Source organism: Euleptes europaea, chromosome 7 (assembly GCF_029931775.1).
Source record: "Euleptes europaea isolate rEulEur1 chromosome 7, rEulEur1.hap1, whole genome shotgun sequence".
Classification (NCBI taxonomy): Eukaryota; Metazoa; Chordata; class Lepidosauria; order Squamata; family Sphaerodactylidae; genus Euleptes; species Euleptes europaea.
In genome coordinates this window covers 54,349,619-54,637,976 of record NC_079318.1, presented here as the reverse complement: position 1 = coordinate 54,637,976, position 288,358 = coordinate 54,349,619, and the positions used below count along the sequence as shown (strand labels likewise).

The 288,358-nt window shown below is 42.7% G+C and overlaps 4 protein-coding genes across 6 annotated transcripts; 2 read left to right on the top strand and 2 right to left on the bottom strand.

Annotated features, from left to right (window-relative positions):
- Positions 1-126,561: 126,561 nt before the first annotated feature.
- BICRAL (BICRA like chromatin remodeling complex associated protein) lies at positions 126,562-167,078 on the bottom strand. 2 transcript variants are annotated; one of them, XM_056853141.1, is made up of 13 exons: positions 166,986-167,055; positions 165,736-165,812; positions 153,607-153,655; positions 148,115-148,163; positions 147,439-147,507; positions 142,621-144,297; positions 138,289-138,379; positions 136,304-136,404; positions 133,952-134,013; positions 133,668-133,813; positions 133,291-133,385; positions 130,787-130,889; positions 126,562-127,717 (listed from the first exon to the last, which is right to left on the bottom strand). In XM_056853141.1, the coding sequence occupies exons 2-13, from the start codon at positions 165,770-165,772 to the stop codon at positions 126,909-126,911; spliced, it is 3,288 nt and encodes a 1,095-aa protein (XP_056709119.1). In that variant the 5' UTR covers positions 165,773-165,812; positions 166,986-167,055; the 3' UTR covers positions 126,562-126,908. The 2 variants fall into 2 exon arrangements, with proteins under 2 accessions (XP_056709119.1, XP_056709120.1); XM_056853142.1 differs by lacking the exon at positions 165,736-165,812 and having other exon boundaries at positions 166,986-167,078.
- An 11,132-nt stretch (positions 167,079-178,210) lies between these two features.
- TBCC (tubulin folding cofactor C) lies at positions 178,211-179,275 on the top strand. Its single transcript, XM_056853144.1, has one exon. It carries the CDS (start codon positions 178,211-178,213, stop codon positions 179,258-179,260), a length of 1,050 nt encoding a protein of 349 aa, XP_056709122.1. The 3' UTR covers positions 179,261-179,275.
- Positions 179,276-184,999: 5,724 nt separating this feature from the next.
- Positions 185,000-201,013, top strand: PRPH2 (peripherin 2). The gene is made up of 3 exons (XM_056853143.1): positions 185,000-185,631; positions 190,628-190,874; positions 200,597-201,013. The coding sequence occupies exons 1-3, from the start codon at positions 185,051-185,053 to the stop codon at positions 200,816-200,818; spliced, it is 1,050 nt and encodes a 349-aa protein (XP_056709121.1). The 5' UTR covers positions 185,000-185,050; the 3' UTR covers positions 200,819-201,013.
- A 9,408-nt stretch (positions 201,014-210,421) lies between these two features.
- On the bottom strand, positions 210,422-270,727 carry UBR2 (ubiquitin protein ligase E3 component n-recognin 2). Of its 2 annotated transcripts, none has more exons than XM_056853140.1 (47): positions 270,631-270,727; positions 265,077-265,336; positions 261,149-261,227; positions 259,372-259,485; positions 258,678-258,808; positions 255,135-255,273; positions 253,793-253,855; positions 253,316-253,436; positions 251,481-251,588; positions 250,493-250,581; positions 249,216-249,314; positions 246,895-247,058; positions 246,708-246,807; positions 246,074-246,202; positions 244,701-244,884; positions 243,081-243,142; positions 241,801-241,911; positions 241,288-241,353; positions 240,431-240,553; positions 239,201-239,264; positions 238,915-239,039; positions 237,988-238,040; positions 237,140-237,242; positions 235,497-235,545; positions 234,247-234,401; positions 234,031-234,133; positions 233,095-233,204; positions 232,908-232,988; positions 231,520-231,701; positions 229,468-229,667; positions 228,410-228,503; positions 226,770-226,931; positions 224,612-224,709; positions 224,365-224,443; positions 222,851-222,999; positions 222,694-222,749; positions 221,916-222,012; positions 220,562-220,629; positions 219,840-219,975; positions 217,741-217,828; positions 216,831-216,961; positions 216,238-216,346; positions 215,620-215,676; positions 214,030-214,107; positions 213,292-213,462; positions 212,703-212,804; positions 210,422-211,407 (listed from the first exon to the last, which is right to left on the bottom strand). In XM_056853140.1, exons 1-47 carry the CDS (start codon positions 270,706-270,708, stop codon positions 211,266-211,268), a joined length of 5,262 nt encoding a protein of 1,753 aa, XP_056709118.1. In that variant the 5' UTR covers positions 270,709-270,727; the 3' UTR covers positions 210,422-211,265. The 2 variants fall into 2 exon arrangements, with proteins under 2 accessions (XP_056709118.1, XP_056709117.1); XM_056853139.1 differs by lacking the exon at positions 249,216-249,314 and adding an exon at positions 249,049-249,147.
- Between the last annotated feature and the right edge of the window lie 17,631 nt (positions 270,728-288,358).

The following is a 288,358-nucleotide window of genomic DNA, read 5'->3' as shown; positions in this document are numbered from 1 at the left end:
TTTCAGCTAAAATCATTGACAGTTTCCCTGCAATAAAAATCACTCACTGTGCAACAGGAAAATGACTAGTGTAAATAATATGCAGCTTTTGCCAGTCACCAAGAATGAAATTCGCCATTTTGCATTTCTACAAGCAGCTATCAAGACTTTGGTACTTTTGAGTAAAAAATTTACAGTGCTATATATAATACGAAGTTACTCCAGTCTAAGTCCATTGATTTCATTGGGCTTAGATTGGTATAACATTGCAAAGGATTGCATTGTTAGAGTATTATAGTGGCATCCTGGTCAGAGTTACACCTTTCTAAGCCTGCTGACTTCAATGGGCTTAGAAGAATGTAACTCTGCTTGAGATGGTACTGTGATATATTTCACTGATTCATATATTCATTCACGATGTGGGGACATGTGGGAAAGCTGTGAAGTGGATGATCTCCTTTCTCCAAGATCGAGGATAGGGGGTGGCGCTAGGGGAGAGGATGTCACCACAATGCCCACTGGCATGTGGAGTCCTCCAGTGCGCGATCCTTCAACATCTCTGTACACCCCCTCGCACAGCTGGTCTGGAGTTTTGGGCTGCTACATCTGTAGATGGGGGATGCTGGATGTTGCCCCAGAAAATCTGGCCAAGTGTCTAGAAGCCGTGGTGGGGTGGTTGAATCAGAATCGGCTTAAGCTAAATCCATCGAAGACAGAGGTCCTGTGGCTGGGCTGGGGAGATGGGGTTGTGGGTTGCTAGCTTCCAGCCCTTGACAGGGTGCAGTTAATGGCAGGCACATCCATCAGGAGCCTGGGTGTGACTCTGGATGCCTCCCTCAGAGAGCCAGTGTGGTGTAGTGGTTAAGAGCAGTGGTTAGGAGCGGTGGACTTTAATCTGGAGAACCGGGTTTGATTCCCCACTCCTCCACATGAGCAGCAGATGCTAGTCTGGTGAACCAGGTTGGTTTCCCCACTCCTACACCTGAAGCCAGCTGAGTGACCTTGGGCTAGTCACAGTTCTCTTAGAGCTCTCTCAGCGACACCTACCTCACAGAGTGTCTGTTGTGGGGAGGGGAAGGGAAGGTGATTGTAAGACAATTTGATCCTCCCTTAAGTGGTACAGAAAGTCGGCGTATAAAAACCAACTCTTCTTCTTCTAAAGCATATTGCAGTGATCTAATATAGATGTTACAAGGTCATGCGTTGCAGTGGCAAGATCTTTCCTGCCCAGGGATGGCTGCCAAATTGCCAAAGCAGCCATTTTTTCCAGGTGAGCTGATCTCTATCGGCTGGAGATCAGTTGTAATAGCAGGAGATCTCCAGCTAGTACCTGGAGGTTGGCGACCCTAAGGAAAGCAGAGGCGTTCCTATCCCTGCTGGCTGTGGGCTCTGACTCCACAGAACCTGCAGGCCTTCCTGTACACACTGCTTTGTTTCAGATCTGTTCCACCCCTCTTCTCTGGAGTCCGAAGAAGTCGGGCCTGGATAGCCCAGGCTTCCCTGATCTCTAGGGTTGCCAGGTCCCGCTACCAGCAAGAGGTTTTGGGGGCAGAGCCTGAGGAGGGCGGGGTTTGGGGAGGGGAAGTTGGCAGCCCTACTGCTCTGGTCAGATTTAGGAACCTGAGCAGGATGGGAGATCACTATTTGGATGGGAGATCACCAAGGAAGTGGTTTGCCATTGCCTTCCTCTGCATAACAACCCTGGTAATCCTTGGCAGTCTCCCATTCAAGTACTAACCAGGGCTGACAATGTGTTTTCGCCAAATGTGTGTTTGATCCTGGCTGAATCCTGGCAGAAACAGGGAATAAAGGAGCGACCATGCTTTTTCGCCCATTTGGATGTACATCTAATTCATACCTATAGTTCCTGATACAGCAAGTGGTATCTACATGGAAGCAGGCTTGTGTCTGCAGATCTCCTCAACTAGATAAGGACACAAGTATTTTGTGACACTCATATCCTAAGAGGTGTGTTTAATTCATGTCTTCGGGGGGGGGGATTGCAGCAGCATTCTTATCCATTTATGTTATTACAACACTTTAGAAAATCCAAGACTTGGAAGGGAAGTTTAATGTTTGCTGTTCTGGGATCATTTGAAGCCATGCAGGCAAAAAGGACAAAATCACTTTTAACTGTGCCTGTAGGAAATCTATCTTGGCAACCAGACAACTAGAATTAGTTATTAAAGGCATGTCAAATGAATAAAGACACCTCTGTAGGGAAAACCGCAAAAACATTTACTTTTTTTCTAATGTGAATAGTGGCCTAATACCAAATCAGCCTTCATTTTCTCCTCTTGCCTTTTGCTCCTGGATTGGAAGTCGGATCTAATCAAGGCAGACACAACTGAAAAATCACCCCCTCTTTTTTCTTAACCTATTACAGACTCCTGCTCACTCATTTGGAGGCAGATAAATGCTACTGGCAAAAATTTAAGGCAAGCTAGTGTAATCTGATGGGGCCATCGTTCTTTGAGTTGGTTAACTGCAAAGGAAGCATACTTTTCAATTCAAGGCGCCTCCTGAATTTTAATAATTGAAGAGGCCCTTTTCATTATGAAGTAGGTGTTGGAAAATCTGCCCTTCCTAACGGTGTCACTTGCCTACACATTAAGAGGGGGGACCAACCACAGAGAGTCAGATAGATAGACAGGACTCGGGAGGTATCTGTAGTTACACCTCACCCCCATTTCCTGTCCCCTTTGGTGTTTAGAGATGTATTGTCAGGGAAACTCCCCCTCTTTCTCTCTTCCCCTTTGCCCACCATCGAAGCAAGACGTAGGAGCTGGGCGCTCCGCACACGTCCAGGCCTTCCCACCCCAAGATGGAGTGGAAGGCAAATACCCTTTTATACCTAGAGAGTTAGCAAGGTAGATCAGGATAGTGAACCCTTGTTTTTCCTTTCCTATCCAATGTGTATTTCAACAATAAATGTACTTTAGTTTGATTAGAGCAAACGACTGCTCCTTTTTATTTTCACACACGCACACACGTGTGACTTCTGCTGCTGCTAAGCTTAAGGCACTCTGCTAAATACCGGAATATCCCCACAATAGAGATTCCAACAGTAAGTACATATTGAGGCATAGCTGTTGAGGGGCTCTGGACTTCATATATTATGGCCACCACATTGACACCATTGGTTTTCATTTGAATCAGCCAGCTACGCTACACAAAGCATCTCCTAGTTGACACATTCAACAGCAACCAGTGGGCTCAAAAAGAAAAACTTCCTGGAGCTAGATCATAGCATCTTTGGTATTCTGTATTGGTTTATATCCTAATATTATACAAGCAGGGGACCCACAAGGACTTGCAGGGGGCATCTCATTTTCCCTTCCCCCACCATTTCCTCTTCCCCTTCCCTGAAAGCCCCCATAGCCTGTCACCTTTTCCTGCCTCCTTCTCTCCTTCCCACCCATCAGCCAAGCAGAGCTGGATCTAGAGGGGGGCTGTGGGGAGCAGTTGCCCCTGGCAGGGTGGTGGCTACGGAGAGGTGGTGGCAGAGAGGCAGTACCAGTTAAAGGGATCAGGTAGTAGGCTATGTGAATGACCATTGTAAAATACACTGGAGATAGGGTTGCCAACCTCCAGGTACTAGCTGGAGTTCTCCTGCTATTACAACTGATCTCCAGCTGATAGAGATCAGTTCACTTGGAGAAAATGGCTGCTTTGGCAATTGGACTCTGTGGCATTGAAGTCCCTCCCCTCCCCAAACTCAGCCCTCCTCAGGCTCCGCCCCAAAAATCTCCAGGTATTTCCCAACCTGGAGCTGGAAACCCTATTGGAGAACTTCTGTCTGAGAAGACCATACTGATCTTGATGGACCAGAAAGGTCTGATTGAGTATAAAGTGGTTTTCATGTATCAGCACGGACCATCATTGTAAACTCATTCAGGACTGTATGAGGTTCAATTTTTGATATTTGTGACAGTGCAAAATGTATTATTGACTTTGTGCTTGCTTATTTTACTGTTTGTGCTTATGCTTATGCATAGAATACAGTTTGGATATATGCACTATTGTGTTTGCTTTTTGCCATAAGTGCCTGAGATTTTCCAGTAGCTACATTTTGGGCACTCGTTGTTATTTTGATTGCCAAAACCCTCAGGTACTAGCTGGAGATCGCCCGCTATTACAACTGAACTCCAACCGATAGAGATCAGTCCACCTGGAGAAAATGGCCGCCTTGTCAATTGGAATCTATGACATTGAAGTCCCTCCCCTCCCCAAACCCCACCCTCCTCAGGCTCCGCCCCAAAAAGCTCTTGCCGGTTGTGAAGAGGGACCTGGCAACCCTACTCCACACTGTCTACTTGCATTGAGTGAAAACAATTGTATCCTCACTATCTTTTCTGTGTACACAGGGGATATAGAGGGAATTTCATAACATGAAATCACATGCACCCTCTGTTGTGTAGTCCATTACTCCATAAGCACATTGCTATCTTGCTAAAGATTATATTGAAGTGTGTTGCTGCAACTGTTGTGCTACTGCTTGCGCAAGCAGAACTGCACTAAGTACATTTTCCTTTTCACTTTGACACCGCCGGATCCAACTCATTTGCGCTATGACGATGATTGTGGAGTACAGAACACTGTTAAAAAAATGGAACTCTATTTGTCTTAAACAGTAAAGTCTGTGTTGTGAATGCTTATAAGAAAAGGCCTATATGCTAAACTGCTATAAAAGCCATCCTTTGTCAGCTTCCAACCTAATTGTACTTCCCCCACACACACACAAAGGGCTTTCCCCCGTTAAATTTAATTAAGCTCACTGCTCTCAGAATGCGGCCCAGCTTCTTCCCACCTACAGTGCGAAACTTTCAAAGTCTTCATTTCACTGTAAATAAACATGTGGGAATCGCCCAGCAATAAGAACAGGAGCTGGTGCTGTCACTCAACAAGATGTTCCCCGCACTCACAGGCAGATGCCAAGCTCCCTGCTGGCTGCCTGGCTTTACAAAACTGAGACAAATTAACCTTCTTGCATTTCAAAAGAGACAATAGTAGGCAAGGCAATGTGGTAACCATTGTCTGCGTTCCCTCCTGTAGTTGCTTGAAGCGCTTAGTGCCAGATTCGCTAAAGCTTACGCAAGGAGATGAAATTCTGCCCCTCTTTTCATGAGTTCCCTTACACTGCAGGGGATTTTCCCAGCAGAGAAAATCTTTACATTTTTTTGTGTGGGGAAGGAGATGCTTTTTCATTCCTAACTGGCTGTCCACAGATGTCCCAACGTCCTGACCCAGAACACTGGGGGAGAAAGGTTTCAAGTTTTCTGCAGCTGCTGCAGCAATTCCACTTGCTTTTCTAGGCTACAGTGTGCCTATTTGCCTGGGTTTTCCAGTGGTGCTCAAGTGTGTCAGTGGTACAGTGTGTCAAGAGCATTCAGCACGCACTCCTCTATCAATAATGTTACTCAAATGTCTTCATCTATGGGACATTATTGAAGTTACAGAATTACGTCAGTCTATAAATATAACGAAATGAGGTAAGACAGACACAAAGATCATTGAGAACTGTAAGAAATATGTGAAAGAAATCAAAAGGTGAACTCTGACTTCTCTACTCTGTTTGAACTGATAGAAGTGTTGCTTAAGTGATACTTAAATCTTTGAAAGTGATGAGGCTATGAAATGACATCTATAGAGTCTAAACTCGATTAGAACCATGGTGGTCACTACTTTTCTCAGATGGGTCATTTCAGACCTTTTTCCCCCCTCAAAAGAACAATTTTGGAGGCATAATTCTGATTTGGGGGTTCTTGGTGAGAGAGGAGGAAACAACCCTGGAAAATGGCCATCATGCTCCAGCCCACCCTCATCCCATCCTCCCAAAGGAGGAGGGGGAGCTTGTCTGGCTAGCCAGGAGGCTGTGCCTGGCCAAGCTACTGTGCCGAGTGCAGGTCCTTCACTATGACAAGGCCAAGCTGGATGTGGGTCCCAAGGTAAGGTGGGGCTGAGAGAGTTCTGAGAGAGCTGTGACTAGCCCAAGGTCACCCAGCAGGCTGCATGTCGAGGAGTGGGGATTCTGGGGAATCAAACCTAGTTCACCAGATTAGAGTCCGCCGCTCATTTGGAGGAGTGGGGGATCAAACCCAGTTCTCCAGATTAGAGTCCACTGCCCTTAACCATTATCACCATGCTGGGGAACGTGAGCAATTTTATCTGCAAAATGCATTGCAAAGGAATCACAGCCATGCCAACATCCTCTGTGGCTTGAGATTACAGCCCTTCACAACCCAGGAAAAGGTCCACCAGATGGCATTGTGCAGATACAATAGTATAGCCCTATCTAGGCAGATCTTGGAAGCTAAGCAGGGTCGGCCCTGGTTAATATTTGGATGGGAGACCACCAAGGAATACCAGAGTTGCTGTGCAGAGGAAGGCACTGGCAAACCATCTCTGTTAGTCTCTTGCCATGAAAACCCCAAAAGGGGTCGCCATAAATTGGCTGTGACGTGACGGCACTTTACACACACATGTACAAAAAGACAATGTATGTAAGAGGCTCTTTGGGGCCACTGCTGGTTCCTAGGTGGTGATTCATCAGCCTGCTCTGGTGGAAATCTTGAGACCAGCTTAGTTGCTGTACCAGAATGTAACAAAAATTGGTTTCTTCATCACAACCATTTTCACAGTTCCATGAATCCTGAAATTCCAAACCAGTATAGAACATGATAGTGAGTACAGAATTCGCCATCTTGAGAATCCCAGATTTCTTTTACTTTAAGTTTCTAGACCTCTTGATACAGGCAGCTTTTAAAATGTGAAATCCCAGATGGGTACAGGTGATCATCAAATAATTCTATATCTCCCTCAATCCCACGTTTAGGATGACATATTAGCAAAGCAAGCACATACGTACAAATAAGGACCTAGCACGCTCATTGCACTTGGAATAATGAGAGCAGTGGAGAATCAGCTGACGAGGGAAGTGCTCGAGCTGGTAAGAATTTATAGTGCCCAGGAGAGGGATATCAGATGGGGAAATTCCCAGTTATGGATTTTCCCTCCTTCTGCAATTCCTCAGGGCCAAACAAACAAACAAACAAATAAGCAAAACATCAGTAATGGCATCATTATTAGTATTTCTTTTTGTAAAGGGCAAACGGGGAGTGCTCAAGTTGGTAAGAATTTATAGTACCCAGGAGAGGGATATCAGATAAGGATATTCCCAGTTATGGATTTTCCCTCCTTCTGCAATTCCTCAGGGCCACCCAGCCTGTATTGAACAAATAAATATATAAATAAGCAAAACATCAGCAATGGCATCATTATTAGTATGTCTTTTTGAAAAGGGCAAAAGAAATCAGGAAAGTAAAAAACAATGGATAAGAAAATATCCAGGCTCTAGAGGTATCTTTTGAAAATACTTCTCTGTGTTTGTTTATTATTGAAACATTTATATCCCACCGTTCCTCTTGAGTCAAGGCAGCGTACAATAATAGTTAAAACATCCCCAGCTAAAATCAAAAATAAAATAATAAGCCCTAAATTCCCCCCCCCCCTTAAAAGATGCCTGCTGTTCAAACCCAGGCTGTTACCGCACTTGTATTCCCAGCGATGTATTAAGAGTTTGAAACTGTTAAAAAAAATACTGTTCGCACTTTGTTTGGCCCCTTTAGCTGTGAAGACATCTTCCAACCATTTATAAGCCATGGTATCCAAAAACCATTTTAAAGCGATGTTGTTTATAACATTTTCAAACTCTTAATAAGTCGCTGGGAATATAAAGTGCGGTAACCCTGCCAGTCAAAAGCCCTGGCAAGCAGGCAGGCTTTGCAGGGCCTCCTGAAGATCTCCAAGGAGGGGGCCCCTTTCACCTTGTACTTTATGGTCAATAATTGCTTATCAACAGTCATTTAGATGCGGGATTACTGTACTTGCAGCAGTAAAGCCATCTTTATAAATCATTATCATTCTATCAGAAAAACTGTGCTCTGCTTGGTTGTATAGACTGAAAGCTCCTGTTAAAGAACTTTCTTCTATGGAAACCATTCTTAGAGCACATAATGACAGGATATGTTTGGTAGAGAGCTGAACATATCCCCACTCACAAAAAAAAATTAAAACTGAGTCTGAAAGCAGATGCGTTACAATAAAAGCATCTCGAGAAAGATGTAAGGCAACAATTAGACCCAGAAAATTAGAAACTCTGAGGAACTTAATCAAAAAGGACAGTCTAATCAATGAAAAGTACACCACATGCTCTTACCATAATTGCATTCCAGCCCAGATTTTTCATGGTAACAGCCAGCACTTAAAGTAATTGCATTCCAATAAAGATCAGTGGTCTAGAGCTACTATGGCTTTAATATTTGACATATGGCTCTGATCCTGCTTCAACTAAAAAATTAAGGCAAAATGAAAACTTGAAATGGAATCAAAGTCAACAGCCAATAGCCTCTGCATGGTAACACAAACAAAACAACAAAAGACCAGATCTAATCTTAAATATATAAATGCTAGAAAATAAAGATTGCATTATGCAAGCAGAGATATGCATTCCTGGCTGCTACTGGAAATCCTCCATTCCCCAGGCTGACTCTAGTGTATGAAGCGGCAGCAGAATTCCCATAGCCTAGCATTCCTTCCCATCTGTGCTTTTGCTTTGTGCTAGAGAGCTGCCCTCTATCAGAGGTCAAATTCATATCCTGAATTTTGACTACAAGATGTAAAAATGTCCCTTTTCCAGACTTTTCTAGTAATCTGCATGTCATTGGTTATGGGACTACCTCTATGGTATGCCTATAGCCTAGGGGCCATTTTATCACTTGCATTTGCATAGTTTGTTTTAATATTGATAATGTGTATAGCTTGTCTCTTGCCTAGATTTCTGCAGGTACAAGGGGGGTGATTTTTGCCAGTCCCTCTTCCACAGGTGACCTCCGATTCCAACCCCCCAAGCTATTCCTAGGGTTCCCTGTCTGACAGAAGCAGTGTTTGGGGCTGCTGCAGGAGAAAGGAATAGGCAAATATTCCCCATCCATGACCACAGAAATCCAAACAGGGTCCAAGCTATTGTTTTCTGCTTTTATTACTTTGTTATATTGTTTTTACCTTGTGAGCTGTTTTGTGCAGGTCTCTGGAGAGATGGCATATATGTTTTCTAAACAAATACACCTAAATAAGTCAGAGGGGTGTAGATAAGTAGATTAATGGAGTTGTGCAATTGAGCTGTTTGTAATTTTATGAAGAAAATGAAGCAGTCAGCTGCATCAATAGCCATTGATGTTCAGTAGGATCAGAACCTGTAAACAGAGATTCAGTACAGCTGAAAGAGAGTGACGGGCCCAACCCAACAAGCTCTCACTACAGAGCAGGGATTCAAAGCTGGGCCTCCCAGATCCTAGTCCAACACTCTATGTACTACCACAATGACTTCAATTGGCCTATTCCATTACCAAGTGTTAACTAAAAAAAAAAAAAATGAATATGCCCTGAACAAGTAGATCCACTGATTTAAAATTACCCCCTAAAATTAATCAGCTGAAGCTTTTATTTGGTTACTCTTTGGCCATTTATGCTTGGCTGTTTCCCTCACGGTCACCCCTCTGATGACTTCAGATCTTTGTGTCGATTATGCATGCCGTTTCTGACCGTCAGAGGTTGCATAGGTCTCCCCCTGTGTTTCCCCGCACTTTACCCGTGTTTTCAAATTCGAGATTAAACAGATCCCTGAGAACACGGGCAAAACGTGGGGAAACGCGGGGGGGCGACCTCTGACGGTCAGAAATGGCACGCATAATCAAAACAAAGACCCAAAGTTGTCGGAGGGGTGACCACGAGGGAAACAGCCAAGCATAAAAGGCCTTTCAATTAAAACCCGTTAAAGCTTGCAGCTACCCCTATGATCACAAAGATGAAGCAACAAGGTCGTCCCCACTGGGTTAGGAGGACTGCATATTGCTAAAAAAATTTAAAGGCCACACACACACACACACATATATATATATATATACACCTTCACAACATGACAGCAACTTTAGCTGCTCTACAGTTCTTTTAGAGAGGAAATATGCAGAGGGATTTGTGCATCAGCAGAGGATCTACTGAGGATCTTTCTGCACCGCTTAACATCTTCTCTGCAGGAGGCACAGTACAAATGAGAGCACACAGGCATATTCAGTGCTAGAAAACATCCCGTGTAGTTATTTCTGCACAGATTAGGTGTCCATGCGAAAGTACCTTTAGGGACTTTGATTTACTCTTATTATACACCAAAATCTCCTTAAACAAAATTCCTTTGATCAGACATTCCATCCAACCTTGAAGAAGCCAAAAATACTGGTGGTGTTTGGAATTATCATAGCTGCATGACTGGCAAGTTAATGCTGTTTTCATCCCGGGAGATTACAAGTATTTAATTAAACTCCGGTGTTTTAAATAAGGAACTCGTTTTAATAGAAAAGCCATCTTACAAAAATGACAGTGGGTCTTTAATGGTGGGCTGTCTGCAGCCTCCATAAAGCCCTTTGGTATTTAATCACTTGTACCTAAAATAATGAGGCCTTTGTTAAGAAGAGCATATGGGATAAAAGAGCTGGCAGTAGGGTGATGGAAAGGAAATATTTCATTCTGTATCTGATTATCAATTAGTAGCACATGCAGAAATCCTTTGGTGACACACGACTTTCAGGTTTGATCCTTCACGGTTTGAGCAAAGAATTTAGTGATAGCCCTGGGAAATCTATGTGTTTTCGCAGTGTTAGATCTAAGCGAAAGGTTGAAAAATCTGAAAACAGATCTGTTGTGAGTGGAGTACCCATCAGGTAACTTTTGCTGCCATTCCTATCAGTGGTTAAGAATTGTTAAGGATATGTAGCGGACAGAATGCTGAACTCCCACTCTGTCATGGAAGCTTACTGGGTGAACTTGGGAAAGTCACCAGCTAGAACACTTTTCTGGGAGTAGATGTCATTGAATAAAGAAGAAGTGTTACCTTTTATATCCCCCTTTTCTCTACCTTTAAGGAGTCTCAAAGTGGCTTGCGATCATCTTCCCTTCCCCTCCCCACAGCAGACACACTGTGAGGTAGGTGGGGCTGAGAGAGTTTGGAGAGAACTGTGGCTAGCCCACAGCCACCCAGCTGGCTTCATGTGTAGGAGTGGGAAAACAAATCCAGTTCATCAGATTAGAGTTCGCCACTCATGTGGGACGAGTGGGGAATCAAACCTGGTTCTCTAGATTAGAGTCAGCCACACCTAACCGCTATACCAGGCTGGCTCTCAAAATGGGACTTACTTTATTCATTATTTCCATTTGTTACCCCGCTCTTTCTGGCCAAAGCCAGGCTCAGAGTGGCTTTGGGTAGACTCACTTAGGACTGCCTCCACACTCCCTCAGTCTAACCTTTCTCACAGCGTTGTTGTGAAGATAAAATGGAGGATAGATAGATAGATAGATAGATAGATAGATAGATAGATAGATAGATAGATAGATAGATAGATAGATAGAGATACAAATGTATGTGTGCGTGTGCAAGTCACATGAGAGTAAGTCTTCCTGTCATTGCTGCTGGCCTGGACCCAACGAGTCTCCCTCTACAGGCCAAATCAGCCCTGTCCCCACCCCCCTGCCTTTTACTGACAGAAACCAAGGCTTGAAGGCGGGCAACCCTAGGGGAAGACCAGAGAGAACTTGTTGGGGGAATCTCACTTCCCCATTCCCTCTCTCCCGCTTGCTTTTCCTCTTTGCCTCCCCTGGCAGTGCATGCAGCTCCTCCTCTTTCTTTCTCTCCCACCCAGCTAAGGTTGCCAACTCTGAGTTGGGACATTCCTGGAGATTTTGAGGTAAAGTCTTGGGAGGTGGACTTTGGGGAGGGGATTCAGTGGGGTATAATGCCATAGAGTCCACTCTCCAAAGCAATCTTTTTCTCCATGGGAACTGATCTATGTAGTCTGGAGATCAGTTATAATTCTGGGAGATCTGCAGGCCCCACCTGGAGGTTGGCAATCTACTTCCTGCCTGCTTATTTTGTTCTGTTTCTCCAGGCATGCCATTTGCCCACTTCAGGCAGGCTATCTCCTGATGGTCTGGCTCTCCCCGCTGACTTTAGATAGTTTCACACATGCTGAATAATGCACTTTCAATCCACTTTGAGTACACTTTGCCGCTGGATTTTACTGTGTGAAACAGCAAAATCCACTTGCAAACCATCGCTAAATGCATTGAAAGTGGATTGAAAGTGCATTATTCAGCATGTGTGAAAGTGTGTGTCTGGACTGCCAGAAGAAACAGTGGAAGGGGGTGAAATGATGGCACACAGCCCCCAAAATGGCCATCAAGCTCTCACATTGTAATCTCAGAGGCTCACTTTTCTTAAAGAAGCCAATGTTGCTTGTATGGTTTTTAGGTTTTTCCAACCCCCAATGTATATATAGAGCGGGGAGGGGCTGTGGCTTAGTGTTAAAGCATCATCTCAGCATGCAGAAGGCTTCAGGTTGAATCCCCAGCATCTCCCGTTAAAAGGATTAGATAGTGGGTGATATAAAAGACCTTTACCTGAGACCCTGGAGAGCTGCTGTCAGTCAGAATAGACAATACTGGCCGTGATGGACCAATGGTCTGATTCAGTATAAGACATTGGTTCTTGTAGGTTATCCGGGCTGTGTAACCGTGGTCTTGGAATTTTCTTTCCTGACGTTTCGCCAGCAGCTGTGGCAGGCATCTTCAGAGTAGTAACACTGAAGTGAGCCTCTGAGATTACAATGTGAGAGCTTGATGGCCATTTTGGGGGCTGTGTGCCATCATTTCACCCCCTTCCACTGTGAAAGACCTCTACCTTGGAGAGCTCCTGCCAAACTGAGTAGACAATATTGATCATGATGGACCAAAAGGTCTGATTTCAGTTTAAGGCAGTTTCTTATGGTGGTGTGACAGAGATAGAGACAGAGATGAAATGCCCTATTGAATCAGAGTACTTCTTAGCAAGTAGAGCCTCCCATTTCCAATAATGACCAGCCTGATGCTTCTGGGAGCCCCACACAGGCAGGACTTGAAGGCATGTGCTTTTCCTGTTGTCCATCTTATAGCACTGGTGTTTGGAATGTGTGGACCTGGAGTTTTTATTTAGCTATCATGGCCAATGGACATATTTTTCATGAAATGGGTCAAATCTTACAAAGCCATCTAATCAATGGCTGTCTTGTGGCAGCAAATGCCATAAACTGAATATACTTTACCTAAAGAAGAAGAAGAGAAGAGTTGTTTTTTATACCCCAATTTTCTCTATGTTTAAGGAGTCTCAAGCCGGTTTACGATTGCCTACTCTTCCTCTCCCCACAACAGACACTTTGTGAGGTAGGTGGGGCTGAGAGAGTTCTGAGAGAACTGTGACTAGCCCAAGGTCACCCAGCAAGCTTCATGTGGAGGAGTGGGGAATCAAACCTGGTTTTTCAGATTAGAGTACTTTCATCCATCTTGAATAAACTGCCGTTTAATTTCAGAGTGATTCCGGGTTCATGTATTATGAGAAGAAGGGGTTCCTATTTACCATTTCCATCTACTATTCCATCCATGGATTCCCTAAACCTTCCTCATGTTCCTCCCAGTAGTCATCTTTTTCTACTGAACTAAAACACCATAATTGCTAATGCTTAGCCTTTTAGGAAATGTGATCCAAAGCCTTGATATATGATCAGTGCCTTTGAAAACAAAAGCTCAGATATTTCATAACTGGAGCAGATATTATTGCCACTCTGTGTTTTCTTTTTGAAACAAAACACTTGGACTAATGTGCAGAATGCTTGAAATATATAACTTGACATTAAAAAGTCAAGCAACGCATCAAAAGAAATTTCATGCTGGGGTTGTATTCCTTACTGATCTATTGGGATTCCCTCCCAAATAATTTTAAAACCCTGAATGTACTGATCTTTGCTATGTAGACATCTTGGGATATAACTGGATTTGAAATAATAGAAATCCGCTTTAAACAATAGGGGAAAGTAGTTGGATTTATAGGTGACTATATTCCAAAGGACATTATGGTTGATGAACTTTTATAATGCTGCAAGATATCTTAGTGTGGACCTATATCATGGATTGGGGGAGAGGGGAGAACCAAGAAGGCAATTTGCAACCATGTTTGAAAAAAGAAAACTGTCAAGTTTGGTGCACCCATGAGAAGTGTATCCACCCGATACACAGATAGACTTTCCAGGATCTGTAATTCATTGCATATGCACACCCACCAAGTGCAATTGTGGAATTTCCTCTGCTAGCACTAACCCCAGGCAAGGGGGGTTGGAATGAACAACATAGAGCCGTAGGGAAAGAGTATATGTTCTGCCCGCAGAAGGCGCCAGGTAAATAAATAGCCACCCAGCTCTGCTTCTAGCTCAGTCCTCTGTCTGAGTTTGTCCCGCCCACCCTCTCTAATGTTATGTTGTTGTTTATTTCTTTTGTCACTACTTTATAGGTTGGCGGTTTGGGCATAGCGCTGGATCCAGTTTGGGGGGGAAAGGCGGCCTGCGTGCCCCCTTTTTCCTACTCTGGGGACCCTAATAAGGGGTTTTGGGGAGGCCTGGATTGGTACATGCCCAGCTCGGGGGCTGTGTGGTTGGCCTCCTCCCAAGTAGCAGCGGACCACACAGCTGGCTTCCGTTCAAGGGGGTCCTGTATACTGCCATCCCAGGCTACACCCAGCAGGTGGGCTGGGTTGTCGGAGGACTTCAGCTGGCAGATGGGTTAGCTGAAGCCTGGATCCCACCCCTATGCTACGCCAGTGCCTAGTGATGTGACCAATAAAGTGGTGACCAGTTTTCTCCAGAAAAAGACTTTGTGTGTTATTTGCTAAGCACAAATGGACTTTGGATTTGGGACATTGCATGCTGGGTACCAGGGGGTTGTTTGGTGTTGCTGGCTCCGGGCTCACTATCTTAGCTCTGGGCCCACAAATACCAATGAGCAGTGGTTCTTGAGATCCTCATCAAAGATGTCAGATGAGTACCTTGAGATTATGTCCTTTGTGTGATATGGTATCTTTATGAAGCCAAACAAAACTGTTGTTGTGCCGAAACCTTTGCTTCAGGGAAATTGCTTAGGAAACAAGTAATCCAGATTTTTGTACTTTGGGATTTTTCGCTTTACCCTCTTCATTTTGTAGAGTTTGTAGAATGCTTTAACAAGACAGAGGTAATAAAGCAAAGGTTGGGAGTGGTTGCAGATATCTATTTTTTAGAAGCCTATGGTAAATTCAGACCTCTAAACTGATATCCAATTTCTATATGAATCTCATTTTCCATGGCAGATTTCTGCATGTTGCCATATAATTGCTTTAAAAGGAAATACTGCAGTAGCAATTGATAGCTGCTCTGGCAGCTAGACAGAAAATGGTTTTGTAATTAAGCAGCAGAGATCCAAGAGTGTCTAATCTGTTACCTGCATTGCTTTGTTAAATCCATTAGCAAGCTGTGAAATCTGTTGAATTAAACATTCGTAGTATTCTACAGTCCATACTTTAGTGGTTGTCATATTTAATTTGCACAATCTATTATTATATAAGGTTCATTCAAAAGAAGAAGAAGAGGAGGAGGAGGAGGAGGAGGAGGAGTTGGTTTTTATATGCCGACTTTCTCTACCACTTAAGGGAGAAGCAAACTGGCTTACAATCACCTTCCCTTCCCCTCCCCACAACAGACACCATGTGAGGTAGGTGAGGCTGAGAGAGAATGGCTTGCCCAAGGCCACCCAGCTGGCTTCGTGTGTAGGAGTGGGGAAACAAATCTAGTTCACCAGATTAGCCTCCGCCGCTCATGTGGAGGAGTGGGGAATCAAACCCGGTTCTCCAGATCAGACTCCACCGCTCCAAACCACCGCTCTTAACCACTACACCATGCTGGCTCTCACCTCTTTACACCTCTGGAACACACCAGACATGTTGCATTGTTCACTAACCCCAGCATAATTTTTGCTTAAATCCTTGAGGTCCAGCATGGTGTAGTGGTTAAGAGTGGCAGATGCTGATCTGGTGAACCAGGTTGGTTTCCCCACTCCTACACATGAAGCCAGCTTGGTGACCTTGGGCTAGTCACAGTTCCCTTAGAGCTCTCTCAGCCCCACCTATCTCACAGGGTGTCTGTTGTGGGGAGGGAAGGGAAGGTGATTGTAAGATTGTATTCTTCCTTAAGTGGTAGAGAAAGTCGGCATACAAAAAACAATTCTTCTTTATTTCAATGGGGCCTGAGTCAATATTGTAATTATGGGGGAGAAAGATGAATCATGGGGTAAAGGTCCTTAATGAAATCCACAAGGCTCCCCCATTACCTTCCTTGAACGGAGCTAAGGAAGTTATACCTTGGATCCCCCATCGCTTTCTAAAAACAGTAGCTAAAAGGGTTGTTAGATAGGGATCCATGTCCCCTGTGCCCTCTGTAATTCAAGCATTGTCTTAAGTATCCTAGTATCTGGAAACAGTTATCAACATTTCAAGTGCAGGCACCAGAACTTTAATAGACAGCCACATACCTAAAGCTTTCAGCAACACAGTCTTGTCAGCATAAATGGGAAATACTTTCCCTTTCAAAAATACACTTTGGGTTATATCTTATGAATCCTTTCCACTAAGAAGAGAAGGCTTCCTCCAGTGGAGCAAACTGCCTTCCTCTTCCAGAGTATTCCTTCCTCTGGAGCAAGGGAGTCATAGAACCCAGCCATGTATGTATGCATGTGATTTCTAAGATCGTTTTATTGGCTGAGCCTTTCTAAAGCTAAGGGCATATGAGTTATATTTTTCCTCACTCACCAAACAATGTAATTAAGTGGGATTTAGTCATCTAGGATCCCATTTTCTGAACTCCCTGTCCTTAAGTTAAATATTAACTGTTGATGGCGCTCAACCTCAAGTAGCTACAATTGTAAAATGTTCTGATTTTCTTGTCTTTTGAGTTCTGCTTATCTGGCATTTTAGAACTGAAGCACAACAGGAGACTTTGTAATCCTCCCTTTGGGGAAATCATCTGATTAAGTGAAGAAACTTCCTAGTATGCCTCTTTAACCAAAGAAAAACCACACAAAAAAACCCACAACTAGAACACAACTATCTTTTAAACAGCTCTACCTAGCTCTTTCTGACTAATGATTCAACAGAGCAATATACTCTCCACTGTGAACTTGCTACTGCCACCCAGAACTACAGGTGAGGACAGATGTAGAAAGCACATAGAGTGGGTTCTTCCTGGCTTCACAACCACACTGACAGATGAGCATTCAAGGATGTAGACTCAAGCCATCAGTGATGCTCCATGCCAACTGCTCACTCACTGCCACCTCAAGCTAAAGAAAGTTAACAAAGCACCTGAAAACAAAGCACCTGAAGGTGGATTCTTGAGAAGTAGAGGGTCTCTTCCCTTTACACATATACAGCTGTGGAGTGCTTTATTAACCTTCCCCAGCTGAAGAGTGAGGAGACAGCAAATAATTATAAGGGGATTGGGTCTAAGACTTGAACCTGTGTGAACCAACATTAAATACACTTTCAACCTTGTTTGTTCATTGTGAAGCCAAGTTCACTTTAATGAAGAACACACTCTTTTTACATTAAGAAAAATAGGTCCATGTAGTTCAATATCATCTACTCATCATCATCAAATAGCAATTGCCCTTCAAGATTCTTTCTCAGATCTTCTCCCTAAGATCCTTCAGCTGAAGATTCTAGGGGCTGAACCTGGGACTTTGTACATGTAAAGCAGATGTTCTGCCACAACAGATAACCCCAAGGAGGATGTCTTATGGCAGCTATTCTGAAACTACCACAATCCTAGTTCTTAGGCACATTTTAGCATACCTTGGCCTTATCCCTCACCGAAATTCAGAGGCATGGTTGTCTCTTGATAACTGTTGCACTCATGAAGGCTGAATGAGTGTCTCTCTCAGTGTGCCTCTCTAATTAGACTTAAGGATTCTTCCAGATGGTAGCAAAACAAGGATGGGGGGGGGGATGGGGTGGAAACGTTTGGCCAACTACTGTCTGAGAATCCAGTCTTTAAGGTTCTGTGATACACCTATCTTCATTCTTGTCACTATTTTGTTTTTTAATTGAGTGGAAACACTGAGCGGCAAATGCTAACACTACTGGAGTCCTGCCATGTCAAAATGGGTTGGAACTAGATATGTTTTGACCCCATCTCATTTTCATAATTCATGCCTATGCATGCTGACTCCACAGTGGGGTTTATCCCAGTAAGTGTACATAACTGTACATAACTATCACAACCTATAGCCTTAGAGCAGCATTTACATAGCTACGCTTCCAAACTATGCCCATGGAACTTCTTGCAGGTCATTTCTCAAAAAAAAAAAAAAAAAAACCTGGCTCAACATATCTGCCTATGTGGCGGGGCTGTAGAAGATCTCCCCCATTATGTTTTGGCTTGCCCTTTATACAATGAACCCCAAAATAAGTTTTTGGCAAACATTCTATCTGCATTACAATCATTATCTGATGCTGATAAATTATTTTATTTGTTATCAAATATGGATCCCTATATTTCCCCAAAATTGGCACTTTATGGCCTGGTGGCCAAGAAAATCAGAGAGAAGCAAACATAAATTGTGGAAAACAGGATAGAATTGAACTGGCGCATTTTAACATTTTTTTAATGATATTGGTTTGTACATTTTAAAATTGTTGTTATATTGTTTTTAGATTGTAATGGCCTATGGTCTTATACAATAAACTACTACTACTACATAACTATTGCATCAATCATTAACTCTTTTAACAACATAGCAAGTGAGGAGTGGACTCACCCATATCCACTATGGAAACAAATACATGGATAAATCTTTCAGTCATCTATGAAATGCTGGAAATATGAACTCTACCCAGATGGGGTATGAAGTGGTAAGCCCCCGGACACTGACATCATATGCTGGTGACATTCCTGCCATTCCTTCTCTACCTCACCTTCACTTTGGTTGGCTTGATAAAGTTTGGGTAGGGGCTGCTTTCACACACCCTGCAGGTTGAAACAGATCTATGTCATATTAGGCCAGGTTCCAAAGATGGGCTGATGCAAAATGGATGAGATGCCAACCCTCACATTCTGACATCCAAACTCCATTTCCCTCATTTTCAAGATTCACCACATCACAGTGATTTGCCTCAGAAACAGAAACACTGCACTTACTAAGAAGGGAAATGCACTTAAATTACTTCTGAATAACCCTCAGAGAGACATAAAGGCTAGAACATGAGGAAACACCTTCATTCACAGTGATAAGACTTGTACAGTACAGATGACATGCTGAGTTTTGTTTCCTGTTTGGCTTGTTAACACAGTGCCCTTGCCTTCTGTTCCCAGAGGGCTTCATACAGAGGCAGGCATGAAAAGGAGGGGAGGGATTCTTCCAGTGAATCTTGCCAGTTTAGCCCTGAACTATGAAAGACATCAGCCTATCAGTGCCAAGATAATACACAGATAATTCTTTCTTTTAAATATTTGAGTATGTATACCAATGGAATCCCAGAGATAAAATGCTTGCATTCATAAAGCTGTTCTAAGTGGGCAATTATATGCAAGAAAACACAATCTCTTGGGTAATTAATGCCCTTGAAAGTGTGCTAGATGATGATCCACAGCAATCTGAGTTGCACAACTAGGGTTGCCAGGTCCCTCTTCCCTACTGGCGGGAGGTTTTTGGGGAGGGGAGGGACTTCAATGCCTTAGAGTCCAATTGTCAAAGCAGAAATTGCCAAAGAGAAATAATCTCTATCAGCTGGAGATCAGTTGTAACAGCAGGTGATCTCCAGCTAGTACTTGGAATTTGGCAACCCTAGTTGTGTATCATTGATATCCTGGTGTATAATCAGTGACCTGAACAAAAGTCCCTACTGATAGCATAACCCTCTTCACAACACTGGTGATATTGCAATTTTCAGATTATTCCCGACATGGTTACAGTCACACATGCTTTAGTAACTTCCAGAGTGGATTATTGTGACACCTTCCACATGTGGCCAACTTTGAAAAATATAGGAAAGTTGGTTTCAAGATTCAAAGGCCCAGTTATTATCTCAATTACACCCATTTTGCTACAGTTTAATTGGTTTCCAGTTCATTTTAGCAACCAGTTCAAAATATTGGTTTTGACTTTTAAAGCTGAAAACCATATAAGACTGGGATAGCTGCAGGGCCACCTAATCAACACAATAATCTAATCAATAACCAGCAAAACCCTAAAAGAGTTTTAAAAACATATAAATAATCTCACAGCACCTAAAACAGCAGTGAAAAACAAAACATCACCACTATAAAAAAATTTAAAAGGAGAAGTCCAAGGGAACAATCAATTAAAAGCTTACTGCATTTTTTTTTTTAGTATTGGCCTGGTGTCACCACCACACTCCCAATGTAAGGAGATGGGGAAAGTGTTCCACAGCAAGGGAGTCACCACTGAAAAAGCCCTATTATTTCTGCTACTTCACCTTGAACAGTGTAAGAACAGGAGGCAGGGCCTGAGATTGTTCAATGTAATTCCCCCAGGCTTGTCAAGCGCCCAGTTAGAGTAGGGGATTCCCTGCCCCAAGCTTTAATTTTTTAAAAAATTAATTCTATTTAAATTTTTGCAGTATCACAAAAGTTACTTCTGGGGAAACCCAGGAAGCAATAGCAGTAGCTCTGGGAATCACTGGAAACTCTATGGTTTTACCATAGAGTTTCTGGCAATTCCTATACCTACTGCCATCACTTCTGGGTTTTCCCCAGAAGTGACATCATCATGCTCGCGACACCGTTCCCTCACTATCTCCCCAACTTCAACCCTCCCACTGATTGCCAGGCTCATCTTGGCAACCCTGTGCCCAAGAAAGAATGTATAGGGGTAGGCAGTCCTTTAAATACCCCGGTCCTAGGCTGTAAATGTCAAAACCAGCACCTTGAATTGGAAATGAAAACAAACAGGTAGTCAATGCAGCTCTTTAAGCAGTCTACATCGTATAATATGTTCTCTTTAATCCACCCCAGGCTACAGTCTAGCTGCTACATTTCAAAATCATTGAAGTTTCTGAACCATCTTTGTGGAAAGCCCATGTAGAGCAATGTCAGTCAACAAACTTGGAGGTGACAAGAACATGGGTTACTGTGGCTACATAATGCCTCTTCAGGAAAGGCTGCAGCTAGCAAGCTGCTGGTAAAGGTGCTTTGCACTACTGAAGAACTGTGAGCATCAAACTGTAGATCATTATCTCACAGCAAGAAAGTAATATGCTCTTTCAAGACCCCATGTGCCATAGTAACAACTCAATTCCATCAAAATAAAAACAGGATATTTCCACAATATTTCACAGAAGAAATCAGGAGGAATACAACAAGGGTTGCCAGGTCCCTCTTTGCCACCAGCAGGAGGTTTTGGGGGCGGAGCCTGAGGAGGGCGGGGTTTGAGGAGGGGACGGACTTCAATGCTTTAGAGTCCGATTGCCAAAGCGGTCATTTTCTCCAGGTGAACTGATCTCTATCGGCTGGAGAGCAATGGTAATAGCAGGAGATCTCCAGCTACTACCCCTGAATACAACCCTACCCTGCTTTTCAGTTAGCTCCAGCACCAACCAACAGTACCTCAACAGCAGGTCTCTGGCAGGTTGCATTTGTTATCAGAACTGTCAATTCTGCTGACTATTTCAAAGTTACTTTGCTTTGTTTTCTTCCTAATTGCTGGGTATTGAATTGATGTATTTGTTAGGGTGCATATTTTTATAATATTTTAAATGGAATATATAATTGAAATTTACTATGATGTATGCTGCTTTGGGACTATTTGATACCAAAAATGATGTATGAATTTTTGAATACATAAATACAATATAAATATTCCCATAGGAATGAAATATCAAGTCCTGGGGTTAGAGTGAATAGACATCAGTGACTCTTTTCTAGCTGGGGTTCTCTGCATGCACACTCAACCCCTTTGCCTCTGAAAACATTTTCATCATATCAGACTTTGCCATCAGCTTGAATAAATTAGTCTTAAAAATAATTTGTCAATCCATCCACTTCAGCAGCCTTTCTTTCATTAATTGGAAGAATTAGCTCTTTGTAACAAGTCAAAGAACGCAGAGCCAAAATGTATGGTCCTTGCTCCCAAGTGAGTGAGAGACCCTTGGATGAACTCTTGGGGTGCCATTAAAATGAATAGTTATTCAGAAAAAACCTTTTTAATGTTTATTTACTTTCCCTCCTCCCAACAAGGAGGACTTTTAGAATTCTTTAACATCTGGATGTCTTAATTATACACGCGCACACATACAGTTTATTTCTGCAGCGCTATGAACAATATCATCAGCTTACAAAGTATGAATCTATAAGTATATCTAAAAGGATGCTATCGAGGAGTAAGTAAGTCCAAGCAGAAAGTCTATGAATGCATCCTTTATTATTATTTTTTTTAATAACAGCTCAGTTACATTTCACTGGCCAAGTCTCTTTTCTCAGTTACACCAGTGAGACCAATGGAATGGCTTATATTACTGCTACAACGCAGGATCTGTCCTATGCCAGACGTTACTGCACGTTAAGCAAGAATGTCACATAACTGAGCCAAAAGAGCTGAACCTGACAATATGAATTACAACTGATTAACAGCAGAAGTTAGTAATGTGGTTTACTGGAACCAGCGGTTCCCTGTTCCCACAAGCAGAGATTTCTAGCTAGCAGGTCAGGAATTTCAAGCAGGTTGGGAGTGCCTCGAGGGTAGGTTGCTGCCCTGAATTCCTGGGGTATGATGGCTGCTATGTCTTATGAATGATTGCAGCACTACAATGAAAATTTGAGGCTCTGGCTTGCATCCTTTGACAGAGAGAACTGCAGCAGGTGGCCAGCACAACACAGAGGGTAGTCAGCGTAGCATTCTGGAGAGCATGTTGTGTCAACATATCCTGCTGACCATATCCTTATGGAGGAAATCTGGCTCTATGCCTTAGGATCATTGAACTGGAAGGAAATAGTTGTATTCCAGTGTGCATGGAAGTTCTGGAAATAAGTCTTTCAAATGGCTAACACAGACCACAGAGGGTTGATGTCTCATGTTCCAAACATTCCTTGGATCTTCCTTCCAGGATGCCCTCTCTTCTGAAAGTCCAGTATAAAACCTTGGGTGGAGGAAAGCCCTACAATTACTCAGGAACCTTTGGCATTTTGGCTAGGATAATGGCACAGATCCATCGTAAACACCACTGTGCTGTAAAGAACAGCACAAAAGTAAGCCTTTTCTGTGCTTAACTGGGAACTTTTTATTTACAAAACCATATGGAAGATTCAAGAGAAGCCTTAGAAGATGAAAATTAGCCTACAAATCCCTATTTCCAGCTTGGGGCCTAAGCCTCCTTTCTATGAAAATAGGAAGGTAAATACAGCTGAAAGCAACATTTCGTAACTAGTAAAACTGCCACAAAGCACATTGTTGGGAAATTCAGTTAGGTATAACAAATATTACAGGAAGTGATGACTCATCTGCTAGTCAGTAGTCTTCAACTTTTCTGCCTGAGACCCACTGACCATGAACCCACTGAGCTGCCTGCAAGAACATGGCAGGAAGCCATGTGACATCAGAGTTGTGTAGGAAAGCAGAAATCAGTGATGACTATTCTGTATGCGCAGGTTACACACGAGGCCAGAGACAGAGTTCCAACAGCAACCGCTTTATTCAGTTAACAGGGAAGAGAGAACTAACTTAACTGCAAAAACACCCCAACTTATACACAGTTCCCAACCACCCAGAGCCACCCCACCCCCCCAGTCCGTTGGATGGCCAAAGTCCACTGTCCAATAGGCAGGCTTACCAGGTGGCATGGCTCCATCGGCGGGAGCCTTTCTGTATCGCACGCTGTCACTTCCGGGTTTATGTCCGATGCAGACTTCCATGACCGTCACTTCCATCACTTCCAATGCGGACGCTCTATCAATCTCTGCCAAAACCCGGAAGTGATGGGGCACGGCACAAGGGCGCATGTGCACGAGTTACCTGCCAGCCCTCAGTGGATTGGTGGGATTTACCCGCCATTACCGGGCACTTGGCAACCCTACCAGTAGGAGAAACACGACGGAGCCTGGAGCAGAGCCTCAAGCTCAACACAGTTCAGCACAGCTGAGTTCAACAGTTCAGCCGTTCAATAGTTCATCATAGTCCTTGCACCAACTAAATACATTACAATGACCTTACCAGTTTCAAGGTTTGGAGTACCAGGCCAAGATAGCCAGAGAGGAGAACAATCTAAGCTCCAGGAGATGTTCTGTAGGGAGGATCAACCCAAAGGTTAGAGACAAGGAAGAATCTGCTTCCACCACCATGTGACCTTGTGTCACCATTCTGCTGCTCATCTCAGTGTGTATGAGAGGCAAGAGGCATGGCACCTTTGTTCTCTACACATGTGACATGTGAAGAAGCAGCAGGTACTTCTGAAAGACAAGAGGGAAAAGGTAGGTGAACTGCTCACAACCCAGCACTTAGGCCTCCATGGACTGAGGTCCTGCTGCTGCTACCTGAGGGCACTGACACATGGACTGAAGACCACCGAACTTATGCGCCTTTCACCCCTCACTCTCACACAAACTCTCATCTCCATCAACACAGTATTTGTACAGTTTAACTGTGCTTAAGAACTAGGCTTAACAACCACCAGGTGGTGGCTGGAGATCTCCCACTATTACAGTGGATCTCCAGGCAACAGAGATTAGTCCCCCTGGAGAAAAGGGTCTCTTTAGAAGGTGGACTCTATGGCATTAGGTCCCATTGAAGTCCCTCCCCTCCCCAAACCCCACCCTCCTCAGGCTCCACTGCTGCAATCTCCAGGTATTTCCCAACTTGAGCTGGCAACCCTATTAAGAACCCAAAATGGCAGAACATTGTAATTCTTAAGGATTAGTGCAACCGGGCTGCTCTAAACAAGCAGTTTAGAGAGTTGTTGTTGTTAAAAACATATTTAAAACATTCTTATGCCACTTTCCACCCAGTTAGTATAAGTGTATGTATATAGCAGGAGTTCCTCCCTCAGATGCTGTCTCACAGACATATCTTTGGAAGGAATATATTTTCCATAATTACCAAGAAAAGGGGGGAAAGGTTTCATATATTACATTTATCACTCACGCATGCAAAAATGAAGGGTACGATCTTCTCTTTCCCCAGCTTAAATTAAATCTGTCTATGGTGCAGTTACTCAGAGCACAGTGATAAGTAAGGGATATTGTTCGTGGCAGGGCCGTGTACAAAGCAATAAACGGCTTTTACGGCCAGTTAAATTCCAAAGCAATAACCACAAAAAGCTGTTTATTGCAAGTATGGCCCCATGTCACAAGTGTATTATTGCTTTTTTCAAAAAGTTGTTTTGAAATCATTTTAAGAATACAACATTATCCTTTGGGGGGGAATTCTTTGTAAGAATGACAGAACATCCTCCACCACTGAATAGCCCAGTTGGGAGAGCTGACTTGGAATGGAGAGTGACTCTGGAGCTACCTGGGCCACTGCCAGCTGCGGCCACTGCTGCTGGAGGGAAGCAGCCATGGAACAAAAGAAGTTTTCCTAGGGTGCCCAAAAAGTGTTGTGCCAGCCCTGTCCAGATGCACAGAGAATGAATGACTTCACAGCAGCTTTGTACTGCAATCCAGTGCAATGTTACACCAGTCAATGCGCTTGGGCTGGAGTTAATCTGCATAGTTCTGCACTATTATTTACTTGATGTTACTTACACTATTTATATCCCAGCAATCTACCTAACATTGAGGCGGCTAACATGTTTGAAAGAAAGACATTAAAGCAATTAAAAACAATAGCCAATATTTTTTTAAAAACCTACCAAAAAAGCCTTGTTGTCTCCAACACATCTCCCTCCCCCATTACCTCCAAACATAGGAGCACACAGAAGAGGACCTCAGCAGAAGACCTTCAGATATATGCCAATTTGTGTGGGAATACGGAAGCCTTAAGGTACTCTTGCCCAAGCCATTTAAGGCTTCACAGGTCAAACGCAGCTTATCTACAGGCACTTATACATGTAGATTCCTATTTCACAGACTTCAGTGAGAAGACACCGAATTATGTGGATAATTGACGGGAACTTGAACAAAGGAGAAATTGTCTTGAATGCAGGTTTCAAGGCCTTTCAAACTTTTACCTCAGTTTTATATTTCAGAGCTATTATTGTCAATCTCTGTGTGGTCCCTGAAACCAATGCCCTTGAATGGCAGCAAGGGAAGTTGCAGGGGAGAGGATCTTATTTTATTTATACAAAATTGACTATGTTTTTTTTTTCTTATTTATTTGGAATGGAGTTTAAACTGTGCATAACGTGAAATACATAAATAAAACACATACTTTCCCTCCTTCTCAAACCATTTCCCCCAAGTCCTGTGATTATTAAGGACCACACAGGAAGCCACCTAGTCCTTAGAATTAAGGCAGGGTTCAGCCAGACTTACAGGTAACGGACCTCCTCTTAAGGTCAGGTCAGCGCTGAGAAGAATCCCTGAATATAAATAAATGTCAAGTTGCCTGAAAAACTGTCCTCCTTACAATAATCAATTCCAAGAGGATGAGAATTGGCTGCTCTTACTCATACTGAATAGAAGAACCTTACTCCTAACATGAAATCAAAGAGTCAGATTAACTAACTTTTTAAAAAAGCAACCCATAGGGAGGGAAAGCAGCGGCCACGCACACAAAACCAACAAGCAAACACCCGCAGAGCGGTCCAAGAGTCTTTCATTCCAAGTTTAAATGAGCTGCAAAGAGTGAGGGTGAACTGCAGATTTATTTCATTCTAGTTAACGGGGTGGATTAAGCAGATTCAGGTCTGTGGCAAAATAAACACTCAACACAGCAAAATCCACAAGGTGAATGTTTCCTAAGGGGACTTCAGTGCTCCTGAGTCCACAAAAGCTTCAAGTTTCTCTCAAATGAAAAAGGAAAATAAATCTTTTCCTCAGGCCTTCCCAGCCACGAACACAATGGGCCAATTTCAATTCAACTCATCCCTGGAGTGAGCTCAGCCTAAGGTTTTTATAACAAAGATCAGTAGGAAAATAATTGCACACAAACTCACTCATTTCCTGGTTCGAGGATAAGCCTGACTTCACTGCTCTATCAGCCAAGTTGCCAACTCTGAGCTACCTCCCACATGTTATGATTCCACATATAAATCTACATTTTGGCAGGATTATGGTTGCCAACCTCCAGGTAGGGACTGGAGCTCTTCCAGAATTAAAATTGATCTCCAGATAATACCTGTCAGTTCCCCTAGAGAAACTGGATTCTTTGGAGGATGGACTCTATGGCATTATAAACCACTGAGGTCCCTCCCGAAACCCTGTCCTCCCCAGGTTCTGTTCCAAAATCCCCAGGAATTTCCCAGTCCAGAGCTGGCAACCCTACTTTGGGGCCTATTTCAGTTCATTTACCATTTTATCGTATACAATCTTTGTTTCAAATCAGCATTATATGACAAGGTTAGATGGGAACAAGGATATGAGTAGCTCCTGAAAAATTACTCCCTCCTTACCTAATAACTAATTCATGCCAAATCAAACCTTCCTCTTCTTCCATTTCTTGCAGTGCTGAAAGCTCTCAGGGAAGTAGGAAACCAGCTAGGGAAGTGGTTGGACCATTGAATGACAATGGGAGTAAAGGAACACTAAGGGAGGATAAAGCGATTACTGGGAAACTAAATTCTTCTCAAGTGTCTTCACTGTTGAAGATTTAGGGCAAATTCCTTCTCCTGAACAGAGGTTTTGGGGAGGGGGGAATGAGGAACTGGGGCAAATAGTGGTAACAAGGCAGGAAGTCCTAGAATATCTAGACAAACTGCAAACTAACAAGTCACAGAGACCAGACTGTATACATCCAAGAGTTCTTCAATAACTCAAATAAAAAATTGCTGAACTTCTAACAATGATTTGTAACATGTCCCTTCAATCAGCCTCTGTACCGGAGGACTGGAGAATGGCCAATGTAATACCCATTTATAAAAAACGTTCCGGGGGTACCCAGGAAAGGTGTTCATTTTACACCTCATGTTTCTACAGTAGGTAGTTTTCTAATTTACCTTGGTTTCTGTGAAACCATTTTGAAACACACCATTCTCCAGAATATTTTTTCCTAATATTGGGGTTTCTTAGATAGCTCTTACTGTAATAGATAGCTCTTCCACTATGGATTTTTTAATTGACTGGTATTGCAATTCTCTGCTAGAAAGATGCATTTTGTCTCCTCACAATCCAGTGTAATAATAAGCTAGGACAACAATGTTCACAGAAATCTCTGATAATCTGAGAACCCTGTCATTATCTTATTGGTTTTCTTTTAATTAATCTACTCAAATTTGGCCCCATAAACAATGGACCTGTCATTGCAGCCTGGGGACCTTGGATCTTTACATTGCTTTTTTCCATTCTACCACAAGTTGTCTTAGAAAGGCATCTGACTACAGTTGTGTAGTTGGAAAAGAGTCTGTGTGGGAAAGCCCCAGTTCTTTTAAACTGTAGAGAAAGTAATGAAACATTTTATTTACCACTATGAATGTCATAATTTTATGTTCTCACAAAAGGTTACTCTTATCTTAGACTAGCTTGGTAAAATTCCAGATCATGTGCATTACACATACCTCCCATTTGGAGATAGATAGATAGATAGATAGATAGATAGATAGATAGATAGATAGATAGATAGATAGATAGATAGATAGATAGATAGATAGATAGATAGATAGATAGATAGATAGATAGATAGATAGACAGACAGACAGACCGACCGATTGAGCACATCAGGGATCCACCTGATTCCTATTATATTCTGACAGTGTCTTTTGAAAATGTTTTTAGGGAGGAGAAAGTGTGTGCATGGAATGATTTTTTTAAAACAGATTTTTAAAAACATGATGTGCAAAGCACCATCTCCTTTATTTAGAACACTTTTAACTTGTTTTTCTCCATACAATGTGGACTCAAAGCTGCTTACAATGTACGCAACACACAAAAGACTCAATTTCACAAACATACAAAATAAGCAAATCTCACAGTACTTGCCATTAACAAACTAGTTCGCAAGGCAAAGCAGGTGGCAACAGCTCTGCCCTTGATAAAACAGTCTCTCCATGGGCGGGCAGTTTCATCCCACCTTCTAGAAGGCAGCTAGCTACCTTTATAGTCCCAGGAGCTGGAGGGGCCGGGGCAGAGCAGGTGGCTACACCTGTGCCCTTGATGATATAGTCTGTCTGTCTCCAGGCAGGCAGGTACTTCCTAGTGATAGAAGAAATAAAAAAGAGTGCACCAGTGTTTTCTTTATATCTGTTGCAGCAATCTCCCCACCAGGCAGTCTCTTTCATGTACAGGTTATGGAGGAAAAGGAGCTAGGTGAAATTTTTTGGTACATGATTTATGAGATTGAAGCATTCTTGAGAATTAAAAAAAAGCAGGTACTGACAAGTTTCAAGTTTACCAGGAAGATATGGTTTTATATGAAAATGATAAATGGTTAATTCTCTAGGAACGTAAATATTGATTGGTTTATTCTACTTCCGTTTTTCCTCAGTGGGGACCCAAGGCAGCTTATATTGTTCCCCTCTCTTTCATTTTATCCTCACAACAATCCTGTGAGGTAGTTTAGGCTCAATCTAAACAAAACACCTTGCTATGCTCTGTATTATAGCAAACCAACTCACATAGTATGGCCACTATATAAAACATTCAACTTTAATGTTAATAAAGGTAAAGGTCCCCTGTGCAAGCACCGAGTCATTCCTGACCCATGGGGTGATGTCACATCCCGACGTTTCCAAGGCAGACTATGGGCGAATACGCATGGTCACTTTATCCTCCTTTAATCCCTGTTTCAGCCAGGATTCAGCCAGGATCAAATGCGTGCATTTCGCCTAATGTGCGTTCGATCCTGGCTGAAACATGGATTAAAGGAGGATAAAGCGACCATGCGTTTTCGCCCTATGTTTACGGGGTGGTTTGCCAGTGCCTTCCCCAGTCATCTTCCCTTTACCCCCAGCAAGCTGGGTACTCATTTTACCGAGCTCGGAGGGATGGAAGGCTGAGTCAACCTTGAGCTGGCTAACTGAAGCCAACTTCCATCAGGATCGAACTCAGGTCGTGAGCAGAGCTTGGACTGCAGTACTGCAGCTTACCTCTCTGCACCACGAGGCTCTTTTAATGTTTATACAACATATATATTCCTAACATTCCATGTTAGAGGTCTTTTAGGCTGACACAGAGAGAAAGAGACAGCGACTGGCTAAAGCCATGAAGCAACAGGTGCTCCTGGAGCTGAGTATGCTGCTGAATAAGCAAGTGCCAGCTACAGGTAGGAGTGCCTTTTACTAGCTTTGACTGGTTAGCCAGCTGCAGCCTTTCCTGGACAGAAAAGATCTGGCCACTGTGATGCATGCCCTGGTTACATCTAGGTTACATTACTGCAATGCACTCTACTTGAGGCTGCCCTTGAAACATGCCTGAAAGTTTCAATTGGTGCAGAATGCTGCAGCCAGGATGTTGCCTGGAGTGAGTCATAGGGACCTAGGGTTGCCAACCGCCAGGTACTAGCTGGAGATCCCCTCTTATTACAACTGATCTCCACCTGATAGAGATCAGTTCACCTGGAGAAAATGGTCACTTGGCAACTGGACTCTATGGCATTGAAGTCCTTCCCCAAACCCCACCCTCCTCAGTCTTTGCCCTGAAAACCTCCCGCCAGTGGCAAAGAGGGAAATGTACTCAGCATAGTTCCACTTGCACAAGCAAAGGGTGCTTAAACATAATTTTTAACAAAATAGCCAAGTTGAATATGGAGGAATAGAATGTACACCAGATGGGCTGGATTTTTTTGTGTGTGTTTGTTTTTTTATTGTTTTCAAAGTACCTTGTACTATGTCTTATACATGTGGAAAAGAGAGTAGAGATACAGTTAAGGAATAATTTTAGTAATTCTGCTTGCATAAGGACTACTCTGCATGCAAAATTCTGCTATGGGATCCAAACTCATGGTAGCAGGATCCTGGTCCCTGGCCATATATAGCTTTAAGAATAATAAATGACACTTCAAATAATACCCAGGAGAAGGTTGCCATGACAGAGCATCTATCTGAGCAACAGAAGGATCACAAGAAAATGATGAATTATGTATATCAGAACATTAACAGTACTTTATCAGAAATACCATCCTTATAATGTATCAAATCATAATTGGGGGGGGGGGGTTGCAGTTAAGATGCATCATGTAAAATGTAGGAATGCTGCATTTTAATACTACATAAGAAACAGTGTGTTACAATAAGGAACAAGTGGTGAGCCCACGTGGAATTTATCAACCACCAGTATAGATAGCACTGGTAAGAGATGGTGCCTATATAATTTATTCTGGTCTGCAATCTCACTGCCAAATTTTCCAGCAATCGAAATTTCTAAATAGTCTTCAAAGTCATAGAATCATAGAATCATAGAAACAGAGTTGGAAGGGACCACCAGGGTCATCAAGTCCAACCCCGTGCCAATGCAGGAAATTCACAACTACCTCCCCCCTCCACACCCCTAGTGACCAGAAGATGGCCAAGATGCCCTCCCTCTCATCATCTGCCTAAGGTCACAGAATCAGCATTGCTGACAGATGGCCATCTAACCTCTTCTTAAAAACCTCCAGGGAAGGAGAGCTTACCACCTCCGAGGAAGCCTGTTCCACTGAGGAACCGCTCTAACTGTTAGAAAATTCTTCCTAATGTCTAGACGGAAACTCTTTTGATTTAATTTCAACCCGTTGGTTCTGGTCCGACCTTCTTGAGCAACAGAAAACAACTCGGCACCCTCCTCTATATGACAGCCCTTCAAGTACTTGAACATGGTTATTATATCCCCTCTCAGTCTTCTCCTCTTCAAGCTAAACATACCCAGCTCCTTCAACCTTTCCTCATAGGACTTGGTCTCCAGACCCCTCACCATCTTTGTTGCCCTTCTCTGGACACGTTCCAGCTTGTCTACATCTTTCTTAAATTGTGGTGCCCAAAACTGAACACAGTACTCTAGCTGAGGTCTAACCAGAGCAGAGTAAAGCGATACCATCACTTCGCGTGATCTGGACACTATACTTCTGTTGATGCAGCCCAAGAGTGCATTTGCCTTTTTAGTTACAGCATCACACTGCTGACTCATGTTCAGTGTTTGGTCTACTAAGACCCCAAGATCCTTTTCACACACACTACTGCTCAAACAAGTCTCCCCCATCCTATAATTATGCATTTGATTTTTCCTACCTAAATGCAGAACTTTACATTTGTCTTTGTTGAAGTGCATTTTATTAGTTCTAGCCCATTTCTCCAGCCTGTCAAGATCCTCCTGCATCTTGGCTCTGTCTTCTACCGTATTTGCTACCCCTCCCAATTTAGTATCATCTGCACATTTAATAAGCATCCCCTCTATTCCTTCATCCAAATCATTTATAAAGATGTTGAACAACAAAGGGCCCAGCACAGATCCCTGAGGAACTCCACTAGTCACTTCTCTCCAAGTGGACGAGGAACCATTAACTAGCACTCTTTGTTTTGGGGACGATCTGTCAACCAGTTGCAGATCCATCTAACAATAATAGGATCTAACCCACATTTTCCCAATTTGTCAACTAGAATACTATGTGGAACCTTATCAAAAGCCTTACTGAAATCTAGATAAACTATGTCTACAGCATTCCCCTGATCCAGCAAGGTAGTAACTTTCTCAAAAAAGGAGATAAGATTAGTCTGACATGACTTATTCTTGAGAAACCCATGCTGGCTCTTAGTGATCAGATCCATCCTTTCTAAATGCTCAAGGACGGACTGTTTGATGATTTGTTCGAACACTTTTCCTGGTATAGAAGTCAAGCTGATGGGTTGGTAGTTACCTGGATCCTCCTTTTTCCCCTTCTTGAAGATGGGGACAACATTTGCCCACCTCCAATCTTCTGGCACCTCACCTGTTTGCCAGAAGATTGGAGTCCCATGTAAACAGCACTGCATTAGTTTAAGCTGGCTTTTGAGCACAGCACAGATAATCAGTGGCCAAATCCCACTCGGGGATGGTGTGCTGTAGTATGTCTATCAGTGCCGCTTCAGTATGAGGGTCTGTACAATCAGCCAAGGAAACAGCTCCTCGGTACACTAAATTTTTCTTCCTCTAATATGGATATTCAAGAAACTAACAAAAACACCAGAACTTAAAAATAGACAATAAAACAGGAGTTCATTGGTATCTTAAAGACTAACAACATGAATTCCAGAATAAACTTTCATGAGTCAGGACTCACTTCATCTGTTGGAGGAAGGCCTAACACGTGAAAGTTTATGCTGGAATAAATTTTGTTAGTCTTTGAAGTGCAATTCGAATCGCGTTCTCTTTTGCTGCAACAGGCTACCACGGCTACCCACTTAGAATTGAAAACAGACAGAACTCCTTCAAAAGTGGCTGCGGGATACAGGTTTATACACTTGATTTTTACAGCAGGTTTGTATCTTGTCTCCTTTGCCTTAAGAAATCCTCCAGGCAATAGAGGGAAAGTGGGAAGAAGGTACAACTATGATGTACTTAGCAGTGCTATTCAGCTCTATTTGTGGGTCATATAAAATATCGATTCTAGAGCTTGAATGAGTTTTTATGCTTTTTTTCTTTTTCATATAAAGCCAGGTGGGGTTTTACTCTAGGTAGTAATGAAAATTAAACAAAATTGAGTTTGATCTGTAACCTTATTGATTCCAGACCCATTTCAGTAGACTGTAACACTTCAGTGACCTGCAAATTCTGGGCATTATAGTCTATATTTTACACAAAATGTTTTGTACCAAAGACATGAACTAATGCCTCCATTGGCAGCGGCCTGGAGTGAAAAAAGGAGCACATCTTGCCAGAAGACTAATGCAATGAGAAAAACAAGATATGTTATGTTTTCCAGATGATCTCAAAGAAAGATGTTCACAGGGAAAACAAATAATAGCTACATCACTGTGGTACAGCAGATCTCCAGACAGATCCACCACCAGTAAGCCGGGCTCTTACTTATAAGCTGATATTGTGACTTTCCAAACTGTGCTATGAGCAAAAGGTTACTGCACCCCAAGACTATTACATGATTAAATGAAGAAGAAGAGTTGGTTTTTATATGCCAACCTTCTCTACCTTGTAAGGAGAATCTCCCCACAAAAGACATCTTGTGAGGTAGGTGGGGCTGAGAGAGTTCTGGGAGAACTGTGACCAGCCCAAGGTCACCCAGCTGGCTTCATGTGTAGGAGTGGGGAAGCCAACCTGGTTCACCAGGTTAGAGTCCGCCACTCATGTGTAGGAATGGGGAATCAAACCCAGTTCTCCAGATTAGAGTCTGCAATTCTTAACCACTACACCACGCTGGCTCTCATGAGCCCAACATATTCCACCCACACATGAGGCTGCCCACAGTACTGCTGTGACCATCCTTCCTTTCTATAGTTTTCACTAGGTGTGGGTAACTCTGCAACGTCTCTGTGTAGGATATGATTGAATTATTTGTTTCCTCATTGCATCTCTGCATGAGTTCCTTCACTCAGGATGCATGCTCAGAATAGACTCACATGGATATACGAGGGGAAGGGTAATTCAAAACTTCTGGTTTTTACTTTTCTTTTACTGTAAAAAATATTTAGCATGCAAAACCTACAATGAAAGATGAAACAATACAGTAAAAATAGAAAAAAATATATAAATATATGCTAACAAGTGGAAACCCACAATAAATTACGGGAGGCATCTCATTTTCCCCTCCCCTACCATTTCCTCTTTCCCTTTCTTGAAAGCCCCCTTAGCCTCTCCCCTTTTCCTGCTTCCTTCTCTCATTCCTATCTAATAGCCTACCTATCTTCATGTTCCCTCTGTCTTTCAGCTTTCCCTCCTCCTCCAAGAAGCCTCTACCTAGGAAAACTGTGGCCCAGTTGTGTGGAGCTGGTCTCTTGGCCAGGCCCACTTGCATGGTAGGGAACCCTCAGGGACTTGTGGGGAGTACCTTACTTACCCCTGTATCCTCCTCCCTATGCTATTTCCTCCTCCTGATATCTCCCATATCCTCTCCCTTTTCCCTGCCTCATTGTCTCCTTCTCAGCCATTCACCAATCTACCTTTTATCTGCTTCCTATCTTCAGTTACATTTATTATTTATTGACTTCCTTTATATCCCACCTTTCTCCAAAGTGGGAACCAAAGCAGGTTACATAATTCTTGTCTCCTCGTTTTTATCCTCACAACAACTCTATGAGGTAGTTTAGGCTGAAAGTATGTGACAGGCTTAAAATCGCCCAGTGAGATTCCACAGCCAGAAGGGGATTCGAACTTGGACCTCCAAGACCCTACTCTGAAGCTGTAACAGTTACACCACACTGGCATTCATAGGGTGACTTCTGTTGAACAGTAGCAAGCAGCCAGGCCTAGTGTGCCCTCCCCAGACTCCACCATCATACCTCCAGGAATCTCCCAACCTGGAACTGGCAGCCCTAGGCCTGGCTCCAATAAGCCTTCCATCAAAGGCCAAAACAGCCCTGGAAAGAGCTTTGTCCCCTCCAACTGTCTTTTACCGTCAGAACCAAGCCAGGAATGCTGTGATTGCCTTTTATCATTGTGGGGTTTTATTATTTTAATAGTATTTTCACTGTACTTCATAATATATGAGCATAACTGAAGTGTCTGGTTGTCTTATAGAGTCCAATGATAGACGACAAGGAGGAGGTTAAGTTAAAGCAACAGTTCTTTATTTAGCTAAACACAGACCTGGGGTAAAATAACCAAAGATAAGATGCAAGATTACTCACCAGAGAATAAAGGAAAGTCAGTTTCATTTATGCATTCGGATGGGGCAGGCCCATAGCTGCTGACAAGCAGATTGAGACACAAAAGCACCAATACACATTAGGTGTCTACTCCACTCTAATTAGCATAGCCTATAAATATTGCCCAAAGGCGTTCACTGAGTGAATGCTGACGTGGAAGCAGGCGGATTAGCAGTTATCCAGGACACACCACCAGAACTCCTTGCTTTATAGAAAACAGTGTTGTTTAATTTACAGTGCACAGATATAAAAGACAAACCGTCACGTACACTCTCTCCACCAAACGTCCCAACACAGAGTTACAGTTACATAGGCTTATATACATAACACCACCTGAAACCAATAAGGCCACCTGTAGACCTGGCCACAGTATTTCATCATCCTTACTGCTTCAAACCGGTTAGTTGCAGTTCACCCTAGAACCTGCAAGGCTATTACTGCCTCTTGCATCATCCTAGATGCCTCTGATCTGACAGCTACCTGTCAGCTGTCTCTGTCAGATTATTATGGGCAACTTGTTACTCATGAGTTAGGAAGTAGAAAACACATTCCTAAGGATGAAGGTAATTCAGAGCTTTTTCTCTACTGGTGTGAGGCCGTACCAGGCCCAGAAAGCATGATTTGTTGGTTCATGGCTCCCGGATGCCAACTTCCCCAAAGCTTTCATGTGTGTGCATATGAGTACATAGTATTTTATACCAGCCCTTATATCTGGACATTATATCTCTACGTGTGCAGAAAACCTGCATCTAACAGATAATTATACTTACATCCTCTGTGAGGATGCCTCAAGGGGCAGCTATGTTGCCTCAAGGGACAGCCAAAAAGCCCGAGGCTGGTCTTCTTGTGCTATATTCTTATCACTACCAACACCCTTATGATATCCAACCCGCCTGCTTTGCAGAGCAGAGGTTCTTGCTCATCCTCGAAGGGGTGTGTGTGAAGTGAGACGATTTGCCAGAGGGGTAGAGGGGACATGGGGAGGACAAGTCAGTGACTGCATGACATCACTTCTGGGGAAAACACAGTAAAACCACAGGGTTTCCAGTGATTCCTAAAGCAGACTGGTGTCACTTCCAGATTTCTCCCGAAAGTAACATCCCACTGTCACTAACAGCAGTTTTTTAACATTATTTTTCTCCTGCTGGCCAAAGGAGTGGTGGCAGGAAACAGGAGCTGGGAGCTGGTGGGGCAATGATATCCCTAAGGGAGAGAAAGACCTCTGTGTGAGAGGATCAGTATCCTTATCTGTGGCCTCTTGCACACTGCAACCTTTGCATTGTTTTCTACTATGCTGCCTGATCTTTCTCTGAAGCAAGGTGCTGCTTTAGCATGGCTCAAAGACCAACGGCAGGCCTGGGCTGGAAGAAGAGGAGAAAGTGGAACCTAGGCATGAGGAAGGAGACAGAAGATAGAAGGAAAAGGGTGTGGCTGTGAGGCATTAAAAAGCACCACAGACCTTTTAAATAACAATCTGGAAAAGAGGTTTTTAAAAATGGGCATAAAGACTTCAGGACTTTGGGAGGGCAGTGATTTAGAAGAAAGGTGTGTGAAATGTACAAAATAATCCATACAGCTTAATGAGCCAAAAAGGGATAAATAGAGTATATGAAAGGGGACCTAATAGAGTCAAAACAGACAACATGCTGGGAGATCCATCTTCAAATCTTCCCAACTTCTTTGTAAGCTCAGATATTGTTATGGCTGGCCCCTGTCCAGATCAAGGCTGTGAAGAGAGATTTTTTCCCTTTAGAGGAATAATAGTAGAATAGGAGGGGGGAGTTCACTGAATCTAGACAGCTTTTATCCCATATGACTGAAATTTGGGAGGCACAGTCTTTGGGGGCAGTGATGAAATCTGGAAATTTTGTCCCAATTGATCGGGTAGCGATGCGTTTCTCATTGCAAGCAATATCAACATTATCCAAGTAAAACCCTGAAACATGGTATAATGATGCTAAAGCATCTAGACACAAGTTTTAATGAACAGGTGCTGAATCAAGAATGCAATTTCTGTGCACATCCCTAGTAAGAAATAGGACTGTATTTTGAAAGTTACAATGTTATGAATAAATGTCTGAACCAACTTGCTTTAAATTGTTCTATATTAGACCAATTATATCTTTGAGAGCAGGATGTATACAGACTAGTTTGCTGTCCCAGCAGAATGAGCTGTATTGAGAGGGAAGAATTCATGAATTATTCATGATTTTCAGTCCACCACAATCCTTTAATTCCATCATTCAATGGCATTTTCTGAACAGCAGTGCCAGAGAAAACCATTTTGAAATACATGTTTATAAAATGAGGTCTTTGTGACTTATTAGGGATTACTAGGCTTGAATTAGTGTTGGCTAACATTCACAGGTACTGAACTGACAGGGAAATGTTCTTATATTTTGGAATCATTTACATGGTGGTTTGTTGTACAGTCCTACAATATTAAAATTCACTGAAACTATGGCTTAGCTCAGACATCATGCAAACCGTGGTTTATTTTCACAGTGGTTAGTTCATGAAAACCAGGATGCAGCTCACGAATGTTCACACAGAACCTGGTTTGCCTCAACAAATGTTGCTTTCCTTGCCTTCTCATTCATGGGTGTTGTAAGACAACAAACAACGCTGAGGTCTGTGTGTTCGCATTCAGGCATCACATACAACCACAGTTAAGACTAACAGTGCATTCCTGAGAGGAATGCCTGCGCTGGGCTTAGGAGGCAAACTAGCGGCGTTGTGAGGGTTGCATGGAAGATACCCCTGTGAGGGTTGCATGGAAGATACGCCACCTAAAAGGTGGCATATCTCACGAAAAATAAAAGGGGGCATTCCCGAGCCGAAACGGCTCAAGAGGGAGGACGCCTAACTGCGGCCCCGGCCCCCAGCTAGCGCTGGAATGCCCCAGGAACGCCTCCCAGGGTGCTGGAACGCCTCCCGGGGTGCCGCTGTGGCCTGTGCCAGCGGCCGGATGCTGGCGGGAGGCTCCGGCGGCATCCAAGCCCAGCACTGCCGCAGCGGCAGCCAGGGACCAGTATCTGGGCCTGCACACCGGGGCTGGGGCCACTAATGCCAGCGTGCACCTTCTGGGCGCTGGCGCTGTGGGCCCTTGTGCTGGCGGAGGCCTTCATCGGCCTCCTAAGGGCTTTGGTAAGCATCCAAGACAAGTTTAAATTTCTGTTCCCACCGTGCCGCCTTTCTCTGCTGCATTTGATAAGCCCAGACCGGCACTCTCTCCACGCATGCCCAGTCGGCGCTCCAAGCAAGGACGGCGATTGGTCCTGCGTTAGTAAGGGAGGTGGGGGAGTGTGGGGGTCGGCTGGCAGCAGGAAGTGGGCTGGCTGCAGGAAGTGGATGGAACACACATTGCATGTTCCCACTTAAAGGCACCGGGTGTGGAGGACGCTTTATTTTTTTAATTCGCCGTATAAGCAGATGTGCTTAACACGGCGAAATTGTGCTCTGGAGACGTCCTTGGAATCCTTCGGGTGAGTTGAAGTGGGAACATGCAGGGAAAGCCAGCAGAATTTGGAGCTGCAAATGTGCAGTGCGGACATGGCCCTGGTTTGACGGACCTCACTGTCCAGAGTTAGTGGAGCAGCCTACATTCACACTATCATGCTAACCATAGTTAGTTTAATTAAACCGTGGTTTCACACAAACTCTGACCTATTTGTCGAAGGCTTTCACGGTCAGAGTTCATTGGTTCTTGTAGGTTATCTGGGCTGTGTGACCGTGGTCTTGGTATTTTCTTTCCTGAGGTTTCGCCAGCAGCTGTGGCAGGCATCTTCAGAGGAGTAACACTGAAGGACAGTGTTACTTCTCTCCTCCCGTTCTTCTCTCCTCCCGTTTTATTCTCATTGTACCCCTGTAAGATAGATCAGGCTAAGTGTGGGACTGGCCCAAGGACACCCAGCAAGCATCCATGGCGGAGAGGGGTTCCAATGGGGGTCTCCCAGACCCAAGTATGACATTTTAACCACTATACTATGCTGGCTGGCTGGCTGTGATCTTCTGAAGTAAAAAAAATTCTACGCAGCAGAAAAACCTGATGTCGTATCTTTGCATTGCACAAACGCTCACCAGTTCATCTCATATGGTAAGCACCAGTCACAGTCAGGCAGCCAATTTATCAACACACTGCGCGGCTGCTCAAGATATACTTGTTCCTGTTCCTGTTCCGCACCTTATTTTTTCAACATATCCCTACCACAGTACAGAGTAATCAGCTGCATTCTTATGCAGCCTGATTGAATTACTTCTCCTCTCTCCTCCCTCTCTGCCTCTTGTCGTTGTCTCGCGCTGCTGATCCACAGCAAATAACTAAAACAATGAATAAAGCACCTACACATATAAGACTCTCCAAAATCCTACTATTCAATGGTCATTCGAGTCCTTAGCAATACTGATGTTAATGGCTACTAATGTGTTGTGATCAGCAGCATTTCACACATGTGCAGTTTCACAAAGTCCCATAAGTTTATGCCTCCCATGCATCTTTTCTATTTTTTCTAGTGTCTTTAGATATTTTAAAAAAATTGAAATTAACAATTCAAGAAGTGCCCAAACATGGGTAAAAATCTGTCACATAATCCAACTGACTTGGAAAAGTGATTCTTTATGCTTTTTAGCCAAGTGACTGCATCATGAGCAAGGACCGCTATCATTGGCTGCTTTCATGTGCGGGTTTTTTTTGGGGAGGGGGGGAGAATAGACGAAAGCTAAGTGCAACTCCCATAGTAATGAACCCACCAATTTACAGCTTCCTCATAAGTCGAGCTCTCTGTGCCCTGCCTGCAGAAGTGAGGCAGATGGCAACCAGAGACATGGCATTTTAGTGGGAGCACTTTGCCTGTGGAATTCTCTACCCCTGAAGCTGACCTAGTATCTACCTTACCCTCTTTTAGCCACTAGGCAAAACAGTCCTTTGTATCCAGGCTTTTATCTAGGGAGCAGCCTAAATAGCTCAGCTTAATCTGGGCTTGTCAGAGCCATGGGTTGGCCATGGTTAGTACTTGGGTGGGAGACCACCAAGGAAGACAGGGTCTGCTAGGCAGAGGAGGAAAGCAATGGCAAACAACCTCTTCTCATCCCTTGCATGGAAAGGCCATCTGTAGGGTTGGCAGGTCCCTCTTCGCCACCAGCGGGAGGTTTTTGGGATGGAGCCTGAGAAAAGCAGGGTTTTGGGAGGGGAGGCACTTCAATGCCATAGAGTCCAATTGCCAAAGTAGCCATTTTCTCCAGGTGAACTGATCTCTATTGGCTGGAGATCAGTTGTAATTGCAGGAGATCTCCAGCTGCTACTTGGAGGTTGGCAACCCTACTCATGCATCAGTTGCAACTCAACAGCACATTCTTCTTTACCAAAGTGCTGATCTTTATAATTCTTTAACAATCTGCTGCTAGCCTGAAGACTGTTAGGAGAATGATTTCATGCTCTGGATTTTTATGCTGTTTTCATGCTTCCGGGTTTTATGCTGTTTTTATGCTTCTTTTTATATTTCTGGGCTTTTATTGTCTGGGCTTTGCTAATGTTACTTATTTCATGTTTTTGGTATTTTATCTTGTTTTATTTTGTGAGCCACTTCAAGCTGGTTTCTAAAGAGGCGGGATGCAAATTTTCTTTGAAAAATAAACTCTAAAGCCTCGGTTGCTAAGGAAGGCAATAGATCATAAAGATACAAGCGTTTTCCACAGCCACAGCATAGCCACAAAGCCGTTCACGAACTGATTAATGGTGCTGAGGCAAGGAGATCCGGGGCTGAGCACATGCCTGATCACAGCTGTTGAAAATTAAACGTCAAACATGTTCACCACAAAGTTCTCAGCATCCCTGTATCTAATGCCTTCTCTGTTATTTAATGCAGACGCTCTGGCCAGGCCCCAGAAGATACTTTTAGGTGTATCCAAGGGCTTGGGCACAGCTAGTAGGATTTTTGACACCCATGCCAGACTGCAAACTGCTTTTGAAAAGCTCCACAGTTTCAAAAGTGATTTTCCAGGTGGCATGAGCGACTGGTGTTTGAAAGCCTCCTTGAGTGCCTGGAGCTCTTTTGTGGTTTTCATTATTAAGATCATAAGAAAAGCCCTGCTGGATCAGACCAAGGCCCATCAAGTCCAGCGGTCTGTTCACACAGTGGCCAACCGGGTGCCTCCCGGAAGCCCACAAACAAGACGACTGCAGCAGCATCCTACCTGTGTTCCATAGCACTTAATATAATAGGCATGCTCCTCTGATCCTGGACAGAATAGGTATGCATCATGACTACTATTCATTTTGACTGGTAGCCGTGGATAGCCCTATCCTCCTTGAACATGTCCACTCCCCTCTTAAAGCCTTCCAAGTTGGCAGCCATCACCACATCCTGGGGCAGGGGTTTCCACAATTTAACTATGTGTTGTGTGAAGAAATACTTCCTTTTATCTGCAATACTTCCTTTTATCTGTTTGGAATCTCTCACCCTGCAGCTTCAGCAGATGACCCTGCATTCTAGTATTATGAGAGAGGGAGAAAAGCTTCTCCCTGTCCACTCTCTCCGTATTATACTTTATTATCACATATTATTATATTGTTTATATTATGAACAAATCTTGTGCAACTAACTGGCCAAAGGAGCTTTTTCTGTGCAGCAAATGTCATAACAGCTATGACAAGACGGAAGAAACTAGACACTTTCAAACATGGATCCAACGCACTAGCTACTCAAATAGAACTGTGGGGAGGGGGGGGACCACATTAAAAATGACCTATTTCTCTCTCTTTAGCTAAAAAGTACCTGTATCTCTGAAATAAGCAAGAAACATCCGAAAAGGAGAGAACAGAATGTTCTTGTGCTCAAAATGATCAGAAGATCTTGGAGAACAATTTTGAAAAAAAGATTTTAAAACAATATTTGGAGGAACTTTTTGTATGTAAGCCATGGTAGTTTACATTCTATACACAGCAAAATATCTGTGAACAAATTTGTTTCTGCTCTAGTCTTGAACTATGTCTGGGAACATGGCTTGCATGATATAACCATGCATGGATGTACAAGCAAATGAATTGTCACTGAAAGAAGGGAAAAGCTTACCTGAGTTTTGTCGTGTTTGACCCTGGATACTGTTCTTTATCACAGATGCCTGTATTTTCAGTATTATAAGCTGCTGTTCACATTCACCACATTGGAGGCTACTCTGTTTTATGCAGGGAAGCCCTCAGTTACCCATCTGGAACCAGAGCAGATTACATGGGTACATTTCACAATAAAGACACTGACATTTTGTGGTTTCAGGAAGGATGACCCAGATGCAAATCATTTTGCAATCCACAGTTGTTGTGGGAGGAAGCCTTACATTTTGACTCACACCTAAGAATCACTCCCGAGATTCCTCCAGCCTTCTGGTAGCCATTCCCCATGACAGCTTAAATGAAGGCCAGGCACGCTGTGTTCATATTTCAAATGGCTCAGCTGTAGAAATATAGCCTAGGCTACATGGATTGAGGTCTAAAAGATCATAGTTCCCTACTGTACTGACTTTAATATGTCTCTGTGGGATAGGTTCATTCAGACATCCTCACTGTCCTCATTCATTCCAGATTGCTTTTGACTAGGCAAAGAATTCAGAAAATATAACTGTTACAGAATGTTACTGTTAAAAACTTTTTTCCCTTTTAGCATCACAAAAGACATACCACTGATAACAGTGCAACTGTGATGTAGTTTGGTATGAGTCCCAGATCACCTTTTGTAATGAGAAAAATATTTATGTAAATGCTAATTTCACAGTAGAAACACAAGTTGCTGAGATACAAAATAGTCTTGTCCACTATTTATATATTGAAATTGTCAAGAATTCTATCTAAAGGTAGCAGTTTATTTAGACATAGAACCCAACAGTGCTGTAAAAGACATGTGCCTGTACAAAGTGAGCCCAAAAGATAGCAATATGTTTTCCACTAAACAAACAGAACACAACTAAATATGGAATACAATCGAATGACTACAGTAAACCAAGGTTCCCCAAATTTATTGAGCCTGTAGTCACTTTTGGAATTTTGAGAATATTTAGAGAGTGCCATCACAAAATGGCTGCCATGGAGGGAGTGGTCAACAACAAAATGGCTGTCACTGGTGCTGGGGCCACATATAAAAGTTCCAAGCCAAGTTCCTTCCTGTGATGGAGATACCTGTTTCTAACTGGGTGTTCCATGTGATGCTTTGTAAGTTCTTCCAAAGTACCACTTGCTCCAATGAGGTGGAAGAAAGTCAGGATCAGTTCGTTTTAAGAATTGTTTGATTTCAAGAGCCAGTGTTGTACAGTGGTTAGAGGGTGAGACTAGGATCTGGAGACCCGGGTTTGAATCTCTTTAGGATTACACTGTTTGGATTACCTCAGTTTTTTATGTGTTAAGAATATTTATGTGTTAAGAATTGCTAATTCTATGTGGAAAAGTTAACCAGAAAGTAGGATAGAAACTACAAAACCAATTCCAGTAACAACAGAGTCTGAAGTAACTGGCTTTCAGATAATTAATTAGCAAATCAATTAATTACTTACTCCTTCTGACCCCACAGTAAGTAAGTATTCACATAAGGTCAGTCTTGAAAAAGAATGTACCATACTTTAGCACAAGTCCAGGTTTGGTCTGTTTTCAAAGAAACAGGTCTTTCTAACTATGGTATTTGGAATAGTGTCCTGACCTGCATGGTCCAGGCTAGCTTGATCTCATCACATCTTGGAAGCTAAGCAGGGTCAGCCCTGGTTAGTACTTGGACAGAAGACCACCATAGAAGTCCAGGGACACGATGCAGAGGCAGCCAGTGGCAAACAACCTCTGTTTACCTCTTGCCTTGAAAACCCCACAGGGTCACCAGTTAGCTACAACTTGATGGCACTTTCCACCACCATTTGGAATAGTGCAGTCCTGAGCTCGGTGGGCAAAGAAATCTGTTAATTCATTTTGTGGCCACAGAGATTCTACGCTGGTTAATACCAAGAGCAAACTTTGCTCTCACCTCCTCCTTCCTGCTCCCTCTCAAGATGTTAACTCAGCTATATATGTGTTAGTGAGAGAGAGATCAACAAACCCACATTTATTTGAGCGTGGGATCTCTTTGTCTCTAGATAGACTTTGCTTTTAATCATCAGCTTCTCCCCATAATGATGGTCTTAGAGAAAAGGGAAAGGCAGGTGAAGAGCAGAGGGATAAAAATGTGTCCATATAAAAAGTTAGAGATCTGAATGTCCGTGAAGTATTCCTTTCTAAAATGCTAATATAAATACTAAAGTCCTAGCCTTTTTGTCTTCTGTTCAACAAATAATTATCCCTAGAAAAGATGCAGTAGAAGGGGGGGGGAAGGGATATTCTCAGCAAATTAACAATTGAATTCAGTTAACTTCTGGGCTATTGGCACATTCACCACACAGCTGTGCACATTTGGTTTATTTTCAGCATACAACATAATTGTTTAATACTCAGCACTATGTATAGCTTTTCTTGGTAATGAAATCATTCTTGACTACAGAGAAACAAAGAAAAAATACATGCTCCCTGAACCAGCTTGTCTTTTTTTATGGAGAATCAATGGAGAGTCTGTTGTTGGCGTTAAGTGATGCTGGACCGAACTCGAGTAAAGATGGGTGAACCTCTGACGATTTAGAGTTCAATCTCAGTTCATGTAAACATTCAAAGGTTTATTGGGGTATTTGAATGTATGTAAAGCATTTGCGTCCCACCCTTTTTGACTTGGAAAATGATGGGGTTTTTTTCGATTAGCTTGAGAGTCAGAGTGTCAGACTAGAGAGATGTGCCATGAAATTCACTGGGTGATCTTGCACCAGTCGCTCAGCCTAACCAATCATGGCATTGCTGTGAGGGTAAAATGAAGGACAGGAGAATCATGCATGCAACTCTGAGCTGCTTCAAAATAGGACATGCCAAGGGGAAATATATCAGATGTGCAGCCAGACAGGCATAAGAAGATTTCGTTTTTTAAAAAAATCAGTGATGATGGCAGCTGCCTCCTCAAAGTGGTAATGCTCCAAACTCCATACAGCTCTGCCCACTCAAGATGCCCTCTGGCTAGGGTTGCAAACTCTGGGTTCAGAATTGGAGATTTGGGGTGTAGCCTGGATATGGTAGGGCTTGGGAAGGGGAGGGACCTCAGCAGGGCACATTGCCATAAACTACACTCTCCAAAGCTGCCATTTTCTCTAGAGGAACTGATCTATACTGTCTGGAAATCAGTTATAATTCCGAGAAATCTCCAAGCCGCACCTGGAGGTCAGCAACCCTACTTCTGGCATAAGAGGGCTTTTACAAGATCACTATTACCCTTATCATTCCATTCATAACAATGTTCCTTTAACAGTATGACTACTATCATGTTAGGGTGCTTAAAGGGGGGGAGATGAAAAGTAAATTAAAATAAGTTAATATCAATTCAAGCAAAGTATTCACTATTAGTAGCTGTACACTTCTGATTTTAAAAATATCTGCTATTATTCAGTATATAGTTCATAGGCATTAAAATACACAGGTACTTATGTTTGGCTAACAAGTCATAGCATGGAGCACTCTAGGAGCATATTCAGTCCTCATCTATCCTTTTCAGAGGTTTTCTTTAGGGTTGCCAGGTCACCCCCTCCTCCGGTGGGAGGTTTTTGGGGCAGGGCTTGGGTGCTAGCGGGTTGAGGGGGTTGAGTGGTAAAGCAGCCTGTTGCGATGCAGAGCTTCCAGGTGTAAACCAGAAGTGACATAATAATGCTGTGTATGCATGTAATCCTTGCTCCTGAGCTGGCCGATGGATTGGTGGGCAATTGCCCGCCAATCTAAGCAACCTGGCAACCCTAGTTATCTTGTGGTTAATTTATGTGGTTTAAGTCATGTTTTCCTGCATATCTGGAGAGTCCCCTGAGTATGTAGAAGCCCTTACTTTGTCTGGGATGGCCTGATGATTTCAAAGGGCAAGACTACTATGAGTGGCTTCTGCCATGCTTCCCCCATATGCTACCCTTCTACTATAAACAGAGATTAGGGGTGGGAATCATATTAGATCAATTCTCAAACTTTGCCATCTCCAAGTGCTCTACAAGTAAAAGAGAAATTATTTAAAATGAAATTATTTAACTTAATCAGCAAATCAACTATTCTCTGAATAGACCACCATATCGTGAAAATCCACACCTTTTGATATGGCGATGGCGCAAATCACACTCTCAAAATGCACACCTGGCAGGCTCCTACTCCACAGAAGTCTAACAGAGGGCTACTTTCTGCCTTGAATCTTTCTGCCCCACCGGTCTTCACAAATAAAACACTCAACTCCTTCAATATAATTTTATTTAATGTGAGGCGCCCCCTGAGCTCCCCTTTCAACCATTGCAGCTTGTGTGCTCAAGGGACCGCATCACGATTCATGCATACCGAGCGAGATACTGCTTTCCAAAATGTTCAATTTGAGATTTAATTTTCTCCTTAGTCCCTTTAGTTATTTTACCTCAGTAGAAATGAGACACCAGAGGTTTTTTCAAGTTAACAACCAAGTAACAGAGATTTATTAAACACTGTATAAGGGATAGAATTGGAGGGAAAACTGAATGTAGGGAAGGCATAGAACCAGAGCTAGTTTATAAGTTTTACTACAGAGAAGGCATAGATCTTAGATGGCTTAGTTAGTACAGAATTACAATTCTTAAAATAAGTTCCCAAATTCAGTTCACAGAACTTCCTATAGATGTTCCTATTCAGACACTGCTGCCTAGCTAACCGGGAAGTATGGAGATTACACAATCTCTCTCACCCCAGAGAACAAAGAAGTATGGAGATTGTTCCTCAAATCTCTCTTCCAGTTCTCTCTATAGATCTACTCCACTTTTACGGCAGTAATCCCTTAACAAAACCCCGTATCTAGAATATCTCCTTCCCAGAGCCTATTCCCTTTCAGTGACCTGAGAAAGGGTCCCTTTCCTCCCAGTCTCTGCCTGTCACTCCACAAGAGTTGTTTCACAATCATTTCAGCAAATCTGAACCCTCAGACTCCCAGAGTCAAAAACAGCTACAGAACACGCAGGTTACCAAAAACAGACTCCCTCCCTTTTTTTCAGAAAAGAGAGAGTGAGCTCCTTAGCTCTGCCCACTCCCTGCCAGTTTTTTTCTCTGAGCTTCTCTCAAAGATTAACTCTTTGTTCATCACAGACCACGAGTCCTCAGAAGAAGGGTTGCCAGATCCAGATTGGGAAATACCTGGAGATTTGAGGGTGGAGACTGAGGAGGGCAGGGTTTGGAGAGGGGAGGGACTTCAATGCCATAGACTCCAATTGCCCGAGTGGCCATTTCCTCCAGGTGAACTGATCCCTATCGACTGGAGATCAGTTGTAATACTAGGAGATCTCCAGCTGGTACCTGGAGGATGGCAACCCTAGTCAGCACTCTGGCCTGGCCAAAGGAAACTGCATCAGACGAGCCTCAGCCAGTACCTATGCCACTAGCACCAGCACCATATTTGGCAGCATACCGTTCCCAAATCCTTGGGCTGGCTCCTGAAATGCTGCATAGGGCTGTTGATTCGGTTCGGCCCGAACTGAAAATCAGCTGAATTTCCCGTGATTCAGTGGTTTTTAGTTCGGGAGGAACCGAACTCAAAACTGGCGGGCAACCGGGGGGGCCAAATTCAGCGAGTTCGGGAGTTCGCGAATAAATTCGGCAAATTCGGGCCATCAGTAAGCAGCATAACCGTCAGTAAGCAGCATTCTCCTCCCCCGGCCAATCGGTGGCCAAGCTGGGTCTTCTTCTGGCCAATCAATCAGGATTGAGTAAAGGAGGAATCAGCTGATGTGCGGCCCGGCCAGGGAGAGAGAGAGAAAGAGCGAAATCCTCGTGTGTGGGGGGGGTGCTTGTGCACATTCGCTCCTTTCTGTGGCTGCAGGGGGCATATTTTTTGGGGTACAGACACAAAACTTTCAGTGGAGCTTCAGATGAAGCTTCTTAAGATACCCCCCAAGTTTTGTAAACATTGGGTCAGGGGGTCCCGGGATATGGGCTCCCCCCCTTTTTCTTTCCATGGCTGCAGGGAGCGCATTTTTGGGGGTACAGACCCCAAACTTTCAGTGGAGCTTCAGATGAAGCTTCTTAAGATACCCCCCAAGTTTTGTAAACATTGGGTCAGGGGGTCTCGAGATATGGGCTCTCCCCCTTTTCCCTCCCCCCCTTTTTCCATTTATGTGGCTGCAGGGGGTGCTTTTTTGGCGATATAGCCCCCAAACTTTTAGAATAGCTTCAGACAATTATTCTTAAGATACCACCCAAGTTTTGTAAAGATGGGCTCAGTGGGGGCAGAAATATCTCCTCCCCCCTTTTCTCTTTCCATGGCTGCAGGGGGCGCATTTTTGGGGGTGCAGATCCCAAACTTTGAGCGGAGTTTCAGACAAGTGTTCTTAAGATACCCCCCACGTTTTGTGAACATTGGGTCAGGGGGTCACGAGATATGGGCTTTCCCCTTTCCCCTTTCCCCTTTTCCCTATTGGGATGAATGGATCAGCCGATCCTGTGTGCATCTCCACTCCAGAGCAAAACGTCCCGTGCCTAATTGGAATCATCTTGGATTACAAGTCCTCCCCAGCCCCTTCTGATGGAACAGAAGACAGCCACAGTAAGACCCCTTTGGGGGCTTTAATCTATAATTTTTCTCCTGTGTATGTGTGTGTGTGGGGGGGGAGCAGAGTCTGTGTGTGTGTGGGGAGGGAGCAGTTTCTGTGGGTGGGGGGGAAGCCAAAGGGGGCTTTCGTCGGTTCTGCCCGGGGTGTGTGTTCCCCCTCTCGCTCCCTGGTTTGAGGGGGGAGGTTTCAGTTGTGTGTTGCAAAGGTGTTGTTTTACAAGGTTGTGTTGTTTTGCAGTTGTTTTGCAGTTGGTTTGCAAACGTCTCAGCTGTTGTCGGGGCTGGGAGCTTTGTGCGTGGGCGGCAAGCTCTGCTGAGAGATGCACATTAAGGGTGGGGGGACCCCTTTCAGGGCCCATATCTCAGCCCCCCCTGACCCAATCTTTACAAAACTTGGGGGAGTCTTTCAATAAACGTCCTTTGAAGCTCTGCCGAAAGTTTGGGACCTCTAACCCCAAAAATGCCCCCCAGAGCTGCGGAAAGGCGCAATTGTGTTTTTAATGGCTTTATTCGGCCGAATTTTTTTCCAAACTTTGAATTCCTGCCGAATTGAACGGATCCGAAGTGGGGGAGTTCGGCATATCCCGAATCTAAACGGGCTGAATTCGGCCGAATCCGAACTATACCGAATTTTTTTAAATTCAACAGCCCTAATGCTGCTCCTGGGGCTGCTGGGAGTGTGGCGATACCACACATTTAATTAGCATCACTTATTTGACATGAAGAATTTGATTTCTCTTGACAGAAAAACTGGAAGTGTGCATGTTTACAGATGCACATGTAACATACATGCACAGAGATCCTTTTTCTGAACTGGAATGATTAGCCCAGGTGTTTTAAGGCTCATCTGTTTTTAGACATGGCTACCGAATCACAAGCATGATATGAAGAAAAGCCAAGTAAAAGAAAACAGTGCCACTGTTGAGCATGAATCCAGACTCTTCACAGGCCCTTGCTGCCAAGAAAGAGACCCTACACATTTGAATGAGCTGGTAATCTCTTCCCCTCCCATCACCGGAGAGCTCGGTCGGTTTTGGAGGACAGGAGTATTCCTTTGCTGCTTTTCCTGTGAGGCCAACCCATGTGCTGTTTAAAACGACTCAGTATGGCTTTATATAGATGTGGTCTTTACTGTTCCAAAAGAGCAATAACCATGTAACATATGTGTGTAAAGCTTGCAGCCAATGAGGCCTCTTATTAAATGCTGTGCGTCAAAGCTCCCGTAAGAGATCAATACTGATTTTTATGTTCTGAGCTTGAACACTCTGTCAAATATTTAATGAAAGAACTATGCAAAGATTTTTTAAAGAGATACATCCAAATCGGGCAGTAACTAGAGACTAAGATCCAAACACTCTCTTCTTCCAATTCTCCCCACCCCCGTTATGCTCCCTCTGTCCCTCTCCTGCTTACTTGGAAGATATTATTGTTTTATATGGCACCTTCCCAAGACACTCAAGCAGGACAGTAAAATTATTCACCAATTTTACTGTGCTCTTCCCACCAGTCAGTTATTTTTCAAGCTCTCCATGCTCAGTCATGTCTCCCCTCCGCCACCATGCCACCATCTCCACTTCTCACAAATCTCACTAGGGTTTCTTCTCTCCAACCCCCACATCCCACCCCATTCATTGCTGGGCAGGATCTGGAGGGGGAGAGGAGAACAAACTGAGGCCAAGCTCAACAAAACTCCTGCTGAGTAATAACGGTCCTTTTCCACCCACAGATGGTCAGGCCAAAAGAATGAGAGCTTTATAAGACAGACGGCATGCTGGTGCTAGGAATCCTGTCTGCCCTGCCCTCTGCAGGAGTTTTTCATCACCACAGAGCAGGAGAGCTCTGCTGTGAGCCAGCTCATATAGATCAGAAAGTGCTGAATCAAATAAATAAAGAACACTTGAGGATGTGTCTACCCAAAAACAGAGAATGTTAATATGATAGATCACTAAAAAAAATGTAGCAGCCTTGCCAATGCTTATGTCAACACAGTTTTCTACCAGAGGCAGCTAGTGAGCCAAAATGGATGGAGAAAGACAGATCAAGAAATGTTGGGCTCTGAATAGTCTTGGGCTCCTAGGCCATTTATTCTTGGGTACTTGGCCTCGCATTCTCCGCCAGACTGCTTCGGGGATTCGTTGGAGTTATTTTTGATTTTTCCGACCTTCAAAAGTCACTTTGCGGCCACTGTGCACTTGTCTAGTGTTTTCAGGACCCTGTTTTGCCATGAATTTAAAGTCTACTCAGAGCCCAAATAGCTGCAAGTTGATGCCATTTCTGTGCATAGCTTTAGCTTCGGGTTTCTTTCCCCACGGCCATACTCGCTTGTCCCTCGCTTATCCAACCCCTCCCCTAGAAGCCATTTTGGTGAGTTCCAGCAGCAGTGTTTTAAGATCTTGGGGAATGAAGCCAGCTGTCCCCCTTCCCTTGACTCATACGCGTCCTCTCTGGTCAGTTTCAGCAGTGGGGAGGGGGTTGTTTGCCATGCTATAAAAAGCTTCATCTGCCCATTTCCATACATCAAGGGGCAGTTTTTGTTGGAAAATCTGCCCTTTCTAGGACTGTGTCACTTGCCTGCGCATTGAGAGGGGGAACTGACCACAGAGTCAGATAGATAGACAGGACAGGGGAAGGTCATCTCTAGTTACACCTTGCCCTCATTTCCTGCCCCTTTGATGTTTAGAGGATGTATTGTCAGGGAAACTTCCCTTCTCTCTCTCTTCCCTTTCACCCATCATCCAAGCAAGATCTAGGAGCCGGGCGCTCCGCACGTCCAGGCCTTCCCACCCCAAGATGGAGTGGAAGGCAGATGCCCTTTTATACCTAGAGAATTAGCAAGGTAGATCAGGATAGTGAACCCTCGTTTGTCCTTTCCTATCCAAGATGTATTTCCACAATAAATGTACTTTAGTTTGATTAGAGCAAATGACTGCTCCTTTTTTTATTTTTTCACACACACACGCACGTGTAGCTTCTGCTGCCGCTAAGCTTAAGGCACTCTGCTAAACACAGGAATATCTCCACGACAGATATTCCAACAGATTTCTCCTGGCCTGTTGGCAACCCAGTTTACAATCGCTACCAGTTTCTTGAGCACACTTTGCTGGGATTGGCTTGCCTTTCTTCTCCCTTGCTTAAAACAGAGATTGCAAGTTCTTCAGCGCAGGAGGCAACACTGCAATCACCTCTGTGGGTAGGGCTGTGCTTAAGAAACAAAACAAAAAATGGGACTGGCATTTTTGAAAGGCTTCAGTCTGCATCTCCTCCAGAAAAGTAGTGCAAGGATGTAATGGAGCATAATGGCTTAACAGCACCCCTTAATAAGAGCTGGACAAACTCCAGAAGCACTGTGCCTTGCTTGGGGAGAATGGGGGGTCCCTCCCAAAACTCAGGGCTCCCTGCTCCCCTTTTTTGGTTTCCAGGGCAATTTTAGCAGGAAAAAAATGCTAGAATTGTAAATATAAATGAAGAGCAGCCAAGGGAAAGACCCTGCATTACCTTGCCGCCGCCCCAAATTGAGGCAATTTACCACCAAGTTGCTGGCTGAGTGGGACAATACTTCCAGCCCTCCCCTTATAAGCGTCCTCTTGGTCAATTTCACATGAGTATTTGCAGACATCCCAGAGCAAACAGAGCTGAACTGACCGCCCCCCCCCCCCCCCGCCCTCTTGGTCAGTTTCACAGTGGGAGTTTTCTTATGATCTCTGCAGTGAAATAGTCAGGGGGGAAAATGGTGGAGGAGTCCTTCTCTTCTTTGGCTGTAAAATGGCCACTCAGTTCAGTTAAAATGAAATAGTCCCACTGCGGGGCTGGGGGGGGGGTGCTGGTGATGTATTTCAAAATAATACACTACTTAGCCAATTACAAAGCAGCGTTTTCAAGGGGAGGGATAGATAGATAGTATAATGGTCTCCTCCTCTCAGATGAACACACACATAAAAGCCTCAATTCCCACTAAACATTCTCTGCACAGTCAAGGTGGTGTAGGGTTGCCAACCTCCCGGTAATAGCTGGACAGCTCCTGCAATTACAACTGATCTCCAGCTGATAGAGATCAGTTCACCTGGAGAAAAGAGAGACCTGGCAACCCCAGGGAGGTGGACAAACACAAGCTCCTTCTCCCTCTACAGAAGACACACACAGGAGAGAAACATGGCCCTGTTTATGGAAAGCAATATGGCTTGCATTCCATTCTTATATACAGTATAATCTGAAAAAGAAGAACTGTCAATTTCCTTGTTAAATTGTAGCTTGCAGTTCCTTCCTAACTGGGTCAGCTGTGGCCACTGCTTGATCTCATCTCATCATAAAATGTGTGATATCTGGTCCCTGCATGAAATAACTGGATGAAATAACAGCATATCCTAAGATTGATATTGTCTGAAGAACCACTTTTTGCCTAGAGCAGCCTGTGTGTTTAGCTGGATTCCAAATCTGAGTACACTTTCAAAAATGTAATAGTTTTACCATGCTGGCATTCTCCTCCCCCTAAATAAGAGAGCTACTCAAAAATGTAAAATTTCTATCCCACAGGAAATACCAAATGAAATCATTTAATGGAACAAAATGTTTGTACTCTGACATTTTGTTCCAGCCTCTACAATCAAAGCTAAACATTGTGGTTCATTCTGTCATTTTCACTTTTCTTTCTGTTAGCACAGTGGCAAAACTAGCAGCTTTTACAGTAGGCCATAGGCACTGGCTCTGGATTGTTCTAGTATAATCTTGCCAGCAGGCCTTCAGCTTTGCAGACTACATCACCCATGATGCACTGTCAAGTCTTCTGGCAGTTGCTAGCATCTGTGACTAGCTTCTGTGGTGCCTCAGAAATCTCACTGAAATTAAAGTTCGAAGAGTAAATGGGAATGCAGTGTCTTAAGTACAACATGTCAATTGTAAGTAAATATCTGAGATACGCTCAACCTTTTGACTAGACATCCGCCTGAAACCATTTAACTGGAAATGTACAGGATTCAACCTGGGGACCGTATATATGCAAACCATCTGCTCTGTAAGTGAACTATGGCCCCTTGCCTAATTGGCCTCTATGTGACAGCTTAAAAAGGCAACCCAGACATTACTTTATTGTAACATATTTTAACTTCAGAACAATAATAATTATAAAGTGCGTGTAAGCTCCTGACCCTTCGAACCAGAAATCACCACAGAGTCGTATAGAATCCAAGCAGATGGCTTTTACTGGTCAAAAAGGCAATACAGTGCATACAGGGAACTATGGCAGCTATGAGAGTCTTACTAGCCGAACGATAATATAAGGCTGTAAATGGCGGGAGATTATACAACATCAGCATACACAGACAGAGTCAACTTTCCCAGGAGCAGTATTCCCAGGCCTTGGTATGTGTGGTCGGCCTTGAGGCTAGACAGTACAGTACCGACACAGAAACAATACTGAAACCGAGATAGCAGCCTGACATCCTGCTCCCCTTAAGGCCCCCTCCCAGTCGGCAAGGGGGATGGTCTATCCGGGTAGGCAGTGTGAAAGGCATCGATTAGTTTGGGGGCGGAGACATCTCGTGCGCGAACCCACTCGTCGTAGGCAGGGGGGAAGTGTTTCCAACGGACCAAGTACTGTAGGTTGCCATGGTGAACACGGGAGTCAAGGATTTTGGAGACTTCGAAGTGCTCTTTCCCCCCCCCACCATAATGGGCTGTTCGGGGGGCGGATCGGGATGCCATTGTGGAGAGGCCGTATGGGGCTTCAGGAGGCTAATGTGGAAAACGGGATGCACACGCCTCAGAGTTTTCGGGAGAGCTAATTCCACCGTGACAGGATTTATGACCCGTGTGATTGGGAAAGGGCCAATGAATTTAGCATTGAGTTTAAGGCACGGACGGGTGGAACGTAGGTTTTTGGTGGAAAGATAGACCAATTTACCCACTCGCAGTTCGCCCCCGGGGGAACGATGCTTATCAGCTTGTGCTTTGTATTTGCGCTTGGCTCGGTCGAGATTGCTAACGAGCCAAGGCCAAGTGGTACGGAGGGTGTGTGCCCAGGAAGCAACGTCAGGATCTCCCTCCCCCTCCACATTATTTTTGGGCGTAACAGGACCGAAATCCTGTCCATACACTGCATAGAATGGGCTAAAACCTGTAGATTGATGTACAGCATTATTGTAGGCATATTCTGCAAAAGGTAACAGTTCTACCCAGTTATCTTGGTGGTAGTTTACATAACAGCGTAAATAACATTCAAGGACAGCATTTACACGTTCAGTTTGACCATCGGTTTGAGGATGGTATGCAGTAGACAATCCTTGTTCAACCCCCACCAACTTGAGGAATGCTTTCCAAAACTTGGAAACAAAGCCACTGCCGCGGTCACAGATTATTTTGCACGGAAACGAATGTAATTTGAAGATATGTGTAACGAAGAGGCGGGCCATTTTTTGAGCAGAGGGGATCCCTGCGCATGGAACTAAATGAATTTGCTTGGAAAACAAATCAGTAACAACCCATAACACAGTTTTTCCCCCGCTGAGAGGGAGATCAGTCATAAAGTCCATAGCAATCACTTCCCATGGTCTGGTGGGTGTTTCTAGAGGTTGCAGTAGCCCCGGGGGTTTGCCTTGTGATCGCTTCACTGTGGCGCAAACAGGGCAGCTGCGAATAAAAGAGTCAACATCGGAACGCATTCCCCCCACCAAAATTGTCTGCGCAATAAGTGGAGAGTTTTTAGGAATCCAAAGTGTCCAGCTGTTTTTACTCCATGAGCTAAGTGTAAGACTTCTTTTCGAAGTGCCTTGGGTACATACAATTTAGAGTCTTTGTACCATGAGCCTCCTTGTTCTATTACCCCAGGGGGTAGGGTGTGAGTGGAGCGTTCAGAGAGGCAGTGGTTCCGAAGGGTATTTAAAAAGGATTCGGAGATGGGAACCTTGGCGGGAACCCCCCCCCCCCGGCTATAGTAGTCTGAGGACCCGCTATGGGGGTAGTGCTTACGTGCGGTGGTGCGCAGATTGTAGGCGGTAGGGCAGCCGGTGTGGTTGGAGGAGTGCAACCGTCGGTTCGTTGTCGTTGCGAGGGCGGTTGGGTAGCCGCTCGGGTTGGAGGTGCTGGAGAACTGGATCTGGGGTGCTGTTGCTGAGATCGGGTTTGCACGGCCAGTACAGGAAGGGTTCCCCTTTGCGTAGGGGTGAACAGAGAGTCAGTTGGTCTCTCGAGTTTTACCGGGTATTGTGGCAACCGGGAGAGGGCATCTGCGAGAACGTTTTGTTTCCCAGGAACATGTTTTAGGATGAAACGAAACTGAGCGAAGAATTCAGCCCAACGTTGTTGTTTTGCTGATAGTTTATGGGACCCCGTGAGGGCAGCTAGATTCTTGTGATCGGTCCAAACCTCGAAGGGGATATTGGACCCCTCTAAGAATTGTCTCCATAGAGTCAGGGCATGGTGAACGGCCGCTGCCTCTTTTTCCCAAATGGGCCAGTTCAATTGTGCGTGCGCAAATTTTCTCGAAAAGTAAGCGCACGGGTGAAGGAGGCCATCCGGACCTTTTTGGAGGAGGGCCCCTCCCATAGCTACATCGGAGGCATCGACTTGCACAATAAACATTTGGTTTGGGTCCGGGTGCTGTAGTACGGGTTCGGATGTGAAGAGGCGTTTGAGAGCCACAAACGCGGCTTGGCATTGATCAGTCCACAGGATTTTTGCGGAGGGTAAGGTAGCTGTGTTTGCTTTCCCTTTGGTTTTTAGTAGATCAGTAATGGGTAGGGCCACTTGTGCGAAGTTAGGAATGAATCCTCGATAAAAGTTTGCAAATCCCAAAAACTGTTGCACTTGCTTGCGGTTGGTGGGAGGAGTCCAATCGAGAACGGCTTGGACTTTGACAGGGTCCATGAGAAGACCTTGGTGGGAAATTATGTATCCTAAAAATGTGAGCTGGCTTTGATGAAACTCGCATTTAGCCAGTTTTGCAAAGAGTTGGTGGTCGCGCAGGCGCTGCAGAACTTCTCGGACTAGAGTTACATGCTCTTCCATGGTTTTTGAATAAATAATAATGTCGTCTAAGTAAACCACCACCCCGCGATACAGCAAGTCATGAAGGATTTCGTTGATGAGTTGCATAAAGACCCCCGGGGCCCCTTTCAATCCGAACGGCATCACGAGGAATTCATACATACCGAAACAGCTAGAGAAGGCAGTGAGGTGCTCATCTCCTTCGCGGATGCGGACTCGGTAGTAGGCTTCCACCAAGTCCAACTTGGAGAACACCCGGCCCTCCTGTAACTGTCCCAAAATATCAGATGTTAATGGGATAGGATAGGCGTTGGTTTGGGTAACCGCATTGAGTTTTCTGAAGTCAATGCATAAACGAAGGTCGCCCTCTTTTTTCCGGACAAAAAACGCGGGGGCCGAGTTTGGGGCATTCGATGGGCGAATGAACCCTCTGGCGAGGTTTTTGTCAAGGAAGTCCCGGAGAACAGTGCGCTCGGAAGCGCTCATAGGGTAAATCTTACTTTTGGTTAAGGTGCAGTCCTTGACCACCTCAATTGTACAGTCGGAGACCCGGTGGGGGGGTAAGGTATCACATTCTTTAAGGTCGAAGACATCCGCAAAGTCTCGATACACATTAGGTAGGACTGGAAGTGCTGGGACATCGGAGGCCAGTGCTGGTACGGGCGGATATAACAGTGCAAAGTTCTGCCGGTGCTGATTGCACATGGGGCTGGCGAAGGAGATAGTGTTTGTTTCCCAGTTAATACTGGGACTGTGTCCTTTAATCCAGTTAATACCCAAGACCACTTCAAAACGGATAGGGGCTATAGTGAAGTCTATTTGCTCCCAGTGGGAGCCAATTCCCATTGCTACCCCTACGGTGCGGTGATCAACTGGACCCCCCTGGAAATGGCTCCCGTCCATTTGGGCAAATTGGACGGGGGCGGGTAGAGCCTCAGATTCGGCTCTGAGTGCAGCAAAAGTGGCTTCGCTTATGAGAGTGCGACAGCAACCGGAGTCGATTAGTGCTTTGACGGGTAGTTGTGGGCCACCGTTAATGTGTTGTAAAACTGCATCTACGTAGACGGTGGAGTCCACTTCTTTGATTTTGGTAGGAGCATTCGGTTTAACAGGAGGATCCTGAGAGGTCTGTGGAGACGCTCCATTCACCACAGACCGGAGCCGTTTTTTGATAAGTCGAGGGGAGATTCCAGGTTTAAGGCTAGAGAATTCCAAGGATTTTCCTCATCCAAAGAGGGAAAGTTGTCCCCCAATGGGGCACTTGTAATCCGAGACCCGGCGGGGTCGTTGGTAGTAGGCAGGGAGGCTGGGTCTCTGGCATGGAGTGCAGAGGGTGTGGGTCTTCCCGGAGCTGCGCTGCGGGTGGCCGTGGTGCCTCTGCGTGGTGGACGACCTCTGGCGCGGGTCGTCGTGCTGGGACGAAATAATTCATGGCGGTGCGGGCAAACAGCTGCAAAGTGGCCCATTTCTCCGCAAGTAAGACAGGCACCCCTCTGAAATCGGACTTCACGTTCCTGGGGCGGACGTGGAGGATTTCGTGGGACGGGCGGTGGTGCCTTGGATTGCGGCTTTTGGGTGCCTTTTTCCTTGTGCTTTTGACGGACTAGGGAAATAAAGTGTCGGCGGCTTTCCACTTCCTCGGCCAATAGAATCCAGTCTTCAAGGGTATCGGGATCGCCCCGCATGTATGACCAGTTCAGAACGTCAGGGTGCAAGGCTTCCCTGAAATGATGAATTAGAGTGGTTTCGGGCCAGCCTACAATTTTGCTTGCCAGTCGTTGAAATTCATCGGCAAATTCTCGAACTGTAGCAGAGCCTTGTTTGAGTTGTAAGAGTTCCGTTTTGGCTCTTTCCCCCAGGAAGGGGTCTTCAAACCTCCTTCTTAGAGCAGTCATGAAGTTGTTGAGGGAACGAATAGCTCGAGAGCGGGTGTCAAACTGGAGGACCATCCAGTCAGCTGCTTTACCTGTCAGAAGGGAAGCTACATAACGCACCCGGCTATCTTCCGTGGGGAAAAGTTGTCCTTGTTCTCGCATATAACTGTCCACTTGATGCAAGAAACAAGGCAAAGTCTCGAGAGATCTGTCGTACGTAGTCCTCAATTTAAGTTGCTTCCAAGGACCGGGCGCAGGTTGGGCCGGTTGCACGGGTGGTCCGGGCGGAGGAACAACGGGAGCTCCGGGAGGCAAGGGTGGAGCAGGCACATTAGCAGGTGGTTGGGGTGGCTGGATGGGCACCCCCTGACCCGGTATCGGAACAGGCTGTGCTTGGGCTATCAGGGTTTGTTGTAATTGCCTGTTATCCTGAAGCATACGTTCCATTAGTTCTTGGAGTTGATCAACACGGTCGGAGAGCTCCCGATTCTGGGCTCGTAAGAGGTGAACCTCCTCACTTGGGCCACCAGTGAGATGAGGCTTACTGGTCCGGAAGCTCGTGGCCCATTGAGAGCTATCTCCATAAAGATCCTCGTCTTCAGAGTCTCCTGAGTCTAGACGTCGGTCAGCCAAACGGCGTGCGCGTTGGGTCGCGCGCGACGGGACAAACGCCGGGGAAAAAGACAGACCTGATAGCCCTTGTACAGTGCCCTTGGGGCGCGTATCCGTTCTCGCCTGATCCCTAACCCTTGCTGCTGCCGCCTTGGCTGCGTCAGCAGCCTCTCTCTCTCTGGCGACCTTAGCCGCTTCGGCGGCATCCTTATCCTCAAGAACTTTGGCGTTCTCAAGTCTTAGGGCAGCCTCCGCCGTAATGCGCGGTAAAAGTTCTGTTTCCAGGAGTGAGAGTATGGGGTCGGATTCCCCGCCCAGCAAGGGTTGTATTCGAACCGCCAGTGCAGGTGCATCGGCTCCAAAAGTCGAGGTCAAAGCCTGTGCCAAGGTGGCGACCGGGGTGTCCTTTGTACATTCCACAAGGAGAAGAGCGGTGTGAATAGCGATTCGCTTGGCTTCAGCCTGACAGCTGGCCGCATCCGGGATCAGGGAAAAACCCTCCGGCGGGGTTCCTGCCATGATAGAACTAGAGGAAAGAGTCTCTCGAGAAATAAGATTATCCAAAAGTCCAGTTAGTACTTGTAAATCTTCAGTTGCCAACCGGGCATCGTCCAGTAATTGATCCAAGACCTGAAGATCTAAACGAGTATCAGTATCCTCCGACGTCAACATCCAGAGAGTCCCTTTAAGAGATTGCCACTGCTCCTGTACCAGTTCCCTCAAGCGGCAAACCTCTAGGGTAGTTCTGAAGAGTTCAGCGACTATGTCCTGTAACAGGGTGGGATCCTTCCGAGAGGAATCCAGGATAGTAGGTCACTCGGAGAGCTTCTCAGCTCCCATCCAAGCGGCAGGCGAACCCCCCTGGGCTCCAGCCTGACTAGTAGTATAATAAAGAAGATGAGGGATAGCTGCCATAATGTAAGCTCCTGACCCTTCGAACCAGAAATCACCACAGAGTCGTATAGAATCCAAGCAGATGACTTTTACTGGTCAAAAAGGCAATACAGTGCATACAGGGAACTATGGCAGCTATGAGAGTCTTACTAGCCGAACGATAATATAAGGCTGTAAATGGCGGGAGATTATACAACATCAGCATACACAGACAGAGTCAACTTTCCCAGGAGCAGTATTCCCAGGCCTTGGTATGTGTGGTCGGCCTTGAGGCTAGACAGTACAGTACCGACACAGAAACAATACTGAAACCGAGATAGCAGCCTGACAGTGCGAGCAATACTCTGGAAGTTTGTTTTTATGCCTAGTTATTTGTCTCCTGTGACCCAACCAGGGGCTGCTCCATTCTAAGGAATTCCATTAGATCCTCAGACTCAAACCCCAGGTTATGTCCTATCTTTTCTTAAGGGTCAGGAGTAGACAAATCAAAATTAATTTAACCATTACCTGAAGTGTTTTTCACCAGCAAGTAATTACTCTGCACTGTGGGGTCTTTTCTTAGGTACTCTAAGCAGACATGATACAACTATTCACACATTTCTTTAACTATAATAAAACATACTTGTAGTACAACAACAAGAGCATTTAAGGATTAGAAAGTGCAGAGAGTAGCTAGATACTACATAGGACACGCCGCCCAATGGAGTCAGTTGGGTAGGCAAGACCCACATTATTGATCCTCTTCATGTGGTTGCTGTACTCACATACCACAGCCATGTGGGACAGTGGCTCTCACATGGCTGTGTGGGTGTGTGAAAAGGGAAAAAGACACATTGATGGAAAAGCATGGAACAAATAAATCTGTATAACAAAGACATTGCAAAGTAAATGGCCTTTGGTGTGTGAAAATCAACATTTGCTCTACATAAGGGATGTCAAACTCAATTGTTACGAGGGCCAGATATGACATATATGCCACTTGGCCGGGCCAGGCCATGCCTTGCCAGCCCAGATCGGCTGCCACGGCTGGCTCGCGGGCCGAATAAGAGCTCTCATGGGGCCAGATCCAGCCCCCAGGGCCTTATGTTTGACAGCCCTGCTCTACAGAGTACACTTAAGAAGAATCAACACAAGCAGAAGATACATTTGTGTCCCAGTCCACTTTATAGGCAGAATACCATCTCCATCAGGCAAAATACCATCTCCATCAGTTTCAACTGTTTGTTTGTTTTAATTTTTTTGTTTCAGTTTGTTTTTTATTTTATTTCTATCCCACCCTTTCCCAATGAGATCAGACTCAGGGTGGCTAACAACAATAGGTTCATATACTGTTATATAAACATAGTCATAAAACCTATATATATGGGTGATAATGGGTGATAATATATGGGTGGTAATAATATAAGGGAATTTTTTCTTTTAGGTAGTTTAAACTACCTAAAAATACCTAAAAGAAAAAATTCCCTTATATTATTATCACCCATCCCAGGGGAAATCCTCCTCCTATTGGTGAAAGAGTTTAAAAAAAAAACTCATACCAACAGCAGGGGACATAAAGCTCTAGCAGGGTCCAGCAGGGGAGGCAATTGATGTAAACCTGTGGCTGTCCTCAATCATAGGCCTGGCAGTAGGGCTGTTGAATTTTAAAAAATTCGGTATAGTTCGGATTCGGCTGAATTCGGCCCGTTTAGATTCGGGATATGCCGAAGTCCGAACTCCCCCACTTCGGATCCGTTCAATTTGGCGGGAATTCAAAGTTCGGGAAAAAAATTCGGCCAAATAAAGCCATTAAAAACACAATTGCGCCTTTCCACGGCTCTGGGGGGGCATTTTTGGGGTTAGAGGTCCCAAACTTTCAGCAGAGCTTCAAAGGACGTTTATTGAAAGACTCCCCAAGTTTTGTAAAGATTGGGTCGGGGGGGTGAGATATGGGCCCTGAAAGGAGTCCCCCCACCCTTAATGTGCATCTCTCAGCAGAGCTTGCCGCCCACGCACAAAGCTCCCAGCCCCGACAACAGCTGAAAAGTTTGCAAAGCAACTGCAAAGAAACACAACCTTGTAAAACAACACCTTTGCAACAGGGAAAACCAGAAGACACACAACTGAAACCTCCCCCCTCAAACCAGGGAGCGAGAGACTCGAGAGGGAACACACACCCCAGGCAGAACTGACGAAAGCCCCCTTTGGCTTCCCCCCCACCCACAGAAACTGCTCCCTCCCCACACACACACAGACTCTGCTTTCCCCCACACACACACACATACACAGGAGAAAAATTATAGATTAAAGCCCCCAAAGGGGTCTTACTGTGGCTGTCTTCTGTTCCATCAGGAGGGGCTGGGGAGGACTTGTAATCCAAGATGATTCCAATTAGGCACGGGACGTTTTGCTCTGGAGATGCACAGGATCGGCTGATCCATTCATCCCAATAGGGGAAAGGGGAAAGGGGAAAGCCCATATCTCGGGACCCCCTGAGCCAATGTTCACAAAACGTGGGTGGTCTCTTAAGAACACTTGTCTGAAACTCCGCTCAAAGTTTGGGATCTGCACCCCCAAAAATGCGCCCCCTGCAGCCACGGAAAGAGAAAAGGGGAGAGGCAATATTTCTGCCCCCACTGAACCCATCTTTACAAAACTTGGGTGGTATCTTAAGAATGATTGTCTGAAGCTATGCTGAAAGTTTGGGGGCTATATCCCCAAAAAAGCGCCCCCTGCAGCCACATAAATGGAAAAGGGGGGAGGGAAAAGGGGGAGAGCCCATATCTCGAGACCCCCTGACCCAATGTTTACAAAACCTGGGGGGTATCTTAAGAAGCTTCATCTGAAGCTCCTCTGAAAGTTTGGGGTCTGTACCCCCAAAAATGCGCCCCCTGCAGCCATGGAAAGAAAAAGGAGGGAGCCCATATCTCGGGACCCCCTGACCCAATGTTTACAAAACTTGGGGGGTATCTTAAGAAGCTTCATCTGAAGCTCCACTGAAAGTTTTGTGTCTGTACCCCAAAAAATACACCCCCTGCAGCCACAGAAAGGAGCAAATGTGCACAAGCACCCCCACACACACACGAGGATTTCGCTCGCTCGCTCTCTCTCCCCGCACATCAGCTGATTCCTCCTTTACTCAATCCTGACTGATTGGCCAGAAAAAGACCCAGCTTGGCCACTGATTGGCCGGGGGAGAAGAATGCTGCTTACTGACGGTTATGCTGCTTACTGATGGCCCCGAATTTGCCGGATTTATTCGCGAACTCCCGAACTCGCTGAATTCGGCTCCCCGGTTGCCCGCCAGTTTTGAGTTCGGTTCCTCCCGAACTAAAAACCACCGAATCAGGGGAAATTCGGCTGATTTTCAGTTCGGGCCGAACCAAATCAACAGCCCTACCTGGCAGTACATCTCCATCTGCTGAACTGATCTTAGTCCTGCAGGGCCTGGGGTCTCATCATTCAACAGAGAGTTCCACCAGGCCAGGGCCAGGGATGAAAAAGCCCTGGCTCTGGTCAAGGACAGCCAGATATTTCTTGGGCCAGCGACCCCCAGCAATTTTGTTTCCAGTTGAGCGCAGCGCTCTTTGGGGGGTGCACTGGGAGAGGCAGTCCCACAGGTATGATGGTCCCAGAACACGTAGGGCTTTAAAGGTCAGTACCAAAACCTTGAACTTGACCCAATACTCAATCTGGAGCCAATGTGACTGGCAGAGCACTGGTTGGATATGTCATGTCCATGGGGTTCTCATAAGGACCCGCGCTACTGCATTCTGGACCAGTTGTAGTTTCCAGAGTAGCTTCAAGGGTAGCCCTGCATAGAGCACATTATAGTACTTTAGTCTGGAGGTGATGGTTGCATGGATCACTGTGGCTTGATCAGGGTGGGACAGGTAGGGTATCAGTTGCCTGGCTTGGCGAAGTTGAAAAAATCCTGTCCTGGTAGTATTTGTGACCTGGGCCTCCAAAGAGAGGGAGGCATCCAGAACCACACCCAAATGCTTGATGGAGAAAGCTGGTGTAAGTTGAACCCCATCAAGGGTTGAGAACTGAAACCTCTGCCCTAGGGCTCCTCAACCCAGCCACAGGACCTCCATCTTTGATGGTTTTGGTTTCAGAAAACTCTGTTTTAACCATTTCACCATGGCCCCCAGGCACATGGCCAAGGTATCTGGGACACTGCCTGGCCAGCTGTCCATCAAAAATAAATCCAATAAATCAAATCAAACAGATACAGCAGGGTGTCATGCGCATATTGATGACATAAGAGCCCAAAACTCTGGACTAGTTGGGTGAAGGGACACATGTAGATATTGAAATGCATTGGGGAGAGGATCGCCCCCTGAGAGACTCCATATACCAAAGGGCATTGTGTCAAGACCCTCTGCCGTAGTGATACCCTCTGTCCCCAATCATGAAGAAATGAGACCAGCCATTGAAGGACTGTCCCATCACCAAGGCAGTAGGCCAATAGATCATAAATGACCATATGAAATGCTGCTGAAAGATCTAACAGCAGCAGGACCGACCTACTCCGATCCAGCTGTCTACAGGGATCATCTTAATGATCCTCTATCTGTCCCAGCAATTTGGTATGTCATAATGACATATGGGACCAAAGGTGAACCAAAGTTTCCAAGGCTCTGGAAGCCATCTTGGTGACCTGTGTAAAGCTTTGGACACTATAAGACAGAGATGGATTGTTTGCATTTCTCTGACCTCAAGGTGGGAAAGCTGGAACAATAGGGAGTAAATGAGCCTCCCTTGCATCCTTAATGAAGCACTCCAAGCAGACATCTGGAAATGATAGAAAAGAACCTTAACCCCATCAGCAATCAGAGTTCATTCACAGAACTCTGACCAGTCCTTTTGCATAGCTAATTTACCCTCCACCTCCATCTAACTTGCAGAGTAGAATAAACCAAGACAACTCCTGTCCACTCCTCCCTTCCAGGGACGATGTCTCAGACATCCTCACGCATCTGAAAATCTATACTAAAGTATTTACCAGTACTTAATCAGGCAAACCAAGGCATGATTTCTTGTTGCCATTACCTTATGTCCTTTCATAATTTAATATCTTAACCATCGGAGAAGTATTCAAACCTTTTGTCCCTGACACCCACCCCTTACATCCATAAAGTTATTTCCTTTCAAGAGACACTGGGTGTTTCTCTGCCGCTCAGCACTACTATCGTTGGGATGTGGCCATTCATCCAGATAGGTAAATATCGCCTTCAAGACCTCATATCTTTGTGTCCATCCCCTCCTCTCTTTTATTTCTTAGGCTCTTGAGTGTATTGGGTGTGTGATTTTATTACTGTATGTGTGTGTGCTTAAAACTATTTTCAATAAAATCCCTTAAAAATTATAACAATGCTTCCTTATTAAGGGTATTTCCACTGGTAAGCTTATCCTCATAAAAATTGGTAAAAAAGATCTCGTACCCCTCCCTCTCGCTAAGCTAGTCTCCAAAAGCTAATTCCCTCAACTCAAACGGAGATGGTTTGGAAGGGGTAACGGTCTGTGAGGGTGAGCAGCACAGTCTCCATCCCATGGCCAGTCCAGAAGCCAGACTGAAATGGATCCAGAGCCAATGTGTCCTCCAGGAAAGTCTGGAGCTGTTCTGCTGCTGCTCTCTCAACTACCTTACCTAGAAATGGAAGATTAAATACTGAGCAGTAGTTGGCTAGATCAGAAGGGTCTAGAGATGTTTCTTCAAGAGCAGTCTTACCACTGCCTTCTTCAGCCTTCCTGGGAAAACTGTCGAGCTCAGGGACAGATTGAGAATGTCCCCTAAAGGGACCCACACTCCCCCAGCGCTGACCTTAACCAGTCAGGATGGGCACAGGTCCACGATGGTAGGCTTCACAGCAGAGAGAATTTTGTCTACATCGATCTGAGAGAGTTGACTGAATTGGTCCAATATAGGACCAGAAGACAGCCAAGGAGCCTTCAGTTCACTTACTATATCGAAATTGGCGGGAAGGTCAAGGCGAAGCAAAATAGATCGCAAATGCCTCACAGCTAATGGTCAAATCACTAGTGTTTTGAACACCCTCCGAGGGGAACATAAGAAACCTAATTGCTCTAAACAATTGAGCCAGGTATGAGCTAGTGGATGCAATGCAGGATGCATAGTAAATTTTCTTTGTGGCCTTCACTGCCATCTCGTAGGTTCTCATAGCCATTCTACAAGCTGCTCTTGTAGTTTCCTTGCAAGTATGCCACCAAGCTTGCTCTAGTCGTCTAAGCTCCCACTCTAGTTGTCTAAGATGTCACTTGGATGGGAAACATGTGTGGGCCCCCAAAAAAAGTGGGGAAGAAGGATCATCTTGACCTATCTGCCACCTGATCACCATCTCAACACATTCGTCACTAACCAACTGAAATCATATGACATGCGTTTGGCCTTCTGTGAGTACTGTCGGTTTTACAAAAGTGCCCTTCAACATTCCAGTTCTGCCCCACTAATATTGATCTTTGATGAGAGCAGATATCAGCACAGGAGAACCAAATAAAGCATCTGTTATATACACATGCACCTAAATAGATCCATATGCACTCTTTTTTATACCCAGTAGGAAACCCATTTTCTCATAATGTCATCATAATACACCCGCACACACATGCACACACATTTGAACAAAAGGAAATCTCCAAAAATCACAGAGACTGCTCATGGAAGTTCAAAGAACATTAGGGTTGCCAACCTCCAGATAGTGGCTGGAGATCTCTTGCTATTACAACTGATCTCCAGCCCATAGAGATTAGTTCTCCTGGAAAAATGGCTGCTTTGGCAATTGGACTCTATGGCATTGAAGTCGCTCCCCTCTCCAAACCCCGCTCTCCTCAGACTGTGCCCCAAAAACCTCCCGCCGGTGATGAAGAGGGACCTGACAACCCTAAATATCATCTCTAATCAATGAGAGATTGTGGTTGGAGCCTGTACTCCCAGTTGGGGCCACCACAGCATTTCCAGGCAAACACAGAGTTTTTCCTCTGTGCTCCCTCCCCAACAACTCTCATAAGGACATAAGAAGAGCCATGTTGGATCAGACCAGTGGTCTATCCAGTCCAGCTTCTTGTCTCACACAGTTGCAAACCAGTTCCTCTGGTGGTGCAACAGTAGGACATAGAGCCCGAGGCCTTCCCATAACGTTGCCTCTTACCACTGGTATTCAGAGGTTTACGACCTCTGTGGAATGTGGAGGTTCCTGTTCATCTCCAAAAGCTGGGCAATCTTTACATAATGTAAAGGGACTTGCAGATCCAGACTTTCAATTAATTAGTTAGGCAAGCTGTCCTGAAGGAACAGCTTCAGGGAGCATAGAGGATTGTGGTGGCAGGTTTTTGTCCCAAATTTCTAAGGGCATATCTACAAAGTGCCGTTTGATTTAAGCCTTGAGCCAAGTCTGTGGAACCCCAGTTAGTGCCTTGACATCATGTCCACACACAATCTGGTAAGTTCGGAAATAGGATATAGGAGATAAGAGAAAACACATTTGGTTTGGGTTTAAAGTTTAAGTCCTTGTTCCAGTTGTGTTTGTTATGCTGGAGCCCATTATGTGACACTGTTTTGCGTTATCCAAAGCTGTGGCAAAGCACATCAAAAATGCACTTTGAAGAGCAATGTAACTTCATATCCAAAACAAATACTGGCCTAGGGTAGAGAGTACAGAAGAAGCAGGTATTTTGAATTAGAAGTTCTGCAGGGAGTTGGACTCTTCAAAGATCCAATTAGCTGTCAAATTATCTCTCACACAATGTATACAAATATTCCTAACCAAACTTCACTGGAAAATGGATTCTCAATGCTTCTATTTACCTAATAGTTGACACAAGGATAACAACACACATACAAATTTAAAATAAAAACATATGGGGATTTTCCCCCCCAAAATGAATTCAAAACAGATGTGTTCTTTAATAAAATTTCTTCACCTAGCTTTTTTCTTCTTCTAAAATATTTCTCTCTCTCTCTCTCTCTCTCTCTCTCTCTCTCTCTCTCTCTCTCTCTCTCTCTCTCTCTCTCTCTCTCTCTCTCTCTCTCTCTCTCTCTCTCTTCTCGACAAAAAATATAGAGATATGATGCTACAAAGTGATATTCCTTTGAATCTGCCAAAGGTAATTTTCAACAATGGCTGTTACGGCACTAGGTATTCCCAGCGATGTATCAAGAGTTTGGAAATGTTATAAAAAACATTGCTTTGAAAGGGTTTTTGGATACCATGGCTAAAAAATGGTTGGAAGACGTCTTCACAACTAAAGGGGCCAAACAAAGTGCGAACAGTATTTTTTATAACAGTTTCAAACTCTTAATACATTGGTGGGAATACATAGAAAGTGCGAACAGTATTTTTATAACGTTTTCAAACTCTTAATACATTGCTGGGAATACCAAGTGCGCTAACAGCCAATGTAATAACAGACTTAAATGTCATGAATTAATCTCAACAGGGCTGCAGACAGGGTGTGGGCGGAAGATGCACTGTCTCATGTGGAACACTCTTTTGTCTTACTACCACGAACTTCTTTCAGAAAACAGGCTGTGAATCTGTGATGAGGCAGTTCCTCATGATGAGGCAGCTTCCACACAAGCACTTGCCTCTTAATGACACTCTGGCTTTTGGGGCTCGCTAGCAAGAGATCCAGGTTCTCTAGCTTCAGTCTTTCAGTTGTCCTCACTGTTGTTGGTCTTCCATCAATTCCTGCATCTTGATAGTGCTGCCAAGAGTAGATAATGGTCTCTATAATTTCTGGAGAAGTTCTGAGGCATCAGTCCAAATTTAGTCACATGTGGAGCACAATTTCATTATCTCTGAAGACAGTCTTAAGGCAAGGAACTGGGTGTTTGGTTACAGGAATTAAACGTTATCATTCAAAAATCATTTGGTGGTATCCTGAAGAACTATGAACTGAGACTTGGAAGCTCCTGCTGCTATAGCACTAGGGTTGCCAGGTCCCTCTTTGTCACTGGCGGGAGGTTTTGTGGGCGGTGCCTGAGGAGGGCGGGGTTTGGGGAGGGGAGGGACTTCAATGCCTTAGAGTCCAATCGCCAAAGCTGCCATTTTCTCCCGGTGAACTGATCTCTATCAGCTGGAGATCAGTTGTAATAGCAGGATATCTCCAGGTAGGGAGAGTGCAGAGAGAGCTCAGCTCTGCCTTAGGGAGAGAGCAGCGATAACTTGAATCTGGCTCAGCAAAAGAGCAGATGGTTTGAATGGTAAATCTGTCTGGTAGTGTGGCAGAGTGGTATAGCTCTGTCTCTGGGAGAGAATAGAGTTGTACCCAATTGTTAGGCCTGTCTTTGGTAATGAGCCGATGTACCATTTAGTCTGACTCTTGGGAAAGAGCAGGCTGGTGTGGATGGAATCCTTTGTGTGTGAGAGAGGATCCAACCTAGCGGCTTGTCCATAAATCCTGTTTGTGCCTGAAAGTATTAAAGAAAATCCAAATCACACACTGGACCTATAACTAGCTTAAATTTATGTGCCTTAGCCAGGTTTCTCTTCTGACTGTAAATCTGTGCTGCTGATCTGTTCTTTGAAACCAACTTGTAAATAAATACATCTTTTGTGTTGTTTATACACAACTCCTGCCTCAGTGATCTCCATATTCTACTTGTGCACCACAAAACTTACCTCATGGCAGCAAACCCTAAACCTATACACTTGCTGCCTTTAGAGCTCCTGGTAACTGATGGGAAGGTTTATAGTTTAAAACAAACCTAGTTTTCCAAAAATCACAGGTCCCATCAGTTGATAGAAAAGGCCAGCAAACCTATGCCGAGTTGTGTGTGTGTGTGTGTGTGTGTGTAAAGTGCCGTCAAGTTGTAGCTGACTTATGGCGACCCCTTTTGGGGGGGGGGGTTTCATGGCAAGAGACTAACAGAGGGGGTTTGCCAGTGCCTTCCTCTGCACAGCAACCCTGGTATTCCTTGGTGGTCTCCCATCCAAATACTAACCAGGGCTGACCCTGCTTAGCTTCTGAGATCTGACGAGATCAGGCTAGCTGAGTTACTCCAGTCTGAACTCCTGGGTTGAGACTGGGGTAATTGTACAGTTAGGCTCTTTCCAGATTAATTTTTTATCATTTAATGTGCAATGTAACTCACTTGTCCATGATGGGTAGCCATGTTTGTCTGTCACTAGCAGTATAAAAGAGAAAGAGTCCAGTAGCACCCTAAAGACTAACAAAATTTCTGGTGGGGTATGAGCTTTCCAGATGGTACTCTTCCAGCTACTATACATGTTGTCAGCAAATCACATTTTCCAACACTGAACCCCCAAAGATTTGTTCCCAGAAGTATTTCTGCAAGATTGAGTAAACAACCATCAGTTTTGGACAGCATCATGATACCCTCCTTCCCTCTCTTAAATCATGGTATTGAGTATTCTTAGCATTGAAATATACTATTCAAAACAGTCTTTTGAGGTTGTCTTCTGCTGTAAGACTGAAAAGAACATTTTCCTGGACATAAGACCCATTGAATAAAACGTGGTTTACTTTTGAGTAGACCTCCTTAGGATTGCTCCCAGTATCTAGCCGTGTCAAACAGTGACCCCTCACACACACAAGATTACCTTCCACTGCAATGCCCTGCTATTTTGTAATGTTTTATCTGTTTTATTTCTTTAACTCTGTGCTAACTCCTCTTCCCACTTCTCCATCTACTTGGGGAACTGGGGGAAACTATGCAGCATGTTGTGTTGGAAGTGAAGGACTTTGCGCTGTCACTTAACCTCAGACTCCAGAGGGGGACAAGACTAGTGAGTCAGAGAGATAGAGGGGACAAGACACTGGGGCAACCTTTCTCTACTGCTCTGACCTATCCCTTTGATATATAGATTGCTACTCTTAGGGAAGCTTCCTCCCTTCCTGTTTCTTCCCCACCTCCTCACACACACTGACACCTCTTCTCCATCTTGCCACCATGAGGGAAGGACGCATGTCCTGGATCTCCCTCCATCCTAGTTAGTTAGAATAGATAGGCAACTATACTTTATCCTATCCAGAAATGGATTTCCTACAATAAATGAAGTATATTAGTTAAATAGATAAAAGGCTCCTAGCAATTTTGTTCCTGGCACACACAGAGGTTTGGATGGGCTTCTCTGCGCACAGCAGCCTTTGTGCACTCTGCTAATTTAACAGGGATTTGGGCATAACAAAGCCCTCACAATCCAACATGTTGACCATGTTCCCATTAAGTACGCAGTGTGTTATGCTGTTGGCACCAGATCAGTACTAGAATAAACACTCTGTGCACCAGCTCTTGAATTGTTTGGGGTCTTTACTGGTCTGGAAAGACCCAAAACTGTAAAAGCAGTTTTTGACATAGCTTTAGTGTTAATAGATCTTTGGCTGTGCTGGAGAAGAATGCTAAAAATCGAGAACTTACCTGGCTGAACTGGGGTGAATGCGTGACACTCCGTGCTCCTGACATTGTGTCAGCTGTATCCCTTAAAGCAAGCAATTATGTCTTTATTAGATTCCATTGAGGCCACATATGTGTGTGACCATTTTCTGACAGTTGTTTTAACACCACCAACATGTGGGCAGCTGCAGTTAAGGATATTTACATGGCCAAGCACCATAGCAGTTTTTAACAGAGGCAATAGCTATTGTGACACACTGGAAAGCAATTCCAGGAATAAGAGGTCATATATTGTACTCAAGGCCAAACGATAGCAAAGCATTCCACAGGATTCCTCTGGCCCAGCTTTATTTTTTTTTAAGTGGAAATGTGGGTGGCAGATCCGCAAACTGTATGGGGTGAGGTTGGCACATGAACAGGAGATGTTGCTCTGGCACACTCAGGCCTATTTTTCCATACCGTACTCCGACCTGCTCACCAGACTACAGGCGAAACCATAACGAAAGGATTGCCCATAAACTAGGTCAAGCATCATTTTGGAAGGAAAAGGAAAGCTGTAAACCCCCCCCCAAAAAATTATTGTGGCAGGTAGCCTGGGGGTAAATAAATGGTCAAGTGGGAGGGGAGGGACAGTCCAAGAACAGTGTTGTTCTGATATAGTAGTCAGGCCAAATCTGAAGCTTGAGAGGAAAAGTTGGGATGTTATTGGTCTCTTGTGTCACCTGGACCCTCCTGAGGTAGTAGCTGCAATACCACTATATGAGGTAACGGTGCTGCAACATAGGAAAGAGAAGGCCAACAAGTCCTTCCTTGGAGGAACAAGGATGTTTAGGGTTGCCACGTCCCTCTTTGCCACTGGCGGGAGGTTTTTGGGGCGGATCCTGAGGAGGACAGGGTTTGGGGAGGGGAAGGACTTTAATGCCTTAGACTCCAATTGCCAAAGCGGCCATTTTCTCCTGAACTCTATCAGCTGGCGATCAGTTGTAATAGCGGGAGATCTCCAGCTAGTACCTGGAGGTTGGCAACCCTAGGGATGTTGGAGCTGTTGAATGACTATTTTTTGTTAGGTCAATGGCTTAAAATGGTTGGTTGATGTTTCCTTAACGGGCACTAAGTGTCTGGTCCCTTGATATTTTTCCCCCACCAAGTCACTGCCGACTTACAGAGACCCCATAGGATTTTTAAGGCAAGAGACGTTCAGAGGTGGTTTGCCACTGCCTGCCTCTGCATAGCAACCCTGGTATTCCTTGGTAGTCTCCCATCCAAATATTGAATAGGATTCACCCTGCTGGGTCAACCCTACTTAGCTTCCAAGATCTGATGAGAACAGGCAAGCCTGGACTATCCAAATCAGGGTGGTTCCCTGATGGCTGTTCAAACATCCATTTTCTCTCCTCGTTGAAGAAAGGGGGCAGAGTGTGTATGTAAAGAAATGGTAGGTTGAGTTTGAAAGTGTTGGGAATACAATGCGAGTTCCATTTCTGTCATACAGTTAAAGAGTTAATTTGTTTGTGTCAACAGTTTAGTTAATCTCAAGAAGATGATGTAATGACATGTGGTTTTATTCTGTTGGTTGGGAAATTGCCATTGTAAACGAACCTTAAGTCACGTAGCAGCAATTGCGTTTTATTGCCCTGTTCCTTTGTTTAGACAGGAAAGGTTTTTGGAGCTCACTCACATTTTGAATCTCAAACCTACAAGATGCTTGTCACAGCTCTCCTGAGCTGGGACACAGACAATGGAATTTAAGCCATAGTTACCTGCTAGAATCTCTAGCAAGTTTTTATAGGGAACTAGTTAGTACGAATTGTTATTTGTTTTCTCTCCATGTACCCCACCCTATTTAGATAAGTAAAGGAATTTTGTTTGATTAAGACAAGAGTCTTTGTCTCTGTTTTGTTGTATGCTGTGATCTGACTCTTCTGTAACCACAATCACGATTCATCGACTCTGATTTACAACAGAAAGACTGAGAGGGAAGGACACGAACCTCAGTTGAGAGTTATGAGATATCTCTATCTCATGTGCGCGTGCACACACACACACACACACACACAAGAAGACACACACTCTTGCTTTCTCTTTGCCTCTGGGTGTTTGATGTGAAATAGCAGATCTGCTGCCCCTTAGGAGTGCTTATTATGTATTTGTAATATATTACAAGAATGCCATAAAATGCCAGTTCTCTTTCTTCCAAAGAAAACCAACCCAGGTAGCACTGGAAAACTGGAACTTTCCAGTACTTGGAGAATAGAGAGTGTGTAACAGACCAAAGCATCTGGATCTACAATTTGAGTCTCTGTTTTGAGACACTCGACACAGGATTAAGGACTGGTTAAATGAAATGGAGTTAGAGAAGACATGAGGAAGAGTATTTTGGGAGTAACATCAGTCCTGAGGTCATGTATTTTCCAATCTCCTCAAATATCTCTAAAACTTTAGACTTGACTTGGGGCATGTGTGCTGGGGGAAAATGGCTATCACCATTTTAACCATTATGAATATATCGCTATGTTTTACTGCTGAGGGTGGTCTCCATAAAGAATTGGAAATGGGACTCCTACTAAAACATCATATGCAAATTTAGCAGAGAGCACCTTTATACCATACCACTCTTGTTTAACCCTTATCTCCATAGTCCACATCATCTCCTTGCTGGCTAACTTCACCTTGCCGCGCATGATCTATACTAGCTATTTAATCATTGCCAAGTGTCATCATCATCATTAACCTTTATTGACATACCAGAAAGCAGAAATAAAACAACAATATACCTCCAAGGGGCAATACATATAAATCACAAATCGGGTTAATAAAACTTTTCTTGATCTTTAAGAACTCCTGTAAGAAATTCAGCATAGTAGCCATAATTTTAGGATCCTGATCACTCAAGAGAAATTTACATTTCACTTCGTTGCTCCAATATCTCTTGTATTGGAGTAAAGTAAATAGCAGTTTATCCCACAGGGTCGCATAGAGAGGGCAATCTAAAAGGATGTGATCAATTGTATCCAACAAATTTAGACCACATGGGCATAAGCGTTCATGCCTAGGGATCTGAAGATATCGGCCTGAGAACATCCTAGATGGGAATGCATTTACCCTAGCTAATAAGAAAGCACGACGTTGAGAAGGTATCTCTAGGTTATCCAGATACCTTGCCATTTTACCCGATCCATTATTAAGGCCTCATTGCCAAGTGTATAAGAGTGAAAGAAGAGAAATGTTTCCCAAGTGGGAAGTTGACTGCATGCCCCTGTGCAGTGTGCTCAAAAGCTGGACCTAGGCCATGAATTGCTCACTTGAGTATATACTTGCCTGGAAGGGACCCAATGAAATATGTGGAATCATATTGTCCTCCCAGTGAATGTTTGCAAGCTTGTGGAGGGCAAACTAACTGATTAGTATCACCAGTTTCCTTAGAAAACCACCACATTATTTTAGGCCCAGGTGGTTGGGGACGGAGGGTGATGAGAAAGGTTCAAGTTTTTAATAAATCAGAACCTGGTGAGACATAACATTGGCTTTTCTGTAACTATTTTTTCTCACTTCAAGTTGTGACCTCTATTATAACTCCTTTCAGTGGAAGAAGATAGCCGAAATCCGATCCAGTGATAACCCAGAAGACCTGTTTGTGCAAGCAAAAAGGAGCTGTTCAGAAAATAAGCACTGGTGCCGTACAACTGTCAATTAGCCACCAGGGTTAACATCTGCTAAATTGTTAGGTTAGCACATGACTGCATGAGAGGATTTCAGCCAAAACTGCACGGACCCTCAACATGGTTTTAGAAAGCCAGTTGTTGGAAATGAAGCAGAACGCCTCTCAGGGAATATATTTGCAAGCTCCAGATTTCTTGCACTGGCAAGACTGCATTTTTATCATGGAAGATGAACATTACAAGTGAGTAATAATGAAGACTATGACTCTGGCCTCAGGAAAAAGCCTCAAAAGCCATAGTCATAACTATGGCACCCAGTGAGAAGGGGGAGAAAGAATGACCAGCCACTGCTGCTAAATGTGCCTGAGGGGGAGTGAGATTCTAATGCCTTGACCAGATGTTGTAAGGCAAGGAATGGCAAGGGGGTCATGAATGTGTACAGCTGCTGACTAACCAGCAGTGTGAGCTGCGTATGTCTATCTATTACATTTTTGTCCCATCCTCCCTCCAGGACTCCTGATCGCAGTCTCATGGAAGTTGGGATTTATGCACACAGGCAGTCTAACATAAAAGTTTTGAGAATACAGCAAAAAAAGGAAAAGGCTGCAAGGCAAGAGAAGCTTAAAGACGACATTACCAAATTCTGCTTTTAGAAACTAAAATTATTCCATCATAGGATGGAATGGTACCAGCCTATACTGAGACCTCCCCCCACCCCACCCTGTTATGATTTAAAAAACTAAACAGGCTTTACATTTGTGGTATTTATTTATTTACATATTTCTATCCTGCCTTTCCTTCTGGCTCAAGGCAGCTTAGAAATCACAATAAAAAATGAGTTAAAATATCTCAAATAAAACTTCAAATACCCTCTCCTCCCCACAAAAGAGACCTGTGAGCTATAGCCCTGGCAAACAAAATTTCCTTGCCGAGTCTTCTGAAAATTTCTAAAGACAACGCATCTCCATTTGCAAGCTCATTTAGAGAATGGGGAAATGTGTAGTAAATCTAACATCTAGTAAATCTGAATGTCATGCAAGTTTGAAATTCGTTCTACATGTAAAAAATTTTTTTATATAGCTAAAATAAGTTTTCTTCTTTTATTTCTAGTAGAGGAAAATGTTGGGGGTGGGGAGACCAACTGAGGGCAGCCCAGTCATTCAGTGAAAACAAAGACATGGTTTACTTTTACTTTACTTTCTTCCTGAATAAATTAATGAAACTGGTGATCTTTGGCCCCTTCATTAAACTCCAAAGGCAGCAGAACGACCACAGCTAATATTCCCCACAGCTCATGGTGATGCTGACGGAACAGTTTAATGTGAGAACATCACATGCAAGTCAGACCTCTGATTCCCTCGAGAGAAGGCAGCAGACATTGCACAGATTAAATTTAACAAAACTCGGACATTAAGAAGCTCATTCCCCCTTGTCCTGATGGTAGAGGTCAAGGGAGGGCATTTCCAAACTCCTTTTCCTTTCTGACTTTATTATGCTTGCCTTCCCTCACCACCCAGTCCTCCCTTTTATTTTTGTTTAATTACTGGCTTCTTACATACAAGGCAACGTTTCTCTATTTTTATTAATTTCAGCAACACTTGATAGCCGGTTTCGCTAACAAAAATAATCAAGATTCCCAAGAAAAATCTCTGGAGACCGTTCTGAAGACTTCAGCCTGAGCTAGACAGGTCCTGTGTCAAGCACCGGAGGTTCAGCTCCAAGACTCAATCTGTAACCAGACTTCAGATACAAAAGAAAGGTCAGCAGTGAATTCAGAAAACTAAGAAGATTGGATCCTGTGAATGGATAGGGTTGCCAGGTCCCTCTTCGCCACCGGCAGGAGGTTTTGGGGGCAGAACCCAAGGAGTGCAGGGTTTGGGGAGGAGAGGTACTTCAATGCCAAAGAGTCCAATTGCCAACGCGGCCATTTTCTCCAGGTGAATTTATCTCTATCGGCTGGAGATCAGTTGTCATAGCAGGAGATCTACAGCTAGTACCTGGAGGCTGGCAACTCTAGGCATGGAACTTTCCTACCTTCTCCCGACATGCTGCAGCCACACTGTGCTCCCCCAAATCCTGCTCCTGTCAATTGGTGGACTGTTGGGAATATCCTAGGGGGGCTGCAAGAGGAGGATGGGATAGGTGGAAATTTCCTTCCAGCAGAAGTGCCACTTACAACCAGAGTGCCCACATGATGGGGGTGGAGTCCAACTGGGTTGATAAGAAGAGCCTGGGGCAGTAAAGAGGCGGAACTCACCCAAGCACTCTGTAAAATATGCCACTATTGCTAGGGTTGCCAACCTCCAGGTAGGGCCTGGAGATCTTCCTGAATTACACCTGATCTCTGGATGACAGAGATCAGTTCCTCTGGAGAAAATGGCTGCTTTGGAGGGCAGGCTCTGGCATTATATCTCACTGAGGCCCCTCCCCTCCCAAACCCCACCCTCCCCAGGCTCCATCTCCAAAATCTCCAGGAATTTCCCAACCAGGAGCTGGCAACCCTAGCCACTTGTGTGAGCCAAATGAGACAGAGGACAGAGCTAGAGGCTAGAAACATTTATACAGAAGTGAGGCATATTCACCACTCCAGGCTAGCAAAAATAAAAGGAGACAAATGGGGGGGTTAGGATTAAAAGGGTAGAGAGACACCAGTTTGGAAGGGTGGTGAAAGAAAATAAGGAAGCTGGAAGTAGAACAGATGATGTAAGTGGAACATGGCTTGTACAAGATTATGAAAGTCAGTGGTGATCTAGCAGAAAAATATGAAAATGGGTACAATTTAGTGGTGCAAACTGAAAAATTATTGTATGTGCCCCCCCCCACCGCTTTGTACTCCCATGCTGTCACATCTTCCCCAGGCACCATAAACCTTCTAGGCAGCCCTGGGAAAGTAGGGTTGCCATCTGCCCATCCCCAGTGGGTATTTGCCTGCTAATCCACTCACTTGTCCACCTCCACTGATTGCCTCAGCAGAAGAAAGTGGGTAACACTTTAGGAATCTTCCCAAATCTCTATGGTCTTTACCATAGAGATTTGGGGATTCCTAGAGTGTCACCCAGAAGAAATGATGTCACTTCCAGGGTTGGACACAATCCCCCCCTCCACTTTCCCCCACTGTGACGATCAGCAGGCCTGCTAACCCTATGGGAAAGCCTTTAATTTCTTTGCCTTGGCCCTACATCTCCAATAGCAGGGTAATAATACTGACCCGTCTCACAAGTCTGCTGTAAGTATTATTGACATAATGAATGTGATCCACTTTGAACACGTTGAAATGTTCTGTGCAGATACCAAGCGTTACTCGTAACTTTAAATTGCTCTGTGCCCTGACTAGGCCTGCATAACATTAGATGCAACATGGAAAGCAAAATCCACACACTTATGCTAAGTAAAGATTACTCATTTATCTCATTTTCCATCCCTGTGGTATTTTGAGGCACATTTTGGCAGCAGGTTTTCATAACTGATCTAGTTTCAAAGCACTTCAGCAGTTATAGATTGATGACATTTTAAACAAACAAACACAACAAAATCAAGTCCTATCCTATCTTGTTGGGACATGGTAATGGAAAGGCCTGAAACAGTTTAATGCATGCCAAGTGTGCAAGTCACCATATCCTGGTTCACATTTTCAAAGATTTATCGGCATTTTATGAGCTGTGATTTCAAAGAGTTGGACCCTGTGAAGCCGAAATAGGAGGCTCTCACTGCATCTTTCCCTCCTTCCCTCAGGAACTTCCTGAGAATCTGAAAAGCTGATGTTGCAGGTTGGAAGATCCACATTGACAACAAAACAGAGAAAGGCCTTTTATGCTCGGGTTGTTTCTGTGGCGATCACCACCACCCCCCAACACACACTACTTATGCACATATTATCTGAAGGTCACTTCGCTCTCTCGCAGTGTTTCCCCCTCGCGTTTTCTGGATGCCTCCAGAACAGCATCCATAAAATGTGGGGGAAGCACAGGGAGAAAAGGACATGCATAATGCAAATGATTCCCCGAAGTAGTCGGGGGAGGGATGATGGCTACGGAAACAACCCATGCATAAAAAGCTAGAGAACTAGAGAGGAAGAGAGAGACAGGGAGAGACTGTGACCTGAGAAGGAGTAAGTGGGTTCTTATGGCAACAGAAGAAACCTTGATGGAAGGGAAAGACTTAGACAGTTTCACCTAGTTCCCCCTCCTCACTGCAGCCCCCCCCACACACAAGATCCCATGGCTTCTTGTCCACATAGGTTCCATAATCTCAAAGTCAGATTTTCAGAGGTCTCTGGAGATTGCAGGAGAAAGGGGGAAGACAGGAAAGATCTGCATCTATCTGCATCTGTGAGCACCATTGTGCTGGCACTTCATAGGAACCAACCCAGTATGTTGGGGGGAATTCACAAGACTAGTTCACAATGTCAAACCTGTATGACTGCAGCAACAACAACAGTTTGCCTACACCCAGCAATAAAGTGATTCTGTGGTTTTTAAAGTTTGTATCTCCAGAGAAGAAGAGTTGGTTTTTCTATGCCAACTTTCTCTACCACTTAAGGAAGAATCAAACCGGCTTACAATCACCTTCCCCTCCACTCCCCACAACAGACACCCTGTGAGGTAGGTGGGGCTGAGAGAGTTCTAAGAGCTGTGACTAGCCCAAGGTCACCCAGCTGGCTTCATGTGGAGGTGTGGGGAAACAAATTCAGTTCACCAGATTAGCCTCTGCTGCTCATGTGGAGGAGTGAAGAATCAAACCCGGTTCTCCAGATCAGAGTCCTTTGCTCCAAACCACCGCTCTTAACCACTACACCACGCTGACAGACATGTTGAAGCCACAAAATGTCTGCCTCAAAACCCAAGCATACTTCATTGGAGTTTCTCCACACATGGTCTCTGGGGGACACTGCTTAAATGAACAGCTAAACCCTCGTTCTATTATATGTTTTGGATCCTAAAGCTGACAAACCATGGCTGGTGCTACCAGTCATTAAGATTTGACCAGGCACCAGGCACCAGTAAGCAAGGTTTGAATTGCTGTCTCCATGTGGTGCTAGAGAGTGCCATCAAGTCATAGCTGACTTTTGGTGACCCCATAGGGTTTTCAAGGCAAGAGACTAACAAAGGTGGTTTGCCATTGCCTGACTCTGCATAGAAACCCTGGACTCTCTTGGTGGGCTCCCATCCAAATACTAACCAGAGCCGACCATGCTTAGCTTCCGAGATCTGATGAGATCGGGCTAGCCTGGGCCATCCAGGTCAGGGTGGCTGTCTCTGTACATGACAACTAAAGGCTAGGAACCAACCTTTTTTATTTACTGATTTCGTTTCTATATTGCCTGGTGCCCTGTAGCCCAAGGGGGGGTGTTTACAGGAGGGATCTTCACTACCAGCTACTACAAGAAAGCTACAATGTCACTCCATTCCAATCAGTGAACACATGAAGCTGCTTTCTACTGAAATAGACCCTTGGTCCATCAAAGTCAGTATTGTCTACTCAGACTGGCAGCGGCTCTCCAGGGTCTCAGACAAAGGTCGTAGGTGTACTTGCCTGGTCCCATTAACTGGAGATGCCGGGGATTGAACCTGGGACCTTCTGCATGCCAAGCAGATGCTCTACCACTGAGCCACAGCCCCTCCCTAAAAGCTTTGTTAACCTGACCAGCATCAAGCCAAATGACTCTGCCAAAGGCTGGGTGCAAGCTTTGTTAACCGGGCTATTTGAACACATGAACACATGAAGCTGCCTTATACTGAATCAGACCCTTGGTCCATCAATGTCAGTATTGTCTACTCAGACTGGCAGCGGCTCCCCAGGGTCTCAGGCAGAGGTCTTTCACATCACCTACTTGCCTAGTCCCTTTAACTGGAGATGCTGGGGATTGAACCTGGGACCTTCTGCATGCCAAGCAGTGGCTCTACCACTGAGCCACGGCCCCTACTTTAGTGAAGCATTCGCTATTTCCAAGATCCAACCAGTTGCACACATACACACATTCCCGGCAAGATGAAATAAGCCAAGATGGGCAAGGGTTGAGGATACAAGTGGTAGGTTTCACTTCTTCTTGCAGCTTGTCCACATCATTGTCTGCAATCACTGAAATACATCCAAGCAAATGAGACCGGCCTATGCTCTGATGATGTTCCATGATTGAGCTGCCAAAACCACAGAATCCAAGTTGGAGCAGATACAAGGGATTTTATCCATTAAATGCTTCACAAATAAGTCACAGTATGCCTTAGGGTATTCTGTTATGTCTTCCTGAGGGTTAATATGCAACAGCCTTCTTATCACTGAGAAAAACTCTACTAGCTGGCTTTGTGCAGACAAGATGGTAGTGGAGAAACCCATGATTTACTTCCATTTTCACCACAGGCACATTGTACTTTAACTTGTGTGAAGCCATAGTCAGTTCAAGTTTTTTTTCCTTTCTATTTATGCTCCAACCTGTTTCATTGTCCCCAGTAGCTTCTCAGATTTGCTCATCTTGCATGAGTCCTAGAGCAGCCAGCTCCAGGTTGGGAAATTCCTGAAGATTTGGGGGGTGGAGCTTGGGGAGGGTGGAATTTGGGGAGGAAAGCACCTCAACAGAGTATAATGCCATACAGTCCACCTTCCAAAACAGCCATTTTCTATAGACAAGAGATCAGACAGCATTCTGGAAGATCTCCAGCCACCACCTGGAGGTTGGCAATACTATCTGAGCCTTGGGAAAATATATATGTTCAGCTGCTTTCTAGCTTATACATACAACACGCAAACTATGAAATGTAATACCAGAAGCAGTAGACCACATAACCAGCATATGTGGAAAACCCTGCTTCTATCTCTTTCAGGTCCACAGGTGAATGATCTCATGCAATAACATTAGGAAAGGCCCTAGGTAGGCTTCCAGGGAGCTGACACCAGTCAGAATGGAGAATAGTGAGCTACGTAGACAGTTGCCCTCTCAGGTAGATTGTACTAATATTAGAAAAATATTAACAACCAAGTTCACAAGGCTGGGGAAAATATGTGAGAAATGGTATAGGAAGAATTTGTTAATGCTTTGGGAACATCTGGATCCAAACCATCGTTTCAAGCTTGCTCCGCGAGTTAGTTGACCAAGATTTTGGGGGACAAGGAGAGTTCTTCAGCTCATTCAACTGCATCCCTACGGAGCAATTGCAGGGGAGGTGTTGACAGGCTCAGAAGGGAGTCCTGTCCAGTCCTTTCCTTGCAGAAATATGTTGACTTTGACATGAGGCCTCAAGAGTGGGTGGGCTTAAATGGGGGGAACCATGCTGCGTGAAGGAGCTAAAGGATCTGTCATAGATTTGGCAGACCTCCTCCCTGCTTCCCCTGGGAAAGAGAAGAATGCATTCACATTCCCTACAGCTGCCAGTTAACACACACGTGAACTTTTCACCAAGTCAATTTTCACGTTTCTCATGCCCAGATCTTTAAAGGGGGAGGTTTCATTAAATTTGCAGGTGTTCCGCTTAAAGCAGAAAGCCTGTTGCCTGCTTGTTGCTATATAGCGGAGATGTTCATCTTGCCATCTTTTCTTTAAATTTTCTTCATATTCTTCAAACAGAAAATGACTTTGACATACAACCATTGGAAAAGCAGAACTATAGAAATGTAAAGGGTGGTTTTTTTTCACGTTCCCTGCCAAGCCTTACTGTAGCAAGGACACTGCTGCCAGTTGTAACACCTCAGATGTGCTTCATTGCTCCTTTTCCTGTCTCCTGATATAAGTGGCCAGAGGGTTGTGCCCTTGGGCGTGACCTGAAGGGCAAGAGCCAAAGGGATCATATCTCTTGGCTCTTAGCCTGGGGCCCATGCTCTTGAAAGAGCTGAACCATTGGATCCAAGATTGGCCCAAGTTATACTTGGCTACTGTTCTCTTTGTTTTATTTGAATTGTATGGGGGCTGTCTATTGTTTTTCATTGTATTTATTAAGGTGGTAAGCTGCTTTGGGTCCCACTGGGGAGAAAAGCAGGGAATAAAAATACTAGCTAACTAAAGGGAAAGTGGGGGTCCAGACTTAGGGTTGCCAACCTCCAAGTGGTGGCTGGAGACCTCCTCCTCCAGGGGAACCTGACCTCTATCGGCTGAAGATCAGTTGTAATAGCAGGAGATCTCCAGCTACTACCTGGAGGTTGGCAACCCTACCTGGCAAGCATGGCCACTTTAATAATTGAACTCTACAGCACTGAAGTCCCTCTCCTTTCCAAACCCCGTCCTCCTCAGGCTTCACCCCCAAAATCTCCAGGTATCTCCCAACCTGGAGCTGGTAACCCTATCTAGACTGCAGGAGGACCAGTGTGATGGGTGTCACATCTGTACCTTTCTGCAGTTCAGTTGTTATAAGGGGGGAATCAGGATGGGGAGGGCAGCAGCAGCAGCGCGGCACATGGATAGGGCATGTGGACACCCATTCCCATGCCATTCCCAAGCTGCTTGTCTCTGCCACCATGGTGCAGGCATATTTTTGTACCCACTGGTAGGGCTGCCTGTAGTTAGAATTTCTCATGGCTTCTAAAAACCTAATTAGCAGCCCCTTGGCTGCTTGGAAGATTAAGAATGGGTCACTGGGGATGGGATACTTAACCCTTTCCTCCCCTGCCCCTTCCATTATTTAAATCATTCTTCTGAAACTGGGATCACGCTGGGTTACTCAAGATTCCCATCACTTGTCTTATGCTTAAATAATGTTGTGGGGAAATTTCACTTTAACTTTAATATGAGCATGGCAGAATGTTAGGGACAGACTTTATTATTTAAGGAGTAATATTAAAGATAGGTAAAAATAAATATTCTGAGCTTAAAAATGGCTACTGTGATTCATCTCATATGTTTTTATTCTAACAAATCATAGGCCCTAAGGGAAGAACTACACATGACATGATTATTTTTCCCAGTGGCTTTTTTCTTTTAACTGGAAGCAGAAATTGGGACTGTGACTTAAAGGGCAGGGGAGACTAGAATGGCAGGGAAGGGTTATTTAATCCGCTCTCTTCGAGCCAGATTTCCAAGCTAAAATCATTACACCAAGCTGCTTTTACTTGCACTGAGGGAATACTATGGGTATCCATATGTTTACCTCACCTGAGGTAAAAGTAGCCTGGAGGTTTTAGTCTCTTTTCCATCATGCTGGTTTCTCTGTTTAAATCACAGATTCAGTGAGACTGTTCTGCTAAAAAGGCTGAAATACATTTTATGTTTTGTTTCATCTCAAAAAGACATCGAGAGACTTGGGTTTGCTGTTAAGGTTGCAGATATTTGTGATGGTTTCTCCAGCCCAGTGGTGCTGAGCCTAGTGCCCATGGGTGGCATAACAACCACGACATGCTTATTCCCCAAAAGATCTAGTCCTCAAAGCAAAAAAGCCACTCCTGCCTTTCCTCCATCTCATTGCAACAGCAGGTGCATCAGAAGATCCAGGAGGCACTGGCTTTGTGTCTCCAAGAAGCACCCATTCAGAAACAGCCACTTCCATAGTAGGGCGATGCTTGGCTTGGAACCTCCTAACGTTATGTGGAACTTAGCAACATTTTGCGATTAGCCTACCCTCTGTAGCAGCCATTTTTATTGGTCGTGCAGCTGCTCTCCATAGCAGCCATGTTATGGTGCCCGTTATGAAAATTTTGAAAGGGTCCACATGCTAATGAGGTTGGGGTGCCTTGCTCTAGCATTTTTACTATACTTATTTGTTATAGTTTTTCAGCAAACAAGTTCTTGTAGAGAAAGATTCCCAAGCCAATAGAAATGTTAGGAATGGTGGTTCTACAAGTCAGCCATAGCTTTCACGGACCAATAAGTGACATTATTTCTGGGATTCATTCACTACATTGTCTGAACCCATATTTAATTGCTGCAGAATCTCTCTACATCAATTTTTCACTCCAGTATGAAATTTGAACCTATCTAAACTCAAGGACGGGCTTTGATGCACCAAGCTCTTCCTTGAAGAAATATTTGCAAGAGAGAATTGTTTTCATGAACAATTCCTTACTGAATCATCAGCTGAAATTTATCGTATTTCCCAGCCAAAGTTGCTGTCAGCTGTAATCCCAACAGTGTTTACAGACAGTCTAGTAGGACAGGCCAAATATGTATATTAAAATATTCCAGAAAACTGTGGTCTCAGAGTAGAGCTACATACACCCCTGCTTGGAAAGCAAACGGAAAAGCTGCTAGAACTGAAATTGGTAAATCAAAGTGAACACTGCATTCCCACATGAGAACAGCAATGCTATGCAATGTGCTAGACCATGGAATTCACATCCCTAACAATCCCATTATATCAGCTTCCTAGTCTTCATGGCTTAGATCCCAGAAGAATTTCCATGGGTGTTGAGGGGTGATTTTTAAAGATTCTCTCTCTAGCAGGAGACCTTCCCAGCTATTCCTGGGATTCCTCCATCACCAAAGAGCAGTATTTGGCTGGCATTTACAGTTGCCACAAGAGAGAGAAGCACCAAATATCTCTCCCCCACCCCCACAAGATCTTCAGAAATTCCTGGCAGGATCCAGGCCCATGATTGCAAAGGCGTCAAGGCATCAACCCACCACAGGAGCCATATATGACCACCTTCCCTGTGACATACAATTTGGGGGTGACAATATCACCTTACCTCAGATTTCCCGCTCTACTTCTCCCCTCCCCTTACAGAGAAAAGGGGATACAGAGCTTTCTACAGCCCCGTCAGAAGCAGAAGCAAAATAGTTTACGAAAAACAAATTGCTCAATAAATACTTCAAAGTAAGAACCCCTTATGCATATTATTATCGTTGTTGTTAGCTGTAGAAGAAGATGTAAAAGGTAAAGGTCCCCTGTGCAAGCACCGGGTCATTCCTGACCCATGGGGTGACGTCACATCCTGACGTTTACTAGGCAGACTTTGTTTACGGGGTGGTTTGCCAGGGCCTTCCCCAGTCATCTTCCCTTTACCCCCAGCAAGCTGGGTACTCATTTTACCGACCTTGGAAGGATAGAAGGCTGAGTCAACCTTGAGCCGGCTACCTGAAACCAACTTCCGTTGGGATCGAACTCAGATCATGAGCAGAGCTTGGACTGCAGTACTGCAGCTTAACACTCTGCGCCACGGGGCTCCTCAGAAGAAGATGGCACCTTCCTTAAGTCTAAATTGGAAGGAATATAAATCTATTTTTTTGTATTTTCTAATATTGGCATTTCTGAGAATGGATATAACAGGACTTGGCCAGACTCAGGAGTTTTCTCTCCAGCTTCTCTCCCTACCAAAAAGATGGGGCCAGATGACTTTACCAAAAGATTAATGTTTAAAAGTTTCCTATTTCTCCTTATGCAAAATGGTTTACATCTGGTAGTTTCCTTGCCTGGTTTAGGGTCTCAATAAAATATTTCTGATTAAAGTCTGAGTTTCCTTTTGCCTTTGAGGTAGTAATGGGAGCTCATGGATGAGAGAAGAAAAGCTTTCAAGTAGTATTAAGGCTTTTGATAGCAGAGCTGCAATTATGTTCTGTTTCAAGTACCAAACAAGCTCTTCGATTCTACACAGGGGCACCCTTTAAGGTTGCAACAGGGGTAGGAGGAGGGACCAAGATTCACACCAAGCATCAAAGGCTGTTTGGGGATATTTCCAAGATTATATTACCAAAAAGCGGCACATTGTAAGAGCATTTTTTCTAGTTAACATTTTGAAAGCATCTCTACAGGGCTGCGCTCCATGCTGTGGCTGTAGCATATAGAATAACATCATATTAATTAATGAATTAACTTCTTTTATACCCCTTCTTTCTCCCTGACGGGTAGGGCTGTCAAAAAAAAAAAATTTGGTACAGTTCGGATTCGGCCGAATTTGATCCTTGTGGGTTCGGTACGTGCCGAAGTCCGAACTCCCCCGCTTCGGATCTCCGGTAATTCGGGGGGATCCGGAGTTCGGGGGAAAATTCGGCCCCAGCGCGCCTTCAGAGGGATTCCCTGAAGGCGCGCGGGGGCCCTTTAAACTGATCTGAGCCTCCCAGCTGGGAGGTGCAGATCAGTTTAAAGGGCAGCCCGCCCCCCTTCAGCGAGCTCCGCTGGAGAGGCTCGGGCTGCCCTTTAAATTGATCTGAGCCTCCCAGCTGGGAGGCGCAGGTCAGTTTAAAGGGCAGCCCGCGCCTCTCCAGCGGAGCCCGCTGAAGGGGGGCGGGCTGCCCTTTAAACTCATCTGCGCCTCCCGGCCGGGAGGCGCACATGAGTTTAAATGACAGCCCGCGCCTCTCCAGCGGAGCCCGCTGAAGGGGGGCGGGCTGCCCTTTAAACTCATCTGCGCCTCCCGGCCGGGAGGCACAGATGAGTTTAAATGACAGCCCGCGCCTCTCCAGCGGAGCCCGCTGAAGGGGGGCGGGCTGTCATTTAAACTCATCTGCGCCTCCCAGCTGGGAGGCTCAGATGAGTTTAAAGGGCAGCCCGCCCCCCTTCAGCGGGCTCCACTGAAGGGGGGCGGGCTGCCCTTTAAACTCATCTGTGCCTCCCGGCCGGGCGGCACAGATGAGTTTAAATGACAGCCCGCCCCCCTTCAGCGGGCTCCGCTGGAGAGGCGCGGGCTGTCCTTTAAACTCATATGTGCCTCCCGGCCGGGAGGCACATATGAGTTTAAAGGGCAGCCCGCCCCCCTTCAGCGGGCTCCGCTGAAGGGGGGCGGGCTGCCCTTTAAACTCATATGTGCCTCCCGGCCGGGAGGCGCAGATGAGTTTAAATGACAGCCCGCGCCTCTCCAGCGGAGCCCGCTGAAGGGGGGCCGAATTTGCCGAATTTATTCGCAAACTCCCGAACTCGCTGAATTCGGGGCCCCCCAGTTGCCCGCCAGTTTTGAGTTCGGATCCATCCGAACAGAAAATCACCGAATCAGGGGAAATTCGGTTGATTTTCAGTTCGGACCGAACCGAATTGACAGCCCTACTGACGGGTACCCATTTTATCCTCACACCAGCACTCTGAGGTAGTTTAGGCTGAGAGTGTGTGAGTGGACCAAGGTCACCCAGCAAGCTTCCATAGCAGAGTGGGGATTCAAACCTGGGTCTCCCAGATCCTAGTCTGACACTTTAACCACTACCTCACACTGGCTCTTTATTGCCCACAACCATGCATAGAGTTTCCATACCTGCTGCTTCACAAATTTTTGGAAGGGCGTGGAGATCTTCCGTTCAAAGGACCCTCTCTCCTCCATGGCAGAGGGCTGTAGGGCACAAGGAGGTTTGCTGCACTGCAGGAGTGAGCCAAAGATTCATTGAGTTAGTGGATCTGGCAATGGTGCTGGGATTGGGAACTAACATTTGATCCAGGTCCAGCAAAAAGGGCCTACCTGCCTGGGATGTCATGAGAAAGACCTACAAATGACAGAGGGGGAGGGAGCCTTGTTCGATAAGAGGTATTTACTCATTTGTACAGCAGTCATAGGTCATATTATTTATCAAGGAGTTGAGGATATGCTCGTTTTTTCTACTGCACTTTCTATTAATAGCCCCTGCTATAATTAAGCCTGGTAATGTAATAGTAAGAGATACTTTATACAAAGATTAACGATAGCAGGGGCTATTAATAGAAAGTGCAATATAAAAAAAGAACAAACCTCAACTCATTGCGACTTTTCTCCACACTTTTACTTTATTTTTGTAAAACAAAATCTGCACCAGGCCAAAAGAAAAACAACATTGCTTGCCTATAACTGCTGTTCATTGAGTAGTCTTCTGTGCCAAAAGAAAAATAGAATACAGTCAATATTAGGAAAGTGTTAGTGTATCTTAAAACAATGGTATTATGTACAAATTTCATGTTTAAAGACTATACTAACACTTTCCTAATATTACAGTCTGATGGAGCCTTTTTGAAGCTGAAGTCTTGGAAGATTGTATGGGTTGCTTCCACATGGGAGTTTTGCTCTGTTTGGGGGTCTGAAACCGCACCATTGTTTTCTCTGAGCATTCACATCCCAACCCCCAATTCTCCTCTAATCGATCGCTTCCATGGTTTCCCCCGCTTTGTTCCATTATATCAGAAACCCGTTTTGATATGATCTTTCTAGAAACATGCTTCTCATAGTCAAAGCAGGTTTGCTCACCATATTTTTAACCTTCCCTTCCATGTTGACACCATATCTCCTACCCACTCACAGCAAAGGCAGGCTTTCTGCTGCCTTGTTTTTTGTTTTTGTTTTTAAATGACTGCAGCTATATTGCTATAGCATCGTTACACAAGATTTTTAAAAGCTAGCAAAAAGCCCTTGAGCATGAGTGAGGGAAATGGTGGGCATGAGAGGAAATGCAGGGAAAGCACAGAGACTATCCCTGTAGGGATTCTCTATTGCCATGGTAAATGTCACTCCATCATCAATAGCAATCACTGGGCAATAGTATGGAAGTGTCACCACATGGAAGCAACCTCAGTCCCTGTTCTCACAATTTCACATGATATCAGTAAGGATGCAAAGGCGAGAGTGGCATTAATTCGGCCTTTTTCAGGCCGAGAAGATGTGAAGAACAGAAGGGAGAAGAGAGGGGAGCCACATTATGGCCTTTCTATCCTGCAAATCCAAGTATAAATTCTCTTACCACGATCTCCCTTTATGAAGGACATGGATGTGATGTGGAGACAGCAAAACTGGCATCCAGAGCTTGACATTTCCCAAAGCTGTACTTATTTTGCCATTGGTATCAGTGTACTTATAAATAATGGACATCCCCCTGGTGAATATGGAGCTATTCAACTCAGCAAGCACTGGATTTAAGAAGAGCAGCTATTGATTTTTATCCCCATACAGAAAGAAAGGTGCATACACACCATACAAAGGAGTGATTCAACATAATCTCTGCAATTATTTTTAATGTGTCAGACTGCTGATTCACTTCCTAAGTTATTTCGGATTGCACGATCTGCAAGTAATTTAGCAGTGCTTTCTCAGAATGCAAAAGGAAAAAAAAAGACCTTCCATTTGTTTATACTGGAGACAAATTTCAGCCAATTGACACAATTTGATTGATTAAATAATGACTTTCTTCCTCATTTATGAGCAATTTCGGACTTCTGTCATGACATAAAAGAGGTAAGTATTTGTCATCTGTGTGCGTTTTGTGACAGGCAGGCTGTCATGCACAAATCTTAGTACCGAATGACAGGAGCTTTTCAGAAGAAAGGTTCTAACCTTCATTTCTGCAACCTGTTCTGGAGACAAGGCAAATGATTAAACAAGTCAGGGGGGAGGGAAGGTCAACTGTAGGGCAATTGCAGGTGTTTAAAACTGTCAGCATTAGATTTGGATCATATGCCAACATGCTGGTAGCCTCCATTTCTAACTTTTAAAGAAACAAGTCTTCTTTAACCAGTTTAATGGCATTAAAACCATATTTTTATAATCCCCCAAAATAAATGTATTAATTTTCCCCCTTCCACCATGAAGGTGAATGTCCCAACAAGAATATAGTAATGTTTTATAAGTGGGAGAATTAACATGTACGTCATCCTGATGCCAAACTCTATTGATGGCAGTGTAAAATGGCCTCCCTTTTTAAAAAAAGATTCCCATCAGGTTCAATGGACAATAACGTATCGATTCCTTTCATTCATCCAACGGAAAAGTTCATCTCACCATTACAATTTTTTTATAGTCCCCTTTTTATGCCCAGTACAGGTTTTATTTATTTGAACTGCTTTATTGTGAACCACCTCAAATATACCGAAAGAGCGGGGTATAAATATTTTAATGATGTAAATAAGGAAAAAAGGAAACAAAGGCTATTGAGCCAGGACAGCAGTTCAGAAAATTTTCATGTGAAAAGTAATGGGGAGGGGCTGCGGCTCAGTGGTAGAGCATCTGCTTGGCATGCACAAGGTCCCCGGTTCAATCCCCAGCATCTCCAGTTAAAGTGACTAGGCAAGTAGGTGATGTGAAAGACCTCTGCCTGAGACCCTGGAGAGCCGCTGCCGGTCTGAGTAGGCAATACTGACTTTGATGGACCAAAGGTCTGATTCAGTATAAGGCAGCTTCATGTGTTCATGTGATCATAAAAATACACAGATGTGCAGATTTAATGAGTGGAAATGGGCGGCTGAAGCTTTCCATGGCATGGAGATAAATAACATAATCTGATAATTATTTGAAGAGCAAACTAACACTAAAGGGAGAAGTAGAGGGACCAATTTAAAAGATAGCAACCCTAGTCCTTCTGTGTGGCATCCTATCGAGCACCTGACGTCTTCTTCTACTGAGTCTGACTACTATCCAGCTCCGTATTGTTTAATTGGCAGACTCCCAGGCAGAGAAGGTTCTGTCTTTCCCAGCCCCTGCTACTTGAGATCTCTGAAGTGGAGATGTTAAGGATCAACCCTGGGACCTTCAATATGCAAAGAACGTGCTCTACCAGGGAGCCTCAGTCCCAATCACTAAAATACAGAAGCATTCAAGGAACGTGTTTTTTGTTTTTTTGTTTTTTGTTAAGGCTGTGAATATCAGCAAGGTCCTCTCTCCCCTGCTGCCATCTGAACAACACTTTTTTACTCCCTCTCCAGCACAGAGGAGCGCAGCCTACTCTTGTGTGTATGTGGGGTGGGGGTCTTTTTTGGAAAATCAGCACTGAAAATCCTCCCTCCTGGTAAGTGAACCCTCTGCAGCAAGGCCACCCTTTCCTGCATCCATTACATACAGACTTTAAACTGTGCTATAACCCGATGTGGTTGTTGCCCGATTTGACTGATGTCTGGATAAGCCTCCTGCTGTCATCCTCGATGACATTCGGATTTACTACCAGAAAGGGTCTCAGGAAGTGGCATTTCAGTGAAGCGATACTGCCATCTAGTGGCCTCTGCTCCTGAAGTACGGCTGTAGCAGAGGCCTGGTTAGGAAGTATGTTTGACACTGAGCTGAGAAAGGCACTAGCGACATCTTAAATTACCCTGTTAATAAAAGGTAAAGGTCCCCCTGTGCAAGCACCGGGTCATTCCTGACCCATGGGGTGACGTCACATCCCGATGTTTCCTAGGCAGACTTTGTTTGCGGGGTGGTTTGCCAGTGCCTTCCCCAGTCATCTCCCCTTTACCCCCAGCAAGCTGGGTACTCATTTCACCAACCTCGGAAGGATGGAAGCCTGAGTCAACCTTGAGCCGGCTACCTGAAACCGACTCCCGTCGGGATCAAACTCAGATTGTGAGCAGAGCTTTTTGACTGCAATACTGCAGCTTAAAACTCTACACCACTGGGCTCCTGTTAATACATCACTGAAAAATACTTTGTAGCTTTACTATCCTAAATATAATAAAGTGGTCAGGTAACTTCAGGTACAGCATCAGAAGCTTGGCCAAGAATTAATTTCTATTATTTTGTAGCTTTACTAACTTTTATCCACTTTTCTAAATCAGCTACATGTTATTTTTCCCCCACCCCATTCTTACCCCCACAAGAACCCTATGGGGTAGTGACTGGTCATGTTTTGGCCCAAGGGCGCCTAGCAGATGTTGTGGTAGAGACAAGTAAGAATTTGAACATGGGCCTGCTCAAGTCTGGATTGGCATTCTAAATAGGACATCATGCTGGCTCTCGCTTTAGCAGGTTTGCCAGCTCCAGGTTGGGAAATACCTGGAGATTTTGGGGATGGAGTCTAAGGCTTTGGAGAGAGAAGGGACTTCAATGCCTTAGAGTCCACTTGCCAAAGCGGCCATTTTCTCCAGGGGAACTGATTTCTACCATCTGGAGACCAGTTGTAATAGCAGGGGATCTCCATCCACACCTGGAGGTTGGCAACCTTATGCTTTAGCTGCATATACTTTTAGATGCTCCTTTTCTCCTGTATAGTTAGGGTAACACACATATTGACTCAATGTAAGATTACCAACTTTTTTCCTGGCATGGCTCCTGAGACTGTTGTGAACAGGAAGTGAAGCTTTCCCAGGCCTGCACTGAAACATGAATGAGGTTGCCAACCTCCAGGTTGGCTGGAGATCTCCCGCTATTACAACTGGTCTCCAGCCAATAGAGATCACTTCACCTGGAGAAAATGGCCACCTTGGCAATTGGAGTCTATGGCATTGAAGTCCCTCCCCTCCCCAAACCCCACCCTCCTCAGACCCCAAACATGAAGTTTCACCACTGCAAGGCCAGCAGACCTAATTCTAGCCCCTTCCCACACACTGCCTACCCTGTTTTGGTTGACTGAACAAGAGAATGGGGTCTTAGTTTAGCACCTTAAACATCAATTACTAAAGCCCAGTTCATACAATCCACATTATACCACTGCAAGCAGAATGAGGTGCAGTTTTGAACCCTCACCCACAAAGGAAAAAAAACCTCTATCCATACTAAACTCTTTGTTAGGGAAAAGGTTCAGACTAAACTTTTGTCCATACCAAACTATTAGTTAAGGAAAAGGTTCAGACTAAACTTCTGTCCAGCATGATAGCTGTAGTTTGTTTCTTTCTTTTACGTGAGGAAAAAGCCTCATTCCTCAGCTTGAAGTCTTAATGCTTACAAATGGTTACAGGAAAAACGTCACCACACTTGATTCAGCTGACCGTGTAAATTAAGATGATATATGCGAAGACCCAAACATTATTCTAGAAAAGCTAGATATCTTACCGTTACAAAGTCAAATACATGAGAACATTGTAGTAAATTGTCACATACAAAAATTATGCGTTTAGAAGTGGTGTAGCTCCATATACCAGATGCTGGGTTGGAATAACAGGAGAGTGTAGCTACCTTCCTGTACTGCTTGTGGGCTTCCCAGAATCATCTAGCTAGCTGCTCTGGGAAACAGAATACTGGCCGAGAAGAGCCTTTGGTCCAATCTAGCACAGCTCTTCTCGTTTCCATTCAGATTCCAACCTAAATCCTTTCTAAGTGTTGTTCATTCAGCACTGTGGAATTTTCTCATTGTGATGTTATGCAGTTATGGGAAACATGAGCTGTTTGCCTCGCAGACTGGGCCAAGAGGATTATCACATTGATATTAACCAAGTTTAAAAAGCGTTTGTAAAAATGATTGCCATCTGCAGGTATCTGTGGACTCTGCTGGACATGAACCATGAGACCAATACTGAAGCTGACGGTGACTCCTGATAATCTGGAAATAGTCTTTGTATGTATTCTTGGAATAAAATTCTGGCACAGTTGGGGTCAGTGGCAAAATTCCCATTGGTTTTCATCAAAGCAAGCATTTCTTCTGCAGTTCTGCTTCTGCCAAATCCTCTTAAGGTGCAAGAATGTTACCTTTAGATTTTTACTGGTTCCTGGTTCCATTTTTTTATTTTTTTAAAAGCCAGAATGGTTCCATTTGGCTGCAATGGAAGAGTATTGACAGTGAAGTTATACAATATCTTAGATCACATGTTATAATACCGAACAGAGGCTGATGTGGTCAAGTAGCTTTAAAATCTGGCATTGAGACCAATGCTTATTGGGTGGCCTTATACAAAATACCTTCTTTCTCTCTCTGGTTCAGTTTTCCTTCTGTCAAAGAAATGCACAGCCTGGCTATTTAATATTCTGCAGAAGAAGATTCTTCCCAGGTGCTGATTTCTATAGGGCCAGAACTCTGTCCAGAGTTTCAATTCCTTAGCCAGCTCAGAAAACCCAAGAAGTAACAGCATTTCTTCACCTCTCTTGTAGATATCACACAGGCCCTGATTAGCTCTCAGCCTTTTTGTTAATTGGCTCTGTGTCCTATTTAAACCCTTCCTGGGTCAGGGCAATTCTATTCCTGAACATCTGTTGTGTGACAGCTGCAAACAAGCCAAGTCCCCACCACCACAAACCTGTCTAATGTCTGCTCATGGTGCATGTTATCTCAAAGTTAAAGTTATCCAGTCTTACCTCTTAATCTTGAAGAAAACTTGCTTTAACAGAACTAGACCTGAGGGATCAGGTGAGACAGAACCAATTTCAGTTATATTTCTGTGGGGTGGATACAGACATTTGCACAAGACCATCGAAGCAGTACCATCTTAGAAGACAACTGCATGTTTTAATTAGTTCTAGCTGGATAGCAAGACTGTCTAGTGACTTTACAGGATGCCTCCTAAATTATCAGTAAGCTGGCTGAGACCCAGGGTTGGCGTCAGAGGCCAATAACATTCGCGCACCTGCTGATGCCCAATATTCAGTTAGAAAGAAAGTACAGAAAATAGGCAATGTTATAACAATATAACAAAAGTGTAATGAGTTCAAAATACATATAATATACAAGTGCCTAAATACACATACAGTAACATTCAATCCAAGTAGAAGTCTTGAAAGAAGAAGGGGTGGAATAGGGATACGATCGTTTCAAGTCTCAAGTCTTCCTCAGTCCCGTTCAGTGAGGATATTAATATGCACACTTGTTTCAAATGCCTAATATTCAGCAGAGGGCTAAATATGTAACTAGAGATGCCACATTGATCTACTTCCCAGTGAGGGAAATGGCTGGCAGCAATGGAGGAAACCGAACACAAGAGGATCCAGCATTCCACCTCCTATTCCAGGTACCCCTCCCATCAGGCAATGGGAGATTACCCAAGAGCCCCTGCAACAATCTCCCAGTTCCACTCAGACTTTCTTTTGCAAATGTGACCCAGCTGCTGATTTAGTATGATTTAGCATATTCAGTGGCTCATTCCACAAGATGCTGAACCCATGGACAGCACACTCAGGTGACTCATTCCTCAACATCATCCCAGACTAGCAGAAAAGGTCACCATAAACAGAAACTGTGCTCCCCAAATGGTCTCCATCAGCCCTTAATTACTCCTCGGTGAGCTCCAATGCGTCTAGTTAGAGAAATATAAAAGGTTGATTTTGGCTGTATTTTCAAGAAACATTTACATGACGAGTAGTTCCTGCCCTGTTTTAGTGATGATAATACTGATTCTAAATATAACACTTTGATTAAATTAAGAGTGTTGGTGTATTGATACAGGCCAGCAATCGGCATTCTTTCAAGATGCAAAAAAAGTGATCAACCATTTTACCATAAAACCATCCTTTTCACCATGGGAACAAAATGGCAAATGGCTCTACGTGAAGTAATTTGAAGCATAAAGTCCACAGGCTGTTTCAGGATCACATATCTTGTCCTCCAGCTCACACAGAGCCACACTCCTGCACATGACAATTAACCCATTATTCTGGAACCAGAAATGGATTGTCAAGACAATTTATTGTAGTTTTAGCTATATACAGCCAATGTGGTGTAGTGATTAGAGTGTTGTAATAGGATGTGGGAAACTCAGGTTCGAATTCCCAATCTGCCATGGAATCGCACTGGCTAGTTACTCTGTCTCAGCCTAGCTTGCCCCACAATGTAATTGTGAGGATAAAATAAGAAGAGTTGGTTTTTATCTGCTGATTTTCTCTACCTTTTTAAGGAGAATAAAAACGGCTTACAATCTCCTTCCCTTCCTCTCACCACAACAGACACTTTGTGAGGTAGGTGGGGCTGAGAGAGTGCTAAGAGAACTGTGACTAGCCCAAGGTCACCCAGCTGGCTTCATGTGGAGGAGTGGGGAATCAAACCCAGTTCTCCAGATCAGAGGACAGGAGAACCACATAAACTGCTTTGGGTCCCCCTTGAGGAGAAAGGTAGGATATAAATGGAGTAAATAAACCAATAAATTATCCCATATAAAGTCTTCCTTGCCCTCTTACCTCCCTGCTACCTTCCATATGTTGATTCCATTAGCTAATTTGCTCTGGTGCCACAGTGATCCTGGCCATAGAGGATGTGACAGCCCTTTTGGCTGCCATTGGCTTAGCATCTCTGATGTGACCAAGAAGCTTCTGTGACATCACAGAGAGTCTGTCCAGCGCCAGGCACCTACATGTTCAAATTTCAATACCTTCACTGCGTACCATCAAGCAGTCGATCAAATAAAACCAACCCTCTAAACATCATTTAACCTCCGCCTCTTAACCATTTCATCAAAAAATTTAGCCACAGATTCAATAGTCTCAGAATCTCGGGAGGAAAGTGGTATTAGAAGAATTCCAAAGCCCATGAACAACTTTTAAATTAAGCTGCCTGCCATGGGCTTTTAAAATTATATTTGTTTACAAAAAAGGGGGGTTGACATCTGAGACAAAGCAAACTGTAAATTACTAGTAAATTACTGCTTGTAAGTAGGGTTGCCAATCTCCAGGTACTAGCTGGAGATCTCCTGCTATTACAACTGATCTCCAACTGATAGAGATCAGTTCCCCTGGAGAAAATGGCCGCTTTAGCAACAGGACTCTATGGCATTGAAGTCCCTCCCCTCCCCAAACCCCGCCCTCCTCAGGCCCCACCCCAAAAACCTCCTGCCGGTTGTGAAGAGGGACCTGACAACACTACTTGTAAGATTAAGTCATGCACAGCACAGTAGGATGAGCTTTGTGAATAGCCATAGGAGGGGAAAAAAACAATGGTTTTATATGCCCTTCCCTTGCTACTGGCTAACGCAGCCATCCTACTGTAGCTAAATAAATCTTGCTTTCGGTATTTTACTTTCATGGTCGTTGCTACTTGCCTACTGTTAAAGCTATATTTCTCTGACCATCCACAAAGGAAAAGCCAACCTTTTCCTGCTGACAAGCATGGGGGGAGAGAAAAGGCATTGTGGTTTGTTTTCCTTCAGTATTGCTGCCCATGAAAGCAAACAGGCAGTCGGGATGCTCTTAAAAGAAAGGTGATAGACGGGAAGAGGACAAGAGGGGGATAGGAGACCTCCTGGTCCAGGGCCTGCTGACTGCTGCAAACTTTTACAAGGACAGATTGGTGGTCTGCAATCCGCTGACTCTTTGAACCATTATAAAGACCATCCGGTTCGTGGGTAGCTGCCACCCACCTCTTCGTTCTGATGCACATTTATTTTTGCCCGAGTAATATTTTTCTAGTGTTTATTTTAAAATAAAGTCTCCTTTTTGCGGTGACATTCCCCCATGTTGCAAATTAACTGCTAGCAGATGTTGCTGCAAGGCACGGAGCACACACAGGAACATAAACCACCAAGATCTGGATCCCAATTTAAAAAAAAAAAAGTTTGTGCTTTCCATGCCAAAATTCTCCAGCTTCCATAAAATGCTTAAGCAAGAGCTAAGAGTGGAAATAGATTAGCATTGTTTATACAGCTTTTAGATCTACTTAGTATTTAAAGCTACCGTTGAAACGAAATGTCTATAAAGTTTCATTACTCAAAAAAAGCATTACCGGCTCGGCAATTGCGCAGTATATTATGTTGACTTTATAGCTTATTTCTGTTGCTTTTGAAATGCATTCATATTGGGATAGATTTCCAAGCACTGTTTAGCCCACAGAGAATCTCTCCTCCTTAGGGTTGCCAAAGAATGATTCCCGCCACCTTCCTTTCTGCTCCCACCCATCTGCCCCACACCTGTCTGTCCATCCTCCCCCTGCCTGCTTATAGCCCCTCCCACCTCCCAAGCTTTGATTGTTTGGCATACACTTTGGTTGTTTGGCATACAGCAGATCTTCATTGGGAGAGACTGGATTTGGGTCGCCAACGGTGTCATCTAGCGATGGATCAGATGGTAAGCCAGAGCTCTTTTCTGAGCAAGACTCCTTCTTCAGTGTCAGAGACAACAAGTAGCTGATCTTGATAAGAAGAAGAGTTGGTTTTTATATGCTTTCTCTACCATTTAAGGAAGAATCAAACCAGCTTACAATAACCTTTCCCCTCCCACCAATAGACAGCCTGTGAGGTAGGTTGGGCTGAGAGACCTCTAAGAGAGCTATGGCGAGCCCAAGGTCCCCCAGCTGGCTTTATGTGTAGGAGTAGGGAAACCAACCTGGTTCACCAGATTAGCATCCACCGCTCATGTGGAAGAGGTGAGAATCAAACCCGGTTCTCCAGATTGAAGTCCACTGTTCCAAACCACCACTCTTAGCCACTACACCACGGTGGCTTTCCTATAGAAGGCAGAGGAGGCAGAGGAGGAGCCCACCAAGCTGCAACTGAAGGTTCTGAGATGAAGACCATCTCTGTTCTGAACACATAGGCTGTCTAGTGCACTCACCCCACTCTTGAGAGTACGATGATGGGATTGAAATAGATACTGTTGCCGAGGGATGGTGGGGCCGAGTATGGCCACGGAACCAGCTGGGTTGGTTCCAAAACCAAGTGAGAGCTCTGATCCTTTGAAAGTCTTTGCTCAACTTCCACTTCGCTTTTGGACAATGATGGAACTGGTGAGTGCAAATGGGGTGAAGGAGTCTTTGGAGGGATAAGCTCCTCTTGCTCTACAGATGGAACCGACATGGCAGACTTATCAGAAGTCAGCCTCAGAAGAACTGAACAATGCTTGTCATTATGCTTCGATTTTAATTTTGCCTGCTTAGGTAGTGGTTCGGAAGAGGACCTGCAAGAAAAATTTTTACATAGGCATGCAGTTTTAATTTATTCTTTTATTTATATTATGACTATTTATTTCAACTGCTAAAAGTAGTATAAATGCAATAAAGATAGCTGCTTATGGTCACAAAATATCAACATCCACAGATATGAGAATCCTGGGTTTTTGTTGTATTATCTGTAAAGAAAGAAAAGTGTTAACTAAGAAGATAACTGTACTTTGTACTAAATTTATCGCTGGAACTAGCCAAGTAATCCGAGCAAATGATGACATCTTTCCATTTGACCCTTTTAATTCATTTTTCTGTTACACATTTCAAATGAGAATGATTATTATTACAAAATAAAGTTAACGATTTGTTTGGTAAAATGATCTGTTTTTATAATTGGCTAGCAAGTCAATCAATCCTCTTTTTATGGTCTATAGTCAAAATCAGATGTAATCTACTGTGTTTAGGTAAATTGGTTTTGTTTGGACTATTCTCTGGTGTTTCTGATCATTAAACTAAATAGGCTGTGTAAGATTTCGCTAGACTAATTTTAATGCTGATGTGCTGCCCATTTTTCATAATGTACACACGCCGAATTTCTTTAATCATAGGTTGTACTGTAAAGCTTTCATTTCCAAGGTCAGAGATTAATACTATACAAGTAGAGGACCTATAGGAGCCAGCATGGTGTAGTGGTTAAGAGTGGTGGACTCTAATCTGGAGAACTGGGTTCGATTCCCCACTCCTCCACATGAAGCCTGCTGGGTGACCTTGGGCCAGTCACAGTTCTCTCAGAACTCTCTCAGCCCACGCAGAGGCAGGCAATGGCTAATCACTTCTGCACGTCTCTTACCTTGAAAGCCCTATGGGGTCGCCATAATTCCACTGCGACATGATGGCACTTTACACACACACACACCTATGAAGACTCACAGTGTGTGTGTGGGGGGGGGGAATCTCATCCCCTTGATGGTACTGCTTTTCTTCCTTCTCTTCCCTTCACAGCCTCCAGAGTTTCTCCCCTCTTGTCTGCCACTTTCCATGTAGTCCTTGCATCCTTCCTTATTCCCTTCCCCCTTGCAGCTTCTCCTGCTTCCCTACTTCCTTCCCTTCCTCCAGTCCTCATTCCCCCCTTTTGCTCCATTTCCTTTCCTCCCTCCCTTCACTCTCATTGCTTCCACCCTCCTCTTGTCTTTCCTGCCTGAACACTCTACTTTATCCCCCTAACTTACTCAGATTTCAAAACAAGAAATACAGTAACCATTTAGGATCACCTAGGTAATTACAAAATTGCTATCTATGGTTGCTTATGAAATCCAGCATAGCTACTAAGATCTTGTGAGATTTTTGGCATTTAAAATTTTTCTATCTTATTTTATCATTCCTTCTTCTAATAAAATTAATATTTTTGGCACACCAGGGATTCCTCCTTTCTGTACATGGACCTATTGTGCCAATTTTTTGATATGCACTCTGGTGTTTTGTTTAGAATTAAATATGTAGATTTACTTATGATTCCATAACCACCCCAAGCTGACCATTGTTTTCTGAACTTTTCCAAGCTTAGCTATCCACATCTTCCACTTTCTTGGATCTTACAAAGCAGTAGCTGTTGAGGATCTTAACTTAGCCTGAACATACTATGGTTTATTTGTTTTGTGTCACTGGCAGATTTAAGATTGCATTTTGGACTAAAGTTGAGAAGCAAAGAATATCTCCAGACTCCTAGTTCGAACATGTGTTGGCCAATGGATTCTCTCTCTCTTTTATGAAAGCTTCATGTAGCATGTTAGACAGCAAAGATTAATAATGCTTCAAAATATTAAGATTTCATGGTCTAGTCTGAAACCTTATTGAAATTCAACCTGAAGTGCAGTTGGATATTACTAATATTTGACCCCCACAGACATGTGATGGTACATTAAGTGTGACCAGTGAAGTTATCTGGCCAGCATATTCACGAAGGGAAACTTAATGAACAAGCTCCATTCTGTAAACCCCTATGTATACATTGGGATCTGGCTGCCATGTGTGACCATCAACAGCAGCTTTCCTCCTGAGATGCTGAAAAGCTCTGTCACCACAACTCCAACTCACCCTTGATATTTTTTTCATAAGGCTCTGGAGGAAATTAATGCTGGTTTTTCAAACAAATCAATTTTGTTTAGTTAGGGACAGAATATACACCACACACACACACACACACACACATAACACTATAGCATTATGAAAATAAAACAGGTTGAGCTTGAGGTGGGCAACATAATCTATATCAAAAGGATAGTCAAAACATGAGTCTTCTGAGAGAAAATTCAGCATTTGGAAGAATGACAGGTTCCTTCCCTTACACACACACAACACACAGCAGCAGGTTGGTTTCTTCTAGGGCTGTGCAAATTGATAAACCCAAACCGAAAATAAACCCTAAGAAGACCTTTTCGGCTTCTTTTGGGTTTAATTTAACCCAAATATTAAAACTGGGAATAAAAGCCGAAGCTGCATAGCCGAATCAGCCAAACAGGTATTCGGCTTTTTTCAGCTACAGCTTTCCCCAGACTTTTCTCTGTGGGAATTGTTGTTGTTCTTTAATAAGCTCTGGGGGAGACATTTTTGGAGGTAGGGTTCCCAAATTTTCAGGGTAGCTTCAAGGGACTCTCCTAGCATGAACCCCAAAGTTTGGTGAACGTTGGGTTGGGGGTCCAATTTTATGGGGTCCCGAAGTTGTCACCCCCCCTCCATAGAGAAGCACGGTCAAGTTTATATTGCTTTTCTATGGAGAAGGGGGTCAATCACTTTGGGACCCCATAAAATTGGACCCCCTGACCCAAACTTTACCACACTTTGGGTTTCATGTAAGGAGAGTCCCTTGCAGCTACGCTGAGAATTTGGTGACTCTACCTTGAAAAATGCTCTCCTGGGAGAATTTTAAATGTACTTACTTTTCATAGAGCTTGCAATGGGCCTGCACAAAGCTATTGCTACCCATAGCATTGTGCAAGCCCATTGCAAGCATTCATGGGAAACTGACTTTTCCCATGATTCTTTGGTTAGGAGGTGGCCATTACAGACTATGAAACTTTACCATGCTTTTCTATGGAGGAGGGTAAACCTATAAGCAATGTCGGCAAAACATATGGGTTGTGTGCACAGATATCGCGCTTCCCCTTCTACCTAACTCTTTTTTGCCTGCTGACCCTCAGCTGGTCAGCGGGCAGCCCGGTGGATTGGTAGGCTTTTGCCCGCCCCCACCGGGCAATTGGTAAGCCTATTAGCATGAAAGAGAACAAGCTGTAAGATGCTTAAACCAGCTACTTTGAACTTCTGACTCAACCCACACAGTGTGCTATTTCACAGTAAATTCCAGTCTCTTCCTTTCCTCCAGAGCCAGAGCATCCAGCAAATATTGCTTTCGTAATGGTGTGATGTTGCTTTAAAGATCTGTCTGCAGGAACAGCACCCAATGATAGAGAATCATGATCATTATATAAACTAGCTAAATTATAATGATAGCCTACAAAGCCACCCTTAGGAACAGCCCTAGAAAGTGGGTTCGAATTTGCTGCTCATCAAAAGAGCAATCATTATTTATTTAGCAGTTCTACCCTGCTTTTCACTCCAATTGGGACTCAAAGTGGCCTACAGAATACAAAAATACTATTGAAGCAAACAGTACAATACTCCAATATACTAAGTTGGTACTGGATCCACTGACCTGGCACAGTCATAGAATTTGGGTTTCCAGCTCTGGGTTGGGAAATTTTGGGGGTGGAGTCTGAGGAGGGCGGGGTTTGGAGAGGGGAGAAACTTCCATGTCATAGAGTCCAAATGCTAAAGCGGCCATTTTTTCCAGGGGAACTGATTTCAATTGCCTGGAGATCAGTTGTAATAGGGGGAAATCTCCAGCCACCACATGGAGGTTGGCAACCCTACATAGAATCATAGAGTTGGAAGGTGCCATAAAGGCCATCCAGTTCAACCCTCTGCTCAATGCAGGATCAGGTCCACAGGCAGTAAAACAGAAACTTATAAACAAGGGCCAAGATCGCTTTGGATTTAACCTTCAGCTCCTGCCAAAAGGCTTGTGGCTCTGGCCACAACCAGGCTTAAAAACCCATAACAAAGAAGGAACAGAAGCTGAGCCAAGATCTCACTCAGCTGACAGAGATGTTCCCAGCCACAGGTAGGCCTATTCAAGAACCAGAACAAAGGCAGTTTTTATCAAAAGTAAATTGATAGTAAATGCAATGTGTATAAATATATGAGATAGTATAAAATAAACTACCGTATATACCCATGTATAAGCCGACCCGCGTATAAGCCGAGGTGCCTAATTTCTCCCCAAAAATGGGGAAAAATTAGGCACCCGCGTATAAGCCGAGGGTCGGCTTATAACCCCTCCCCCCCCGCAGGCTTACCTGACAGGGCTCTCCAGCAGCGAGGGTCCGGCGGCGGCGCAGCCCGGGGGGGCGGGGCAGCCTTCCTGCGGCTGCAGGAGGCTGCCCCAGGCCGCTCCCGGCGGGAGGAAGCGGCGGCGAGGCCCAGGGGGACCCGGAGCAGCCTTCCTGCGGCTGCAGGAGGCTGCCCCAGGCCCCTCCCGCCCGGGAAAAATGGCGGCGGGGGGCGGGAAGGGCCGGGGCAGCCATCCTGCGGCTGCAGGAGGCTGCCCAAGGCCCCTCCCGCCCGGGAAAAATAGCGGCGGGGGCGGGGGGCCTTGGGCAGCCATCCTGCGGCTGCAGGAGGCTGCCCAAGGCCCCTCCCGCCCGAAAAAAATGGCGGCGGGGGCGGCGGGGGGCCTTGGGCAGCCATCCTGCGGCTGCAGGAGGCTGCCCAAGGCCCCTCCCGCCTGAAAAAAATGGCGGCGGGGGCGGGGGGGCCTTGGGCAGCCTCCTGCAGCTGCAGGATGGCTGCCCAAGGCCCCTCCCGCCCGGGAAAAATGGCGGCGGGGGCCGGGGGGCCTTGGGCAGCCATCCTGCGGCTGCAGGAGGCTGCCCAAGGCCCCTCCCGCCCGGGAAAAATGGCGGCGGGGGCCGGGGGGGCCGAGGCAGCCTTCCTGCGGCTGCAGGAGGCTGCCCAAGGCCGCTCCCGGCGGCAGGAAGCGGCACGGGCCCGGCGGCGGCGACGGCGGTAAGTTTCCCCCCTCCCTCCTCCCTCCTTCCCCCCGTATTGACCCGCGTATAAGCCGAGGCCAGCTTTTTCAGCCCATTTTTGGGGCTGAAAAACTCGGCTTATACGCGAGTATATACGGTATATGGTATCTGATTCCTTAGAAAGTGGATAAGCTATATGATACTAGCATATATAAAATTTGGACATGTAAAAAAATTCTGCAGACTCTCTTGCACATTTGGTGGGCATGTTCAGTAATGAGAATATATATCAAAATAAAATCCTCAAAAGAGATAAAAATAATGATTTTTATAGCCTCCCTTTAGATCCCTTTTTAATATTATTTGGGTGATTACAAAGGAGAAGAATATCATTTATTATTTTTTGTTAGTGGCATCAAAAATAGGAGAGTATGAAAGATTCACTGTGGTGTGCAGTAGGAGTGGGGATTCTGTGAATATCACTCCCTCACCACCACTGGCACACACAAGAAAGTGCTTTTGGAAGAAGCCTCTGGATCCAACCTTATTTCTTTAAATTGCTGGTTTAAAATCTAACTAAACTTTTTAAAAAATGTACACGCAAGTATCATTTGAAATAAGCATCTTCGGATGAAAAAGACTTTTAATTTCTGTTATACGATTACTTTGCAAATTCATACTCTTTATATTTCATGGCACTTCCAGTTTGCTCACTGATATTTCCAAAAAAAAAAAAAAAAGTGAGATACAAATGTCAAAGTAACCAATGGTATGAATATACTCATTTTATGGAACATATCCCAACTGAGCCACTAATGTACTACAAGGTGTAGGTTTCTGGAGATAATTAAGGTTTATTGTAGGAAATATCGTCAACAAATTGTTAAAATAGGAAAAGCAACACAAGGAAGCATGGGATGTACACTCTCGTTCTCCCCCAGGTGAAATGGGTTCTGAATTATAAACAGGGGGGCCCTAAGTAAGGAACTGAAATGAAGGGCAGCTAAAGTGACCTTTCCATAGCCTTTGCTTTGAAACACACGCCAGGCAGAACCAATCAATGTGGACAGATTTAACAACATAAACACCAAGGGCGACATGTCATCTTTGACAAGAGCCCGGTCTTCTCCTAGACACAGAACAGGAACGAAAAAGCTGTTGCATACATCCAGGAACACAGTATGCATTTAGAAGGAAAATATTTGCTTATCAGTTACGGTGCTGTAATGTCAAACATACAGTAGCTGCTTGGTATTTTAACCTTACCTACAAGCTACGAGAAAATGAGAGAGATAGCTGGTTTCATTTAGCGTCTTTAAAGTATATGAACATGAAAGGCTGTTCTTAGGTGGAATGAGAGATAAGCTAACAAGGCCAGGAGAGGAGAGGGCACATATCCATGTGCTACAGTTTTTCCGCTATTAGTTTAGAGAAATGCCTTCAATGTAACACTTAGGGATGGCTTAAAATATCCAAGGCGAACTGTCAGTCACGTATAGGAGGAGGTAAATGTTCTGTGAGGCTTTTTTACAGCCCATCTCAGCAAGAGTGACACTGAACTGTAGTGCATTTTCTTATTATTTGTTTGTGTTCTTAAATTTAGGGGGAGGAAATGAAGGAGGAATATAATAGAGGTAGGAATGTACATACAAGCCCCATTTCATTTGTTTTTGTATGTTATCATTGTGAGCCATTTCATTTTTACTTGTTTTTCATTGCAGGTCATCCATTGCAATTGATTGATATCTTACACCATTTTTACAAAAAATGATGTGAAGAAAAAGAAAACAGTATGACAATAAAGACTCAGGTTTAATTTACACAAAAGGACAAACAAAATCAACATGGGGGTTTTCAAGCTGAACCAGCAAACAGTCTAAGCACTCTGCTACCAAAGTTGAATGTATGGCCACTAAGTAGACTCTCAGAAGTATTGTCCGAGTTATCATGGATGAGGCAATATAACATGATTTTGCTATCATGGTAGAGTCTCTTTGGATAGGAGAGGGATGTAAAGAAGGAAAGCTTGAAGATGTCTAACTTACCTTCTCCTATTCTGGCTTGTCTTCCTTACACTACCATATGTCATCCTAACCTACTTTATGAGTCTCTTTTTAAGCTGCTCAATGTTTTGTGCTGTTTTTATGCTCTGGGTGGGTTTTTAATGCTGGGTTTTATTAGACAGACAGACAGAGCTGAAAAATTCCACATAATAAAGTTTAGTGTTGCTATTTTTAAGCAACAATTAATCCTGCCTAGAAATGAGCTATTGAACTACTCTAAATTTTCTGGAAACTCAGCTTTAGAAATCTTTTGGCTCTCTCTCACGATATTGTAAAAATTGGGTTCATCTGCGTAAAGACAGAAAAAATTAGGAAGTTTACCTGCACATGACACATTATGCCATATATATTTGGAATTCACAGATGGCTTTCCAGAAGGAGAAAAAATCTAGTTTGCAGTATAAGCCCCATGCTGACAACAAATGTTATTATCACTTCCACTGGCATAAAGTGAGCACAGCCTTGCTGGTCAGAAACACAAGGCACCAGGAATTTTCTCGTGTAGAATCCCTTGATGAAATAAAAGGGAGCCACACTTGGGGTGTGGGGTGCTCCCTTTATTTTCAATGGGGTTTCTGCAAGAGAAGCTCATAGCTGATTATGCTCCCGATTGCTTGTTTTTTTCAAAGGTGATGCCTTGCTCAAAGGCCAGGGCTTATTAATTTCAAAGCCAGAAAGTAGAGTTGAATGAATAATGAACAGCAGCTGTTGGAAACACATCTTGGTAGCCTTGGGACTGTCTTTCTCTGTGTTACAATTACACTTTGATTGACCTCCAACAATAACTAACAAGCATACCCAACTGGATCATAAATTTAGTCTACACTATGTTCAAACTGGGTGTAACATTTCACATCAACAGAATCCTCCATTTCAGTCTAATTTTATATCAGTGGTTTTCAAAATAACTCTCAATCATTCACTTGTCTTTCTGTTTCAAGATCACTTTACTGGCATTGTAGAGTTTCAGGTGCAGTTTCCTCTTTAACGTATGCTCTGCTGTTGCCTAAAGCAATGATTCCCAACCTGTGGGTCAGGACCCAAAACTGAGTAATGAAGCCTCTGGAAGTGGGTCACGGGCCACCCATCCCCTTTCTTTTGCTCTCATTTGTATTTTGGAAACCAAGATCTGACCCTAGGAACAGCATCTTCTATGTCGCGAGGGGGCTTCAGCCCAGGCGCTGGGAGGGTCTCTGCCCGGGAGGATGTTGGGGTTGAGACAGTCTCTTCCGCCTCAGACCAGTCCGAGGGGGAGTCAGAGCTCAACTCTCCCTCAGACGTCGCCAGGTTGCCGCAGGACACACCTTGCAGGCAGCCTCTGGCTTCTCTCCTCCCCGGCAGTCAGACTTCTCTGGCCTTATATACCCTTCAGGCCAGAGAAGCACCTCCCCTAACTCCGCCCCAGCCCTCCCCCGGAAGTCCATATAAGGGCCGGAAGACGCCCCCTCCCAGCCCTGAGACGCCGGGCGCGGTCCGCGCCTGTTCCCTGCCCTGGCTCGCCCGCTCCTCAGCTGGTGCGCGGAGAGGGCCGCTACAGCCAATGCCCCGTTGGCAGCGGCACGGGGGCGTGCTGCTCCTGCGGCAACTCTTGCGTGCCGGCGGCGCGCTGCTCCCACGGCTGCAGCAGTTGGGTTCTCTCCTTCCCGTCCGGCTCCCCGGGCCGCTGGAGAGATAGACCCATCGGATTGGCCCTGGAGGGAACGGAGGTAAGTGAGGGGGCAGAGCCCAGGCCTGGGAGATGGGGGTGGGAGCCTCTCCCGGGACACTATTCATTGTCATTTTTTTCTTCACTGCATATAAACGTTCCTCAAGTAAAACGTGTCCTGTTGGTTACTAGAGTGAAAACCATGGCCAGCCCTGGATGAGTCAACATGCAAAGTAAATTTGGACATGTGCATCACCATACCAAAAAGGTTGGGAACAACTGGCCTAAAGTAACACTGTGTTTGGTGGTTGTTTATTGCCCTGTTAAGAATGAGTGCTTCCCAGTTTTCAGCAAGCAGCAAAATCATGTTAGTTGGAACTGAAAACCTAAGGGCATTGTGGATGGGAGGAAAACTCTGCTTTAAAATTATTTTCCCAGAAAGTCCATTACCAAGGTCAACACTCAGATCATCATCTGCAATGCCCATAGTTCTCAATAGCAATTCAGTGTGTGTATACCTCATTTGGTCATAAAATGCAATGTCAGCCATTCTCAATTTTTGTATGCAGACCTGAAACCACCCCAGCAGTGTTATTTAGCAAATATCCAATTGCTGCTACCTTATTAGCAAATTCAGGCTGCAGTCCTAAGCACCCTCACCTAAGTGTGCATTGAATAAACTGGGACTTACCTCTGAGTAAGCATGCATAGGTGTACACTAAGTGGCCCAGAATGAAGACTGGACTTGAAGTGCAGTTTTGGTTATGAAAACAACACAGCCAACATTTTCTTCAGAGTTGTACTTTAATATAAGAACTGACTTGCTAGATCAGGGCGTGGATTGATCATTCAGACAGGTGCCTTCGAAAAATAGAGCATGAAAAGGAAGTCCATCCCATTGCCAGTAAGGTGCCTGTAAATATGAAGATTTTGCTTATTTATCATGGCTTGTAGAATGTAATAGATTTGTATAATCCATGGTAGAAGAAGAGGAAGAGGAAGAAGAAGAAGAAGAAGAGGAAGAGGAAGAAGAGGAAGAAGAAGAGGAAGAAGAGGAAGAAGGAAGAAGAGTTGGTTTTTATATGCCAACTTTCTCTATCACTTAAGGGAGAATCAAACCAGCTTACAATCACCTTCCCTTCCCCTCTCCACAACAGACACCCTGTGAGGTAGGTGGGGCTGAGAGAACCCCCTAAGAGAGCTGTGACTAACCCAAGGTCAGCCAGGAGGCTTCATGTGTAGGAGTGGGGAAACCAACCTGGTTCACCAGATTAGCATCTGCTGCTCATGTGGAGGAGTGGGGAATCAAACCTGGTTCTCCAGATTAAAGTCCACCGCTCCAAACTACCGCTGTTAACCACTACATCACACTGGCTCTAATGTACTAATCCTTCTTCAGAGCTAGTGGCTATTGTTCCACCTTGCAGTAGCAAATTCGACAAGCTTTGTTTTGCATTGGGGAAAATGCCATTAATATGTCCTCAGCCTACTGTAAATCAGCTTCACTGAATAAACCAAGTTCTAGTATCATGAGAGAACTGAAAAGTGGACAATGCAAAATTTCAAGGAGAGTAAGGGTGGTGAAACAAATAGTGCTTTCCTCTCTGTCAGCCAAAGCTTGGATGGATTAGATGCCTTTTGACAGAAGAGCTTTACGGACACACATGAGATTTGTGGGGCAAAGCACCCACACGGCCCTATCCCCACAATGTGATTCGGAAATGAAGCTCAGAAACTATTGCCTCCCCACACTTCAACAGTACCTGATAATGATGAGCACTAGGGGAGAAAGAGCCAGTTAGAACAGGACATAATTTCAGCAACTGCTGAAGGTCATGCAGTCGCCCTTTCTCTTTCCCCAGAGAATCCTAGGAACAATAGTTCTATAAAGAATGCTATGATTCTCTACAAGAAAATTCTCAGCACCCTCCAAAAATTATAATTCCTAAAATTCTGTGAGGAAAGCCATGACCGTTAAACTGGTATACAACCAATATAACTTTATGGTGCAGATGTGTGCCAGATATCAGGAGGTCTGCATGTCTTTAATATTACCAGATATTGGTCCCAGTCCTGAAACTGATCGCCCAGCAATGGCTTTGAATGGTTTCAGGACTGCAGCTGCAAGGTTTTAAACGCTGGTATGAGAAAAGAAGGGATGATTGATCTCACTTCTGCTGTTGCAGCACTTTAGGTAGAGAGAAGTAATTTCTCAAATAAGCAAGTCTCAAACCCTTTAAGGTCTTATAAGTTACAATCAAGTTCCAACACCTTGAATTCCATCCAGAAACTTACTGGCAGTCACAGAAGATCCCCAGATACCTTTGCAAAATATTCTCTGCGTTCACCTCCATTTAACAAGTGGGCAGCTGTATTTTACACCAGATATGATTTCTTAAGGATCTCAGCCTTTTACTTCTTATACAATCCATTTGGTTAATCCAACCTCAAGGTGCCAAAAGCATGATTAGCTGAAGCTGTGCTTCTCCACTAGCAAAGAAAAGATCTCATTAATTTCAGGCCTCTAGAAGACCTGCCCTCGATGTCATTGGGCTCATTCTCAGATCTATTTCAGCTCAGTGCTTTAACTTGTCCCATGGAGACATTCTGCTAGAACTGCCGGGCTACAAATTCAGAAAAGGAAGCTATGGCTTATGGGGGGCAGCATGATAGTTCAGCAGAAGCTGCTGTTTAGAAAATACTGGACTACTCTTGGGTTGTTACACAAACATCTGCTAAGGAGCCCAAAATGTCCACTAGTATAGTTGACTTTAAAAGGGGACTAGAGGATGACATGTCTCTCAATAGCTATTAGCCATGATGATTAAATGAAACCTCTGTGCTAAGATGGCCAGTATAGAATCAAATAGATTACATAATTGGAAGCAGAAGATGGAGAAGCTCTATTCTCTCTGCTAAAACAAGACCAAGAGCCGACTGCAGTACAGATCATGAATTGTTAATATCGAAAATCAAGATAAAACTGAAGAAAAACACCAGAACACTCATAGTGCCAAAATACAATCTAAGCAACATTCCTGAAGAGTTTAAAGACCATGTAAAGAATAGATTTGCATTACTAAGTTCAAGTAATTGTAAATCCGAAGAACTATGGGTGGAAACTAGAGATATTAAGCCTGAACTGACCCTAGAAGTTAAAATGACTAAATTGAGGCTGCCGTACTTTGGTCACATTGTGAGAAGACAAAAGTCACTAGAAAAGACAATCATGCTAGGAAAAGTTGAAGGCAGCAGGAAAAGAGGAAGACCCAACAAGAGATGGATTGATTCAGTCAAGGAAGCCACGGCCCTTAGTTTGCAAGATCTGAGAAAGGCTGTTAAGGATAGGATGTTTTGGAGGACACTGATTCATAGGGTCACCATGAGTCAGAAGCGACTTGATGGCACTTAACAGACACACACACACACTGTGGTAAGAAGCAAAAATCCTCTAAGTATCAGTGCTGGGTGAAAACAACAGGGGGAGGCTTTGGCCTCCGTATCCTCCTTTGAGGCCTTACAGGGCCATACATGTAGGATGTTGGATAGGGATGCTCAAACACTAGTTCAGCTCACATCCTGTTTTTCAGTTGTGATCAGGCAGATTTCAAACATGTGCGTTCAAACACAGCCCAATAGAATTCTACTTTCCACTCCCATCCTTGTTCAGTCACAAATCCTATAAATACTGTGTTCTAAACAATCGTACCATTCAGTGTTCATCTACCGGTAAGCAGTTCTTAGGTAAATTAATGGCTGCCAGTCTGTTTGGATCAACAGCATTTTTTAGCATTCGTGGTTTTGCAAAAACCTCACGCAAACTTGTTCGGCAGGCATTCAAGTTGGTACTGAATGAAGCAGATGTGGCGATCAATTAACATCTGATTACCAGTTGAATACAGTATGTTCAACTGTTGAACATGTTCACTGTGAAATTCATGGCATCCTTAATGTTGGGCTACCTGGACCATTGGTCTGATCAAGTGTAGCTACACTTATTCTTTTATGCGTCTCAATCAGAAAGAGACAATCAAGGGGGAGAGACAAATGAGATCACAGATCCAGGTTTGTCCCTGTCAAGTCTTTCATCACAGGCATCTAGTAAACAGCGCAGATGCAAACTTTGGCCTTGGCATCAAAGACCACTAATGCCTCTAAGCAGGTGAAGGGCATAAATGGTAGACACAAGAACATAAGCTGAGCGCTGCTTGATCCTTCCAAAACTGCAACTAGTCCAGCATCCACTTACCCACCAAGATGGCTATCATGGTCAAGATGATTCCAAAACCTAACAAACCAGGCATGAACACAATAGCTCTCTTCCGCCCCACCATTTCCCCCATTAACTGGTATTCAGTGGCATACTGCCTCTAAACCTGGAGGTTCTATTTCAGAGGTCCCTAATGTGATGCCCATGGGCACCATGGTACTGCCTGATACCTTTCCTGTTGCCCACCAAGTGTTTTTAAAAAGTAGATGGGGCCAGGTGGGGATTTCTCCCAGCAGGGCTTCTGATTGGCAATTGAGATCTGATTTGAAAGCCAATGTGGTGAAATGTTTAAGAGTGTGGGACTAGTATCTGGGAGACCCGGGTTTGAATCCCCACTCGTGCCACTGAAACTCACTGGGTGACCTTGGGCCAGTCCCACACTCTCAGCCTAAATCACCTCACAAGGTAGTTGTAAGGCTAAAATGGAGGAGAGGAGAATGATGTAAGCAGCTTTGGGTCCCCATTGGAAAGAAAGTCAGGGTATAAATGAATGAAATTAATAAATAATAAATAAATAAATTTGCTGTGCAGTGGGGGGGGGGTTAAGTTGCTTCAGCAGCAGCTACCACCACAGAACAAGGATCTTCTCTATGGGACTGAAAATGAGCTGTGTGTGTGCAAGAAAATATTTTTAAACATTTAAACATATCTTTATTTTAAAAGGCATCCTGTTAAACAGAACTTCTACCTGAAATGTTGAACAGGTACTATTAGAGTTATGCATGATCTCAATCCTTGACATCCTTGATTGGTTTTGCCTCCTGATGCGGCCTTTTTTGTAGCTGTGCCAACCACCGGTGTCAAAATTTCAAAGGTGTCCACAGGGTCAAAAAGGTTGGGGACCCCTTGTTCAAGTTGATCATTATGGCTAGTAGTCACGAATACATATTAGCTATGCAGATTTTTCAAATATTCTTTAAAGCCATCTAAGGTATCGGCCCTCACCACTTCACTTCCTTGCCTTTAGCCTACTAAGGAAGAGTCTTCACGCTCATACTAAGCAAGCCTCTGTGCTTTACAAAAAGCTTGATACTATCACAGCTAACAACAGACAGGGTGCAGAATGACTTCTTTTACACCTTAGCAAAGGGCTAGCCAGTACATTAGCCCACCCCACAAACCTCTCTTTTCCTCTTCACTTGTACCGGCTTCTGATGGGTGGGATTCCATTCTCCTCCACAGTATTCCAAAATGAATACAAGCAGATCTTATATCCATACAGTGAGAATAATATCTCCATCGGTTCTTACGCATTCTGCTCTTAGGCATACTGACTCACATTTTATTTATTACATGACTGGTTTAGCCTATGGGAGCACAGAGTGAAATGATCATGGGCCAACAAAAGGCCCCAAACTAGCTTCTTCTGCAAAGCCTTTCCTTAATTTTATTACCTTCTATTGCTGTCTTCCCACCTCATCCATTCTTCCCAGTTGCAACAATCTTCTATGTTTTTGTGCTGGCTATCTAACTAAGCCTTTCTGGTACAGACTATGATAATTTACAATCCAAGAAGGGCCATGATTTAGTGGTATAGCATCTGCTTTGAATGCACATGGTCCCTGGTTGGCATCTCTAGTGAAAAGGATCTGGTAGTAGGTAATATTAAAGTCCTCAACCTGTACAGCCACTGCTAGTCAGAGTAGACATTGATAGACCAATGGTCTGACTCAGAATACGGCAGTTCCATATTTCAAAACGTCTTGTCTGAACCAAGTTTATTCAGCCCCGTTGATTTTAATGAGCACTGCTTTCTAGTAAGCATGCTTAGTATTGTAGTTTTTTTGGGGGGGAAATAACTGTAGTGTCCACTGTGGGAAGCAATGGCATCATATTTTCCAGCATTCACATATATTCATTGAAGAATTGATGCTATTTTTTCATGTGAAAAGAGGAAACTTCAATCTCACTGGGTTTTGCTATCTATTTAACTTAAAGCTGGCAGCAAGGCAGACAATTCCAGAGAGAGCTTATGGTACCCTTGTGAGTATTGTATTCATAACTAGTTCTGACTTTAGAAACATTGCAGTCAGATATGAGGAAGTGACTGAAAATGACCGAGATATTCCTAAGGAACTGCACAAATTATCACGGCCACAAATTACACAGTATGGAGGTTCTTGAATAATACCCTGATTTGAAATGACTGAATTCATAATGAACATTCTGCATTTTGCAAATGAGTGCTTGAGGTTAGCCAACATTTTAGCGGTTTGCCATCTCCTTCTTCCCAGTCAAATGGGGGAAACGAACATTTTCGACAAGCATTTTGTGGCCAGCAGCACTGTCAAACTTAGTTTTGTTCTTCATAAAAAATAAATACAATTCTCCTCAGAGGCACTGAAAAATTGCAGAAGAACTGAGTTTGGCTATGTATACAAAATATTATGGTTGGTGTTCATTTTCTAAGAACACCACAGTTGGAATCCTCATTTCCTGTCCTATGCATTGTTCAAAAATAAAAAATAAAATAAAAAAGAAGTGAAGATGAAATCTAAACAAATACATTCTCCAGAAATCCATTTTGAGCTATAATATGTCCCTTGGCCTCAGGGTTCCTACATCTACTGTAAAGAAATAAAATGGCATCCTACATATTACTAGTTGCTTAGACGGCTGAGTTTTGTGGTAGGTTCCTGTGTTCCCAGTAGGATCATACCAACGAGGAAGCACGGTCTGATGCCCCTTCCTTCCCCCCGTCCCTTACATGTAGGGTCTGATGTAAATTGATGCTAATCAGACCTTTGCCCATACTGCTATACCTCAATTTGCTTGGTGACTATGGAATACAGAGGGACTCATCGGAAATCATGCCCCAACTGGAACCCAAATTCTCCAGCTGTGGCTAAGTGTAGGGTTGCCAACCTCCAAGTGGGACCTGAAGATCTCCTGGAATTACAACTGATCTCCAGATGACAGAGATCAGTTTATCTGGGAGAAATGGCTGCTTTGGTGGGTACACTCTGTGGCATTATCCCCTGCTGAAGTCCCCCCTCTCTCCAATTCTGCTCTCCCCAACCCAAAATATCCAGGTATTTCCCAACATGGAGCTGGCAACTCTAGCCAAAGTCTCATCCTGTTCCCAGCCCTTCTCTTTTTAATTCCTCCCAATGCAGAATACTGGGGGCTGAGCTGGTTTTATTCATTTCTTCACAAAGTTTTCTGAATCTAGTCATTGAAAAATGCAAGAGAGCATCTATTCCATTCCTTAATGCTATTTTTCTTTCCACTGCCTCCCCCCCCATTCCTGTAAATACATACATAGTTCACATTGCAAAGTTATTTAAGCCTTTTTAACAACTGACCCCATGAGCAATGTCAATTCACAAACTGACATAAATTTGCTTCCCCGGCGACTTCATGAATAACCAACCATGTATACATGTAAGAAAAGAGATATATGATTATGAATAAACACATTCCTTTCATTGTTGGCTGGCAACTGACCCACGTTTGGTTTGAATTAAAGACCCATCAGACTGAAACAAATAACTAAATGGAAAGATACGGGCCCTTTTGAAGTCCGTGCAAATCAAATGTGAGTGATAATTAGCAACAGATAATTAAAGTCTACTGTTTATTTGCACATATGTTGTTACTGACTGGCTGCTGGGATGCTGCCATGGAGCAAACTGAGCATGCTGAAAGATGCTGAACTTGGTTCCTTATTTCATTTAGTGTTGCAGATACTGCCTGATTAAGAAACTGGAATTTTTGAACTAAATGTGCCTTGTGCTCCACCCTTCCCCCCAGCAATGGTACATGCATGCCTCTAGGAGACTATCCCTTTTGATATGCCTTAGCAATATGTCCATTTCAAAGCTATGTTTGTTGCAGAGTGCTCAAAAGCATGAGACCCTTGGAAAACCATAGATTCAGGGTATATCTAAACATGATGAGAGATTGCCTATTGTTATGTTATTATTTAAAGTGCAAGTAGCAGCTAGAGCAGGGGGTGTTAAACATAAGGCCGGGGCTGGATCCAGCCCCTTGAGAGCTCTTAGTCCACCCATGAGCCAGCAATGGCAGCCACCACCACCCCCCACTCTTGATCTGGGCTAGCAAGCCTGCTGCGAGCTCGCCAGCAAAGGTAACCACCTCCCCCAGTCCCGATCTGGGCTGGCGAGCATGCTGCTGGCTTGCCAGCCAAGGCAATCTTCCCCTCCACTCCTGATCTGGGCTTGTGAGGCATGGCCTGGCCCGATCGAGTGACATTTATGTCACATCCGGCCCTCGTAACAAATGATGTCGATACCCCTGAGCTAGAGAGTCTAGATTCAGACTGAGGCTAGGGCATGGAAGCAGAAGGGTTAAACACACACACACACACACACACACACACAGATTTGACATCCGTCCCCGTCCCCCCCACCTCAGCTGCTGTTTGCTTCACAGGAGGAAATATATAAATGGCCATATGATACACATTTCCCCCCACTGAACAAATAGTAATGGAGGGGGCACTGAGATTGCAAAAATGGTGAAGGGGTGACAAACTTCCTCTGTGCCTGGGCACCCCGACATTTCTGCGAAGCCCCTCGCTAAATCCCCCGTGGCCCTGCCTCCATAGATAGTGGAAAGGGGGTGTCCCTGTAAGTCGGGTGAAGTCCAGCCCATTGTGCATGTTTTTTTCAGGTGCTCTTTCCATGAGGAAGTAAGATTTAAGCTAATTTCCCTTCTCCTTAATCTAACAAAGGACAGCTCTGAGGAAGGGAGGCTGAGGAATCTCCTTTGGGGTTGCACTTACCCTTGAAGGAACAGGCCTGTAGTCTGGAGGGGCTCTTGGACCTAGACCTACTAGTAGAAGCAGGTGGCAGCTGTGGCCAGGACTGCCTTTTACCAACTTTGACTGGTTAGCCAGCTGCAGCCTTTCCTGGGCAAAAAAGATCTGGCCACTGTGGTGCATATGCTGGTTACATCTACATAGGGCTGCCCTTGAAAAGTGTTCAGAAGTGTTGACTGGGTGATTTGGGGCAAGTCACATACTTTCAGCCTACCCTGCCTCACACAGTTGTTGTGAGAAGAGAAAGGAAGAAGAGAATAATGTAAGCTATTTAGGTCCCATTGTGGAGAGAGGTGAGGTATAAATGAATAAATAATAAATATAGCTGAAGATAGGTGGCAGATAAATGGTAGGTTGATGAATGGCTGAGAAGGCAAGAATGAGGCAGGGAAAGGGGAGAGGATATGGGGGTTGACAGAAGAGGAAATAGTGTGGGGAGGGAGATACAGGGGAATGTGACACCCATACAAGTCCTTGAGGGTTCCCTACCATGAAAGTGGGCATGGCCCAGTGACCAACACCCCACAACTGGGCCAGAGTTTTCCTATGTAGAGTTGCTGTTGGGGGGAGAGCTGATGACAGAGTGAAAGATAGACTGTTGGGTGGGAAGGAGAGAAGGAAAATGGAGAGGCTATGGGGGCTTGCAGGAAAGGGAAAAAGGAAATTCGGGGGGGGGGGGAGAAGGAGATGCCTCTCGCAAGTCCTTGTGGGTTCCCACTTGTAACCATGCTAATTTCACACTAAACACATGTGTCTGTTGATTCTAATTCTGTAAGTTCCACCAAGCAAAAGGTCATGGACAAAATATAAGCACATACATACCTATTCAGTAATAGGATAGCATCTCCCTCTAGTGGCACAATTTGAAATTCTCAAATAAACCTATATTCAGTGTGGTTTGATAATGATGTATTCTTATTTTAAAAGTTCAGACGTGTTTAACACTTACCTGTCAATGCAAGGCTATTTGCACCTCAATTAATATAGGTTTTGTATTAACGAACTTCCTGATGATTTACTATGAAAGGCTGTTTATGGTGGTGACAAAGCAAACATTTACAAAGTGCAATAAGTAACCACAATTGGTGGCTTTGCCTATAGTCGGTTGAGAACCAGTGTGGATTAGTACATAAAAGTGCTGGACTAAGACCAGGAAGACCCAGGCTCAAATCCCTGCTCTGCCATGCAACTTACTGGGTGGCCTGGAATGAGTCACACAACCTCAGCCTACCCTACTTTTCTGGGTTATCGTGAGGATAAAATGGAGGAAGGGAAAACCCAGATTCCTTGGAGAAAACACAAAGTAAAAATGTAATTGGATGACTCTACCTACGCAAGGAGGACCATTGTACCATATGTCCAGATCCAATCAGAAATTCAAGGAAAGTGTCCATGGGTGTGTGTTCCTCTACCGGGGCTGAGTTTGCATGCAGACATGCAGCTCCCTCATATGGTTGCATATTGGTAAATTGCCACTTGCTACATCAATATATCTAATTCTCATCATGGCCAAATCTGTGGATACTTAAATCCAGAGACTAGAGCCGTGAACACACAAGACAGATCTTTCTACAAACCTGAAAAAGCCCCAGGTTTGCAGAAAATAATAGAAGCATCAGCACCTCTAGCTTCAAGAGGCAAAGGCCATCTTGGTGGCCAGTGCAGGGGTTGGTGAGCAACCACAACAGTATTGTCAGTGTATCTGTAGAAACCTTTATGTCGGTAAAAGGCAGAGGGAGGGGGGAGGGTCCTTTCCAGGACTGCTTTGGCCTTTGAGGGAAGACTCATCGGGGCAGGCCCCACAGCTGGAATCACCAGTAGGCTTAGGTGATCACTGGCCAACCAGTGAGCTGCCGGTGGGCCTACTCACAGTGGCAACTTCTTGCTAGTGAAGGAGGGAGTCAGGAGGAAACAACTGAAGGCGGGGGAGGCATCGCATCCAACCCAGCTCCCCTCTCTCTAGCTTTCCCTTTGTAGTCTTCTATCTGCACACAGCATTTGCTCCTGCACACTTGGGAGGATTTGGTCTGTTTGCTCGGAAAGGCTTGAAGTCTAGTTGGATACAATGGGAGCCAGAAATACTAACTAACTTGCATGGGCGCCATTGAAATACATTACACCATCTACGCTGGCTTCCAATTTATTTGTAGGCACAATTCAAGGTGCTGGTCTGGACCTTCAAACCTCTGTATAGTATGGGACCAACATATCTGAAGGACCACCTAATCCCTTATGAATCCACCCAACCATGTCTGAGGCCCTGCTTTGGGTCCTCCCACCTTTTGAGATTAGGCAGGTGGCAACCCAGAAGAAGGCCTTCTCAGTCATGGCACCAAACCTCTGGAACAATCTCCTCATCTGTCCACTTCTGTTGCCATCTTCTGACAGCAGGTGAAGACTTTTGTTTGGCATTCCCACAATGATCCCTCCTTCCTAACCAATGTTTTAATGTTTTATATGTATTTTAATTGCAATGGGTTTTAACTGATTTTAACTCTTTTAAAAATTGTTTTAATGATGTATGTTTAATGATGTATGTTGGGGAGGAGGTTGATTTTAATGGTTTTATAATGTAATTTTATCATGTACATTTTGAATTGTTAGCTGCCTTGGCAGTGCTTATAAGGGCAAAAAATATGGGATACAAATTTTGTAATAAAGTAAATAAAACGCAAGGCTGCATTTCTTCAGAAAAGGTTTCGGTGCCATTAAGTGTTCCGCCATTGATGCCTGATATGAACAAGATGCAATTCAACAAGATTATAAGTGTCGAATTCTACATCTGGGTGACAAAAATGAGTAACACGCATACTGGATGGGGGATACACTTCTGGGGAGCAGTGCCTGTGAACAGAGTCTTGGGATATGGGTGGACTGTACGTTAAATATAAGCAGCCAGTGTGATGCAACAACAAAAAAGGCTAATGCAATGTGGGGTGCATCAACAGAGACATAACATCCAAATTGTAAGATGTCATAGTCCTGCTGTACACTGCATTGGTCAGGCCACACCTAGAGTATTGTGTGCAGTTCTGGAGCCTCACGTCAAAAAGGATGTGGACAGAATAGAGCAGGTGCAGCAGAGAGCAACGAGGATGATCAGGGGCCTGGAGACCAAGCCCTATGAAGAAAGGCTGAAGGAGTTGGGAATGTTTAGTCTGGAGAAGAGGAGGTTGAGGGGGAACATGATTTGAAGGGCTGTCAGAGGAAGGCAGGGAGCTATTCATGTTGGCAGCAGAGGATAGGACTTGCAATAATGGCCTCCATGCTTTTCTTTCCAGTGAAAAACTGATAAGGTCCTTGGTTTTATTTCTCCTATTTGGGGCTCCACTTGGTGGATGAGAATCCACAAGTGGGTCATGCACTCTGATCCTGAGTGGGTCACAACAGTAGCAGCGGATCAGCACCATTTTCTTTGGGGCAATATTTAGTTTCTTTTTAAAATGGGAGATGATTTACAATTGAAAAACAGGACAAGGAGCCCTGGATCTCCAATAGTTCTGTAACAGCTGGTTTCTAGAGGTGCAACTTTTCTCATCCCTAAATGGCAAGGAACTAGGGTTGCCAACCTCCAGGTACTAGCTGGAGATCTCCTGCTATTACAACTGATCTCCAGCCGATAGAGATCAGTTCACCTGGAGAAAATGGCCACTTTGGCAATTGGACTCTATGGCATTGAAGTCCCTCCCCAAACCCCACCCTCCACCCCAAAAACCTCCTGCCAGTGGCGAAGATGGACCTGGCAACCCTACAAGGAACACTTACTGAAAGTCCCTTTTCTGAAGGGGAGAATGTCTGAAGCCACTTTGAGTCCCCACTGGGGAGAAAAGTGGGGAGATAAAAAAATACACAATTGGTTAAAAGATATTGGTGTCCTACTGTTCTTCTTTGCATCTGGTTGTCCTAAAGAGAAAAGAAAAATGGACATTAGCAGAACATAATTTAAATTGGAGCATATTCTAGATCTGCTGGTTAAATACTACTGATTTAGACTGTTGATTATATTGTCACTGGATTTATTTTTATTTCTTGAATTACCTATTTTTTTAAAAAAAACCAACACTTTTGTTTCAACTACTTACCAGCAGATGGCAATAGAACAATGCTGAATACATTGGGTTTTCTGGGTTATTCATACCGTTTACAAATTTTGTTTCTCCTTCTCCTATCCTACCGAGATAAGCATTATAACTCTGAATTTTCTTTATACATATTTTATATATTTGAGTATTTCTGAATTCCATCATCTTCAGCTGTTTGTGTGATGTGGTTAAAATTCACAGGTAATGATGCTCTTCGCCACCAGCAGTCAATCCTCAGAATGGACGCTGAACAGTAACATGCCAAAAAAATTTTGCTTGGCACACAGGGCTGCTTTTCCACCTGAGGCAAGACCCTGAGGCATTGGCAGCACTGCTGGAGCTCAGCTGGCCCCAATGAGTCTGGCCAAGTACAACCCTATTTCCCACCCCCGTTTTATCCACATATCAACAACTTCACAGGTATATGTGGCAATTTTTATCAGCACTCAAGCCAAAAATGTTGCATACCTCTGCTCTTAGCCCTTGTCAAGTCTCTAATGTGCCAACCTCCAGGTGGGGCCTGGAAATCTCCCAGAATTACAACTGACCTCTAGACTACAGAGATCAGTTCCCTTGGGGAAAATGGCTGCTTTGGAGGGTAGATTCTATGGCGTTAAAGCTCCCAAACCCTGTCCTCCCCAGTCTTAACCCCCAAATCTTCCCAACCCTGAGTTGGGATCCCTACTGTCCAGTGCAATGGACTCTATTTGCAGAAGCACCCGCCAACTAAGTTCATTCGTTAAAAGAGGTAATAGAAAGTAACATCTCCAAACTACATCTTACTAGATGATGATTAGGGCCGTGATTTTTGTATGGAGAGGTTTACAAGTATTCAGGCTTGCTGACTGTTTGCCTGATACCCACACTGGAGCTGAGGTGATCCCCCAAGTGCAAGCATATTAGCAGATTTAGCAAGAATGTCATAGCAACAAACATGATAAACTGACGGTGCAAGCACCACAACCCTGATGCTAGATAGTAGGTCTTCCTTGACATAACTTTTCCATTTTCTGTTAGATGCTAGGAGAAGCAGTGCCCATGAAGACTACCAGCTGAACCCTTTTATGAGTTCTACTGATTTCATTGCAGGCTATCAATAATTGCAGAAATATTTAGTACTTTAGAAGATCACACCTGAACCACCAGAGAAGGCCTAGATTCATGTATAAGAAGTGAAGCATTCAAGTATAACCTGTAGCAGAACTTAACTACATTGGGAAAAACAACAGTGGAGCTAGAGGAAAGTATTACTGATATCAGGAGGTTACTGAGCAGATACTGAAAACATTTCCTGCAAAATCTACATAAAGCTGGAGCCACCTTCCCTGGCTATAGTTCATGCTTCCATTGTAATAGCAGGGGAAAGGAACATTGAACCACACATCTTTGTTCCCGCATCAACTACTTGTGTGCTAAACACACTACGGAAAACAGGAAAAGGCTCCTGGTGTCCTACTACCATTGTAAGTACCCTCCTCTCCTAGGCAAACAAGACCTGGTATTTTACACCATGTTTGAGCCAGGTGATTAAACAGAAATATAGTAGAAAAGCATAATTTGACCCCCAAAAAGCATGAAAGTTAATGAGCTATTTGAGACAAGTGGCTTATTTACATTACCTTCCAATATGCAGAATACAAATTTGCTCTCCGAAATCTATTATTTCATAATACAGATTTTGTAATAATTCACTATATAATAAATATATAGCAAATATCAATATTTTGCAACGGTATTATCCAAATTCGTTTTAAAGAGTTTGGAAACCTAGCTATTCATCTTGGTTAAATCAAGACAATCACAAATAACAGATTTTTTTCCCCAAATCTTTGGCTGTATTGCAATGGTTGTTTCAATTCGTAGTCTTCAGCTAAACATTTCCTATCCATGGGTTAACAATATATTTTCCCAACTTGTCTTTTAACAGTATTTATCTAACATAACAAAATAAACTGCAATTTGTTATACTTTTTTTTACAAAACATTTTATAAATATTTTTACAAAATGTATACAAAGCAATTTCAAGTGAGACATACTATACAAATGAAAGTATTTAAGCAAATAAAGTCCATACCACACTGACAATAAGTGACACATCCTCTTTCATTAAAGTCAGTCTGTAAGGCCTCCCAAATCTAACAGATAAATTATGCTGACCTTGTCAAATCAGGTATTTTTAGCAGTGGCGAGCTGAAATTTTATTTAGACAATATGGAGAGATATCCAGGAAGTCAATAGACCAATCCTACAAAGCAATTAAGCACAAATAAATGGTCTTCACTGGATTTAGAACCATGGGCTGAATAACAAATTCACACATTTTTTTAAAACAACAAACAAAAATATTTTTACTGCATTATCAATTAAAATATTCAGAGCTCTAAAATGAAGTTCAGTTCAATAAATAAAATACATTAGCTATCCCAGGTTAATTTAGCTGAACTTTGTTCAGAGGGTTCCCAGCATAAAATGCTGGGATAAACATAGGTGTAATTTAATCCACATAGATGGAAGTGCAGTTCAAATGCTTCAGCTATAATTTTACTGAAAAGTAAACTTTTGTGTAAGATTCAAAATTAGCAGGTTTTGGTTTGGTATACAGGTTCAGAAACCTCTGTACAAATGATGGAAACTTTCTATTCCAAGATAAAACCAAAAGTAGCAGGACTATGAATGTGTGTTCAATTTATTGTTCTTCCAAGCAACTGATCTATGCAACTGCTGCAAGATACACCCTACTTCCCAGACATCTCATTATGGTTACAGTTCTATGAATCTTGAGGGAAAGGAAAAACAAAACTAAGTGGCGATGCCAAGCCATTACGCAAAATCTTCCAAATCACAGTAACAGAGGAACTGTAATTTTTAAGATTGGCACACATTTTTGAAAAGTGGCAAAATAAAAAATAAAAAAGATTCCCATACTTCTATTCCCATTAAAAGTGAATTGAATGATAAAGGATATTACTATTTTCTCACGTTACATTGTGGTTTTTAGAATTCCTGTGTTGCTGGTTCAACACAAGGAGGCACACAGGGCTTCTGTGTTGACAGAAGCAAGAGGCGTATTTTGCTCATATGGCCTCTTATGCATGGCTGTTTCGTCGAGGTCTCACCCACACCGCTTCGGTGCTTTGCTTTGCTTATGCATGCGTTTTCCGACCGTTAGAGGTCGCCTTTCCTCTCCCCACACGTTTCTGCGCGTTTTGCCCACGTTTTCTGGATGCTGGCTGGAACAGCATCCAGGAAACTCAGGCACAACATGCGGAAACGCACAGGGAGAGCGAGGCAACCTCTGATGGTCAGAAAAGGCATGCATAATCAAAGCAAAGCCCTGAAGTAGTCAGGGGGGTGACCACAAGGGCAACAGCCTTGCATAAAAGGCCTATAAGTCAACTAGAGCTAGGAAAGCAAAACTCAGCCCTTTGCTCTGGGCAATCTGACTGACAACCACAGTTACGTTGGAAGGCTCCAAGGAGTTCCACATGAACAGGAGCTCCCTACTTTTGCCAATATCAGGAAATGCTCCACATCTAACTCCTATGTTTGTACAAAGAAGACATAGGATCAAGGCTACTGTGCCTCTGCTCTCTCATGAAATCAACAAGAACATTTTTGAATCTTTTTTCTGTCTTTTTTTGAGTGAAAGCTCCAGAGAACATGCCTTGCAAACCACACAACTATGTCTTTCTGAGCAGGCACACATGCCACGTCCCTCTTGCTAGTGGCACAACACCAGTGTGCCTAGCAACTCTGATGACAGAAGCAGGCTTATTAAAATAAAAAAGCAGCATGGCAGCATAAAAGGAGTATGCCGTTGATTAAAAATAATAAATTTATTATATTGTCAGCATGACTGCCAGCCAAACGTATACCATGCATGGGGTTCCTTTGGCTCTAGAGTATGACTTACATGCCTTCAGATATAATTTTTTTAAAAGGGGATAGCAGATTTAACTTTGGTTTGTACATATTTTGGTAATTATGACTGCTGCTTCAGATGACCAACTTTCTTGAGCAGCAAGAAGCAGAAACAAGCAAAAACAACACTTGCCTTTAAATTGTTCAGATTAAGGCTAATATTTCCTTAAAGTATAACTATTATAAAAACACAATTTCCAAATAAAAGTGCTTGCGATACTTGTTCTAGAAAAAAAATTATACCACTTCAGAAGGTGCTGAATGGACTATATCCAATTATAAAGAATTAACATTTTTATGTATTTATGTAGCATTTCATGGCTTTATCTTAGCCTTCTGCTTTACAGTTTTTACCCTCTAGTTTTTAGTCTAGCATGTATTGTTTCATGCCATGCTGCAGAGAGAAAACCTGTCATTCTATCAACTAAACTCACCCTCTGCAATGTGCTTCCTTCTGCTTGTTGAGCAATAAAAAAGCACTTAAAATTATAAAGCCTTGAAAAAAATTATTTTCCAAAACCAAATTCTAGACAACTAAACAGAGGTACTTTTAACTACAAACTGCGAGCCTTAAAATTAATTTATTTCGGGGCGGGGTAAGTGGGTGGGCTGGTCCTTCCCATTAAATATAGCATCCTTAACATTTTATTTAATAAACCTGTTGCTAGACTGTGATTGTCAGTTTATTACCTTGTTACTTAGGGCCTAGTGAATTGTGGTCTTACTAAGCAGTCTTCAAAACAATTAGCACAAGCAGTACCATAATGTGTAGGCCCTACCAGACAGCTTTCTCTCAAGGATTTACATTATTAGATACCTCACTGTAACCACAATGAGTATTGCTCTCAAACACAGAACAGAATCTACTTTAGAAAGGGTAACCTTTGACATATGTCAGGCTGTACTTGTGGCGTCATTCACATTGGCTTCTAAGAGAAATATGTCCATGGTACTGCAGCTATTAACACTCTAAGATACTATTTACAGCAGCTTCTAAAAGAGAATCAGTTTCTACAACCCCTTCGCTGTGGTCTGAAATAAATTTCTCCAGGCAGTTTTCTTGCGAAGCGATGAGTGAAAAGTTTGGAAATTCTAATTCTAGCGAGCCACTGCCAGTTGCCTCACTCTGTGGCTGTCTACCAGTCTTTTTCAGTTCCAATATGTTCTTGAACGTAGTCTCTAAACTCTTATTGAGCAGCAAATCCTTTGGGGGTTCCCCCAAGCCTTTCAAGTCATCTGGATGCAAATCCTCATTCTTTGGAGAACTCCGAGGAGCTTTGTCTTGGAGGGAATGGTTACATGTTGCTTCTGAGTGACCGTCACCTGGATGCCGACATGTTTTATTATGCGTACCATGATCTGTACCTGATAAAGTTTTTGACCTCAAATGATCTTCAGAACTTAAAGAGTTTTCATGAGACTTGTCGGGGTCTTTGCCAGCTAATTTTTGTTCAGAAGCAGACGTGTGCTGGCTTTCAGGAGAGCAGCTCGTTTTCGGAAATTTTAAAGCTTTTGTGAGGTTTTCTGATTTTTTAACAGAAATGCTTCCTTGTGGTGGACTCACAATATTGTTAGGCACTACATGAAGTTTGTTGCGATTTAAGGACTCTGCTGTGCTCAAACTTAACTTGTCTCTGGCTGTGGTGTCAACAGTCTGCTTCAGAGAAGTGAAAGGTTTGCTAGATTGAGGATCACTTTCACTAGGGTGTGCTTCATCAGTGACCGTCTCAAACTGTGTGGACGAACAACAGAAGTCTGCCAGAAAACCATCTGAAATTAGAAAACAAATATTTTAGTACTGAATTGAAGGACAATGCTATGCTAAAGAGTTTCAACTGCGGTGGGCAATGGCAGCTGTAGGCTGGTTTAAGTATCTACTTCCGGTAGAAATGGCTGACCTGAGCACATCGTCTCTCAAGAGCTCTTGAGAGACCCTAGAGACACTCTGAACCGGGACACCTCCAGTGTCCCGAGCACGTTCCTAAAAGGTGGAACGTGGAGCAGGAAATTCCTGCAGCCCTTAGAGTGCTGTTTGACTCCCAAACTCCCCCTGGAAAGGAACCCGAGGGGATTTGGATGTTTGTCCAGCCGGCCGAAGAAGAAACCATCGCCATGAGTGTCTCCAAGGATCCAGGCTCGGATCTCCTCTACCAATTACCATCTATTGAACCATTTTAAAGATAGAAACTCAGGCATCTGATACCTGAGTAAGTGCCAAGAACTCCCTTTGTTTACGTTCCAATTCCGAAAGACGGTGGAACTTTTTAAAACGACTACAGAACCCGCACCCCCCCACACACCAAGAATTTGAGATAACCCGGTTAAAAGGAATACTTAACAACTTGATTGATGAACTATAAACTTCACTCACGGCCAGACATAACAACAGATACGTAGAGTGACACTGCAACTACCAATTAAAAGACTGTGATTTATGAGGGGGAGGGATGAACTTTCACTTCCTAACTGGAGCTCTTTCGTTTTAAGGAGTCCTCCAGCCACGTTTAACTTTGAGAAAGAGACTCCGCTGGAAACACCGGATATTCATCCAAGCCTAATTTGAAACTCTATGGTTGTGCCACACAAATATCACCCGACGCTATAACAACTACTGACTGGACATTTATCAACCTCAGCAGAGAACTATGGATTATAAACAATTGGAGGAAATGCTGACAAAGCAAACTGAAACAATCAACAAGCAAATTCAACAGGTTTCTAACCAACAAGACCAACTCACAAAGCAACTGATTCAACTTTTTGATAAGAAGTTTGACAATGTGTTAAATGAAATCAAGACAACTAACGACCAAGTGAAGGAACTGAAAACAGATATGAATGAGATGGAAGCCAATGTAAAAAAAGTAGTGAATGAGCAAAAAGAAATGCAAAATGAAATTAAGGATTGTGTGAAACAATCTGAAAAAAATACAATTACAAGAAGAGGCCTTGAAGGATCAGATCGCACTTTTGGATATGAAATCAAGAGAGCTTAATTTACGTATACGCAATTTTTCTGAAAAATATGGGGACACCAGAGAGACCATGATAAAATCACTTGCTGGCATTTTCGATATGAATGAACAAAAATTAAATTATGCAATTGACAAGATATACAGGGTCCCCTTATCTCCAAAAATGTTACAACCAAAGCCTAGAGAGATTGTGATTGTTTTTTATGATCCTAGAATGAAGAACACTATCATGCAAAATCACTTTGACAACCCTTTTTCAGTCGATGGAACACCATTAACACTGTTGAAAGATTTACCTCGCCACCTGATTGCCAAGAGGAATATTTATAAAGATTTCACTATGACACTAAGGAAAAACGGAATAAAAGACGCTTGGCTAATACCACAAGGTCTTACTTTCACTTACAAACAGATCAGATATGCTGTTAATTCTTTGGCAGAGGTTGAAATATTTTTGTCAAGAAATAGAGAGCTGATAGATTCTACTCAAGGAGAAAGACAAGAAGAAATGCGACAAAATGAAAACCTAAGCGTGCAGGGTGTAGTGGATGGACATCATGGTCACCAAGAGACGAAACCAAGAAAGCAAGAACAAACCAACAGAAATTCCAGACAGAAAAAGCTGTTCAAAAAGAAGGGTTAAAGAGTTGGAGAATACGGAAATGATGGGAGAAGGGGGAAATGTGGGGGGAAAATAATGAGTTTTTTTAAATTACATATTAATGTAAAAATATATGGGTCTATCCCTTTTCATGGCAGTTTAATTTTTTTTATTTTTTTAATATCTCTTATTAATTTTAACTGATTATATATGTGATTGGATAATATATTAAAATGGGTATATAATAGATGATAGAAATAAATAGAAAATTATAAGTAAATACTCATTAATATGTTAGGAATAGACAATTTTTATAATAAAGGAGTGACCGGATTAAGAAATGGGTAAGAAGAAGCCGGGGGGGAAGTCAATTTTAATATCTGTATTTAACGAAGGCATACATTGAGCAAATATTGTTTTTTACTGATATATGGAAAGATAAGCTTTATGAAATGCCGAATAAGTTGGATTGTATTATTTTTTGAAAAACCAATAAAAATTTATATATAAAAAAATGAAATTAGAAAACAAATATTTTAGTACTGAATTGAAGGACAATGCTATGCTAAAGAGTTTCAACTGTGGTGGGCAATGGCAGCTGTAGGCTGGTTTAAGTATCACCGTTTCTTTTGTGTGCGTTTTTATGAATGTTGTGTTATCCACTATGAGCAATCACAGAAGCAAAATACAATTTTTTCAAATAAAACAGTTATGCAAGCTCTTGCTCCTTTAGCAAAAGAGCTTCTACAAGAGAAGGGAGGAGCACTTCTGACTACATCCCATGCTATTCCCAAAAACCTCCTGAGTCTCAAGAGTGGCTTATGGGGGCACATGGAGAAGCAGTAAGAAGGAGAAGGCAGCAAAGATCTCTTCTGTGAACTTGCTGCATTCACGATTGATTGGATCCAACCCAAAGTGTTTCCTCTAAGCATAAATATTCAGAAGTAAATTCCATTGTGTTCAATGGGACTTACTCCCTTGTAAATGTGCTTAGGAATGCAGTACCCCTGGCAGACAAAATGCTAGTTTGACAAGCAAGTCAATGTTGCGGGTATTCAAATAACTTAGGGGTCTCCCCTCCCAAAAAACCAAAATTGGTTTTTCCTGTAGTGGCAAAATTTTCAGAAATGTTACATTGTTTCAAAAGTATCACTCCTTCCAGTACTGTGACTTACTGAAGTGACTGGGAAGAATACAGTTATACATTTTTAAACCATCTTGCCCGTGTAAGATTTACTGTACAGAAAATAATTAGTTCCTTACCAGGATCTACTATTGCAAGACGTTTATCCCGGGATAAAGATTGTCGTTCTTCCTGGTTAAACATCCTGTCAATCATGACCATTTCTGCAGAAGGATTTATCCTCTGAAAAAGAAAAAAATTAAATGACTTCTAATATCATAAAAATTAATTTTATTTATATATCTTCATGGAACCTAGAACAAAGTTTCATACCAATAACATATAATATCACAAGCCCAACTAGCATAATCAGACTGAAAGTTTTGTGTGTGCATGTGTGTGTGCGGGTGTGTGTGTAAATAAAAATAAATCTTGGTTTCCAGTATATTATAAACACATATATTTGTCTTTAAAATTAACTCTGGGCTACATGAGGATAACCCTGAGTATATACAAAACTATTATTATAGTAACATCATATGCCATCACTATGTGCTATGCAGCCTAATCCTCTAAATTTTTGCCCAGAAGTCCCTTCTGAGTTCCACGGGGCTCATTCCCAAGAGTAGAGAGAATTGTAGTCTTAACCCTGTATGCACATAAATCATAATCCGTAGTAAAAAAGTACTATTAGCATTTCTAACCATTTATAACACCTTTTCAAATGCATTGTTTATCATCCTTATGGAGGATGTTTGTGAGTTTTGTTTGGTGTGCCCAATTTACCATATGTATATGCTTACCATTCTTTTATATATTATGATTTTATTATTCACTTCATTTATACCCTGCCTTTCTCCCCAGTTGAAGAGCCCCGTGGCGCAGAGTGGTAAGCTGCAGTACTGCAGTCCAAGCTCTGCTCATGACCTGAGTTCGATCCCGACGGAAGTTGGTTTCAGGTAGCCGGCTCGAGGTCGACTCAGCCTTCCATCCTTCCGAGGTCGGTAAAACGAGTACCCAGCTTGCTAGGGGTAAAAGGGAGATGACTGGGGAAGGCACTGGCAAACCACCCCGTAAAAAACAAAAGTCTGCCTAGTAAACGTCGGGATGTGACGTCACTCCATGGGTCAGGAATGACCCCGTGCTTGCACAGGGGACCTTTACCTTTTTTTCTCCCCAGTGGGGACCCAAAGCAGCTTACATTGGGCTTTTCTGCATGGTTTTTTTTTTTCAACGGTTCTGGCCCCTTAATGATTCAGTTTATCCCAATTTCTGCGAGCAGTTTTTCGCTGTTAGTTTTCACTTCAGTTTTTTGTTCTGTTTTCTCTTTCCAGCTCTTTTGTATTATAACTTTTATCCCAACATTTTTCTGAAAGCCAATTCTGAGTTGGCTTTTTCCTAGTGTGCAATGTTTCTATTGGCTTTCTTTGTCCTCCCACTGCCACCCACTTTCAGCCTACTTTTCAATTATTGGACCGTCATAATCAGTAAACCACTCCCTCTCCCTCCCCAAGCCAATAATTTCAAATCATTTTTAAAAGGCCCTAAAATACTGATATAACACTGTAGTGTTATAATGATAGTTTAAGCAGGTTCTCTGAATTCCCAGATTTCAATTTTTTAAAAAAGAAAGCCTCTATCCCCTTATCTCATGGAGATATGCCTTTCCCCCTCTCTCTTTACAAGAGAAAGGGCTAGAGACTTACTTTTTTAAAATGAAAGCTGGGAATTCAATAAACATGCTTAAACTAACATTACAACATTATATCGCTATTTTAAGCCTTTTTGAAAAAATAAGGGGGGTGCTGTGACTCCACCGATGATGCCACCGATGACCACAGCACCCTCCATGAAAATCCTCATTATTTAAGCCATGTGTGGGAGAAAATAAACTGTTTCCACAACTGTAAAATGCACAGGGAGGGCAGATATGCGGAAGAACTGAGTCCAGTGCTTGTGCATCAACTCCCAAGAAAATCAGAAGTAACTCCAGCATGCAAAAAAGATCACTGTTCCCCTCTCATCCATTTTAAGCTCACAACAACCCTGTGAGATAGGTTAGGCTGAGAGTGTATATAGGCTGTTCTTTGTAGTTTTAACTAGTGTATACCTGAAATTGTCAAATTTGCACACACTGCCACATGTATGCCCATATTATTATAACATTAACAATACTGTTGAAATATTTTGTTGCCAAATCTAAAAAAGGTATGTAGATAGGTGTGCTACGAAATCAACCAATGCAAAACAAGGAGGAAATAGTTTTTTTAAAAGGCCACTATGAAAAATGGAAGTTGTAAAAGGTAGGCATGTACTCAATTTTTGAAAGGCAGAAGAAGATGAACATGATATTTGCTGCACTAGAAAGTTATGAAATGTTCATCCAAATGGCCATTGCAAATTCAAAGGACAATGCAATAATGCCCTGTTTTGTGAACTACTAATTTGCTTTAAAAAATCGAGAAACAAAACACTAAATAGATTAATAGAATAAGAAATCTAATGAGAACTACACATATTGTAGGTACACTGCATTAGAAAAAAATCACATGAAAATTGATCAGCAAGGAATATACTGCTTACCACTACAAGGTATGTGTGTGCATATTTACACATACATATACATCTCTTTTATCAGTCTTACCATTGCATCTTCCAAGAGCAGACATCTGTATTTATTCAACATAGCTTGTGTTCTTTTCAGAAGCTGTGTGGCTACAGATTCAAATTCATTGTCCACTGAAAACGCAAAGAATACACAGTTAGATGGTAGGCCTCAGTAACCAAAAAGATGCTTTCTTTCTCTTCGCTACAATCTAATTTTGCTTTTTTTATGTATGGTTTTTCTCTCGTTTATACTGATCCAAAAATGCATTCTTTGTTTCAAAATGATAAGAAGATGGTAAAAAACAATTTCCCTTATATAAAACTTGTTCGATCTCTATAAAAATCCACTAAGTTTTGTTTCTTCCTCCCCCCACCCCCACCAACAACAACAACAACCTGAAAAGCAAAAATTACCTTTCCTTAAATCCTCTTCTGTCGGCAGTGATCCCTGGCACACATGATATGCAAGGAGTCTCTGGACCGCATCATTTAAAGATCTGAACTGACTTTTATCAGGAGTCACAGCATGTGCCTGGTCCTTTTGTAACTGCTGTAGAATACTAACGGGAAGATTACTGTTGTCAGTTGTTAACATTTACAATAGGGCTATACATGTGGAGCAATTTGACAAAACTTAAAAGAGGCCAAGAGAGAAAATACTTCTAAAGTGAAAGCATAAATAAAAGGAAACAACTTACAATGCTCCTTTCGTTAGCTGTTTAGCAGCAGGCCTCTTTTGTCCTATGGTGTGACCATCCACCTAGGTTCAAAACACATTTCTTTTACATTGCAATACCTTCTCTAATAAAAACAAATTATAGGCTCTTACATATTGCCCAACAGGAACAAAATACAGTACTTGCAAATGCTTATCAGAAGTATTTTCTCTACCACCAGCATGCACACATTAATGCAAAGTGTTTGGATTTTTTAAATCTTCTGAAGTTCCAGAAAAGCATATAATTTGAATGAGCATATGGTGCCAACAGATACAGGCAGTCTCTTATCCGGACATCCCATATCCGGACTGATCTGAAAATCGAACCCTTCGAGCAGGCATGCATGCAGATCCCTGCTGCCTGCTTTCAATATTTCCTCTCACCTAAAACAATTAAATTTAGTGTACACTGCATTGTAGGTGGAAACTGAAAGCCTGCCATTGTTAGTTTGTTGTTGTTCTTGTTTAATAGCTGATATAGGCATTCTGGTGAGATAGTTACACCTTTGCTTTCTGATGGTTCAATGTACACAAAATTATTAAAATATTGTTTAAAATTATATTCAGGCTACCTGTATAAAGTGTATATAAAACATAAATAAATTTGGATCCCATCGCCAAGATATCTCATTATGTATATGCAAAGATTCCAAAATATTCCAATATTCAGAAAGATCTGAAATACAGACCACTTCTGGTCCCAAGCAGTCCGGATAAGGGATACTCAACTTGTACTGTAGCTGCAATCCTTTTCACATTTGCTGGAGGATAAGGTTCATTAAACCCAGGGGGGCATCTCCAAGTAGACAAGCATAGTTATCAGGCTGCACAGATTACAGGTTGATCCTAAAATAGCACATAAAGCTGGAGCTCGGCATGGAAAATGCTAACAGATTCACTAATACAGTGTCACAGATCATGATATTACCGTTTCAGTGACATCACTCTAGTGAACATGCTCATTAAGCTGGATCCAATGACAAATGGAACAAGTTCATGAAATGAACTCTCTTCCTCTTACCCTACAGCTCCCTGAACCCCACTAAAAGCAGCTCCTGAGGGTCAAAGGGTGACAAAATGTCATCTACAGGCTTCCCTGTTTTACCTAGGCAGGGAATTTATTCACCTGGCCAACCTGCCAAATGTCCATATTTCAGTGAAGAAGCTTACTCTTCCATATCCACAACAAACAAATAACAACTTCACCAAATGCCACCCCCAGAAGCTTGTATAGAAATGCCAGTTTAGTTTCTAGTGGGACTAAGCTATCTGTTTTTGATTCTTTAAAAAAGCTTTCTTCAAATAAAGAACAGGCTATTCCTGGCCTCCTACCCAAATTATTATAAGCACAGTGAGAATTCTAGAAAATCAAGTCTATATTGGTGCTTAAATAATCAGGAACGTTTCCTTTTTCTCACTCTTAATTTCCTCTTGTTAGAATGAACCACAGGTAAAATGGAAAGGCCTATAGAAACCATTTTACCATATGTGGGCTGTATGTCACTCAAAACTGTGGTTCATAAACTCGTTTACTGTGACACCTAAATGGTGACCACCCCACCAACCCTGGTTAAGTATGAAGGTCACAAATAGGAATTCTTAACCAGTGTTACATCTTGCACTGGATCCTGCAATCTGTGAGCAGAAGGCAATGAATGACTGCTGCAGCTTTCCAGTGTTCCATTCCCCCCAGCAGTCCTTTCCAACTCCAGGAAAGTTTATTCCCAGGACAGGAGACCCACGTGGACTACAGCGATGATGCTATAGTGGTGAGGGAGAGGGGGACTACAGAAGTAAGAACAGAGGGCAAATTAATTCCCTTTCCCCTCCCAACCCACATAAACATTAGTCCACACAGATCCTTCAACCCCTCCACACTTCATCCCTGCCTATTGCCACTGGTCCCCTAAGCCTCAGGAGAGCTTGCAGGTGTGTACAGGGAGCTTCAGGAGACAGGGAGAACAAGAGATCAAGTCTATGAACATGTTCCCTGTACTGTTCATTAGCTCCAACCTATACACTCTACATAAAAATAATGGGAGGTATTTATAATTGAAGAAGATGAAGAGTTGGTTTTTATATGCCGACTTTCTCTACCACTTGAGGAAGAATCAAACTGCTTACAATCAACTTCCGTTCCCCTCTCGACAACAAACACCCTGTGAGGTAGGTGGGGCTGACTAGCCCAAGTTGTCTTCATGTGGAGGAGTGGGGAATCCAACCCAGTTCTCCAGATCAGAGTCCACCGCTCCAAACCACTACACCACGCTTAATTAATTTCTTAATTTCCAGTAAAATTTAAGAAGAAATGAGAGGAAAAATTGTTTCCTACCAGCATATTTTGTTGCACAGAAGACGATCCTATTACTTTTTCCTGATGTGGCAATGCTGTTCCTATAGGCTGTTGTATAATTTTACCTCCAGTATCTTGTCCTATAAATATACATATAGTCCTTCAAATGAGCCATCCATTTTTGTTTCTATTTATTCATTTAAACATTTTTGTCACATTAATTTGTTTCTTTAAAAAAAGCACAATCAATTCCAAAAGTGCTGTGTAGATGGTAGTGATGTTTGTGGGACCGCAATCAACACTGCACAAACAGCTCCTGCTGCTAACTGTTGTTTCTGGAATATTTAATTGAAATCTTGATATATTTTTCACTAAAGCCAAACATACCCAACAGATTAAAATAATTCTGAGGTAGGTATGGATCTCATTCTAATGATGAAATCCTTTACTGGATTAAACATTAAAAAGATGTGATTATTTTTCCCACTGAAATCTGTTGGACTTGAAATGCTTCACTGTTGACAGGATCATGCCCCAAATTTAAAACGTGGACATTTTGTCAGACTTTAACTGAACTTGCCCTGTGTAAAAGGGCTTCAGTACTAATCTTATTACAAATTATCTTTAAAAGACTAGCTGTGTTAGCCTGTAGTAGCAAAGTAAAACAGAAATCCAGTGGCACCTTTAAGACTAACCAATTTTATTTCAGCATAAACTTTCCTGAATCAGACCTAACTTGTTACTAATACATTATTTTAACTCATTCATTAGTTAAGGAAAATTTTCATTTTTGTTAAATATAGTATCATTTGTACTGAGTTACTAGAAATCTGTATCGATTGATTTCCTGCTTACAAACAATAGTATACTTAAAATTGTTTACTCGGAAGTCACGTCTGTTTTATAGTCCATTGGTGATTTAACCTTTGCAGAATTAGATCCATTTTGCTAACAGCAACACAACAGAGGGAACACAATACATGCAGACCCTGACACAATGGATCACTCACAGAGCAGAACGTACAGAGCCCTTCGTAAAAAACTAAAACACCACCTTTTCATAAGGACAGAGTGGGGCAGCCTGAATGGAACATCTCCTAATCCAGCAGCCAGGATTTGCTGCTGGCTGCTGGACTGAGGAAGGGAAGTGCATAGGCAGCACCTAGTTGTAAACACAGAACTGGATCCTAAAAGTTTGTTCTGCTAATGCTGAAACCTTCCTCTGACACAAGGTACCTACTGCCAATTAGGGTTGCCAGCTCCAGGTTGGGAAATACCTGGAGATTTTTGGGGTGGAGCCTGAGGAAGGTGTGGTTTGGAGAGAGAGGGGGCTCCAATGCCATACAGCCCAGTTGCCAAAGCAGCCATTTTCTCTAGGTGAACTGATCTCTGTCGCCTGGAGATAAGTTGTAATAGCAGACATGTCAGGGAGTGAAATTATGCATAGTTCTCATAGTAAGACTTCAAGATTTCAGTCAGAAGATGTGTTTAAAATGATGCCTTTTTAATCTGTAAAGCCAATCAGAAGCCCTGCTGGGCAAAAGCCCCAACTAGCCCCACCCACTTTGGGAGACATCAGGAAAGGTGTTGGCAGGTGCCCTGGCACCCATGGGCACCATGTTGGGAACCTCTGCAACATTCCGTAAAACTATTCCAAATTTCTATGGATCATGCATGTCATAGGGGTATTTTCGGATAAGATAGATAAGATAATTAGATAGATAAGATGGATGGATAGATAGATCAATAGACAGACAGACAGACAAACAGACAAACGGACGGACGCACGGACGCACGGATATTTAAAAATCCCTTTTCAGAAATACGTTTCTCCTTAAATTTCTATACTTTCTACAAAGACTACAATTGCTTATCTAAAAATGAGCCAGTGAGCTCAAACTTTTCCATTTATATTTAAGAATTAATTAGAACAATGTCTTTGTAGAAATTTAATGAGAAACATATTTCATTCCTGAAAAAAGATTTTTTTTAAAAAGTCTCTATCTGACCAGGCAATGTATTACCTAGAAGACTTGTTAGCTGCGGCTGTCTCAGACTATCCTGTGCCTTTGATGATGAAACTGAAGAAGCCAAGTTCGTAACCTTTTTTTGAGCCTGTAAAGTTTTCATACAGATACAAAAGATACATATAATCATATAAACACTGTGACTTCGATCCTAAGGAGTCGCTTCCATTCAAGCAGCAGCTCCGCCTCCAACAAAACAGCTTTTCCGTTTGCAAAGAGGGGAGATTTTTGACAATTCCCCCTCCTGCTGCAGACTCCCAATTTGAGCCCCACACTCTTCATTTGGGTTCACTGACCCACAAGACCACAATTTTCAGGAGGCACAGAAAGCTTCAATGACAGGAGGGAGGCAGGGAAGACGACACTTCTGCTGCTTAGAATCAAAGCCTAGTTGTATTTTATTAGCTTCCTTTACAAATGAAATGACACCCTAACAGGTAGAGAATTTAAAACCATTTATCTGATAAGCTGACACACATAGATCTTACCTCTTTTCAGTCAATATATCAGATCATATGTGTTTAATGAAACTCAGACTCCCTTGTGTGAAAGGAAGGTATGTGCTCATTTAACAATACTCACACATTGTAACACCTCTTTCCTTTCTAAGCTTTCTGCTCTGACAAACAACATTTGGTGGAAGAGTCAGGTATAATATTTTAATTATATCATAAAATGTAGCTTTCTACCAATTCTATCCAATGCCACAAGGCTAAATTGCTTTTTATTTCCAAACTTACACTGGACAAATAGCATAAATATGGATGAAATTGAATCATTCCTCACCATACATAACTGAAAGCCTGTGCATGTACAAAAGCACAAGGTGGAGAGAGAGGTGAGTAAAATCTGGACTAAGCATTTGTAAAACCCCTTTCCTGCAGGTAATATTAGTGCCATGCTAAACGGATATACCCTTCTAAGTCAACTGAGGTCAGTGGGCCTAGAAGGGTACAACTCTGCTTAGGTTGGCACAGCTGAAGCCTGAGCACGGCCAGAAGTGTAAGCCTTTGACCTGGGATGACCTTGTGGCTTATCACCTGCTTCAAGAATGTATTGTGCATCTCCTGGGTTTATATCTTTATTTTAACTGCATTTTGCTTTGTGAACTTTATTTTGTAAGCTGCTTTGAGTCCCCTGAATGGGAGAAAAATTAGGTAAAATGTTTAAGTAAATAAATACATAGTTAAATACATACATATGAAATTAAGAAAGACATGGATAAGATCAAAGCCCATCCAAACACAATATGTTGCATTCAGTAATCAACCACAGTGGGACTTTTTGTTACTTAGTCAGGGGTAAGAGTTTGGAAACTTAACTTCTAACAAATAAAATAAGATTATTTTGTTAATGAGAACAGTATCAAACACCTTAAGGAAAAATTGATCTGTTAAACACTTTTTTCTGCATAAGTATCTGTAAAACAACTGAAGCACGGCAAACACAGATAATTCAGAAGATATTTGAATGGGCTGCATTATAATGCCTGACCCACCTCACCATCACAAGAACAGTGGTCCACTTAGTCCAGCATCCTGTTTCACACATTAGCTAGCCAGTTGCCCTGAAGGACCCAACAAATAGGGCACAGAGGCCAAGGCTTCCCTTGATGTTGCTTTCTACCGATGGGTTTCATAGGTTTGCTGCCTCTGAATACAGAGGTTCCCTTTACTAACCATGTCTAGTAACCACTGATGGACTTCTCCTCCATGAATCTGTCTAACCCCTTTTAAAGCCATCTGTTTTCATGGCAATTACTGGCAGTGAATTCCACAATTTAAATACTTGTTGAGTAAAGAAGTGTTTCATTTTGTCTACCCTGTACCTATTGCCCATAAACTTAATTGGGGGGAGGCAAGTTCCAGTATTATGGGAAAGAGAAAAAAGCTTGCTCTATCTACTTTCTCCACCTTATGCATCCTCAATATATCTAATTCTCAACATGGCCAAATCTGTGGCTATTTAAATCTGGAGACTGGAGCTGGGAACATTAGGGTTCACCCAAAATGATGAAAGAAACACCAGTAGCTTTAAGAAACGAAAGCCCTCAGAGACCATTGCTAGGTAACCACAATTTTACTGTCAAGCCTTGGTTTATGTCAGTAAAAGCCAGTTGGAGGCAGGAGGACCCTTTCAAGTGCTGTTTTGGAAGAGAGGAGGAAAGGAGAATGAAGTAAGCTGTTTGGGGTCCCTATTGTGGAAAGAAATGAGATATAAATGACGTACACAAATAATAAAAATAGATGGGGGCAGATAAAAGGTAGGTTGGGTGAAGGGTGGGAAGGACAGGGGATAGTGAGGATATGAGCGCTGCCAGGAGGATGGTAAGAGAATATAGTGTGGAGAGGGGGGGAAGTGAGGTGTCCCCCATGAGTCCCTGCACATTCTCCACCATGCAACTGGGCCTGGTTCAGCCAAAACCACGCAACTTGGCCAGAGATTTCCTGAGGAGAGGATACCAGGCAGAGGGAAGGAGGGAAAGCTGAGGATGGGAGCAGATAAAGGTAGACTGGCTGATGGGTCAGAAGGAGAGAAGGAACTAAAAAAAGCGAGAGGCTATGGGGGCTTTCAGGAAGGGAAAGAGGAAATAGTGGGGGAGGGGAAATGAGATGCCTCCCTGAAAGTCCTTGTGGGTCCCGTTTGTCTCACTCAACTCATCTTACTCACTCATCTTACTCAACATGGCCACTACTGTGGTTACTTAAATCCAGAGACTGGGGCTGTGAAGAGACATGACAAAGTTTTCTACAAACCTGAAATAGCCCCAGGTTTGCAGAAAAATCTGAAATCTTTTAAAATATATATATCCTGGGGTTAAAGGAGCACCTGTAGCTTTAAGAAACTGTTCTCCTCAGTGGCCACTGCTAGGCAACCACAACAGTATTGCCAGCCTTCAAGCCTTTATTTCTGACAATTATAGGCAGGGGGAGGGAGCAGAGCTCTTTACTGTTTTGGCCTTTGAGGGAGAACTCATTGGGGCTGGGGAGGCAGCAACCACCAGGCGACTTTATACCACACAACTTAAATGACTCAGTCAAGCATGTTTTTTGGCTACTGTTCAACATGAAAGCAGCTAGTGCTGTGAATTGGTTATACTATCTAGGAGACCAAGGATCAAATCCCCACTCTGACATGGAAGCTCACTGTGCGACTTTGGGCCAATCACACACTCTCAGCCTAACCTACCTCCCAGGGTTGTGAGGATAAGACAGAGGAGAGCAGAGTGACGTAAGCTGATTTGGGGCCCCACTGTGCAAAAATTGGATAAAAAGTAGGTTGACAGATGGGTGGGAAGGAGAGTAGGAAGCAGGAAACAATGAGGATATGGGGGCTGCAAGGAGGAGGGAAAGAGGAAATAGTGTGGGGAGGGGATACAGGAAAAAGGGAGGTACCCCCGGAAATCCCTGCAGGTTCCTACCATGCAACTGAGTCCGGATGAGCTGGCACTGTGCAATTTGGTGAGTTTTCCCAGGGAGAGGCTGCTAGGGAGAGGGAAAGAGCGAAAGCTGAAGACAGGGCAGAGCTAAAGGTAGGTTGGCTGGTGGGATGGAAGGTCAGAAAAAGGGGAGAGGCTATACTGGCTTTCAGGAAAGGGAAAGAGGAAATTAGACGGGAAGGGTAAAATGAGATGCTCCCTGACAGTTCTTGTAGGTCTACCACTTACAAATTTACAAACTTTTATCATGTCCCCCTTAGCCTTTTTTCTAAACTAAGAAGTCCCAGACTCTCTAGCCTTTCCTTAAAGAAAGGGGTTCTAATCCCATGATAATTTTAATTGCCCTCTTCTGTACTTTTTCCAGCTTTGCACACATCCTTTTTGAGATATGGTGACCAGAACTGTACAAAATATTCCAAATGGGCCACACCATGGCTCTATACAAGGGTATTACAATATCTGCCTTTTTTACCACTGCTGCACACTGGGACAACATTGAGCTACTTCCTATAATTGAGCTAATTCCTATAACCCCAAGATAACTTTCAATCGTGGTCTCAGACAATTTAGAACTGGCCAGCATATATTTAAAGTTAGGATATTTTGTTCTAATGTGCATCACCTTATATTTACCAACACTAAATATGTTGTTGCTCACTCTCCCAATCTGGACAGATCCTCGCTTAGCTCTCCATAACCAGTTTGGTTTTCACCATTCTAAATAATTTGGTAACCTTTGCAAACTTGGTCACTACACTGCTCACCTCCAATTCCAAATCATTTATGAATAAATTAAAAGCACTAGTCCCATATAAAGATTACAGTAATAAACTATACAATAATAAACTTTATAAACAAATACAGGAATAAACAACTTGAGGTTGCATTACCTGGCCAAAAGAAAACTGAGGTTGGGTTACTGATGCATGACTAAATGTGCTGGCAGACTTGGAAGAGGAAACTGGAAGACGATGTGATACACTAACTGCTAACTGAGTTCTATTTTGTTGTGTAAGTTGATCTCCAGCAAAATTTCCTCCTGAAGCAACAGACTGGACTGATGGGCCAATGCTGGGGTGTGCTGTAGCAGAAGAACTCACAACAGTAAACCGGTTGCTTGATGACATACTTGAGCCCGTTGACTGTCCAGGAGACATGGTAGTAAAGCCTGTTCTACCTTGACCAGGAGATAAATGCAACACAGCAGGAGATGCCTGTTGTAGTGGAACCTGACCACTAACAATTTGAGAAGTTCCATGGTTTACTATAACTTGGTTTCCAGGAGCTGCAAATGTTTGACCAGAAACTAACTGTACAGCAGCATTCTGATTATTCAGCATCTGTCCTGAATACGACTGGTTAGCTCTAAGCATGTTAGTAGAGTTCCTGTTTAGCATTACATGCTCACTGGACACCTGGCTAGAAACAAGCTGTGAAGGCTGATTCTGGAGCAGCTGTCCATTTATGGTCTGGATGTGATGAACTGAATTAGGATTTACTGACAGACCTGTGGGTATAAGAAACTGGTTTTGAGGTGCATGAGACTGTCCCATAGGAGAATGAATAACAATACTACCACCGGCATTACTTACTGCTTGAGGAGTAACCGATTTTCTTGTATTTTGTTGACTAACAATATTAACAGACATATGTGGACCAACCACTGAATTTTGAGGTGGATTTGATGAAGCAAAAGGAATCCCTTGTTGTACATGATGCTGCTGTATTCCCAAGTTATTCACATTGTAAGAGGTTTGCTGTCCCATCTGAATAGGCTTTGGTTGGATGTTGATAGGAACTTTGTTAGAATTTGGGGCAAGACCCCTCTGTATAATAATATTATGCACGGGCAAAGATGTCTGAAAATTTGTACTATTAAATGGGACAGTTACAGGTTGTGCTACTGGGCTTGAATTTGAGTTGCCAAACAACGAGTTACCATTAGGAGTTTGTCTATGAACCAAGAGTCCACCACTCATGTTTGCAGGTGTCTGCTGTCCTTTCAAAATAATGTGAGATCCTTCAAGATTATTGAGAGTCATCATGGAAGGTTGGTTACTAAATGAACCAATTAACTGTATCTGTCCAGAACCACCAATCTGACTACTATTTGACAAATGCTGGCTGGGAACACTGATCCCCACTTGTTGCATAAAGCCATGTTGTACACCAACTGTATTGCTTGCAAAAGATGCTCCAACTGGTTGCTGTACCACTTGAGTCACTCCTATCGGTTGCAGCGTCTGACCTGAGTAATTAGAAACATTAGAAGCCTGAGTAAAAGATGCTGATGAGGAAGGATGAAGCTGAGCTTGTGCAAACTGTTGGTTGGAACCTATGTTGGCATCCAGATATGCCTCTTCTGCCAAAGTCTGTTCAGTAATATTAGCTTCCTGCAGAGATTTCTGGAGGATATCAAACGGCTGATCTTCACCGAGATCAGGTAATGGGGAAGATTCAAGTTCATCATCAAGAAACTGAAGGCTACTTGGCAACTGTAGTCCATCACTTGGCCCCTCTCCAAGCTGACCACCCACACCTTTGATTGATGACTTAGGATCAGAGCTCTAAAAAGAAAAAAAATGTACAAATTACATCAGTTTGTTTAAAGCAGTGTTATATATTAGACTATGTTTTTCCTCCCTCGCTCAGAGAACTCCTTAATACCAGTGCTAAAAGAGCCAGTTTGAGTGTTACATTAATGAGCACAACTGTCCAGCACTGTGCAGGATGCTAGCACTTTTTGCACAAGATTTTCTGGCAGTACTCTCTTGGTCCTGTTTAGGTTTAGTACAAGAAGTAGGTGGGAAGCCCAGAACATAGTAGACAAGTGGCAGTGAAGCCAAGGCCAACGAGACTGCTTCTCCGCAGATCATCCTATTTAACAATGGGGATGTGCTAAAAGAGCTTAACTGGTGGCAATTCACATCATTGACCAGCACATTCTGTGGCTGCTACACTTATGACTGGCATTGGGATTAGGCAATTTGAAAGGGAGATGCACGGAAGGGGAGGAGAGGTACTTCATCCCCAGCCACACTGGTGATAGAAACAGGTTATGGGGCCCCAGATGGAATCAATGCAGCTGGGAAGGAGGGGTGGGGCTGCAGAGAAAAAGCAGTGGGAAGGATTCAGCACTCTTTAAAGAGGAAAAGGGGTGGCAAGGATCTGCTAGCACAAGTTGCTGCTGGACTGTGTATTTTAATGCAATCATTACTCCACAGCCCATTTTAGAAATTGAGAACAAATGGGGGAAACCTCAAGGACTTGGGGGGGTCACTTCATTTTCCCCTGTATCCCCTTCCTCACACTATTTCCTCCTTCTCTCCTCCTGGCAACCCCTATATCTTCTCATCTTTCCCTGCTTCCTTCTCTCCTTCCCACTCACCAGCCAACCTCTCTTTTCTCAGCCCCCCCCCGTCTTCAGCTGTATTTATTATTACTTATTTACTTCATTTATATCCTACCTTTCTCCCAAATGGGGACCAAGAGCAGCTTTCATCATTCTTCTCTCCTCACAATAATCCTGTGAGGAAGATTAGGCTGACAGAGCGCAACTGTCCAAAGGTACACCCAGCCAGCTTCCACAGCAGATGGGAAGTTTGAATCTGGGTCTCCCAGAGACTACAATCACTACAACATACTTTCCTTCTTCCCTCCCCCCTGGCAGTCTCTCCCTGGAAAAAGTCTAGTCAAGTTAAAAAGGTTGTGGGGTAGCATGTCACTCAGGTGAGTTATGTCATGGCTACTGCTGTGCCCGGAGAAGTTACACAAGTGTAGAGGCTGCCACTGGGAACAGGAAAGTTTTGTGGCATTATGTCATCCAAGAAACACCACCAAACCTGGATGAGTTGGACAAATTGCATGGAGTAAGTTGCCTGATGGTTGCTGCTGGGCCTGATGAGTCCTCCCTCCGGAGTAGGAGGGAAGGGAGCAGGGGTGAATTGGGAGGCCAAAACATCCCTGCAAAGGGTCCACTCTCCTGACTTCTGCTGACAGAAACCACGGTTTGAAGGCTGGCAGTACTGCCGTGGTTTCCTAACAACCCCTACAATAGCCACTGAGATCTCAGAGTGATTGATTTCTTTTTTTCCCCTAAGTAATGCTAACTTCCTCTTGATTAGAGTTAACAGTAGATATCAAGAGAACCACGTATTTAGAATACAACTTTCTACATCTGTTTGATGCATATGGCTCAAAGGAAACAAAAGATTAAGTCCAAAGAAAGAAAAGGGGGGAATCTGGTGTGACCTCCAAACGCACTCACATAACCTTTAGTGTACTTGAAAAGATTACATAACCTGAACTCTAAACCAACAGAAAGAGATTGCTCTTAGGCTGTCAAAATAACAGTCCCACCACAATACACACAGAGGGATATTTTCCCCACTTTCAAAAAATAAAAAGCTAAAACCCATTAGCTTCTTCTGAAAGTTTTTAAGCCACCCACCTAGGATCTAGTACAGCCGCAATGGTGACCCAAAAGATTCCTCTTAAGAGATGCCTGTTCCTTTAAGAAATCTTTTCTGCAGCTGGTCTGCACACATGCAGTCCCAGCGTGCGCCTGCACAGAAGCCATGACAATGAACTGCTAACACTAACTGTAAAAGAGATGGCCATATAACACTACCTTAATTCAAACATGACATCTTAGCAGCATAAAATGTTCATTGTTCTGTTACTGACTCTTCCATTTAACTGCAGGTCTTTATCATGCAAGAGGGCTCAATCCAGTCTTTCAATTAAGATCTCACTACTATGAGTGTAACCTGAATGTTGGCCCTAACCCTAGGCTAGTTCACTCAGGATGGAGCACTCTAAGGACAAACCGTCACCTATCAGATGCACAGGGATGTTTTTGCACCTAAAAAGGTGGCGGGGGGGGGGGGGAGAGCTCCTGGGTCCACTATGCACCCAATCCAGACTGGAGTCTCACTATGATTGTTAAAGAACTACAAATGCTTTTTAAATGGTGTCAAAGCCACAGGATGGATCCCTGCCTGCCGTCACTTGTAGTTTGGCCCTGTGAGGTGGAACATGCTCAAAGTTTTCAAGAAGAATAACCCACTTGAAATCAGCATGTAAAGCTCAGTAATATACAGGTTGAGTATCCCTTATCTGGACTACTTGGGACCAGAAGTGGTTCATATTTCAGATTTTTCCATATATTCGAATATTTTAGAATGTTTGCATACAGACGATGAGATATCTTGGGGATAGGACCCAAATTCATTTATGTTTTATATACACTTTATACACATAGCCAGAATTAAATTTTAAACAATATTTTTAATAATTTGGTGTACCCTGAACCATCAGAAATCAAAGGTGTAACTATCTCACCAGAATACCTGTATCAGCTATTAAACAAGAGCAACAACAAACAACAAACTAACTATGGCCAGCTTTCAGTCTCCCCCTACAATGCAGTGTACACTGTATTTTATTTTTTTAGGTGAGAGGAAACATTGAAAGCAGGCAGCACGGATCTGCCTGCCTGCAGGCTCAAAGGGTCCAGTTTTCGGATCAGTCCGGATATGGAATGTCCAGATAAGGGATACTCTACCTGTATATGGTACAGACTAGAACTGGACAATATAAGAGGGCCAAATACCATATCCACTCCATTTCGTACAGCATAAACAAACCACTGCAAAATGGCACACCTGAAATAAAAACCTGAAAAATGATTTTTCTTGTGTACTTACACTGGTATTGGCGAAAATGGAATTTGAGTTGGCTGCAGAATATCCTGAATTCGTCAAGTCTTCACTGTTCTGTAAGAGCACAAACAAGAAAAGCAAGAGTAAGTTAACATTAGCACAATTAGTAAAATTACAAGAGGGGCATCCATGAAGTCATAGGGGGAGTGAAAATTCCATCCCTCCTCCGATATGTCTCCTCCCCATACTGCTTCCCAGACCCAGTTTGCTGGCTCCTGTTTTTCCCATTTCCACAACTTCCCCCTCTTCCTCCTCCACTGTCTTCATCTCCACTTTCCCTCCCTCCTACTCAGTTGGCTCAGATTCCTTCCTCCCACCCAGCTCCACTACCCTTTTCTGGCTCTCCTTCTCCCCATCATATCCCCTATGGTTGTTCCTTCATCTTCCCAGTTCACATCCCAGTTCACCTCTCCCCTTCGTACTGCAGCCCATGTAACATTAAGCACCATTTTGAGTGGCTCTAACAACCCCTAAAGCCACCAGTTTGGTTTGTTTGTTTTTAACTCTAGTGGTTTTGGTTTTCAAAAAATGGCCTTTCTGCACATTTTGGGTTCCTCTGGGTTTGCAGAAACCTTGGGAGGTCCTATTGGGTGGATATTTTGATTTGAGTGTGGGAGGCACATGGCTATTAGAAATATAGAATTAACAGAATGTGACTTACAGATTTGCTGCCTGCTCCATGTAGGAAATAATTCAGTGCCTGGGCATCTCTTTAAAAATAAGGCAAAAATGTCATATAAACCTTGTATTCCAAAGACTTTGCATTTATTAAAATTCAAATCTGTTAATCAGCATAAACCGGAATAGTCATTTTGAATTACACCACCTTAGACTTATACGAAGCCAAAAGAGCCTTCTGCAGGTTTCCAATGGTCAATGGAAGAATCACTACTTTTCATGATGCAGAGTTTTTACTATTTATTACCTTCCCAGGCCCTCACAATATACAGTTTCCCTCCTGCCTTGTTTTCAGCAATGCCAAAGTGATCTGAATATTCAAATATTGCAATCAGAATAAATTATGCAAATTAATAAAAGGTGCATACTTATATCATCCATTATTCACAGTCTAGGATTGCATTTCACTACAGACTATGACTGTGCCTCTGGCTTGAAGTACTAATAAATATTCATCTTCAGAAAAGGTGTGTGTTTAGGTTGATTTCAACCTAACTCTATTTACCATCTAAGTATGGAGCACTTTAATGTTTGTAAATTATTGACTAGTATGACCACAAGAGGCTAAAGGCAAAAGCCAACCAAGCATAGCTTCAATGGGATGGCCTACATGCACAGACTGCACATAAGGAACAAGACAGCTGGATAATTGTTTTATGGGCCTAACAAATGCCTCCCATTCCTGGGCACATCACAGTACACTGCACAAGGATCAGGGGGAGGGGGGAGTCAAAAGGCTCATGGAGCCTTACGGGGATCACCTCTACTTTGGAAAAGTTATTGTTGTACTTTCAATGGTGGTTACAGAGCAACTACAAATATAAAATAATGCTCAGCTGTACAATGTGTGTCACTATTAGCTTTGAAGTATTAAGTTTTCCTATTGCTACCTAATAGCTTTACAGTCCTGGGAAATATAAATCATCTGCACAATGGGGAACCCACAATGACTTGCAAGAGGCATCTCCATTTCCTCTCCCCTACTATTTCCTCTTTCCCTTTCCTGAAAGCCCCCATAGCCTCTCCCCTTTTCCTGCTTTCTTATCTCCTTCTAGGGTTGCCAACCTCCAGGAGGGGGCTAGAGATCTCCAGGAATCACAACAGATCTCCATACTACAGAGATCAGTTCCCCCTTAGCATTGCCAGCTCCAGATTAGGAAATTCCTAGGAATATGGGGGTGAAGCCTTAGATGTGAGGTTTGGGGAGGGAAGTGACCTCAGCAGGATATAATGCCATAGACCCTCCAGGGGAACTGATCTCTGTCATCTGGAGATCAGTTTTAATTCCAGGTGATCTCCACCCCACCTTTCGGCTGACAGCCCTTGTTCTCATGGAGGAAATGGCTGCTTTGAAGGGTGCAGTTGGTGGCATTATACCTTTCTGAGGTCCCTCCCCTTCCCAAACCCTTCCCTCCCCAGGCCCAACCCCCAAAATCTCCAAGTATTTCCTAACCTGGAGTTGATAACCATATCTCCTTCCCCCGAACAGCAAACCTACCTTTAACTGCCCCTCTGTCTTAAGCTTTCCCTCTCCCCACACCCCGGAAGCCTCTACCTAGGAAAACTGTGGCCTAGTTGTATGGTGTCAGTCACTGGGCCAGTCCCACTTGCGTGGTAGGGAACCCTCAAGGACATGTGGGGGGGGGGCACCTCACTTTCCCCCGTATCCCCCTCCCGACACTATTTCCCCTTTCCGTCGTCCTGGCAACCCATATACCCTCTTCTCTTTCCCTGCCTCATTCTCTCCTTCTCAGCCATTTACTAACCTACCTTTTATCTTTCTCCCATCTTCAGATGTATTTATTTTTATTTACTTCATTTATACTGCACCTTTCTCCACAGTGGAGACAAAAGCAGTTTACATTATTCTCCTCTCCTCCTTTTTATCTGCACAACAACCTGGTGAGGTAGGTTAGGCTGAAAGTATGTGACTGGGCCAAAATCACCCAATGAGCTTCCACAGAAAGATCAGAATTCAAACCTGGGTCTCCCAGACCCTCCTCTGAAGCTCTGCTATACCACACTGGCTATCATAGGGTGGCTGCTGTTGAACAGTACCAAGCAACCATGCCTAAGTGAGTCATGCAAGTTGGGTGATATCAAATAACCCAGAGTCTGCTTCAAGGTCTAGGGTTGCCAATCTCCAGGAGGGACCTGGAGATCTCCCAGAATTACAACTGAACTCCAGACAACAGAGATCCATCCCCTTGAAGAAAATAACTGCTTAGGAGGGTAGACTGTATGGCATTATATTTGGCTGAGGGCTCTTCCATGCCCACACCCTGCTCTCCTCAGACTCCACGACAAAATCTCCAGGATTTTCCCAACCTGGAGCTGGCAATCCTAGTCAGGCCTGGCCCCAATGAGTCCTCCCTCAGGCCAAAAATAGGCGTGGAAAGGGTCCTGCCCCTTCCCCCTGCCTTTTACTGACAGAACCAAGCCTGTAATACGTAGTTGCTTAGCAACAGCCACTGAGGGAGTTCACTGCTTAAAGCTACAGGCACATATTTTATCATTTTCGGGTTTTTTAAACCCCACGATGTATTCTTAGATTTCACTTTTTAATGCAAACCTGGGGCCCTTTTCAGGTTTGCACAAAGATCTGTCTTGCCCATTCACAGCTCCAGTCAATGGATTGAAGAAACCAAAGATCTGGCCTACTTTGCTATTTGAATATAAGATTACTTTCTTTGTAATGGATACTAATGTTAAAGTGTAAATCAATAAAGATTATAAAATAATTACAAAGGCCAAAAACTGCAGCTCTCCATACTGCCTAATGCTCTTGTTAATGCAACATCACACACTCTTCTCCACCAAGAATACTTTGAACAGACATCATACTTAGTGCTTGCAATGCAGCTTCTTTGTTTCTTTTTCAATTTTGCCTCTTCATCCCATTTCATCTGTTCTATAGAAGCTGTACATTTTTTCTGAAATGTGTGTAGTCTTCTATCTCATGTTCCTCAAAACATGTATTTGATAGAATATAAGAACATTTACACTATTCCAGATGTTAGCAAGTATATGTTTTTGTCTACCATCATATGGAATTCCTTTGCCAACATAGACACAAAAGATATAACTGAAAAGCTGAGACACAAGGGAAGGAAACTACTTTGGGAAATCCACAGCCTTTCATGTGGGAGAGAGTCCACCAAGTTCCCCTTTCCCTAGGAACTACTGCACAGAGTGAAACTGACCCACCAATCAATTCACCTATTTTTATCCTGCCCTTTCTCCAAGGAGTACAGAGCAGTGTACAGCCCCCTCCTCCCCATCCTCTTAACAACCCTGTAATGTAGGTTAGGCTAAGAAACTGTGACTGACCCAAGGTCAACCAGTGATCTTCCTGTCTGAATGGGGAATTGAACCTGGGTTTCTATAGTACTAACTCAAGGTTCTACCCAGTACACCACATTGATTTTTCAATGTCACTGCTTTTCCTAATTTATGAAGACATCTATGACACCACCAGATCTTACACCATTCACCACATTATCTCATGCTTATTTTTATGTATCATCATTGTATACAAGAAGTCAAATGGTTTTATCCACATCTTGTTCTGTCTATTGCAAATATCAATCTGTATAATTGTGCATGCTCCTCTTCTAGATAGTGTGTGTTCACTACACCCTATCTCCACCCATCCTTACCCTGTGCCTTGTTACACCACCAGAAGAGGAAGAAAGTTATTTTGCGGCATCTCTAATGTCTTATTTGCTCATCCTCATCAAGCCCTTACCTTCAGGTCACCATCAGCAGTCCTCTCAAACTCTTCCCCTGAGACATCTCTCTTTGTCTCTTGTTCTATTGTCTCTTGTTCTATTGCCTTGGCAAGCACTTCCTGGCTAAGGATACAGCAGCCCTTGTCTGGCTGTAGCTGCCATCATTGCCATGGTTATGCCTACAGATGCTATCCTGTCTGTGGGGCCCCTGCTCACCTACTGCCTCCTGCTCAAGTACTACCATGAAAGTCAGTACAGCCTTCGGCAGGAAAATCTCCAAAGTAAGCAAGTGTAGCATAGTGGTTAGTGTGTTTGACTAGGATCTGGGAGATCCAGGTTCAAATCCTTACTCTGTCAAGGAGGCTTGCTGCGTGACCTTCGGCCAGTCTCACACTCTCAGACTAACCTACCTCACAGGGTTGTTGTGAGGAGAAAAGGGAGAAAAGGAGAATAGGGTTGCTAGCTGTTAACTCCCACTGCCCATCACCTCCCTGTCCGTTGGTGTAAGAAAAACAAAGAAAAAATTACCACTGGTGTAACAGCGTTACTTCACTTCTGGGAAAAACATGGAAGTGAAGTAATCCCTCTCTAGGAATCACTACAAATGCTATGGTTTCACCATAGTTTCCAGTGATTCCTAGAGAAACATATCACTTCCAGGTTTTCCCTGAAAATGACGTAATGCCATTGTCCCAATGGTGCCCCCATGTCCCCGAGGAGAACATGGGTCCCTACTGGGGGGAAAGGCAGGGTATAAACGAAGTAAATAAATAACAATATCCTCTCCAACCATGGTAGACAAAAAAGTCTAGTATTTACCACTGTCCTAATTGCAAAGACAAATTGCCCTGCTAGAACAAGGAAGGGGAGAAAGTAGACCATGGTCCACCAGAGAATTAATGGCAAATTTCTGGTTAGCTTTCCTAGTGGTTACAAACCACTCCTTTTGTTTTTAAGAAAGAGTGCATATCAAAGAATGCTTAACATAATTTACAGTACAATCCTATACAAGGTTAGGCCACTCTAAGCCCATTGAAATCAATGGGTACATTGAAATCAATGGGCTTAGACCAGAGTAACTACATAGGGCTGCACTGTTAATTACACCTTAATTTTAAGGAAAACCTAAGTGCAGTCTTGCTTTGTAAATGTAAAGTGTATCAGTGGGCAACAAGGATTCCAGTAAACAAAACAAAAAAGCACATCTTGCAAGACTGTGCTGTGTTATGGAGTGGTGCCTTTTCAATAGTTGGCCCTATTTTTTGGGATGCCTCCCTAAGGAAGCCTGCCAACCACCACACTGACTGTCTATCTTTGTCCAGTAAAAACTTTCTTATTCATCAACAGGGTTGGTTCATTGACTTGCTATTTTTGTAAGTTCTTTTAAGACAATATTTATCATTACATTATTATTTACTACAATCTTGTAAATTGTAAATATTTTGTGTGCTAGAGTGAAAAGGGGGCTTATAAAATTATTAATAAATCCACAAATCATTTGAAAAGTAATCTCATTTACAGCACAGACACAACATATAACATATAATAAAAAACAGTGCAGCGTGATCTTAAGCATGTTTATTCAAAAATAAGTCCAGCTAAGCATAATAAGACTTACACCAAAGCAAGTTTTCAAAGTACAGCTACAGTTTTTAAACAAGTCTACTATTTATTTGACAAGCATTATTTCTGCAATGTGAATTTTACATTCCTCCTCTGCAATATGGTCTAAAAACAAACTTACCCAATAAGATCAAAGAGACAGGACTCATCATCATCATCATCCATGACAACTAAGGAAAAGCAAAGCACTCATATTGTAACACACATTGATTTTATAATTCTTTCCATAACAACACAATTAAAAGGAAAACTGTTTTTCATAATAATTCTGTGGAATGTGTTACTGGGTTGGATCCAACTAGCTTTTCTACTGGTGAAAAAGGAAGGAGGGGTCCTCTTTGATTACCAAAAAAGGCTATGATGGGGTTCATGGCTCCAGGATGTACAACAGCCATGTGGGACAGAGGCTGTAGTAGGAAGAGAAGTCAGGCAAGAGAGAGTAAAAAAGCTGGCTGAATCCAGCCCATTCTATACCATGGGTCTTTTATTACCGCTTCAGACTGAAAACTGTAAGTCTGAATACATTTCAACCCATTAAAACTTACTTTCAAATAAACATACTACATGGATCAGATTATAGGTAATATGGCTAGTCATAAATCTTAACAATATTTTGTATTTATACTATATTAAAGAACAATCCTAAGCAGGTCTACTCAGAATCCTACTTAGGTCTGTCCAATACTGATAACTCTTAGGAAAGTGCTTGTAGGACTTCCCTGTTAGTCTTGTGTGTTCATACAAACTTATAAACATTACAATCTGTCAAAAAGGCCAGTATTAATTTGCACATATTACACATGGGAGCGACTAAGGAATAGTGATTTGTCTTAGGCCATCCTGGAGATTCATGGCTGAGACAAATTGCAATAGTTTATACCTTTTCATAACTCATCTTTCCCATAACATTCCGGCCCAGTAGGGCAGAGTGTAATCAAAGCATGGATTAATACAAAATCTAATACAGAAAAGGATTGATTCAAGATCTAATATGGCATGTCCCCTATCACAACCATACTGCACTAGCCCTGTTATTCCAGTGCTTTAAACAACTGTTATTACTGAAGATATAACACGATTCACCAAATCTAGGCTCAGTTCCCTAATGTAAAGCAAAACCATCCAGACAACTCTGCTAGCAGTGGTCAGCAGGGATCCATCAAACCAGAATCTAAAACCATAGACTGGAGTTGATTTGTCAGCTGCATTTAGTCATAACTATGGTTTTGTAAGAGATGCAAACGCAGACACTTTGATCTCCGGCACTGCCCTTGCCCACTCCCCAGCCACAGAACCACCTGGCCAGAACAAAGAGGATGACACCAGCATTTATCGAAACAAAGATTTGAGTGATCAACTCAGTTCAGACATCACATAAAACTATGGTTGAATTAAACTAAGTCTGGTTAGTCTGAATGCAGTACATGGCACTAATGATGGTTGGTCGACAAATGGTAAAAATTGTCTGTTCGTCAAACAACAGCCTGAATGCATCATTTGAAATTTGTTTAGTAACTGTAGTTAGTCTTAACTGTGGTTTTGCATGATGTAAGAATGTGAATTTCCTGGCTTAATCCTAGGTTGTTCCTCAGTGCCACTCTGGCCACAGTACAGGCCAGGATACCAACAGGGTATCTATGGGGGAAAGTGCAAGGGTGATAAAACTAGTGTTTGTCAAGACAAACCAGGATTTAAATGACTATCTGCAAGGCAAATCCTAGTTTCACGAACTAACCACAGTTAAAATATGTTTGTTATATCTGAACCAGCCATCGTCTATGAGCCGAATACGTTTCACAAACTAACTATAGCAAGAATAAACACAGTTTCACCCATTATGTCTGAACTGAGCCCAAGAGTAACTATCTTCAACCTCCATTTTTTGGTACCCTAAAGGTCAAATATATGAACCAAAACCTCAGTATACTTTGGTTCTTGTAGGTTATCCGGGCTGTGTAACCATGGTCTTGATATTTTCTTTCCTGACGTTTCGCCAGCAGCTGTGGCAGGCATCTTCAGAGGAGTAACACTGAAGGACAGTGTCTCTCAGTGTCAAGTGTGTAGGAAGAGTAATATTACTCTTCCTACACACTTGACACTGAGAGACACTGTCCTTCAGTGTTACTCCTCTGAAGATGCCTGCCACAGCTGCTGGCGAAACGTCAGGAAAGAAAATGTCAAGACCACGGTTACACAGCCCGGATAACCTACAAGAACCAATGAACTCTGACCGTGAAAGCCTTCGACAATACCTCAGTATACAGTTTTCAGTACTGAATACACTGCAATGGATTAATTAGCAAAATACTAGAAGATGAATAACTAATGAACCATCCACTGGTAGCTAATTTTCAAATTATATATACCAGACTGAATCCCATGACCCCCTTCTGCTGAAAAATCTTCCGCTGGCGGAAAGAGTCTGTCTACAACTGGAACAACAACAACTCCCATTTCTCCAGCAGGAGTCTTCATCAAATAGAACAGGGGTGGGGAACGTCAGGCCCGGGGGCCGTTTAAGGCCCGCGAAACCATTTGGTCTGGCCCTTCGTGAGTCCTGGCAGATCTCTAGCTCAGAAGGATCTAAGACTGGTGATCCGCCCCTTCCCACAGACAGGAATAGCCTCTATTCAAGGCGGATGTGAATTTGTTTTGCCGAGAAAAGGAACCTTTTTTCCCCCTTGCAGAAGAGTCCTTAGCTATGGAGCTGCTAGGACCGCCCAAGAAACTGTGTTATCCCTTTCCCACCCGGGCCAAGGAGAAACGTATTCCCTCTGTACTATAAGAGGGCTGGGGGCAGAAGTGGCGACAATGGAGGGGTTAAAGGAGGCAGGGCCAGAATGCACGGGGGGAGGGGGGAGAGTTCTTAGCTAGTGTGTCCTCATTTCATCCCTGCAGGCAGAGGTAGCAGGAGCTGGCTGTAGAATCCGGCCCTGACCATGCAAAGTAGGAGCAACTCTGGCGTGTGGCTGGACAGCTACACCCAACTGGTGCAACAAACCATCCTGTGCCACCAGGTGGGCGAGTGTGCCACTGGCTGGATGCCTGCTTGCCAACGAGCAAGGGGGGGTGTCATCTGGGGCAGCTGCCTGCTTGGGGCTTGGTCGGCTAATTTTTAAGTTGATAATTTTGTATGGCCCTTGAATGATGTTATAAATATCCAAATGGCCCTTGGCGGAAAAAAGGTTCCCCACCCCTGAAATAGAAGGTGGGAGGGAACCAACTTTTACACTATTTGATTTTCACAAGTCTGCCAACCTTTTCTTTAGTAAGAGTTACTTCTGGAGAACGAAAAATACCCTGAACCACTCCCCCCCCCCACTCTAGCATGTTACCAAGTTTTGTTCTGACCTAAAAACAGTATTTGGCAGGGGCGTCAAACATAAGGCCCAGGGGCCAGATCTGGCCCCTTGAGAGCTCTTATCTGACCCACTAGCAAGCTGAGGCAGCCACCTCACCCAATCCTGATCTGGGCTGGGGCAGCCTCCCAGCTCCCAATGTGTCAATTATCAAAGACGGTTAAATAAAAGAAAATACTGTAAGAGTGTTATTGTTTTAAGCATATTTGTATTTTAAGTAAAAAATAAAGTAAAAAATAATATTATTAATTGGCTTTGCCTGTGTCTATAGAGTTTGTATCTCTAGTACCTGGCATTAAATTTTATGGTACACATGGCCCGGCCTGACCAAGTGACACTGGTGTCATATCCAGCCCTTGTAACAGATGAGTTTGATACCCCTGGTATATGGGCTAGGAAGAGTCCCAGAAATGGAACTGTTAGCTAAAGAGCACACAGAAAAATCATATGAAATAAAAGCTCTTAAAAAAAAAAAGCCTAGATTAGATCCCGGGTCTTCAAAGGCAAGGGATCCCAACATAGGGGCAGAAGCCAATCACAAAATGTTGGGAGATTCTTAGCCAAGCACCCTCCTATGGTGAAGGAAGCTGTTTCTAAATGCCTGCTCCAGGTGATATAAAGGTGATGCCTCCTAGGTTTTTCTGAAGCACTTCCTGCTCCAGTGAAGTGGAGGAAAGACAGGATTGAAGCTTAGTTTTAGGAAAGTGGTTTGAGGAAGAAGCAAATAGACATTAGGAAACACCATGATGGGCACCATGGTGCTATGGGTGCATATGGGGACCACTGGTCTACTCTGCATCAGCCAACAAGCTACCTAATGGAGACCCCTACTCTAGATCACCCTGGGCACAGCCTAGGATGAAACGGAAATAGTAAGCAATTAGACGGAACGTGTGTTTGATCTGGTCAAATGGTAGTTTGTTTGGTAGATATAAATAAAGAGTATTTGAACTAGGACACCCCGCAAATAGCTGTTTGAACTACCATTATATTATGTGCATATTACCATAGTAAATGAAAACATCCCTTCTATGGAGGCAGTCCTGAAAGATGGTGAGCCCTGTGTCAGAGCCCCACCTCTTGCTGCCTGTGTTGTTTACCAATGGAGATGTATTAAAGTGCAAAGCTTCTACCACTGACAAACAGAGGAAGGCAAAGCCCGTCTGATTCCACTGCATACCAAATGGGCCATTTATGCATCACAGATGCAGCCTCACTGCAGAGATCCAAACCTGGTCAGGGCTAGGGTTTGCCTTAAATTCTTCCCTCAACAGCAGATTTTGCTGGTTAGTTCTAATCATCTTCTTATTGCTTCTTGGGCCCCTTCTTCTTCCAAGTCTTTGCAAGTTTAGACCTACATAGACCATGTACTTGAAATTTTGAACAGAATTGAGAATGTTGCCAGATACAGCTTTTCTAGCCACAGAGTTGCAGTCATGGGAAACTACACGTAGTGGAATTTTCCTTCAACAAATCTCAAACCTACAGAAACCCTCTTAAGTTCGCCCAAGGCAACGTTATGTTTTCTTGGCATTCTGGGTCAATCCTGAAGATTGGTTTCAGAGGATTAGCCATGTTGGTCTGCAGTAGAACAGCTAGATTTGAATCCGGTAGCACTTTAGAAATTAACAAGATTTTCAGAGTATGAGCTTTTGATAGTCAAAGCTCCCTTTGTCAGATACAAGCTGGAATGGAGATCTCGGAGTACTTAAATTGCAGTCAAAAAGTGGGAGAGATGCTGCAAAGAAGGAACTCAAGATGCAGAGGTACAATGCGCCTAGTATTACAATGTATTACATAGTACATATACTATATATAGTACACATACTAGTACTATGCTCATTGTACCTCTGCATCCTGAGTTCCTTCTTCGAAACACCTCACCCACTTTTGGACTCAGAGATCTCCATTCCAACTTGTTTCTGACGAAGGGAGCTTTGACTCTCAAAAGCTCATACTCCTCAAATTGTCCTAGTCTCTTGGATGCTACTGGACTTGAATCTACCTGCTTCAACTCTGTAGCTTACATGGTAGAGCTACTAACTTAATTTCTTTTTGTGCCCTTAAGAGTAGCCTAATATAAAGAAAATTTGCAGAAGATTTTCTCATTACACGACACTTGCTTCCTTGTTCTTGATAGACATGCAACTTTAAAAGACTAAGGGACCTTGCCAGGAAAAGTGGCAAATCCAACCCTGTGAGCAGTTTGCACAGAAAGGAAATTTGTTGTTCCACCCCCTTTCTGAACTCTGTGTCTCCAAATCTCATTGTCTCCTAGATAGGGTTGCCAACTGCTTGGGGGGAAAGTGTCCTGTCATGTTAATGCCGGCTTAAAAGGATGGAATTTACCAGGTGATGTTATTTACCTCCAGGGTGTGAAAAGCTTCAACTGCATAATTTATTATAAAGGGGCCAGACATTCTTCTACAGGCCTGCTGACAACTGTACTCCTGTTGCTCCTATTGCCTACTCTTGTGTATCTCGTTGCTCCTATTGCCTACTCAAAACCACTTCATCCAACGTCTATGGCTTAGTTTTCTGCCCAGCACTTGTCCTTTCCTCTGCCCTACCTCACCCCTCAGCAATATCCAGTTTCTGCTGTCCTTAAACTCTGCGAACGTTTTTCAACCCAGTTCACTTATTAGACTTTTGTTTGGTTAGTTGTCTTCTCTGCCTTTTTTTTGCAGGTCATACTTCCATGTAATGTGCCATATAGATACCATTTAACAAATTTAGTTTTGATATTACAGCCATTGCAGTGGTTTTTATATCCATTTCAAATAACGAGGTCATCTTTTACTCTATCATTTATATTCTACTGGTAAGTTTTCATTAAAAGCCAATGAAGAATGCATAAGGCTTGGAGTTACCAGGTGATCTTGGACAGGTCACCACCTACTTTATTCGGTGTTGTGAAAATGAATAAAGACTATACAAATATTTGGACCCTCCCCTCCCCCAATGTAAACATAATACCCCACAACCCAAATCAGAGCCGTTTTCCCTACTCCCTCCCCTCAGTATATGTATGTGGGCACGCAAAGTGAGCTCACCAAGCCATTATAAGAAATAGGAAATCTATACATGCTCCACATCTCTATTTCTGTTCGGCTCAGGAATGCAAACTTTGAGACTGCATTCCTTGACCAGGAAAAAGGGGATGAATGAAGATATGTGAATCATGCACAGGCCTCTGAAATTCCAATGTGCGTAAACTGAAAAGAGTGAAGGAAGCAGGGCTCTGTTATGCCCTAAAGGATCCAACCATGCTCAACCATGTGAGGAAGGATTGGGGTTTTTATCTACTTAGTTCTGTTTAAATCGTCCTTGTGGTTTGTCATGCCCACATACTAAGATCAACAACTCCTTACAGGCAATCACCTGAATGGTAAATTCTACAGCACACATTTCCCTCTACCACCGAAGAGCTCCTAGCCCTTTAAGGCGATGAGCAAGAAGCCAGAGCACATTAACTCGGTTCTGTTATATCTTTAGCCTCCAGGTCTTCCAGAAACAGCAATGAACAACGTCTGCTCCTTCTCCCAGATCCTCAGCCCCTGGCTTAATGCCAAAGGAAGCAGCAAAAGCAGCCACATGTGCTACATGGTTTCCCTGGCACATTACTACAACTGGCCAATACACATATGGGAATGGGTAGGCAGATAACCAGAGCAGACTAGAAAGAATTGCTTCTTCAGCAATTGTTTTCAAGAATGTCATGGCTAATATAAAATATTTTTTTACAAAATGAAATAATTTTACAGTATATACAAGTCTTCAAATATGGGAGTAATACAGTATATGTTTATGCATGCTAAATGTGGAGGGACTGGGTACTACTAAGCCCAATTTTTAAATCGTTACAGGATATGCATGCAGCCCACATGATCTGCACTGTGTTCTGCAAGCATTGAGGGATAATAATGGTTTCAGCATAGGGAATTACACCTTTTACTGAATTACAATTACACCTTTTACTGAGTGATAATATTTTGATCGCTGAAGACTTTGTTGCTGTGGCCATTTCTAAAACAATGAATTAATATAAATGATTTTGTATCACTTGATCTTGAAAGGTGCTATACTGAAACCAGCAGAACCTCCAAGGAAGTATGTTTACAGGCTGCTCCTGTCCATAATATTGGCATGTACCAAGAAATACACCAGAGTGTCACAGGCCATGATGTTTTGTCAGTGCTGTAAACAAGCACATACACAGACGAAAGTTTCACAGAGCAATCCTGAACAGAGTTATAGCCTTCTAAGAATACTGACTTCAAAAGATTTAGAAGGGTGCAACTCTGCTTAGGATTCCACTGCCAGACCTTACAGTTGAAGAGATAAATGCCTGATCATTCTTATTCTACTGAATTCAGAGATTATATCAATTTAAATAGCCAGTGACTGAGCAGATATACCAATACAACACTTTTCAAAGTAATCCCATGACTTCTGAAATAATACTGTTAAATAATTGTATGTTGTTTTGAATAATCATCTACTTTTCTAACTTACTGGAGGGGAGAAGGTATAGTGATAGAAAAAAATCTCCACAAACTTTCTCAAAAGCCAAAAATCAGAGGCTAAGATCTGAATAATCTGAAATCAGCATGTTGTTCTGATTATGTGGGTTGTATCCAGTCAGCTTTTCACTCAATCTCATCTAATTCCCCTCCTTCCTACAGGCACCATTCTACATGGCTTTTGTCCATTCAGGTCCCATGATCCCCAGGGCAGCCTTTTTGGTAGTCAAAGGGGACCACCCCTCCCTTTTTACCAATGGAAAAGCTAGCTGGATCCAATCAAATATTTTTATATGACACTCTTTAATAGGATTTTTCCTTTATAGATATTTCTAAGAAAGTTGTAAGCCTTCCATTCAAAGTTTTTTTCTTCTGCTTCCTTGGAATAGTTATTTAACTGTAGTAAAATAAACAGAAGACTGAAATAAAAAAAATGGAAACATGGAAGAGCAGCCCAATCCTAAGGGGGAGTACTTATGAGGTGCTCGGAGATGGTGCAGCTACACCACCTCCCAAGTATTTTGCAGTGGCGTTGAGGGGAAATAAAATCGATTTCTCCCCTTAGCCCCATGAAATTCACTCATGGAGTTTTATGGTGCTGCACTGTTCCCCAGCACTGGTAGATGATCCAGAGTGGCACGGATGCTGGCACTGGTCACGCTGGCTCCTATGTGGCTCTGGCCTCCCCCTAGGATTGCATGGTTAGTCCCACATTGTATGGCTTGAATGTAAAGCGGAGTGTGCAAACATTCTATTTGAATATTGCAGTATATAGCATCCCAAGGCTGACAAAACCATGGTTTTATGTGCTTGCGGTAGGCACAAGAAATAAGCATAAAGGTCTCCACATATATTTTAAAAATTACAAAAAGTCTATAACTTTTTTGCCAAGTCACCTTTAATCCCTTTCCCCAACAATTAATCTGCAAAGGCCCCTTTCCCACCTTTCATGCTTCTTTGAAAACCTGCTTCTCTCATGTACTTGAGAAGTTAGCAATCTTCATAGATGAAGAATTATCTAACTTTGCATTTCAAGATGTCTCTAGCATTCTGAAGGTCCTTGCACAAAATTGCAGTTCCAGTGCTTGAATAGCATGTATTGCAGATATAACCCTGGATATGTTTGCTCAAGGCCTTGGCGTCTTCCACACAGGGAGAGGATTTTGTGGTTTTCCTGTTGCTGGTGCAGGTGCAGCAACAACATGGTTTATACATGACAGGTTTCCCAAGTTTCTCTGCCCCAATTCCCGGGAAGTGGCTGCCACCCCTCCCCTGGGCCACCAGGGCTTTTGAATTTTTTTTAATTGACATTAGAATGTAATTATATTCGTATATTTTGCACCAATAAGGGTAGCAGTTTTTCTGAATTCCCAGTGTTCATTTTTTTAAAAACAAGTCTCTAGCCCCTCCCCTTGCAGAGATATGCCCTTTTCCTTAAATCTTCGCAAGGAAAGAGGTTAAAAAATTACTTTTAAAAAATGAAAGCTAGGAATTTAGAGAAATAACTACACTGGTATACTGATACAACAATATTCTCTAGTGCCTATTTTTTAAAATAAAAAATAAAAAATAGCGACAGAAATTGCTACTGCGGGGACAGGGTCAGGGAAAATGGCTGCCATGTGGGCCAGAAAATCCAAATTTCCCCCCTCCACACAGCAACCTTCCAGGCTTTACTGCACTCTTTCCCAAAACTCTGGAGCAAAGCAGGTTGGAGAAAGATCAGAGAAAATCTGGTGAAACTCCCTGGGGTGCACAAAAGGACCACAATGCTGTGGCAATCAGGAACAACCCTACTTCTCAAAAACACTGAACTCAAGGCAAAAAACCTGTAGCGAAGACACCCTTGACTCAGGAATAATCATGGATGCATTTAAAACTGTGGAATCTGTGTAGAACTTGAGGTAGAAAATAGAATTTACCCAGCAAATACTTCAACTTCAGAAATATCCTCTCTATACAGAGAACACTATTTTGGTTTGGCCTGAGAAGAAACTCAAGTCCAATTAATTTTCTGCTAATTTTCCACTCATAATTCATCAATTTTATTGAATTTACCACACTAATACTGCACTGTGAAGAAAAGCTGATACTATTAAATAAATTATAACATTCTTTGTCAGAAAGTATTCTAAAGCCAACATCCATCTTAGGTTGTGGAAACTAAAATATCAACGAGTTTCACTACAACCATTAAAAAAACTACTGTGATGATATGTAAGCGAAGCTCTTTCTAAACTGTTGCCTAGTTATAATGCTGGGTGCTCAACCAAATCTCCAAGCCATGGATATGTGTGAACATTGGCTTGAAGCACTATAACATTCTGCCATAAATTCACTTTATTTTAGTTATTTCTTATTAGTGAAAAAGTAAAAATGACATGGACATTGTTTTATCATGTGCCATTTTTATGCAGGACTAGAAAATACTATGGAATCAAATTACAATTTTGATTAAGCTGATGGATGTCTCATTTTGTAACATAACCACATTTGCCAAACTAATTTTTCCTTTGAACATTTTACTATATCCACAGTGTTCTTACAGGAAAGCATAACTGTCAATCAGCTGTTTGATTGGGCTGGGTTTTCAAAATCCAAGGTATAACTGTAAATGCCACCATTTCCAAACTTTGGAAGAAGTTAAAGGTGACAAAATTCAAAAGTGCCTATTTGTTTGCAAATATCTATTATGACTATAGCTTTTTAACTAAAATAACGTTGTGGTCACAAATACATTCCTTATTAGATTTTCAGAATTAGGATTTCAGTGGTACAAAATAAAAATGCCCATACAGACACACAAATTAAATGTGAAGGGCCACCAAATCCAGAGCCATACATCTCCATTTTTAAACCTGTACCTCACCAATAACACATCTCAGCAGTCACCTCGAGGTTTCCCAGGTATAATACAGGTTTATTTCACTATGTGTGGCTTGTTAATTGCAGCCTCAAGGTAAACCCCCCCCCCCAATATGAAGTCAATCCGATTGGGAAAGTGAGAGTACAATGAGTCAGCCTTCATTTATCCCACAGTAAGGAAAATGCACAAAGTAATAACGATAATTCACAATGGGTAGCCGTGTTTGTCTGCAGTAGTAGAAAAGGGCAAGAGTCCAGGAGCACCTTAAAGACTAACAAAAATCTTTTCTGGCAGGGTATGAGCTTTCGTGAGCCACAGCTCACTTCTCCAGATGCTGTATCTGAAGAAGCGAGCTGTGGCTCACGAAAGCTCATACCCCTTGCCCTTTTCTACTAAAGTAATAACGAGTACATGATTTTTGGATTTAAAAGCAAAATCCACCCCCTTATATTTTAAAAATACTTTGCTTACAAACCAGTAAAAATTCAAAACAGAGCAAACGACATTCCTATATACATTGAACCCGCCCTCCAAAAGAAAAGATTCTGGCTAGAGAGATGTTATGAAATCATTTGATTTTCATATGTACGGGGAAAGCATTTCTTTAAAGGGGTTTTCGGTGACGGCTGTTCTCAAGCCACAAAACAGGCTCCCAGGAGCAGAGGGCAACGCCCCAGCGGGTGCAAAAAATGACGAGTAAGAGTCTCAAAATGGCGCCAAGAGGGGAGGAGGAGAGCGATCACAGAGAAACTGCGCAACAAATCCTGGCGCGTCGCCAGGCCGCAGCCATCTTCTCCTCTCCTGCTCTGTCCGCGTCCCTTCAATACGGCCACGCAGCAGAGCAAAGCCCCTCGCGATGGGAACGCCGGCACCAATAGCGGGGGGGGGGGGGCAAAAAAACCAGTTTCCTTGGGTGGTCTTCGGAAAGACACAAACACTCCTAGAAGTTATTCAAAACCATGCAATTTAGAACTAAAGAGAAAAGGAGGATCGGTCACAGGAAGGGGGGGGAAAGGCCTCGTCTTCCATTTGGTTTTTTTTTTTGGGGGGGGGTTGCTCTGGTGATCGGTATTTCACCCATGTGCCGTGGCCGAAGGTCCGATTTCAACAACAAAAAAAAAATCTTTCCAGCTGACGTGACCCAAGTTTACTTCCCTCGGCAAATGTCCCGTCGCGATTTAAAAGCAAAAAAAAAAAAAAAAAAATTCAACGACCCACCTCAAAATGATCCAACAAATTTTGAAAGAATTCTTTATTTTTTTCCCTTCCCCCCCCCACCCCCCGTTTAGGGTAACCACAAATGAAAATCAATGAAGCAAAATGACTATAGACTGGAAGGCTTAATCCGATCGCACTGACCAAACGGCAAAAACGAAACAGCGGCCACGGATGTAAAATATTTATTATTCTTGCAGCGTTAAAAATATAAATTACGATGGGGTATCTTCCTTCGAAAAATCGGCTTTTGTTCCCCTTAAACCCTACCTAGAATAAAATCCTACCTAGAATTACATATACCGAAACAATCACCATTTCCATTCCTTGTAACAATGACGCACAGACAAGAGATCGGAAGAAACTGCAAACAAAGGGGGGGGAGAAACCCCAATAAATAGCACAGAAAAAAGCCTCATACGAATAAAAAAATAATTGAGAGGGGGGGGGGAAATCCACGACAAAAGGTACAGCCCATGCTAGGAATACAGGGAAGGTTATTACAAGGCGGTAGACGAAGGCAAATCCAACCAGGGAGGCGAAAGAAAAGAAAAATCCTTTGGCAGCCTCACGCCCAGGAGGGAGAAGACGAAGCGTCTCCATTTTCCTGAGGAGGAAGGGGGAAAAGTGCTTCGCGGACCAGAGAGCTTTAGAGAAAAGCAAAGAAACGAGGGGGGGAGAAAGAGGGAGGAGATTTGAAAAGATTATTTTTCTTTCTCCCTCACACACTCTCTCTCTCGATCCCCCTCTTCCTCAGACACACACCACACTCACACAGACACACTCCTCTTCCTCTCCTGATGGCCACCAAGGGGGCGGCCAAAAAAAAAAACCACACACACAACAACTAATTTTAAACCGGCTCAATCAATGAGTCATTAAAAGAGGGTTGTTGTGTGTGTGTTTTTTTTCCCTCCTCTCTCCTGAATTTGCATGGCATCGGCGGGAGAGGGGGGAAGAGAGGGGAGGAAGAAAAAAACACAACACCCCAAACCTCTCCCCCTCTCTTGCAGCTATCAGCCCAGACCTGAAACCTTATCTGTCCTCTCCCTCTCTCTCTCTCTCCCTCCCCCCCCACCACCTTGTCTGTCTCTCCCCCTTTAAGAAACACATTTTTGGAAGTGCCCTCAGTAGCCGCCGCCGCCACAACCTCTCGCTGCAACAGAAATAAATATTTCATTTCCATGTGAATTAACATCTGCCCACCAAGCACCACCCGCGCAAAATCGCCCTCTTCTTCATCGTCTTCCTCCCTCTCTCCCCCCCCCCTCTCTCCCTCTCTAGATATATATTTATATACATAGCCCCAGAGCCAATAGCTCTCTGGGCTGAAACCTAATATCCTGGTTTTGGCAACTCCTGGTTGTTAATTTGCTCCTCTTTCTTTTCTGCCTGTCTGGAGATAGATATTCTCTCTCCCCCCCCTCTCTCTTTTCCCTCCCCGAAGGAAGGGAGGAAGGAGGTTGTGTGTTTTTTTTTTCTTCCTCTCCTTGAAATTTTTATCACAAAATTATAATACACTCAAAGGGAAACTCACCGTCATGAAAAAGCAGTGCCTTGTCAACGGGGTTTCTTCGCCATCACATCAGGGGCTGGCAGTGTAAGGGAGAGAGCGAGAGAGCGAGAGAGGGAGGGGGGAGGGAGAGGTAGAGAGAGAGAGAAAGGGAGAGCGCGAGCGAGTACAACCCGCGCGCCAGTGCCGGGGTACCCAGCCACAAGGAGAGAGAAAGAGGCGCAGGCTGCGAGCAGAAACGAAGCACAGCCACCGCGTCCACGCACATTGTTATGAACGCGACTGCCGAAGTTTCACTTTGCCGGCTGGGGTCCGCGCTTTGCAAAGCTGGTCCCTTTAGGAAGGTTTTCTTTCAGATATCATAGAATCGTTGTGGCTGAGTTGTGTACTTCAGGCGTGTGAACTAGTGACACTTTCCCCCCCCCACCCCCCAAACAGCCAGGTTCTTCAACTCTTCCTTGCCAGTCTTGAAATAATAGCTAGTTGGCCTCTTCCTGACAGACTGTTGTAATTAACCAACGAAGCACTGTTGTTGTTTTTTAAAACAAAGTTGCCCGGTTTTAGAAGAAGGGGAAGCTTGATACTTACAGGACAATGGTTAGCACATTACCTTGGATACTTTTTGCAGGGCAATGATTCAGCTCAAACCCAACCCCCTTTCTGACTATATATTACTCTTCCTACACACTTGACACTGAGACACTGTCCTTCAGTGTTACTCCTCTGAAGATGCCGGCCACAGCTGCTGGTGAAACGTCAGGAAAGAAAATACCAAGGCCACGGTCACACAGCCCGGACAACCCACAAGAACCAGGTGAAGCGCTGTTTGATTTTCAGCTTTCTTCTTTCTCCTCCCTTGCTCACTCCAACCCCTACACAGAAGAAGTTGAGAAGTTTAAGACCTATTTAAAAAGTACACTTTTTATTCAATCCTGTCAGCATGCAACTCAATTGACTATCCTGGGTCCTCCTGACGTTGTTGTTGTTGTTGTACTGCTGCCATTATCATCATGTGGTATTGTCAAAAGATAATCATAGGCTATAAAAACATAAATTAGAAAGTTGTAACAGAAATTATATTTTGCCTTTTATGTTTTAAAAAAATCAATTTGTTAAACAATTTGAAATAATCTAGAATTGATATTTATTTTTTTTATTTTCAGATTTGTATCCCGCCCATCCCAGCAAGCCAGCTCAGGGCAGGTAACATCATTAAAACATAGCCTACAATCTATAATCATATAAAACAATAAAACAGCAATAAAATCCTAAAAACCCCATAACAAAGATGGCACACACAAATACTAAACTGTGATCATCATACAAGTGGCACCCTTTCCAGTCAATATTATTTACCCATTTGACAAGAATCAGGCTTTTTTTTCTTTAGATTTTAGTTACCTTTTCTGAAAACAGTTAGAATTTGAAGATTCTCTCCAATGGGGCAACATTTTTTTAAAGGACAGTTTATACCACATGTTCTTCATACATGTTTCAGAATTTCAGGAGACAATATAGAATATGTTGAAAAATATTTTATTGGAGCAATTTACTGAAGCAAATAGACCCAAAAAAGTGAGACCCAAAAAAGTAAGACAGATTTTACACATCACTTAAAAATGCTTTTGAGCCTCTCTCCCACTGTTGATACCAAGTACAAAAGATAGAAATGCAGTATTAAATGCACTTGTCCCAGGTTTTAAAGTTGATGAATATAAGAATTCTGTTTTAGTCCTCCATCCACAATTGTTAAACATTCTTATATGTGCATGTTTGGCAATTGTTTTCCACACACACACACATTTACCTTGCCTCCCAGTATGGAAATATGGGGGGGTTATCAAATTCACCAGTCCCCATGGCTATAATCACCCTATCTCTCCACTATCTCATCGGTTTGGCAAGACTGAGCAAAGCCTTGTGACTGATGTTGTCTGTGTTAAGTGTCATCAAGTCACTTCCAAGTCATGGCGACCCTATCAATTAATTACCCCAAAATGTCCTGTCGTTAACAGCCTTGCTCAGGTCTTAAAGACTGAGAACTGTGGCTTCCTTTATAGAGTCAATCCATCTCATATTGAGACTTCCTCTTTTCCTGCTACCTTCAACTCTTCCTAGCATTACTCTCTTTTTCCATTGACTCTCATCTTCTCATAATGTATCCAAAGTACGATAGCCTCCATTTAGTAATTTTAGCATCTAGGGACAGTTCAGGCTTGATTTGATCTAGAACCTACTGATTTGTCTTTTTGGCAGTCCACAGTGTCTGTAAAACCCTCCTCCAACACCACATTTCAAAGGAATCGTCTTTCTTCCTGTCAGCTTTCTTCATTGTCCAACTTTCACACTATACACAGTAATGAGGAATACTATGGCATGAATTGATCTTGGTTGCTAGTGTCACATCTTTACACTTAAGAGGCTTTTTTAGCTCCTTCATGTCTGCCCTTCCCTGTCTCAAATTCTTGATTTTTTGGTTGCAATCTCCCTTTTGGATGATGATGGAGCCAAGGAATAGAAAATATTGAACAACTTCAGTTTCCTCATTGTCAACCTTAAAGTTGAGTAATTCCCCACTAGTCCTTACTTTTGTCTTCTTGATGTTCAGCTGTAGTTTTGCTTTGGCACTTTCTCCTTTAACTTTCAGCAGTAGTGGTTTCAAACCTTCACTATGTTCTGCCAGCAATGTGGTATCATCTGCATATCTCAAATTGTTAACGTTCCTTCCCCCAATTTTCACTCCACCTTCATCTAAATCTAATCCAGTTTTCTTTATGATATATTCTGAAAACAGATTGAAGAGATGAGATAAAATACATCCTTGTCTGACACCTTTGTCTTTTGCAAGCCATTCTGTTTCTCTATATTCTGTCCTAACAATAGCCTTTTGTCCAGAGTACAGGTTGCGCATCAAAACAATCAGATGTTGTGACACACTCATTTGTTTTTAAACCAACCTTAGCTTTACATGATCCACACATTCAAAAGCTTTGCTGTAATCTATGAAACATAAGCTGATTTTCTTCTGAAATTCTCTCATGTTTTCTTCTGAAATTCTCTCATATGCTCCAGCAGAAAGGTAAAGGTAGTCCTCCTGTGCAAGCACTAGGTCATTATGGACCCATGGGGTGACACCACATCACAATGTTGATGGTTGGTTTGCCATTGCCTTCCTCAGTCACATACACTTTATTCCCAGGAAGCTGGGTACTCATTTTACCAACCTCAGATGGAAGGCTGAGTCAACTTGAGCCACCTACCTGAAACCGACTTCCTTTGGAATCTAACTCAGGTTATCAGCAGAGCTTTGACAGCAGTGCTGCAGCTTACCACGCTGCGCCACAGGGCTCTTCCATATGGTCCAATAACAAACTTAAATTTGTATTATGATATTTAGCGCTTCTTCCTTTTCTGAATCCAGCTTGAACATCTGACATTTTCGTTCTATATATGGTAACAATCTTTGTTGTAAGATTTTGAGCATTATTTTACTTGTGAGAAGTTAATGTGATGGTCCAATAGTTGCTGCAGTCTTTTTTTTTTTTTTTAATGTACACATGAAGCTGCCTTATACTGAATCAGACTCTTGGTCCATCAAAGTCAGTATTGTCTACTCTGACCGGCAGCGGCTCTCCAGGGTCTCAGGCAGAGGTCTTTCACATCACCTACCTGCTTAGTCTCTTTAACTGGAGATGCTGGGGATTGAACCTGGGACCTTCTGCATGCCAAGAAGATGCTCTGCCACTGAGCCACAGTCCCTTTCAAGTCTCCATTTTTTTCTGAATTGGAATTTAAATTGAGCGTTTCTAGTCTGAGTCATTGTTTTGTTTTCCATATTTGTTGGCATATTCTTGTTAAGATCTTGATGGACTCCGTTTCTTTGGCTTGGAATGCCTCTGTTGATATCCCGTCTACTCTTGGTGATTTGTTTATCCCAGTTGCTCTTAGTGCAGCTTTCACTTCACTTTCTAAAACTGTAGGTTCTTCTTCAAAAGTTTTGTCTTGGAAGGAATCTGTCATCCTTTTATCTCTTATGTATAGTTCTTAAGTGTATTGTTCCCATCTTTTCTTTATTTTGTCCTGTTCAGTTAATGTACTTCCTTGTTGATCTTTCAGTGTGCCTAAATGTGCCTTAAATTTCCCGTTGATGTTTTGGATCTAGTGGAACGGATCTCTTGTTCTTCCTTTTTTGTTGTTCTCTTTGATTTCTTTACACTGGTTATTATAATAGTTCTCTTTGTCTCTATGTGCCAGTTGCTGGAATGCTGAATGATGCATTTAGATTTCTGATTCTATTTCTGGCACCTTTTACTTTTGCTTCTCATCTATGTTTAGCAATTTTAAGAGTTTCATCAGTCATCCATCGAGGCTTTTCATTTTTCTTGGCTACAGGAATAGTCTTTGCACATTCTTCCTTGATAATGTCTCTGGTTTCAGCCCATAGTTTTTCTGGCTCACGTTCACTTGAACTTACTAATGCAAATCTGTTTTTTACATGATCTTTAAACTCTCCAGGAATGTTGTTCAGATTGTATTTTTGTACTATGAATGTTCTGGTGTTTTTCTTCAGCTTTATTTTAATTTTCAATATTAACAATTCATGGTCTCTATCACAATTAGCTCCTGCTCTTGTTTTAGCAGAAAGAATAGAGCTTCTCCATCTTCTACTTCCGATTATGTAATCTATTTGATTTCTATATTGGCCATCCGAGAATATCCACATACATAGTTCTGTTCAATTGCTTGAAACGTGTTTACAACAATTTGTTCATTGCATCACAGAATTCTATGAGTCACTCTCCTGCTCCTTTTCATGCTCCTGGTCCAAATCTTCCAACAATATTTGATGTGATAATTAGAATATTTTAAAATTCTTCTGGGTTTCTGCCTGCACTTTTAACACTCTTTTGATGAGTAAATTTGTTAAATAAAAGTTGGTCAGCTTTGTAATTTTTTTCTAATACATACAGTTTTAGTAAGAAAGCAGAGTAATGCGCTCCAGGTCTGATTTATGAAAGCCCTGGAGAGATATACCTCCACAACCAGATTTTCTTTTGGGATCATGTCCATTCGGTGATGTAACATCCCATTAAAGAAGTTGATTTCTTCTCTACTAATTAGGGTTTCTGCATGTCCATTTTTAGCCAGATAATAAATGAGATGAAAATATATGCTTGGTGTCCAGAGTGACTTCCTGTCTGAGAGCTCAAAATCTGGGATTTGCTCTGGAAAGGAGCAGGATAGCTAGGGCAGTAGTTCTCCAGCCAGCTCTTCCTTGGCTCAGTCTCCTGGCAGGGTTCATGCTTGTGCCACTCAAGTCTGTTTAGAAGCCTGCAGAAGGAGAAAGAGAGAGAAAATAATTGAGAAGATTGGTTAGGACAATATTTTCCCTCATCCTGTCATTCTGTCATAATTTGAAATACCTCCGAATTGTGCTCATTTTGCTCCACTTGACAGCCTATGTATGTGGCTGGAAAAAACCAAAAGAAGGCATACTAAAACTTGCCCTGAAAGTGGAGCGGAGGGGAAACACTTCCCAAAGCAATGCACTTCCTTCCAAGCCAAGTCTGTTTCTTCTCCAGGCCTGGCTGCAAATTAAAAATATAATGATGAATTGGATAAAAGTTCCATTGGCTCTTGCTTCCAAGTGCAGTGCAAAAGCAACAACACTCACCTACTATTTTCCCCCAGCATCTGATATTAAAAGGCATAGTGGTTATGGACTTACTTAGTTATTAGGTGTAATAGTTGTTGATGAACTTATCCTCCATGACTTGTGAAATTCTTTTTAAAAGCCATCTCAGAATCTGTCTACATTACATGACAGCATATGTAAAAAAATTCCAAAGGCTGCTTCTGTTAGGAAAAAGCAGCTTGGTGGAAGAGAGGGTGTGATTTTCGCTGGAGAAGCAGATGGGAGAGGTGCCACATCCCAACTATTACTTTTCTGCCACAACTTCTCTCCCTGCCCCATCTGTTTTTCCCTGTAGGGTTTTTAAAGGCTAACATTCAGGAAATTTGGATCAAAACATGGCAAGACTTAACACAAAGTGCTATCCAACTCATGAATCAATGTCTTCCATAACATCCTGTCATTAACAGACTAGCTCAAGTCTTGTAAACTGAGGGCCATGGTTTCCTTTATAGAGTCAATCCATCTCATGTTGGTTCTTCCTCTTTTCCTGCTGCCTTCCACTTTTCCTAGCATTATTGCATTTTCCAGTGAGAGGGTATTTCAGAAGTAAATTTGTCTGAATATCTCACCTACTAGAGTTTTATCACAGATTTGCCATGGAGCCTGAGTGAGGGGGAGATAGGGGTAAGATTAAGTATCTTTTATTCATGCACCTTGATGTCTGCCTTGGGCACGACAGCCACCTCAGAAGGTTATAACCAGTATAAAACCAGTGTACTATTTCCAAGATCTAAAAGAATCCCTCAAAACTGCTATTAGCTCTCAATATGGAGAAGATGCTGGTGTCATACAGGTATCTGTATTTTCCCTCCACTAATAGAGAATGTTATATTATGAGGATGTTAATTATAGTTTCTCCCTCTACTGCAGCACGAGAGCTAAATGTTCTGCTGCTGAAGGTTACTGAGAAGCCAAGACTGCTGAAATAGATGGCTGTGGACTTTTGGATCAGATTGAGGGAGGCATAGGAGCTGAGATCTGTCAAGGACAAAAAGCCCAGGAGAGACTTGAGTCTGCATCTCATTAGCAGAAATGAAAAACCCCACTACATCACCCAATCAAACATAAATACAGAGGAAACACAGCTGTACCAAAGCAACTACCCCCTGTTTCATATTTGTTTTTTTACTAATTATGATAGGCAAGTCCTGATTTTGAGAGCAGGGATACTCTCACACTGAAATTGCTTGAAACTGGTGCATGTGTCCTTACAGTGAGATCATGTGACAGAGTATAACTATGCCAATATTGTGCCTATGTATTTTCTGATATGTATGGGGCATTTGGCACTACCTGAGCTCATCTAAGCACAGCTGCTTTACTGAAGGATCATGTCAACGATGCTAAGCTTCTGTTTTCTGTGAGATCTTCTGTATGATTGTTTTATTTCTGCCTTTCTATTGAGACTCAAGGCACATTGCACAACTACACATTATGACAATCCATATAGGTCAACTCAAGTTAGGACACATCTGTACCAGACACAAAGCTTGGTTGGAGAGAAGGTGTAAATATCTATTGACTACAACTTAAAAAACAGAACAGATCTGTGGTATCTCAAGTCTCCTCTATGGCTGTAGGCTTAAATTTATCTCTCTGTAAATTTAAATCAAATAACTAGTGTAGAACTAATACAGTCTACGTCAAGAAAATGAATGGGCACAACACAAGACATTTAAGAATGCCATTCATTATTCTCATGATTTGTGACCCCACTTTTTAGTCAAGATAGTAAGGCTTGACTGTCAGCCCATTCCTGAGCCTTGCAGCGGCCAGGGACAGCGTGGTCGAAGTGCCGTGATGGCTGGAGGGGCTTAGGAAGCTGACTATAGTCAGCTCCACCCCTGGGAATGCCCCCACCCCATGCCAGCACCACATTTCTCTTCCGGGATTTAGGTCCCGGAGTGGCTGTGGTGTCAGAGGAGCACCGTGCAGCTCTGTGGCACCCAGGCACCGTTGGAACTACCCCCGCCACTAGCGTAAGTGCCTCTTATTCTGTGATAAGAGGGCACTTACACTGGCAGCAGGGTCACACCGCCTCCACTTCACTTTCAGCCCAATCCTCAGGAATGGCTGTACATAGTCAAACTACATCGTAACGCCTTGGAAAGCAAACAGAAGAAATCTTGTTTTAGCCTAAAGTCATGCCCAAATCTCTCAACATCAGTATGCTCAGAAAGCTACTCTTAGCCATGGGAACAAACTGGAAATTTTGCTATTCTTAGCCATGGGAACAAACTGGAAATTTTTGACATTCTTGTGTGAGAACAAGAAAGGGTTTGGTTGTTCAGGCCAGATCTGTAAAAAGACTGTTTTCTTTCATCCTTCATACCTTCAGCAGAATGAAGGTATAAACACAATTTATTCTATCGTTTAAAAGAGTTGTTGATTATATATGTATATTATATACATTGATTATGTATGCATAAATAAAGGGGAAATGTATATAATATGGGGGTGGCATTTTGTATTTTTGCCCCCCCTTTCAAAAAAAAGGTAGATCTGACCTGCCAGTGACACATCCTTACACTTAAAAATCTTTTCTAGCTCCTTCATGGCTGTCCTTCCCAGTCTCAATCTCCTTCTGATTTCTTGGTTGCAGTCTCCCTTTTGGTTGATGATGGAGCCAAGGAATAGAAAGTCTTGGACAATTTTAGTTTTCTCATTGTCAGCATTAAAGTTGAGTAATTCCCTAGTAGTCATTACTTTGTCTACTTGATGTTCAGCTGTAGTCCTGCTTTGGTTATGGGGTGCTGAATCAATTTATGGCCCATTTTGCATAATGCTTCTATAGTGAACTATTCAGACACTGCTTTCTAAATACTTTGGAGGTGCTGGATCCATTTCTTATGTTTGGCAACCTTTATCTAAAATAGTTAATCTTTACACTGTCAAAAATGGATTGTAAGTACTTGTTTATAATTAAACTCCTGAATGTAGGGACCACATTTCCTAATAGTCTATCTCCTCACTTTGAAGTGATACATGAGGAGGACTTGTCTTTGGGGAGATGGAGGGAAAAGCTGGAGTGGCTGGAGGAAGGTGTGAAAGTAAGATGAGACTGAAGAAAGAATGCAGCCTTGAAGTAGGTCTGTGAGTGCTAATGCATCTAGGCTTATTGTTCTTCGGTTTCGAAGTGAAAGTGAAGCACCAGTGGGAATGCAGAGATGGAGAGAAAACCAATATTAATGGATTGCAACAGAAGAGCATTTATTTCCATTGGCTAATAGGAAAGCCCAAAAGCATGTGATCACTATCATCTTATATTCTAATAGCAAAGTCGATCAAATCTTTGGATACTAAATCCAGTGACAGATCCTTCTCCAAATCTGAAAAGGGCTCTAGGTTTGCAGAAAAATGTGAAATCTAACAAAAATACATTGAGAGGTTTAAAAAACCTGAAATGATAAAAGGAGTGCCAGTGACTTTAAGCAACAGATTCCCTCAGTGGCTGTTGCTAGGCAATCACAGCTCTCCATGCTTTAGTTTCTGTGAATACAAGGCAGAGGGAGGTGGCAGGGGCTTTTCCAGGCCTATTTTGGCCTTTGAAGGAGGGCACCTTGGGGCCAGACCTGAGCCTTAGTGTTGCCAGCTCTATGTTGGGAAATTCCTGGAAATTTTGTGATGGAGTCTGAGGAGGAAAGGGTTTGGGGAGGGGAGCTGGATATTATGCCATAGAGTCCACCCTCCAAAGCAACCAGTTTCGCCAGGGGGACAGATCTGTGTCATCTGGAGTTTGGTTATAATTCTGAGATATCTCCAGGTCACACCTGGAGGTTGGCAATCCTAGGCCTGGAAACAAACTCTGGGTGACTTGATACCACCTAAATTGCATTACTCAGCCGCGCTTGGCTGCTTGCTTCTGTTCATCAGAAGCCTTGCTGGTCAAAAGCCCTACCTGGCCCTGCCCACTTCCTAAAAATACTTGGCTGGTGCCATGGCACCCACAGGCACCATGTTATAGACCCGTGCTCTATGCTTTTGCATGTTTACTTGGGAACCCCTAGTAATTCAACAAAATTTACTCACAAATGAATTTATGACTGCAGCTTTACCAATGCAACCAGTGGCGGGCTGGGTCTAAAAATATTGGTTGCCAGGAGACAAAGGGAGCCCACCCACAACTGTAAGACTATCATTTAATTTTTATAAGAATTTTTTTTTTTCAAAAAATACATAAGTAGAAAAAAGGTACAATTAAAATTTTAGTTGCATACAGTAATAGTACTGGAACGTCGATTATATTTTCAAGCTACTAAAAGGTCATTAACATTTTTAACATATTGTCTAATGTTTAAGGGACCCCACTTGCCATTGGGCAAGCTGACACCCTGGCCAGTCCACCACTGAATGCAACCCTAAACAAGAGTTACACCCTTCAAAACTCATTGACTGCAATAGGCTTAGGTGGCTGTAATTGTAGGATTGCACTGTAAATAAAGCTTCTTCACAATAAATGTATTCGCCTCAAGGAGCCACAAGTGGCTTTCATTCTCTTTGCTTCAACACAGTAATGAAAGCTACTCTTCCAGACCCCCCCACCAAAGTAAACACCACATGATAACACCTGGAATCAAATGAGTGTTTAAACACTAGCAGAACCAGCATCTTTGAAGGACCAAATGCCAAATCCTTATGCATGCTTGTGTATGTGTTATTTGCCACCAAGTTGCTTCTTGTACTAGTCATGATGCATACCTATTCTTTCCAGGATCAGAGGAGCATGCCTATTAGGTGCACTGGAACACAGGCAGGACAATGCTGCTGCAGTGGTCTTGTTTGTGGGCTTCCTAGAGGCACCTGGTTAGGCCACTGTGTGAACAGGCTGTTGGACCTTGGTCTGATCCAGCATGGCTTTTCTTATGTTCTGATTTATGGCAACCCTATCCATTAATGACCTCCGAAAGTTCTACCATGAACAGCCTTGCACATGTCTTGCAAACTGACGACTGTGGGTTCCTTTGAGGGGATCCATCTCGTGTTGGGTCTCCCTCCTCTTCTGCTACCTTCAACTGTGCCTAACATTATTGTCTTGCCCAGTGAGTCTTGTCTTCTCATAGTCAAAAAGGGCAAGAGTCCAGTAGCACCTTAAAGACTAACAAAAATATTTTCTGGTAGGGTATGAGCTTTCGTGAGCCACAGCTCACTTCTTCAGATACAGCTAGAATGTCTTCTCATAATGTGACATGCTTACTCAGAAGTAAACGCCATCGTATTCAATGGCTTTTACTACCAGGAAAATGCGCACGGGCTTGCTATACCTTCGTCCCGTTTTCTGCCTGAGGCGCGCTCGACACACCCACGTTATCCCCACCCTGCTCTTCCCTGAATCAACACAGGCGGCACCCATCCGCCCCGACCCTAACGCTTCAGCTCGACACCCTCGGACTGCGGCAAACAAACGCGGCCTCTTTAAGAGCGCGAAAGGCCCCGCCCACGCATTCCATGAAGTCTCCCCACGAATCACAAGCCAAGAGTGACGTAGCAGAGCCAATGGGCGTTCTCCTTAGTGCGAGGTGCGTGAAGCCGCCCTCGGGAGCGACGCGAAAGCAAGATGGAGGCTGTTTCTGAGGCGGCGGCTGAGGGCGAGCGACTCTCGCTTGCTGCCGGCGTCCCCGCTTCTGTCCCGGAGCGGCTCCAGCAGCGAGAAGCGGAACGGCGAGAGGAGGCGGAGCGGAGGCGGCGGGAGCGCGACGCGCAGGCGGTGCAAGAGGAGCAGAGCGACTTCTTCACGGCAGCCTTCGCCCGAGAGCGGGACTCGGTCGAGGCGCTGCTGGGGCCGGACTCGGACGAAGGCGCGGAAGCCGCCGCCGCCGCGAGGCTGGAGGAGGCGGCGGGGCGGCTGCAGAGCCTGCAGCGGCTGCTGACGGACTCGGTGCGCTTCCTGGCCCCCTACGAGGTGCGGCAGGCGCAGGCGACGCTGGCCAGGCTGCAGGGCGCCCTTTCCGAGCGACGCCTGGAGCTGCAGCCCAAGAAGCGCTTCGCCTTCCGGGCCCGCAAGAAGGAGGCCGCGGCGGCTCAGGAGCCCCCGGAGGCCTCCGCGCGGCCGCGAGCGTCGGCCGAGGCGGCCCCCCCCTCCTCCTCCTCCTCCGGGGCCCCGGCGGTTCCCAAGTGTGGGTTCAGCCGGGCCGAGGGGCAGGAGCTGCTGCTGGGCCCGGCCGAGCTGCTGCAGCAGGACGTGGAGTTGTCGCAGCTGCGCCGTTGCCGGGTGCGGCTGTGTGGCAACCCCAACACGCTGACGATGCGCGGCTGCCGGGACTGCGCGGTGCTCTGCGGGCCCGTGTCCACCTCGGCGCTGGTGGAGGACTGCAGCGGCTGCCTCCTGGCCCTCGCCTGCCAGCAGCTCCGCACGCACCAGACCACCCAGAGCAGCTTCTACGTGCAAGTGACTTGCCGAGCCATGCTGGAAAACTGCAGCGGCGTCCGCTTCGCCCCCTACGCCTGGAGTTACGCGGGCATCGAGGCCGACTTCGAGACGTCCGGCCTCGACAGAAGCAGAAACAATTGGAGCACGGTGGATGATTTCAACTGGCTGGCTCGGGATCAGCCCTCTCCGAACTGGAGTGTGATCCCGGAGGAGGAGAGAGTCTCTGATTGGAACTGAATTGGGAACTCTTTATCTGCCACCGTTTCTGCACTCTGGAGAGGGACTGGAGCTAGCCGCGTGGCAGAGGGTGTTCTCCTTGGCCATTTATGCGTGGAAGGTTTTGCCTTGGATTTGCCGCTCTCTAGATGCACATTTTCCCCATCTGAATTCTCAGAACTGTACGTGGTCGCTTATTGTTGAGTTTTAAGAATTTGGATGGGGAAAATGTGCATCTAGAGAGCAGCAAATCCAAGGCAAAAGCTCTCATGCATAAATGGTCCTTGTTAAAGGACTAAAGCACCTTATTTTTGTTTTGGTATGGGTTAAGCTAGATGTTATAATGAAGGTGCCAGAACACTTACCCCTTCCTTTTGTGTTGCCAGCTGGTGTCTGCTGGTGCTAACTTTCTCTGTATTGTGTGTCCACTCTGAGGTTCATGACAGGGCTGTCCCTAACAGAGAGATCCTGCCCGGTTTTGTTCTTTTTGAACAGAGCCCAACATTTGGGTGAGATAATGGCCGCATGACTGCAGCACAAATTTTAAAAAATGGTGGGATGCTTCATCTCTGCATCATGCTTGAGCAAGCGAGGTAAAAGCCTCCTTTATCCTGCTTCTGGCTCACACAATTTCTCTAGATGTAACAATAATACAAAGCATGTAGCACTGAGAATTGTTAGTGATTAGTGTTATATTTTTGTTTGCTAATTGCTCTTACTTAGGAGCGATTGTCATCTATACTCTTAATAAAGTGGAACTTGAATTGTATGGTATGGATAGCATTCATGTATAACGGGGTAATGGCTTGGAAATACTACAGGTTATTTGGGAATGGCAGAAATGTTGCTGTGTGCCTTTAGTTGGCTGCCTAATATTTCAAGTAATTCAAATTATGCTTTGCTTTCTGGAACAAACTTTGTAAGAACTTCGACTTTGTTTCAGATAGCTTTAATTCATAGGACTGCTCTAGAATTCTTTCCTTGACTCCTGCCAGTACAAAGAATTCTACAAAACTCCATTTATTTATTTGTTAAATTTATAACCCGCCCTCCCCTGCCAAGACCAGGCTCAGGGCGGGGAACATCAAACATATCAATATTAACAATAAAAGTAATAATTCTAAAATCAAACAATAAAACCCAATTAAAAACCCGGCCAGTGATCAATTGAAGCTTGAGAAACGTTATACTCTGACCTTGAACATGTTTGGTGCTTATAATTGCTTCAGTGCTGCTAATACTTGCAAGTATGTGCTTAAAAGGAGAAGCCAAAAACTTGCATTGGGCACAATCCAGTCGAAGTTAGACAAAAGTCACTGGAAGAAAGTTAAGCACATGCTTACTTTCCTGAAAACCATTTGTAGAATTGCTTAATAAACCTGGTTGTGTCCTTAATCCTTGAAGGTTCTGTAGCTGTCAGATTATTTTCACATTTAATGTGCTCTTTAAAACGTTTGCAAGTTTTGTACAAATATATACTGCGTCTGGACATTTCAGGGTTTTGTTAACAAGGGTTAAGCAGGTTACCAAATCTATATCTCATACAATTCAGCAAAATCAATATTGTTATTACTAGTCTCTGGATTTTATACTAACAAACTAGCTTTACAAAACAATATGGAAGGGACCTTAGCTATTGTGTTATTAAAATGTTTTTACTGTTAAGTACCTCTCATGGCCTGTTGGATTAAAACAAAAGTTTTCTTTGGAATTTTCTTTTGAGTGTATTTGTCAGTTACTGTACGCAGCTTCCTTTTCATGTAACAGACTGAGAGGCAGAGATCAGGTGGTTTCTAGCCCTGCCCTTGGACAGGCTGGAGGTGTTGCCTGTCTTTGTGTACTGCTTCTGGCAGCATATACGTGTACTGCTTCTGGCAGCATATATCCTCCCACAATGAAAAAGGATTCTTTCTGTATTTGCTGCATGGTGGTTGAAGTGGATGTAATGCCTTTTGGGCTGTGCATTTCTTTGAACAACTTGTGTGGGAAACTGGCACTGCCTCACACACTGCTCTCTGCCAGCACTACCTCTAGGCTGTAAAGGAAATATTTCATTCATGCATGCAGCTGTCTTTCTGCCATGTTGCTTGTGATGCATTAGCATTCCTCCCAACAATTTATTTGCCTTGGCCAATTGTGGTTCCTAATCAAGTTTGCAAACCATTTCTCAGGCAAAAAGTATAGTAGATTGTGTTTCTGAGCCACATTTCTGGGGGCAGAAGAGTAAGACTTCTGGCTGGCTCTGTTTTCAGTAGCTTGTGTCTTTCAGGGTGGTACCTTTGAAAGAGAGAATACTATACGTTTATCCAAGTTTTTAAGAGGTGTGGAGTAATGAGTTAAAAATCTCTGAAAGAAGGTGCAGTTTAGTTTCCCAGGTTTAATCCTTGTCTTACCTTTCCCAAATTTTTGAATGTGATTGCACTAGAACTTTTAACAGTGGACAATAACAGCAGCATTTATTTTTGGCGTGAGAGTGACAGCTTTGCCACTAGAAAGAATCTACCGGTAGTTTCCAGAAAGCACAGTAGCTGAGGTGCTAGTCAAGGAAAAGAGCAGCTAATCCTCCTCCCTGCTTTAGAGCAGTTGCCAGCAGCTGACCTAAAGGTGTTTTACTCTGGTTGTAGTTACCTACAAGCTACTTTTGGTTTGTGGGATTATGTATAAAATACAAATTGGTTTGTGGGATTATGTATAAAATAAGGATGGCCAACTGCTGAATGAAACAGCATTTTTATTTGGTTCCTACCATCATATTAAAGTAGTTTAAAGATACAGTTTTCAAGAGTTGCGTGAAAGAGATTTGGCTCTTAATTGGTATAGCTCATTGAGGGTGTAGATTAAATGCCCCCTGCTGTTGTGGTATTAAGAGACTTTATTCATGGTAGAGAGGATTGGGTTGCAGGACTAAAATATCTGGCCCTCAAACCACTCTGAATAGCCAATAAGGAGTTGTCCATGGTATAGAACAATAATAGGCGTGAACTTGTTGAGAAGGATCTGTCACCAAGGTTCTATTATGAACGCATAGACCATCTTAGGACAGAACTAACATGCTCCCGTGGGGTCCTATCTGATTATTTCTATATGATTATTTGCCAGTTCCTGATGTTGACAGATGGTGAAGTAAACCCCAAGTTGAGGCATGACTACTGCTGCCTGATCAAAATGAAGAGATTATTTCTCAGAGACTCTGCTTGCAATTTCTGCCATATCTACCTCAACCTCGCTTTTCCTAAATATTAAAAATCTTCTAGCCCAGTCACAACTACAAAATACTAGCTGTAGTCGTATATGTGAAAAGGGACTATCTGAACAGTCCATGTAACCTCTGAGATGAGTGTGCAGTTTCTGCTGGATGATTTTGGCAGGGTAGTTCTGAGCCTTTGTGTATCTTTTCCTTGCCAGCATAAGGCAACCAACAGCGTTTAAAATCTAAGCAGCTGAAAAAAATCACTGTGACCTGTTTTGTAGTCTAATAAAAGTATCTCCCCAAACTGGGTTCCTCTGTTCTGGGCTTGAAAGACTGCAGAAGTGACAACAGCTGAGAAAACATAAGCTGCCAGGAGCAAATTTTAATCTTTAATATCTAGGTTGTATAATTTACAAACCTTTTAAAAGCACGTTTAATAATCAGTTGGTCCAAATAGAAGTTTGTGTCTGAATGGTTTTATATTTCTTGTCATTTTATAGGCAGTCACTAGATGTTGCATCGAGATCCTCTCCACAGCTTTGTTTCCCCACTCCCATCTTTCTGTGAGGTCATTAAGTCATCTAGGAGGATTATTCTTCTGAAAATGTATCGCCTAAAGATTAGACGACTTCTTAATTTCCCCCAGTCAATTTTAATTCCTTTATTGCAGAATTTTTAAAGTTGAGCTAGGGTGGTTCACAAAGGTCCCACTTCCAGTGAAGGATTTTCAGTTGCTAGGATGAATGCAAGGAGGGTAGATACAAGCAAAGTATGTATGACTTGCTAACAAATTATCATTGCACCAGAGAGGATACTGAATATGCAAGCAAGCACTTCCCTAGAAAGAAATGCCAGAGAAAGATGCGTACTTCCCAGTCATTCAGATCTATATGCAAATGTGAACGTTTTCCAACCACTGTCTTACTGATACTGGGTACTGTATCCAACATTAGAACATCCTGTTGAATCTCAAGGTCAGTGAAAGTCTTGTCTTCTAAGTTGAGATGTTGGAGCAGAGATTCCTTTCTTATTTTTTTATTTTTATTTTTCAAACTTATAACCCACCCTCCCCCCCAAAGCCACCTCAGGGCAGGTAATATCATTCAGATATAAAATACCATTCAATGCATCTGGTCATTGATAAAATCAAACAATAAAACTCTAAAAAACCCAACATGATGGCTCACTAATTCACAAATATGCTGTGAACACCGTACAGGTGGCGCCCCTTCAGTCTGCATTATTCCCATTCAAAGGGGGGGAGGGGAGGCCAGTAAAGATGATATCGGTGGCTGTTCTCAGTTGTAGGCCTGGTATGTAGGTCAGTTGTAGGCCTGGCTTACTGTATTGTTGGCTGTATAGTCTGGACAGAACAGCTGTCCAGATGCTGAAACAGCATCAATAGGTTTTAAACAGCAGCAGGCAATACTATTTCAATGCAGTATTTTTTGGTGTTTTTCCCGTTTTCCCAGTTTGACCTAAATAATACCAGAAAGCGCCATAAGCATCTGAAATCCAAAGTGGGTGAAAATAATAGATATAATACATAAAAATAGTCATGTATTAAATTGAATGCATAATTAAAACAGCTCCACCCCTTTTTCTTGTTAGTTAAAATGATGTCTTCAGAATTTCAGAGAACTGAAAAGCATGCATACTGTGTTGTATTATTTTAGTTGTCTTAATAAAAGGTGTTTGTTCTGGACCAACACTGCTACTTACAATTTACTGTATGATCAGTTTTTGTTCCTCTAACCTCAGCAAGTCCTCTTCTGTCATTGGCCCAAGTGATTAGCCTATAAGCAGCTCAAGAGTCAAACCACTATTTCTGGATTTTTTTGGATCATAATTGTTAGTTTCTCAGTTGGGTTCAATTATTTTCCAACTGTCAAAGGTACGACATAACATATATATTTCGCTTTCAGGGCTACCATAAACTAAGATTTTCATTCATTTAAAAAGTGTCCCTAATTCCATCATTAAAAACACATAAGCCAAACAATGTCATTCAAGGTGAGCGAGAGAGGATAAGAATCAGCAGTTTCAACGGTTTCAGTACACTAATTTATCAAGTCAATGTACAGCCACACCTATGTCAATAAATCCTTTAACCAAAGAGCTGCCACTTTCCTAGGTGAAAAAAGATCATCTAGGAATGCAGCATCCTTTTATCTTTTGATCTTCAGTTGTATCTATCATGTGAAAACATTAATCCACTAAATAGTAAAAGGAGGGATTGTTTCCACTGCTCATCTGCTGGCAGAGATTTCTCTAAATTGGATCACACCAATTAGTATTAGAATGACGTCTTGTAGATCCAGCTTTAATCATCTGAAATGTAGAGGCTGTTTCTACTTTGTGCCCAAGGGGCCACCAGAAATAGTTGTACATGCTATATGCCAATAATCTCTTTTTTATTTATGTGGAAATTGTTAATTTTGGACCTCCCACAAACTTGCTCAAATATCTCGTAGCAAGATGGAAAGGCCAAACCATAATGGCTCAGGCAGAGTTACAGCATTTGGAGTCTTCAAGGCATGAATGGTGGTGGTGAATAGAGTTGTTCCCTTTCTGAAAAAGGATTGATTTTGAGGAGTCTTGGTAAATTTAACATTGCAAGGATGGCTGTGATGAAAATCAAGTTCAACCAGAAGAAAAGGGTAAAACTAGCCCAAGGACTATGGCTCATGAACTGGTTTTCGGTTTTTGCCGGGATCATCGTTTTTGCCATGGGGTTGTTTTTAAAAATTGAGCTCAGGAAGCGAAGTGAGCTGATGGACAATGCCGAGAGCCACGTTGTGCCCAATTCCTTGATATTGGTGGGCCTATTATCCTGTGGCTTCAATGGCCTCGCAGGCAAGATATGCTACGATTCTCTGGATCCTGCTAAGTTTGCAAAGTGGAAGCCTCTGTTGAAACTTTACCTGGCAGTTTGTTTCTTTTTTAACATCTTCATTTTTTTAGTGGCTCTTTTTTGCTTTCTGATGAGGGGCGCTCTGGATACTACTCTGGCAAATGGGCTAAAAAGTGGTATGAAGTACTACCGAGATACAGATACTCCAGGAAGGTGCTTTATGAAGAAGACCATTGACATGCTGCAAATTGAGTTCAAATGCTGCGGGAACAATGGCTTCAGAGACTGGTTTGAGATTCAGTGGATCAGCAACAGATACTTAGATTTTGCCTCTAAGGAAGTAAAAGAGTAAGTAGTTCAAGGGAATGTAATTGGTACTGCACTGTCCTTGTCTCCTACTTTCAGAACTTATATTAATTATCACTATAATGCAAATTATGCTCTCATACAGTGCCATATAACCAGCACTCTTTCCTAACTTCTGATTAATTCAATTTTGCCAACAAATTTTAGAAGAGAGGTTCCCAAACTGTGCACCATGGAGCATTTGGTGCTCCGCGAAACATCTCCTAGTGCTCCGTGAAGAGATTGGAAAGAGAAATACTACTGTCATTCGGTTTAGTATATAGGTGCTAAGTGAAAATTAGTGCTCCGTGACTAATTTCTCTCCTGAAAAGTGCTCCATGACTCAAAATGTTTGGGAGCCGCTGCTTTAGACTATTCAGATAGAAACAAAATGTAAGTTCATTAAAGACTTCAAGAGTTTGTAATCGCAATGGCATGTTGCTGTTTTTAATCAGGGAGATCGGCCTTGCAAACATGCAAAGAAATTACTTTATTGGCTGATAAACTCTCCCAGCATTTAATATACCGGCAGTATAGATATGTCAACTACTTTAAAGGCATCCTCAGGAGGAAATACTAGGATGGACTAAGTTGGTGAACAAGTCTAAATAGGACTTAAAGTCTTGCAACATGCTTAATAGTGCCAAAGTGCCGTTCTCTTCATTATTAGAAGTAAGTCCCATGCTGTTCACTGGAACTTATTACACAAATTTATCTGAGAATAATGCAGCATACATGCCACAGAAATAAATGGGACAAGTTAGTTGCAACTTAATTAAATCCAATGCATTTCAGTGAGATTCAATGCAACTAACTGTATTTGGATTGGAGCCTAAATAGCAAATAAATACTGTGTGCCTATTAAAAGGAGTACAGTTTAGGTTTATTGTAAATAAGTTCAGCCTTTTCCTACTTTACTTTAAAATGAGAAATGTCTGGGCAATTTTTTAAAAATAATTGTATATGCTAATGGTAGCATAATGCAAAATATTAGGTTTAGGGTTGCGTGATCTTTGTGCTTGATATTGGCTGTTTTGTTTGGAAGATCTTAAATTTGAGCTTTGGTTGGTGGTAGTTTGGTGAATAACGTTAAGGTAGGAAGTTGTAATACTGAAATCACACTGTTCTGCTGTTTTATTACAATCTTTCAAATTGTAATGCTGTGCTAAATACTACTCAGAAGTTAGGTCCCACTTTGTTTGGGCATAGTTTAAGTTAAAGAAATACTTTCTGATATAAATAACTACGGTACTTAAGAAAATCTAATGAGATGTTCACCCTGCCAGCATTAAATCTAGATTTGTGAGGTGGAACTTAATCCATCTACATCAGAAGGGCAAGTCATGGGGTGTGGAGGACAACAGTATGCAGTGCTTTAAAACATGATTGTAACAAATGCTGGTGATTGGGCATTGCTAGGTCTAGTCGTTGGTCTGAGAATACCTGATCCTATAGCAGTAATGAAACTAAGGTGATGCAGTAATGAAACTAAGGTAAAGGTTGCCAAGGAGATCTCCCACAATTACAGCTCATCTCCAGAAAATAGACATCAGTTCCCCTGGAGCAAACAGCTGCTTTGAAGGATGGACTGCATGGCATGTCCCTCTTTTCCCCAAACCCTGCCCTCCCCAGGCTTCACCCCCAAATATCCAGGAGTTTCCCAACCCAGAGTTGGCAACCATTATGTGAGTTCATTAGGAGTTTCATGCAAACCCTGCTGAGCATGGAAGAATGGGATATAAATACTGTGGTGTTTGTGACAACTCTGTTCCTTTAATCTGGCCAGTGTTTTAGATTGCACTAGTTCACTCCAGGACTGAGTGTGGGCAAGAACAGATAAAATATAAGTTGTTGTTACAGCAATTCCACACAGAGAAACAACCTCACTTATTAAACTGAGTTCCCGTTTAAAACTTTGCTGCCTCCTTATTCTGATGCCTAGCAAGAACACAACAAAGTAAATAAAAATATGAAGATCCAAGTTTAAGTTTGAAAGTGGTTCCTTTTTTAAAATCAGCTGCATAGAAGGTTAAGACTTTTGTCAAGATTTGTGATCATAGAAGTGAGTGAAACATATAGTACTTTAAAAATGCATAGAATGTAGCTGAACATACTCTTGCAAGCCTGATATACTTCATGCTGACGTCCTTCCTTTTTCATAAATGGAAGTCAGACCAAGCTATGTCAGTGTGCAGTTCTTCAAGGACTGTGAATGGAATTCTGCTACAAGAAAACCATGTTTCCCAGGCTGTAATCTGCATATTACTTTACAACATGTATATGACTTTTATTATGCATTTATGTTATGCAGGTATGTATGTACTTGATGGTAATACTGTGTAATCCACTGATGCAGCATTTTACAGTACCTCTCATGGAACTTGACCTAAAAAAGTATATAAAATCCCAAAACCTCTCCACTTAATCTCAGCCCAACACATTTCACTTGTTCCATTACCTGGCAACTGATTCTCACATGACGGTTTCCTAAATTATGAAGTTTCTTCCCCACAGCATTTTTGCCAAAGAATGCATAGACATTCATTGTGTAACATAGCCTTTTAGCAGTAGTAAAAGCCAGTCAGGGTGGTAGACAAAGGATTGATCTGCAATAGGCTGACGTGTCATCCAGTCTCACCCTGGGGACTTGGGGCACTCATTCTGTGAGGATAGCTGGGACCTGATGCAGAAAATTCTCAGCACCATCATTAGACTACAAATCTCAAGATTCTTTGGAGGGTGCATAATCAATATAAATTTGTACGAGTGACTAGGTAGACCTGGGTTAAAATCTCGGTTCAAACACAAAGATCACTAGATAGCTTTTGGCAGCTACTATACATTGATATGTATGTTGGTAGATAGTCCCACCAAGTTGCAGCCAATTTATGGTGATCCCACAGGGTTTTCAAGGCAAGAGATTAACAGAGGTGGTTTGCCATTGCCTTCTTCTGTTTATCGACCCTAGACTTCCTTGGTGGTCTTCCATCCAAGTACTAAGCAGGGCTGACATTGTTAAAACTTTATTAAGTTTAGAATGGACAACGCACAGCTCAGAAATTGATCGTCACTTGTTGGTGTTACGTTTGTGAAGAAATGCTACAGCCCTTGAGGCTTATTTGTACAATGGGTGTCCCTGAAATAGCAGTAGTCCTTTCTATTGCTTACATTCTTACATGATCCAAAGGAGACTGGTCAAAAGGAAAACAAGAGGAAACTTCCAATAAAAGGCTGATCAGCCGTGAAGCTTCCTAGGTAGTCTTGGGGCACTTCGTTTTTTCCAGTCGTTCTATTTATCTGACCATAAAATTAAATGTATAATAAATGCCTTGCTATCTCCCTGATCTCCCAGAAAAGAGGGTTTTTAATATGATAGGTAAAACAGAGTTATGAAGCACTGGACTGGATCTCACAGGTCCATTCCACAAGCAGCAGCAATTTCTCCTGGCACAAGGTGCCCTTCCCCTGATGCTAGAGACTTGAGCCTTTTGTGTCAGGGACAGGATCCTTGAGCTGGGGGAAATCGCTGCCATTAATGGATCAGGTTTGTAGGAGCCAGTCAATTTTACTGTGGAATCCTATGGATCAGAATGACTTGGGGAACATCAAAATCAGAAAATGCTTGTTGCCCTTTGTCTCATCTTTGTAGAGCCAGACATTTATCACAGGGGCATGATGATTTTCAGTTGTTGCACCCCTCCTCTGGACTAGGAGGAAGGGAGATCTACCTGTTCTCAAAAGGCATGCAAAAATATTCTGTTTCTGAACGTGTTTCTGATTAGTTGGGTTTGTTGGTCCTGGGTCTGAGTTACAGTTTGCTTTGCTGTTGCATTTATGGTGCTGATTTATATTAGTTTCATCATGTGTTGTAAATGACTTTATAAGTCACAGAGATATATTTAAATGTTTAAATATAAATAAATTTTATAACAATATATATATTTTTAAAATGGATAATAAGGTCACAGAACTATGTACATAAGTGGCACATGAACTCAAGATCACCTAACACAGATTAGTTCCTTTTTAGCAATCTGTGTAATCCAGGTAATTAGAGAGGATTTCCCTGGCCTGTTGCTCCAAAGTGGGTCATTGAAGTTTACATCAATATGATGAATCCACAATCTAGAGTAACTGAGTAGGTAATAAATATCTATGTATATATGAATCTAATAAATATCTATGTATATATGAATCTAGAGCCAGCATGGTGTTGTGGTTAAGAGCAGGGGTCTCTAATCTGGAGAATCGGGTTTGATCACCCCCTTCCTCCGCATGAAGCCTGTTGGGTGACCTTGGGCCAGTCACAGTTCTCTCAGAACTCTCTCAGCCCACACGGAGACAGGAAATGACAAACCACTCCCAAATGTCTTTCCTAAAAAACCTACGGGGTTTCCATAAGTCAACTGTGACTTGACGGCACACACACGTATTATTTTTTTTGGGGGGGAGGGAATGGGGGGGAGGGAATCCCCACCCTTCCTCCAAGGAATTCTAGTCAGAATACTTGGTTCTTTTCTCCATTTGACACTCACTAAAAATTTTAGTTTGGTTAGGCACAGGAAGACTGACTGGCCAACTGTCATGTAGCAAGTTTCATGGCAAACAGCATTTGAATCTGTTGTATTCAGTGCTCTAACCACCACACCACTCCCAGTATGTAAAAAGTTTAGAAACACCAACTGTGGAGACTTGTTATCAGTGGCGGACTGGGTCTAAAAATATTGGTTGCCAGGAGACAAAGGCTGGGGGGAGTCCCACCCACAACTATAAGGCTATCATTTATTTGTATTAATTTTTATTTTTAACATATTGTCTAATGTTTAAGGGGGCCCACTTCATCAGGGGCCCACAGGGCCCACTTGCCATGAGCAAGCTGACACAATAGCCAGTCCGCCACTGCTTGTTATGTTGACCCATTTTCCCTCAGTGGTCATCAGTCCCCTCTATTAACAGAATGGGTTGTTTTCTTTACTGACTGTGCTTTACATGTTTACAGTCGCATTAAAAGCAACGTAGATGGCAGATACTTGGTGGACGGCGTCCCCTTCAGCTGCTGCAATCCAAGTTCCCCACGACCATGCATCCAGTACCAGGTCTCTAATAATTCAGCTCACTACAGCTACGACTATCAAACAGAGGAGCTCAACCTATGGAACCGTGGCTGTAGGGAAGCTCTTCTTAAATACTACAGTGGCATGATGAGCTCTATGGGAGTTGTCGTCCTTCTTGTCTACGTTTTGGAGGTAATTCATTATTTGTTCCTATATCTTTGTTTTTTTTTAAGGCACTAAAAGAATGCCCCTATACAGGAGTGTAAGAAAATTGTTTTAGGTAGCATTGGAAATTAGAAGCAGTAAGTCTCTAAAATGGTGGCTGATGTGGTTCAACAAACATTGCTCCGACATTAATCCCACAGGGCAGGCAGACCCTGTGGTGTAGCAGTTCCTGCCCCTGTGCATTATATGTGAGCAGAGATCCACATGGCATAAGTGTAGATGCATGAATTGTATCAGAAAAATAATATGTGCAGACTCATCCTAAAAGTAACTCCCTGATCAAATTTGCAGCTGCTGTGTGCATCCTAGTCTTGTTGACAGCCAGCTTGAGTCTCATGTACAAAGGATTGGAAAGGCATGACATTACGAGTCACTCAAAGTTGTTTGTGTCAGTTTCTCAAAAAAATACAATCCTGAAGTAACATTTCCCTTTTGACAATTACAGCATTAAAAAAAAAAAAACAGCCCCAAGACTCAACACCTCTTTTGAAAAAATATACCTGTGCGGAATTTGTTTATCTGATTCTAAACTGGGCCCTAGAGTGTGGATCAAAACATCCATACAGTGTGCCCACTGACAGACCAGGGGGGTGTCTACAAATCAGAGGAAAGCCCCAGGTTTGCCCAAATATCTGAAATCTAAAAAAAACCCCATCAGTTCAAAACTCCCAAAATAATAGAAGCAAGGCGTGTAGCTTTAAGAGAGGGATGCTGACCTAGATCTTGTGAGACTATTTTTCCAATATCTTGGAGGCCATTTATTGGGTTGCTCCTCAGTCACAACAATATTGCAAAACTGCCGGTCAAACACTGGGGGAATAAAAAAAAAGGATGGAAGGAAGGAAGGAAGCAGGGAAAAGGGGAAAGAAGAAGGAGAAGATGAATGGGAGAGAACACTTAGTTACATCGGTGGTAAGAGACTTTGGAGGTGGTTTGCCATTTCCTGCCTCCATGTCACATCCCTGGTATTCCGTGGAGGTCTCCCATCCAAATGCTAGCCAGGGTCAGGGTTGAGAGTGTGTGACTGGCCCAAAGTCACCCAGCAAGCTTCCATGGCACAAGTAGGGATTTGAACCTGGGTTTCCCAGGTCCTAGTCCAACACCTAAGACTAAATAATTAACAGTTTGCTGTCTTTAATTGGTATCCTAGATCTGCTTCCTGAAGTAGGCTGCTTCACCAAACCTAATAAGGCCAGCTCTGCTGAACCAAAAGAAGCAGCTTCTCGGTGATCATGAATAATTAAGGTTGCCTGCCTAAAGATGGGAGAAACCAGAAACTGAACTAATTAAATTGTTGTTCTGAGGAAAATGGGTTACTATGCCCCAGTATTGGCACCAGTTGTTAACAATAGTATTCTTCAAAGTACAATATAAGTGATAACCTGCTCATGGTTTATCAATTCAAGATGTTATCAAGACATTGTCCTTTCTATTTTTCCACTAAAGCTCTGACAGCACTGGTTAATCAGTAAGTTCTTTTATCTTCCCTGTACTGATTTTCCATTACAATTCTTACAAGAGGGTAAGAGAAGAGGGCAATGGATGTTTTACCTCCATTAGGAAGTGTTTAGCTTTTCAGATAGGCAACAGAAAAATCATTGTATCCCATTGTTTAATCTAATTTAAATGGAATAATCTACTTTTTAGCCAGGCGCCAAGATCCAGGTCAGAATATATCTATCCATTTATCTTGGACAAATCCATTGGAAGGATTCTGACCACTTTACTGGAGAAATCTTCATGGTGAGCAATCCGAGCAAGGCTGTTAATTATAGGACATTTTGGAGGTAATGAATTCATAGGGTTGCCACAAGTTGCCATAAAACAACTTGATGGCACTTACACACACTAGGCAGTGCTTCAGAGCTGTGGATTCACTTTAGTAGAACTTGATTTTCTGTATGATCACTGCAGCACTGTTGCCTCACTGGTAACTTCTATAACAGTCTGATGTCAGCACGTTTAGGCACAACATTCGGTGTCATTGTTCTTAGCTAGAAGGGTTCTAACACCTCTTTTTTAACTCAAATGGCTGCCATCTTGCTGCTGGCATGCAGGCAGAGACATATGTTGCAGCAACATAGAGGTCTGCTGCCCCAATTACTTAGAGCTGAACCATCTTCATTTGCTGCTAAATATACATAATTATACCCTTACTGCTGTGTTCCATTTTTTTTTTACTCAAGTTGGAGGGTGGGCGGGGGGAACACTCTTAACATAAGAAAAGCCATGCTGGATCAGACCAAGGTCCATCAAGTCCAGCAGTCTGTTCACACAGCGGCCAACCAGGTGCCTCTAGGAAGCCCACAGACAAGGTGACCGCAGCAGCATTATCCTGCCTGTGTTCCACAGCACCTAATATAATAGGCATGTTCCTCTGATCCTGGAGAGAATAGGTATGCATCATGGCTAGTATCCCTTTGAACATGTCCCCTCTTAAAGCCTTCTAAGATGGCAGCCATCACCACATCCTGGGGCAGGGAGTTCCACAATTTAACTATGTATTGTATGGTCCTCTGGCAACAGCTCAAACACTGGAGTTCAAAGCCCTGGAGCAAGGGATCAAGATGTAATATACAGCAAGCGCTGGTGTGGTGAAGTGGTAGTAGTGTCAGACTAGGACCTGGGACACCCAGGTTCGAATCCCTCGCTCAACCATGAAAGCCAATCAGGTGACCTTGGGCCCATCACAATCTCTCAGCCTAACCTACCCTCACAAGGTTCTTGTTTAGTGGGTTGGGTGGTGGAGGAACAATGTGAAAAGCTCCTTTGAGTCCTCAATCAAGGAGAAAAGCAGGATATACATAAAAATGAGCATTAAATATGGTCCTGTTGCTAGAGAACTGATTTTTAATGGTAAGAGAAACCCAGTTTCAAATACCAGCTCAGCTTGAAGCCTAGGAGGCAACTTCACTCATGTGGCAGCAAATCCAGATATATGTATTCTGTTTTTATTGTGCTGTTCCATTGAGAAGCTTAAGGAATCCCCTTCCTCTATTTTATCCTCTCAATAGCCCTGTGAGGTATGTTAGCCTGAGAGGGAATGACTGGTCCAAGGAGCTGTAACCAATGCCAGTATACAGCTATACAGCTGACAAACATGTATTTCCCACATTCATACTTGATGCATAAAATGTCTGACCAAGATAAAGTTAGTGGTGGCAAAGCCACACTAGTGGGAAAAGATAGTTTCAGCTATTGTGAACCTGTTATGTTTGATGGGACTTAAATCATGACCAGTTTTAGTTGGATTGCAGCTCATGGATTTAGACCTTAAAGATGGCTTCTTCCTCCTCCAGCAGCCTTTGGAGCTTCCCCCACCCCGGCACGTTTGCAAACCTCCATGTAGGGTTGAACCAGCAGGAGTCTGGGGGGAGGAGGTGAGGTGGAGTTTCTGGTGATTCCTAGAAAGGGCTGGTGTAACTTCTAGGTTTTCCCTGGAAGTGAAGTCTCGCCATCAGCCCAATGGTGATTTTTTTTTTGTTTATTTATTTTTAACATTTCTATGCCTCCTTTCCATCCTAATAGGGTCAGGCTTCATGTGGAGTGGGGAATCAACCCCAGTTCTCCAGATTAGAGTCCTGCTGCTCTTAACCGCTACACCATGCTGGCTCTGAACTAATAATTACAATTATATTAAATAGAGCTATGCCTGGTCCACTAATCAGTATCCTTTTCCAGAAAGCTATACGAATTCTAGCTTTTCTCTAAAGCGCTTGGAAATGCAGCATTTGTCATTTTCTCTCTCTCATACATATATGCAGACATACACAGACCTATAGGTATGCTAAAATTTCCTTTAGTTTATCAAGGAGTGGAAGAAAAGACTCAATTCCAAGAGAAAGGCAAGCAAGTGTATAAATGATAAATCTGTGTAGTACATTAAGCAATCTGTTTTTAGGTGGCAGTGCAAGGTTGGGAGGCAGTAACTTGACTGTGGTCTAGTTTACATATCACTGGAGCATTATTAGGGTTGCCAACTGCCAGTTAGTAGCAGGAGATCTCCTGCTAATTCAACTGATCTCCAGCCGATAGAGATCAGATCACCTGGAAAAAAATGGCCGCTTTGGCAATTGAACTCTATGGCATTGAAGTCCCTCCCCACCCTCCTCAGGCTCCGCCCCAAAAATCTCCTGCCGTTGGTGAAGAGGACCTGGCAACCCTAAGCATTATGTCTGAATGGCTGGACTCCACACTGCTCTTGGTAATGTCTGTTGGAAGGAATCGTGGGGTAGGCAGCTATTTCTGCTGGCATGGGAAAGAACCACGTAATTTGACTTGTCTCACAGACATTACCTGATATGACCCCAGCTAGTCCAATCTCATGAGCTCTTGGAAGCTAAGCAGGGTCAGCCCTGATTAGAACTTGGATGGGAGGCTACCAAGGAAGTCCAGGGTTGCTACGCAGAGGCCAGCAATGGCAAACCACCTATGAACATCTCTTGCCTTGAAAATCCTATGGGTTTGTCTTAAATCAACTGGATCTGATGGCAAAAAAATAGACATTACCAGAGCAGCGTGGGATCCAGCTATGGGAAAACAAATCCCCTCATAATGTGTTAATCTGCACTAAGTATAGATTTGAAACAGATCTGCCAGATTCAGACCTGAAGGTGCACCTCACGGTTGCTCAATAACGTAGCCTTTTAAACATGTTTTATCTCTGCCATATTCACCACTTTCTTCTTAAAGAAAGGTTGGTGACCTGAGCAGTCACTAATAATCTATGCTCTGATGGCTGCTGATGCTTTTAAACAATATTTTCACTACAGCAGCCCATAGAAGGTGAGGATGAGGAAGAGAAAGTGGAGGCAATGGTTGTTGAGTATTTATGATATCAGGCAGCATATGTAGATTCTCTTCCCTGGTATCAAGAGAAAAACTCCGGCAACATCATTACACAGTCCTCTGGTGTCGAAGTTGTAGTGTTGCATTGTCTTGCCAGACCTTGCTGCTAATTTGTTTATACTTTACTGGAAGCTGCGGTGAGAGAGAATACTGGGTTTTGAGAAATATTCCGATTTATATTCTCTGCCTTCCTCTACTGCTGTTTAGATACTTTGTTCTTAATGATGGGGCTGAGGAGGGGCCATGGCTCAGTGGTAGAGCATCTGTTTGGCATGCAGAAGGTCCCCCGTTCAATCCCCGGCTCAATCTCCAGTTAAAGTGACCATACAAGTAGGTGATGTGAAAGACCTCAGCCTGAGACCCTGGAGAGCCACTGCCAGTCTGAGTAGACAATACCAACTTTGATGGACCAAGGGACTGATTCAGTTTAAGGCAGCTTCATGTGTTCCTGTGACGGTGGACAAGAAGGGGAACGTTGACTTCGGATATTTAATATTGCAACAAAGTTGCTTTTATAATTTGTGGGAAAGACATAGGAGGTAATAAACACCAAGCTTCTTTGCTTTGAGCGCTTTCCAAATTTTTGTGTCTTCCGGGCCAGAGGTAGCAGCTTTGCTGTCCCAGGATTTTATTAGTGGTCCCTGCAGTAGCCCAGATGACCGATCGACGGCCTTCAAGTAAAGAGGATAACAGCTGTTCGTAATACTAAATGAAAGGAAAATTGGAAAGAAAGAAAAGTTGGAACTGGAGCTGAGAAAGCTACTTTTTGGTGAAGTGTTAAGTGAGAGTATCAAATTAGCAATAAATCTTCAAGGGAGTGTCAAGATGAAAGTCTTCCACAATTAAAGGGGAATTGTTCTTCTGTTCCTCTAACTCCCTTTGCCCTGATTAAGTGGTCCTGACTCATGAGAAGGAATTATCTGCTGTTTGGTTATACATTTAATTGCTCAGTTGTTAATATTATGGTCTCTGAGCATAAGAAAAGAGCTAGGCCCGGGGCAAGTCTTCAAAAGGCAGTCCTCCACCTTTTAAGCAAACTGAATCTTAAGAAGGAAAAAAATCCCACTTGTTTAATGTTTGCTCGTGGAAAAAGTACAGATTCTAATCTGTGTTAGTGTTTGTGAATACAGAGATCTGGAGGTACTAATTTTCTGGGTTAGGAAACACCCTGTCTAGTGTACCACACTGGAACATGGAACACCTTTCACAAACATCTCAGGGAGTATTGCCCACCTGAAAAAGAGATTCCTCACGAAAAGTATTTGGTTGTAATTGGATGTATAATAAAAATTGCCCCTTATATTGTTCTTAATCTGCAGAAAGTTAAATTCTATAAAAAAAAATGCCCAACCTTTACTATTAAAACAAACAGCCCATCCTAATTTGAGCTAATCGCCTCAAGCCAAAGCTGAAGTAAACAGATTGGCTTTAAAAGATCAGTCTTTGCTGCTATTACAGAGCCATCTATAGCATATATGCAAACATGTGGAGTTGCTTTGCTTTATACACGATGGAGAAACCTGGAAGGAAATGTGTTCTCAACAGTCTTTACATTTAAGTGTAATATAAAGTCAGTAAACTGAATGCATGTATCATGGAAGTCTTATACAGACCTAATATTCCTCTGTTGTAGAATGTACGATTTATTCTTCAGAGAAATGGGCCACTACCATTTCTGTCAGTCTTTCATCATTCAGCGCCCAATCCTAGATTTTGACCAAATGTATGCCTATCAAGCAGGCATTCATGGGACAAATTAGAAATGTTCAGTGATCAGCGGATTTCTATGAGTCTTAAACACAACTAGGTTTTAGTGGATCAGGGCTCTTATATTTTCGCGTAAACCTTAACAGTGCCGCAAGTAAAGGCCATTGCTACCATCCCAAGGACTTAGCTGAAGTGACCTTACATGAAACAAGGGGTTTATTCTCAGAACAAAATGTTTTGAACCAGGTTGATACCAAATGCCCAAAGACCATCTGGGGGCTTTATTCTGTAAAATCTTCACCACAGTGGAAGCGTATGGCAAATATCTTGCACACCAGTGCTTCATGGGAGAGTTCTTTGGACTACTTTAGAACTATAAGGTGGGACCTATTCCTTTAAAAATAAGTTACATTTGAAAATGCTATGAAAGTTCCAAGAGGTTTTTTTGTTGTCTTTTTGTCATGTCTGTGGCACAATCCAGGACAACAAGATCTATGAGAGGCACTTCTGTTTTTGAAAGAATGATCATTCACATCATTTCCCTAAAAATATTCAGTTTGGGTTAATAGTTGGGGACCGTTTATCCTTATACCTTAATAACGTTAAAACTGTTATTTTGTGCAGGTACTGCTCTTAAAGATCTCTCTCCTCTGCCCCAATCACAATCCCAGTTATTCTTGGAGAGAAGTCATAACAGTTAACTAGATTATACGTGCCATGTGTGAAATAAATACGCACTTAGAACATTCCCCATCCCCCATTTAACTTTTGCCATTGCAAAGAGCAGAAATAAGAGCTGATTTCTTTTCAGCTTGAGTTAAGGAAGACCCACTGTGCGCAACACAAATATCTATGCTACAGGGCCTGGCCTTAGAAATTTATTTCTAGGAAGAGACGTCTATGGCCTCAGGAGAAATTGTCTTCCACTGTATTTGGGGGTGGGTAGGTTTGTTGTTTATTACTCTTAATTAAATTGTTACAGGATTTATATATATGATTTTGTGATGGATTTTAAGTGTTGTAAGACTGGGGAGGGTGGATATAGCCATGGCTGAAAAGTGCAATATAATTAATAAATCTTTCACCTACTGAAAATATTCCTTTTCTTCGAAGCTAATTGATTAAAAAGGTAACTGAATTTCTGTTTGGGAGTGACAACCTATATCAGGGATGGTAAACCAAAAGTACTCTTCAAACATGCTGAAGCAGAGCGTCCAATTATTTGGGATGGGGGATGTGAAAAGTTTTCAAATATTAGTTTGATCTATAAATAAAAGCAAGTAGAACTGCAACCCAGAATGGGCACATATCTAGAGGACCAGAGCACAGCCTTATTATGAAACCTTTAGTCTTAACAGCCTATTAAAGACGTTGTGATGTCAGAGTCAGCAGATCCAAATTAAGCCATCCCAGAGGTAAATAAAATAATTAACAATTTGATGTTTCTAAATACCTAAATCTGATATTTGAGGCAGGTCACCTCTCTCCATCGATAGGACTGGACTACTATTTCTAAACCAAACCTTAGAAAATACATTAAGCTGAGTAAATGGCCTCCTTTATAAACTCCTAATTTCTAATGGTGGGAAGCTAATTGCCAGCTGTCATCCTGGTGATCCTTCCTATTGATTTAAAGATTTTCAAGCAGCGAGAATGATGCACTTGCTACTTCACCAGGCCACTTCTCACAGACGATTTGGTAGGCTTGTGGGGCGGTCCAGATAGATCCATCATCAGCGTGCTCCTCAACTATTCACTCAAGAGCTGAATCAAATAGAACAATTATCATTCTTTTTTTTAAAGAGTATTTGTGAGAAACTGTATAGTATCAGTACTCATTCAAGAGCTGGTGGAAATGTGAATGTCACTGATACCATAAAAATATTCAAGCATCATGAGATAAGGAGCCCCGTGGCGCAGAGTGGTAAGCTTGTGACCTGAGTTCGATCCCGACGGGAGTCGGTTTCAGGTAGCCGGCTCAAGGTTGACTCAGCCTTCCATCCTTCCGAGGTCGGTGAAATGAGTACCCAGCTTGCTGGGGGTAAAGAGAAGATGACTAGGGAAGGCACTGGCAAACCACCCCGCAAACAAAGTCTGCCTTGGAAACGTCGAGATGTGACGTCACCCCATGGGTCAGGAATGACCCGGTGCTTGCACAGGGGACCTTTACCTTTATCATGAGATAAATAACTATCAAACCCACACTAACACATTGTTCATTTATCATCTTATATTGCAGGGCTCTATTGTTTATTTATTTAAATATTTATACCTGGCTTTCCTCTCCAACGAGGACCCAAAGCAGCTTGCTAGCCCTGCTCAATCTTATCTTCATCATAACCACCCTGCAAGGTGGGTAGGGTGTAGGGTTGCCAGGTGCCCAGTGGTAGCGGGCAAACCCCCGGCAATTCACCCCTCTGCCCGCTGACCAGCTGACAGTCGGCCGGCAAACTTGCACGCATGCGTACATGCCGTGGCACATCACTTCCGGTTTACAACTGGAAGTGCTGCCTCGTGAGGGGCCTTATACCACTCAAACTCCCAGTCAAACTGGGAGTTTGAGTGGTAAAGGGCCGCTTGCGATGAGTTTACACCCAAAAGGGCCGCATCGCAAGCGGAGTTTGAGTGGTATAAGGCCTCTTGCGAGGCGGTGCATCAGTGCACGTGATCCACTCAGCTCTGCCCCAAAACCTCCTGCCGGAGGAGAGGGGGGACCTGGCCCTAGTAGGGTAGGCAAAATAGATGCCCAAGATCACCTAGCGAGTATTTATGGAAGAGTGGGGATTGGAGCCCTGCATCTCTCAGACCCCAGTCTGGCACTCTAACTACTATACCACCCTGGCTCTCTTTGTGCAAAGAAGTTCTGAAATAGGCTACAAGTGCAATATATTCAAAAGCTGAACAATTGGAGGGGAAGGCTAGAGATACTCCACGCCTGGCATGCCACTTGCTCTAGGCCCTGCATTGCTAGAAGTCAATCCTTTTTGGGTTGCACAAATGAAATGTGGTTCCAGCTTTGGGCTGGGAAGAAAGTGTGTTTCATCTATCAGAAGTTTGTGAAACACTGCTGTGAATTGGGACACAGGCCGATTGTTACTCATTTTTATCGTCCTTTCATTCTGTGTCCCATGCAGGTGTCAATTATGGTAGGGTTACGGCTGTTGCATACCTCACTCGAGAACATCCCCAATCCCGAAGACCCTGACTGTGAGAGTGAAGGGTGGATCTTGGAGAAAGGCTTTAAAGAAACTATCAAATCCGCCCTGGAAAGTTTGAAAAAGATTGGTAAGTTTAATCAAGTGGAAGCTGACGGTGCGGAAGGTGAAAAAACCCAAGCTGTCACAACTGTCAGCTGAGCTTCTTGGTTGACAAGACTGTTCCTAAAGACTAAGAATTGTGAATATTCGCTTTTTAAAAGGTATAAGCTATCACAACTTTACATTTGTCAAAACAAAACCCTCACTTTTATACTTATGGCAAATGCAGTCTAGTGCATTTGGGGCTAATACAGGCATCTTTAGATGTGTAAGACAGCTGATATCTTCTATGAGAAACAGGCAGAACATGAAGTTTTAAAGCAAATACATCCATTTGCTAGGGGCATGGGCATGATATTCACAACTCATGTTAACATTCCTTAATGTGGAGAATTGGAAGGAAAAGGAGGAATTTAAAGTTAAATATTTTTGTACTTAAGTTTACATATATATTTGGAAAATCAATATACTGTTTGTTAGATAAAGGCCATTAAATATATCTATAGTAAGGCAAAAACTAAGACGTTCAACTAGTGGAAATATTTCTAGAAAGGTATACAGATTTTAACTTACTGTTTGGTTTAAAATTGTAATACTGGGTGTTCAGAGTTGTTACTGAAGAAATGTCTTCAGCCACATTCACACTGTGTACAAAAACAAAGGAAAGTTGTATTGAACTTTTAAATACTAACATAAATTTTCAGTTTGACACAAGCAAAAGCACACTGATTTTAACACCAAGCTAAGATATATCCTGGTACTGATATCTGTTCAGGTGCTGTACTATGAAGAGATCATGACTAGTTACTGTAGGTGTTTCTACATTTAATCTAGTGAAAAGATTCATGCTTACTTGTGTAACTTGCACATCAGTAATAACAAATCTGTTGTAAAATGACACTGTTTTGTGAAGGAGTCATAGCAACCATCTTGAGTGGCTTGGGTGCTGAGGGAAAAGTTACCACAGAAACTTGGGTGTGAGAGTTTTCCCAGACATCTGTACCCCTTATTTTTAAATAATAACAGCATGATCCATATATTAAAGGAATTGGATACAATGCAGGAAAAAAATGTAGTAATTCCTGTAATCAAAGCACATCCTTCATAGGCTGTTGACCCAATGCATCTTAGATGTAACATGATTGTGTATTATTCTACACATAGATGATCATAGCAAATACCGTTTCATTTTATGTTGTAATAATAAGTGGAAAAGAACTTGCTACATAAAGATTTTTATCATTCTGTATGAAATTTTATCTTTTATATTTATTTATACACGCATACATACATTTTCCAGGTAAGCCTTTCCCAAGAGAAGCAAACTCCTTTCTCAAACAGCAAAATCTTATTATGAAACATGTAGTGAGTTCCAGTCATCTCCTATGGGCTGTGTAGAACATAAAGTTGACCTGGTCCTTGTCTAAATGACCTAAATGATAAAAAGTCCAACACAGGCAGGGGGAGAGGAGAGGGATTATGAGTGGGCACAGGAACGAGTCAGCGACAAAAGAGGAGAAGAGGTGAGGCTAGAGTGACCCAACTAGGGTTCTTGCCAGAAGAGAGTGACGAAGGGAAAGGAAAGGTGCAAGACATAAGTTGCATATAAAGATAAGAACCTGCCTTATATTAAATAGCCATTGGTCCACTTAGGTCAGAATCTACTCTTACTGGCAGTGGCTTTCCAGAATCACAGGAAGAGATATCTCCCAGCCCTACATCTTTTAATTGGAGCAGCTAGGAACCTGAACCTGGGATCTTCTTCCTGCAGCAAGTATGTTGCTCCACTATGCTGCACCATCATGATTCACACATACATGGGAGTGAGAAGAGAGTGACAGGAGATGAGCCAATTATAGAAGATGCACGGGTCATAAGAGGAGACTACTGAATTCTTCCAGGTATGAAGACCTGGCCCCCACTAGAGAAATGTTGAGCCTGGACTACAACCCAGAAGCTGTTACAAGACAAGCATGTGCTAGGCAGGGACTTTAAAAAGGAGGCAGTGTGATCACAGCGGGTGGGAGGCTAGCGATAGAAATTAAGTGGGACCAGAGGAAAAGTCACCAAGGAGGAAGGTTAGAAAAATCTCTATGAGGAGTTGTTGACATACAAGCAGGGAGCAGGACATTAGTCAGAAAACAAAGAGAAAAACCTTTGAGTTATTGACCATCAAGAAGAAAGAAAGGAGTCAAAGGCAAACTTATAATCATATCATAGACAAACTGAATTTTTAGTAGAAATTATCTTGGGACTGAAGTTTTACTAAATTTTACCAACTATGCATCTCCATATGGAATATTGGCATGAAATTCTAGAATTCTGCCTTTTAGTATCCCACAATTGTCCTGCTTTAGAAATCAGATTTTTAGGGTGGGTTTCTCCTGTGAATATCAGAACCAGCAAATAACATACAAATGGCACTGGTAAGCAACATGGTAGGAATCTTTTGTATATGTGTGTTAAGTGCTGTCAAGTCGCTTGACTCATGGCGACCCTACGAATCAATGTCCTGCAAATTTCCTTTTGTATATACTTGGTCAGAAATGTGTGCAGTTTGATCAATATGAGAAAGATTTCCAACAGTCAAAAAGATGGAATAGATTAATTTTAACTTCAAAACTCCCTTTATGATTTTTTTTTATTGTGCTGTGCTCTGTATGCAGCAACAAGCTGTTTTATATCACATCTAAGCTTACTGCAGCCCTAGAAAGTCCTGACTCAGGCCATCAACTCATAGAGATCTGGGTCTGTCCTCATAATCTCTGATTAAGAGAGTAATCCTAAATGGGTCTCTTCCAAATCCTACTCAGGTCTATTCAATGGGCCTGACTCCCAAGAAAGTGTTTTTAAATTGCGCTTTAAATGCCCCAACTCATTATTCTACTGACATTTCAGAATAGCTGGTTTCACTGATGAAAATCTTGTTCTCAGGGCTAATATCAAGAGCACCGTGTTAGATATGCAGAGAATGTAGAAAACAGATTTGTTTCAGGACACAGGAAAAGCATAGAATTTACCTGTTAAGGAAATAGCAGAAATTGATTCTTATCGATCAATCCCCTTTCTTCTTCCTCTGAAAGGGCACATTCTCCACCACTGGATTGTGTTGCCTCCAATGGGACAGGACAAGCAAAAAAAGTGGAACCCTCTCCCATCTGATTTGTTTACCTATTCCCTTGGCAAGAACATAATCCAGTGATGAAGGTTGCTCAGGGAGGAGGAAAGGAAAATAGGTCATACTCAAAGCGAAGAGAAAATACATGACCATGCAAGATTAGGCCTTTCACTTTATGAGGAGCCTTTGAACTGATCACTTTGTATCTATGCAACTTCTGACATTTGTCCTGTCAAACGAGATTCTGTGATATTGTAAATGCCATTTAAATATATTTGTAGACTGTTTGCAAATGTGAATGTAGATACTTAAAACCTATTTCGAGAGAGTATTTGTTAAAGAAAATGTTGAAATATATGTTTAATACAGTGTTCCGCCCTCTTTATTTGCATTATTTGTGTCCCTACAATTATTGTGTCACTTTTATTCACATGTAAATTGGTTTTTGATTAGAAGACATTGGAACTGTTAACTGTCTGGGACCAGAAAAATCATACCTGGTCTGCATTTTCCTTCCAAGACGCTAAGGGACTAGTTCACCTCTTACCTCGCAACAGACCTTGTGTTTGCCAGCCCACATTCACTCAATGGAATTACAATCTTACAAATGTACTTGCTTGATACCTGAATCAGCACATTGGTTGGATTCATTTTTAATTTTAGGTGTACACTTCAAACCATCTTTGGTGTAACTATGGTTGCCATGGTGGAATCCCCTGACCGCAGCTTCTATTTCCTGCAGTCACTTGGAGCGGCAATAAAAACCCCAGTCTCTCACTGGTTGCCAAGCTGTGCCTGGCAACCCTAGGATGTATATCTAAAATAATAACATATGATATGGTCTAAAGCACATTGCCAACGTTCACCATTGTGTGAAGGATAAGGAAAACTTAGACTCCCAAATCCATCCAAACCACCAACACTAAAAGTTCATACTCCCAAATCCATCCAAACCACCAACACTAAAAGTTCATACAAAACCACTACTCTTGAAACTGCCTTTTATGAGGATTGCCTTGTTATACGGTTGCCAACCTCCAAGTACTAGCTGGAGATCTCCTGCTATTACAACTGATCTCCAGCTGATAGAGATCAGTTCACCTGGAGAAAATGGCTGCTTCGGCAATTGGACTCTATGGCATTGAAGTCCCTCCCATAACCCGTCCTCCTCAGGCTCCGCCCCAAAAATCTCCTGCTCATGCATAGAGGGACCTGGCAACCCTATCTTGTTAGGTCAGAACTATTTTATCTAGTGTACTCTGTTGTACAGTGATGGCAGTCAGACATTTGACCCCAAATGACCACAAGCTGGGTGTCAATGCTGTTGAGTGCTGTATGAACAGATGAAACCATCTGTTACATTTTCCAAAGTTTTCAGGATGGCATACATGGTTCTCTCGTGTTACATTTTTGTCTTCATGGACCCCCTGTGAGATAGGATAGGCTGAGAAAGAATTTGAAGCAGAGTCTCCCAGTCCTGTTTCAGCACCCTAACCATTACACCACACTGGCTCTTCATAAGTTGCCTTATACAGAGTTGGACTTCTCATCCATCTAGCTCAGTGCTCTCTATCTGATTGGCAATGGCTCTCCAGGGTCAGGAAGGCATTTCCCAACAGCTGCTATATTTGACGGCAGAGGCCAGGGACTGAACTGGAATACAGCGTACATTATCTATCATTGAGCCACTGACTCTCATCATCAGGATTTGGTTCTCAGAGACATAGTACTTTAGAACTAGATCATTTAGTTGCCATTCAACTACAATAAGCTGAAAGATAGTACCCATTAATTTCTCCTACTCTTTAAAATCATCTAAACCAGCCGCTATCACCATATTTGGTGCAGGAAATTACTGAAATGCATTATGGAACCAATTTTATTTCTACAAGTATACATTCAGTTTATGGCTGAACTGTCTGTAGGTGTCTAGGCCACTTGAGATCAAGCAAAAACACCCAATTGTTAGAGACAGAAGGCCCAGTCAGCATGAAGCACCCCATACCTGAGTAGTGGGCAGGACTCATACAGAGGAACTAGTTGAACAGACCAGCACCTTTGCATAGGTTGCCCTATATACAAAGATGCCGATTCCTGTAATGGTGGTGGTGTTGCTGAAGTTCTTGAGAGCCTACATTTCCATTGCAAACTCTGGAGTGATACATGATGCATACCATTGAAATATGACATTTAGCTCGCATTCTAACACAGTCAATTTTCTTATGTGTAAAATAATTGCCTACCAACAAGCCAAAGCAATTGTACAACCCAGCATTGGAACTTATTTCCAAGTTTTCTGCACCATTTCTCCACACCTACATAGCCCTTTCATACCTTACAAATCCACTAGCAAACTTCACTAAAGGTTGGACATGTACAACTATCTTTTTATTTGTTTGAAGTTAAGACTTAAGACCAACAATCTTTTGTTTAGCAGCTTTATATCTGAAAGGGGCCAAATATATACTACTGGATTTACATGGAGTAATAAAATAATTTCTATTTGGGTGTAGACATTTTTTAGAATGTAAAAAGAATGAAAGCCTCTCCCCCAAATTCTCTGCCAAGACACAGAACATTTGACCCAATATCTTAAAAGGGGTGGAAAGTATCAACAGTTTTTGCAGAGCTAATTATTCCTAAGTAACCTTAATACAATTTATGAGATTAACCTTCATGCATTCCTGTCCTGGATAACTAATACCGGACAATGGTTGATTCCTGGTGCGTGTCCTGCTTAGTTGGAGCTGAGTAAAGCTATATCAGGCTCCTCAAGGTAAGGCTAACCTTTGTTGAACTAGTTTGCAAATAAGGAAATAGAATTTTTTTTATTAAACCATTCCAGTAAAACTCAGAATAAACTTCATAACAGACTATCATATTAAATCTAATGCTGACCTTAATGAAATGTTTAAAAGATAACATGATTTGCAATGCTGATTTGTAAAGAGCATTAGAGGTTAGTTAATTAAGAGATAAGGGCCAGAGAAAATAGAATGTCACACGCTATCAAGACTAATGCGTGGCCAACTTTCCATCACAGTGACATGCTAGGAAATGCAGAGATCTAGTTTCAAGCTCAAAGACAAGGCTATCTCCCATTGCTTACAATCAGCTGCACTGAAAACAGTTTGTTTGAAATGTCATCAGATGATAAATTTAATCTGTGGCATTGGTCTGATTGGCCATGTACACAAGCCAACACTTCTTGAGATCAACATACATTATGAACCAGCTTAGAGAACTTTAGGGCATGCCTACATTGTTCTTACAGAGATGCACCATTTCAATACTTCCAACTCCTCCCAGTATACATGCAGCTCACATTTGGTTTCTGAGAGTGATGGGAGAAAGAACTTCATCTGAAAAGCACCCACCAGATTGTCTTTATGCTGATAACAGACATTCAGAAAGCTATGTTCCATTATGTGCGAGCTGTCAGCCCTTACCTGGATAGCCCAGGCTAGCTTGATCTTGTCAAATCTTAGAAGCTAAGCAGGGTCAGCCCTGATAAATATTTGGATGGGAGCCCACCAAGAAATACCAGGGTTGCTACGCAGAGTCAGGCAATGGCAAACCACCTCTGAATGACTCTTGCCTTAAAAACTCTATGGGGTTGCCATAAGTTGGCTGCGACTTGATGGCAAAAAACAAAACAAAAAACAGTACTGTCAATTCGTATGGAACTTAGGTTACCCTATGAATTAATGACCTCCAAAACATCCTATCATTAACAGCCTTGCCCATGTCTTGCAAACTGAGGGCTGTGGCTTTCTTTATTGAGTCAATCCATCTCATGTTGGGTTTAACTCTTTTCCTGCAGCCTTCAACTTTTCCTACCATTGTCTTTTCCAGTGACTCTTGTCTTCTCATAATGTGACCAAAATATGATAGCCTCAGTTTAGTCATTTTAGCTTCTAGGGACAGTTCAGGCTTGATTTGATCAAGAACCCACTGATTTGTCTTTTTGGTGGTCCATGGTATCCATAAAACTCTTCTTCAACAGCACATTTCAAATGAATCAACTTTCTTCCTGTCAGGTTTCCTCATTGTCCAACTTATGCAGCTGTGCCAATAACTACTTGATGCTTATAAGACCATGCTTACCTCATAATGACATACCCAGGTCAAGCTTATGAAAGGCACATGGTACAAGAGCAGTACAACTACTTTCCCCCTTCTTTCTTCAGTCCCTTGCATTCAGTGCTGCTCTAGAGGATCCTAACCTTGTGTAGCAATTCTTGTGGAAGCTCACAGAGCTGCAGTAGAAAAAGGGACCTGAAAATCCCTGGTGTGCATACAGAATGGTAGATCCGAACCCAAATTATCCACTATACCAGCATCAGAGGCTGTAAATCAAAGGGGATGTGTGCTAGGCAAAAATGTGTTTGCTCATCTAGCACATTAATAACAAGGAACATTCTATGGATTGGATCCAGTGATCCATGGATGCAAGGGCTGTGGATCTTTCCCATTTTTGTCTCACTAGCAGACCTTTCTGACCCTGGAAAGGTTTGTTCCCAGGGTTACAGGGCCCACATGGACTAACAGCCACACACAGTGTGAGGCTGCAGCGTGGAGAGGGAAGGAATGAGATCATCCTCTCTTCTCCGTCAGCAGAGCGGTGCTGATGGAACAATCAGAAAGAACTACTTCACCCCCTTCCCCTTTTCAATCTGTCAATCCACATACCTCTTAAGTCTATGAGAGTCATGCAGGCCCTGAAATAAACTTCCTTGGGTTGGAAAAAACTGCTGAGGGGAGGGGAATCACTGAAATATCTACAGCCATCAGTACCTTTTGCTGACAGATCGCAAGATCCAGCCCACTGGTTGTCATAGGCAGAGTAACAAACTGAGTTATATTTTACAGGCATCAAATACAAATTGGCTTTAAGCTATGAAAACTGTTTACAATGTAAAGATTTTCCCTGCAGCCACCAAGACTAGAACGTATTTTTTTAAAAAAATGGTAATTCATCGTATGAAGTTAGCAACTCATATTCACAAAATAGCATGTGTTTATACCTTTGTTTCTGCAATATAAAAATATTTTATGCTTTGGAATGCATATTGTCGTTTTGTTAAAATCTTGATTTTTGAGCTAAAAGTCCAGGTAGTTAGTGGACAATTGATGGACAGTGCTAACTAGAGCCTTACAAATCCATGCCATCTGAAAATTTAGCTAGCAACTCAAAATTATTCACAAAACTTTCTTTTAAAAAAATGAAGTGAGCAAGATTTAGCCATTAATTGAATGTCAACACCTAAAGCATTTATTTTTATATTTTATACATATGATACATTTTAATTTTTACAAGTTGTCCACAGATATGAAAGTTCTAGCCAATTCAGGTAAATTCCCTGATACTGAAAGCTTGTTATATAAACATTTCTACAATGAACATAAATACATGCAACAACAAAAAAGTAAGAAAATGAGTTGTTGAAGAATGAGCAACCTTACAGAAAACCAGGATAAATGATGTATTTTCCTATGTCATAATTATAGTTCTATTAACCCATTTGACCTCCATCTTGGACTACAGTACCTGGGGGCGGATGCCTTATTTTGCTCAATAGATTTTAATTTACAGAGAAACTCAGTGTAATGGCAGCAGATCCAATTTTGCTATGATTGAAATATCTATGCACCCCACAGAAAAAGAACAATTTAACGCATGGCCTCAAAATCCTAAAAAAGAACTGATGTTGGAGCAAAACTAGTATATTAAGTATAACGTGCACAACAAATAGTCTTATCTACAACCTAATCAAAGAAAAGAAAATGAAGACTGAATATTTTTCCTGCCAAATACACCACATCAAGAGCAAGAAAAAGAGAGGCTCAAGCATTACTAATGCATGTAGGAAGACAGGCAAGCAAGTCTTACCGAAAGCTGCCCTAAGATAAGGAAGCCAAACTGGTGTAGCTTTATATTTGTGTCTGATGTATTAACTGTATCTATTCTGAACCAGTAGAAAACTGCTGTGAACACTATTGGATGTGTTAAATTTGTAAAAACCCAAATTTACAACTGCAAATGGGTTTGATATTCAAGGAATGGCTTCTCCATACTAAAGATGAAATAAAAAAAGAAAGATAGATCAGAATTAATGAAGGTTACTATTATGCAAAAAAAAGACAAAGTAGTAATTTGATAGGTGTGCGCATGTGTGCTTTTAAAGAATATTTAGAAGGGATGGAAGGTGTAGAAGTTCTCCAAAAACTACAATATGCAATTTTTATATAGTTTTCTTGGATGCCCTGTGTATACCTAGAAAATTTACTGCCTTCAGGCACCCATGTGCCAAGTGCAAAATCCATGTAGTTATTTCAACATACTTAAAAATATACTATAGACAAACTTCTTTACAGAATGTCAGTCAAATGCAACTTTTATGTAGTTGATGGTGCGTGCAACTGAAGAAAATTCATAGGTGAAAAACTGTACAACTGGAACTTTGAAAATACAAAAAAGAGGATCCATGGCTTTCAATTTGCTTTCTATGTTTTTCTCTTGAGAACTGTAAAAAAGGGAAATGGATTCTGAACTTTAAAAGTTGGAAATCAACAAAAACAAAAAGAAGTCTCCCATTCTTTGCCTCTTCAATTTGACATCAGATCAAGTTCCTCTAATGGGTGATATCATTACAGTATCTCATCTAAGTAAAATGTCAGCCTTTTAAACATCAAAAACTACCAATCACAGCATAGAAAACAAAAGAGGGGTTTGCCCACTATGTCAATATCACAATCCACACACTACCTCTAAAGAGTGCAAGACTTCGAAAAGATCTTTAAATTAATCTTCTTAAGTTAGCATTTGCTCTTTAAGTAAGAAGAAATACAAAGGCAAAAGAGTTTTGCACCACTGCAGATTCCAAAGTAATTTTAGATACAGTGAGTGTTCATATCCACTCATAGATAAATCCATTGCTACATTTTTTGCACCTTTATTTCATTCCATTACAAGTATAGAACAGCTTAAGTACTAAAATGTAAAATGGCTCAGATTATTACAAAAGGGCAAACGCATCACTTCAGCATTGTGCTCGGTCTAGAAGCCATTTTAGCAGTTTTTTTCTTCCCCTCTTAGCTATAAAAAAAAATCAGCCAGACTCCAAGATGGCGGCCACTTTTGTACCAGAAATGTAAATTCACCAGTCCAAGTTATAGAAATTAATAGGTATTGTGTGAAGGAAGCACTGGGCAAATAATACTATTGATCAAATCTGCTACACAGAAAGAGGTTTAGATGGTTATGGTAACCAGGAAATTTACAAAACAAACATGGAAAAGTTAATTAAAAGAACTAGAATCTTCTCTTTATTTCAAATCTTCTCCCCCATTCCTCCTCCTTTTAGATAAATTCTGCTGGATTACAAAAGAATAATCATGAAGTTCCGGTCTTCAGAAAATAACTAGTTATAAATGCTGCCAGTCGATGCCTACTAAAGTTTGATTTGCTTCTTGTGCGTGTCCTATTTCCTCTGTAATACTGTGCTGCTGCCAGAGTTTTTGAATCTTTTTAAATCGTTCTCTGCACAGATGTAAAGGATTCCCACGTCTGAAAGAAATAGGAAATGTCAAAATATTAGCAATGAAGGCTATCGTGTTCTCTAGAATTCCAGAAGAAGTTTGTTGTCTTACCATGCAAACAGAAGTAGTTGAGCTAGCTGTGACACAAACAAGAGTGCCTGTGCTGAGGGCGCAAAGGCCAAGAATCCAAGCAACGAACCAAGGCGGCTTCAATTCAAACTCTTCCATGAACTCAGCAGCAGCATTAGGCAACCCACTATGCTCCTAGTTTCGTAACAACCCCACTACAGACATATGACACAGGAACGTTGTAAGGATACTCAGATAATGTACGAAGTACTCCAGACAGTTGAAACGTGTTGCATAAAATGCTATGTACACTGTCGCATTACCCAATGAAGCTTGCTACTTCCTCAAGGAGGACCGGTTCCCTTCCTCTTCCAGTATACAGGCTGAGTATCCCTTATCCAGACTGCTTGGTACCAGAAGTGGTTTGTATTTAGGATCCTTCCGTATTTTGGAATATTTTGGAATTTTTGCATATACATAATGAGATATCTTGGGGATGGGGCCCAAGTCTAAACACGAAATTCATTTGTTTTACATATACTCTACACATAGCCTGAATGTAATTTTAAACAATATTTTTAATAATTTTGTGGACATTGAACCATCAATGGCACTGCTGAGGGCCTGTGAGTAATGCCTGCATGCCGGCTCAAAAGGTCGGTTTTCGGATCAGTCTGGATATCGGATGTCCGGATAAGGGATACTCAACGTGTACTACCCAATGGCAGCTCATTCTGCAACTTAGGTGAGGGATGAGCCTTCCCAGATGCTATTGCCCTGAAGAGTAATAATTCAGGGCCACAAAAGAGAAACAAAAACTGCCCCGGTTAAGGTTTCCATAAGTCTGGCGCTGTAATAAAATAAAAAAGGAAGCTGCAAATAATGGGCGGCCGACAGCTTCCATGGTCCTCCCACAGAATTGTCATCACCTCAATGTGTGTGCTGAGAAGCACCCCTGAAGCTTCAGTGTGCAAGGCCAACCTGCTGAGCGCAAAAAAAGGTTCACTGGACCAACTCTGTTCTGAGGCTGAAACTGGATTAAGTAGACATCAACCTGGCAGTGAGTGACATACCACATAAACCCTGGCCATAGCAATCAGAACTAGATCTAGCTTTTGAATTTCCATTTCTATACATACTTGGCCTAACAGCGACAATACTGGTCATCCTTGGTGCCAGGTGACAACAATGACTTCAGAAAACTGATCTGCACATTGTAATGAGGGGTTAAAAACAGAATACTGAAAAAACTACCTGAGACCCTGATCTGTCTCTCCATAGTCATCAAGGTAAGGAGGAGCGTAGAAGCAGCCCTTTGTTTTCTCAGCTAGGAATAGCACTTGACACTCCCGCACTCTGATGAAAAACATAAGGAAGATAACCTTGGTTAGTGAAATTTGGCATGTCATTCCATCAACAAGCTCAGAGCAGTTATGGTGCAGTAGTTAGCGCGCTGGAGTCCCATGTTCAAATATCTGGTCAACCACAAAACGTACTGGGTGGCTTTGGCACGGTTGCCATCTTTTGACTTGACCTACCACACAGCGCAGCTGTGAGAGACAAAGGGTGGGAAGGGCATGGATGCCATTCTGAGCACTACAGAAGAAGCATGGGATAATGTTTAAAACAATTATTTTAAATCCGCCCATTTCTGGAGAGTTGCAATCCATCACCAAAGAACATATAAAGTCATCGTCGTTTTTGCAACACCACTTCATGTGCTTCCGTATCTATGGGTAGTTGTGGGAGATCCGCGAGTGCAAGGATCATTAAAAGGAACTGCATAATTTACACTCTTTCTAGAAAGCGACCACGTGGTAAAACCGAATGCAGCCACTCTTACCTGAGAAAAATTCCCACTCCAGAGCCACAGGTATATGTATGTGCAGTACAAGCTCCTACATCTTCTCCTTCTAACTCTGTCTGACAGCAGTAACTCTGAGAACACAGCATGGTCCCACACACAAGGCACAATGTTGGTGCTCTGCTTTTATCACCCCCTGACTTTGGACATCTTTGGAAACAAAACAAAAATCTAGTCAAGATACGAAAAAAATTACTAACACGTTACATATTATCTTACAGAAAATGTCAACACATTAAGTTTTTATGGGTGGGATCCAGACTACATTTTCTGTGGACGGAAGGTACTACAGTCACCAGAACAGAACGTTCTGCCCCTCTCCCACTGCAGGCCACTGATCTCCCAAAAATGCCAATCCCAGTGAACAGGAGACCCTCAGGAACAACATGAAAGACAAATGGAGGTCCTACAGCAGGAAAAATGAACTGGTGGAAATCACACCCCTTCTGTTAGTGGAAAGTTTAGTCTGGACCCCACTGCATGAAAGTTATGAAGGTTCTTATGGTTGAACATATGAAGTTGCCTTAGACCATCGGGTTCATCTAGCCCAGGGAGGCAACAGGTCTCCAAGGTCTCAAGCAGAGGCTGAGATCCTTTAACTGGAGGTATCAGGGACTGATCCAGAGCATTAAGCATACAAGTACATGACTGGAACGGAGCTATAGGCTCGATTCACAATTATTCCAGAAAAGTCGTAACGGACTGCTCAAGACTTACGAAAAATTAGATGCTTGATTAATGAGGCAGCTGTAGTCATCAGGAAGGTCTATTAATTTGTTAGATTCTCGAGGGTAACTAAAAGGAATTAAAAAAGAAATAGATTGAGAAAATATTCCAAAGTAGACTCATTTGTGCATGAAAATATCACAATGAAATGTACTGTGTGAACTGATCATTAGTAGGTGAAAACATCAAACCTCATTACTGGATTTACCAGCACACAGGAGATTACATAGGTTATGGAAATTCATGAAAATTGAGACGTTTACTATGTATGGTTACTACAGCATTTTTGCAAATTGTGGCATACTGCACTCTACATTTCTGCTAGAGATTTTGGGCATCAAAACGAAACCTTAATGCCTACAATAAATAGAGGGGAGGAGGAGGAGATGAGTTGGTTTTTACATGCTGACTTTCTCTACCACTTGAAATATTAAACCGGCTTACAATTACCCTCCCTTTCCCTCCCCACAATCACCTTCCCTTTCCCTCCCCACAATGGACACCTTGTGAGATAGGTGGGGCTGAGAGAGCTGTGACTAGCTCAAGGTCACCCAGCTGGCTTCACGTGTAGGAGTGGGGAAACCAACCCTGTTCTCCAGATCAGAGTCCACCGCTCCAAACCACCACTCTTAACCACTACACCACGCTGGCTCTCATCTCATTCAATGACAATAGGAACAAACATATATTTGGCAGGAAATATGACTTGAAATTTTTGGAGGGGTGTTTTGTAATAAAAAAAAGGTAAAGGTCCCCTATGCAAGCACCAGGTCATTACTGACCCATGGGGTGATGTCACATCCCGACGTTTACTAGGCAGATTTTGTTTATGGGGTGGTTTGCCAGGGCCTTCCCCAGTCATCTTCCCTTTACCCCCAGCAAGCTGGGTACTCATTTTACCGACCTTGGAAGGATGGAAGGCTGAGTCAACCTTGAGCCGGCTACCTGAAACCGACTTCTGTCGGGATCTAACTCAGGTCATGAGCAGAGCTTGGACTGCAGTACTGCAGCTTACCACTCTGCGCCACGGGGCTTTTGTACTAGCTTTTAAAAAATTTGCTGTAGTTAAATTTCATCCTATATGACAAATGCACATTTTCAAGCAAGTCCATTACTAGTCAGCAGTCCTTATATACCAAAGGTTGTTGGTTTGGCATAGAGTAAGGTTGACTTATCCACTCAGCTAATGACCTTTTCTGATCACGTTCCCATCCACATTCCTGTTTTTCCAGTACTATACACGGCACCATTCCCTTTATTCTAACCCTTGAAATTCCACTATGGGCTCTACCACTTTTCCCTTTAAAAGAAGGAAGGTCCAATTAGCTACAATCAGGGATAAGAAGGGGGAGGGGGAGCTAGCTAGAAGCCGGAAAAGGGGAGAGGCTACAGGGGCTTTCAGGAAAGGGAAAGAGGAAGTAGTGGGGGGAGGGGGAAACGAGATGACTCCCACAAGTCCTTGTGGGTTTCTACTTGTCAGAGTATAATTGCTTTTGAATGTGTTGATCTCTTCTAATACCACCCAGGGATGTGAACCTTTTTCAGAAAGCAAAGGCCATCAATTAAGAAATGCTTGCTTACCTTATGGCTTGTCTTTGACCTTGTAGGTATCTTTTAACTTCATCATTATTACACCAGCTTCAACAGAAGAGGAGGGGGGAAGGTTTAGATTTCAGCAACCAATCAAGTTGAACACGATTCAGCATAGTTCAAACACTCTCCCCCTACAAGAAGCTTCTCACTGAGTGGCTTGACCCAACATTCCAACAACCTGACACCTGTCTATGAGGTGTCCAATTGCAATTTCATAATAAAAACGTTGCAGTAGTTACTGCATGAACAGTTAGTTGCATATAGCAATTTTTCCTGTGAACAAGATTATTCTCGAATGTTGCATATAGCCCCCCTCCTTTATCCAGTTGCTTCCCATACCTGCTATCAACAGTGAAATAGGGCAGCCCATGTCTGTGTGGGGCAATGACCTAGGATGCCTGCACAATAAAACAGATACGGACACTGCAGGAGCAGTACAATTGTAACGTGATGTCTTAAACGCTTGCCTTCTAGCACAGGGATTATATCTGACCATTACTTCCAAAGGCATGCATTGCTAGAATTTCTCTCATTCTCACACAATGCAACATTTATATTGCTTTAGTGTGTACATATTTAAACTGGAATAATGAATATAGCTCCTACCTTTCTACTAATGTATTTGTAACTTTACTGTTTTCTTGAAAAAGGCAAACGAGGTTGTTTGGCAAGGAGAGATAGCTACACAGGTGTTCAAACTGGTTTCCACCACTTACTGCAAAAATAAGTCAAAACGTAAGAGATTATTACTGCTACTAAAATATATTAAAAGTGCATGACCCAATACCACAAAAATGGATAGCAACAGCTCATATGCTATGAGAGAGTATTATAGGAAGTAAGTTTTTAAAAACATGTGGCTTCATTCTATAAAAGGCTAGCAGAATTGGCCAAATAGAGTTAAGAAAAAAATGTTTTATCTTTAGGGTTTCATGACTGTATATTAGGTTATCTATAGGCAAGCTTTGTGCCTTGTTTCAATATTAATGTTTATAAATCCATAATTAAAATATTCTAAGTTACCTATGACTGTAACTACTACTACTGTTACATTTTCTATCAAAGTATACCACATCCACTTTGATTTGTCTGCCAAATAATGAAGTTGTACTATACATTATAGAAAGTAACAGAAACAAATGCTCCTCTGTGAAGTTAGATGTGATAAGTGATTCACAGTGTGGTTCAGTTATTAATACCTTGTAATTCTGGTGGTACTGGAACTCCATTTAAATAGTGGAAGAACATAGCAGAGCACCTCAGAAAAGGCATGATCCCAGCTTTTATACTTCTCCAAAGATGCCATCCAGAGGAAATTTCTTTCAAGGCACTAAAAACACACATTACTTTTAAAAATGGATCCAAGATCAATTATAAAAAGCTGCATAAGAACACCAAAATATTTCACTTCTATTTTGCATCACTCATTAAGAAAGTGTCCAAGCAATATGCTAAAATTCCTCTTTTGAAACTTGCTTCTGTGAAAGATTTATTAAATCTAAACAATAGTTCCTCCTCTGCCTTTCTCCCCTACAGCAAATTTTACGGCTTTTAAAAATGTGAACAGATCCAACAGACATGCTGATAAGTTATACTACATAGCAATCACGAAGCAATTCAGAAAGGGCTACTACAGACTGGGATTCTCCTGCTTGATTTTCTGGAGAGCTTTGTGGCCAAGAGTGCCTTTACTAGTTTTGGCTGGTTTACTAACTGTGTCATCCCTGAGGAGATGGGGACCTGGCTACTGTGATACTGCCTTGGTACCTTCTAGACTGAGTTAGTGTTAACGAGGACACCCTGGAAAGCCAAATTATTGTACGAAACTGACTACAGATACCACACATCACCTCACTTCCAGTCAGTTCCCACATGCAATTCAAATGGCTGGTTTGGGGCATTAAAGCCACAAACTATCTGGGACTAGAACACCCAAAAGTTCAGCCACATCCCTACGAGCCTGCCTGTGTGCTCCAAGAGGGTCAGAGGGGAGCCTATTCCAAGTGGCTCCCCTCTTCTGAGGCCAACATGCCACTTTGGTTATATTCTTCTTGGGAAAGGCTAGTGAAAAGGGTCAAGGGATGGAAACGTCAGAAGCTAGCCTTTTACCTTCCAACATACTGGGCAATACATTTATACAAAGCAAGCACAGCTTCTTCTTCACCAGAAGGGTTTTCTTGGTCCATGCCATTTTCTTCTGGAAAAAACAAACCAACACATCACTTTTAAACTACTGAACTAAATGAACTAAACAAAACTGGAAAATGCTGCACAATGTAACAGATGATAGCAGCATCACTGGAGGAATTCCTTTCGTTACAAGGGGGCAAGCTTGGCCACATATCTTAGACACACAATCAAGCCCAAACCAGTACCCATCAAAATCCTCCCCTCCCACAAGTGCTGCTCATATATGTCAAATTCCCTCCTGCTTATACCACCTGTGCATGCAGAGCTGCACATTAGTTTATATTTTTCCAAGGAAGATTGCTCTTAATCCATACATTTTTCAAAGAATGCTCAACCAAAACAACTTTTACTTTGCCTGAACTACAGTTCAGTTTTGGACCCTGGATACATATAGAATCATTTATTTAGAAAATTGACATGTCAGCTCTCCAAAGACCTGGCTTGAGGCTGCTCCACAAACTAAAATAAAAACCACCATAAAAACCATCAACATTAAAACAAGCCATAACAACCAAGGATACTAATAAGACAGCCCTTAGGCTACAGGTGGACCTCAAAAAGAGCGAGCATATTAAAGCCTGGGAGCCAGGTGAGCCTCCAGGAGGACGGCATTTCAAAGGCAAGGTTCTGCCATTGAAAAAGCCGTCGATCTCTGGTCGCTACTTGGCTCACCTTTGCAGGTGGAAGCAAAGAGAGCAAGACCTGAGGATCTTAATGGCAGGCTGGGCAGTATGGATGGAAGTGGTCCTTCAAGTACTTATCCATGTACTTAATGTACAGCCTGCCTTCTCACTGAGACTCAAGGTAGATTACACAATCCAAGACAATTCAAGCAGAGCAGTATTATATATACAAACAACAATGTAGTAAAACAGGACTCTAAAATTAGACAGTAGTGCTCTAAAAATCAATACACTACAAGCCAACAAACAGCCCCAAGTGGTTTAGGGCCTTAAAGGTATGAGGCATTATTCTTAATTGTGCCCAAGAACAAATGGGCAGCCAACGTAAATCTTTCTGATGATTTTTGTAGCAAGTGGTTACTTGGCAATGGGCCATATATGTAAGGCAAATACCACCGCAAGAATATCTTTACCTAAAGAAGTCTGTGGACTACAAGAAATTTCCATTTACCCACGCAGCGAAATATCAAACAATGATATTAATTTATGAGCTGAAGAAAACTTTTACGAAACGCTGCCAAAATCTAGAGGGCGCGTACTCTTGGATTAATATTGTATTTTTGCCTACGTTGTTTAACAGGATTGGTGCTTCCTGTATGTGAACTTGCACTTTGAACTGTATGCGGTGAATTCACACCTTAAAGAATTGTATAAATAGTGTTTAGAGATTAGTTTAGAATTAGTATTAACATATGTTTATGAAATTTAATAAATGTTGTATTGAAGGACAAATTGAACTTTACTGAGCCCTCGTGCTGCTCCTTGAATTATAGCCTATTCACTTTTTGCAGCATAGGTTCTTATCTTTACCAAGTGGTTTAGGGCCTTAAAGGCATGAGGTATTATTCTTAAATGGGCCCAAGAACAAATGGGCAGCCAACGTAAATCTTTTACCACAGCGGTGATATAATCCCTTTCTCCAGCCCCTGACAAGAACCCAGTCATAGCATTTTGACAAACTGAAATTTCCAGTTTTCAGGGGCAGCCCAAGTAAAACACAATAGTAAATATTACTTTATAAGTTATATTTAGCCTCACTTAGATATTAAAAATCATTTTTAGTGTTCAAAATTTATCTCCCAATATTTGTGTGTGTTTTGTACCTTAATACAACTGGCCTAAAAAAAGGACACAGCATTTTAGCATTCATATAGCACTTCCATAGACTGCTACAACCAATATCACTTTTTGCCACCCATATTAAAATCTTTTTCTTGTAATAAACCCATAAGCTTTCAAATTAGTATCATTTTTAGTATACCCCTCGTAATTTTGCCTCCTTCCTGTGGTTTCCCAGGACTAGCAAAACAGTATCAGTCTGACAGTACATATTACCTGTGGATGAGGTAAGTATGATTTGTACAATATGTGCCATAGTGACAAGCTGGAAGATATGAATATCTCCAGTACGAAGACTAACACCTGAAAAGTCCTGACAGTGTACAGCAGGGAAGGAGAGCACCAGACATACCTGTAGATAGGAGGAAATGTATAAAAGGAACAATCATTTTCTCATCACACGCATTTGTACCTGCTTGTCCAAATGCTGTGAACAACCCCCCACCTCAATCTTATACAAAGCAATAAATGGAAAGGGCTTTGAATGTAATGTAACCAGTAAGCCATTTCTTCTAAAGGGAAAATGTCACACTAAGTTTCATCACCGGTAACTAAACAATTAGCAGCAAGGTTGCACGTGTGGCGATGGGGAGAGGGGGTTGCTACATTTAACAATCACTTTCTGAAAATACTTCAAGCATTTCACACTTTCCTCACAGGATGACATATGCCACTTGAGCACTGTTAGAATCGAGATGTGTGTGTGTGTAAAGTGCCGTCAAGTCGCAGCCGACTTATGGCGACTCCTGTTGGGGTTTTCATGGCAAGAGACTAACAGAGGTGGTTTGCCAGTGCCTTCCTCTGCACAGCAAACCTGGTATTCCTTGGTGGTCTCCCATCCAAACACTAACTAGGGCTGACCCTGCTTAGCTTCTGAGATCTGACGAGATCAGGCTAGCCTGGGCCATCCAGGTCAGGGCTAGAATCGAGATACTCACCAATAAATGAAACATGTCGATATCAAGAATGCATGGAAGATTTCCATTTTTTTCATTAGGCACCAGTGCTGGGTATTTAAAACAAAAAAATAGATATTAATGAAAGAACATTGTATACCTTCCATTAATTTCTGAAAGTTAGCAGCTAGTTGGGTTATCAGTCCTATTCCTGAAGATACCTGAGCTGCAGAAGAGCATTACTGGATTTATTTAAATTTATGCTGCCTCTTCAGAGTCCTGCTTGAGGTAGCTTACAATTAAAATCACCACAATACTAAAAACAAGCCATTAAAACAAGCTATTGGACAGCAGAAGAACTATCCGTAAAAGAGAGGCAGACCATTAAAAACTGTTAAGATGAAACCTCTAATTTAAAGCTTGGGTAAAAAGATGTGTTTTGGCCTGTCTACCTAAGGCACCAGGTGAGCCTAAAGGGGGAGGGTGTTCCGAAGGTGAGGAGCCACCACAGAAAATACCCTGTCTCTAGTTGCCACCCGCCTCACCTCTGAAGGCAGGGGTGCAGAGAGTACGGCTTGAGAGGTAGGTCTTAGCTGATGAGCTGGATAGTACGGGAGGAGACAGTCCTTCAGGTACCCTAGCCCCAAGCCTTAAAGGTAAGAACCAGCATTTTGAATTGTGCCTGGAAACAAATGGATAACCAGTGTACATCTTTCAGCACACGGGTTATACAATCCCTGACAATAGCCTGGCCACTACATTTGGGACCAGCTGAAGTTTCTGGACCATTTTAATAGGCAGCTCAACATACAGCATGTTACAACACCTCTTTGTTCATGGATAAATATTAAATGAGGGCACCAATTACACAGATGAGCACTTTTAAAGGGTAAACGTGATCACAGCTTAGTCAGAAACTGATTGCTTTTCATTCAGAAGAGACTTGTTTCCTAACTGGAGCCAGTTCTGAACCCAAGCAGCCAAGCACATATTTCCCCAGCACCCTGGGGAAGATACAAGTTGAAGGGAAGCCTTTTCCACATGATCCTCCTCAATGACAAGACAGATTACAGACAGCTGCTCCACAGCAAGAATTTATTCGGTTTAATTTTACAGAGCAAATGTAGTGGCAGTCTTATGCAGATACCACATGCTCATTTGAGAAACCTGATTTCGAGTACATGTTGCAGTCAACGTTTCAAGACAAGGATTTGGAAACAAAACCAAAACTCACATGTGTAGTGCTGCCAGAAACCCACAGCAAGTGATGGGTCAAGGCCCTTACACACAGTTTCCACATCTAGTGTGGGGATTCAAAGACTTAAGAGTGCACAAGTGTTTAAACAGCCTCTCCTAATGCTGTAATACAGAACAGTCACCGTAGTCTTGAACTTACATGAGAAAAGCATACAAAAGTGACCCTGTACTGCCGAAAGTGAAGAAGCTGTCCAGTGCGCTGCTGCAAATCTGGTCAACGAAGTAAGGCAGTCATCCTAAACAGGATATGATTAGTGCAACATACAAAAAAGGTCCAATGGAAGAAAAATCACAAATACGGCTACAGGTTGAGTATTGCTTATCCGGACATCCGATATCCGGACTGACCCGAAAACCAGACGTTTTGAGCTGGCATGCAGGCATTACTCAGGGGCACTCAGCAGTGCCATTGATGGTTCAATGTACACAAAATTATTAAAAATATTGTTTAAAATTACATTCAGGCTACGTGTATAAAGTGTATATAAAACATATATAAAACAAATGAATTTTGTGTTTAGGCTTGGGCCCCATCCCCAAGATATCTCATTATGCATATGCAAATATTCCAAAATATGGAAAGATCTGAAATATGGACCACTTCTTGTCCCAAGCAGTCTGGATAAGGGATACTCAACCCGTACATGCTTTTGTGCTGTTTAATTTAAACTAGATTCTGTGGGAAATTTTTGGCCATTCAGAAATTTCAGGATAAATATTAGCACATTTATTAGCCTCCCATGTGACATTTTGATACAGGAAACGGCCATCATATTCACTGCTTGCTTTTCATATAATTATCCTCTTACAATAGCTAGTTATCATCTGAGATGGGCTCAAAATAAGGTTTAGCTATAGCTTTATCAAATGTGCCTATCACTAAAGCTTCAGAATAAGATAGTAGTTACAGATCATACCTGTCGACAAGGTAACTGACCAAATAATGGTTTATCTTCATCCCCTAGCATTCGTTCTGTGGAAGGCAAAATTAATTATGGTTATAAATTGAGAGTAACTCAGCAGAAACATGCCTTCTACAATTTTTAGCACATTAACAAAGAGTAAATTAGTTACCCATTGTTTGTATTGTATATGCACAACTGCCCCAGCACATTATGGGTACACGAGGATCTTCTTCATTGGGGTGGACATTTAGCCCCACTTCATATGTTGCAGTGCCAAATGTTTTCAGCATTTCTTTAATGCTTTCAGAATACGGGTTCCTTGGGTGAGTGAAAAACAGATTATTTACAAGTTTTAAAACTAGATTCTGTAAACAGTTGAACATTGCCTAGAATCTCCATGCATTTCTAGGTCTAAGAACCCAAGTACACTAGTATCACATTGTATCCCAGACTGAGTTGAGGTATGCAGAGGTAGCCATGTTAGTCTGCTGTAACAAAATAAAGCAGAAATCCATGGCACCTAAGGACTAACAACATTTATTTTAACATGAGCTTTCCATGTGTTAGAGCTTGCTTTTCCAGATGCATGAAGACGAAATCATTTTGGGAATTCTTATGGGGAAAGAAGGAAGGAGTTAAGGCCGAGAGAGGCTTGATGTGAATCCCATCAAAAATCGTTCAAGTGTTTCTTGAAGCTGTTTGAGACTCATACAGAGGAAACTAGGGAATGAGCCAATGCTCCCTTCTTTATGCTTATTTACATATTTGTCAGTACTTAGGCTCCATTATTTTCTGTTAGTTTTGTAGATGTGTTTGCATTGCGTATCCATGTTGCACCATGTGTGCATATAATTCATGTGATCTTTATATTACAGTGTACATCATTTAAATGAGTAATGCTTATTTAATAATGCACAAATGTAAAAAATGTGTGCACTTCAAAGGGAAAAAAAATAGTGTGAGGAAATAAAAAATACCATGAAAATAATCATGCATTCAGTTCACACAAGGGAGAAGCAAAATTGAAATAATTTTCAAATTGAAGAAACTGATCAAAAACATTCAAAATAATCTCTAACGGCAACTGAGATTGAAACTGGTCTTCATATCTATGAAGTATCCAAGCCTCTGTTCTAACGGCTGTAAAAACCATTCCACTTCCAACAAAGATGATGCCATTCGCTTTCAAAAAACATTTCAAGTGTGATTCTCCGTGTAAAGTACTGGAACAGATTTTGTAGTTACAAAATGAGAAAGATGATGAGAAAGGTCAGAAGTCCCAGCTAGGGATGTGCGCTCAGGTGTAGTGGTTAAGAACGGTGGTTTGGAGCGGGGGACTCTGACCTGGAGAATCGGGTTTGATTCCCCACTCCTCCACAAGAGCAGCGGAGGCTAATCTGGTGAACTAGATTTGTTTCCCGCTCCTGTATATGAAGCCAGCTGGGTGACCCTGGGCTAGTCACAGCTCTCTTAGAGCTCTTTCAGTCCCACCTACCTCACAGGGTGTCTGTTGTGGGGAGGGTAAGGGAAGGTGATTGTAAGCCGGCCTGACTCTTCCTTAAGTGGTAGAGAAAGTCGACATATAAAAACCAGCTCTTCTTCTTCTTTAATAATCAATGCCCTAAAATTTATCTATACATTCCTTGTTTTAACTTCTTGTTAACAAATAAAATGAATACATACTTTGGTTGGAACTCTGGTCTGAACCCTTCAGGCAGCTGCAGTTCATCCATTTTTTCTGAGTTACTGCAAGAAGGTTTACCTTAAAAGCAAGTCAAACACCATATTATTTTATCTGGATGTTAATGATGCTGTACTATACACAGGAAAAGTTGCAGTTCAAATTCCCAAAAAGAAACAAGACATACTATCTGAACAGCAAAGGGAAAAAACTCTTTTCATATATGTTTATGACTGTGAGATTACTTACTGGCACTTTCCTGATCTTGAAGCATACACATTGCTTTGACTTGCTGGGATACTACTCTTAGCCACCAAGCTAGATTTTGTTGATTTGAAAAATCTAACCTGTCAGGGGGGAAAAAGTTCTCAAATTATCTGTTTACACAACACTAAAATAGTCACTGCATTCCCATTGCCCAGGGGTCCCCAACCGTTTCCAGCCTGTGGGCACCTTTGGAATTCTGACACAGCATTGTGGACGCGGTCACAAAATGGCTGCCGTAGGAGATATAGCCAGCCACAGCTTACCTTGAGTCACACAGTGAAGATCCTTGTGCTATGGTGGCAGCTGCTGCCAAAGCAACATTTAAAAAAATCTGCATAGCCACTCAAATCTCCAGTGGCTAATCAAAAGCTTTGCTGGGCAGAAGTCCCACCTAGCCACACCCACTTTCTAAAACAGTTGGTGAGCACCAGGAATGATGTCAACGGGTGCCATGGCATCCATGGACACCATGTTGGGGACCCCTGCCATAGCCCCTCTTAATTAATCATTCCTATGCGAAGAAATTAAAAACCAAATATTGTAACCTCTACATCTTAGGCAAATTAAGCAGATTTACAATAACTGCAGTTTTGCATAATTATGCACATGCAGCTATTTTGTTCAATTTATTCTGGTTCTGCTTTTTGTGGAGAGTTCTGCTTGTGAGATTTTTCTGTATGCTACTGCTACAGTGAGACAAAGATGGAATTCTCAAAAATGTCTACTACAAAAGTACAATATCAAAGAGTTACAGTTTTTAAACATCTTCTTGCTGAGCCTCAGAGACATCAACAGTAAGTTACATTATCATCTATAATGATTGAATTGAGTAAAGATGTCTTTCCCTTAGGGATTACTTTAAATTTCTAACATAATTGCCATTTTCTCTAGCTAAATACATAAACCTGCATCCAACAGAAGAAAACCCCTAATCCCCATGACATAGTTTTGTGTGTGGCACAGCAAATCTCTTAATGCAGCTCTCTGACCTGTTAAGCAGATCACCAATGTTTACCTGTCATCGTCAAGGTTTTGCCACGTGCGACTTTGCCTCACTAGTCTTTTACCAGGGCAAATCCAACACCAGCTAAAAACACAGACCATCACCAAAAACGACTAGTTCCTCAATTGTATTTTACAACTGCTAGTGGTGTCCTACTGACTTCTGACAACCTCAAAAATAGAACTCAAGATTGATTACGGAGGCCTGGTGGAACTCTCTGTCCTGTGAACCTGGACCCTGTGGCATCTGGCTCAGTAACGCAGGGCCTGTAAGACTGAGATGTTGCGCCAGGCCTATGGTTGAGGACAGTGACGGTTTCTATACAAGCTGGCCTCCCTCCCTTTTTCCTCTTCTCTCCCCCCTGGTTTCCCTTTCCCTCTTCTTCCTCCCCCCTCCAACCTGTTTCTTCTCTCTTATCCCTTTCTTCTTCTCCTCCCTTCTTCTTTTCCTTTTTGGACCCAGCTGAGAAATACAGTGTCTCCCTTCATTCATTGGGTCTCCCACTCTCATCCCCTCGAAATTTGATCCAGCCACAACATTTGGGGCGCCATGTCATTATAGAGACGAGTTTTAAATTGGGATTGATTTTATTAGAATAAACGTAGAATGCGATAGATTCTGATCTGTTGCAATTTATTATGGTTGTCTTGTTGGAAGCCACCCTGAGCCCAGCTTTGCCAGGGGAGGAGAGGGTATAAATTGAGAAAAAATAAAATAAAAAATAAATAAATAAATTGAAAGCACATTATTTTCCCACAAGATTTCACATTTCCTCTCCCTCTACTTCTATTTCTAGAGATCTGTGCAATGGGAATAGTTATGTTAGTGCAGTGTGTTTTAAAATGTCCAGGAAACCAGGTGTGACTACTCTTTAATGTACAGACCATTAAAAAACCCAAAAACCTCTACTTAAAACTGCAAACTTCTCTATGCAGTCTATTATATATTTCAAGTTTCTGAGATATAAGTTAGACCAAAAAAGACACAAGCACCCTATCTTCAACTCTTTATCGTAAGGCAAAGACTTGTTACTTATTCAGTTCCACAGATGAGTCAAATCAAAAGGTGCCATTAAGATATCCTAGATGTTTTTAAATTAAATGAGCAGAGATATAGTACTTACAAAGTGCAACTGACCTGTTAAATAATCTCCTTGGGGGAGGAAGCAGAGGAATGACAGTGTTGCTCAAACATTCACAAAGGGGACAAAGGAATTCACCGTTCTCTACGTTGTAACTTGTGTGCACTCTCAATCTCTGCTGTCTCCTTTGTTCTTTTGCTTGCACAGCATCGAAGTACCTTTAGAAAGACAGAGAAAATGCTAACCAAATACAGTAGTGCAAAACAAGGCCATCAAAAGTCCACTGAATGCTGCTTTTTATATTCACCAGGATATTGTGCACCTGTTGCCCACCCAACTGCCACATACACATACTGATCTTTTCTTTATCCCTTAGAAGCTCCTTGATCCATTGATCTCGAGCAGTGTAATTTTAGATCTAATGTTTGAGGGATATAAGGACCGAGATAAACTTGCCACTGACAATGTAGCCTTGGGATCCCTGTCACTTAAAAAAAGCCATTATGTCAAACACAGGCATTAGATTTATATGTTAAAAGGGGAGGGATATAACGAGATCTAAGTTCCTCATAAAAGCGGCATTCTAAAAGGGCATGAGCTAATGAATCAATAGAGCCAGAAGAGCAAGGACAGGTCCTGTCTGGGTATGGTATATTCAAAATTCTGCCCTGCATGACAACAGAGGGGTTTGCATTCAGTCTAGCTAAACAGAAGGCTCTAGAAAAACAAGTTGTCAAATAATAAGTGTAAGCGGGCAAACCGCGTGGTGGAGGTATTCTGAAAAACTGAGATGAATGTGACAAGCACAAAAAGTAGTGGTGTTATAATCAAGCTCTTTCATGTGCTTTTTAATTTTGGCAAAGGCTTCAGTTTTCCCAAGAACACATACTGATCTTACAAATGCACTTAGGGAAAATCAAAATAATTTTTTTAAAGGGTGTGCTTCAAGATTAAAGTTAACACCACTATACTGAAAAAAGTTTAACATTGCTTACAAAATTAAATTTCTCATTAATTCTATTTCTTTAATACTTTGCAGACAAAGGGAAAGCATGCTAGATAACATGAAATATAAAGAAACGTGCAGCAACTTTATAGCCCACTACCTCAATATAAACATGGCCAGTACAGTATTGTCCTGAAGGTATTAACGCAAATCTTATTCCCCTTCCCTTATGAGAAAGGCCTTGCAGTGTCTCTTTCCCTGTCCCGGTTTCTTTGGTTACATCCAAGCTCTGACCCCAAGAACATTTCTTACAAAATAATATTTTATTTGTGTTTAAAATATTTTTATGCTACTTTCCCACCCAATGTAGGGCACCCAAGGCAGCTTGATTCAATGCCTATAGTTAACCTGCTTCCTACATAATCCCCTGATCTACAAATACATATTAGGAGCTCAAACAAGCCACCCAGACATACAGCCTTGTCCCCAAAGGCAGGAGCACCAGAGAAAGTAGCTCCCCTAGAGTTTGGTGACAGGGGATCTGTTGACATGAATTACATTAGTATATATACTCATAGCGTTGCCAATTCTGGGGAAACTGATCTCCATCATCTGGACACCAGTAGTCATTCCAAGAGATCTCCAGGCCCCACCTGAAGCTGAATATCCTTGCCTATTACACCAACTGACCGACATAACCTAATCTAGTTGCCTAGCATCTTAATTTTTCTTTAAAAGACAGTTAGTTACCTCTGCCAGCAGTGGGCGTGCATAATATGTCCACAGCTACCAGTGTGTGTTCCACATGACATGTCTGGATGCATGAATAATGGCTCATATTTTTCTGCATGTAAAAACATGTTTAAAATATTAGGCTTTTTGCAGCCACAAATCAATTATTGTTTTTAAAATATATATTTTAAAATATATATTTTATTTCACTCATTCCGAAAAAGAAAAATTTCACAGTCCCCCGCCCCCTTTCTTCAGCATATCTCAAAGTTTTCAATTCTTCCTCAGGGAAAAACTGGAAGAAAAAAACCTTAGGAAAAACATAGCTGTTTCCTTATTTTTCCAGGAATTTTTTCAGAGCCTTCATATCTTTTGTCTTGAAATCTGGACAGCCACCAATCTAAGCACACAAAACTTTGCAAGTCTCTTAAAGCAGACGTCGTATCAGGAGTTTAATTCATTTAATATGCCCTTGAACTATTATTTTAGCAAATAAAACAAATAGAAACCTCGGAGTTATTGAGGGGCAAGGAGAAGGAAAGATAGTGAACCTACCGCCCTTTGTCCCCCTGTGACATGCTCCCTTAACTGCTACTGCTCAGGGGGGAAAATGCTGGCCAGAAAGCAAGAAAGGTAAAGATAGAGGGATCTTCTGCTTACATACACTGCCTAGAGGCCTAGCTCAGAACTCCTCTGGTTAAGAGGCCGAGGGAGTGGCAGCTACTCCATTGCCAAAGACACACCATGCAGGAAAAAAAGTATTTCTTTGAAAACAGGGAAGTAAAAAGCAGTGCATCGATTTGCCTGGTGGTCAAGCACCATCGGCCCTCTTAAGCTTCCAGTTGCCTCATGACTTGTACAGGTATACTAACCTCAGCTAAGGGCAAAGTCCTGGCAGCCCAAAACTAGGGAACATATTATCCATGGAACAACTGGAAGGGCTTTGGTTTGACCAGCATGTGAATAAAGTTGTCTTATTATTTTAGGAGACAATCTTGTGCATATAAACTTCTAGACTCCTGATACCAACTACATATAGCAAAGCTGATGGATAACTCTGCCTTATATCCACTTACCTGGATCTGGAATAACTTTACTTCTGTTTTTAGACAAGACTGTTGATCTTTGAATAAATGCTGCAAGGACCATGGCTCTGTTGTCCACTTTAACCTCCTGTTCCTCTTGACACAAAATACAGGTAACCACTTGCCTCTGTTCAGTCACTTTTGTCTGCTCAGGGCCCAAAGCTATAAGCTTGGTATCTGAAACTGAAGGACTGGAATCAAATTATATTAAGTGAGTATTTCATTGAAATGTTTTTTTAAAATACACTAAAATAGTGCTTTATTATATACAGCTCTTTAAATGATACCTTTCCTTCCAGAAGAGTCCTACAATTCTGAAAAGCTCTGTATTGTGCCACAGAGTGGCCAAATTAAAACCAGCCTCCCAGAAAGATGCATTAGGATTACCGCTGTCACATCAGAGAACAAAACATATAAAGGTCAGGGGGTCCCCAACCTTTTTGAGCCTGTGGGCACCTCTGAAATCCTTACACAGGATGAGAGTGGTGGGGGCAACAACAAAATGGCTGCTGTGGGAGATGGAGCCACCACAAAATGTCAGGGAGCAAGGTCACGTATAAGTCTAATAGTAACTCTTCAACATTCCAGGGAGAAGCTCTGGTTAAAAAGATGCCTTTTAATCTGCACAGCCAATCAGATCTTTGGTGGCCAATCAGAAGCCCTCCTGGGCAAAAGCCTCACTCGGCCCTGGCCACTTTCTGAAAACACTTGGCTGGCTCCAGGAAAGGTATTAGCGGGCACTTTGGTTGGGGACCCCTGCACAAGTTAACGCTGCTTCATGGTGGAAGCCTAATATTCCAGAACCTATTTACCTGGTGTAGGGAGCTATGGGGAAAATCCTCAACCAATAGTTAATGTTAAAACTTGGCAAATAACACTTTCAGTCACCAAATTTCTAAACACAATAAATTAAAGAAACTAAGACTCCATAATTTTGAACAGCTGCAATAAATATAGTCAAGAAGGAGGAGTGTTGGGTATGTACAAATCATATCCTCCTACTGAAACGGGATGCAGGCGGCTATCTTCTGGAGACAGTTTGCCATTGCCCTTCAGATAGGAAGCACTGCATCAACTTATCCTAAAGAACATGTTCCAGTTTCCCATAAAATTAACAGTATTTTTATTTAGATTCCAACTCAAGTTGCTGAAGAGAAATTTTAATGACAAAGTCACATAATATAGCTGCAATTATTTCTTCTTTATAATCAATTTGTTGGCAACTAAACTGATTTTTATATTGGCAGGTATCACCAAATCAGTGATATTTAGCTGCTCGGGAGCCACATATTGCTCTTCTGAGCATCGTTTCCCTATGTTTCCCCCTCGCCATGTTTCAGGTAAGCAAGCAAGGCCATTCCCCAATGGGGCATGTGGTTAGCAGATGGTTTTCACCTTGAAACAGCTGCCACTGGAGTATGGGTAAGCTGCAAGCCTCATGCCAGGGATAGATTTGAAGGGTCCATCCATTCCAACAACCCCTTCCTCACCCTTCTGAACAGCATTTATGCTTTCTTCCCAGCACCCAGGCAGCTGCCAGGAGGGAAGCAAGCTAGCCGCAGAGTAGCAAGAGTAAAAGCTCCAATACCACGACAACCACCCAGGAAAAGGGCAAGCTGGCCACTGAGGAATGGAACTGGTTTTAGTTCCTGGATTGGTGCCTCCTTTCAGAAGGCTCATGGCCCAATCTATGCAGGTTCCTGCAGTGAGAAGTTGGCACACTCTTTCCTTCTTCCTTTCTCCCCAGTATGAGGCAGAGCAGGTTCCTGCAGTTGCCTGGTAGATCCTTTCCCTGCAGAGCCTGCACAGAACAGTCTCATGGCTCTTTTGGTTGTTGACGATTACCTTCTGTGAGGAGTGAACACCACTGAGCCGTCTTTTTTAAAAGTAAAAAACATGAAATTAGGCAGAACAATGTCTTTTTCAGACAGATATGAGCAAGACACATTTTAGTGTCTCTTCACATTTCCATGTTAAAGTGAAAGAATGTTGGTTTTAAAAAGAGACGGCAGCTTTTCAAACTAATTTGACTCTTCATCTTACTTGTTATCATGCACTCTGGAGGTGGAAGTTTCAAGTTCATCTAAAGTCTGTTGGAAGAGCTCTTTGTTCTCATCAATGAAATGTCGCTGCATCTCTGACATCTGGGCCATGATCTTCTCTCTTCGCAGCCTGGCTATCTCAGCTTTTCGCTTTCTCTCAGCTTTTTCTTTATCTCGTGAACTCTGCAGAAGTGGTGTTGGAAATGTAAATAAACCAATTCAAATCGAATTATGAATGATACAAATTGGTGAGATAAGATGTGTTCTCGTGCATCATTGTACTTGCCATTCTCTCTGTAAGGAGATAAGCCACTCCAAATGACAGCATCTTTCCTCAAGTACTGTGACTTCATGAAACTCTTTACTCTGAACTGTGCCTAAATAAAACTATGTCACCACCTTAAATAGGAAAAGCCATTTTATTGATTCACCGGCGCAGTTATCGTGAGCTAGATCTTAAACCTGAGATGGACTCATACTGAGAACGGCTACATGCTGAATTCTCTACACCCTCCTTAATGTTCTGGTACACACATCAGTGTTGCAATACCACATCATGTGTTTCACTATGTCTGTGCTATTAGTGGTGGCTGGCAAAGCAGCAAAAATGTACACTATGATATGTCACAGCAAAAATTTGTCTAAGCATAAAAGGAAGGAAGGAATTATGACATAGGGGTGCTGCCGTGTTGAACACATGTAGTTCATTTAACTTCATTTATACCCCACTTTTCTCCCCAATGGGAACCCAAAGCAGTTTACATTGTTCTCTTCCCCACCATTCTGTCCTCACAACAACCCTGCAAACCAAGTTAGGCTGAGGGTTGTATGAGTAGCCTAAAGTCGCCCAGCAAGCTTTCATGGCAGAATGGGGATTCAAACCTGTGTCTCCCACATCCTCTTATCAGCAGTGTAACCATTATACCATCCAAGATGAGGCAAATATATCTATGACAACATGAAGAAAACCTAAAGTGGTACATGCCAATTGATTTACTGTAAAATCTTGATTACAGTAAAGGCACAGGTTCTTTGGGACACTCCTTTTTATTAAAAACCAAGCCCAGTTTTCTAGGCATTTAGACTCTGATTAAAATGCTCTTAAAATTACATCACTATAAAACTGAAGAGCCTTGAGCTCAAAATGCTTGCACAGTGTGGGGTTTTCCTCTTTTGCTGGATCAGCTGATGAACCCACTCACTTTACATTACAAAATTAATTTAACATAATCAATGTTAGAACACTGTAAGCCAATACAGAAGAACGTTCAGTCATAACAGTTAAGGGTGTCACATTTCACTCAGAATAATTTTACTCAAACATATGTGCAATGCGTGGCAAGTGCTAGGTTCGCAAAATCACCAGCTTTTTCATTTCATTATTTTTACCTCTTCCATAATATTTCCTTCAGCTTCTGATACAGGACTTGTAGAAGACCTCTCTCTTAGCTTCTTAACAGCATTAAAAGTCTAAAAAAAGAAATATTTATTATGATGTGGAATTTAAAGGTGTTTATATATTGTAAAACGTATTTTCAGCCATAAAAATGGGCAAATAACACACCGCCAATCTTACCTTTAGTATCCATCTGATCATGTCTTTGTGCACTTCTAGATGGGGCGCATTTTGCAAAGTCTCCAGCATAGCTAAGATACTAGGCGAATTGCTAGGCGCTTCACCAGGCCCTGTGACAAATAAAAATAGAGGATACATCTCACGACAGGAATCTAGTGCATTTGTCTGAATATATTTTGCTGAAGCAGAGCAATGCTTCAAAGAATATTTTTTCCCCCAGGACACTTGCACTTTCTAAAAAAAACCACCACTGTCCCAGAAATACAGCACGGTGCTTTAAAACAGCACAGCAAGAACAAGCTACAGCTACCACCTTACCTGCCCTACGACAACCCCAGACAGGTCAGTAGCATAATCTCCTTTACTCAAATTTCCTGCTCTATTGCAAAAGACAGACCCATCCGCTCTAATAGAGAGCACAGAAATGAAAGGCTGTTCCAAATGTTGCACAAAGGGGAAAATGTATCTCTCACCAGCGAGTCACAGGCAACTCTATGACCCTCGTGTGTGACTATATCACATATGTACTCTTGAACACATCTGTTACAAGTATACACAGAACATGTTGCATGATCATGCAACAACAACAGTTTGTGAATCAACCCTCAGGCAAAGAAAGGACAAAATATACTTGTTTAGATAAGATGCTTTTATGTTTAAGATTTTATTGTTCTATTCTTGCTGTAATGTTTAATTTTTGTAAATTGTTTTGATGCCTAGTTGGCTGAAAGGCAATTCAGAAATGCTAACAAGCAACACACAATGTCCCTATTCAGGACTTAAAGTTTCAATCGCAGCACTAAAGACAGAAACATGGAAAAGGTGAAATCTTAGCACTCGTTTTTCAGAACAGTAAAATGAAGTGTTGGAAAAGGTGCCTTATTACTTCATTTAAAAAAACAACTTGGGGCTCTGTGCTTAAATATATGAACCTACTTGAGATCTTCTGACTGAAGGTAAATGTAACCACATTATCTTCATTAGCATTCTCTATGTCCTGCTTTTCTTCTTGTAGTGCCATTCCAATCAAGTGAAAAACCTAAGAAAAAGAGACCAGGCTCAGAATTCACTTATATCTTGGAAGCTTTCTTTCCCACCTGCCCTGATCATTCGGGAACCGAACAGCATCTGGAGTTTAAGGCTTAAACGCACCCTTTGCAGCATGGACTCTGACCAGGCATAGCCATTGTGTTCTATAGCCCACTGCAGTATTGTCTTCGTGATGCACAACATGACATCACACTGCAGAATATTGGTCAGGCTTTCAAACAGAGGGCAGAAGGCAGGAAGAACAGGAGGCGGGAGCGCTGAAACAGAAATGAAATCATGAAATTATTGTACGGCCTTGGTACAGCAGCCTTCATGGCCCATACAGAATAACTAAGACCTCATCCTCAGGTCTCTCAAGAAGTCAAACCAACAGATTTCATTCTTTAGGCTCCACACAAGAGGAGTTATTGAGGTTCCACAGCCCGGTTAACAATTCAGCACAGCTGGGTTCTGCCACGGCTGCTTTGGTCACTTTGAAGAATTATATCACACCGGAAAGACAGATTACCTGAGAAGATCCCATGCCAGGTATTCCCTCTTTTGGTCAAGTGGAACTAACAGGAACGTTACATGTAATCTGCTCTTCCGTGTGATCTCAGTCAGCCAAACATAACCAAAGCAGTCGGAGACCCAACCATGAGGAAGCAACAACCATACCACTGAAGTCCATAATACTTGTTGCCACATGATACATTTTACAGAATTCATTCTGGGCATATACACAAATTTGAAACTTTTGGGTTCTTGGACAGGATACACACACCTGGTTTTAGGAACTAAAATCACCACTTGCTTTCTCTCTTTCCTTCCCAACTAAGCACTGGGGCACCAGGCATTCTGGCACAACTGGCCAAGCAGGTGGATGCCAGCATGCCAGGGGGTAAGCAGATAATCTCTCCCCACACTACACCACCTCCCGCCAGGATGCTGTTTCGGCAGTGTCCAAGGTGCTGAGCTGTCCTGGGAAGAGGTCATAGTAAAAGGAGTTGGGAGGGAAGAAAGGAGGGGACTGTTTCTGATTCAGATACGCAATCTGAAACAGAAGGACCAAACTGAGATATTTAATATTCACCTTCATAATCAAGGTAAATATTATGAGCTGCCAAAGCTTGTAATTTCAAGCAAACATTTCATGGCCCTTTCTAGTAAAAACTGCAAAGATTTGTGCATGTTATCTTTAGGTACACCTGCCTTTTTTCCTCTGAGCCTTAGCCCTTTTTGTGGGAACAAATGAACACAGCAGCTCCACCTTGTATATTAACATCAAGGTTTTTTTTGGAAACAAACAAATTTTAAGAACTGGTAACAGTAGCAACTATGCCATGCACCCATATAAACAGGAAGATAGGTACCTGTATCTTGCCGGCTTTGTCGTCTTAGTTTCCTTTGGGCTTCCTCTGCCTTATAAAAAAAAAAATGAAAAAGCTAGTTTTACATTCAAAGGCTCACAAGACTACAACCAATGTTATTTCTATATAATTTACTGGTTTATTATTAGTAATATTATATGGTTTTAATCATCTTTAATGTAAGATGTTTTATGATCTTATTGTATTTTTGTTATCGATTCCTGTTACCCGCCCTGAGCCTGGCCTTGGCTGGGGATTGAAGGCGGGATACAAGTCCAAAATAAATAAAATAAAGTATACTAGTGTTGTGTCTGATGTAAGTGGCTTCATCTTCCAGCCTAACTAGCATTGTTTTCAGAATGTTCTGCTAACACCAGGCAACAAGGGCACTGCAAGATGAAGGACTGTGCTTTCCGTTGCCAGTGCTGTGGCCTAGGTCTCCCATTTGACTGTTTTCATTTTATTTTTGCCTTTCAGCTCCATGAAAAATGTAAGAAACAAAATATACAACACACTCCAAAGGACACAAGATCACATTTACTGAAATTCTAAATGTATAAGCTGACAAGGAACACATTTTTCAAATTAGACTTCAAAGCCAAGTATTTGATAGGCTTGCTCCACCAATAACAAGTTTAGCTCCTTTCCTCTAGTCTCTTTCTTATCTCAAGTCCTTGACCCCCAGCCTCCAAAACTCCCTTATCTATCTACTTCTTTCTGACTAATATCCCACAGCTGGTTCCTAGGCCATGTGAGACATTCCCATCCTCATTCAGCTTCCCTACATGCCCACAATCCTCACTTCTCAATCGTTCATCAATCTAGTCGATGACTCTTCCTGTCCCCAGATCTTCTCTCCCATCCACAGAGCTTTCGATTCCTTCACAGAAGTTATATTGTTAGTTACCAATGTAGTGTCGATATATTTGATATGAACTTCAGTGCTCACATGGAGTGAGGTAATGCAAGACGGTTATGATTGTACATTAATTCTGCACAGAAATCTGGGCAGTCACATAGACTGACTGCAGACAGCAATGCTCTGAAATCACTGAGTGTTTAACATCAAATCATGATTTCCTGAGCCATGCATGAAAGGGAGTGTGTGTGCAACGGAGGGTTTCCACCACAGATTGTTTTTAGGGAACGATCTTTGGTAATCCTCAGGCTCATGTATAACCATTCCCACCCTTCCAAGTCATGCATGGCTAAAGAATTAAAGACTTCAGAACCCTCAAACCACAGTTTGCAGTTTTTCCCCATCCGAAACATTTTCCTGTGTCTATGAACCAGGAATCTAACTCACACTGTAGGCAAAAGTGAAAAATCTATAGTTAATCTCTTCATCAGATGTGGACAAAACAAATTATGCTTTATTGAGAATGCAGAAGCCTTTAATTGCTGCTGAGAAAGCAAGAGAGGGAGGGAGCAAGCCTGAGGGTTTCGGGGCATGCTCCCATAATTACTATCCATAATAAGTCATTAACCCCTGAACAGAACTGTTATCATGGGCTCATCCAGGAAGAATCTGCACTTTGGGACCAAAGTAAGTGATCTCAGTAAATCATAAATCCTTGAATGCAAAGAAAGTGTCAAAGAACACTATCATCATATTATGGTTAAATGTACTTGTTTCACACAGTTACCTTAGATTGCTCTGCTCTTGAAAAATGATAAAAATATAAATTGAAATCTTTAGCACAATCTGGTTTCAGCTCATACAGTCCTCTGCCTGTCAATCCTGGTTTCCTAAATATAAAATTACGGCCATTAGAATTTACACCATAATAACTGAAAAAATGCTACTTTAGAAGTTCCAGGCAGTGAAAGCAGCAAGCCCTTTGGAAACTCAGAAAGAGGTACATCAATCAGGTAGCACAGGCACAGGCTTGTTGGTTTCACTAGTTCACCAGATGCACTTCTTAACATCATCTTCTTAGCTGGGGCAAGGAAGGAGAGACAGCAAGGCAACAGCTACTCTGATTTATAATTTAACATGTAAGTTAAGAACTTTAAAAGTTTTCTTCTGCCTTCTTTCTGTGTGATGTTACTCTTCACAGAAGATTTGTGTAAACGACAGAAAGAAGTTTGATCAAAGTTGACCAATCTCTTCTGGCCAACGATATTCTCTCAGTTAAAGATGACATTTATCAAAATGGGTGGTCTAATCACATGAACGCGTACATATGCATTATACTGAATCACACCATTGGTCCATCGAAGAACAGTATTGCCTATTCAAGACTGGCAGCAGCTCTCCAGTGTCTCAGGCAGAGGTCTTTCAGATCACCTACTGCTTGGTGCTTTTAACTGAAGATGCTGGGGATTGCATGAAAAGAACCCTTTGCATGCAAAGTAGATACTTTGCCAGTGAGCCACTGTAATCAAAAGTATACCCTACTTTAAGAACACAGCTATAGTCTTATGTGATATTAACTGACCACACAATGTTATTTTATACACTTTAAAAAATGGATGTATGAAAGGGCATTACTTGAAACAGGCAACTGCTTCAATCACCGTTTCCATTCCAGTTTCCTTGTTCTCCTGCAGAATTTAAAAGGAAACAGAAAATCAGGCATTATTACAAATGGATATGAGTCTTTTCCACTTCCCAAATATTTCCTCCCAAATCACGTTCATATCCATTATCACCTATACCATGCCAGTCAGTTAGGACTATGATCTCTATACTAATATTTAGAACAGCCGGCACAATTCGTGCTCTAACTGCACACCTCCTTTTGGGTCGGATATTCCAGTCATAATACACTGCTGTGTTTCCCCAGCTGAAATACGGCAACCACAAGCTAGAATAAGGCCCTCCCTGTTTTGGATGGTGTATCTTTAGCTTTCACATACAGCATCTCATCTTTAGTTACTCCAGTAAGCTTTCCCATGTTTGGGTTACAACAATTGCAACGTGCAGTCAAATTCTGTACCACTGAGCTATAACCCCTATTGCTATCTTTCTTTTAGCTCTAAACATCTGCTAGTACTGGATGCTTGGACATAGCATACTTTTAGTTCTGTGTTGCCGTTTGGGTGAGACTGGGCTAACACGTAGCACACAATCTGAAATGTCTCTTTGTTTTTTTTACTTTGTAAAATTATGTAAAATAATTTAATAAAATCTAAATATTGATATTTCAGAAACTCTTTAAAAAAATCAATTGCAACCTGCAGGTGGCTAAAAAAATTCAAAGCAGATGACATTTCTGGAGAAATACAAGGTAATGAGGAAGAAGTGCAGGAATACCCTGAAAAGCATATTGGCTGAGAAGAAACTATGCCCCATTAAACTCTTATTGCCCACCATCAGAAACAAACCACCCATTCCCTAAAACACAAGAGTCACCACACTCCAAAAAGTCCCCCTCCACTTCTGAAAGTTACACTGAACATATGATATAATACGCACATCTTCTGGCAATGCTTTTACTAATTCACTGTGAGCCATGGGCCTGATGCTCAACTGATGAATAATCTCTCGCTTTATTTCATCTGTAGCACTGATCTGACCTACTCCACGAACAAATCTCTCTCCTGAAAAACACAAACATAATTATGGCAGGCTCTGATCAATTGTTTTTATTAAACATTCTCTTATGATCTCAGCTTTTAATCTCCCTGTCCATAAACCAATAAAAACAAAACTCAAACCCATCTAATTCACAGTAAATTGACAGAAATAAATACAAACTTACCAACAATTATTATGATTAGGTTCAACATTTCTTCAATCAGTGTATTATTTTGCTGAAGAACATCCTGGGGGGGGGGGAAAATACTAATTGTAAAATGATTTGCAAATATCTTTTTAGATATTCCTATCCATTTGCTGTACTTCAAAAATCTTTTTTTAGAAATCTCTGCAGCCACACAAGTGTTGGCCATGGGACACAAATCAATTAGCATCTCCTCCTCTCTCTTCTCAGGAGAGGTTTCTGCTAGGGATGTTTCTTTGGGTTTAGGCCAACTAGTCCTTTTTTTAGCAGCTCCTTCATTCATATTAACTGGTAACCTAATTCGATGAAATCAGAGATTTGACTTTCCCATTTTTTAAGTATCTAGAGGGAAAGTAAGAACCCCGTGGCACAGAGTGGTGAGCTGCAGTACTGCAGTCAAAGCTCTGTTCATCACCTGAGTTCGATCCTGATGGAAGTCGATTTCAGGTAGCCGGCTCAAGGTTGACTCAGCCTTCTATCCTTCCGAGGTCAGTAAAATGAGTACCCAGCTTGCTGAGGGTAAAGTGTAGATGACTGGGGAAGGCAATGGCAAACCACCCCATAAACATGGTTCGCCTAGTAAATGCCATGGTGAAACATCACAGTGCTTGCACAGGGAACTACCTTTACCTTTAGAGGGAAAAATCCAAAAATGCTGCAGAAATTGACATTTTCCAATATCAAAGAAGGAATCCACGAGGTATTACAATGTAATAAAATATGGTCATGATGAATTGGGCCATGTATCCTTTCGATAGACTTAAGGTTAATATAAGAGAGTCCTAGCAAGTAAGTTAAGTGTCCCCTTACCTTCCATTTAGAAGACCAATGTATAAATATCAAGGTCTATAACTTTCAGTGCTAAAATCAATGAGGTGGGGAATTCAGGGGCACGTGCTATTCTAGGTTGGTTCTCTTTTCATAAATGAGGGGGTCCATAAATTGTTTGTAGGATGCAAATCTCCCCGTCCCCCATGTTCTGGAACTACTAGGTCTGAAGTACTGGGCTGTTTACAAAAAAACTCGAGGATTGGGTCAAGCCAGCGTCTCATAAAGTTTACTCACAGTCTAAGCTATTAAAAGTGTTTGGGAAGCCAAAAATTCAAAGTCCTTGGAACAAATCTTTAAAAATTGTTCTTTGGTAAAATCTGTTTCCGGTGGCTTAGGTGTTTCAAAAAAGAAAATATAACTTTTAACAGACTAGCATACCTTGTTGGAATTCTCAGAGCTGAATCTTTTGCCATAATCTGGAGAACTAAATATCTGGTAAAGTTCAAAACGACTCAGCGTTATCATCAGGAAGTGATTTGGATCCATCATGGATGCACCTGTCTAAAGAAATTTTATATGTGTTATATGGGCAGGCTGAATACAAAAGATGTTATTACACTTGTTAAAAAAGTAAGTTTGTCAATGCTTACTCTTGAAACATGGGGCATACTGGGGTATCACTTTAGTGTGAAATTCATCTTAATTAATAAACATACTGCTTGTTTAAGTTGTGCCTAGAAAGCAGGAAGGGACTTCACACAATAGCCTGTTTAATTTTGTTCCCACCCTAGCACCTATCTTAGGACTTCAGTTTGCAATTTTTTAAACTGCTGGTTCTTCTTATGAATTTATGTACTACTTTTTTATGAACCCAAATAATGGCATCAACTTTAGGAAATGTAATGAAATGTTTTACCCAAGGGCACCACACCTGCACATATAAAGTTTTTAAAAAGAAAGAAATGTGGACTGGTACAAGTCATAGAAATTGCATTCAGGTTGGGAAAACATGCTTAGAGCAGCATCAGTCCTTGCTTCTAAGACCCCCTGGATTTACCTTTGAATTACAGATACAAGAAAATAATGCATACATGTATACAGCTGTACAATTAAACAAAAGTTTTTTTTAAAAAAAATCTCCAAAATAAAAGGATGAATTAGTTTAGGAAACTACCATTTCTGCAAGGTAATCAGTGGCTCCTCCAAATACGAGCTACCATAACCACAGTCATACTGAACTAATGGGAAAGACAGACTATAAATAAGTATCCAAAAATATTATTAAACAGTGTTACCTGAAGCATTACTATATCCTTGTCAAACATCTCTTTTCTGCATTTCACGTTATGATAGTAGTATATCTGGGAAGGAAAGTAATAAAGTTTGATAAACCGGACATTTAACATAGGAAATATGAAGTAGAATATTTACCAGATCAGGGGGGGAAATTACATTGGCAAACCACCTCTGAGCGTCTCTTGCTTTGAAAACCCTACAGCAGGGGTGTCAAACTCAGTAGTTACAAGGGCTGGATATGACATGTCACTTGGTCGGGCTGGACCATGCCTCGCCAGCCCAGATCGAAGGGGGGGGGTTGCCTTGGCTGGCCAGATAAGAGCTCTCAAGGGCCTGATGAACCCCTCGGGCCTTATGTTTGACACCCCTGCCCTACAGGTTCACCACAAGTCAGCCGTGACTTGACAACACTTTCCACCACCTCCACTTATCTAGAGCAATTATCTCCTATGGATAAGTTTTTCATAGGCACAAGAAAATGAGCTACTAATGATTTTACACTTAAGACTTACTTGGTTAACAAGTGAGAACCCATTTCTTCGCCACATCCCTGCATGTACTTGGGCACACAGAACTAGACATCGTAGGGGATGCTCTATTAGCATAGGTGGGCTAAGTTCACTCTGTATAAATTGAGCATAACAGACACAGTTAATTAGACATGAAGTACGTTAAGGTTAGGACCTTAAGAAATGTTTACAAATGGGAAGAATGCCCATCTCCCTCATGAAAACCTGCACGTGTTGCATACTAATTTGTTCTCTACCTAACATTCCTCCTCACTCATTCCACATTTTTGCTTATTTCAGCAAACTGTCTCTGGGCATAAACATAAGCCATTTTACTTCAAACTATCAGTTAAATAAGCAAACAAGAATATCAGTTACTAGTCTTACCACTTGAGGCTATTTTTCTTCTTGATCATCTGCCAGTTTTGTAGCTCATTCCTTCAAATGCTGTGTTAAATATTAACTGTCTCTTTTACAAACCATTACCACTTAGTTATTCTGCCTTCTTAGTACTACCTGTGGTTTGTTTTTCTATGCCATGGTTAAGGATACATCTGAATACCTAAAACCATAGTTAAGGCATGGGTGCATACCAGGATGAAAACTATGGATTGACCTTGGTAAGAGAACCATTATTTCCATTAACCATGGCACAGTAACATTTGCAGCAAGCCAGTTATGGTTAAGACATTTTCCTTCTTCTCCACTTGCATGGTGACAGGCAGAGATCACTGGCAGGCAGATATATAAGAGGGGCATGTACAGGGAGGCAAGACAATTTTGCTGACTTTGAGCACATACATGAACACACATGAAGCTGCTTCATGTTGAACTAGACCACTGTTCCAACAAGGTCAGTATTGTCTACTCAGACTAGCAGTGGCTTTCCAGGTTGTCAGGTCAAGGCCTTTCACCTACTACCTGATCATTTAACTGAAGATGCCAGTGATTAAACCTGGAATGTTCTGCATGCAAAGCAGAGGCTCTCCCACTGAGCCACAACCCCTTCCCAACTTTACCCGAGGAAGAAGTAACCTAGTTTTAGAGACCCACCGGATATGTTTTAAAGAAGTGTGAGCAGAACTCCATAGGTAGCCCCTCCCATATTCTGCAGCCACCAAAAAACCCCAAAACAAGGCTAGACTCTCAGAACCAGAGTGGGGACTGAAGTCTGAATGGGCAGCTGTGAAAATGACAGATTCATCTATGAGTGAAAGTGCCTTCCATTCGCATATGGACACTTTTGGGTGCAACTCCAACCCCTTAAAATAGCTGTTACTAACCAAAGGTAGATGTTCTGGAGACTTGTATGCCACTTCACTTTTGCTTAGAAGCACATGCAAACCTATATTAACAAAAGAGAAGAATATTTGTACAGCAATAAAGTAAGCACATTTCTTTTACAAAGGTAATTATGATGATGACATTTCTTTTACTTTGGGACCTATGCAACTGTCAAAGTAGAAGAAATGATAACATAACAAGGATGTATCATTCCCAAAATTGGATTTTTAAAAACAAGCTCTTTATCAGGATTAAACATGGAAGCAAGATCAATTTCAAACAGAAACTAGAGAAACAAATAAAAATATCAATTTATGTAGATATTTATGAAACTTAATTAATTATTGGCGGCAGGGCACACCCTTGCCATGTTAATATTGGTTCCACAGAGCCCTGATTCTTGCCATATTGAAATATTGGTCATAACAAATTCTGGGTCTATGGAATGCTCCTGGCCAAAGTTCACTGACTGTATAGTGACCTCCTTACCTCAGTAACCTTAAAGGGATTAGCTTCGGGTAATCTCATCATTCTATGTAACAGACAGCCAATGTTTGCTCAAAGGATGCTGGCTACAAGGTGGAATGTGTCATTGTCTTCTCTATGCCTTGATCTCATTAATCATTAATTGTGGTATGCCTTGCCTAAGTTCCATTGTGTGATCACTGACTGACCTTTGCTATCCATTGTAATATTCCTTAATAAAACTGAGAGATCACTGGGGCAATTCAGATTGATCTCTGGAACTCAAGACACTGTAAGCGTCTTCCCTCAAAGCACCGTGCGTGCTTTCCCCAAGGCACTTTCGGGGTGCCTTCCCTTCAAATTTATCCTACATACGCACACTCATACATGTGTTTCATGAATGTCTTACTGCAACAGAAGCAGCAAGAGGTACTACAGACTTGGATAAAAGGGAACTGAATACAGTTAATACCCTGTAAATTTTTGCTTCATTCACAGCACAAGTAGAATCACTATCAGCTTGAGTGGAGCACAATTTTCCTTTTATGTTTGCCCTAAGCACTTATAAGTACATCTGAAAGCCAACTTTAAACAACTGAATACATTAAATTGTTTCCAGGCCTGTAAATCTCTCAGCCTGAACAAGCCATATTTTTCTGGCTTGCCTGAGAATAAAAAATAAAAAGATTAACAGCTTATTGGGGCACAATACATTGCTCACTTGTTACATACAGCCTGGAGGCGGCAAACTTGAAATCCTAATTCATAGCTAAGCTTCAGTTTACATTATGATGAAACATCAAATGAGTTATTATATTCAAAAAATCTGATTTGATCCCAATGACAACAGGCACCTAAGAGTTTAAATCAATGCTCTTGTCTACATTCTGGTTCAGATGACTTCATGAAGACATGCCTAATACCAGAATGTAGCAACATACACAGACTATGAAGTAGGTTCACACAGGCTTATTTCACAATGTTGGTAGAGTGTTACATTTTTAAGAAGTGGAAGACTGTAGTCTGAATGATTGTGGAAGCAGTCAAAACCTCCTCCCCTACAAATAAATCATAGCCAGGAAGATATCTAACTTTTAAACTTCCATGAACTGTCTGCGCTTGAAAACATACACACACGCACTATTGGTTCTTACCTGCAAGTAAACGAGAAACTGGGAGATGAATGCTAACTTTTTCTTGAGACACACAATATCGGATCGTCTCAACTGAGTGCCCACACATGCTGAGAACAATAGGCTGCTCCCCATCAGCAAAGCCGCTGTGGCATTGCATTAATGCAGACAAGCATTTTTTATATGCTTCAATTAGAACTTTTTCCTATTTTAAAAAAAGGAATGGATTTACAGTCAGGAAAACACAGCTCTTCGATATCAAAATGTTATAGCATATTTAGCCTGGAGAGGAGACGACTGAGAGGTGATACGATAGCCATCTACAAATATTTGAAGGGCTGTCATATACAGGGCGGTGCAGAGTTGTTTTCTGTTGTCCCAAACAGTCGGACCAAAACTAACGGTTTAAAATTAATTCAAACGAGTTTTCGGCTATAACATCTTCCTCGGGAGGTGGTGGGCTCTCCTTCGGAAGTTTTTAAGCAGAGGCTAGATGGCCATCTGACAGCAAGGCTGATTCTGTGAAGGCAGGTAGGATTGCATCAGTGCTCTGCTCTCATGACCCTTTCTTATATGCCCAAGGTAATGCCAATCACCACTTTGGGGTCAGGAAGCAATTTTGCCCCAGGCCAGAGACTCTAGAGGTTTTTTGCCTTCCTCTGGGCATAGAGCAGGAGTCACTAAGGGAGTGGGGGGTATAGTTGTGAATTTCCTGCGTTGTGCAGGGGGTTGGACTAGATGACCCTTGATGATCCTTCCAGCTCTATGTTTCTATTTGTGGTCAGAAGGGGTTAAAAAAAAAACCAATCATGAAGCATTATTCCCGAATCTGTTCTTTTGTGCATTTTCCCTACCCAAACGATCAACCTTAAAATTAAGATTTCACTGACACTTGTTACTTTAAACAGTGCGGGCCACATAGATCAGTAGTGGCCAAGCTAAACCTCCTTAAAAACTTGGCCAACAATATCCATCCCATCATATTGTGTGATTTAACTACACAACTTTACACATTAAGCAACAGCAAAAGAAGAGCTGGTTTGCAGCCAAAGTTATACAAGCTATACAGTCTTCTTTCAAGATATCACTTATATACTGGCGAAGTTGCAAGGATTATTAATATCATATTATGGCTTGCTCCTCTGATTAACTTTTTTTGGGGGGAATGCTCTCTTCCTTGTCCTCCTAGGGAGATTCCATAATGAGTCAAACTCAGGACTATTTGTATTCCACAGCCTTGGTTTGAAAAATATCACATGATATTTAGGGCTCCATTTAAAAACAAGCAATAGTTTAGTCCCACTGAGGTCACCTACAAAAATCTTACAAATAAAATTAAGCTATTTTATTAATTCCAAACTATTTGGATATTATCTGAATGACACAAAGCTTACATCTAAAGCACACCAGTCCTGCATCATTGAGATGACGTGTGTTAGTCTCATCTGTAATGTGAATGCTGCTTCCCACTCTGGCTCCATTTCAATGTGCTGTCCGACTTGGCGGGTAATTGGATCCATACCCTTTATACAGAGAAAGTCACACAGATTAAGGGAAGCTTGAAAGCAAGGTGATAGGTTAGCACTGAGACCCATCAAATGTTGCCTAAGGCAGACTGTAGAAAAAAACAGTCCTGCTGAAACCTGGGCAGCTATTAACTGCCACAGTACTGTACATGGACACACAAGAAGCTGCCTTATACTGAATCAGACCATGGGTCCATCAATTTCTACTCAGACTGGCAGAAGCTCTCCAGGGTCTTATGCAGAGTTCTTTCACATCACCTACTACTAGATCCTTTTAACCGGAGATACCAGGAATTGAACCTGTGACCTTTGGCATGGCAAACTGATGCTCTACCACTAACTCACAGTCCCTCCCCAAAGTACCCTCACTCTTCCTTGCCTGAAAACAATTAAACATAACAATTAAATATTTGCAAAATACTGGCAAACTAACAATAGAGATGCAGAATAACCTGGACCACAGCATGTATTTTCATATGACAATTAAAAAAAAATCACCAACCTGCATACACTTAAGCAATTCCAAAAAGACATCAAAGCCATCTAGAAATTTTTGCCTCAGATCATCTGACCAGTCAACTGGTTTGCTTATCAATACATACCTAAGTAGAGCAGAAATTGACAAGGTTATTTCTGCATACATGTGTGCAAAATATTTCATTTGATTAGTTATAAATACAAACACTCACTTTAAATCCCAAATCAAACTTTGGACTCGTTTGAATTTGAATGCCTGGAGCGCCGTATAGCGTTCAAACTGAAACCTGCCCTGTACGTCTTGATGTCGTAAGTGGTCCATAAAAGTTGAGATGATAGTAGTCATAAGGTTCTCTTCGATAATTAACATTCGAGCCTATGTCAAAATAAATGAAAAACGTGTGTTTTAATCAACATTCAATAGTGGCAAAAACAAGGGACTCAAGCATCAGAGATGCTTCCTAAAGAATTATCTACAGGTGACCCATGTAGTTCCACAACTGCAGCTGAACCAGTTTGGCCTGGATAGAATCTGAGGTATAGGGTTGGCTCCAGTGCAGTGTTTCAACAAGCCCAAGGACTCCACCTGTGGAACGTTACTTTCTTGGCTCACCCTCCCACAGCAGCCCAAAATGCTGTTCCTTGAGGAGGATTTCAGGGGGCATTTCAGTCTGTTGCAGAAGTGCTGAGCTGCAAAAGTAGCACTCTCCGGGTTTCAATCCTCAGACTTATTGGAATGCTGAGCTAGAGCCAACCCATGGAGTACATGGGTGTCCCCAGTTACCACCTCTGAGCTCCTTTGAAGGAAAAGATTAAATTACGCAAAGCTATGTCTGTCTCAAGGAACTACGCTTTTCACGAGTGTGAGAACTACATCTATTGATTATATGACCACAGGCACCAAGGCATAAAATGATGCGTTTAATCTGCTGGTTTTTATAATCTGATTTTAATCAGGCTTATGAAAGGGCAGCCAATAATGGGGTAAATTACAGAACGGACTATTTAAAAATCTCTTGACCGAGACAATGCATTTCAGATCTTTTCCATAAAAAAGTGATTTGTCTGAACTGAATCAAGATAAAACTGTCAGCTTTAAGTACTGTACTGTCAGTGTTACCCACATTGCTTCAATTAAATGTGAATTCACAGCCTAAAAAATCTGGATCTATTAAATGTTATATTTTAGCTTAATATCCAATAAAACATTTGTTCTATTCTTTGTGGCGGTTGCATACCTCTGGGAATTTACAAGTAGTCATCTTTGATAACTACACCTGTAATGGTATTGCATTCACTTTTCAAAAGCACAGCCCTGTAGTACTGACCCAGTTTCACAAGCACTGTACTGGAGCTCCACAGTACACTGTACTGGAGCTACACAAAGACCTACACAACCAGCGTTGCCCTACCTCACTTTAAAGCCTCATTTACAGCACAGATGGCATTATCTAAACATCTCATGTTCAGTAGCCCTAAAGAACAGATGCGTTTAACAAAGCTTCATGCCGGGAATGCAACATTAATTAATTTACTGCCATAAGAAGTAGTGATAGCCACTATCTCAAATAGCTTTAAAGGAATTCAATGAGGGTCTCATGGAATGTCCACATTCAGAGGCAGCATCTCTGAATACCAGTTGCCCCAGTGGAAGAACCCAAGAAGTGGCTTTGGCCTCCAGGCCATGCTTGGAGGCCTTCCAGGGCTGTCTGGTTGTGGTAAGCAGGATGCTGGACTAGGTGGACCTTTGGGTTGATGCAGCAAGGCTCTTACATGCAACCAACCACCATTCATAGCCTACTGAAAAATAGTACACAATTCATGAACACTGGAGAGTTACATGGAAGGTTTTGAATCTCTGACAGCCTGGAAGCAGGAATATTAGTAAGTATCTGTCACACTTTTGTCCTGCCTCCAAGGAACTCAAGATGGTTCTTTCTCCTTCCATTTATGAGATAGGTTAGGATGAGACAGAACAACCAGCCAAAAGTCACCCAATCAGATTAATGGCTAAGTAGGGATTTGAACCAGGGTCTCTGTAGTCCTGGTGTGATACTAACCAGTATCACACAGGCTCTCATGAGAAGCTGTTGCAGACATGCCTGGCACTAAAAACATGCAGTGGAAAATATTCAAACCATTCTTAACAGGATTCAAAATCATGCACCTTTTAGTTTTCCCACCCTTTATCTCACCAAGCCTCTCTTCACTGTGGCTCTTTTCAGAATAGCAATTCATCTAAGGAATTGTTATAGCCCACCTACAAACATAATGTGGCGAAACTAGTGATCGAATACGCCACTAGAGGAAGATCTACATGGGGCTCTGAGCCGAAACAGTGTTTCATTCAATATGTATGTACTTACAAGTGAAGGCACTGTGAATATCTGTACCGAGAGGTCAGCAATTGAGTACTCTCTGTCGTGGTCATCTTTCACATAATCATTCTGCAATTGCTCATAATTCTATTAAGAAGGAGGCAAAAAAGGCAAAGGGTGCCAACTATCAGTTTTAAAAAGGCAGCACTACTCACCAGAGTAGGTACAGTGAAGAGCTGAACAGATAGAGCAGTCACCGACACTGCCCGCTCGTGATCATCCTCCATAAAATCTCTCTGCAACTGCCGGTAATTCTAAACAACAAGGGGGAAATTCACCTCTAATCCACACTGACTGGACGTTTTAATGTTTGCAGTGGGGAAAACTGTGCTATAACTGTGTTTTTTTAGAGAAAGTGAAAAGCAAACTTACGTTACAAATTATCAGGCCAGTTATAAGATACATTTATAGCAACAGTAGTTTCTTGTGTAATCGAGGAGGTTAATTAAAAGTATCAGTTGTTATGTACAATTCCATTAGAATATTGTCGAAGGCTTTCACGGTCAGAGTTCATTGGTTCTTGTAGGTTATCCGGGCTGTGTAACCGTGGTCTTGGTATTTTCTTTCCTGACGTTTCGCCCGCAGCTGTGGCCGGCATCTTCAGAGGAGTAACACTGAAGAGACACTGTCCTTCAGTGTTACTCCTCTGAAGATGCCTGCCACAGCTGCGGGCGAAACGTCAGGAAAGAAAATACCAAGACCACGGTTACACAGCCCGGATAACCTACAAGAACCAATTCCATTAGATTTAGATGATATTCAGAGGCAATCCGGAGAGCAATGCGCTGTATTTTTACTTTCAGAGTATTTGATTGTCTTTCTTAGAGAGATGTCGGGGGGAAACGCAAGGTCGCTTTAGCCTCCTTTATTCCGTTTCAGCCAGGATTCAGCCAGGATCGAATGCACATTCGGCGAAAATGCATGCGTTCGATCCTGGTTGAAACAGGGAATAAAGGAGGTTAAAGCAACCATGCGTTTTCGCCCGTCAGAGCTCCCCTACCACCAAAAACATAGGCTTAGAAGGCATGTTTGATACGTGGTAAAATAAAATAACCGTGAAAAAAAGGAAAATGTTCTCAATTATAAAAGTGGTAACATACACCATTCAAATCACAAAGGAATATAAAATTCCCATGTTTAGGCTACAACCCAAAGTATGGTGGTATATGCGTCAATGTGCCCAAAGAGATCTCATAGAAGCAAGTTCCCTATTAATGCAGAGGCCAATTCCCCAAAGGCATAGTACCTGTGGAAATGCACCTGACATCATTCAGTGGGAAGCCCTTGAGTACAAAGAAGCTCCAGCTGTGCCCCAGGAAGCCCACAAACATAAGGAGCCCCAGGTGGTTTCTGTTTAGTGAAACGTATTTCATTCAAAAGGTTGAAATGTACATTTTTAAACGCATTTCTCAATGAAGGCAAAGTCACTTACTCTTGCAAACCGGACAGCAAAAAGTTTCTTGTATTTCAAATCCATAAGGAGGCTGCTCATGAATAGCTGATGATACACACTTCTGGCTCCTGTTTTTAAGAGTTAGGCATTAAAGTTGATTACACAATAGCAAATGATCACAAAATAGTAACAACTTTTGAACAGCTTTGAAGCATTCGCCAAGAATATACATATATATTTGCACTAGTGAGCAACAGAGTCACCAGTGAGGGTCCTTCAAGTCCCAACCCAGGTCCATACATGGAGACAAAAAGCCAATTGGGATCCCCCACCCCATCTGTGAAATTAGTTCACGAGCCCAATGAGGCCTTAGAATATTTTTTATTCAAAATGGCAGCCTCTCCATGGTGTATGGCAAACTGAGGATTACTACAGGGGAAGAAGGGAAACACTGGGCAGTAGTCATGAGTTAAGACATGCCACAGCATCAAACAGTATTTATTGTAACTCATAGCCAATCGGCTTCATTGTTCCATCTCTTTGAGGATGCAACTTTTGGTTTGTTTTGCAGTGGTTCCCAAACTGTGCTCCACAAAATATCTCCTAGTGCTCCATGAAGAGATTGGAAAGAAAAATACTACTGTCATTCAGTTTAGTATACAGGGGCTAGGTGAAAATTAGTGCTCCGTAACAAATTTCTCTACTGAAAAGTGCCCCACGACTCAAAGTTTGGGAACCTCTGGTTTAGAGTACTGCTGGGCACAGCTGGATGCTGTGTCACATCTATCCTCACTCCCTATGGTCTCTTGAGAAGTATTTCCCTAGTTAAGGTGCCTTTTAAATATCCATTTTAGAGCCTTCTATACATCAGAGATTGCCTGGTCTGCACATGCCCTCTCTTCCAAGTTGCTTGTTGCCTTGTCTCTGATTACTCATACTGCTCTGGCTATATGGAGGAAATGCGTATGTGGTCCCCACCTGTAGAATTACACCATAATTTATTTTCTTTAAATACAGAATACCTTACCTTTCCAGAGTTTAGAATCAGACAGCATAAGCTTATCAACAAGAGAAGAATTTTCTCCCTCTGGTCCTTCCTGTAAGCCAACTTGACACAATATTCTTCGAAGACCGTCTGGGAGCATTTTAAGACAGAAGAAGCAGAAAGTATGAACAAGTTTACTTTAGAAATAAAATTTCTGCACGTGAATATATTTGTACTTAAAATATTTATACTTCGCCTTTCCCCTGTGGCTCAAGGTGACATACCTCTAGGTCGTAACTATATATAATAATGTAAACCCTACTAACCCTTCCACACACACACATCAAGAAAACACTTCCAGCTCAAACCTCATGAAAGCCATAGAAAATAAAATGGCCTTACATCATGCCCTAAAGACCTCTAAGGATAGCAGCACATCCCTCCCCTCCTCAGGGCATTAGTTGGACAAGGTGGGAGCCACTATTCGAGAGGAATGGTTTCTGATAGATGCCAAACAAGCAATCGAAAGTGGGGGACAACCCGGAGGTGGCAACTAGAGGACTGTAACTGGCATACAGGACACCCTGAACCCAACTCTAAAACTAACTAACAGCCAATGTGGCTGTTTTAAAATAGGCAAGATGTGTTCCCATCAGCCAGTCCCTGGCAATAACAAGGCCACCACATTCTGGAATAACTGTTGTTTCCAAGCTGTCTTTAAGGGTAGCCTCATGTATGTGCTACAAGACACCAACCATCAGGTTACAAAAGCATGGATCACCACGGCCAGATTGCACAAGTCTACAAAAGGCCAAAACTAGTAATAAAACTGGTAATAAAAAGCACTCCACTTTTCAAGTGACAGAGCTGGGTCCATGTGCACATTCAAGCTCCTAACCTGCTCTGCAAGCACCAACTGCGCTCCAACCCAAACCAGTAGATCCTGTCCCTGAAAAGCCACAGCCTTCCTGGCCAATATTACTTCGGTCTTCGCTAGATTCAGCTCGCTCTGCCTTAGGCACTTGACCAAAGCCCCAAAACAGTCCTCAGAACTGAGATGGATGCATCTGAAGGTTTAGATATTTAAATATACAGGTGACCATTACCTGCTTATTGATGACATCCAATCCCAAAGCTCTGGATGATCCAATTCAGCAGCCACATATAAGTACTGAAGCACAAAGGTGGCAAAACAGAACCTCAAGGCCTTCCACAAGTCAAGTCCCAATCTGTTGGCTCTACTCCTCCAGTGGAAATTGTGTCTGCTCAAACAAAAGACCAACACTACCAGAGCTGGCCCTCCAATTCCAGCTCTAACCAATGCATAAGGACGAAAGAGGGACAACTATTCCCTGTCCAACTTTAAACGAAAACCATCCACCAGTGCAACCAATCTGGAACTAAGGCATCTTTGAGGCCTGTAGCCAACATGCAGAAACCTAAAATAGAAAGTATTACCTGGTTTAATTTTGACTGGCCAATCAAATTAGGGCTGATTTGGCACAGCGGGGTTGATTTGGCACAGCGGGCTTTCTGCAACTTAACAACCACCTCACTCAAAATAATAAAGGCAAGGACCTAAGACTGCACCCCTCTTAAAAGTATACAGATTTATTAGCGGAGCATTATGTCCAAAGACTGTAAAAAAGTTTACTACTCATGCTTCGGCTAAACAGTGCCCATGAAGAACACAAATGCATTTTGGGGACTATATCATGTTAACAACAATTGCCAAAGCTATACACGTTTTCAATATACTGTGGAAGAAAAAGGTTCTGTTGTGCATGCTGGTCTACCATTATGTCCCAAAGAGGTTATCTATTTTAGCCTTCACTTATATCAGTTGTACACTTCACAAGTGTGTTAAATTCCAATACCTGAATATCCAATAATATTGCCGAGCCAAGTCAGAAGCTTCAATCCAAAGCTTTGATGGGCGACAATAGATGAATGCATGACTTGAACCTTCAGTGGCTTAGTCTGGCGACTGGTATTTCTCTTAAGAAAAGAAGGAGGGGGACATTAATACATTTTACCAAATCAGACAGTACTTTCAGGTCAATTTTGTGTAACACATACATTAAGAACATTAGCAGAAATCTGATTTTCTGGGTTTTTAAACAGCAAATCTGCCCAATGCAGAAGCATTGCGTGCCTTCAACTTTTTAACACAGTAATGTATAAAATCTGAATTCTGTTCAGATTTTATTCACACACACCCCAAATGTATCCTTAACATTTCAACACACAATTTTTTAAATGGCAATACATAACTAGTTTAGAAAGATATGACAAGAATGCTGAAGTTACAATTTATGCCATTCAGTGAAGGAAAATCAAGCTATGTTACTTACCACTATCACTGATTTGGCTTGATCACAGTACTGAAAGTCACCATAACGAACCGACCTGCGTCCCTGTTAAATATGTTAATGCCGTTAAAAGTGTAACAAACTTTAAACACTACATTTTAATACTTCATTGAAAATTAAATAATTGTTTCAGCATCTATACTGCCCATTTTTGAATGAGAAAAATGTCATACTACTCTAAATTAAACAAATATCTACTCTGATTCTGTAACAGTAGTACACTAAGAACCAGTATAGAAACCATGTCCTAATTTCAGAATGGGAACAAAGAACAAGACTGCAGCCTCCCTCCCAAGAAAATTCCCTCTCCTGGTCACTCACTGACTTCTCCACATAAACCATGATGTAGTATCAGGAGCCCCGTGGTGCAGAGTGGTAAGCTGCAGTACTGCAGTCCAAGCTCTGCTCACAACCTGAGTTCGATCCCGACGGAAGTTGGTTTCAGATAGCTGGCTCAGGATTGACTCAGCCTTCCATCCTTCCGACGTCGGTAAAATAAGTACCCAGCTTGCAGGGGGTAAAGGGAAGATGACTGGGGAAGGCACTGGCAAACCACCCTGTAAACAAAGTCTGCCTAGGAAATGTCGGGATGTGACATCACCCAATGGATCAGGAATGACCCGGTGCTTGCACAGGGGACCTCTACTTTTAGTATTAGATCTGCACTAATGTTAGGGTGAACTATGTTTCTAAAAAAAAAAAAAACTTGTTAAGCAGGGCCTAATAAACTGATTCCTGGGCATATTTGAGATTTTCTCTTTCTTTTACTGCACTGGAGCTCTCCCAACTTTTCGCAGTAGCCATGTGATCTATGCAACATTTACTTTTAGCCTCAGAAAAATCATGCTGCTTTTAAAATCATTCAGTGTCCCAGTGTTGGAGGCACTGCTCCTATGGTCCACTGCCAGGGAAGAGCTGAAAAACATTTCCTGGGCGTACAATGTGAGAAGGATGGTGTGCTTCAAAAAAGCACTGCCCAGAGATGCACACAATTACTTGTTGCAGTGATTATGGCTTGCAATGTACTGCCAAAGAATGTCAGCCTGGGAAGGCATCCAATAAGAAAAATGTCCCAACTTTCACAGCATGCTTTTCAAAGGAGGGGCAAACCTACACATAAAAGAGCCTGCTCTTGAAGAGGGCCAATTTCAGCAAGAACAACCAAGCTTTGAACTATACTGGAGTGTTGCGCTTTAATAACTGCCCAGCCATCTCAATTCATCCAAGCAGCCTTTAATCAGTCAGCTTAAAAGACTAAATGTTTTAAATGCACCAGACCTCATAATTTTGCCCATTTCAACAAGAGTCTCAAGAAATTACTTACATCTCGGTCCACAGTAGTGGCAAAAGCAATGGCTTCCTTCTGAGTACAATTGACAGCTTTTTGAAGAGTATAAATAACCTGTTCGTACGTGTGAACTTCATCATTAAAAAGCATGCAGTAGTAAGTATCACTCTTCTCACTGTAAAGACAATACTTGCATTTAGTATTCATAACAATGTAGACGAATCAAGGAATTTTCTTCGACATCATTTGACTAGAGAGGCTCCAAAAGTAACCAAATCTGGAGCTCTCATGAATGTTTGACAACCTTACAGTAAAATGCACAGACTTTCAAAACTCTCTGAACTGCATCACTATTTTTATTGGCTTTTTAGGATGTACAACCATAAACCCTGATTTATCAGATGTCATTTAAAACCTTTATTCTGAAGCTGAATGTTTATAATAAGACAAGGATGCTTTATAACGCCCCTTCAATTCCAGAATTCACTCTTATCACTGAAAATCTTGACATGATCAGAGATTTGGGATTTGGATTAGAATCGCTAAGCAGCTTTAACATTCCACCTTGGTTTAAATGTAACATGGAACCATGATCTAATTAAACGAACTATGGTTAGTGGATCATCCAAATACAGGGCACACCACTTACAATGGTTAGTTTAGGTACCTCAAACCAGAATCAGAAGGTGGCTTAACTATGGTTTCACATTACATATGAATGCAGAATTCTGGCTTAATCTTGGTTTGTTTGCTTCCTTCTGCTTCCCTCCTTGCAAGACATCTCTGTAGTTACGAGCAGTCAAAAATTCTCTTGCCTTTCAGCGCCTCTCACTAGCAGATATTTTTGCTCCTAGTATGATAGGTAAAAACTGGGCCTGAGCACAGACCAAAATTTGAGGATTCCCTACGCTTGTAGAGCCACCAGCCAATGACAAAGCAGCTGGCGACTCTTCAAGGCTTCCTTGGTTGAGGCACCACAATGCAGGCCAGGATAACAGCTGCATCAGTACAAGGAAGGTGGAAGAAAGCATTAATGTGCTGAAGCCAGGACTGAAAACGAACTAAAGGGGGGGAGAGAGAGAGATGTCAACCTAGAACAAACCAGGAAACCAAAGAGGTTGAAAAAAAGAAAAATATGTATTTGGAAATATCAAGGACAATTCCAAAAGGGCCAAAATTATATTAAATCACAAAATATTTAATGAAATCGTAAATATTAAAAACTGTTCATCAAAATTCATCAACTTTGATTATTTTATGTATGTATATATTCAGATTTCTAAACTGCTCTCAATCCTCAGACAAACTGGGTTCAGGGCAGGTTACATATATAGGTACCTTCCTCCAACGTAAAACACTTATTAGTAAAATTACACAAATACACATGGGGCTATCACACACTTACAAGCATCTTTTCTATGACCAGGTATTTATAAATCACGTAAAATACATGTACACCAAATGGGTTTCGGCTGCAAAGCCTTCCACAGTGGTTTAAATATGTACAATAAACACCATACAATGTTTTTGTTAAAATTACAACATGCCTGACCAAAGCACTGAACATCCTAAAAAAGATAAAGAAGAAGAATTGGTTTTTATATGCTGACTTTCTCTACCACTTAAGGAAGAATCAAACCAGCTTACTATCACCTTCCCTTCCCCACAACAGACACCCTGTGAGGTAGGTAGGGCTGAGAGAGCTGTGACTAGCCCAAGGTCACCCAGCTGGCTTCGTGTGTAGGAGTGGGGAAACAAATCTAGTTCACCAGACTAGTGTCCTCCGCTCATGTGGAGGAGTGCGGAATCAAACCCGGTTCTCCAGATCAGAGTCCATTATTCCAAACCACCGCTCTTAACCACTACACCACACTGGCTCCCTTGTATATATACAAGGGAAAACAAAACAATATGGTTTAGATTACTGTGTGAGTACTTTAATACATTTAAAAGCAAAATATAATTTTTAAGGTTATTAACTAAATATATTTGAATTACACCCATCAGATGTAAAAACTTTTACATGGACTGGGTATCTCTCTTCGTTATAATTAATTAGGACCACCGGAGATAACTTTCCAGATGGTGGTAGTTAGTTGACCATTGGTTCTCGTAGGTTATCCGGGCTGTGTAACCATGGTCTTGGTATTTTCTTTCCTGACGTTTCGCCAGCAGCTGTGGCCGGCATCTTCAGAGGAGTAACACTGAAGGACAGTGTCTCTTCAGTGTTACTCCTCTGAAGATGCGGGCCACAGCTGCTGGCGAAACATCAGGAAAGAAAATACCAAGACCACGGTTACACAGCCCGGATAACTTACGAGAACCAATGAACTCTGACCGTGAAAGCCTTCGACAATATTTAGTTGACCATGTTGTAACTTTAACAAAAACATTGATGGTGTGTACTGTACAAATTTAAACCACCGAGGAAGGCCTTGCAGCCAAAACACATTTGGTGTCATGTTATTAGTAACTATACTTGGTCATAGGAAAGATGCTTGTAACTGTGCGATATCCCCATGAGTATAAGTGCAATTTTACTAGAAAGCTTTTTTACACTAGGGGAAGGTACCTATATATGTAACCAAAGTTGATGGATTTTGTTGCATCGATTTTTATATTTACAATTTGATTAAAGATTTTGTGATTTAATATACTTTTAGCCCTTTTGGAATTGATCTTGATATTTCTATATACAAGATTTTTCTTCTTTTTTTCAACCTCTTCGGTTACCGGAAACCTTACCAAGACAAACAAGACTGAATGACCATTTGCAGACAAATCCTGGTTTCATAAACTAACCACAGCTAAAATAAGCATCGGCTTAATGTTACATCTGAGTCAAGCCTAAATTGAGCCTCATCTGCATGGTGCGAGAAATAATCTGACTCAGAGATGTTGACAATGAACAAGATAAAGGACTGTTGCTTGACATAGTATATACCAAGCTTTGAGTCTGGAGCAGTACTTCCAAAATGAATTCAAACATGTCTTGAAAAGAGATGGATTGACTCTAAAGGAAGCCATGGCCCTCAATTTGCAAGATCTGAGCAAGGCTGTTAAGGATAGGATGTTTTGGAGTACATTGATTCATAGGGTCGCCATGAGTCGGAAGTGATTTGACGGCACTTAATACACACACATGCCTTGAAAATCCAGAAACACTTAATGATCATGATAGACCTGTTCAAAATTATATGGCATTAGCAACTTGCCCAAACAGAGCTACAGCAGGATTTTTTAGTTGACAAAAAGGGGGAAATAGTACCTCTTTCAGTGTACAAAGTTAGCTATAGCACAAATCCCACTTTCAGCAAAACAGCTGAACAAAAGAAAGCCAACATATCGATTTAGAATACCATTCCTTTTATCATTAAGGAGATCCATTGCAACTTAAGGGAAGCTAGTTACAGAAGAGTAAGCTCAACATTAAGTACTAGTCAAGTCAATTAAGATGGAACTGAGGCACAACAAACTTTCTTTGGATTGCACCCAGTGTATGAATAAGGATGCAATTAATACCTTGAACCTGAACATTTGTTCCAGTCTTGAAAGCTCAAACGTAACAATTTTACTTACACAGTCTCTAAACCTGGTGGCAGCTCATTTTCCTTTTCCCATGTTAGTATATCTACAGCATATTGGAACATGATAGCAAAAATATTATAAACCTTTGCTATCATATCTTCTGACAAGTGAACAAGAGGATCCTAAAATAAAACAGAAGGAAAATTAATCAGAGACAGCATGTTTATAACTTTTTCCTAGTTCAGGATGCAGAAAAAGAGCACATTCGTTTAATTACGGGAGTTGATATCCTTAAATACTATTTTTACTCTGGACAGTGTTGTTTTAAGCTGTCAACACTCTGTTTTTGGGCTCAGCTTTTTAATGCTGGATTTTAGTTAATACCTTTTAATGTTTTTGTTTTTTAAAAAATCCTGTAAGCCACCTCAAACAGGTTCCTGGAGAAGCAGCAAACACATTTTCTAAACAAATACACACTACTCTTGGGGTGTTGGTGAGGTTTCTCTCCATTAAAGCTCCCAAAATGACGAACAAAATCTGCAAATAAAATACAGTCCGCTGAATTAGCAGCCCGAGACGGTCCCACTCACTACAGAAGGAACCTTTGCCCACACAGTACGAAGTGATATTATATGGCACAGGTAGGCCTACAATTAGGCAGATTTCAAGAATAAAATCTGAGCTTCACTCCTTTTTCTTGCTCAGCAGCAGCACATCGTCATTTTGAAAGACTGTACATTGTTACCTCTTCTTCTGTGGTCTCTGAAGTGTTATGTTCATGTTTTTGGCAGTAAGGACCTTCCTTCCAAGCTTCAGTATCACCACAGTCACAAAAACCTCCTCCACCAGATGTTGTCATCTGAAGTATTATTTAAAAGAACAATAAACTCTGCTTGTTGAATAAAAACTTGAACAACTGAGAAGACAGAAATATTTCCAAACACTGCTGGCCAATTTAAGACTTTCATGGTAAAAAAACCTACAAGGTATTTCACAAGTACACAGTATATTTCAATTCCTTATGTGTGGCATTTCAATCGACCCTATGAAACAGCAGAGACGGGGTAGGACACTGTTGAGCATTTATAATATCAGTGTTCAGAGCTGAGACAAAAAAATGCTCCTTGCTTTTAGGAGGCAAGTCAGATGCAACCTTCTACCTTACTTTATATAAAATGCCACAGAAACTGTTCCAGCTCAAGCCTCTGCTTGTGCCGCAACACCTACAAAAGGTGGTGATGGATCAGTTTCCCAGCAGCAAAACATATCAGAGTCAGACAGACACCTGAGTCTGGGTAACCTACAGAAATGATACATTACAATGACTTTGTGTAGAACGTAAAAGAATATCTTAAATTTATCCTATGGGTCTTGCAAGTCAAACCTAAGCAGTTACCCCTTTTATAGAATAATAGAGTTGGAAGGGAACACCAGGGTCATCTAGTCCAACCCCCTGCACAATGCAGGAAATTCACAACTACCTCCCCCCAAAACCCTTAGTGACCCCTACTCCATGCCCAGAAGATGGCCAAGATGCCCTCCCTCTCATGACTTCAGTGAACTTTAAAAAGTATAGCTCTGTGTAGGATTGCGCTGTCAGTCACGTATTTATCTAGACTAGTTCTAATTTTAGGTTAGATTAAAGGAAATGCTGACCAAGTGGCATTTTGATTTCCAATTACACTGAACTATATAATTAAGTAAAAAAATTATTGGATATTCTCAGCTTTTAGCACATCACTTGTTTAGGCTCTACTAGAAATATCTGATGACCCTAAAGATAGTTTTCATACTTAAATTACAGTGCTAAGTGACTTGTGAGAATACGACAGATGGTGGCCTAACTGGTAGATAAGTTCATTTATTGCATACTACCACATTCAATTAAAAACCGCTACCTATGCTATGTCATTTAAGCTTATGATCTGCAAAGTAAAACTCCTAGTTAGTAAAAATTCCAACATTTAATTTTGATCAAAGTAATACTGCCTGTGAAAACACCCAGGACTGCCTAGGCAAGGGGGAGCATCTCCTACCTGTCACTGCATTGCTCTTTCTACTGAGAGAGTGAGAGGAAAGGAAAAGATGAAAGAATAGGGCTACGGTAAAATCCCCTACTGTTTGATTCATAATAACAACAACAAGAATTCAATTTTAGGTTGCCCTTTCCCGACCAGGTCGGGCTCAGAGAGGCTTACAACATTATACAATTTTAAAACCAGTACAATATATAATCTAAAACTAAATGTCAATTAAAATCAACAGTGCCCTTAACTCGTAAACAGCAACACTATTCCACCCATATAGCAAAATAACAATAATGAACATTTTCAGCAGTTGAAGAAAAGGGGGGGGGGAAGAGATTGGAGGCCAGCAGAATAGAAACTGTTGCTGCCCTCAACTGTATGCCCAGTGGAACAACTCAGTCTTACAAGCCCTGCAGAATTGATTCAATAAATAAATTGGATACTGAAACAAAGTTGTCACTAAAAACAAATACGTATTTTAGCAATTTTACTAACCCTGTACCGATGCTCTCTATGAATACTTCCCAGAAAACACTCCATGCATAACACACATGTTGGGTCAACTGCACAATCTCTGAGGGGGAGAAGAGAAGAAACAATAAACACATAACCAACCTTTTAAGACAAAGCCTACAATGGCCAAAAATACAACACATAGAATATGGCCAACAAACCTCCTGAAGCCCATTCCACAGCCACTGAATGAGAAATTCGTGGTTAAGGGAATGGACTATAGCTCATAGGAAGAGCCTCTGCTTTGTATGCAGAGGGTCCCAGGTTCAATCCCCGGTGTCTCCAGTTAAAAAAAGATCAGATAGTAGGTGATGTGAAAGACCTCAGCTTGAGACCCTGGAGAGCTGCTGCAAGTTTGAGTAGACAATACAACTTTGATGGACTGATGGTCTGATTCAGTATAATGCAGCTTTGTATATGTTTATGTATGTTCAAGTCAAGCTTCTACCCGAAGACCTAACTTGGAACTAATGTTTATAAGCTACAGATAATATCACTAAAACAAAACAGAAAGTCTTTCGTGATCAAGGGGATAAGCAGTCTTCCTGAACTGGTTAACATGCTGGCAAATATGGAAGCTCCACATGCATAGATGGTTGAAGACCTGTCTTTCGGAGCTAACTTTTTGGAGTTCTTTGAGAAAGTGAACAAGCATGTCGATGACAGTAACAGGACAGAAATTATATACTTGGACTTTCAAACGGCTTTTGGCAAGGTACCTCGCCAAAGAGTAAGCTTACCAGTCCTAGGGTAAAAGGACAGGTCCTCTTATGGATTAAAAATTGCTTAAACAGGAAGCAAAGAATAAGAATAAATGGACAGTTCTTACAGTGGAGGGAAATAAGCAATGGGGTCCTACAAAGATCAGAATTGGACCCAGTGCAATTTAATTTGTTCACAAATGATCTGGAACTGGGGATGAGCTAAACTGGCAGATGACACAAAATTATTCCGGATGGTGAAAACCAAGGATGACTGTGAAATGCTCCAGGAAAAGCTCCACAAACTGCACATGTCAACGATGTTCAAATGTGTAAGATGACTGCCATTGCTATATGCCAATGGGATCTGAACTTGTTGAGACTGAGATGAAAAGAGACCTTGGGGTCGTACTAGATAGCTCAATGAAAATGACAACCCAGAGTGCCGCAGCAGTGAAAAAGGTGAACTCCACAGTGGAAATTACTAGGAAGGGGACTGAAAATATGAAAACCAATATTATAATGTCCCTTTATAGATCTATGGTGCGCCTGATTTGGAATGCTGTGTACAGTTCTGGTCACCATATCTCAAACGTGCTGTAAAGGTGCTCTCCCTGGTGAGGCAGGACGGAAACTGAGCCAGTGGGTGGAGTCCCACCCAGGAGAAAAGAAGTAAGACTTAGTCCTGCCTCCCCAAGCATGCAATGGGAATGAGCTTTCAAGATGCCCTTCCCTCAGAGCGAGAATAGACATTACAGAACTGGAAAAAGTACAGAAGAGAGCAACCAAGATGATTAAGGGGTTGGAGCACCTCTCCTATGATGTTTTAATGTTGAGAAATTGTTATTTTATATTGTTGCGAGCTGCTGAGCCCAGTTTATGCTGTGACCGGGCAGGATAGAAGTCAAATTAAAAAAATGAGGGAAGGCTAAAAAATCTGGGATTTTCATTTTTAAGAAGAGACAACTAAGGAGGGACATGATAGAGGCTTATAAAATTATTTATTTGTTTTGATTTATACCCCACCTTTTCCCGGCAAATTATGTATGAGGTAGAGAGAAGTGGCAGAGAGACTTTTATTTCCATCTCCCAAAATTCTACAATTTGAGGGCATAAAATGAAGTTGATGAGCAATAGATTCAGGACACAATGAGTGATTAAAACATGGAATTAGCTTCCAGTGGGTGTAGTGATGACCACGGGCACAGACAACTTTAAAAGAAGCTTAGACAGATTCATGGAAGACAGATCTATTAGTGGCTACTAGCCATGGGGACTAAAGGGAACCTCTGCATTTAGAGGCAATAAACTTCCAAATACCAGCGCCAGGAAGCAACACTGGGGAAGGCCTCAGTCTTTATGCCCTGTTGCAGGCCTTCTGTGAGAGACAGGATGCTGGACTAGAAGGACACCTGGTCTGAGTCAGCAGGGCTCTTCTTACATCTTGGATGAATACGTTGTATTTCTGAAATATTTCCACCCTATAGGTATACAAGCTATACAAAATAATTCCCTAAGATGTCTACCATTAAAGTGTTCACATGAATTACACTCCAATCCATCAGTGTGCTTACACAGCAAGGGGACAGAGCTGGGGACAGAGTTAGCACTAATGTGGTGTACCATCTGCTAGGATGGAGGCATGGTTTTCCCCACTGAAGTTTCACAGCATCCAAATGCCTAATTCTACAAGAGGCTCCCAGAGCACATCAGGTCCTAGGAACTCCCAGTAAGACAACAAATATTAAAATATATTTTAGAACAGATTTTAGAAGCACTGGGTAATGCTTTCTCAAATAAAAAAGGTAAACCGGGTACGCTTCAATTTCTTTTCCAGCAAAACTGGCTTGCAAATAAGAAAGAGAGCAAGAAAAGTATATTTGTTGAAATAAGAACTTGAGTCCTGGTTGTAACACAGCATAAAAGACTGCTAAGAGCCCTACACTCCAAGAACAGGGAATGTTAAATTAATTTAAGAGTCTTTTCCATTTCCCCCTTTTTTAAGGGTTATATTAACAAAAATGCAATTATATTAGCAATTAGTCTCTTCTCCACCTCACAGATCACTTTAAACAGAAAAAACAGAAAAGTTCCAACAACATTTTAAAAAATCATAGCTATTCAGTTGATTGTATGGCTTCAAATATCCATGAAGCTACTTTATACTGGGTCAGACTATTGGTCTGTCAAGGACAGTATTGTCACAGACACCCACTTTAATGGTAGGGAATTTTAAACAAAGTAGGCCTGAGTATTTGCATTTTAATTCTTTTTTTCTGTTTCAGCATGGTTCTCACTATCCCAACCTTAACTGCAGATGATTTATGAATCAATGGCTTCATGCCCAGAATAAATCAAAGAACAGGTACAACACAATTTGAAACAAGTATTCTTTGCGCAAGTGTCATTTTATGCTCAGAGGTATCTTACATCATGCCTTCAGAGCAAGCGGAATTAGATGATTTAATGCAGTCATGTGATGTTCACATAACTGGGTCTATATAAGGTAGCCATACCCATCACCTGAATCTCTCAGATCTGGTTTGCAGTGAGCCCATCGTCTTCTTTTCAGAAAATGTTTTTGTAAAAACCTTAGAAATGGTATCTTCTCTTTTAAATTTGAGATAGGACATGCACGCTTTTCATTTTTAATTTTCACTGACATATGCTAGTGATTAGACTGATCTTAAATATATTTAAAGATAACATTGAATCACTCTGGAAAAAAGATAACATTGAGTTATTGGGGTTAGGATACAAGGTTTTTACTTGACACCTGGAATAAACTTCTGACCTCTCTTGAGTCAGAGGGCAAATTACCTGTCAGATACAGATTGTTAGAGAGAATAATCATTTCAGTAGAGCCTTGTGGTTTAGTGGGCAATGTGTTACTTTGAAACAATCAGAGAAACACTTAGTTTCCATACGTCTGTTTTAAAATTAATATTTTTCCTTAGGAGTAGAATTCTATAACAGTACTGTTGACTCTGACAGAAGCTTTCCAGGTTTCAGAGGTCTGTAACATCACCTAATACCTGATCCTTTTTTTTAACTGGAGATGCTAGGGGTTGAACCTCGGAACTTCACCAGGCAAAGCAGGTGCTCTGTCACTGAGTCACAGCCCTACCCAATATAGTTCAAATCATTCAACATTAAGGGACCTCAAAGTTTAAGAGAAACATTTAAGAGTTAAAGAAAAATCTAGTTACCTGCAAGAGTATGTAGGCTCTCCAACTTTAAAAACCCGGCCACAAAGATGTGAAGGTTTGTTTGATTGTTCAAGTTTCTGAAACCCAAATGTAGGATCTTCACCACATAGGTACCATTCCATTGGACCTAACAGAACATGTTGTGCAAGCATGTCTTCTCTTTGTGGGGCTGGGTTAGGACCCCTGCAGTAAATTTTAGGAACATAATGGGCTAGATGTGTGTATATTTCTTTGGGAAGGTCAGAAGTTTGCAGCCATTTCTTAAAGGAAAAAAAGGAAAATACATGAATACCAAATTAAAAGTTTCATAGCTATTTCACATATCTTTTAAAAGCATCACAGCGGTGAACATATTTTCCTATACACCAGGTTAAAAAAAAAACTACAAGAGGTGTTGCACAGAAAACACAGGTCCAAGGCCAGCTGTTTATGCATAGCTAGTTATGCAGTTCTCTGAACTTAAGTTGTTCCAAAATTGGCAGACTTTCAAAAAGCGTTCAGAAGGCAGATACAACTCTCACTCACACATAGAAAAATGCATAATCCTTGTTTGAATATAAGGGGCTGTCCTCTTGGATATAAGGTGCTGTCCTCAATTAACTTGCCCTGGCAAGAACCAGAGAATCAAAAGGATTTACTACTTTGAACATTTTCTTCAACAGAATTCTGCTGACACATTCAAGGCTGCCCCCCCCAAAAAAGGGGGGGATAACCAAACCACACCTATTGTTTCAGCTTGGGTGAAGGGATGACTTCAGAGTTTTTTAAAAGATAACCAAAAGGCACAGCTTGAAAAGCTCTTAAGAGTCTCTTTTCTTTTAAAACTACATTTACAAATAAAGAATGCCCAAATGGGTTGTCAAAGCTTGTCAGGAATGAAAGTGTATAAGCCTCAGTTCGCATGGCCCCAAATAACCCAGCTGTCATGTTTGGTGTTTTTGTAGAATGTACACAATTACAGGGAAAGTTGAAGAGTAGTGCACAGCTGTGAGCTAGCATGTAACAAGAAATGAGAGGGGACAAGGGGATTCAAGTGACAAAAGTGAGACTGATAGCTACTTTTCCAAGGAGGGGTTCATTATTACCACCACTAAACACAATAGTATGCTTCAAACTTAGAACCACAGAACCACAGAGTTGGAAGAGACCATCAGGGTCATCTAGTCCAACCCCCTGCACAATGCAGGAAATTCACAACTACCTCCTCCCCCCCAACACACACACACACACCAGTGATCCCTACACCATGCCCAGAAGATGGGAAAAACCCCTCCAGGATCCCTGGCCAATCTAGCCTGGAGGAAAATTGCTTCCTGACCCCATGGGCATGTAAGAAAGGGCCATGAGAGCCAAACACTGATGCAACCCTTCCTGCTCTCCCTCTCATGATCTGCCTAAGTTCACAGAATCAGCATGGCTATCTAGCCTCTGCTTAAAAACCTCCAAAGAAGGAGGTTTTTTTATCCAAGTTCAGTACACTTTGATCAGGTTCTGTGGCAATGAGAAAACCTAGTAAGTCCATCATTGAATCGCTGCTGTATCTTCCACAAAAATCAGTTGTTTTCCAGCACTTTGGGAGAGCTATTCAGATTTAACCAAATTGTGAGAATTTATTATACATCCTGCCCCTTACTCTGCAAAGTTTGACTCTTCAACCAACACAGCAGCATTTTTTTTCTAAAAGCTGCAGAACATTTTCAAGCAATCTCACCAGCAGAAGAAACTGAATTACCACTTAAATGATGCAGCTTAATTGCAGTGTTTCACAGACGTTTCCTTTATTGTACCTCAGTGCAAAACATTAACTTTTAATTCTGCCAATACTGAAGAGTTTTCTGATAGAGTTTTTCTGAAGCAACTCTCCTTTTCCTGCTCACTTTCTGATGCCTCAAAGCTATGGTAATTGATCTACTAAATCTAGCATTCATTTATCTTTGGTCAGCAGGAGACTGGGGATTTTTCCATTTGGCAGTGAGCAAAGACTGCTGAGAGGAAAACTAAGGCACATTTGTTTTATTTTTTCCCCAGTTACTTTCAAAAGATGAAGATGGGGGAGAGGTACCATGCAAAGTTCCTGAGAGGAAAACTAAGGCACATTTGTTTTATTTTCCCCCCAGTTACTTTCAAAAGATGAAGATGGGGGAGAGATACCATGCAAAGTTCCTCCTTAGTTTCCTTTAAAGGAACATGTGTACCAAATCCTAAATAGTACACTAAAAAAGGAAACATTTAACAAATTATTTGGGTTTTTATGGCATCCGCTGCTGAAAAAAATCTAGCCTGCAAGCACTAGTATCGTTCATATGCCTCAAAACTGGGAACACTGCTACAACACATCTAAGAAGAGGTTAAATTTATCCCGGTAGAACTCATGGCTTTTCCCCAAGGATCCTGGAAATCATAACTTTGTAAAAGTACTAAGAATCCTCTGCCGGACACTCATAGCTTCCCTCATGGTATTGCTGATGTCAAGGGAGAAGGGCAGACCACAGAATAATGAGCTGGACCAAACTAGCCCCACCATGAAGAGAAGTCAGTTCCTCTCTTGCACATGGTAAAGGGGACAGTATTTTTGTGATTTCCCCATCATCTTTGCCATACCCCACATCATTCCCAAGTTTTAGGGGCATAAGGAACTGCAGAAGGGGAAGGGAGAAGTTTTATTCCATTAACTCTGCTCCACTTGCAGATTGTTAGATTCAACCGATTACTCCTTGTGAATTTGTTTTTCAATCTAAGCACTTAAAAATCTTTACTGTGCTATGCCCAGTGTGTGAAGAAAGAATGTGTTTTAGTCACATCTGTAAATTTTTCTTTCAAAATGTAATCAGTAATCCCCTGTCTTGCATATCTATAGTATAGTATTTTTTTTAACCAATCATGCTAACTGTTATTTTCTGATGCAAATACTGCATACATTACAACGAAAAATTATGTTATTTCCAGGTTTTATTGTAAGCACAATACATCTCCTGTACATTTAACCAAAATACTAGCTGAACAGAATGTGTCTAAGAAGCTATGGAACTTTTTGAATAAGCCAATCATGCTACATTTGCAATAAAATCAGAAAACAACCATGAAAATTAATATCAGGCTATTTGGTGACTGCATAAAAATATCTTAATTCTATACTACAAACTGCAATTTATTTTGGCCTGATTGCTGCCACAAAATAAAAAGCCTATTATAATAAGAAACTAACTATCCTGATTGTTCATTGTAAGACAACCAAAAATTTCTAGTTTTCATATCTGTACTTATATGAAAGCTGGTTAATTTCTAATAGCCTTTCTTTGCTGCATAGTGAATTATCATGTTCTCATAAAAACGAATCCCTTTTGTAACACACAAAACTATCTTCTTCAGTTACTAAAACAGGATAGCTACACATATGAGGAAAGGACTAAGTTTTATATGTTTGCCAATCACATCATCACACCTTGTATTTAACACACTCGAGTTAATTTCTTTCAGGAAAGGTTTCAAACCCTTTAGGCCTCCAACCTTGCAAATAACTGAACATTTCAAAACCGCCCACATAAAATGACTACGCATATGGATGATCAGGAACCCCAGATATAACCAAGCACATACCAATCTGAAATGCATATTATAGTATATTAAAACAGAATTCTGGTCATACCCTGTACCAACATCATGACTATTATTATTAACAAAAGTTCATCCCATTTTTCTGCCCTTAAGGGGGCTGCCAAGTTGGCTAGCATTTTAAAGCATACATGATACAACTACATTAAAAAAACACTGAAATCAACCCCTGCCCAAACATAAATCATTAAAACAATTTTAATAAGAGTTAAAATACATACAAAACATGCAAACATTGGTTATGAAGGAGAACCATGTTAGAACACCACATACTGCTTCTGACTTCTGATTTTATCTTGGGGAAAAAAGGATACTGATTTTAAATGCTCCGTAAAACCTACAGTCAGCCTATAAATCGATACATTCTTGAACCTTGCAGAGAAAGCAAAATTTTTTTACTGCCCCATGCTTGTATCACATGAATACCTGAGTGGTGTGTCAAGCAACCTATCTGAATGGTAGGAATCATCTGCCTGGAGGTGATGAACAGTTACATGCAAATAAGATCTAGTCCACACTGCTAATAAACGCTGCCTCCTAGAACAGGTCATAGGAACAAATGGTAGTCCCATAACCAACTTCATAACCATAAAAGAGAACTCAGAGGTTAGATTAAGAGGCAACTAGAAAAATATTCCCAAAAGGAACAAAAGTGGTACACTTGAGCAACCTGGCACAAGATTGCTGAACCATAAATTCAGTGGAAACAAAAGCAATGTTTACATAAAGATACAGCAGCCTGTAATTGAGAGATTCAAAGGGAGCCTGGCATTTCTGCTGAAATCTTAAGAGCAAGGCCATCAAATAAGGGGGGGGGGGAAGATCCTGGAAAGAATATTGTAAGTGCACAATGTCTGTAATGCAAATAATTTAGTTACAAAGTTTGCTAACCAAGTCCCTTAACAATTTATAAACAACAACAACAACACACAAACTGTACCACTTAGAAAGGCCAAATTCTAGCAGACTTGAGGATTACACAGAAAGCAAAAAGATGTTTACAGTCACTCTGGTCGATGCAGCCAGCCAGTGCATTCCTGAAATGTGTCCCGACTAGCCAGTCACTATTACAAGCCTTCCAGCTCAAAGGCAGCACGTAATTAACCCTGTTGCAAAAGGTGTTTCGCTAAATCACCTCTTGCCCTCCTGATCACGTCCACCGTGTCAACTTGCCAAGGCGAACAAAACAGCTTTCCTGACAGTCCCACGTTGGTTCGAGAAGAACGGCTGTGCTCCTCTGCAGCAGCAGCAGCAGGACCAAACAAAGCACGCACACGCCTACAAGCCCGGGCCCCTTGGAGACTCGTTATTGCATTGCGGCTTGGCCTCTGGCGCGCCACGGCCTCCTCCATCAGATGAAGCGGGCAGAGCGCTGACTCCTACCTCCTTCCCCCGAGGAACACACCACCGTCACCCTCACAAAAGGATTCTGGCACTCTACCAAACGGTGACCTGCCTTTCCCTTCAGCACAAAGGCAAGTTCTCTCCTCCAGCTCCACGCGACCTAAACCAACAGCTCCCATCGGTTTGCTTCGCCAGCCCTGGCTCTCGGGCGTCCCCTGAGCCCATGCCTCGCCAGCGCCTCTTGGTCGCCTGGCCCCTGACCTACTTCTGCCACCGTCCGCGCGACCTCGCAGCGCCCCACCGGCGACCCCCGGGCGCCCCTCTCCTTGCGGCCCCCATCCCCGAGCGTCCCCGCGGCTCCGCTCCTCTCCCTGACGACAGCCCAACTCCCGGGGGCACCTCTCCTACGCGCCCGCCTGCTTGCCTCCCGCCAGGCCCGGCCCGTCCCGCCGCTCCTTCGACCTCCGCCCTTCGCTTCAGCCCCGTCTCTGACACCCTGCCCGCCTCTTCTTTTCAGCCCCGGCTTTCGCTCCCCCCTCCGCGCCCCTCGCCTGCGCCCAGCGCCGTCCGCGGCCCTTGGCGAAACGGCGAGCCTCACCAGGGCGGTCTCCTCCGCGGAACATTCCAGCAAACTCCCGTCAATGCCCTGGACCTCCGTCTCCAAGTCCGACGCCATCTTCCTTCCTTCCTCCCCCTCCTCCGTCGCCAAGTAAATGACACCCGGAACCGGACCCAGCCGGCCTCTCTAGCAAGAGACCCGGCTTCCGCTTGGCGGCCCGCCCTCCAACCCCGCCTCCGCTCAATCGGCCCCGGCCTTGGGTGACCGCCCTCGATCCTCCTCCCCCTCCAGCTGAGGATTGCGCGAGGCATAATGGGAGTTGTAGTCTTTTTGGCTGAGAAGGGCTGACGCGAAGGACTCTGCGCCCTTCAATGAAATGACGCGCCATTCCCCCCCCCCCCACAATCCCCTTCCCTGCTAGTTCAGGCCTGGGCATAATGCGTTTCAAAGAGTAACCTTGATACAGTGAGTTTATTGGTCCTGTATCTATCAGGAGTGCAATGAAGGCAACAGCCCACAAATAAAATAAGAGGTTTCTGGCCTAGGGATGCCAACTCCAGGTTAGGAAATTCCTGGACATCATGCCATAGTATCCAAAGCAGCCGTTTTCTCCAGGAAAACTGATCTTTGTCATCTGGCAATTAGTTGTAATTCTGAGATCTCCTGACCTAGCTCTGGGCTGCGAAATATCTGGAGGTTTTTGGGGTGGAGCCTGAGGAGGGCAGGGTTTGGGGAGGGGAGGGACTTCGACGCCATCGAGTCCAATTGCCAAAGTGGCCATTTTCACTATCAGCTGGAGATCAGTTGTAATAGCAGGAGATCTCCAGCTATTACCTGGAGGTTGGCAACCTTAAAGGTGCACAGCTGTCTGCTCATCTGGGCCCAAGGAACTGCTGCAGCACAACTGTGTGACAGCTATAGATTGTTGAGGTTTAAGGAAAGGGAAACAGGAAAATATATATCTAATCCCTTCACTCAACAATCATGTGCGGCTCTGTTGGGTGTGGTGAAAAGATTTCACAATCTTTTATCCCTGTGAGATTCTTGACAGGGCCTTAATGAAACCATCTGCATTGCACAGTGCTTTTTTTAAAATGTAGGCATCTTAACCTGCCCGGATAAAACAGCTTCTGACAACATAGCATAACTTAACTACTATCCCTTCTTTCCATACCCAGTCAGAAACACAAATGAGAACAAATGGTCACAGATCTGACATTAAAAATGGAGGAACATTTCAGTCTCCCAGGGCATTCGGTTGTTGAACTTAGTGACAATTTAAAAACAACAACAACAACACTGTGGGGGAGGGGAACTGCAGCATGAAACTGCTAAATTATAATTTATTAGCAAATTAGATTATACTGAATTCAGATTAAGACAAGATTAGGTTATCTTTCCCATTTTTTAAAAAAAGCTAATGATTGTGATTGTGAATGGCTCTCTCTGATCTTACCTTTCCTCTAGCTGGTTCTGCATAAACAAGTGCTACCCTTTGTATTTTTAGGCCTTTCGGCCCCATTGTTTAATTTCTTTTTGTACACAAACAGGAATGGCTAGCAAAATGCAGTGACAGGATGAAATCACTGGGAAATCCCCACCCCCCTGCCAGTCTCTCCTTCTGCCCCATAACATCACTTCTGGGGAAAACCTGGAGGTGAGTCAGGAAACACCACAAACTCTATCGTTTTACCATAGAGTTTCCAGTTATTCCTAGAGCTACCCAATGTCACTTCTGGGTTTTCCCGGACGTGACATCATGGTACAGATGATGCAGCTCCCCCCATGTCTCTGCCCCTAAAGCTCCCACTGGCCTGGTAACCTTACCACAAACAGCTTTACTTACCATAAACAACTTTACTACTCGCCTAAATCACATAGACCTATGTTTGTGTCCTAAAAGAAGATGAGGATCAACTGCTGTAAAGCATCTAAACAGATATTTTCATAGGTAACCAAGCAAAGGGATATTTTCAAGTCTGTCCTAAGAAGCTTGGTAGCCAAGTATGAATGGTTTGAATACACACGAACACATTATGTTGCCTTTTATTCAGACCGTTGCTCAAAATGTAATGCCTGTAAAACTAGGGAGCTTCATTGGGAAGGGACATGGGTGGGGCATGTCATCTGCACCACAACATCACTTCCAGGAAACCCCAGAAGTGACAGTGGGAGGTTCTAGGAATCGGGGGAAACTATGGTAAAGCTACCTGGCATCACTTCTGGGTTTTCCCCAGAACTGACTTTGTGGTACAGATTTTCTCGATTAAAAAACCAAAAAACTTCTACCACTGCTCGGAGCAATGACAGGTAATAAGGGCTGCTGGTGGGAGGCCTCCCACCACAGCAGGATGACTGGCACCCCTAGTCTAACAAGGTCAGTAATGCATCATCTGAATGGCAGCAGTTCTTCAGTAACGGGGATTGCAAGGCAGCAAACCCTTTCCCCTTACCTCATAATGCTCTGATGCTTACAATATTATTCTCTAAACCCCACACCGGTATCAGAAGAACTGAGGTAAGTAGGGACAGAAATGCTTTAAAAAATGGAACACCATGAAGTAAAGGAAAAGGATGTCAGTAAAAAACAGAACCACCCCATCTCTTTTACTTGAATAATGGGACATGTAAATAAATACTTGTGTATCTCCTATAAAGTCTAATTTGACACTCATTCTTTCCCACCAAAATCAACCAGATTTACAAGTGCCTATCTATAGGTGGATTGTGCCCACGTATTTAATTTGTCCATAGAAACAACCTGTGATTTTTTAAAGACAGTTTTTGTAGTAATATTTTTTTTCCCTTGAGTATTGTGCCAAAGGAAGGATGACGTATATTTGGCACTTCATCCTGTAGGGAGCAGCAGTGTACAAACATTTACAACATGTGTACTGAGTTTAAGAGAAACACTGCTTGATTGAAGTTACTTGCACATACATTTTAAGGACTAAGCAAGTCCAATTTATATTGACTTCTTAGTTTTTTATAGTGACAAGAAAGATGGAATCTGGCAAAAGGTTTACTTGCCGTATCAGAGAAGACTTAACAACATGTCATTCAGTGCAGCTATTTAGAAGTAAATCCTGCTAGAATCAACAGGGCTTATCAATGGGTAAATATATTTAGGAGCAGGATACAAGTATGAACAGACGTTGAAAAAGCCACCTCATCAGTATTGATGCCTGTGGGACACCGGTGTAACTAGTCAATATCCTATGCTCTCCCAGCTGGGATATGATAGAATTAAAAACAAAACAAAACCCCCTGCCAAGTCTAAGGAACTGAGAGCACAGCAACAGCACTGGACATCTCTCAGACTCCGACATTGGTCTGCAATCTGGGCCTGTCTCCTTCTCCAGAGTTCTTTTAGTAGGGCTTGCCCTGGGAGAAGAACCTCAGAAAACAGCACATTCTTCCCACTCCTGTCAGTAACTTCTCCTTTGTTGCTTCAGGTGAGATCTAGCCCTTCCTCCTTGGTTCTCCCAGGATGCACCTTTTAAAAGGCTGCCTGGGGGTGGGACAACTCCGGCCCTTGGGGGTTGGCTGCTGGCTGACCCTGGTGTCTGGTGTAGTGGTGAGCTAGGAAGCTGCTCCTGTGGCATCACATTGGTAGGGTTGCCAGGTCCCTCTTTGCCACAGGCGGGAGGTTTTTTGGGCGGAGCCTGAGGGCGGGGTTTGGAGAGGGGAGGGGCTTCAATGCCATAGAGCCCAATTGCCAAAGCGGCCATTTTCTCCAGGGGAACTGATCTCTATCGGCTGGAGATCAGTTGTAATAGCAGGAGATGTCCAGCTAGTACCTGGAGTTTGGCAACCCTACGCATTGGGCTTCTGCGGTCCTCCCTGGATTATTCCCTTGGCACAATGTGGAGTCCTCTGTCTCCTTGGAGGCAAGTGCAGGGGGGGGGAGGAGATCTGACCCTGAACAAGGTCATAGCATAGCCTACAACCAATCACAGAGTGGCATGATGATGATACCCAAGATATTTAAGGGCTAGGACCCACGTTAGCATGTGTTTGAGTTGTGTCAAGCATTTGTGAGTCGACTTGTGTCACATATAGCTAGTATCATTAAGTATCTTAATTCCTATTTACCCAATTTCTCCCTGCAATCCAAAAATCAAGTTATTTTAGGGATTTATTATTGATTTATTATTTTATTAACAAGATTTTTACCCCACCTTTCTGCCCCCATAGGGTCACCAAAGTGGTGAACAAATTAAAACATATAAATGGGGTTGCCGGTCTCCAGGTGGTAGCTGGAGATTTTCCGCTATTACAACTGATCTCCAGGAGACAGAGCTTAGTTCACCTGGAGAAAATGGCCGCTTTGGAAGGCGAACTCTATGGTGGCATACCCCATTGAAGCTCCTCCCCAAAACATGCCCTCCTCAGACTCCACACCCAAGATCTCCAGGTATTTCCCAACCCAGAGCTGGCAACCCTACACATAAATTAAAGTCTCATCTTAAAAGCTATTAAAACCAACACAAATACATCATTTAAAAAGTATAAAAAGAACAGTTAGAAGCAGGGATTACTGAGGGAATGCCAAGCTAAACAAAAAAGTCTTCAACTGCTGGCAAAAGATGGCAACAGAAGGGGACAGGTGAATTTGCTGCCATTACTGAGAAGGCCTTCTCCTGAGTTGCCACCCACCTAACCTAAGAAGGTAAGAGCACCTGAAGCAGGGCCTCCAAAGAATACTGCAATGGTCAGATAGGTTCATAAAGGAACAGGTATGTTGGTTCCAAACCATACAGGCCTTTAAATGTCAGCGCTAGCACCTTGAATTCTGCCTGGAAACAAGCTGGGAGCCAGTGTAGATAGAACAAGGCTGGTGTGATATTATTGCTAAGACACACTCCAGTCAACATCCCAGCTGCAGCATTCTGCACCAATTGAAGTTTATGAAGACCTTTCAAGGGCAGCCCTGTGTATAGTGCTTTGCAGTAATCTAGATGTAACCAGGACATGTAGCACAGTGGCCAGATCGTTTCTGACCAGGAAAGGCTGCAGCTGGTTAAGAGGCACTCCTGGCCACAGCTGCCACCCGCTTATCCAGCAGTAGGCCTGAGTCCAAGACCACCCCCAGACTACAGAACTGTTCCGTCAAGGGGCGTGCAACCCCATTTCATTTCATTTTCATTAATCTGATTTCTATCTCACCCCTCCCAAGCTTTCAAGTCAGGCTTGGGGCGGCTTACAACATATTCCACAATTAAATATAAGTTACAATTAAAATTCTCCAGCACCATAAAATCTCTATTGGCGCCCTTAAAACTATCACAGTGGTGGGTTTCCCCAGAGGGGAAGGAATAAATGGAAGGGAAGGAAACAAACATTCTCAATAAACGATAGAGATAGGAAATAGGTGATACCTTAAATCCTGGATCAGACTTTCCACTCACCAGGAGCACTTCTGTCTTGTCAGGATTAAGATTCAGTTTATTAGCTTGCATCCACTCCAAAACTGCCTCCAAGCACCAGTTCAGGGTGTCTACTGCCTCCTAGAGCTGAATGTCATCCACACATTGGTGACAACCCCGTCCAAATCTCCAGATGACCTCACCCAGCAGTTAAATGTAGTTGTCAAAAAGACAAGCGGACAAGATGAAACACTGTGGGACCCCACAGGCCAGAGGCCAAGGGGCTGAGTAGCAGTCCCCCAGAACCACCTTCTGAAACCTACCCTCCAGGTAGGACTGGAACCACAGCAGAAAGGTGCCTGCCAATCCCAGCCCAGAAAGGCAATCCAGAAGGATACCATGATTGATGGTATCAAAATCTGCTGAGAGGTCCAGGAGGATTAACAGAGTCACACTCCCTCTGTCCATCTCCCAGCGCAGGTCTTCCACCAGGCGAGCAAGGCAGCTGCAGTCCCAAAACCAGGCCGGAAAGGAATTTGGTGTCCGTTTCTAATCAAATCCAATTTGATCGAAGAGAAATTCAAAGAGAGGAGAGGGGTGGGAAGGGAGGTTCTGCAAAATGTCAGAATTTCACTCCGTAGACGTTCAGAGTCAGGCAGTGACTTCCCAAACCTTCCTAACCTCCTGCTGGGGTGTGGTGTGTAACAGAAAGCAAGTGCTATGGCTAAAATTTCAAAAGGGTACATTGATTTCTCTACAAAGAGAAACCAAAGAAAAGCCCCTCTTTTAAAAAAGAAAACAAGTGGAATTAATGGCTGTATCTAAAAAAGTGAATTTTGGGAAAATAAACTCCCCTCCCTCTAACAACACTAAGCGTACCATGTATTTTGGCCCTCAGTTTTCTAGGAACAGCAGTAGGCACTCTCTGCTTCAGTGGAAGTGAACACAGTTGGCTTCCCCCATTCAAAAGGATGATGTTCATACTACCCGCAGTCCCCTAGTGTCTAGATCACCACAGAGAACTAGCTAGAAAGCATAATGTTAAGTAGCCAGAGTTCAATAACTCAGCCCTAGGGACCCCTTTTCATTCTATTTTCCAAAACAAAGCTTCTCACTACAGAAAATGAGAGACTCTATTCTGCATTCATAGACAGTAGCCAAACCAATGGAGGTTTTAAGTTATGTAGTGGTCCTAGTAATCTTTTTCTATCAGCAGCTCTGAATTTTTTTCCAGGCCCTTCTCATCTCTGTTTATCCAGCTTCTGTCTAGAAGCTACTAACTGATAAAGACTTTTCATGTTGTTTCTGACAAAATTCCCTTCTAGTCAAGGGTGAAATTGGTTAGCACTTGGGTCAGGGACTTTTGAGGGTGATACTATAGAACTAGCTATACTCTGGGTCCTGACCTTGTAGGTCATGTACAGACAATAAATACTTAAACTTGTTTTTTAAAGTGTAGCTAATGACGTTCTCACTTTTTTTGAGGATGCTAGAAGACAGGGGTTACCATGGGGCATGTGCAACTTGCTGCACACTTCAAAAGGAGTGGTCTGGTGCATGATCGGTGCCAACAAGTGAGGAGAAGAGAGTCTGGGGATAATTCAAATCAAAATCGGGGTCCCTGGGTTGCTAAAATCTAGGAATTACTGGTGCAGATATACTTCAGCAACCTCCAGTTAATACCTTCCCTACAACCCAGTGCTTGAGTCCAAAGTCGAAGAGAGAGAATTGAGAACAATAGTACTATGTCACAAAATACATGTAATACTATAGCTTCTCATGACCAAATTGTGGGCCATACACAGAACAAATCTTTTGAAAGGAAATGTATGTCTATATGTAGACATGCTAACTGGGGTTTTTCTTGATCCCTTGGATGTGGAAACCAAAACTGTAGAAATGGCAGCCAGGGCCTCTTGGTATTTAGAAAAAATGTTTCCTCCTAAAAATGCTTTATATAGGGTCTTTGGGACTGGTCACAGTCTATATTTTTATTTCCCCACACAATAAGCCTTAGCTGGATATGGTAGGAATGTGTGCGCTTCAGGTTAACATAAGAAGAGGCATGCAAAGGTTTGTTTTATGCCAAAGTGATACTGTACTATAATGAAACAATGGTGGGTGAACAGAACGGTGATGTAAATTGCATATGCTGTATTGCAGCAAGTGCAGAATCATTTTCTACAATAGTCTCAATTTATGGACAACTTTGAATTGTTAACAGCCTGTTTTTCTCGGCTCATTTTGTCCTCGGTTCTCAAGGGAAATTCTGAAAGATTGTTAGACTGCAATGAATCCTTCAAAATGGGGATGGGAATATGCTGAGTTTTCAGAATAAGCTGTACAACCTATACCCATGCATATATACTTTGAGGTGAATGGGCCTTACACAGAGACTGCAATCCCATGCACTCTTAGAAATAAGTACCACTTAATGCAGTGGTACTGACATTTGAGGGAACATGCATATTTACAGATTGCAGAAAGCCTATGCAAATGTACATGGAAAAAAACGGGACTTAAACTGTGGGCTGCATGTGTACCTAAGCATGCTTTATGGAAGTAAGGTCCATCGATAGCAGCAGAGCATGCTTCCAAACTATGGGCATGAATCAACCAATGGTATATGCCAGTGATGGCGAACCTTTTAGAGACCGAGTGCCCAAACTGCAACCCAAAACCCACTTATTTATCGCCAAGTGCCAATACGGCAATTTAACCTGAATTCTGAGGTTTTAGTTTAGAAAAAACTACTCATACATTCACATATTTTGCGTTAAAAGAAAAACACAATAACAGAGCTTTCAATGATGCAAACTTTTACCTTTCAATAAAAAGTTGTTTGTATTTGGCATGCATCTCTCCAGGACTCGTCCTATGCTCAGCCACCGGACATTATTGCTAGGGTTGCCAGGTCTCCAGCCACCACCTGGAGGTTGGCAGCCCTAGTAGAGGAAGGGAAGGGGGAGGGATGGAGAAAGGAAGGAACCGAGAAAGGAAAGAGATTGAAGGAACTGGGGAAGGAAGGAAGGAAGGAAGGAAGAAAGAAAGGGGGAGGGATGGAGAAAGGAAGGAAGGAAGGAAGGAAGGAAGGAAGGAAGGAAGGAAGGAAGGAACTGGGAAAGGAAAGAGAAGGAAGGAACTGGGGAAGAAAGGAAGGAAGGAAGGAAGGAAGGAAGGAAGGAAGGAAGGAAAGAAAGAAAGAAAGAAAGAAAGAAAGAAAGAAAGAAAGAAAGAAAGAAAGAAAGAAAGAAAGAAAGAAAGAAAGAAAGAAAGAAAGAAACAGTCCTGGGTCGGGCCTCAAGCCCCACCCAGGACTTGCTCTAGGGCACACATCCGAAGTTCTCCCCCCCTTACCGGTAGCTCTGGGGAGGCGGGGAGGCGATGGTGCGGGACGGCGGAGACGTTGGGCCCCGGCGCAGTGGCATCGGGTGCCTCCCAGCTGGCTGTCAGGGGCGGCGAGAGAGAGGGCGAGCGCGCCAACACTTGCGACCCCGCCAGCCTGCGGGCGACCTTAGGGGCTGGGGAGGGAGAAGGCAGAGGCCACGCAGCCACTCCCGAGCCAGAGGACTTGAGGGTGGCTCCGGCTACCCCACAAGCTTACTGCAGGAGTCATGGATGAGCGGGAGAGGGGGAGGACGGCGGGAGACGGCAGCCCTTTCTCTGGCGGATATGCGGCTGTTGAGGGGCCGCCTGGCCCTCCGCAATCGCCCTGAGAAGGAGGAGGCGGCGGGCGAAAACGGCAGGGGGAGAGGCACCTGAGGAGGAGGTCGATGGCGGCGGCAGCCTGGAGCTGGACCTTTGGGAGCCGCTGAGGGGGACGAGGAGGAGGAAGGCGGCGAGGAGGAGCTGCTGCTGGAGCCTGGAGGAGGAGGCCCGGCCTCGTTGCTGCTGGCCTCCCCGCCACCTATCAGCTGTTGCGGGGCAAGGGGGGAAGAGGAAGAAGCCAGCCGCGTTCATGTGAGGTAGGAAGCTGACACGCCCATGCACGACGCATGGTGTGGGGGGGGGAGCTCAGCTGAGAGAGGGAGAGGCACAGACGACCCGGGAGGCCTTTTGGAGCCCACCTGCACGTGCCGGCAGAGAGGGCTCCGCGTGCCGGAAGTGGCACGCGTGCCATAGGTTCGCCAACATGGGTATATGCTATCCTTCTGCACCCAATGAACATCAGTTTCCAACAACAAATGGATGGTTAGCAGTGTTCAGTTTGCTCATTGACTAGAGCATGAGCTGGTAGCCTGGCACTGCCCCTTCTCTCAGCTGCCTTCTGCTTAATTGGGGGGGGTTGTCTCAAAATGACTGGAATAGACCCACAATTTAAGAAAATAATTAGAGAAAGCATTTTGCTGGTAGGAGGAAGAGAAAATGGCAGAGCACACCAAAAGCCATGAAATACTGCCAGTGTTACATGCCAAGCATAAATGTGTCCTTATTAATCCAGAAATGAATTTGTACAACTGCTCTATGACAGATAATCTATCTCACCATCTTTTCTATATAGAATAATTTTATGTGTTTTAGTAAGGCAGTCAAGTATTTCAAAGTAGTCACTAAAGTCTGCAAATATTGGCTTGGTTCAGACGTAAAGAGAAACCATTGTTTATTTTAAGGATGGCTAGTTTGTAAAACCAGAATTTGGCTTGCAGATGATCAATCAACTCCTAAATTTGCCTTGACAAAGGATGGTTGCATCACCTTTGCTCTGGCTAGGTAGCTCTGCAACGGGAAGTAAGCTAGGGTATTGACAGAGAAAAAGCCAGAATTAAACTAGGACTGCATTTCTATGTCATGTGAAACCATTTAAGATTACATGTAGTTCATAAACCAGTTTCAAAACCTATCAAACCATAGTTTGTAGAGGGGCACACATTCAGACAATATTTCTGGCATCTTAAAGCCTAGCAGATTTATTGAAACAAACTTCTGTGCGCTAGAGTCCACCATTAGATGCATGAAATGGCCTTGCACTCAGGAGTACTGTGTACAGTTCTGGTCACCACACCTAAAAAAAAGATATTGCAGAGCTTGAGAAGGTGCAGAAAAGAGCAACCGAAATGATCAGGGGGCTAAAGCAACTGCCCTATGAGGAGTGGTTAAAATGCTTTGGGCTGTTTAGCTTAGAAAGTAGGCGGTTAAGGGGAGATATGATAGAGGTCTATATAATTATGCATGGTATAGAGACTGGACAGGGAGAAGCTTTTCTCACTCTCTCATAATACTAGAATGCAGGGTCATCTGCTGAAGCTGGAGGGTGAAAGATTCAAAACAGATAAAAGGAAGTCTTTCTTCACACAGTGCATAGTTACATTGTGGAACTCCCTGTCCCAGGATGTGGTGATGGCTGCCAAATTGGAAAGCTTTAAGAAGGGAGTGGACATGTTCATGAAGGAGAGGGCTATTCATGACTACTAGTACAAACGGATACTAGTCTTGATGCATACCTATTCTCTCCAGGATCAGATGAGCATGCCTATTATATTAGGTTCTTTGGAACACAGGAAGGACAATGTTGCTGCAATTGTCTTGTTTGTGGGCTTCCTGGAGGCACCCGGTTGGGCCACTGGGTGAACAGACTGCTGGACTTGATGGACCTTGGTCTGATCCAGCATAGCCTTTCTTGTGTTCTTATGTGTGACATATACACACAGAGGGGAAAATATGAATAGTGGGATAAAAGATTATGAAGGCAAGAATTATAGTTTGTGGCATTTCACATTTCTATAAAAAATTTAAAAGTATACAAGAAAAGCACAGTGACTATGAGCAGCAGTAACAACTGGGGATAATCTACCTAAAACAAAAGCCATGTCATATCTTTTCGTAATACCAACTAAAATAACAAAACACAACATACAAGCTTTCAGGTTCTCCAGAATTCAACAGGCCAGATGTTTAAAAACAAGAAGGGGGCTATCAAACCTCCCTCCCCTGAAAAACAGTCCACTTAAGTATGTTTCCTTCCACAGAGGAATGGGCTTGCATGGTTTCTCATTGCTGGTACAGCTAATAAATAGGGTTGCCAGGTCCCTCTGCGCCACCAGCGGGAGGTTTTGGGGGCAGAACCTGAGGAGGGTGGGGTTTGGGGAGGGGAGAGTCCAATTGCCAAAGCAGCCATTTTCTCCAGGTGAACTGATCTTTATCAGCTGGAGATCAGTTGTAATAGCAGGAAATCTCCAGCTACTACCTGGAGGTTGGCAACTCTACAGATAAATCACAGTGGCAATAGTGCTTCCACTTCACAGTTTCCCTGCCCCAGTCACCTAGCAGTGGCCACCCCCCCCCCTCCAAGGCCACCAGAGTTTTGCAGTTTTTTAAAAAAACAAATTGGCTCTGGAATATTGTTACACTGATATAATGTTATACCAATTTATGTACCAGGTTCTCTGAATTCCCAGCTCTCATTTTAAAAAATGGAGTCTCCAGCCCCCTCCATTGTGAAGTTATTATTTTCCTCTTCTTACATCTCTGCAACAGAATATGTAGACTTCTTTTTTAATGAAAGCTGGGAATTTAAAAGAACCTGGTACGTATACTGATATAACATTATAGCAATATAACAATATTCTCTCTGTGTTTGTGTGCACGTGCCATCAAGTCACAGCTGACTTATGGCAATCCCATAGGGTTTTCAAGGGAAGAGACGTTCAGAGATAGCATGCCATTGCCTTCCTCTGCATGGGTTGAGAGAGTTCAGAGAGAACTGTGACTGGCCTAAGGTCACCCAGCAGCCTTCATGTGGAGGAGTGGGGAATTGAACCCAGTTCTCCAGATTAGAGTTTGCCACTCTTAACTACTACACTACACTTCTAGTGCAATTTAAAAACAAAAATTAAAAGCCCTTGGAGGAAGGGGGAGGAAGTGGTCCGTGTGGAGAGTTAGGGAAAAAGACTGCCATGTGGGCAGCAAACACCAAATTTTTCCACCCACACAAGTAACATCCAGGCTTTACTGAGATCTTTCCCAAAACTTTAGCAAACCAAGGTTGAGAAAGATTGTAGAAAAGCTGGGAAAACCCCAGGAGGTACAGAAGTGCACCTCAATGCTGCAGGGAATCAAGGAAAAAATCCCGCTTCCGAAAAGCATTACAGACAATCTGGATAGAAATGACCTACATAAAGCAATTTAACATCTGTAGTGGCAAAATCAGTAAGTCCACAACTCCAGTCCATTTAGTGACAGACCCATTAAAATGGATGAAACAACACTCTGACAGTATGTTGGAGGGGTTCTCTGTGACAATAGACTAACAGTTAAGATCATAAGAAAAGCCCTGCTGGATCAGACCAAGGCCCATCAAGTCCAGCAGTCTGTTCACACAGTGGCCAACCAGGTGCCTCTAGGAAGCTCACAAACAAGACAACGGCAGCAGCATCCTCCTTGTGTACCACAGCACCTATTATAATAGGCATGCTCCTCTGATACTAGGTATACATCATGACTAGTATTCATTTTGACTAGCAGCCATGGATAGCCCACTCCTCCATGAACATGCCTACTCCCTTCTTAAAGCCTTCCAAGTTGGCAGCCATAACCACATTTTGGGGCAGGGAGTTCCACAATTTATTTATGTGTTGTGTGAAGAAAGACTTCCTTTTATCTGTTTTGAATCTCTCACCCTCCAGCTTCAGCAAATGACCCCGCGTTCTAGTATTGAGGGAGAAAAGCTTCTCCCTGTCCAGTCTCTCCATACCATGCATAATTTTATAGACCTCTGTCACATCTCCCCTTAACCATCTTCAAAAATATATTGAAATCTACATCCGTAAAGAAATACTATACCCTGTTTGTACAATTGCTTCCCTTGTGGGATGAAACTGCGAAGAATTTCATCAGGGCTGGTGCTCATTACATGCACACTGGAGCTTCTCACCAAATCTCTCTCCCTCCCCCTTACTATATCTTTGTGTTACTCTCTCTCAAACTATAGAAACTGATGACCTTGATCCTCCGTTATCTCAGGGCACATGGAGCTTGAAGCACAATGGAAAAATTATGTCACTTTTTCTATTTTTTTTGCTGGTGAACTTTCACACAGAAATATGAGTAAGGTACATTTTTACAAATGAATGTTTTGAAACTGTGTGATAACATTCTGCCTGAAAATACTGTTATGGGATAAAACTGTTAGTACTGCTGAACTATAAGAACTATAAAAACAATCCTAAAAAGGTGTACTCAAAATCCTTCTAAGGCCATGTTGGCGAACCTATGGCACGCGTGCCACTTCCGGCACGCGGAGCCCTCTCTGCCGGCACGTGCAGGTGGGCTCCAAAAGGCCTCCCGGGTCGTCTGTGCCTCTCCCTCTCTCAGCTGAGCTCCCCCCCCCACACCATGCGTCGTGCATGGGCGTGTCAGCTTCCTACCTCACATGAACGCGGCTGGCTTCTTCCTCTTCCCCCCTTGCCCCGCAACAGCTGATAGGTGGCGGGGAGGCCAGCAGCAACGAGGCCGGGCCTCCTCCTCCAGGCTCCAGCAGCAGCTCCTCCTCGCCGCCTTCCTCCTCCTCGTCCCCCTCAGCGGCTCCCAAAGGTCCAGCTCCAGGCTGCCGCCGCCATCGACCTCCTCCTCAGGTGCCTCTCCCCCTGCCGTTTTCGCCCGCCGCCTCCTCCTTCTCAGGGCGATTGCGGAGGGCCAGGCGGCCCCTCAACAGCCGCATATCCGCCAGAGAAAGGGCTGCCGTCTCCCGCCGTCCTCCCCCTCTCCCGCTCATCCATGACTCCTGCAGTAAGCTTGTGGGGTAGCCGGAGCCACCCTCAAGTCCTCTGGCTCGGGAGTGGCTGCGTGGCCTCTGCCTTCTCCCTCCCCAGCCCCTAAGGTCGCCCGCAGGCTGGCGGGGTCGCAAGTGTTGGCGCGCTCGCCCTCTCTCTCGCCGCCCCTGACAGCCAGCTGGGAGGCACCCGATGCCACTGCGCCGGGGCCCAACGTCTCCGCCGTCCCGCACCATCGCCTCCCCGCCTCCCCAGAGCTACCGGTAAGGGGGGGAGAACTTCGGATGTGTGCCCTAGAGCAAGTCCTGGGTGGGGCTTGAGGCCCGACCCAGGACTCTTTCTTTCTTTCTTTCTTTCTTTCTTTCTTTCTTTCTTTCTTTCTTTCTTTCTTTCTTTCTTCCTTCCTTCCTTCCTTCCTTTCTTCCCCAGTTCCTTCCTTCTCTTTCCTTTCCCAGTTCCTTCCTTCCTTCCTTCCTTCCTTCCTTCCTTCCTTCCTTTCTCCATCCCTCCCCCTTTCTTTCTTCCTTCCTTCCTTCCTTCCTTCCCCAGTTCCTTCAATCTCTTTCCTTTCTCGGTTCCTTCCTTTCTCCATCCCTCCCCCTTCCCTTCCTCTACTAGGGCTGCCAACCTCCAGGTGGTGGCTGGAGACCTGGCAACCCTAGCAATAATGTCCGGTGGCTGAGCATAGGACGAGTCCTGGAGAGATGCATGCCAAATACAAACAACTTTTTATTGAAAGGTAAAAGTTTGCATCATTGAAAGCTCTGTTATTGTGTTTTTCTTTTAACGCAAAATATGTGAATGTATGAGTAGTTTTTTCTAAACTAAAACCTCAGAATTCAGGTTAAATTGCCGTATTGGCACTTGGCGATAAATAAGTGGGTTTTGGGTTGCAGTTTGGGCACTCGGTCTCTAAAAGGTTCGCCATCACTGTTCTAAGGTGTATTCAATGGGGCTCTCTATCAGATAAGTGTTCTTAAGATTGCACTGTGTATATTTATTTAAAACGTTTTTATGCCACCTTTCCACCCAAGCAGGGTCCTCAAGGAAGCAAGCATAAAAAATTGAAACATTCAAACAATTAAAAATAGTTAAAATTATAAAATAATTCAATGTCACTTTGTGGAGGGTCTGTTATTCTCAGGAGTCAGGTCTGCTGGGAGCTTAGGGCGCCATCTTTTTATCTGTATTGTATGGGCCTAAATCTATTTTAATTGTTTCTGTTTTTAAATGTATATTTGACTTGTTACCTGCCCCGAGCCCCTCTGTAATGGTGGAGGGGTAGAATATAATTCTAAAATATAAATACATACATACATAAACAACATTGAAGAAGGGCCAGTATCATTATTGAGGGTATGCTAGAAGAAACAAAGTTTTCACCTGCTAGCGAAAAACACCAATAGAGGCCAACGAATCTCCCTGGGGAGGGAGTTCCAAAGTTTTGGTGCCATGACCAAGAAGGCCCTTTCTCAAGTTGCCACCCATCTAGCTTCAGATGATGGGGACAACTGAAGAAGATTGTATATCTTTTGTACCTTTTCCCCTGTGGAGCTGAATTCTGCCTTTCTCATTTGGAAGGAGAAGGGTTGGTTTTTATACCCCACTTTTCTCTACCTTTAAAGAATTTCAAGGCAGCTGAATCATTTTGTGGCTGGCATTGCCTCCATTTTATGGCAGCCATTTTGTTGCTGCACCCACCATTCAGTGTCAGAATTCCAAAGTTGCTCAAAAAGGTTGGGAACCCCTGGGGTAGATCAAATGCCCCATGGCAGGGGATGTTCACTAAGCCACACGGGATTTCAGAGATAAGGTAGAACACACTCTTACTATTCCATTACCCTACTTGATTTGGAAAGAAGGAAATTAAAGAAAAACTACTGCTTGTTTTTCTTGTATATGGTTATGGAATGAAGTCAGAGGTGTCCTGCACTATTTATCTTCTAGTCATTGTGGAATTACTATCCCACTCCATAGATCCTTCTCATATAGCAGCAACCTCTATACACATGATTCAAGTGCAAGAAAGGTTATTACCTTCATGGCCATATATCTAAAGGACCATTTATCTTCATATATCCCCATCTGCCAGCTACAACTGTTAGCCTGATAATGCTGGCGTGTTCCACCTGGCCTTGACAAAGGCCCGTGCTTTCTTGGTTGTGGCTTCCATTTTATGGAACAGGCTCCCCAGATGTGTGTGTCGGAGGGAAGCAGGTCTTCATCCTTGGAAACCTTTAGCAGGCGCTGTAAGGCTATCTTAGTTACCATAGCTTTTTACTGAGTGTGTTTATTTCATTTATACCCCACTTTTCTCCCTAATTAGAGGCCAAAGCAGTCTATATCACTCTCTCCTCCATTTTAAGTTGTAGGCATTTTATTAGGTTGGAGGGTGGGAAAGTGGCCTTTTATTGTTTGATATTTAATTATGGATTGTAGAGCGCCTTAAGCCACAAAGGAAGGGTGGAATATAAATGCTTTAATAAATAAAATAAAATAAAAACAATCTATACACATTAATTTATGAAACAGATGATTAGCATTTTGTTACAATTAGAGAGCCAGCGTGGTGTAGTGGTTAAGAGTGGTGGTTTGGAGCAGTGGATTCTGATCTGGAGAACTGGGTTTGATTCCCCACTCCTCTGTATGAGCAGTGGAGGCTAATCTGGTGACCTGGATTTGTTTCCCCACTCCTACGCAGGAAGCCAGTTGGGTGACCTTGAGCTAGTCACACTCTCTCAGCCCCACCTACCTCACAGGGAGGGGAAGGGAAGGTGATTGCAAGCCGGTTTGAGTCTCCCTTAAGTCGTAGAGAAATTCGGCTATAAAAACCAACTCTTCTTCTGCAATTAATTTTGGGTTATAAGATAGCGTAAGTTTGTGAGAGACACAGACCTCTAGCAGTTTGAAAAACATTGGTATATAACCAAGGATGTAAATGTGATTGTGAAAAGGGTGGTAGAAAGCCTCATTGGCTGCAGCCCCTCGAGTGACCAACCTAGGTTTTCCTGTGTGAAATAATAAGACATAAGGCCTTCAATGTGAAAAAAAAAAAACGGGTTCAGAACCACACTTAACACACCCAAAATATGAATGCAGTAAACGTGTCACTTAGTGGGTAAGGAGCCAGGACGGTCTGTGGTCCCTGGTCCTGTATACATGGCACACCCATGTCTCTTTTGAGTAATGTGTGAAATGGACTGAAGGTATGAATACCGCTTTGTGGCTTTGAGGAAACTATGCTCTCCAATTCACACATTACTAAATTCACATGGTGAACATATTGCTACAAGGACTTTCAACCATATTTGCCCTGAGAGCTCTGTGCTTGGGCCCAATTTGGAGGGGGTTTCAGCCTCATGCCAGCCCATTTTCCCAACATGAAATGGCCCCAAAAAGCCACTATTTGCCTCACTGGAGAAACGTGTGTGAGAAACTTACACGTACTGAAACCGACAAGTTCTTTCAGTAGGTCTGATAGCAGTTCCCAGGGCCACTCCAGATCAGGAAAATAGTGCTGTATGTGTGAGAGAGAAGCTTAAGACCCTTCTACCCATACACCACAGTCCCAATCTCAGTTGAACATGGGAAGCACAAAGCTCTCAGACCACATCTGTCAACAGTCCTTGTGTCTGCAACATGGGCTTTATAACGTGTTAAATGGTCCTTAGCCTAGCCTATCTCACAGGG

Bases quoted from the DNA above. Each gene is read 5' to 3' on its own strand.
- BICRAL (XM_056853141.1), bottom strand. From the start codon at position 165,772: ATGGAAATGGTGATTGTTTCGGTATATGTAATTCTAG. The intron at 147,508-148,114 runs GTAAGTCACATT...GTGCTCTTACAG, and splicing joins ATGGAGCAGGCAGCAAATCT to AACAGTGAAGACTTGACGAA. The intron at 130,890-133,290 runs GTAAGACTGATA...TTTCTTTTTCAG, and splicing joins TGCTCTTGGAAGATGCAATG to AGGATAAATCCTTCTGCAGA.
- PRPH2 (XM_056853143.1), top strand. From the start codon at position 185,051: ATGGCTGTGATGAAAATCAAGTTCAACCAGAAGAAAAGGGTAAAACTA. The intron at 185,632-190,627 runs GTAAGTAGTTCA...ACATGTTTACAG, and splicing joins GCCTCTAAGGAAGTAAAAGA to TCGCATTAAAAGCAACGTAG. The intron at 190,875-200,596 runs GTAATTCATTAT...TGTCCCATGCAG, and splicing joins TTCTTGTCTACGTTTTGGAG to GTGTCAATTATGGTAGGGTT.
- UBR2 (XM_056853140.1), bottom strand. From the start codon at position 270,708: ATGGCGTCGGACTTGGAGACGGAGGTCCAGGGCATTGACGGGAGTTTG. The intron at 223,000-224,364 runs GTATGTATTCAT...CACTCACCCAAG, and splicing joins AGACCAGAGTTCCAACCAAA to GAACCCGTATTCTGAAAGCA. The intron at 216,962-217,740 runs GTAAAAGGCTAG...GTGTGTTTTTAG, and splicing joins ATTGCCCAGTATGTTGGAAG to TGCCTTGAAAGAAATTTCCT.
- TBCC (XM_056853144.1), top strand. From the start codon at position 178,211: ATGGAGGCTGTTTCTGAGGCGGCGGCTGAGGGCGAGCGACTCTCGCTT.